The sequence below is a fragment of the Tyto alba genome, unplaced genomic scaffold (assembly GCF_018691265.1).
Source record: "Tyto alba isolate M040663 unplaced genomic scaffold, T.alba_DEE_v4.0 Super-Scaffold_16, whole genome shotgun sequence".
Taxonomy (NCBI): domain Eukaryota; kingdom Metazoa; phylum Chordata; class Aves; order Strigiformes; family Tytonidae; genus Tyto; species Tyto alba.
In genome coordinates this window covers 21,985,210-22,273,567 of record NW_024881278.1, presented here as the reverse complement: position 1 = coordinate 22,273,567, position 288,358 = coordinate 21,985,210, and the positions used below count along the sequence as shown (strand labels likewise).

At 37.8% G+C, this 288,358-nt stretch overlaps 2 protein-coding genes and 1 non-coding gene across 9 annotated transcripts; 1 reads left to right on the top strand and 2 right to left on the bottom strand.

The window, feature by feature from the left end:
• Positions 1-42,472: 42,472 nt before the first annotated feature.
• On the bottom strand, positions 42,473-42,566 carry TRNAI-UAU. Its single transcript has 2 exons — positions 42,529-42,566; positions 42,473-42,508 (listed from the first exon to the last, which is right to left on the bottom strand). It is a non-coding gene; the product is annotated as a tRNA-Ile (tRNA).
• Positions 42,567-48,460: 5,894 nt separating this feature from the next.
• HAAO (3-hydroxyanthranilate 3,4-dioxygenase) lies at positions 48,461-82,222 on the top strand. Its single transcript, XM_032989179.2, has 10 exons — positions 48,461-48,557; positions 53,775-53,853; positions 60,875-60,958; positions 62,612-62,718; positions 65,629-65,718; positions 66,412-66,455; positions 78,060-78,205; positions 79,359-79,427; positions 80,591-80,673; positions 82,144-82,222. The coding sequence occupies exons 1-10, from the start codon at positions 48,478-48,480 to the stop codon at positions 82,220-82,222; spliced, it is 861 nt and encodes a 286-aa protein (XP_032845070.2). The 5' UTR covers positions 48,461-48,477.
• A 60,966-nt stretch (positions 82,223-143,188) lies between these two features.
• MTA3 (metastasis associated 1 family member 3) lies at positions 143,189-284,975 on the bottom strand. 7 transcript variants are annotated; one of them, XM_042789617.1, is made up of 20 exons: positions 284,064-284,244; positions 283,499-283,580; positions 282,194-282,261; positions 280,195-280,288; positions 261,276-261,402; positions 246,098-246,161; positions 244,780-244,897; positions 228,793-228,895; positions 217,556-217,655; positions 211,373-211,561; positions 207,722-207,796; positions 202,467-202,525; positions 199,864-199,988; positions 198,416-198,567; positions 197,673-197,895; positions 189,176-189,262; positions 184,014-184,160; positions 172,296-172,327; positions 164,812-164,966; positions 143,189-147,590 (listed from the first exon to the last, which is right to left on the bottom strand). In XM_042789617.1, the coding sequence occupies exons 4-20, from the start codon at positions 280,214-280,216 to the stop codon at positions 147,455-147,457; spliced, it is 1,914 nt and encodes a 637-aa protein (XP_042645551.1). In that variant the 5' UTR covers positions 280,217-280,288; positions 282,194-282,261; positions 283,499-283,580; positions 284,064-284,244; the 3' UTR covers positions 143,189-147,454. The 7 variants fall into 7 exon arrangements, with proteins under 7 accessions (XP_042645551.1, XP_032845190.1, XP_032845188.2 ...); XM_042789615.1 differs by lacking the exons at positions 283,499-283,580; positions 284,064-284,244 and adding exons at positions 159,939-159,966; positions 284,496-284,612 and having other exon boundaries at positions 147,510-147,590; XM_042789614.1 differs by lacking the exons at positions 143,189-147,590; positions 283,499-283,580; positions 284,064-284,244 and adding exons at positions 159,709-159,759; positions 159,939-159,966; positions 284,496-284,612.
• Between the last annotated feature and the right edge of the window lie 3,383 nt (positions 284,976-288,358).

Genomic DNA, 288,358 nt, shown 5'->3' with positions numbered 1-288,358 from the left:
AGATGAGCCAACAAAGCAACAAACTTTCTAATACACATTGGAGTATAAGCTTATCCTCTAATATGAAAGGGATTTACACAACTGGACACTGTTTACAAGCTGATTACTCAGTTGTTTGGCCTAAGATACACACATAGTTGCATTACAAGTTTTCAATTATTTAGAAATCCTCCTGGCATCTGCAAGGAAGCAACAAGGGGACTCCTGGACATCCCCAATCATTGCTGCTCACAGAGCACGTGTTTGTGGCACAGAAGTGACATGGCTGCGTGAGCACCTTCCAACTTGCTGGTTGCACTCAGTTATTGAAACATCCGGCAAAACATGGAGGCAGGAGGACCTCAATGTCTGTTATCTCCCAGAGCTGTTTACAACCACCACCCTGAAAATAAAAGGCTTTGGTGATGCAATCTACAGCACACAACAGCTGTATCAGCACAACTGAAGGGACAACAAATCACAATAACATGGGAGGGACTCCTCAAATCAGCAAAGGAAACCATCTACCTGACATTATAGTCATGTTCAATTATGGAAGACGAATTTTTATATATTCATTAACAATTTCAAAGAGATGAATTTTAGAGCATGACATTCAATCTCTTCCTTAGCTCCACAGCTCATCTAGAGGGAATATCAAATTTTTGGCCCTCAGAAGAGTAACCTTCACATTTTTGCAAAGCTTGAGTGTTCATGAAATAAGTAATATTTCACTAAGCTTGTAAAGCTCAGGACAATATGATACCTGTACTAGACCTGCCTTACCAACACGCACATGGTAGTCTCTTCAACTATACTAAACAAATGGAAATCTATAGCTAAAAAAAAAAAAAAAAAGAAAGAGGCGAGGAGGGAAAACCAATATCCCTAAAAAAGGTTAGAAGAAAATTTCAACCAGACAAGTCACAAGATGCTGTGCCAACATATAGATGAAAGCATACACTATAGAAAAATATCACGAGTAATGAGTATATGCTTAGTAAGGCTATGTGGTCATGCAATTTGAAAATCATAAGAGCAATTGTTAGAAGTTTAGTAGTATATATTTCTTCTATATTTCATATTGGGGATGCTTAAAGATTTGCTTCAAGAAATGCAATCTCTTTCTAGACTTTATATGCCAAAACAGGAGGGGAAAATAAACATATTCATTTGAGCAGTAAAGCTCATTTCTGGTGTTTTTGATGACTGTTCGGGAGCTGGGTGGACAGATATCAGGAAACTGGGGAAAAATGCAGTGAGATTGAAAATATGCATATATTTCAGCAGTGCTTAGACTCCAATGTTGGGATTAGTCTTGTTGTGATCAGCAGTTAAATAGCTGTCTCAAAGGCAAAACAGTGTTACTGTAGGAGCTGGTACACGTACAAGCATCCTACTCTCTTCTGTCCTTGCCCTAGACAAATTCCCTATGAAAGTGTAATACACTTTTAGCACAGAAAACAGACATAGGAACACTGCCTTCTATGAGGTTATAGTTACAGTTGAGGGAACTCCTGTCACAAGAGACTTAAGTCCTCCATCTGTAAACTTTTTCCTTAAAAATTCTAAAGAATAGACATGGCAAAATTTATTAGAAATCTTGTAATAGTTGCTGAAACTCTGCCATTCCCACAGTGATCTGTAACTGCTTTACAGTACTTAGCACCAGAGCAAGAGAGAAGATACCTACTGCAGATTTCTGTTTCATAGGAACTCTCCTGTTCCAGTGCTACTCAACCCAACACGCACAGGCTGCAACATTTTAACTTTTTAATATTTCACTTCTGTTATTTATCTTCCATTTCTGTTTTCAAGATCGTACAGCAAACAGATTCCTTACAATGACTTTATCTTCATTACTGCTACAAAAACATGTTTTGTCGAACATATACTAGGAATTGTCAAAAATACTGAAGTGGGATGTCTCTGTCAAAGATACTGCTACCATTCCAAAAAGGCTGGAGTTTGCACAACACAGGCTTTCAAGTTTTACATAAAATATTAGACCTAAAAACTTTAGTTCTAAAATTAAGGGGGAGGACACCACACACAGCAGATGTTTCATATTTCCAAGTTTGAATTTATACAGATATTTGTCCAGAGTGATGAAGATAAAGCATTTCTGCCCAGTCTTCTACAAGAGCATCACACCTCCAGCTACCCCAGCCTCCCCTCAGTTTCCCAGCACCAATGATGAGTGCACATGACACAACTATGTATATCCATCCACATTCAAGAGGTAAAATGCAGGTGAAAAGAGTCTTCTACCATTTCATTCCTCCCACCAGGTATTTATGTGAGCAAAGACTTGTTCCCCCTCAGATATTTACTATGATCAAAGCAAGCTCCGCAGTCCAAGAGGTTTAAATTTGGGGGGCATCTGGAATTTGAACTCCTATCTTCATCGAGCCATGAAATGTTTAACACACTGAAAGGGAGTACCAAGAACTTGAAAAGAATATGATACCTTTTTTTTTTTTTTAAAACAATAAGCCTAGAGCTGCGGGAGATAAATGGAGGGGAGAATAAGTGAAACAAGAAATAAGAGGAGTTGGAATGAGGAAGCTACAAGAAACTTTTTTCAGTGACAAACACCATTGATAAATGCAAAACTTGGAAGCAAATTAACTAAGGAATCATGTGGAACGCTCATCTTGGGGAGGAAAGTTGATGTTGGTTTGTTCAACTGAACCATGCATTCTTCTCTTCTCAAATTACACCACAAGCATCTTGTAAATAATAAATCAGTGTGAGAGAAATTATAATTATCCTGGAAGATTACTACTGTGTTCTTGGCTTTGTAGTTCACAGGAGGTAATTTCACACTGTACTTTTGACTGGACATATGACACACTGCCTTTTTGTTTTGTTTTGTTCTCACTTGAATGAGTTATAAAGCATGTTGTGTTGTGTGGATTAACACCACTATCACAGAAATTACCTTACAGAACATAAGTGGAAGATTTTGAGCAACTCTGGCAGAGTCTGAGATGACTCTGAGCAGCTACTGGCTGAGCTGCAACTACACGTTGCAGTCCATGCTCCTGGGTACCCTGCAGTAACAGGGCAGTGAGTCACCAGCTGGTGGCTTTTCTGTTCAACAGAGAAAATCCAGAAGCATCTTAAAACCTTACTTTTGATATATTAAACATGGATAAGCTTACACTGTGTAACGTTTTACCTTGCAATTATCTACAATCACTTTGACGCAGCAAATTTAAGAGAAATAAGTTACTCTACAAACCAGAGTATCAAGGTCTCATTTGCTGAGTCTGCCTTCTGCAGAGACACCCTGTGAAGCCCGAAAACAAGGGGCTCTTCAACAGTAATATATAAGCCTTTGGCCCTGATAAGCATACAGATTTAACTGATACTTCTAAAATCTGTTTTTATGACTAGCCAGCTATTCACAGGGCTTCTTAAGAGTTTGATTGTAGCCTCCTGCCTTAGACTCCCTATCTCCTCTGCTCCAGCTCCCAGGGAAACAAGCAGCCAAACCGATGTTACCAAGCAAACGGCTGAAGAACCAGGGGTGCGGAAAAGGGCATTGCTCCAGAAGTGCTCTCCTGACCCTGCAGAACCAAACCCACTGGAGCAACTGCTCTGATCAACTATGAAAATATTTACAGAGGAGAGACCTGTATAAACAGCTGTGGATACTTAAAACACCAGTTAACTAACACTGCTCCATCTGAACTTGACTCTTTTAAAGAGAATCCTCTTCCCATTAGACACAACTGCAGGGAGCTTCCTCCATTTTGTGAGTCTTCTGTGCCTGTTTCAATTGTGTCAGGCACAATCAGGTCAAAATTAGGTAAAATTAATAACAGAAGATAGAAATAACTGACTTCCTGCTAGAGGAGGGAGTTGAAAACCTACAACTACTGTCACATTTCAACACAGATAAAAATCAAGGTATAAAAACTAATGCAAAGCCAATGCTAGCATTATCCAGGCTCAGCCACAAGAAGGGGAGTAAGCCCAGATACAGAATACTGATCTCAAAGATCTTTACATCTGTTACCTTAAGAGCACATTTATTATTCAGAAATAAATGCTTTTTTCTTTTCTTGTTGCAGCTACATGTTGCAAAATTACAATTACTTCGGATTGTAACAAGCAATAACAAAACGAAGTAGTTTGTTTTACATTTAACTATAGCCTGTGTGTCAGTCAGCAAGGGTTACTTAAGTGGATGTGGTGGTTTAGATATTTATGGATTTTTTTTTAAATCTTTTTGTTGTTGTTGTTAATATACAAACTAAATCTTTTGAAATATAAGTAAAGTCTCCGAGGCTGTTAGGTTTTACAAGAGATAAAAACAATACTAGCCAGAGAAACATACGTAAACAAAGAAACCCTTCAAGAAAGTTTAATAAAGAAAGTAACTTATGTTGTAGTTCTACTATATCTGTAAAGTTACAGCTGAAGTTAATTTAGTTTGAGACCTACATTTATATTAATTAGTGGTATAGCTAAAGTTTTAAAAATGTGGTCTTAGTGGGGCATCCTTAGCTTGACCAATTTGAGATCAGTTGTGCTGAATAACTACGTAGTTCTTGTAAGTGTAAAAATAGTGGTATTTTAATAGCAATGCACTATCGAACAATAAAGTAGGGAGTAGGGATAATTTGTTCAACCATCTCATTCTTAGAAGTCACAATCAACTCTATCCATCTGGCCAGCAGTTAACCCAGTGTTCGCAGCACTGAATAGTCACCTAGTGTGGGCACAAGCAATTCACCAACCACTTGGATTATAGGAACTAACAACAGCATTAACAGTGTGGATTTAGAGGCCAGTTCACGCAAAACTGTTTAGCATTACTGAGTTCTCTAATTGAAAATTTAAGCCATTTATTCTGAAAGCGAAAAAAAAAAATGCTAGGAGAGGCCTTACTATCTGTATAGGGTAGGATATTGCTATGTAGCTAGAATATTGGTTATTTTTCCCTGCTCCTCTTGCAGCATTCCTCCCTTCTGCATATCCATGCAGCAGTTTAGGAAAATCCCATGAGCAGCCCTAGGAATTTTATGCAATTTAAGGAATCAACTTTTTGACTCCCTGAACAAGCAAGTCACACCACCTTGTAGTTGTTAATATAATGCAGGTGTTCAAACTATGAAATGTACCTTGCATGGGTATTCATCGAGTCATAGAATCATTTAGGTTGGAAATGACCTTTAGGATCATGGAGTTCAACCATGAACTTAACACTACCAATCTCGAGAAATCTCAAGACTTCTCTGCCCAAAAGGGGCTTCCTGAAACGATCCCAGGGTGGGTGCTTTGGGGTAAGGGCTAGAGCCAGGAGGCTGCTGGGCAAGGAGGTGGGGAAGCCCCTGGATTCTTGGGGCAGCCCAAAGGTCTCAGATGGCCAGGATTTTGCTGAGGTGACATACATGCAATGATTTCCTGAAGTATTATTGTATATGCAACACCACACTTTAAAAACCTTTTAAATGTTACATTGGTCCTCCTAACAGAAAGTTCCATTTTTAGGCTTTCTTGATGAAATACACCAGAATCCTTAAGATTCAATTTTACAATTTTACTGTCTTTGCAGCACGCCTGTGATTATATAGCAGTCTACAGACAGTATGAACATATTACTATTCAAATATATACTCCCAAGGGTTAACTATTAGCCTCTAAGCCTAAGTGTCTGATATTCTTGGCAATGCCCTTCATCTTACTTGCCCACCGTCTTTTACAGAGGAAAAAAAAACCCACATTATTTAAAAAAAAAAAAAAAAAAAAAAAAAAAAAAAAAAAAAAAAAGCAGCGTCTAAAACCAGAGAGGGGGGCAGGAAGAATTAAAAAAAAAAAGAAAAATAATATGGCAGTGCAGGGTAAATGATCCATAGAAAGTGGTATTTCACTATAAGTGTAGCTTTAAAACTTCATCATGAACAGACATTAGTCTTCATGCTGAACTAGACAGACCCTACCACTGCAGTTTCTATTGGTCACTGCATTTTATGGTCTCACTGAAATTTCAGTAAGTGGTAAATGTTAATGCAGAAGCACAAGTTTCCTAGCATTCTTAGAAGACCTTGAAAACAAATTCAAGATTCTCAATTTTTCCTCATGATATTTTACAACAGAAAATTTTACTGTAGGAAATATGTCTTATTTTATGCCACATCATCTTCTTGATGACAGCATAATTATTGAGTCTGTCATTTCATATTGTATACTTACATCCCATTTGGAGGCAGCTTTAGAAAATGTTACATAAAAGTTCAGTTAAATTGGAGTAAAACCTAACATCTGAAAAAAGGATGCCAATGCATACAAGTGCCTCGTATCAAAAGTAATGAGAGCATAGAAATTATTTTTGAGGCTACAATGATGTCAGTAAGCAGATCTAGCTCTCCACTGGGCCATCCAAATAGAGTTATAAGTCAACCAGGTTTTGTTCCTTAAATAATTTTAATTAAGAAATAATTTTAAAAGGTGTAAGAAAGGCACACCTCCACACAGCACTTTAAGGTTAAGACTTAGAATACAACTGGAAGGGGAAAATGATCTTAAAAGAATGACAATCATGTTGCCCCAAGAACTTTTTGTGGCAACACCCAGCACTTCCCAGAAGATGACCAGTGTCTTAAGAACAGGGCTCTTTCTGCTAGGATTGCTTTTTATTAAAAGTTGTAGAGATTAAGTGTAACTATGATATTAAATGATTTACACAAAGGCCCAGCAAAGCCTGTATATTCTGCTAGAACACTACACTATTCAGAGAATGTGAGGACACAATAGACACTGAACTCTTATAGACTTACAATAATTTTCTCAATAAATGAAGTGTCTTTGATGTGATCTAAGATGCATATGGATAGAGATTTTAAAAAAGAACTTGAAAACTGTAATTGGTGAGGCTGACAAAGAAAAAAGAAGCAAAGCCCCCAACACTCACAGAAGTCTTTCGGCATAAACCTACATGTAGAAAGTTTTCGTGAATCAAATCACACAATCATTAAGCTGTAGACAGAGTCACCTTGCATTTAATTATAGTTCCTCACCTTGTCTTCCAATTTAGCTTTCTATATTGGAATATCTATAATATGTTATCATATATCTCCAATATATCTCATTTTATACTCAAATCTCCACTACATTGGAGGGTGCTTAGATTACTGTAACAGTTTTTTGTTCACGTTCACTTTGCAACAATTTTCAACGGTTGTTTAAAGTCTCCTCAGGTAAGCATCTGACTGCCAAAGAACAAACCCCTTTGGACAAGCATCTTCAAAACAGTTTATACAGAATCTTTCAGTACTGTTCAGGGAGCAAACTGCGAGAGACATAATTGTACATTTCCTATTATTCACAAGCATTGTTATGATAGTCACACAAACTGCTTATAGGAAAAGTGAAATTAGTAAGATCCATTAAACCTTTTAAGCAGTTTCATGAAGCATTCCTGCAGAAAACTATGGCAGAATCAACATCCTGTAGTCTCCCTGCTCTTTAAGCCAGCTGGCTCACTTCATCCTTTCCAATAACCCAGTCTTGGGAATTTCTGATTTAGTAGAAAGCCCATCTAGCCACATAGGTATTATCACAGAAATACTAAGACTATTCTGTTGCTTAAAATAACATTTCCTTGGCTCTAACCCTGCAAAGTAGATCAATTTCTTCAAGATCTGCTGTCCTTGTCGCTATTCATCTCATTCTGCTGTAAACCAGTGAGTTTGCGAGGCTGCCACCAGAGCCCTGCTCCAGAGATGGCAGCAGACATTTTCCACTGCTCCTGGACTATGAGGGTAAAGGCAGAGTGATCAAAGAGCACAGACACACTTCAAACGGCTGCTATTTAAGAGGAAGTGGGGGAGGAGAGTAGTAGGTGTTAACAAAAACCAATGCAAGTCTCCCAGTTTTCAGGGCTGTCATAGTAACAAAGACAGAAAGGAAAAAGGCCAGCTCTGTGCCTGCCTTGGAATTTAAATGCAGATGGTGGGAAACTACATCTTGAGGATCCTTCGAGTCTGTCATCACCATATCTACTCTGTAAAAGTGTCACTGCATGCGAAAAACATCTTAACACTGAAGAAAATACTTTCAGCATAGCTAGAAATCAATGCAGGTAAGGTTTTGCCAAGGATTGATCTCAGATGTTCCATATATAAAAATAATTCAGAGGACAGAAGAAATTCCCTATAAATTAAAGGAAATCCCCTAGTTAAGTTGTAGGTATTTCAAAGTGAAGCCTAACTCTGCAGGTCCTCTGTCTTACAGTTTATGAAAGTGACTGCCTAGATGTGAGAAAGAAAATCTGTTTTAGAAGTACTGAAATCAAGTTTTGGAGCAGATACTCCCAAAACTTTCACAGCTGTCTATATACATGAACACATATATACAAAAAATATAAATAAGCATTTTCTATATTATTCAGAACATCAACAACAGATGTTAAGATCTTTCATGCACTAGAGCATGTCACATAGAAGCCAAAACATTTTAAGTTTTAGTGTGTTTTTTCTAAACACCATCCTAATAAACAAAGTGGAAACAAAATTATTGTGACTTCCATAAAACTCCTAATTTTTCTAAACAAACAAACCAAAATTATTTCCCTACCCCCATCAAAAACATTTATTATTCTTCAGCTGACTGATAGAGGGAACCTACACAATGGGCATTTTCTGAAAGAATCTGAGAGGAATTGTCATTCCCGGAAGTTACAAACATTTCAGGTAGGTATGCTAACAGGGTCACCAAAAACAACCAACCAAAAAGTCCCCCCAAAATCATCTATAAGTCTGAACCACACAAAAAGACACCAGGTCATAAACCTTACATAAATTCAGTGTAACTACCAGCTGATGTTTCTTTATCTAAGAGACATGCACCTGGGTTAAAAAGCCACCAAGATTTGTTGCACTGAGATCTGGAATTTCTGTTAAAACAAAAACACAGTAAGTAGCTTATATATAGCATTTTAGCACTACATCTCTAGTAACATTTACAGTTTTTAAAAAGGAACACAGTGACATAAATTCTGATTAGATATCTTTTTAGTTCCAAACTGAAAAAAAAAATCAATTTAAGCTAATTTTGTTTTAAAAATCTCTCCAGAATTACCCTCTCCCAGCTCTTTCAGCTAGAATTTACAGTTAGAATTGAACACATTAGCCACTTTTGACTGCATAATTATGGCCAACCTTGCAATTTGATTATGAAGCGATTTAATTAGTCTGCACATAGACAACAAATTAAGTTAAATGAAGAAATAACAATAGCCTAAGAAAGGGTACAGTGGAGTCATTTTACAAACCTATTTGAGAGAAAAACTACTTTGTGAAGGCAATTGTCCCTATACAAAATTAAATCGTTAACCCAGTGTCACTTTTTAGAGCTGAGACTCTGACTAGTGAGCTGACAACCCTGCATGATTTACAGCAAACTGTCTGCCATCTGCCTGATATTAATCATCTGAGTCTGCAAATCTGGAATAAGGCAATGCTGTTGCAAGCTACAGTCGACTCCCTTACATTTTTGCTGAGTAACACAGCAAGGCACTCTTATTTAAGAGAATGAGCTTGATATTTGAAAACAAAGTTACAGCCAAAAGGAACAAGACTGAGTCCATCTCACTAGTTTTCTAGTCCAGTTAGTGCAGAATGACTTCTTTTATGTCTTTACAAATATATTACTTATCTGACCAGCTGTTTAATCTGCCATAACTTCATCCATTTGTGTATGGAAAACTATAGCTACTTATAAGGTACTACAGGTATCTATCTATAGGACACCTATAGCTAGCTATGAATAACCATCAGATTTACAAACACACAGAACAAGCAAGCAAGTTATTACACAGCAAGTATAAAGGATACTGCCTGCAAGTTCATCATGTTATAGATTTATGTTTCTGGAAACATGAGATTTTATAAAAATCTCACTTATTTAGAAAGTTTTCAAGGATCAGCTCAGGCAGAGAGTTTGCAAACATGAGAACAGTTTTTTCCAAAGTTCATAAAATAGAAAGTAAATAAAATCCTATTAAAAAAAGAATAATCAGTTATCCCAGGAACTAGCTAGTGATTTTTGGTGTACTATGATTCACAATAGCAACCCTGGCAGATTCTGTGGTACTGGGATTAAATTAAAAAAACAGTGCCTTTGCTACAGAAGTCAACCAAGTCACTAGGAAAAATAAAAATGTATCTTCATGCAAGACTACAGCCCTGCTTCACACTCCTCAAACCACCAAGCTTTAGATTATAAAATGCAATGACAGGGGAAAATGGGATGAAACAAAGGATAGAGGAAAATTTTGACACTTTAAGCAAAAATCTATTTCAGCTGCTAGAGCACAGCTGACTCCTCTCAACATTGGATACACCAGTTCCTTCCTTCCTCAGGACACAAAGGCCTTACCTAGCTACAGTTTTGTCCAAGAGATTTCTGGGCTACTCTGAGAAGGCGGCAGGGGGTCACTGTGTGACAAGGCCTGTATTTCAATAACCCCACCTCCGAGGCCAACACAAAACTAGTACCATACAGACGGAGCAGCCTGATCTTCTTGAATCCAGACAAGGTCCCAAGAAAGTCCAGCAACAAGGAGCTGACCTTTCCAAGAGGTCACTTTTGGAGCCTCATACTGCCACACAATGGCACACGATATGGGGCAGAGATGCTACTTGTGACATGAAGATAGCCTGTTCTCTACAACACTTCATAGTAAAATCCACGGGGCACAAATTGGAAGTGTCTGATCTCAGGAAGACAACATGACCAAACTGGGATACAGGCTTAGGAGCCACTTCCCCCACTCAAGATCAACTTTAAAAGTATTAGTTTTCATTTCCATATTGCACACAAATGCTGTTAGAAGTCAGGTAGCTAGAGATTTAAACATGGCTGCCAACCTGTATCAAGGCTTTCTGGTTATCCAAGAATACAAGGCTTTTTGCTAAACATAGTTGAGAAAGGTTAAAATTATGCATCTCAGATAAAAATGTGATAGCTGCATAATCAAAGGCCACTTAAAATTAGATATTAAGTTTGATTTTCTGATCATTGCTTCATCCAATTTATTTCATGAACATTTATTTTCATGTTGACAGTTGAGGTCAGTGCAAGAGCAGTAAGTCGTATCTCACACTTCAGGAGTTTATGCAAGAGCTGGCAACCAGACAATATTTCTGACATCTGGGAACTAATTTGCAAGAAAAGCTGGTGAAATGAGGCCATCCTGAGTTATAAACACAAATCTAATGATATCTTCCAGCTTTGCAGATCATTTTTATAGAGTGGAAACTATGCAATTATGTGTATAGTTTCAATTGTCATTACCAAGTCTTTCCTACACACAACTCTTAATCAATGAAACAAACCATCAGTTTACAAGATTCTCTAAAACATTTGAACAAGTTACAATACTGGAGAAATATTTAAAGAAAACGAATAATGAAACCTTATATTTCACACACACAAAAAGAAAAACAAACCACGGAGATATTCAGCCCCAAAAATCCAACTCTGCATATTTTGGAATTTCTAGAAACCAGCAGCTGTACTGAATCATATTTCTGTTAGAGCAGCAGACACTTATGTACAACCATTTGGTAACTATAAAATTATCTATTGTTTTGGGTAAAGGATCTTCTTGGACATATGCCAGATTTTCCAATAGCCAGCCACCATGCTTTGATGTGTTATGAGCTACCTAAACATCACAAGGTAACCTATAAAAGTACAGTCTTGACTAGGCCCTTATGAGCTCAGTCTTCCCTCCACATAAAATAATTCCCAATCTAAGTACTTTGCTAGAATGTCAGGTAAGGATAAAGATCTTTGCCGTTCCGTTACAGTTGAGGCTCTTCCCTCATGTTCCCATATCCATATCCCTTTTGTCATTGATTATGAGTTACTAGAATATTAAACACAGAAGAAATTTATTACTGTGAAAAGAACATTAGTTTTGCTTGCCAAAAAAATCTGTTGAAGCCAATGAGAAACCTCAAGTGACAGAGAAGCCCTTGTACACAGCTCAAGCACAAATTCAGCACATTCATTTTCAAGGAAAAGTGGCAATCTTGGCCTGGTACCACCCTGCAGCAGATCAGCAGCCTGGAACAGTTGGTTCTGCAGGCTATATTATACTGTACACTCTTCTTGGATTTCTACTGCAGTTTATTTTGATTCCTTGACCCAAACATCCTGACTGCATTTGCAGTTTGAAGGTGTCTGAAGGAAAGCTATTCAACAAGCCTTTGCTGCCTGCCTTGCAGAAACCTCAGCAGACCACTCTACAAAGTGTCACGCTATCTTGGCAGCTGCCGCATGCCAACGACAGCGGCGCATTACTACTTCTCCACGTGGAAGCAAGCCGTATTTCTGCTCCTATTCACTCAGGAGTGACACCATCTTGTGTGTCATCACATCAAGCAGTGACACCACACTGAACCGCACTCCAATGCTGAGCTCAGTTATCAGCCATACACAAGAAAAACATAAGGAGTACCCATCGTGCTTAGCTCATTACTTTCAGATTGAATATTGGCATTCTTGGATGTCACGTGTGCCCTTTTCAGTATCTTTGTTTTTCAGGAATGGGTATCCTGTAACAGAGCTGAGCCTGCACTCTCCTCCCAACTCTTCTTACACACTACAGCTCTGAAGTCATGGATGTCCAAAGATTTGTTCAGGATCTTTACACTCAGGGCACAGTTCTTGAGTGGTCCCCAGTTTCTGGGTCTTCAAGGAAATATTGTCCATCATCTTGAACATCACGCACACAGATTGCTGCTGTCCTCAAACCCCACAGTAGCAACAAGGTTAGCAGCCTCCTGATCCTGCTGCTGAATTACTCTGCTGGCAGAGGAGCTCCAGCCTCTCTCGTGGCACAAGCTGATGAGCAGCAGTACCATTCCCTTGGTGCTCTAGGTGGATCTTCTGGGAAGCCCAGATCTTGAAGATTTGAGCGAACAGTTAGAAAGGGAAACAATAAAAAGTTGTCTATTGTGAAGACAAAAAGTTCAGAGAAGGACTTGACAAGGGCAATGGAAGGTGAGCATAGAAAAAAAGTGTAAATACAGACATGAAGGAACAGCAGAGCTACTGCTAGAAGACTGAAATTTGATAGCAAGTGTAAAGGTGCCCATGCCATTTGGCTCCTTTAACAGTGTAAAAAGCATTCTCAGATTGTCACATCATATCAGTAACTCAGGAACTTTGCATCTGTTCACACATTCAGGAGAAGCTGCAGGACTTCACTTATTTGGATCCCATGCATTGATTTGGACCCCTGTATGCCCAGTGTGTGCAGCCAAAAAATATCTTCTGTTTTGGCTTCACCCCAAAAGAATCTTTTTTGATGCATATTTGTAACACACTGTAATCTAAACTCTATTCCTACTCACATCCTTTATTCCGGTACAAGCAGCAAACACACATAAAGACACAGATACATAAATATTATTTATTCTAACCCTTTCTAGGCAACCACATATGTACATCCCACAATGAAAGTAATTGGTTTTTGTTTCTCCACTGTTCAACTTCACATCCCCATAGTGAATTTAAGGCATGGTGTGCCTTTCCACAACAACCGAATAATTTTTATTTTTTTTTTTTTTTTAATACATTAGTGTACTGATAAAAATTACAGAAGTTCACGATCTGGAAAGTTACTCTAAAAGTTATGTTACTCTTGATGTACCTAGAAATATGAAATTCTAATAAAAAATTAAGTTTGGTCTACTTTCTAATTTAAGTAGTATACTAGTTACAAGTTGTGTTTGGAATGTTATCAAATTGTTCCTTTTTAAATAAAGAATTTTTAAAAACATATTTAAAAGCAGAGGTATGTTTCAAGGTATCTCTTAATATACTTGAGTTAGGTGGATGACTACACTAAGCACAGATAACTAGTAATTTCCACATTTGAAATATATAAAAATCATTTAATATTTTTTCTTTAGAGAATGAAAAAAAATGATTCATCTATCACCCCAAAACTTATTTTAAATCTACTAATCACAGCCCATAATCAAACAAGTAACAGCTTTTCCAGACTAACTTGATCAATCTTGCTGAGTTCAGTTTTCATTTAGTTAGTTTCAGCTGTGTTTAGAATACAGATTTCACTATGCCAAGGGGATCTTTTTGTTCCTGTTTTGCTCATTTTTTTGCATGGGAGTTTCCTGGCAATAATTTAATTCTCTCATCTATTATGAGAATTTTGTCATCTTAGATACCTTTCCTACCACTGAGTCAGATCTCTGCTATGATTACTGAATTTCAGGGCATAACTCCTTACTCTCCAACTGTAAACCATCCTGCTTCTACATACAGGCAAGATCTGTTAATGCATGCACAATAGACTACGTGCTTCTTTCCAAGGAAGCTATGAAATAGCAATAAATTTGCACTATTAGTGTACAATATTAAGCATTTGTTGGACTGTAAAACGGAAAGCCATCTTCCTCCTGTGTAATCTTAAATTAGTCTTCAGATTCCAAACGACTTCCGATTCATCCTTTGTCACCTTAAAAAGTAACAGCCTACTTTCCCCTCTTTAACAAATTTCAGAAGACCGTTGACAGAGGCCAGTTTGCTAACAAGTTCTTTAGATCAGGCAAGAACAAGTCACTGTCATTGGGAGAAAGCTAGAAATGGTTCCACAAATTCTTCAGATTAGAACAGAAGTGGGGATATTTGGTATCTGACGGAGGGTACAGCTTGGAAGACTTTCTTATCTCAGCTTCTCAGTTTGTTTTCTCTTAGTAGATGATTAACTGATTCAGCACCACAGTGAAAGAGAAGAGAGACAGAGCACGCAAAAATACTTGCCTCCGAATAAAGCCCATAACCAGATGGGGGTCACAATCAAGGTGCCAGCCAGGGAGTGCCCACCATACAATCCCCTGGTTAGGTTTACTACAGATTTGACTGTGCATGCTGGTCACCAGTAAATGTGCAAGCCAAGTCTTGATGGCACATGTCGTGCATCAGATGAGTCACGTTGTTTGTACAGAAAAGTAACTCCCTGATAAACAGTTTAGCAGCACATATTCAATATTCCTTCCCCTCTCCTTTCCTGCCTTTCCCCTATTGCTTCTATCAATGCTATGTATTGGGACACTGTTTAAGAAACAAAGCAGAAAGATGATTTTTTGCTTCCATATTAGAAAGAAACAATTAGATGAACTTTGGAATAGAATTAAAAATGAGCTTTCTTTCAAACCAGTTACCATGGGACACAAAGAACTCTGGAAAGTCCACTTGTTCAGGATAGAGAGGGGAAAAAAAAAAACCAAGGTATCATGTCATCTCTGTTTACCAGTTTCTACAGAATTCATTAAAAAGAATACTTTTTTCCTATACTTTTTCCAAACTTATTTTTTTAGAAAACCTGAAAATTGTATAAATTCCCTACTCCACTATACTATTTCCCTTGTTACAGGAGTTGAAAAATGAGGAAAAATTATCATTACTTATTTCAGCAAAGGGGAAAAAAAAGATGGGGGGGTGGGGAGTGCCTCAAACATTTCCAACAGAAGAGGTATAAAGGTAGTGGGGTCTGTTTCCATTTTAGTTTTTCTTCTGTTTAGATTTGAAGGTCTGTTATATTAGAAACACAAAATCCAAACTGAAACACATCTATTAAAGGAATTCTTAAAATACTTCTGCTCTGAAAAAGAGATACAAGACAAACAGTTATAAGTAAGTTACTACCAAAAAATTAAAACTTCGATACAGTGGTCTGCAATCAGTGGAAGGTTTCTAACAGTTCCTGGTGCACAAGGATAGCATCACACATGAATTGAACTACCTCATCTTTGCAGAAGCTGACCAAGAAAGGTGGAGGATATTTTTTTTTTCCTTTTTAAAGTCCTCAGTGTAACCCAAATAATCTGCAAGTGTTACATGACTCAGACTGTTATGATAAGTAGGCTTTTTTGTTTTTAAACTGTCATGAGTTTTCAGCATAAGAGTATGTCTCTTCTAAACATTTCCAGTAGAAGTATAAAGCTAGAGGCCTGTTCCCATTCTAACCACACCCAGGGATTTAGATTGCACACAGTCCAGACAGAATTCATACCCTGAAATTTATCCTTCTCCACCAGTTCAGAATGTGGTCATTTGCTGGACATTTCACAAAAGACAACTTCTTTCCATTTTTTCTCTAGGATAATGATGAATGGCTTCAAGCATAGTGCTACCAAAGATAAACTAAAAGAATTAACAACTTCATTCTAAGGTGCTTATAAAACAAGTTTAAGGATCCTAAATATAAAGGCTGCTGTGCTAAATACCTTTACAAATTTTATTGAACCTTGGTTTAAATACATAGCAGTAAGTTGGGGTTTTTTATTTTTTCAACAAAAAAATTCTAGTATATGTTTATGTATTTGCACAGCTCTCACTAAGTTCAATCTTAAATGTACTTATAAACATGGTATGCCTTATACACTTCACATCTACCTCTTTCCCACCATTTTTGGGTGGGAGACGCAGTTAGTGTTGCAGGGCACGTCTGAGTATTAGCGTTTGACCATCTGTGTTCTTGGTTTGCACTCTATTAAAAAATTCTAATGTGCTACGTAAACCTTTATGAACACAAAGCACTTGAGTAAATACAGGTTTCTGTCACTCTTAAGTCTAAGTGCATGCCCATTACAATTCTGGTGTCATTCATATCCAAAACCAAATTAACTCTCACTTAACCATACAGAGAATAGAAATCAAAATAAATCCTTCTTGCACTTAAAGTTATTTTATAATTGTCCCAAATCTATTCCTCAGCTGAACAAAATTTCTCCAAGTAGGACAGAAGTATCAAACAAGGTGGGAAAACAATGTCCATTCAAAGTTCCACACAAAGATCTACAAGATGGCAATCTCTACTCCAATCATGATTCAGAACAAAATATTCCTCATGCTCTCATTTGAAATTTTCTTCTACAGAACTGAAAAAGACTTAAAACTGGAAGATGCAGGGTGGAAAGCTATGCTATGATCATTAGAAGCCTTCAGGTTTCCTGATCTGTCAGATTAGTATAGGTATATTATACTCATTCCCATTGAAGCCACTGGTGACCACCTCTAGGATTTCTGAATCACACCAAATTTTTATCTCCCAGTGGGATAACATTTCATTCAGTGTTTCTCTCACCTCCCTATTCTCCAGCACCTATAAAAAAAGCACTGCTTTCAGCAGTCAAACACTCTCATTGAAAGTCTCCTATTGTAGAATGACGTTTTGGTCAAGTCCTAGTCTCACATGCACACTGGCAAAAAGGAGTCTGAGAAGCACAGCTGGATTCAACTCATAAAAGAAATCTTCAGGTGCTCATTGTGTGCCTTACAGTTTTAGTTGTATTTTGTTTTCAGGAGGTGGAGTGAGCAAGGGGACTTATTAATAGGTTTATATGAAACAAAAATTAATCCAACAACATTCTAATGACTTCAGCATGAATAGAAGACTTAAAGAGGTTGACCTGAAGTCAGTGAAGTTACATAAAAAAGGTTATTCCTCCCTTCACTGTCTATATTTAATTTAGATTTTAACTCATTTTAGAATAACTCAAAGCAGTTCCTGAAGTACCAGCATTGTTCACAGACACAAAACAGAAGCCTTGTCATTACTTTGAGTACAAGTATGATCAAGTTCATTTCAAGTGAAAATAATGATTTTGAACATGTTTTGTGTGGGTCTCTGATCTTACTCTATATTGCTACAGTGGAAACCATATTAAATCATGTTCTTGATGACATGAAGCCTCACGATCAAGAACACTTAAACTGCCAACTTCTGGCTTCCCCTCCACACCTCCCCTTTCAATAGACACAAAGTAGTCTGTAAATAATTTGTGCAACCGTGATCTTAAACTGAAAATACTGCAGTTAACGTATTTATGTTAATGTACTGAGTGAGTGCCAACATGCAAGCCTTCAGCAAATCTTGCACAACCCAAACTTGGTTTTCATTTGTAGACATAAATGCATATTATATCATCTGAGTAACTTTGATGGTTCATTTTATCAAGATCTCCACAGTATTTCTAGTCTGCTGATACAAGACCCAGTCTAGACCATGATATAGTATTACAAACAAGCTAATTTCACATTGAGGTTAATAATTAGAGCCACAGATGGCCTGTAAGCGCTTAAAAGAATGACACAATTTATGCAGATTTACAGTTACAAATCACATATGCATGCCAAAGGACTTAAAAATACATTGGCTACACTCTGAAGATGTTGCAGCGTGACTGTGTGCTTCATTTTTTAGCCTATTTGAATGTTTTGCAGAATGTTTCATAGCCCTTCACCTGGTTCTACTAGTCTTCTTTCTGTTTTAATTGAATACACTGGACATCCACATTGTAAGTTGTAGAATTATATCTTAAAAAGTAATTACTATGTATAGACTTAACTGCTCTATCCACTAGCAACCTCTTCTAAAATTTGTATCAAGCCTGGGCAACATACCAAACACTCTGCTTTTGTTTATGCTTTCTCTTACAAAGTTGATGGGTAGGTTTTCCATAAACTATCTCTTGCAGCCGAGGCACATGTTAATTCAGTCATTGACTACTGTCTCCCTGATCTTCTCTAGAATTCATTTCCTAATTCTTGTCTCCAAAGATTCACATTTATGCAGCACAGGGAGGACAGGGGCCTGACTTTCACAAACAGAAAAGGAAGTCTCCCTCCATGGGTAAGTTCAGTTCCAGTGGTTTTATTCCATGGTGATGGCAGTTAGTGAGCTCTTACAGCCTTAGCAGCATAGCTGGTCTGGATATAGAGCAAATTCACAGACACTACCACTCCTGAGATACAGAGCAGCTTAAAGCAGCACATTTATGTTCAGTAAATGCTTGAATATATAAAACATTTATTCAATCGCAAACCCCAATTTCCCAAATGTACCTCTGAATCTGGACTGTCACATATCACTAACTTATTTCAGCAAGACAGATGTTCAGCACGTCTCCCTGAAACACCTGAACCATGAAGCACATGAGCATTCTGCCATTACATGACTCACTACCAATTTGCAAGAGTCTTGCTTTCGCAAGTTGATTCTCTGGCAGCCCATGAGGCACAAGTAACTCTAGAAGAAGGCATCTTCCCCTGAGGTAGTCTGCCACATCCCTTCACAAAGCATGCCAGACCAGAAGTGCATACTGTTTAGCACGTAGCAAATTCAGGAGTGCCAATACCACTCTGAATGGGAAAGCTATGGGTAGACACATTGTGTGCTGCTATGGGACTGTGGTTGTCTCCATGCCACCCTCTTCCCCTTTAATTTGAGGAACTAGCTAATGACGCAAGAGAGATAGTGGAATGCTGCCATTACTGTATAAATTTGCTTGGAAAGTTATTTCTAACATTTCAGGATCTTTGAACTTCAGGAAAATAATTTTCAGGGCTACCTCTGTGGCTGAAAACCTTTGGCATTGGTACTGAAATTGGTTGACACAGTGTGCAATGACTATTGCTAAAACCCAACATCCAAGTAGAGGAAACTAAAGGGATCTATTCTTTCTTAGCTGTGCCATGGAATTACTGGACCCCACCTGACATCTGTTAACATTAACAGAAATTACATGAAAAATTTCCACATATAGCAATGAGAGAATGTATTCCTAAATTTAGAACAAAAGTATGCTGAGAGGAAACACCCACTATTTCTTATACAAAGAGAGAGTTGACTGAAAATTTGTTTGATGTACCATGGTGCTCTGTGATTCCTTTGAGGTAATTTATGATTCTTGGCTATTTCATAGCTTGTGCATTAATTCATGAAAGAGTCTTCCCAGAAAAACTGAAGTTATGGAAGGACACAAAATATACCATTAGGTTACACACCTCGCAAGCAAAAGCTTCCCTTCATGAACTATAAAGAAGAGCAAAGATTTGAATGTCCAATCAACAAGGTGTGATCTCTACACTAAGAGTAGGAACAGTATCCAAAACCTTGTGATTGTATCTTCAAAGCAATCAATGCATAAAGGAAAGTACGCTAAACACACATACAGCCTAACCAAATTTATTCTGGAAGAGATTAAATGTGAATAGTAGCTGTGACACAAAGAACCTTGTATGTTTCCACAGGCTTGAACAAACTTGAAGTTCAATGTCTTACTTATAAATGTGTTTGACCAGGAGGAGCAAGACAAAATGTTTTAGACCTTACCTTCATGTAGTGTACATTTAAAGACTACTCCAACAAAAACAAAAACCAAACAAACAACAAGTAGGAAAAAATCACGGGAAAGGGGATTAATAATCAGAGAGTGGGAGCACGGATGTCATGTTATTGCACATATTAGTAAAATTCAAAAAGGAATTTTGTGTCAAGCTCTCAAAATGTACACAGAGTTTCTTCCTTATACAGAACATCTAAGTTAACAGGAGATTTCACAGGAATGAAATCTGGATGTACATCAAATAATTGAGCTGCTCAGACTGTAACTTCCCTTACTCTGCCATGGCGACTGGCTTGTATTTCCAGGGAGCACCCCCTCCACTCTCAATACAGCCTAGTTTCTTGCTGCTACATGGTACTAAGTGGGGGTGGGGGAAAGATATTTGTTCTGTTCTAGTGAGAAGCACAACTTCTTCAGAAAACCTTGCAACCTCCATTAAGTCAGTGTTTGAGATGACAAGAAGGGGTGGACCACAACTGAAGAGATCACCAAGGAACCTTCACTGACAGCATTCTGACATAGCCAAGGTACCTTCGCTTATGCACAACTCTTCAGCAAATGGAGAAGATACATTAAAACATAAAATTTCATATGAAATGAATGCATGTCAGTAGAGGCTGGTACGAAGAAGTAAGACAGCAGTGCATTTCTCAGCGTGAAACATGATAGCCCAGAGTTTACCATATAAGCCAAATCATTATTTTATTATTTAAAATTACTACTTTTTCCATCTATCTAGTATCTTAAAAATGAAGCTTCAGCTCTGCGGTGTATTCAGTTCCAACACTTAATAAGGTCTAAGTACAAGATGAATTGTAGATCGCTTTCTGGACAGACCTACTCCAGCAGACATTAGAACTAATAAAATGGACACCCCCACCTCACTCCCCAAAAAAGGAAAACCAACAAAAACCCCATCACTGATCAATCTGCTCTGAGACTTTCTCCTGGCTACTTGCCTTTCAAGGTGACCAACTACATGTCTTGCTCTACAGACAGCAAACCTGAAAGTCCACCCTCCCAGGCTGAGGAAACACAACCCAGTCCCCCCCACTGAACAAGGAAAGTTAGAGACTTTGAGTTGCCTAGCTATAGAATATCCAGAGAGTCACTAGCAGTTATTCCCATTAAGAGATACAAATGAGATTTATGTTTTATAATCCATAAACCATCAGTGTTTAAAATAATTGAGATGCTCATTATATTAATAGTACATGATACTGAAGAACATAGTCAGTATATGGAGACAAATGCATATTTACCATATTTTTTTAAATCACCATTCAAGCCTCCTGCTCATCAGGTTTTGACCACTAAACTAGAAATAACTTTGGCTTAAGCAGTTGCTATGGGTGGTGTCCACTCTCACTCCCTAGCCTGAAAGCTGAGGAATACATAAATTAACAAGAAACTTACTTCCCCTGAACATTTTGTTTCATTTTAGAAGTGTCAGGGAAATGTTAATGTTATAGTTTGTTGCATATTTTCCAGCAGCATGTGGCATATGCTGAGAAGGGAAGTAACACTGTTTGTCATTATGACTTTACAGACAAGGAGGAAGAAAGAAAAAAGGAACCAAATTAAAAATGTAATTCGTAGCTCTATTAAGTATTGTTCTCTGGTATCCAAACTAGTTTTAATAGTTAAAGGTGAATACAAGGTTCTTCCTCCGCTTCCTCAAACTGCTGATTTATTCCAAACCAGGATCAAATACTTTTCATCAAGAACCTGCATGTGAAAAATTTGACTTATGAAATTGGGAAAAAAGTTCTGACAATTGATTCATTATTTTCAAATGAATCCTTATTTACACAACTTCTAAGTCTAAACATTGTTGTAAGTGATAAAAATCAGTAACTGAAATGGAAAGACTTGGGAATAAGTGAAGTGCACCAAGACATTTAAATATTTACAGATTCTAAATTTCATGAAATGGGAAAATTGTTTCCTATCCAGCTCAAGTGCCAGTCATGACTCTCCTACATAAAAGAAATGAATTTAAGGAGATATATAAGTGTATAGACACAGAAAATGAAGACCCAAAAAAACACATTCTGTTTTTAATCCCTTTGCCTAAGATAAAGAAATACCTGTATAATTTAATTTCCCTTAGGCTTCATTAGAACAGACATGGGAGTTTATCTGGGCATCAAGTTTTGACTAGACATCACTTTATTTCTTTTAATTCCCCCAGCTACCTTAAGCCAGTTTCCTCCTTGCATCAATCCTATGTCTAAGTTGATAAAATATTTGGTCCTCATTTTGCTTCTCTTTTGTGGTCTGCATCTAATAGAGAAATATTACAAAAGAAACTAACAGTGCTTGTGGCATAAATTAATGCAAAGCTATAGCGTCAACATTTCACTTCTTAAATTAAAACAGAGATATAACTGCAACTTTGACTCTCATAGCAAAGACAATCACTCCAATGAAGAGCATTTTTTTAATGTTGAAATGCACAAGAAAATTAATATTACAGGCTAAGAAAGGGCTTATTATCTGTCCCTCTGTTTTCCATCAAGATTAGCAGCAAGTCTAGCTGAGTTAGAGAGTCTACATTGTCCATAATTTCTCTGGGATAACTTCATTACGGTCAATAGGGTTGTGCCAAAGAGAGAGAAGCACCAGTTTGCTACAAATATAGAGTGTATTTCAGAACATGGTGCTCTGAAAGAAGACAAGGAAGTGCAATTTGAATCTAAATCAGCTTGCTCTCCTTCAGTTAGACCAAGTGGTCTGTAAAGAGCATCACTTCCATTTCTTCCCAGCTCTAAAAACATGCAGTACTGGAAACTTAATCCAACGCACAGCTGACATTGCTAGAAATGCTTCAAGTCAGAAAGCTCTTTATTACCCTTTCTTATAGGCTTTATATTTAAACACACACATATATTTAATAAAGACAGAGGCATTGCTCACTACCTTATTGCATCAGAACACAGTATCAGACTATTCTCCAAAAGACGGTTTCACATTTTTTTTCTTCATTTGTGTTTTCTTTCTTTAGCCACCTGCCTATCTACATCCAGAAACATTAGAGCAGATAGGTATTGACATCTACTATACAAGTGCCAGGGATTCCAATCCATACCAAAAAACTTCAAATGTCAGTGCTGTCAACTGCTCAGAGCACCTTCAACTTTTATGAGCTTTGAGATTTCTGAGATCTTGTATTCAAGACAGGTATTCCCTTGCAATTACAAGAACTACCATCTTAGATCTGTGAAGGTGACTTGCACCAGTGCCACTGCTCTTTGTGGCACACACATGGGCACCTAGGGAGAACACAGACCAAGGAAGCAGCATTTGCAGCCAGCTGATGCAGGAACGTTAGACAAATACACTCACCCATGCTGCTGGGTCTCTCTCAACGTTATCTGACTGGTAACTCACTGACCCACCAGCACAGCATCAGTGTAATATGCTTACTCTGCTATTGAGACATGCTATACTAAGGAAACCAGTTGTGTAGGAAGACTGAGGATGGAGGCACAAAGCCAGTGTGAATAGCCATGTGGCAGTTCCTTGCCAACCCTTAGGTCTTCAACAGAGGACCATTAACTAGCTTGCAGAATTTATAAAATAAATCCAAATTAGTGTCTTAGAGAAATAAAGAAAATCGTGTTATTAGCAAGGTCAACATTCTATTACCTCTATTTCATCTCAGTAAAGCAGTTAGATGCTCTGTTGAGCTTTCCACAGAATACCTCCAGTGGATGCGGAAACCAGAAACATGACCTTTCTCAGGCTTTCCAGCAGAATTTTCCATGAATTTGGGTTTCAGACATCACTAGGCTCATTACTGAAAGATAGCAGCCAGAAAGACTGTACAGTATTGGTATTATCATTAAACAGAAATGTGAAAATAAGTTTTGCTTTGAGTCATATGAGGGAAGGGGAAAAAAACCCAAAAGACTAAAAACCAGAACATTCTGTAATTGTAACTGGAGGATTTTGGAAAGAAAACAATTTGGAAAAGAAACTCTAATCCCATCATGATCATTCTCTCATAGAAGCTGGAGAAATTGCTTTTTGTAAAAATAAACAGAAATGAACGTTTCTGTATAGGCCACAAATGCCAGAACATTGAAGAAACAACTTCAATTTTGTAAGCACTGAAAGGATAAGTAATAAATTGGCAGGGCTGCTTAGACATTTGTGAACTCTCATAAATATTACCTACCACAAGTCTAAATCAGTGCCAGCTCTGGCTTATGTTAGCCTATTTTAATATCTTACAAACTCCTCTGCCAGAGGATAACTGACCTTTTAAAGATTTTCTTCTAGTGTATACGTAATAGTGTCAAGTAAATGATTATCAGTTCCTGGAGACTGGAAATCTACAAATTTAATTTCTAATCTTTTGGACAGACCATTACCTCAAATCATGATTTGTTAGCTTTTTAAGAGGTTTTTACATTGATGAAATCCCAACATAAAATGAAATGTTTTAGAGTAATAAGTCTTGCAGTGAGTACCACCGTCCACAGAATAGATAAGCAAGCATTAGACTTATCGAAGCTGTGTTATGGATTACTGAGAATAATAAACTTGTATAATAGCAGGCTGCACTTTTCAGTTGATTTCTTCTGTATTCTCAGGTAAGATGACTGGCGCACACACACACAAATTTATATGGATTCAAATATATATTGCACACTTGCTGACTTAGACTAAAATTAAGCAGTATGACAGAATTTGAATCATCAGCTCCATTTCTTTTTCTGAATTTTCAAAATATGTATCAGTGTATGTGAACTGGCTGACAAAAGAACCCCAAAACAAATGAACAGAAAAGAGACAGCTTAAGAACACCATGCACCAGGTTGCTGAGCACATGCACTGATTGTATAAAAAGGGCTGTGTGTTGTTTTAGTTTCTCTACAAGAAGAACGGAAAAATGTGAATTGGAAACAAGAGAATGACTAGGTCTTGGGAAGTTGCTTTAATTCTATTGAAAAAAAAAAAAAAGCGTAACAATAATGCCAGTCAAATGAGATCTATTTTTCCTTTTAAAGCTGTATGGTAAAGTATTTAAAAAAACAAACAAACAAACAAAACCAAACAGTAGCTTAGCCCCCCTATACGTTTCCATATGTTTCCCTATTTGCGGCAGAGACCTGTGGCAAATGCAGGAATTACACAACAATTACTATTGCATCCACTTTGATTTTTAACTGCAGGAAGAAAAGAGTGAAACTTGGAACAGAAAAACTGCACAGCTTCTCTGAAGGCCAGCTGGATCTGCCTGCTTTACTAAGCAGAAGAGAGTCCCTACTCCTGTTTCTGAGAAATCCTTGGCTCTGTAAATATGTGCAGCCACAAGATTTGTTGGGGTTTCAGATCTGCATATCTTTCCATAGTAGCAATTCCCCTTGTCCATTTTGGAATTAAATGTCAGAATTAAACATCAAAACTGCCATGGAGGTAGCATAATGCTCTTTTGTTGTCAGGGAACATATTCCTTACAGTTTATGGAGGAGTTTTGTTGTTTTCAATTAAAGGGAAAGGTGAAATGGGTGCCATCCCAAGCAACTATCAGATGGCAATCCTGGCTACTCCAGGAGGTAGGGAGGAGGGCAGAGTAAATCAGCCAGAGTAGTAACTAATATTACAAATTCACCATCCCATATTCACTGTTAAGATAAGCTTTTAAGTTCCCATATCCCACAAGGATAACAGAGTCCTATTGATACGAGTTTCAGATTGCCTGAATTTAGATATGAGATATGGCTTTATTAAGACTTAAAATAAATAGTCTAGATATTAAAAACATCACATTTAAAAACAGGCCTAAACAAATTCCAGAGCAATTCACTTTAAATACATGCTCCCTACTTTCCTGCTACACAACTGAGATAGCAGTGTGCTCCATTTTCTCATTTAGAAGCTGAATCTTTGCCATAAAGATACTTTCCTGCTGGTAACTGGAATGTTTCAGAAGATACAAGAAGTTATCCAAGTACAACTTTAAAAACGTATGTTTCTAGAGTGATAAGTATTGCTTTTGTTATTCTTATTCCCACTGCAACTTTTATTTACAACTGCAGGCTGCAGCATAAGAAAACCAAAAGATTTTTAAATTGTAACAAGAAAAAAATCCTGCATTGAAGCAAATACTGTATTTTATGCTTGTTCTGTTCTTGCCCAGGAAAGTTTAATACACAAAATATCTGACTCCAAAGAGACAAAGATCCCTTTGCCTCCCCCCACCCAGCAAGAATGGAATATTATGTCTTTGTTTTGAAGGGATGCTATAAGATAAATCTGTTAAATATTTGTGGGATGTTACAGCAGTGAGCTAAGAGAGCCAATGCATAAAACATGACTGCAGATAGGACAAGAGGGACCACAGTAACAAGTCTGACCTACTGCCTTATCTGAAAGCTAACACTTAAAGGCTGATCTTCTCCATGTTGTTATCGCTTTTCCCATTTGAAAAACGAAACACTCCTATACTTCATCTCTCAGAGTGAAATGGAGACCATTTCTGTATGCAGCACCAGAGTCCCAACCAGACCCTTCCATCAGTGATTATTACAGTTTTTGCTGCAGATGAAACAGTGTTGATTCCACCAAACTTAAGTAGAACATAGATGTTTTTAAAATCCTTTACATTTCCTCATTGTGTAATACATAAATAACATAGATTCATATTATAATACATCATGACTTCATGCTAGTACACTGACCAGCAATGCTGGTAAGTGAAAGTCACAGCTGTACTGGATACTACACATCCCACTCCATAAAGGTATGACATGTCTCCTCAGCTTTCCCACATTCCCAGACAGAAATTGTACACCTTGTCGTGTGTCAGAACCCTTTCCCACATTGAAACAGCTACCTCATTATTACCACCCCTCTGTCTCAAGTGTCATCTCTGCTCCAGAGGTATGAGAAAGCCCCTTTTACAGAGATGATCTAGTCAGCCATGTTCCTCCCCAAAAGTTTGGCTGCTTTTACTGACTGTAAAACTAGTCCAACTATTGCGACATAACTGCTGTCTACAAACCTTGTCTTTCCTCCTCGTATCCTTAAACGCTTTTTTGCCAAACATAACACAACAACAAAAAATCCCAGAATGCTATGATTTTCTGTCTCTGGAAAGATAAAGTAGATTTTGAATTTTGTGAATATATTTGTCAAATTTCAACATGTTAAATATTTAAATTACCAGCCCAATTCATGGTTTTAGCAGCTATAAGGATCTCTCCTTTTTCCAAACGCTGGAGAGAGTTTTCCTAGCAGGCTTTTAGAAGTGATATTTTGAAGAAGAAACGTTGGCTACGCAGGTCAGGAAATCATTTCTTTAGGCAAGTTCCAAAGTACACCAGGACTGAGATGCTTTGAAAGCCAGTCTGCCAGCTGACTTTGTCCCACTTTGAAAACAAAAGCAACTCTTCAGAAAGCACTTTCTTAAAGCTGTTAATCCTTTAAAAAGAAACAATTCTTAAATTATCCGCCCTATAAAAGCAAACAGAGCCCAAGGGAGTCTTTCTGAATGGTTTACATAACTATTTGAATAGGTTCCTTCTAAAACGTATACAATATGCAAATAACTATTACAGAGCTGTAACACATGAAAAAAATCTTTTATTCTGTTCTCTTGAAAATGTAAATGAAGAACACTTATTTTGTATTCAGGAAATGTAGACAACAATGATACATAATCGACTAAGAAAAAAGACATTTAGCAAACAAAGATCAAACTCGTTAGCTTCAAAATCACAGGCTTATTTGCTATTAAAAAAAACACCAAGCCACATATTAATTCATTAGGAGTATTAAAGAAACTGATGGCATCTCCTGACATACTGAGAGTATATGTCCCCTATTCAGTTACACACCCAGAACTCCCCCACAATATGAAAAGTATCATCTAAAGTCATCCGGATCAGTCCTTAATTACAGCATCAACCATGTCAGCTGCAATGGGGACTCGGGGAACTGCTAGATATCTGCACATTCCACTCACTTCCACAGTAAGTGTTGCTCAGTATCTCAAAGTTAAAACAGATTATTTAAGCAGTTTATAATATCCTCTGGAAGACGGGAGTCACAAAATCCAGTATTTCATTCAAATATTGAACACATAGCCATTCAAGCAGATCAGAAGCAAGTGTGTCATTCAATGCTGAAAAAGCATAGATAAATGCATATTACAGATGAGGAAGATTAGCATAATCTTTAAGATATTATCTTAAATTCAGGATACACTCTATAGTGTTACTGAAAAGACATCAGGAATTAATGCACCATTAAGCTTATCACTACTGTGGTGCAACTTTCTTGATATAAAATGCTGTTGCAAAACCAGAGCAATAAGCAGTGGAAGACATTCTTCCAGATAAAATTCCAGCAGCAGAAGCCACCCAAAGTAGCTGCCCTCCCCAGAACTGCTCACTCCAACACTGCAAAGGAAGACAGTCCTCACAGCTGGAAGGACAGGTCTCTCAAAGCAAGACCTGACTTCTGTGGCTGGTTTGGTTTTTTGTGTTTTTGTTTTGTTTTGTTTTTTTGGGGTGGGTATTTTTTGTTGTTGTGTTTTTTGGTTGGTTGGGTTTTTTTGTGTGTGTTGGTTGTTTTTTTATTGTTTGGGTTTTTTTGTCTTAGGAGTGTGTCTTATTTTAAAAAAAAGTGAATGATGTTTTAGAAAGAGTGAATTATCTCACAAACTTAATACGCAAAAAGACATGGGAGATGGATTGCCTGATTTCATTCCAAGAGCAAAAAAAAATCCTGACATTTATTTGGCTTTCTGCAAGACCTTTGGAAGGGCAGATACAGTTAAGAGCTTCCCTACCCTCACCTTCCCCCCCTTTGGGCGGAGGGGCATGTTACTACACAAGAGAAACAATACTGACTTCTTTTTACAAAGCACACATTCCTCCCTTCCATGAGGATAGAGCAATACTATGTCTTTAACTGTAGAGAGTAGAAAGTAAAGGATGACTCCATTCAAAATATCCAAAATCTTCATGCCAAAGGTTTAAAACGTGACCAAGAAGAAAGATGAATAATACCCTTTCCACAGTATATACACACCCGAAGTGAATTCCAGTCTCTCAATGCACCTTTAAAGGAGAAAATATTAAGTTTGCTAATCTTTTCAAAGTACTTACTCCTGAAACATTAACCAAGCTTTCTGTTTGTTTGTTTTGCTTTTTGTTTTAAACAGGTTTATGCAAGCTCCATTTAATCGCTGATGAATACAGGAAATTAATTCCAATTCTTATTACCCTGCCAAGCTGCAGTGGGAGTCCAGGTAGGCCAAAAAGTCCCTTGCCACACATTTCTACTATGTTAGCACACAACATTTGTTCACAAATGCCTTTATGCAGTTTGAAAAGGAAGAAAAAAAAAAAAAAAAAAAAAAAAAGCAGCATGTATTACACTGCTCTGACCACCAGACCGTGTTCTGAGCATGTGACTGGTATGAGGAGCCCTTTCAATTCAAAATACCAATTCCCATGCTGCCAATATTCCTGAAATTCTCCCATTCAAGTGAAATTGGTGTATGCTTAATTTGTTCCAGAATACCAAGATGGTCACATCCTGACAGCATATAGCTGAAAAATTATTCATTCATGTTGGCAAAATAATCTGGCACCTGTAGTATTCTACTTTAACTGCAAAAAACCCCAGAATAATTACAATTTTTCTCTGTGGTTCACTTCCATGACAAAAGGCAGAATTGTACCTGAGTGTAACACTAATGATTCAGTCTGCATTTTGCTTTTGCTCATACTATTATTTTGTCCTGCAGAAAAAAAAAAAGGAGAAAGGATGAAGGTTTCTTCATTCACTGTAAAGCCAAACTCTGACATAGGTGCATAAAACTTCCTAACACGGTCACTAACTTACCTGATATAAATATACTTATTTCTACCCAACGATTGCAGGGGCATAATCTGCAAGAGAAGTATGTTTTTTAACCTCTTTCTGAATGGGTGCAACTGTGGACCTAGTTTCCATTTATTATTTATTGCCTTGTGTTTTCTGTTGCCATTTACATCAGGGCTAGCTGGTTGTAACAGTACTCTCAAAGTGCATCTTGTGCCAAGCCTAAGAATAGCCTTATATTCTCCCTCAGAGAATACACAAAAAATTAAATCTCTTATGCAGTTTAGGATTATGTATATAGTAATACATCACAGACAGATGTGTATCTGGAACTGGAAGGTTTTTTTTTTTTTCTGAAGAGGTCTCTGAACTCAGCCCTTTCCTTTACTACCAGGAGCAACTTTCATTTCCTCCACTGTCTTACTGAAACTCCCATGAATCAAAAGAGGAGGTGGGGCAGTCAAGGAGAACCTCTCCAGTTTTTCCGTAATTGTACAATCAAGGATGTGTTTTGTATACAATGCAATATTCTTAATTGAGATCTCATGGACAAAAACTATTGCATCTGAAGCTTTGAACATTGTCAACCAGTTGATAACTTTTAATAAGTTTATATCCCCTTGTACATCTGTCTAGTTATGGAGTCTGATGATCAGGCTGCATGTTGTTTAAAAGGCATAGTACAAAAAGGACTAGGAAAGTCAGTGTATTTTTTTTCTAAAGAAGGAACGGGGGAGTGTTGTAGTCTCAAAGACATAATATGCAGTAAGTCACTTACAGCTCTACACACATGGTTCCAGTTTAAACTCTTGCATCTAAATGATTTGCTAATACTTCTACAAATAAGAACACTTTTATCAAACAGCCTTCCTCTGTCTCAAAACAATTACTTAAAGAGTTAACTGAAAAGATTTAGGTGTACTCACATTGCTTTCTAGTGTATTATTTTCTTATGCAGCATAGTGCTATTTTCCATATGAAAGCCCTGGGTCTGAAACAATACCCAATTATCATAATCTACTAAAACCTGTATTTCAAAACATTTTAGAAGTGGTTTTGGATTACTTCTTCTCTGGCAGCCTCCTAGCAGCTTTAGTAGTAAAGAATTGCAAAACCACTGCCGAAGAATTAAGTTACAGAGTGCAATGCTGCCATCTGCTGAAAACTAGTTGTCTTAATAGTCTAATTACTATTTCCAAAGATTCAGTTACAGACTTTTAAGTATTCAAAGCTATTTAGACCTATTTAATCTGATCAATTTGAGGAAGAGTGACAAAAATTTTTACATCAAGCATTTGGGCATGCCGATACAAGGTCAACTGTAGTCAAGTACAATAGCTCTACTGCCCTCTAATGGGATGGCCACCCAACACTTGGTAACAACCCATGTTTCCACATGTTTCATACAGTGCAGCACAGCAGCTTTGCAGAAGGTTCCCCCTGTCAGCAGCAGGCCCCAGAAGTAATGTTTTGGGCATAATGACAACTCTGGAGTAAGACCTGCAAGCATGCCAGTTCCTCTGGCTACAAACAAAGGAAAGCTGCATATCGGGGTGGACACCATCCCCTCCAGCAGCTTGGGCTGGTGTTCCAGTTACCAGGGCTGCACTCAAGGGTGGTAGGCTTCTTGGAAGACTTAGGAGTCCACATTTTTAACTGATTTTTATTTTCCCACATCTAGTCATGGAATAACGACTTGTCCTTTCTTCTAAGTGATCAATAAGGCCTGTTGTAACTGCCGAAATTCATATCTAAATTGCCAGGAGACAACATTTTTCACCTGTGGGCCAAACCAAAGTTGTTCGCCTAGCAAAAACCACTAAATAAAATAAGAATAACTCATATGAAAGTACCACAACATCATTTTCACTGTGACTGAGATTAGCCACGGTAACTAAATTCAGGTACACATACAGAATTCTTACATAGTATGGTCTGTCTTGCATAACTGTTACCCACGAAGCAGTCTGACATTCATGCCCTGTCCTCTACTGTTTGACTGGCACTTATCAGATAAATGAGACTAAAGAGTTTATCCTAGTACAACATTTAAAGTGCATACCAGATATTTTTGTTCCAATTTCACCAGTATAAATCTGAAATAACTCAGCTTATCTGAGTGAACATAGACCTCAATTCTCATCAGTGTAAACAAATCAAGGACCTGAGCCACTGCACAAAGTTTAGTCATGCATGGCTTTACCAAATAGAGATGCTTAACAGTACAAGCCTGATTGGTCTAAGCCTTGCACTGAAGTAAACAAGAACAGAATTATAATTATGTATTAGAATAGAAGTTGACAATCACTTGGAACAGATTGTAAGCAATCTAATGGGGAACACTGAACAGAAGAAAAAAGTCTCTTATATACAGGACAAACTCATCAAATGATGAACGTTACACAGCCTACCTCTTTACCATCTCTCATTTCTTCAAATAAAATCCATCGGAAAAATTCAGCCTCCATCATATAGTCTAATTTGATGCAGCTTTGCAGTAATTATGACAGATTCATTCTACATCACTTACATTGATAAAAGGAAGTTACCAGAAGGTTCTAGAAGCATTTTACTGGACTTTATTCCAACCTTAAACTTGTAAGTGCTCCACTGATGTCTGTCAGTTTGATTATGCTACAAATCACATACTAAGAAATACTATCAACTATTTATTTCATGGCAGTTTTAGTTCTAGCAGTAGCACAAAAAAAAAAAAAAAAGGCAAAAAAGCCTTTGCTCAGATTACAGCATTCATCCTTAGCTTAATTTTCTTATATGACAAAAACTAAAAATTTTAGGAAAAGAATTAAATGTCAGTCAGAAAAAAAGGATGTAGTAAGATGACATTTTACACAAGTTGTTAATTTGTGGATGTTATATATGTTATATTAACACAGACACAGATGAAAAGAATTTATCAGTAAAACAAGACACAAACAGAACACATGGGAAATGCAGTCACAGCAACACTAAGCTACAGCAAAGACCCATTTAGTCAGAATAGCTCATAAGTACCCACTCAGTAAAGAATGAGCAAGAAGCATTTTTGCCAGATCAACACTCATATTTACAATTCCGAGCCAAGGAAACAGTAAAGAGATAGATTTGATTACGCAAGAGACAGAAAGAGCTTCCCCCCCCAGTGCAATGATTAACACAATCTTGAAGTTGCAGCCACCATCGCTACAGGACAAAGGTTCATAGGTCTGAAACCACCTCTAGGTTTCGTGCAGACCACCGGCAGGGTGAGACTGATGCATGGTAACTTGAACTAACCACTAACTAGGACTTCACAGACCACTGGTGGTCCATGAACATCAAGAAAACATCTGCCCTATCAAATCAAATGATCACATGAGATCCAAGTGCAGGATGTACACAGCACACAAGGAACTGAAACATTAACAGGCAGGGCCAAGTTATCCTATGATTTCAATGGATGCAGTGGGGTTTTTTTTAGTTGTGGCTTTTTGGTTGTTTTTGGTTTTGTTTTTTTTTGGTGCGGGGGGGTGGGGGTGGTATGTGTGGTTTTTAGGTTTGGTTTTTTTGTGGGTTTTTTTGTTTGTTTGTTTGTTGTTTTTTGTTTTGTTTTGTTTTTGGTTTTTTTGTTTTGTTTTTTTTTTTAAACCTCCTACAGAAGCCAAGCCAGATGGCTAAATGCTGCTACTTCTAATGCTGCTAATACCCCTTAAGGATTATTTATTGAGCGGGACAGCTAAGACCAGCACTTTCATAGCTTGTAATCACTACCAGTTTTTTTTCCCCAGTTTGTCTGTATCAGTTATAATTTTCTTCCAGGATATGGCTTGTTAGTCTCCAACGTGTATTGTTCACATCTTCTCTAAGATTATTACTTAGCCAATGCAAGTACAATTGAATTTATTTCAACTGTATCCAAACCACAAATGTTACTGGAAACTTCTGGTCTAAGTTACTTTCCAAATTGACCCTTAAACCCCACTTCCTTATATTGTCCAGCAGTCATTTAATGGAGTAAGCTACAGGAATTTTCACCCTATTATCCCATGGATTAGCTTCCAGAGAAAACAAGCAACTTAGTAAGTAGAAATATTCCGTATAAAAATTAAATACAGTCCAATTTGTATTTCAAACCAGCATTCACTGGAGGCATCAAGGAACTGTAGTTTTCCAGTTACCACAGTGCGCAAGGAAGCAATCACTCACCATGGGTCATACCTGATCAACTCCTCGACTCCTGGCTCTACAGAGATCACTCGCCAATAACACACCTCCCCATTGAGAAAAGCCTGGTACACATTAAGCCAAGGCAATCTAAGCTCCGAGAGCAACTGAAATATGCCCAAACTAGAGAATTTACTGTGTAACAGTTCACTCTGCTGTTTGCCTTAATTTGCACTTCACTTGTAGAAGGGACCTGTTGATTTCTGAAGGTCCTCCTCATGCCAAATGAAGGAAACGGAAGCCAGATCGTTCATCAACAGTGCTAGTCAAACACATCTGTTGGGACTACTCTGGCTCTGTTTTTTGCCAGAAGGTAAAAACGTTACCATATCAAATCATATGTAAAAACATTGCTTAGGTGGCTCTCTATGTGTAGAGTAGGAAAAAAGCACTGCCTTATGTCAGCAGCCAAGGGTATCTATTTAAATACTAAATAAAATGCAAAGCAAAAGACAAGAACAACAATGTAGTATAAAGAAGTTCTCTTCTTCCAGTGCACGATGCATCTAGCCCAATGACCACAAAAAAAAAAAAAGAAAAAAAATGGTTTTAAAAGTCAAGTCACAGACGTTTATTAGATCATCTACCAAAGGAACATTATGTTGATTATATCCTCCAACCCAGCAGCCGCAGAACAGAAAGTCCCCTCCAAAATGATGCCTGCCAAGCGCAGCAGTCTTCACACGATTTACTGGTCAGTGCACACAAATATATACAAAGGAGATGATTATGTCCTCCTGATTTCAGGTGTCATCCAGGAGGATCGTTTCCACAGTTTTAGCAGTGAATGTTCCAAACTGCCGCTGTTCTTCCCAGCAATTGTATTTTGTGGTTCTACTTCCATTTCCTTTACTATGTATGCATAAGCAGGAGGCCTCTCTTCGGCCTGAATTATTTACCCTATAATTTGTGCTTCTGTTTTCAACTAGTATTTACTGCTGAATGAGGCCAAAAATCACACATACTGAATATTACAGTGGGTCATACTTTAAAGCCCCATGAATTTCCTGGTTTCCTTGCAGCCAGACATAAGCTTCCCATTACTTTGGGCCAATCTTTATCCTCTTATGGAACATGAAGCAAATTCACTGACATCAGTGAAAATGCACCCATTTGTATTATACATTAATACTACATTTCAAAACCAGTCACCTCAATCTTGATTCCTTGACACGTTGGCTTTTACTTTCAGAAGTATTTAGATGACAGAGACTACTCCTGCAAGAATAGTTCAAATACATTACATCTGCAATAAGAGGTCTGTTTGCTAGATATCCTTTACAATACCCAGATGCTTAGAAGCAGGCAAACAAACATCAACAGACAGGCATCCCTAAACAGCTCTGAAAATTTTTACAAGTGTTGTAAGAATCCTGTCAACGGGCTACAGTTATTAGGAACCTAAAGACAATGGGGCAAATACCCTAATTCTCTATTAACAAATTTGCCTTCAAACACAAAGACACACCATAGCATTCCTAGTACCCCAAATGAAACACAAGTCTATAACTCCAGAAAAAATTGGATTTCAAAGATACTATATGTTACAAACTTAAGAAATGGTGACACAGCCACACCAAACATTTCCTTTATCATAACAAATAGCAATAAGTATTTTTTTGTCTAGGTTACACTGCAGGAGCAGAATAGCTAAATGAGAATGACAGACAATCAGATATACTCATCAGACATGGCAGTATTTTAAACAGATGTAGGCTACTATAGACCTTGCAAACAGCTCAGTATTAGCAGTCAAATTTTCAAAGCTATTGGGGTCTTAGATACATATGCAAACACCTACAAATCTCAATAGATCTGAATGTAGGCATTTTTTACTGGCATTCATTTCAACGGGACACGGCCACCAACCTTATTTGACTTTGCAAGTCTCAAGAAGGAACAAGTACTCCTGAGGTGTTAGGGCTGGATCCAACAAAGGACTTGGCCACGAAGTTGGGCCAAGCTTCTACCACCCTACAGCCGCCCTTGCCCACACTGCCACTCCTGAGCCGCCTTGGGAAGCGCAACACCTCCTGCCACTCCACAGGGATTTACAGGAACACGTTCACAGCTGCACTGAGATGAAGTTACTGGCATGGACCTCACGTTGCAGTGTGAAACCCTTAGAGCACCTGACCGAAGTGGGAGACAAGCCGAGACCCCCAGGAGGCAGTCGGGAGTATGGGGAAATGCGGGTGGGGAGGGAAGCATCTGAATGGGTGCTTCCTGCCTTCCCTAAAACAGGGCCAGTTTCAAGGGAACTTTCTGTCTATTGAGGCTGAGCCCCTCCATGAGGGGGAAGGTGGGGCAGAAGAAAGGTCAGTGGAGAAAGAGGCAGAGCAGCCCAGAGCACACAGAAGAGTAACTCCCCAACCCTGGATCCAGGCACTTAATAAAAACACCCCACACTCACCTTGGCAGAAAGCACTGTCAAATCCAGCATCAGTATCCTATAAAGCTCGCCTAAACCCTAAGTGAGGCAGGCATGTATTTCTCAGCTTGCTGCAACAATGTAAAAGTTTTCACAAAAGCAGCAGGGCCATTGTCTAGGATGCAGCTCACTGACAAAGGTACATAAACTATCATTATTAACAGCTTTTCAATATTACATGGCCTTCATGCATGCTAGCACAAGTCTGATGTGACTTGCCTTAAAGATGGATGTATATCCTCCTTTAGACAGCATGTAAATAGTGCTTAAAATTAAGATGCATAGTTAATCAATTCGCATCCCCATTTCAGTGAGTAGGATACATGGAAAATAAATGAAAGCAGCGAAATCAACTGACTTCGAGACATTGCAAATAATTTTGGATGTTCATGTTTATGATTGACAGCCTCTCTTCACAAAACCAAGAAGTCATCTAAGTTATACCATACAGCCACATGACCTGAAGTACAATTGCCTCTTAAGAATTTTATACAGTCTTTTCAGAAAACAAATGTTTAAAAATTGTTGCTCTACCCTCCCCCACAATCTTCAATTATATAACTTCATAGTAAAATTTCTGTAAGTATTTCTTAGCACTACCATAATTCTGCTATCCTGTGTATAAAGATCTCTCAACTAAAGCATGCAGTTACAGGCTCAATTGCCTCCTTCAAGCAAGCATCCCTCCTCCAAAATTTTTAATTACAGACTGACTATCCCTTGCCATTTCAGCCACTTCCCCAGCTTGTTCTTTCTCTGGGTCTGGTTTAGTTTGTTTTGCTGTATTTTGAGACTCTTCCAAGGTTTCAAATATTGAGGCTGCACCAAAACTATTTGAAGAAACCAAGAGTCTTTTTCCACCTTAAAAGCAGAGCCTAACACAGCAAACTCAGCATAAGCAAGAAAATTAAATGGGCACAAAATCCAGTACTGATTGTCCATTTCCTTCCTTTTCCAAACCATAAAGCTGAGCTCTCTAGCCCTCCCAACACCAGCTTGAATCCCTAGAGAGACCAATGGGTCTCATATTGCCACACTAAAGTAACCACTCAAAACAGAGGAGAAAAGCCTGCCTCTTGAGGTCACTCTTTGCTCAAGCAAAATGTACAGGCCTATTTGCTTTCTACAGCAACTCCATCTTAGGTTGGCTTGACTAGCTAACACTTACTCATTTGTTTTTCACTGCCCTAGGCAGCACGTTAATATAGCTATAGCCAAACATGCCGATTTTTTTTTTTTTAAAGCCTCCTTACTTATGTTCTTCTACCTGCTCCCTCCTCCTTTTCTTTCTTTGTCTCCCTACCCCTTCTCTTTTGATCTTGCTCCCTCCTTTTAACATTGCTTTCCCCAGTTTCCAGGAGCAATGCACGAATATTCTCTTTGTGAGGTTGCTTTTTTACCAATCTTACAAGTTCTTCTCACTTCTCCTTTTGTCAGCCCAACTACCTCCATCTTTCAACCCTTCCTGTCACCAAGCAAGCTTCCACGTGACCATCTGACTTTTTCTTTTTCCTTCCTTTCCCTCCCCACCCTTACCTTATCTTTCCCCTCACACAAGCAGCATATTTCAAATCAGTTTAAAAAGAGTCCTTCCCCACAGTTTGCAAACACCTACATTTTCTTCCTCTCCTCCCAGCTGCTGCTTCCAAACCCAATAACCTCCATAGCAGGAGCATCCTCAGTGGGAAGCAATTGCCTGGACTTCAGGCAGTACTGCACAAAAGCCTCCAACACCAGCTATTCTTTAAAAAATTTGTCCAAGAGAATCTAAGCCGGGCCTGCTATGCTGGCACTTTGACACAGTACTGAATTCATCCAGACTTAAAAAACATAAAACACCCCAACCACCTCTGTTACTCCAAACACAACTAATCAATAGATTTTAATTTCAGAAAGGTCCTCGAAATGCTACATACACAAGGGAGAGGGGGGAACCCAAACCAAAAACCCTAACGCATCTCTACCTCCAGTGGACTTTGTTTTCTAAGCAGCCCTTGGAATTTTTTCCTATTGTTCTCTGCTGTGAACAACGGGGCATTTAGCAAGTGATTTCTATTTTTAGGATATCTGGGAATTCTTTGCTTTGGTATTTCTTTTTCGCTTTGTGGGACCACAGTGCCATCTATTGGAAAAGTTATGAAGAGCAGACTGTTATTGGCTATTTACTATTTGCGAAGACTAAAAATGTTTATTACTTCGGTTTCAAAACAATTAGGTGGGCCAAGTCTTTATCACAGGCTTTTATAGGCATTTGTTAGGATACGCAAGCCCCTATATTATGGAAAGTTTCAGACTGATACATTCAAAGAAACTTAAGTTAAGCAAACACTTAAGAGCCTCACAAACACCAGAACTGTTCTAAGATACCAGAAACAAAAGTTGCCACTTTTAGAAATAAATGTCAGGAAGGGCTATCCTGCATGATCCCATCTTTCCTTCTCCTAGATCCTGCATCTCTCATTCCAGTGAGTCTCCCTGTTTGAGAAAGATCATATAGGGATAAACACAAAGCTTGCTCCCTAACCTGATTACTATTAATTCTCCAAGATCTTTGAAATTCACCTTCCAGCAATAAGCATGTAAGTTTCTCAGTAGCTATAAGGGAGCCCTTTTTCTTCCCACAGTCAGGGGCAACTCAGAGAAACCAGAATAAGCCTGTAGAATATGCATAGTCCATACTCAACATTAAATGAAGAGCAACACATTTTAAGAGAGGTCATTTTTAAATGGACCCTAGAAGAATTTCAGAGAAGTGAGGGAGATACAGGCCTGCAGGCATACCATCCACACCGGGCAAATTAATAAATAACATGGCATAGGCTGGAAGAGGTAGGCTCCTGATAAACCAGGAAAAAACATGGAAAACTCACCACGGGGAAACCTTTCCTCATAAGAGCACTTCAGGAGCACCTAGGGCCTGTCCAAGTCCCTCACCAGCTGATAGCAACCCCCAGGCTGAAAACAGGGGTCCCTCCAGCCACCGCCTGCAAGGACAGCAATGAATACCAGCGATAGCTCAGAAGACGGAAGACAAACTCTGGCAGTTGGTTTTCAAAAGGAAAATGAGGTACAGGTGAAGCACATTATTATTTGGGGAAGAAGCGGGAGGGGAAAAAAGGGATTACTTCTCCCTAGATCACATTAGTACAGCTGGCACTTAGCATCAATCACACACAGGTGTTTCCTAAACACATTATCTGCATACATTAAAGATTTAGAAAAGAAGATAGCACTCACACAGACATTGGGAGCTCTCCCATAATAGTGTAAAGGTATCTTTACAAATACATATATCAATATACATGTGTATACATGTGTTCATGTATAAGCCACTGCCAAGTAGCATTAAAGGATTAACCAACTCGGGACCAAAAAGGCCAACAAAAGAACACCCTTTGTATAAACAAAACCATATACTTTCTTTTCATATGCATGTAAGACACCTAATGGCCAGGAAAAAGTCGCAAATGCAAGCAACAGCTCGGGGTGCTCCACGCTTCACCTAGTCAGAGCTGGTGAGGCCATGACAGCAGCACCATGGCTGACCCAGCTCAGATCGCACAAGGACAGGCTCCTCACACACCCTGGCGAAACCCTGCCCAGGCCCAGCTGCTCCCCCAGGGACACTCAGGCTCACCTCCTCCCCACAGCAGCCCCTTGGGGAAGGAAATAAACCAGATTCACTAACCTCAGCTCCAATGTGGCACCCTTCCTCCTCAGGCTCTGCGGGGCCTCCCCAGCGCCAGCCCCACAGCAGCATCCCCACAGCGCCGGGGCGGGAGGACACCCCAGCGCTGCCGCTGCCCAGGTGCCCACCGCCAGGCCACAACGAGCTGGACTGCTCCACGACGGTTTATTTCATCTTATTTCACAGCCCTGCCGCCATCAGGAAGCTCTCATGCTTTAGCAGTGTTTCACTTTTATTTTGTAAATACCCATTAGATTAAAAAAAAAAAAAAACAAAAAAAAACCCCAAAAAAACAACATCCTTTCATTGTACAGGGATTTCTAGTAAATCCCCATAAATTGTCCTGATTTAGCATAACTTTCAGTGTGAAATCCCCATCTCTGAACATGTTTCCCTCAGCTGCTAGGCACAGGAGTCAATCAGAAAGTAAGCCTTCTGCTGCAGGAGTGCAAACAAGTGTCACCTCACCTGGTGATTTTTTTTTGTTTTGGTTTTTTTTTCTGTTTTGGTTGTTTTGTTTTGTTTTGTTTTGTTTTTTTGTTTGTTTGTTTTTTCCCTTTCCCAGAGGCAAGACAAAAATCATCTCAGAGTGAGAGTAAAAGCCAAGGTAGGACGAAGGGGACGAAGGAGGTCTTCTGAAGAAGGCCCCAGCACCGTGCCACTCTCGCTGCTTGTCCTGGCAGCTCTCTGGCACCACAGAGGCAAGTTACAAAAAAGCTGTGAATGCAACGAACAGCATCTGCTTTGTGCACCTCACACTTGGCAAAAATTGCACAATCACCGCTCCAACACATCGAAGCAAGAACCCAAATGCCAAACTAGCGGTTCCTCCTTGGTGAGGCCTGTGGCTGGAGACATGCAGGGGAGGGGGGAGAGGGAGGAGGGAGCAGCATTGTCCCCACTCAGTTTCTGAAAAACTGGTCTCTGTCCAGGGAATGAAGTCCCTCTCCCTCTGCTAGGTTTTGGGGTTTGTTTTGTTTTGTTTTGTTTTTTCAGTTATACAAAAGCAGCATTTTCATTTTTTAGTATTTCCAGTACCTCTGCAAATATTCCTCTGTATTGTCTGTACTCCTCAGCACTGGGACATGGCACTCCTGCATGGAGAAAACGCAAAACTCACTGCAAGCAAAGGATGGCTTTTATTTACCCTTCGATATATTACAGATATCTCTTGTTCACTGAGACTTCCCTATACTGATATGGCGCACACTTCAGGCATGACTGCACTGTCACTAAAATCAATGAAGTTAAGGCAAAATTCCGAGGGGACAAAGTGGTAACTAGAATAGAGAAGAAGTGGTAATTAAAAACCTTAAAGTGGCACTTCAGGTAGTTAATGCCTGCAGTATAGACACTAACGGGCCAATGTGGGCACCTCTGGCTGCATGATCTTGAGGGTCCCACTGAACTTTTTGATATATAGTGCACTGTCAAAGTAGTAGACTAGATGTTAACATAGAGGTGGGCTTACAAGATCTGGGCCTAAACATTCAGGTAGTGTGCCCCAACCTTCTCTTTCAGGAAGCTGCCCTTTCCCCGTGGCCCTGCTACCTCTTAATTTGTGAAATCTGAAATTATTTTAATTATTTATTTTCCTGCTGCAGCCCATATTTTTGTAAAGCATTACCAAGGTAACGAGCAGTTACAAAGACTGACACTGCCAACGGAGGCAAAGGGGGGATGGCAGGGTGAGGAAGATTCATTTGGAGTGACCACACCAGTCAATATGCACGTGCACTCTGTATTAAACAGCACAGCATAAAATAATCGTTATTTCCTGCAAGTTCACACAGGTGGCTCTTACCAGGAAAACATTCGTTATTCCACACGGACAAGCTGCTCTGAATGCACCAAACATACGTGGTTACGTGAGCACGTTCCCCTATAACGAAGAATATACGTGCCAACTTTGACAATAAAAAGCCTCCTGCGACCGCCCCCCACCACTTTTCACTGCGAGGCGTTCCCCACCCCTCCCGCGCACCAAGCCCCCTCCGGCAGCGCGGCCCGGCCGGCAGAACCCACGCGCGCGGGCCCACGCTGCCGCCACGGCTGCATAATTTTTCCGTGAACTTTTTTTTTTTTTCTTCCTCCGGAGCGCGGCCAAGCTCCAAAAAAGCCCCTTTTCCCTCCCAAAAAGCTGTGTGCTCCAGGTGAGGCTCGAACTCACAACCTCGGCATTGCTCGGCTTTGTACTGCTGTATAAGTACCGCGCGCTAACCGATTGCGCCACTGGAGCCCTGACACCAACTTCTCCCGAACAGTTTATCAAGGGCTGGTCCGGCCCCGGCGGGGGAAGGGCGCCGGGCCTCCCGCCTGCGCCCCGGGGCCGCCCCGTTCTCTGCCCGCGCCGCGTTCTCGTCGTTAGCGGCCGTTAACAGCGGGGAGGGGAGACGCGGGTTGGTGGGCGCTGCGGCAAGCCCGGGAGGAAGGAGAGCGGCTGCGGTGCCCGGGACAAAGCGCACCCCCCCCCCCCCCCCGCAGCGCGGACGGCGGGGAGAGCCCGGCCCCCTCCGCGGCGCGGGGCGGGGCGGGGCGGGGCGCGCGGCCGGCTGCCCTGGGGACGCCGCCTGAGCCGCCTCCGGGCCCCGCCGGTGGCGGGCGGAGCGCGGGAGAGACCTGGCACCACCCCGCCGCCCCCCCGGGCGTTGCTGCCGGCGGAAGCGGCCCCCGCGGTGCCGCACAGCCGGGGGCGAGGCCGACAGGCCCCGGGTGGTGCGGGACCGGACCTCCTGCCGGCCGCTGCGTCAGCGAGCTTCGTCCTCACGCTAGTTCACATGCGTGGGCGGATAATGCAGCCGTCTGTGGTGCTCGGGTCCGAGCCGGGGAGAAAAGCAGCGAGTTACCGCCGGGGAATGAAATGAGTATCGCTGTAGTCTGGTGCTGTAGGGCTTCGCAGGCTGCTTGCTGCTCCGCTGCCGCACTGCATGACACATGGAGTGCCCTGGCACTTTCAAAACAAGTAGTACAGGTTAAAAAGACTCATATAAAATGATTTTTTGAATGATAGTTCATAGAAGTAACCAAAAATACTGGAGTTTATCCCATATGGGTAATTCATTGAGGGCTTACTTTACCTCTGGACCGACTTCAGCGTAGTACTTTACTAAGTTCAGAGCATCGGTAATACAAACATGTCACATACACAAGGTCTAAACTGCTCATTTCAGCACCTGAAGGTTTTGTCTTGCTGTTCCCTAAAATTCAAGGATGGCTTCAACTGCTCCAATACGAAAATGCTGAATAGATCTGAACTGCTAACATTACTTAGAAACAACACAGTGTATGTATGATCTATTATATGCTTAGAAACAGTTACTAGAAGAAAACACTCAGCCTCAAGACGTTTATTGTTAAAGTATACCACTAACATGGATTTATCCTGGGGTCAGATCTGACATCTCTTTATGTGGCAGGAAGACAGTAAACATAATTGGTATCAGCCAGTATTTAAATCCAAGTAAGGCTCCAGCACTGTTACACAGTTGAGACAGAGACATATTCTTTCTTTTTCCACCCCTGGTTAGGCATTGTTACCACATTTACTTTCCTAGATGACTCTGTTGGACTACTGCCATAAGTACTAGAAAGCATTTTCCTTTCTACAGCTACTATACTGTGGGCAAGGCAACAAGCTCTGGGCGTTTCATTGCAGGGTGGGTGGTTGTGGGGAGCGCTACAGAGCACTTGGATTTCCATGCCCTCTAAAAATGAACTCTTGGTGGCCCAGAAGCAGGTGACAGGCACTCAGCCATTTTTAAGTAAACAGCACTGATCTCTCAACTACTTTTGGCAGATTGAGTGGCACATACATGTGATTTCATTTCCTCCTTCCCCCACCTCTGATCCATAAATGAGCTGAAACCGTTTGAGACTGTTTGGAAGGGAGATGATGTGCTTCTCACTTGTCAAAAAAGTTGTTCTGCTATTTGTACGTTTACTGTGGGCATTACTTAAAATGTATTTCAGTGGTATACGCCATTGACAGGTGAAGTAACATGCAATTGCTGTATCTGACCATTGATGAAGGTGGCTGGCATGGAGAAAAAGAGAAGACTGACAGTTAGTTTCTTAGAGAAATTTTCCATCGTCACACAGGTTTAGTTGACATACTAGACAACGGCAACTGCCTTCATTACCCTTAGCAGTGCGTCATTACACTAGAAAATAAAATATACCACGCAAAGACTGCTGTGAACATAATTTAATCTAAAGAAGTACTTTTTCGCAAATACAGGAATGTTGGAAAGAATCAAAGCTGAATCTGTGACTGTACAGACAAGCTCTTTATTGCAGATTTAACCTTCGACTCCGGCAAGAGGGAAGACTCAGTGACTTTAATTTTGATGTTTATATAGATGATAATCACTGGTTGTTGTATTTTAATCAGCCTTCCCATAAAAGTAGCGGTGATAATGGTGAAGATTCTAGTACTTTTAGTGGGCTCATTAACTCTTCTGTTTTGCTATGTGATCCACTTGCTTCTTATGTTTGTCCCCATAGAGACTGAGACCCTTCATAGTATGTTTATGAACACAGCAGTGAAATTTGGCCACATGAATTAGTTTGTGGGAACATAACTCTACTTGGGTTCAAGTAGTAGGTTTATTACTGATTTGGGGTTTTGTTTTCAGCAACTATATAGGTTTTTTTAATAGATTTTTTTTTTAAATGTATTTAATTTGTATTTGTTCTCAAAGAATAAACAAAAAAAGCAGAGAATTGGCCAAAAATAGGAAACATGTTCAACTGGGTGAAGTGGCTTATTTAGTCATATCTATGTCTTCCTTTTTCCATTTCTTCACAGTATGAAAAATAAGAACAATTAAAAAAAAAAAACAACAGAAGTTAAAGCTGTCCCACTGACGCAGAACATTACTTGCTTCCTGCTGCTTGCAGAATCTTCAGATTATCACTTCAGTGTAGCTCCATTATTTTAACACCAATGTAGATAAATCAATATTACACAGGGACAGAAAGGCAAAGTTGAAATGATACTAAAAGTATTTTGTCCTCAAATTGCTAGTGAATGCAAACCTTCCTGGGTGAAGATTTTTCAGAATACTTGTTAGTACTAAGTATGAAAAAACCAAGTCTTAAGAGCCAATTTTCACAATGCTGCTTGCTTTCAAGACTAGAATGGGCAGAGCGAAGCAGACAGCATCGATGCTTGCTGGCTTTATGGTCTGTTTCCCTCTCCCCTTCCCAGGGGCTCTAAACCATTCCAGGTCTTTATCATCAGTTCTTTAGGTGAAACAAAAATGGAAAAATGACCAAATACGACTTTAATACATATAAAAATGCTAGCCAATAATCCTGAATGCCTCTTCTAACTAGAAACACAATATTCAGCTTATGTGCTTTTTGTTAACATACCCTGCTTGCTGGATACCAGCTAGTAAATTAATTCTCTAATAATCTGGTGCTCAAGGAAAGTAGAAGCATGGAGTAGGTCCTGTCCTAAACTCCGTTTATTCCACTTTTTTCCTGCACGCTCAATATAAAAGATGGATTATTTTTGTGTAGCAGTTTTGTGTTTTGGTGTCAGCAAAAGCTGACAAATTGAGTCCTTACCTTTGTATAAAGGGAAAGATTTGAGCTGAAAGTGAGAGCAGAAGAGTCATTGCAAAGTAGACGAGCAAGAAAAATCCGGGCCGCAGTCAGGTCACGAGTCATACATATTTACTTGAGTCTCACAAAGACTGCAGTACTGGCTTTTTTCTTCACCTCTCCAATACACATCACAGAAATAGGGTTTCATGGACTCGTACTTTCAGGCCATGCAGACCATTTCTTAGGCTTCCTGGGGGAAATAAAAAAAAAAAAAAAAAAAAAAAGCAGTGTTCCCTTATGCCTATTATATGCACGGAGAAGCCATTAACTGCATTTTTAAAGACCTATTGATTTCAGAAGGTTGATTTCAGAAGGTTGCAGAAAAATGCTACCCTGTGATAATAATCTCAGCTTCATACTAATGGTGAATTTTATAAGTGAAGTTCATTTGTTTCCTCCCTGAGTAGGTCTAGCTATTGGGTTTCCATACTTCGCTCTAGCCACAAAATGGATTTATCAGCCTGCGACAGAGATAGTTTTCTCTGCAGGTAATAGTACCTTGTAGTCTGCCTAGTGGAAAAAAAGTGAAGAATAGGTATTAGAGTAGGGGTTGCGGATAATAGACCTGCAGTTAAAACTGGTACATTAATATGATGGTGAAAAAGGCTTGGCTCTATCAATTCCAGGATCTGTGTTTTTTCCTACTGTGGTTTTGTACAATCTCTTGGTTTTCGTGCCCAACAAATGGGGTCCTGCTCTGCAATACAAGTTACTAATGATGAGGTAGAGCTTTACAAAACCACGGCCATTAAAATAGAGTGTCTTCAGTTCTTCTGGTCCTGCCAGGCTGGGTCACAGTCCCCTAAGTGAAAGTGGATTTTAAATAGAAGACGTCTTTCCTTTGCAGCTAAATAGTGTGCAAGCAGCCTACAGTACAAACAGCACTGAAATTTTCCTGTCTGTAGGTCCAAAACCAGGCCTGATGATTTCGCTGTGCACTGGTGTTGTCTCACCACAGCCATTCTGATGGTAGAAATTTAATGTGCTAAATAAATAATGTGTTGGTTTTTTTTTTTTTTTTTTTTTGTAATTGAGTGAAATAATAATTACTTTGGTCTTATTTCAGAGGAAATTACTGCCAGTCCCATTGTGATTGTACTAATATGGCAGTACTATAATCCACATGTGGATCTTTTTATCCCAAAAGAAACAGTTTTGTTTTGTTTTGTTTTTTATCATTTATGTAATTAGTTTAAGCTAAACTGCAAAGAAGTAATAGAGATAAAGGTAAAACAGTCACCCTTACACATACTGGAATAAGAGCATGGTATTAGTTCAAACTCACACTCCATTGCCTTTTTTCCATTGGAAAATGATAATGGCACAAGGTGAAGAACTCCCAATTTTACTGTTCCAGCATGCAACTGGACTCTTCAGTCCAGCAGCTTCACTGCTCATATGCACAAGCCATGGAAGATGTACCACTCACTTTTAAACATATCATATTATAACTTTATACCCATATGCATTCACCCACTAAGCACAGTGTAAATATAATCAGAAGACTAAGCTAGGTCAAGAGGAACTGAAAAGTGCTAAAATTTTGTAATGTCTTGGGGCTTTTTTTGTTTACCACCCATTTATTGTATTTCAAGTCTGAAAATAAATGTTTATACATTTGCTTATTAAAAAATGGAGGTGGCAGGGAACAGAGTGAGCAATCCTATAATAACCGTGTAGATGTTGAACAGAAACTAGTGAGGGAATAAAGACTAATACAAACCTGGAATGCCTGGTAGTTCTCAGTTTCTTGTTTGCCTGATAATTTGATGACAATATGCTACACTTTCCCAAAGGGCATCACAAAACCAGGTTCAGATCTCCAACAAGCCCTGCTACAGCACTGGGAAGTGGATCGAATTAAAATGAGCACATTTATGGACAGCTGCTTTTGGTCTTACAAATGCAAGAGATCTTTATTTTTCTTATTTGGCAGAAGATGATCCCAGTATTTTCAAACACTCCTCCCCTCCTAACACTCAGCCTAAGAAGGTTGAGGGAAGGTGGTGGAAAGGAAATGGGGCTCTATTGTGAAGCCTGAAATACCTATATATAGTTATACATGTATAAAAATAACTTCTTATATGTAACTTTGAGAAACTGCTCTCAACTTGCATTTAGCTTTCAAACCTGTTTCTATATTAGACCTGAAGGGTGCAGATGCCCAGGTCCTGCCCGTTTTCCTAACACTCTGTTTGTCTATATAAGAAGGCAATTTTTGTAGAGAGGTAACACACACACTCCAGTTGATGCAGTAAAGAGAATTAAAAAGCCTCTGTGAGCAGAATCAGTCTCCAATGAAAATATATTTTTGAAACACTAGTCAATTATTAGCTAAGCTGCTGGAGCATTAGTACTCTTCACAAAGTAACCTTTGGCTGATGGACCTGTTCCCTTTGACACTGAAGCCTGAAGACACCTCTTCCACCAGCCAATCCCCCTGAGCTCAGGGGGTGGAATCGAGTGCACTGTGATCACAGAAAGAGCACTCTGCAAAGTCTTAGTATCTCCCTCAAAAGTTTCATAGCTGGTGGACGATGGAGCTTCTTGTAAATGTAAGAAAATGGATAGAAGAAAACAAAACTGCCTTTTTGCCACCTGTGTGCAATAAGCTTATGTAAGTAAATGAAGATTTTTTTTTACTCAGTTCTTAGACATAGAAATATTCTTAGCTATAAGAGGAAGCTGCTAAAATGCATACATGGTAAAGATGAGTAAGGAACTGTAGTTCCTCTCAGACTGCAGTCAGTCAGAGTGCCATTTCGAAGAACAGAAAGTGACTGAAATCTGTTCGGCAGTAATTCAGCAGAAGCTGTAAAGACCAACTTGAATATAAGATATTTGTCTCAACTCAAAGTCTCTTGTAGGCAGTTAGAATGAGTTAAGGGAATTTGCGTCAGGTCCTGTGATGGAAAACTCACAGAAATCAGAGGAGATGGCATCGTATCCGCACATGGTAAGATTTAGCTAACAGATTAGTGCTACCAAATTACAACCTGAACCAGCAACTAGAGCTGCTGAGAGTCATTGCAACATTGCAGAGGAGCCAAAGCTGCAGGAGCAGTCAAAACCAGTGGGACATATGACTGAAAGACGTGGAGAAAGGAAGAGCAGGGGCTCTGGAGGAGCAGCTTAAAGCTATGAACTCTATTCTGAATGAGACAGCTAACATAAGAAAAAAGTGTGGGCATTATGCAGTTGTACAGCATGCATGTTCTTAGTATCAGAGCTCATGAACAAATAGTGCAATGTGTGGCACCTTCTAGTTACAACCTTAGCAAGGATTTAGTTTGTCAGTGAAATTAAGAACAATATATTTAATCCAAAACTCTCTATATAGAAAACTTTCATGAAGGTATTCTCTCTAAAGTGATATAAACGCAGGTTTTATAAAGAAAATAAAAAATGTTTTCCTTTTAATTAAAAAAAAAATCCTGCTTTACAATTTTAATAATTAAAAAAGCATCAAAGAATATGCCTCTTGCCCTACCCTGAAGTGCTACCTCTAATCAAAAGCTGAATAGGCAGTAGTGCAGCAGTGGTATTAATTTCTATTCTCAGGTGCAAGGGTTACTTTTCAAAGTATTGCTTGCAAGACAGAGAGAAGGTAAAAGGCACATCCTTACTCACATGTCTGTGTTGAAACTACAGTTGTATAGTTAACTGAGAAATTAGAAACTTCAGTCACTACAATAGTTTCACAGTGGGTAAGAATGAGGGAAGTGTCTTCTTACAAGTGTTTTAATTTCTTTAATTTTCAAAATAGATTTAGGAAGCATTTTGTAAAGCATATACATTTCTAAAGCTTACCAATGATGGTGGTAAAATTTTAGTATGCTACATAAATGGAATACTCATGGTTTTCTTTCCACAACAGTAACATTAACCTTTTTGTTAATCCTGCACTGTTCTGTACCACATACCAGCAATTCTGTGTAATCCTAAAGTAACTCTGGAACGTGACCTTTGTCAGAGGACTTCCTCATAAACATTGCAAGAAGCCACAAGGAAACAACATTTTTTGTGATAAAAATTGCGTGGATTAAAAAAAAAAAAAAATCCATTCTTCCAACATAGCTTCAGCCTATGAAGAAGGAGAGCAAAGACATTGACTATAAGGATTATGAGTCTCTCACCACCTGCTGCTGGTGCTACCTAAATGTTTTCAGGATTTTCAAAAATGGTTTTAGGCAATTTTCCAAGAAGTGACTAATAGATTTCCAACATTTTTTTCAAAGTTTTGATCCTTTATGTACTGAGTAGAGATGTATAAGGCAATCATCTCCCTGCCTTCTACATCATTGGAAGGCAGCCACCTCAAAACATTTAAGTAACTTATGATCCTATGTTTCAAAAGAGAATTAATGATTAAAATCTAGGTCTTAACAGCAAATCAGTACTACTTTTGGTGTCTATTACAGCTTTCAAGCTTTTATTCAGTTGTGTTCCATACACTTGAGAGGATCCAAAGTTTTAAATACCTATTTGAGATTTTGAAACAAAACCTCAATTCCTGAATTACCACCTGTTTAGAGTTTTACCAGAGTCAAGAAAAGGATACAATGTAAGAGCTGCAATTTAATTAAATGTATTATTATGACACTATCTTTCAAGTTTAAATGCTTTTTAACCTCAACAATGAGCAATTAGTGCAAGATCAGAACCCTTGACATAGCTGATTTTTACAGCATAGCTGTGGCACTTTTAAAGCTCTTCTTTTAGTTCAGAATACAATACTTACCTTAAGAAGACCTAACTGTGGTCATTGACTATCTCATTCTTCATGGTCTTGAGACATTTTTAAAAGCTTGCCAGTTGGTACCATTTTCTTTATGTGGTTAAGAAGAGAATATAAGAGTATATAAAACTTAATAGGCCATTGATTAGCACCTTATTCTAAAAATAGTGCAATCACGTAATTTTCACACCCCTGAAAGCTTTATGATGCTCTAACTGCATTTTGGCAGTCTTAAACTGCTTTCCTTCCTTATGTTTTTTCTTCTCAACTTAATGCAACTATATCAGCCAGACAACTTTATTTAGCAATATGGGCAAACAAACCTACTTGAGTTCCTGCTTGTAGTTCATAGCTGGAATTTTCTGATGGTGTCATTGTATCATTGTTAATGATAAGAGTGATTAACCCATAGTTGCCTGTTTATTGTGCAGAGCCCAGCTAATCCATAGGGTAACACAATTAATAGTAGATTTGTCAAACAAAAATTTAAGCAACAGTGATGTTTAGAGTGATATTTTCACTTTTAGTTATTGAACTAATAAAGAAACTGTATGGGTTTCTATTAAGAAATTAACTCATCTTAACTGTAGACTACGAGATACCCATAGATTATCTTGCTTTTATTCTCCAGGGATAATTTTAATTTATTTTATTAATTATTAGCTATGTTGTTACTGGTTTTGTCTTTCTGCCCTTCTTTAGCAGAAGTGTTCATTAATGCAAAAGTCTAACAGTGCATTGTTGAAAACTAATATTAAATCTGCATGGTACAAACAATTCTGATTTCTGTTCCTTATTATAGGATATGGGCATGAAGCCAAGTGCTATAATGTATACAGCTTCCTATGGTGAAAATAATCAATTTAAGAATTGTAATCTAATTCAATTCTCCACTTTTATTTGACCAACTGATTCGTCACTGTTACTTGTTTTTCTGCTTTACTAGTCCATACTGTGTTGTTCATTACAATTTAAATACTCCTCAAACATGATAATGATAGCAGATCTAATATATATATGTTCAGCCCTTCAGAATACCTTCTCTCAATTAAGGCTTACAAGGTGCTGACACAGAGGCACATTGTTCTTTCTCACATTGCAGGGGAGTGTGGCTTTGCTGGTTCTGTGTTACTAGGATCTCCTGTTAGCCCAAGTACTGCCCAGAATGTCCTCACTGAAAAGTAGATGTCAGCACACCCCAGTTCACATGTCAAAAAGAGCTTAAGACCAAATTTTAAATCACAGCTAACAGGCATGATTTGTAGGGGTTTTTTAGCAAATGAAAACCTGCTCCCTTACCTCTTTATTAGTGTCAGTGGGCTGATAGATAATTGAGGTGATGTCTATTCTTTGTGGCAGCTTAGAGAAGTGCTCGTTTGGGCTCTTAAAAGGGGTAGGGTTAAGATAAAGGGCCTGAATCTCCTTTTCTGAATTAGCTACTACAATGAAACCATGGTAATCTTGTTCCACCTTAGAAAAACCAGTATAAATATAACATAAATTTGTTGGTAATCCCTACCATTAGTATCTCTAATAATTCTACCAATGGGAAAATGTGGCTGGACACCAGCTGCCCACCAAAGCTGCTCTCACTCCCCTCTTCAGCAGGATGGGGGAGAGAAAATATAATGAAAGGCTCATGGGTTGAGATAAGGACAGGGAGAGATCACTCACCAGTTACTGTCATAGGCAAAACAGACTCAGCTTGGGGAAAATTAATTTCGCTTATTACAATTGAGTCAGAGTAGGACAATGAGAAATAAAACCAAATCTTAAAAGCACCTTCCTCCCCACCCCTCCTTTCTTCCCAGGCTTAACTCTACTCCTGATTTTCTCTACCTCCTCCCCCCAAGCAGTGCAGGGGGATGGGGAATGGAGGTTGTGGTCAGGTCATCACACATTGTCTCTGCTGCTCCTTCCTCCTCACGCTCTTCACTTGCTTCAGTGTGGGGTCCCTCCCATAGGAGACAGTCCTTCATGAACTTCTCCAATGTGAGTCCTTCCCACAAGCTGCAGTCCTTCACAAACTGCTCCAGCATGGATCCCTTCCATGGGGCACAGTCCTTCAGAAACAGACTGCTCCAGTGTGGGTCCCCGTGGGGTCACAAGTGCCCCCAGCAAACCTGCTCCAGCGTGGGCTCCTCTCTCTGTGTGGCCACAGGTGCTGCCAGGAGCCTGTTCCAGCAAGAGCTTCCCATGGGATCACAGCCTCCTCTGGTCACCCACCTGCTCTGCTGTGGGGTCCTCCACAGGCTGCAGGTGGAGATCTGCTCCACCATGAACCTCCCTGGGCTGCAGGGGCACAGCCTGCCTCACCATGGTCTTCACCACGGGCTGCAGGGGAATCTCTGCTCCGGCACCTGGAGCACCTCCTGCCCCTCCTTCTTCACTGACCTTGTTGTCTGCAGAGCTGTTTCTTCACATATGTTCTCACTCCTGTCTCTGGATGCAATAGCAGTTGCACAGCAACCTTTTCTCCTTCTTAAATACGTTATCCCAGAGGCGCTGCCACCGTCGTTGATGGGCTCGGCCTTGGCCAGCAGCAGGTCTGACTTGGAGCCGGCTGGCACTGGCTCCGTCTGACATGGGGGAAGCTTCTAGCAGTTTCTCACAGAAGTCACCCCTGTAGGCCCCCCCCCCCCCGCTACCAAAACCTTGCCATGCAAACCCAATACAGAAAAAAAGTATGCTTTTACCTTTACTAACCTTTAAAAGTGTTTTGCCTTTACAAAATCCTGATCTAATCAGCTCAGGTTGAAAAGACATTTTCCTGTCATTCCTATCTCTTATGAGGCATTTTTTATCTTTACAGTTCGAAGTTCCTTCCACAGTTGGTAACTATCATTGTCCCCTTTTCATAGCTGGAGGCACTGAAACACCAGGAGGGAGGTAACTGGCCTCAGGTCACCCAGCAGGACAGTGGCAGAGCGGAGAAATGCAGCCAAGGTCTTTTGAGTTCTCATTCTGGATGTTGCTTGTCATTCAGCATTTTTCCATTGACTCACTGTCCTTAAAGAATTAAAAAAAACCCAAACTTCTATGAAATAAAGAACATCATGAGTGGTGGTAGCTTTAAAATGTCACTTTCTTTTCTAGGCATCGCCATCAATTAAATGTGATGTTTGTTGGAGGGCCAAATGAAAGGAAGGATTATCATATTGAAGAAGGTGAAGAGGTAACCTATAGGCTGTTTATATTTTGCTGTTTTCATTGATCTAAAATGATTAAAATGCTGCTAATCTGAAGCTACAGCTACAGATTAGCAGTGCCAGGCTCAGGGATATTGTATTTATTAGATCCATTCAAAGACTTAAACAGAATCATTCACCAGAACCATACACCATCTGTGCATTTCCTTTGAAACAAGCACATGAGATCAGATCTATTTTGCTATAATTCATTTCCAACAGGAAACTAGAGAAAGCATTCTGACACATCAAAATGTCTCATGTCAACATTTTGGAACAAAACTTTGGAACAGTAATGATATTTTTAAAGTGATACCTTGTTGCAGAAGGCCGATCTATATTTCAAAGTAGTACTGAAATTCATAAATCAAAATGAAATATTTTGATTGGCTTGAAATTACATTTTTCTGGACCTTGTGAAAAATATCAGCATTTTCAGCTTTCATTTAGGTTTGGAAGGTTAAAGAATAGAGTCTCTAAATATTTTTCAAATCAATCCCTTTCTCTGCACATCTTCTGTATCAAAAGAAAGCCATCCCACTGCTTGGAGTTGTCAGTAGCCATTGTGCCAAATGCAGAATATAGGAAGAAAGAGTAGAAACCTATAAAACTTGTAGCAATTTACACCTACTTTGTTTACTGCATTTTTCATGGAATTGCCTGCTTGGCCTGAGGACTCCTCTGAGTCTGAGGTATCACAACTGGCTCTGAAGGAACCCTCAAGGAAAGAGGACACTAGAGGCCTGGCACAACTTGGCTAGTCAGCCTGCAGTTCACAGCAGCAAGGGGTTCATGTGCAGGGATAAGGGTTCAGAAGCATCCTCTGGCTCGTGAGCTGTTCTCTGCTGGTGCCGTTGAAGTGCAGGTGTATCAGGAAGATTAGTTCTGACTGGCTAATTATGAGCAAAAATGGAGGCTTGATTTGGACTGTCTTCAAAGCCTTTTAGGATTGTTTCCTGAACAGTCATTTAGGCTAAAACAACAGCTAGTCTTTCACAATTTTTTTCTTCTCTCAACAATCAGGAGTTTTCTAAATACACAACTTGACATGTTCTTCCTTCTTAGTTTTCTCTGTACGACTTCATTTCCTTATTACTTTTCTGTGCACTACTTTTTTGCCATACTTCTGCACAGAAGTACTGACTCATACCTGAGACACTGTTTTCCATTGGACAGGTTTTATAAGGAGCCAAATTAAGCTGCATCTTACAAGAGACAAACCATTCACTCTCTTTGGCTTGAGTTTACCACTATGTCATATTCATTCTTTTTCCTGTTTGTAAACATTAAGTACCTCCTTGCTCCTTTGAACAAACATAGAACCAACAAACATCTACTCAAAAGTTCTCTGCCTCTAAATCAGACTCATTCTCAAAATGGAACTGAATTGCTTTGGGAAGTGGATCTTCTGTTGAAACATGGCAAAAAAAATGCTATGAGAATGCACTTTTATAGCTATACAGACAAAACTTCCTTAATATGGACTAACAAGGAAAAGTTTGTGTTATATAGACCGTTTTGTGAGGTTTTCCTATGAATTGTTTTTCCAATGTACCTCACATGTCAAGAGAACTTTGGATTACATGGACTAGTGACTACAATTCTTGTGTAGTCAACTTGATGAGACCACTACAAGCTTCTGTGGTGGCCCTGACATGATGCTCAATGCCTCACGGCTGTGGGGTAGCATGTGCGTTCCAGATACCAGGGAACAGTCCTCTACATACCTTTGTCTCTTGAACTTTCCGTCATAAAGTAACATTTGTGACAAGAAGAGTTTTGGTGCTTACACAGCTCACAGACTTCATGGTATATTTACTGCCTTTTTGCTCACTTTCAAAGCCTGAAGAGGGAAAAAACTCCTTTATAATCTTATCTTATAAATTCATCATATCACTTCCAAAGAAATAAGGTAGGTGAAAACTGAAGGGGACTGTATATTTTGGAGGAAGTTAATGACAGACAAAACCCACGATCATAACAAAGGTTAGCCATAGTAAAAGAATTTCAGATTATATTTACTGCATTGTGTGGGCTGCTTTAGAGGAATGTGAGATACGCTAACAGGTAAATCTAGGATCACAAAAGTAGTTGGACTCCTGTCTCCTTACCCACTTCAGTCCACCACTTAAACACAATGAATCTCAACTAGCTAACTTTTATTTCTTAACAATTTATATTCTCATACCTAGTCTACATAAAACAGTGCAATTCCATGCAGAGAAATTAAAATCAGCCTTTCATCTACCACCCGCAACACATTTGCATTGGCACAATATTCTGTTTGGTTTTAAAAGCCCTGCTTCTCATTGTGCTGTGTGTATTTTACCCTAAGTTTCTGCACTTAGCATCTAGGTTGTTTCTTATGGATAGAGCCACCTAAGTACTGATGCAGCCCCACAGGTCAGAGCCCTTACGCTGCAGTCCTAAAGAGGACTCTCAGAACATATATTCCCTCTCCTTCGATCATCTTGGCCAATCTCATCAGCTTCTTCTAGCATATTTACACGGTTTGATTGAGGTATAGTAATGTCTTGCTCTGAAACATGATAAAGATTTGAGGTGACATCTGCCACAGCTCATCTGAGTTTTCTAAGTTGAGTTTTGATTTCTCTTTTTCTCCCCCTCACACAACACACACAAATAAGACTTGGCTCCAGTTTCTGGCAAACTACCAGCTTAAATGAAGCATGACCCCTTCTTCTAGCATATGCTGCTCTCTAGTCAGCATGCCTTTCAGATACTTCCCTAGCAGCTCAATTCTCCCTTTGTGTTCTGTGGGGATACTGGATGCCTAAGGAGGGGGAAAGAGGGGCTAGGTGAGCATTCCCAGTAGGTAGCTTTTGCTGTGCTTATCTCCTAAATAAAGTTGAGAACATGAGTTGCAGCAAAGCAAAAGAAACCTTTTTGCTTCTTTACATTTAAAACCCCACACATTTATCTGGTGAAAACTCTTTGAATATTTTAGTGAGAAACAAAGCTTCTATTACAAAGTAATAAGAGTGATGATCCTTTTGCATCAGAAAGAGATTGTGTCTTCAGCAATAAGTTTGCTGCATACAATTGTTGGGATGAGTTTTGGCTAGTATTCAGGTTTCACAGATTACATGTAAATGATCAGAGGGGAAAAAAAAAAACAAACCAAACCAAAACACAAACCCTACAAAATCATTTTCTCTACCTTCCTCATCTGTTTGCCTTTCAGACTTCTAATGGCTGAAAAATCTTGAGATGAAAGAGAGAGAAAATTATTTATCTGTGCTCAAATCAGTCACCACTGAAGTCTGGAGAACACCCAGCATCTACTCCCACATCAGAATTTGATTTGCTCTGCAAATTAATTTAGTATTTAGCAATCTGACAAGTGATACAAGCCAGGTATATGCCAAGTCAGAGCCTAAACCCAGAAGTCGCTGAGCAATCCCAAATTCCACTTTCAGAAGCATTCAGTACTCAAAGTACACTTCAAATTGCAGGTATCTTTAGAGGTCTGTGAATAAGCTGTCAGCTACAAAAGGCCTCACAGAGCTCTGGGCTCCTACATGTAGGCAGAGTTTGATATCAAAGGTGGATCTAAATTAAATTATATACAGTGCTATACATAAAATAGACTTGTTTTTTAAGTGGCCTGTACAAACCAATTAGAAATGCTGTGTTCTTCCCCTACTACATGCTTCCTTCTTTACTCTGATAGGATACACATACCTCGATGAAGGAGCAATACAATTCTAATCGTGCTAATATGGAGGGGATGATAGTGCTCTTTTTAAGGTAGTATCCACACTTTCTACTATGCTGTTGAAATTAATTTCTACCAAGACAAGCAGCTTCAGTGATGCTTCCACTGAAGGGAACAGTGAACTCCCACCTCTCTGCATCTCCACCTACTCTCTCCAGCAATGCCTGGATAACTTATTCTATGAATCTTCATAATTGGGTGAAATAGCCCTTTACAGACTTGACAGTGATTCAGCACTGGTTGTGCTGCCTTTCACTGCAGCTTAACATAGTACTATCAGGTTTGAGGCACGATCAAGAAGGGTGAAGCAGACTAAGGAAGGAGGATTTAATTCTCCCACAGTAAAAAGAACTTAAGGAAAATTAAATGAATCAGAAAGCAAGCTCTCAATCTTAAATGGCTTTCAATTTAATTTTCATAGGTATAACTGCAGTTTTAATGATCATATTGAGCAAAGTTATGAAAAAATGTTATGCTTAGTGTAAAGAATGACTTCTAGGTGGCTCATAACTTCTAGAGGTAGGGTGAGAATTAATAAGATGAGGTGTTTTTAGTGTAATCATAACAGGAAGATGCCACATAGTAAGCAGGAACGCTAAACAAAAGGCAAAACTCTGGAAGATGAAAGGAAGAAAAGGAGGTATAAAGAATAATAAACAACAAATGAGCACATGTAGTAACAAAAGGATATACATACAAATGTATATACGACACATAATAAGATACCTTGTCATTAATAAGATGCTAATAGAGTGAAAATTTTGCACATTTCCTTAGTTTTCAGAACTGCTGTGGAGAATGGATACCAGATTGTCCCAGTAAAAACAGACCAATCAGGAGAACCTACATTTTCAGGTGTCATGAGCTCTACTGACTTACTATCTGTATATGCATACATATTTGTGTATATACAGACATAAACATATGTGGTATGTGCACACCCGTAGACACACCAGTACTTCTTTACTCAGGCCTTGATTTTTCCAGGAGATACTTAGGAAAAGGTTAGATTTGCTCAGATGGTAGAGGTCAGTCAGCATTTAGAAAGAGTAACATCCAGTAACATTCCATCAATACTGTGTTGCCAGTGCCCTGTGAAATGGGCATGGACTGTAACCCACTGAGATACTAAAGAGTTAACAGTTTTCTTGATAAAAGTTCAAGGTATAATATAAACACAGCAGTAGATTCAGTAACTACTGCCACTTGTACTGATCACAGTTACATCAGATGATTTATGGATGACTGAAGCAATCAGACATTTTTAAAGAAGAGGTTTTGAAGAATAGACCATAATTTACAATGAAAGGTACTATTTAAATTCACTCAGAAAAACACTTATTGGCAATGTGTAGCCTACCCCGTTCCTCCTTTCCCATTGCAAAAGAATTCTTTTAATTCAAAATTCAGTGTTCAGAATCTTTCCTTATGAATGTGATGCTCAACCACTGAATTGGATGGCCCCTTTTCCCTCTCCAGGCTTCCATTACCTGAAAGTTTGCTTAGCTGCATGATTCATGGTCACAAGCAGAATAAAACACTGCCTCTGTTGTCCTTTCCCCCCACCATGTGTCCTGTATACGTGTTCAGTAATAGCTCCAGTAGTTGTTACAGGGAAAATAACACTCCAAAGTGCAGTGTTTCAAAAAGGATCTTTCAATTTCAGCATTACCAGTGCCCTATTACCAATGGCCGGTGCAATAATCCATCAGGATCTTAGAGGCTCAGATGAGTCTTTTGAAATAAAGGGGAGCCCATTTCCTCACTCAAATCACTTTATGTTGTGCAGTGAGCAGTTAGCCCTGCCCGATGTGCTCTGTAATGAGGGATACTATAGCATTTTATATGCTCAGTCAGTAACACCAAAGAAAGTGACAGGAAAAGAACATGAGAAAATGGGGCGCAAGGAGGGTAAGTAGCCTGGCACCATGGCCATCTAGTCAAGAGTTACAATTTATCCGTGATGATATCCCTGGCACAAGGTGAACTTTTCACTCATGTAAGAGCTCTCAGCGTGAGCTATTTTCCAGTACAGCTTCAGTTCTCTCTAGTGTTTCATTCCCTTGGCAGCATATTTATTCTTTCTTATGTTCATAAAGGTGTTTCTTGAATTCTCAGGGGCATGTATGAATATTGCAGAACTCTTTTGGAAATAATCCTAATTCAAAAAAATCAATTAAGCTTTTCCAATGTTGGGAAAAGTTTAGTTCAGAGGTTTTGTATAGTTTGGTGGTTTCTTGTTTCCCCTATTTATTTTCCACTTTGCTAAAACTGTAGTGAATTACTAAAAAGAAAATTATTTTCATTATAGTTCTAACTTCTAAACAGGTTTCAGTTTCAGCTGCACTAGCAATTGTATGAATTAATCTGTTTTGTTTCTAGATATGGCAAACAGAACATGGAAAGCATAGAGAAGCTTGGCAGAGGGTGACAGAAACGTAAAGTTGACTTTTTGAAGAACTATTGCTCTGTATTATGTAAAACAAGGAAAAATGTGTCCATTATTCCAGGTCAGAGAGACCTGCTTACAGATCATAGCACAGTTCTGCCATGAAACCTGAGGCTAGGTCTGAGCATCTCAGAGTCCCCGCAAAGCTACTCCAAAAACAGATCTGTGGAAAGATCACTGAAGATAGAATTATGGGTTCAGTGGTTCTGTCCTTACGCATGCTTCGAATGTAATCCTTTTACATACACAGTAGGAAGAGGAGCAGCTGTTACTGGGCTTTGAGGGTATCCACAGAAATAAAGCAGAACAGCTTCCAAATGGGCAATTATTCCCAAATGAGAAAGCCCCATCAAAAATCAAACAACAAACCCGAAAAACCTGTGCATGCATATTTGGAGCTTATTTGGAAAAGTGACATTTAATTTGACTGAATGTAATCATGAAGACCCTGCTACATCTGAAATGAAGCTTTATATAGCGTGAATAACAGAATGTCTGAACCATAATATCCCAGCCCTATAAAGAGTAATCCCCAGGAGTAAAGACAGCGCAATGGAATTCCACTGGGTTCACATAACAGCTCTATAAGCAGTTACAGAACTCTTAGATAGATTGTCAAATGTATGCTAGATAATAGAAATAATACATATTTTTAAAACATTTCCAAAAGCAACAAACATTGGAAGTCTGTTATATATTGCTAGAAAAAATATGGAAATATTTATAATTATGCATTTATACATGTATCCTGTATATACAGAATATGAAGTACAGAATGTTTTGGGGTGGTTGCCTTAATGTTGCTTTCCTATTCCTTCAGCTTTTTTACCAGGTTAAAGGAGATATGTGTTTGAAGATAATTGAAAATGGGAAACGAAAAGACATTGTCATCCGAGAAGGGGAGGTAAAACAGGGTTGTTTTTCTGTTATTGCTGTACATAGGTATGTGAAAATGAATATTTAATGAAGTATTTAAAAATCAATTTATCCCTGCTGTGCGAGAGATGGCATCAGGATAAAAAAAAAAAATAAATCTTGAATGCAGCATAGTAAATTCCATGTAATTAAAAGCAAACTACAACACACTGTGTTCATTTCATTATTTCAATAACATGAAAATCTCTCTGAGCATTTGGGATACCCATTCAAATCATCAGGAATATACCAAGAGGAGTTCTTACTCCCCTGCATGGCATATGATCTGCCCTGTGAATTCAAGTGGATCAGTCTTCTGTTTACACATGGTCAGGTACATACTGCCCACCCGCCCAAACATGCCATTAAGCAAACTGCCTAGAATTTAGAAAGTTAAGAGATTCAGCTATTTTCATCCTCCTTTAGTCCTCACACAGCTAGCCTTTGCAACTATCACAATATGGAAACAGTTTTAAAAGAGCAATTTATGGATAAAATGTGTCCAGCTGCACTCGGTAGTTTTTCCTTATAGTAGTGGACTTGCTAAAACATAGTTTGCAGTGCTCTTAATGAGAGCATGACTAGATATTTTTTCTTGGTCTTACTACAAGTTATTAGATGTGCTACAAGTGCCATTCATTATTATTGTCACAAGCTTGAACTGCACTCAGTTTTTGAAAGGATTACTAGATCTAGTGTGGCCAGCCTTTAAAATGGAAGATGTATATTAGACCAAATAACTTGATGTCATTAAAAGTATTACGCCATTTTCAATGAAGAAACAGATCTATGTTTTCAAACCTATAGACGGTGAGATTCTGGTAATACACTGGAGAAGTACGTCCAGCTGAGATCTTGACATATATCAGAAGCCTTAATGAAAAGGAACACACAGCATCCTTAGTGCTAAGAGTGACACTAGTCCTGGTGAGGCACTATCATTAGCTCAGTTTTGTGGACGGAGAAATTACAATGACTTGCCCAAACTTGGCTAAGAAATCTGTAGCGCTGAAGAACAGTACAGACTTACCACCTTCCTACAGCCAGACAGCTGCTAGAGGAAGGTTTATTCTCAAACTTCTGTAATAGAATTCTCCCAACCAAATGTTGCCTATTCACTTTGTCGCTTGCATGAGTAAGCAGTCTCCTCATATTTGTTAATCATTTCTGGAGAGAATAACACTACTCATCATGAAATCACAGGTGCTCACTGTGTTGGAAGGATACACGTGGTTGATCAGTTTAGACATTTTGTTGGGGTGACAAACTCACTTTTTATCTCCATTCCTGGTACTCAGAAATTGCAGGAAATTTATAAATTACAGGTGAGTAACTGGTTAGATTTTAATTTCAGTTGTGTCTAGCAATGATGATCAAACCGGCAGGAGAGCACACGACTGCTGTAAAGGCAGTGCTGATTGCAGAGTCAATGGTCATCATTCACTGAGAAAGCAAGAAACAGTGTCTGCGGGGCTGTTGATACAGAAGTGGGTGCAGCTGCAAAGGCACAACACAGGATCAACAAAGAGTAGGGGAAAAATGGGGCAAGGAGCAGAGGATTTTGCAGGTTGTGGGGAAGGGGAAGGACAACACAAAGAAAAAAGTCTTCCTGACACTGATGCTTTCTCATTTCTTTGAACAGATGTTCCTCCTACCTGCGAGGATACCTCACTCTCCTCAGAGATACACAGACACTGTGGGTCTTGTGATTGAGAGGGAAAGATTAAAGACAGAAGTAGATGGTATCAGGTGAAGTATAAACTGTTGGCTAATCTGTTAGGATTCATCATAGAAACTAATTTTTCATGTCACTACAATACTGTATTTTACTTTCCTGATAATTTTTCAGATTCACCCTGACAATTTTGTACTAATTTTATCCACACATCTATTTATCTATACACACATAATCAGAGATCTCATTTAGCCTTTGATTTAGTTAAACAAGGAACATGTTGAAATGTCTTAAATGCATGTTGTGGTTATAGCTATCTACTTATGTATTGCCTACTGCTATTGCCTTAAGTTTTAAAATCACAGAGCTCTGTAGCAACACAAATCAAAAAAGACTTTTTTTATCAATTCTGGCAAGCAAAACATTAATTCCTTTGTAAGCACTGAAAGCAAAAAGATGAAGAGGAGCTTTCTGGGCAAGTGTGTGGGAAGCTGGAAACAAAAGCCAATTTTCATAATACTAACCCCTCTACATTGTACACACCTCTGCCTAGCTTCTATTGCCTTATGGGAACAACACCTTCAAATAAATAAGAGGTTTACTGTATTCTAGTGTGAGCAAGACTAAACCTTGTCCTGTGGTCATACAGAATTCGTAAGTCTAAGAAGGCAAGTCACAGCAGTAACATTAGCCAAGTTAGAAAAGCTGTTTTGATATTAACCAGATATGACTGACCAAAGAGAGTTTACAGCTATTAATGTAATTTATAAAGATTTTAAACTGTGGTAGTATCTGTAATGTACTGTTTCTATCCTTTTGCCTACGGTTTTGATAGTTGCATGGGTGGTGTCACAGCAGGAATATTGCAAATATGTGGAGCTAGAAAGATACACTTTTTCATTCTAACAAAAAAGGCTAAAGAAAGAAATAAGAAACTAAGAAAGGGACCGCTGAAAAAAACACGATTGGATTCCAAGCTAAAGACAAATCCAGTTCATTTTAAACACTGTTCATCTATGCATTTGTCCCTTTTTTCCTTTCATTGCATGTCTGTGGTTTGTGAGCACTTACATCACAAAAAAAGATGTTTTGAGCTAGAAAGAATTGGCCAGTGATTTAGATAACAATATTTATTTGTAATAAAGGAACATAAGCAGCTTTAGGTAACTTTAAGGAAAATAACCTAGCTTGCACATGAAGTTGGTGGATGGTATGAGTTATAGAGATGCTGAAGGGCTTTTTAGGGATCCGGTAGATCTAGAGGTTTGCACTCCAATGAATTCATGCTGTTGTGGAGAAATTAAATTAAAAGCTACCATATGGTTTGCAGGTGGAAAAAAAAAAATGGATTAACAAAGCACGCTCTTAATTGAAAATATCTAATCAGGTGCCTGAAAATAAATCACTTAGAGGTTTTCAGTGCCCTCATTTTCACACTGACATGATGAGCAAAGACACCTGAAGTTTTGGAAGTGAACATTTGTGTCATACTTTTGTACCTACATTGTCTCTCTGTGTGCTCCAGGGAGAGGTAGAGATTTACAACCAGAACCTCTAATCTTCTCAAAGTTTTTTCAGTCCTAGCCACCTGAAGCGAAGACTGTATAAGAGGAAGTCATAATAAACTTTGAAGTATGCTGACTCAAGGTCCAAAATTACATTACTGTTCCATAATTTATCATGCCTACAAGCCTTAGTCATAAATCAGAGCCCTCAGCATGCCAGTAATTGTACATGTGAAGAATAAGTAGCCTGCCCCTGTGTTTCAGCCTAAGTAATGATTTCATGCTAGTGATTTCACAAGCTAATCTTAATCCTATGGCAAACGAGTACAGAAACTCAGTTTGATGTTAGTTGTGTGGTTGGACTCTGACACCTAGTAAAGTGCAAAGTCCTTCCCAGGTGCAAAGCCTTTTCCCAGCCAGGACAATTATAACATCTTTCTTCTCTGCAGATTCTGTGTTCAAAATTTGTGCTGTAGCACAGCTTTTTCCATATTGAAGGCATTAACAACGTTACTCCCTTCCAAGTACTCCGTTTTTGCAAAACTTGAGGAACCAGGGACCTCTTAGAAAGTTTCTGGACAGTATGTATATAGATACATAAGACAGACATGAATACACAAATATGCACAACATAATGATCTAAGCCTTGTTTCCCTCTTCAAACAGATATTCCAGTAACTTTAACCCAAAGGACACATAGGACCTACTTACAGTCAATATCTATCAATATTATCTATCAATATTATTTACAATATGAGTGGCTATACTGAAGCATCACTCCCTTGCCAGTCCATGCAGTCTTTTTTAAATCTGTAGGTAAATTCTGTATTTTCCATTCCATAGATTACAGCAACTTTGTCCTGCTGATCTCAGCACAGTTTATTTATTTGTTAAAACATAAAATAATGCAAATGAAGCACTAAGTTACTCTTCAGAGGGGTGAGCTAAACAACAGTTCCCAAATTTATGCAGCCGACAACCATCTTATGTTTTGCAAATAAGTCCGTAAGTCACCATGTTTTCTTATCAGTCCACGCATGGGCAAAAAGCAAGCTGAATCTCTTAAATATGAGCATTTCTCTCTTAGCTGCATGGAAGCAGTTACTGGAAATGGTATTTGGGGCCAGTTATTTTTGCAGTAACTACATCCAAAGTGAGAGTTATTGGTCCCAAGGAACTATGGCACCAATCATTTCCAGGATTAAATCTGGAAAGTTTGCTAAAGGAATTTGGTGACTTATCTGTGGCTGATCAGCAGAACTACAAGGCCCTCCATAGAATTCTGAGCATCCCACTCACAAAGTGAGCTAGCCAGGGAAACAGAAAGCTTCCCTAAATAACCATTCTTCAGAATAAAGTACACCAGGATTGAGAATAACACGCTCTTACACAACATCAAGTAGCTATTTTCTTGAAAAGATTGAAACTGCCTGATCAGTTAGTTAATACAAGGATTGGCTAATGTTTTTACTTTGTCAGATACTATGTTGGAGAATCAACTAATGTCCTCTTTGAAAGATGGTTTTACTGTGAAGATCTCGGCACTCAACTCACACCAATAATTCAAGAGTAAGCTTTTTTCTGTGTATATTTTAAAAGAAAAATGAACTAACAGATCTTCATCAGTCTGTGACTTACATAGCTATTTTTCTATTTATGCTGCATTTCACATAGACTTAAGTGTTAATTGCTACTCTACAAATCTTTAATCCTATCTTGTATACCCCAAACTCATTAAATCAGATTTAAAAAATTATGAAAACCAAATGTTCCTTACATCTATCTGGAACATACTTTTTGAACAAGTAAAAGCACACTGCTGCAAAGTGCAAAAAGAATTGAATGAAAAAATAACACTGAATTGATGCTTGATTAACTAGGTAAAACTAAATTGCCATAAGGCTTCTTTTACTCTTGCTTTAATCTAAGTACTTTTAATAGATACTATTGATGAATAGTCAGGACTATGCCAAATTTCGTGGAGAGCTGCTTTCTAGGAAATGCGTGAATGTCACCAATTAACTAATCAATTTGTTAAGCGGTTGCTAAAGGTGAACAAGAAAATTGTTTAGTGACATGAATTTTGGAGGACTTTCTGTCAATAAAATAGGTATAGCCCTTTTGAATATATGTGATATAGCTGATGATCTGGCACATCCATTCTCAGCAAAAAGCTTAATGGCCATTATTAACGCCTAGTCTTTGTTAACCTACAGAACATGAACGTGACTTTTTACTGGTGTTAAATGTTTATTATTCCAGGTTTTTCAATTCAAGACAATATCAAACTGGAAAACCAAATCCAGGTAATGCAAATTAATTTCAGAATTAGAAGAATTATTGTATCTGATTGAACACTAACGATTCTCTCCACATAAAATGACTAAGTTTCTGGTTTATCTATCTGCTTATGTAAATTAAAGTTACTTTGGGAAGCAACTCCTTTCATTACCCTAACCACAAATAAAATCCATATACACAATTACCAACAGCATGTTGGTTGTTCATGTGAAGCCATCATAATGACCGCTTAGGTAACTGTACAGTGAGTAATCTCAGTATCTCTATCCTTGTATGCCATTCAAGTCTTATACTAACAAAATTTAAATTCTGACTGTGCAGAATGAGATTTTTGTGAGTTGAATCTACACACTCTAAACCTACTTGTACTCTTTATCCATAGATATACACTCTGCTCTACTCTTGGGAAATAAGGACACTTTGATAAAGACACATACTTTTAGTTCATGTACAGTCTGATCCATTTAAAATTTTGTTTCCATGCTGTCTTGCTCTATTTTTTTTTTTTTGCCTCTGTTTGTGGATAATGATTGCAACTGGAACAGATACTCCAGTCATAATTCCACTCTTGAGTCTACTGAACAGAGATATAGGACAGAGAGAGAGTGACTGTTAAAGAAAACTAATTTATCAGTATCTTTAGGAATTGGATCTCTCAAACATGATGGTTGCTTAATGTATGGCATGTAACGTCTCTGTTGGAAGGATACTTTCAACATCACCTTCAGTGGGAAACTTGTTTTGATGAAATCTTACAGTTCTATTGGCCCACAGTTTTACATGAACATCCAGCATGTGCGTGATCCATTGTTATTGATTAATGTGCAAAATACCACCCACCTGTCTTAACCATGTAGAAAACACTATACTATGTGACTGTTTCTGAACCTGCAGGAACAGTTTCTGTGGACCATTTGCAAGTGTTTCAGTTAGATGCAACCTGGTCAGTTCTGCTGTGGGAATTACCTGGAGAGTCTCTATGACATTGCCAGGTTCTTAACTGACACATGAAAAAGCACAAATCAGCATAAGCACAGCAGGAGCTGCCTGTGGGATCTCCAGGACAGCCTGAGATTCCCATCTGGAGAGTTCCTGCACCAGTTAGCCAAATGCTGTTGTGAAGGCCACCAGTTCAGTCAATCCCATTGCTCAAGTAGGTTTGTTGTTTCAAATCAGTCTATTGTGTCATCTATGCAGATGACTGACTGGGGACATCCTGCACCAGGAGGATGCCTGGAACCATAAGAAACCAGGAAATTTATAGCTGAGGCGCGCTGCATGTGCACACATGCACAGCTGTAATACTCAGCTATGCTACTCCTACAACTATATGACAAGATTGAATGTCTTCCTTCAGTCACACCCATAACTTAAACTCCATAGCTCTTGCCACAAGTTAAAGATAAATTATAGTTCCCCCCTCTGAGAAGTTTTTGAAACCTGTTATCCTTAATCTACATATTCATTCTCAAATGTCTGAAATAAGATGATTTTTATGACTTACTCCAATTGAGACAAAAATTCTAGTGAAATGTTATTTACATATCTATCCCATTTCTCAGCTCGATAATCACCATAGAAGTGTCACTGCCTGTCGTCTTAGTAATAGAACAAAGGGCTTACTCAAATCCTAAAGTCAAGGAAAGATGTTTCTTGCATGAACATCACCTTTCTTAAAAAAAGTTGACTAAATCATCATCACCAAAATGAAGAGTTCACAGAAGAGTCCAATGTATGGGATATCAACCTTATAAGCCATTGCAATTAGGAAATGGTAAGCCAGTCAGAAACCCTGCCCAAAAGACTTTGCAGCTGAACCATCTTTTGGCATTGACTCTTTGACTGACTAGGAAATGGACTTATCAGAAAAAGGCTCTGTGTTTCTTACAAACAAAATGTTGTTGTCTCCAAGATCTTTATATGCACTATCAAAATGTGTTTATTTTAATATGAGCGTATTTTAATTTGAGCATGTCACCTGTGTGACATGTTTGGGTGTTGGTGGTTTGTTTTTGTTGGTTTGGGGTTTTTTTTGGTGGGGGATGGGGATGCAGATGGGGGGGTACTGTCTTTCACTGTATGTTCATGCAGTGTCTAGCAGAGGAAAGATAATTTCAGATGAAGCCTCTAGATGCTGCTGTAATAAAAAAAAAAAAAAATCATCTCACACGTACTATCCTTGTTCAGTACACTGATTTCCAATAAGCATCCTCCACCAGTCTGAGCTAAAACCTTATATGTTGGTAACAAATTAATTATATTAGTGCAGAAAAAATAAAAGTTTTATATTGTTAATATTTTTGCAGATCAGAGTTAAAGTACAAACCTAACAATCAATCAGAAGCTATGATACATCTTGAAACTTTTTAAACACAGAACTCTGAGAAATCGTTATTGATAAATACAGTACAGGAGCTCTTTCCTTGTAATTTATTCAAAAGCTGTAAAAAGGCCAAAAGGCATGAGAAAATTCCATTAAAGCCGGAAAAAGTTTTTTTCAAGATCAAAAAAAAAAAAAAAAAAAAAAAGCAAGTAAATGTAGTTATTTTGCTCAGAGCTCAATACATCTTTTTCCCCTGAATGGATTATCCTCTTGGATTAGCCACTATAACAACAAATATTTTAAATGCTCTTGGTTTAACTTTTGCTGTAAGAAAAGGTAGTCAACAAAGTTACATGGCAGGCTTTCAGCCTCCATTTTTTCAGTTTTCAGTTCTTATGGACAATAAGAAACTTGAAGTCTCAGTGATGTCTTATACATGAGGAAAATACCCCAGATTTTTAGTTACAGAAGCTTTAGCTAACAGCTCCTGTAACTGTGAGACTTGTGCTTAAAAAAAAAAAAAAAAATTAAAAATATATCAAAGTTTGATTGAGATATGAGTAAACTCGTAACATGTTCTTTCTGGAGGCATATCCAACTGATAGAGAAATAATGCTTTGAATTTATTTTCTGAGTAGCTCTCCTTTTTCCTCTTAAGAAATAAAATTCAACAACCAGCATGACACTTGTAACATATAACAAGCTACCACCAGTTTCTCATGACATTTCACTCAAGACATATTTTAGCAAGATTTGAGCTGGCCTATGTAGAGCTCTGAGTTTCAACCTCTTCTTTAAGTTTCTCTTCTGAAAATCCAGAATGCCCTTATTTTTAAAGTGCCAGATGCTCTCAGGTTCATCTCTACATAAGCCTGAACTAGTCCCTAACCTTTTTAGAGAAAAATGGAATAAAATTGAAGAAAAACATCTTGAAAGAAACCCTTGATTGAAGCTCAGTCATAGGAAAGCTATAAATGGAATCAATCAAGCTCCAATTGTTTTTCAGAAAACACCATACAAAAACCCCCAACAACCTAAGTCCAGACTTTTTCTTGATTTATTTATGATTTCTGGCTCAGCCAGCAGTAGGGCAAGTCCCTCTGAAAGCAGGGTACTTAGAATATATGAAGAGACAGGAGTAGCTATTAAAAAGACACATTTTTTGTAGAGGGAGTCAAGTACCATCAGGTGAAATACAATGAGAAATATATGTTGCATGCAATCCTTACTTTACACATCTTCCCTGGAACTGTTTTGTACTGAATTACTAGCCTCTTTTGTTACCATTTGTAGAAATAAAGCCTAAGAAAATTCTCCCTTCCTTTTATCAATAAAGATGAATATATTTAGGATACAGTCTAAACATGGAAGACTCAAGATAGGTTGGTTTGGTTTCCTTTACACAATTTTTGACATGAGGAGTCACGGTAATCAAAACAACTCTTGCTATTTGCAGTTGAATCACACTGGAAGCAAGATTCTCTCAAGGTTTCTATTTCATCCTTATTTTATGGGTAAGAGGCAGTTCAGTTACACAAGCCCCAGTTCTAATAAATAGTGACGGCTGAATATTGTTTGCAAAAGTATCCAGGAGTTCAAAATTTTATCCTGACATGCTCACTGAAATAATAAAGACTACTTTTATATGAAATTTGATGGGAAAAATTGCAAAAAAAACCCTTCTAAGTTAGGCTTGTTTAAAAATGGTCTTTAATAACACGAATGGTGTAGGTAGAATGCCAGGTTTTTGTTTATCCAAATTAATCTACTTCTAATTATCAATGAAATTTTAATTCCCATAAAAGCTTTATTGTCAGTAGTCATAAAGATATATAATACAAAATCCAGTCCTGTAGTGACTTCACTAGCAAAACTTTCATCAATTCTATGTATATCTAGGATAATCTACAGTCTGGATTTAAAATCTTATTAGTGTTGTTAGAATACAGCACAGTTCTATGCCTTTGATTCAGAGCAGACAAAACGTAAGGACCTGAATGAGTATGAAAAATTGGGTGCTTTCTTCAGTCAGTTGGAGTAGGAGTACCGTACAGCCTATGGCATGGTCTATAAACAAATGTTTTCTGGTTTCAGTAGTGCTATTAAAGAAGTTATAAGGGTGAGCTCAGCACTATAAATAACAGCTTCTGTACTGTCATCCACTGTAGCTAATCCAGTGCAACCTCTGTAGACAGTATGTGATGTTCAGTCTTGTTTCACTGGTGTATAAAACCAAGCAGGTCAAAAGAGAAGTGTTAATAACTGAAAATAAGAAAAAGCTAAAGAATAAAGATAACTGGTGAGTGGGCAATATTAATTCAGTTAAAACTACCTCAGAAAAATAAAAACAAGGAGAGGAAGAAATTGTGTCTTCATTTACACTAGAGCAAATATAGGGCCATTCTTTTGAAATGAAAATAATTATAAATATTTGTGCCTTTCTGTTGTAGGTAGATTGAAATAATTCTAAAAATACTATCACCATGGATTTTTTTTGTAAATTAGTATGATGATTTTGGAAATAAGTTTGGAAAAACTGAATATCTGATTCTCTTTTCTCTCATATTCTAAGGACTTCCAACATACCTAGATAGATTGCTCTTTCTCTTCTATAATACATTAGTTCTTTATGCTTTGAGTACTTGTATTAAAAAAAAAAAAAAAAACAGTGTATGAGCATTTAGGCATTAAGTAGTGTTTCTCTAGGAAATTTATTTTGCAGACAGCCACCAGGAAGTCTCTGGGACATAACAGTATTCAAACCAATACAGAGGGCAAATAATTTTGAACTGTCTAGACCCACCAAAATTGTACAATTGTCTGAGACAGTGTCTCTATAACTTTTATCAACAACTTGAATCTGCTCCTTTTTCGTATCATTCTCCTTGCCTCTATTGTGGCAAAGATGCTCACATAAATACACTGTTCATATTTATCCCATGATACCTAAATCCTTTAAGTAACTTCCAAATCATGTTAATACCTCTCCTGAAGCCCACCCAAACTGCAAAGGGTACAGAGGTGGGAGAAGGGAATAGAATCACCTGATATACACCCCCAGTCCTGTATAGCCATGCACCCTCTCACTGGCTTCATCCATTCCCCCTCTCTTCATATTTAACAACTTTCCACACCACACCAGTCCCCAATGAGTATATAGCCAGTACTGGAGATCAAGAGCTCAGACGAACCAACCTAAATCAGCAACATTCAATATGCAAATACAGTAGAATTACAATGTCTGGAGTATGGCTGCCATAATTTGCCATATGAAAACTTATACTAAACTTTTTAATCCCAAATGACAACATATAATACAAAACCCAAGACTACAGGTTGCATATTCTCTGGAGTCTGGAATGCTCCAAGAAGTTAATTAGGCTCCCAGAGCTAATGACAGCAGTCACCAAACAAAAAAAAAAAAAAAAAAAAAAAAAAAAAAAAAAGTCTCCAGGAAGATGTCTGCTTCTCCCACAATGTTCTCAGTCCTCAAAGAGAGGCAGAACAGAAACTATAATCTCCAGGAGGTCTCCTAATGCTTCACTGTGGGAACCAAGCCACTGATGACCTTTAGTTCCTAATGTGTGTAATAAACCTATCAGGGAAATTGGAAGAAGTGCCCTATAAAATTGTTTTCCTTTCTATTCAGACTTTAGTGGAAAAAAAAAATCTAATATTTTTAAGAGCTCTAAAGCTCAGAGCAATTTCAGAGCAGGTATGTCTTCTTTAATAAGGTAGCTTCTTTCTCCCTTATGCTCTTAAATGCTCCCCAGACAGCCACATCTGAAACAGAAAACTCACTAATGGAGTCACTGACATTTTCACTAGTGTTTCTAGTAGTAATAGCTCACTCATGCTGTACAAATCCTTGTCTCAGAAATGTAGTGAGGTCTCAACACTTGTTATAATGAAATATTCCATTCCTTTCTATGGAAGCAGAAGTTATGCAAAAAGACTATTAATGAAATGGCCACAGTCATATAAAAAGGCAGATTCAGAAAAGAAAATTAAGATTCCTGATTTTAGGGTTGGGACAGCGGTCAGTGTTTCTCAATAAAATTTATCATTCTTAATTGCAATGACCTAGCTATATAATGAAGAGCCTTTAAACACAATTATGGTGTAATTCTTGCAATTCTGTTGCTCTAATTTATTCCCTTCCTTCTGGCTGGTGATATCTCCTTTTGAAGAGGCTATATTTCTTTATTACAAAAATATTTTTCAAAGCTTTCCTCATCAAACTTCCCTGTTTCAATTAGGAAAAAAAATAATTGTTGTTTAGTTTCCAGCATAGATTTAATGACACAAAGAAAAATGTGCCTAGAAATAATTACAGGGACAAGTCATAAATTAGCAGTCATGCCAATTCTCAGAGCATGCTACAAAAACAAATACAGTTACGCAGGGAAATGTATGATTACAATGAGTGCTGTATTTTCAGCTAAATGTTTGTGCATCTACTCTCAACAACAGTGAAATGAACCAACTACCCCCAAAGTAATCAGTCACCGTCAGTACTTTCACTCTGGATTTTTATATGGAATGAGGTAATTACTCATTTTTTTCAAACCCAGGTGCCTGAAATTACATCACTCAGTCCACAGTTTTGGTTTCAGAGGTATTAAACTCCTACTAGTCTCACTGGCATTTTTGTTAACATTGAGAATAAAGCAGACTTTTCATAGGAATTAGGTAGGCACATATGGGAAAAACATCCCAGGGTATATATTATTGTTGGCATTGACAATTAAATGTGAAATGCTGCAAAACTGTCACATCAGAACTATTCATTATGATATAGTATTCTTTAAGAGATGGAAGGGATGATTAGAAAGTGGTCAGAAATAAATGAATACAGAATTCTAAAATAACTTGTAAGCTCCTTATCCCTAGTCTGGACCATTTTATGCTCAGTTAAGGATAACAAAACAAATAGGATCTAACTGCTTTGCTTTCAGTAAGGAAGTCTTCTGCTTTTACAAAGGGAGACACCATTTGTGAGGGACTTACTTTATCACATCCTTGCATGGAGATGGGACCACAGCATACAGGGACAGACTGTTTCTGAGGCAGCACAGTGACTTAGGATGGAGGGGCTTTCGTAATTGGTAAGAATATATAAGGTGATTTAAACATTTGAAGTTTGCTCCATCTAGAATGTGCTGCCTAGAAGTGAAGGATGGCATGTCAATGAAAAATACAGTTTTTCACAAAGCCAACATATAATCACTTTGATAGTTGACACTATTTCAATATATTGTATTTCATGTGCTTTATTGTTCTTTTCCTTTGCAACAAATCTCAAACAAGGTTTTCAAGAGAGCTATGGGAAGAGCTTGGGGATAGTAGGGCTCAAGAAACACTCTGGGAGAATGAGATGGTCTGATTTCTTGACAAGAAAGCTTAGGCACATCACTGGGGTAGGGAACAGGGATCTTCTGTGCAACAAGCGAGTTTGAGTTAAGCAAATACACCCACATATACCTGGTAGGTCAGTGACAGTCCTCTTTTACCTGTCCTCTTTATCTCTATCAGAAGTACGGTACTCCCAGCACGTTCAGGCTCTTCCTTAGATAACTTATGTTGAGGCTATAACTACCTGTATGTTCACTGGCTGCTTCTTGCAAGCTGTTCTCTCCATTTTTGCACAGCTTCATATTCTCAGTCTGAGTACAGTCTCTACTGGTTAACTGAATCAACTTCCTTGAAAACCTGTAATTACCTTTTTTAAATATTTACAAACTCATTCAGTAAACATGATCTATTTTTCAGTTTAACGTGATATTATCAGATTCTAATTTAAAGCTAAAAAGACCTATAAAACCCATAATGAACACATTGCTGTGATATAAATATTTAATTGTAATGATCTACAAAAATTGGCTTTACTACCGAACTATTTAAGTGGATCTCCTGAACATGGAAGAAAATACTAGATTTGATGTTCCACTTAGTGATATATTACTTGGAGATACATACACAAGACGTTTAGCTGACTAGCTTAGAATTGCTGTCTTCCTGCATTTTGCTGGCATATTTTTACTTTTACCATCGTTGTCTTGGTGTCTCACAGCATTACTAGAATATAAGAGCTCCAGAAACACACCAACTCGCTCCCTGAGATATTGTTGAAGGCTAATGCACAGGCTAAGTGGACATACATGCAATAATATCTAAATGGAAACCATTAACCTGATATGAAACACTCAGTTCCTTTGAAACCACCAGGCTTCAATTCTGATATATGCGGGATCGCACAATATTGGTTCCTCCTCATCATAGCTCATTAGCTCAAGTTCACAAGTACTAGAGCACCTGCAGCTTTCAGCATCTTGCAAGGGATAAGCATCAGGGTTAAATGAGGACTCGGTCAAGTAGGCTATTAATAATATGCTCACGTATATCATGTATTTCATCATCACAGTGCTCTCTTATTTGTTCTGCAGTAATAGGTAATCAAATCATTGTACTAGATCACACTAAGTGGTCATTTCATGCAGACACAATTTTCAAAGGCCAAATATCACTGGGCAAATGTCATTAACACAAAAATTAGTAATAAGCTAAAACCCTATCACAGACCAGGGCCTGTTGACAAGTGTCAAAAGGCTGTTTTTATCTTGAAGAACTTAAAGTCTAAATAAAAAAAAAAAAAAAAGTCCAACTTGGAAGTAAATGAAACTTTCAGAAAGTGCCTGTACATCACAAGGAAGAAAGGACAGTGCTCCATAGTAAGTGTAGGATGTATTACACTTTACACTGGCCCTAAATATGCAGGGGTCACTGTTTACTCTTATCCTGAATGCCTTTTCCTTCATGATAAGGATGGCTGGAGTCAGAAATCACTAGGAAGAGGGAGAACTAGCAAAATTATGTTTATGGAGAATAAGTGACAGAAGTTAAGTTACAAACTTAGTTTACAGTTACTTTTCATTGTTAGGTTTGTTTGCTACCTGGTCAGAACACAAACAAGTACTTTGGCTTTTATGTACCCTGAATTCCTTGCAACTCATGGGGATCATTCATAGTTCTGCTTGCCTAAAAGATTACGGTGCCCACCCTCATGGCTCAGCTTTTTGCTATCCATTCTCCAGCATATGAAGTCTGAACTTGTTAGCTTGGTGCTGGAATTACTAACCTGTGGGGAAGATGTATCCCCTTGAGCTGAGTGAGATTCCCATGGCTTCTTGGCATGCATCCCTTACCCTACCAGGTGATATATACCCTTTGGGGAGGGTGGGATGTTTTCTGTTTTGGTACTTGTTTTTTTTTATAATCTCAACTAGGATATGCATTTTAATAGAAAGCCCTACCAATAGGTAATATTCTTGTGTTCCAAAAGACTTTTCCAAATTCAAGAGTGACCTGTTTTATTCTGATAATAGAAAAAAAGCTCTATCTTCTTCACATTAATTTAGAAGGTAAAGATTGCTACTATTAATTAAACAAAATATTTAAAAATCTGTTTGAATACTAGTTGCACTGAGTGCCTTCAGATAAAATGTCTTTCATCTCTGCTGTGTGAAAATATATATCTTAATATTTTAGACCTTTATTTTGTACCTTGCCCTAGTGAGAAAACAACTTTCCAGTACAGCTCTAGTTGAGTATATTCATAATTTAAGGACAAAGTATATAAAAAAAACCATATTGCACTGTGAAAATAAATTACCAATGATCTTAACGTTACCTTTTAGTGTTATCAAACAATAAATTAGAGAATGTTCAGACTAGATCTTTTTAACATTTCCAGGCCTAGGTTAGAATAAATCTAATGTAAAGATTTTCTTTTTCCTTCTGGTGCTTCTTAATTTCTCTGTAGGAGTTTGCTTTCCAATAAAAGTGTGTTAAGTATTTGAATTAAAAAATGTAAAAGTAGGATGCTTTTTTTTTTTTGAAAAAAGCTTGAAGGCAAAAAGCTTTCAAACAAAAAATTCCTTCTTTTGCTGCAGATCTCTTCATATTGCTTTCAATATTTCCTGAAGTGGGCATTGGCCAAGACAAATAATTTGCAGAAACATGTTGACTTCTTCCATTGAATTTAATATAATGGAGAAGAAATCTGAATGAAAAAAACTGTTTTTACAATAAAAGGGTTAGCATCCCATCCAGATTGTCTGGATATGGATGTAAATACTCAGTGCTTATTATGATCCGTTAAACAGCGGTAGCTTTTTCAGTACACTGCTATCTCTTGGATGCACTGACCTTCTCACATACTGTTCAAAGACTGCATACAAAATAGCCTTCCATGAAAAACTGAAATGGTACATTCAAAACACTGCAGAGCAGTGAAATACAGCTTTAGAAAAGAACCAGAAGAACACTGCATAATGAATGCACTAATACTTTAAAAATACCTACTCTATTACTAGTACAGAAACTAAGATTTGGCTGAGAGTTTATTATTTCAATGCATTTGGGAGGCAGCCATCTAGTGAGTTTTGCCTTCATCTCGTTGGCATTATTACTTGAAATTTTTCTATGGGTGTTCCCCCATGACATCTCAGAACAAACTACTTAAGATCACCAAGGCAATTGCGCTGTCTCTGCACTTCACTGCGAGCTGGTAAATAACTGAAGCTAATTTCATATACCAGCAACACACAGCACAAATCTTGAATTTCACCAGCTACACTGAAACTGCGTTCAGTCCTCCAGCTATTTTAAATCAAATCAGTTATGAAGAAGAATTACTGGAAATTAAATCCAGCTACAACTCCAGGAACACCACAAAAATGCATTTTATTAAATTTAGGATCGTGATAACCAATTTGCTCCACTGTGGTTGGTGTACTTAAAAGCACATAGGGGAGGAAAAACATAAAAGCCAGTATTAACTACGTGAAGGATGTAGCGTAAGCTGGTTATATGGGCCTACTTTCACTTATATGGGCATATGTAAGGGCGACTCAGCAAAGGCTCAGAGAAGATACAACAGATTTTACCAGTGCAAAAGTTGGCCTGAAAGAGCATGAAGAATATGCCAGCAGGAACTAGGCAGTCTACTGCATACTGTTTGAATGCATTTTAGACAAGCGTGGATGCACAACAGTTCTGACAATAGCTTCAAAGAAGCAATTCCATAAAGATATGAAAATAATACACACATCCTGCAACCTCAAGTAAGAAGCCCTGATAATGACTATAGCACCGTTCGCTGTTACAAGTGACTTTTGACTAGCTAATATCTGTAAATTGAACCCTTCAAGCTGTAAATAGCAGAAAATGTTTGCCAAGATCAAGGGAAGCAATCATCGCTGATAGCCCTCTGCCTTGCTTACAGATGAACTCCTGAAAGAAACACCTTTCCCACTAAATTCCACTTCTGTTATGGAGCCATTTTCCTTGCAAGGCTGGTTAAATGATCATCGTGGCAAAATAAAACAGAAGAAATCCTTGAGTATGTTTGGAGAGAACTTTGAAACAGAGGTAGGAAAGTCTAATTTCTCTGAAAGAAAAAGGTATTTTTAAAGGTATGGGTAATATGTGCCTACTGTTCAGACTGAGTGAATCCAGGCCTGGGAACAATATGTAGCCGGCAGAGAAAGTTACTCACCCCTCCAGAACACCTTGGTCTTATCCTGCCCTGCCCTTCAGGACTGCCTGTCTTTGTCCCTTGATTTGACTAGCTTAGGGCAGGGTCTTCCTAGCTCAGGTGCTTCTGTTCACAGAACCTTATTTCCATCCATTGCTTTTGAGATTAAAACAGCTCGCTCTCTTTAACCCCTTGCCCCCCAACACCCCCCAAATATTTCCCATATCAGAAACACTAGCATGATGGAAATACTGCTCACAAGTGCGTTCAGCTTCCCTATATATTTGAACAGCATTCCTGGTGCCAAGTTTAATCTGGGTGTGTAAATACAGTTTTTTCCGTCCCCCTCAACCTACATAAAGTGGAAACAAGGAAAACTGGACAGCACCAGGGAAGATGGGCTGTGCTAAAGCATTGCACTTCTCAGTTTAGTTAAACACAGTCTAGTTTGGGTGTAAATGAAGCTGTCACCATTTGATATCTGTGCTGTATGCACAACAGTTTACAAAACATATTCTTTCCCTGGGTTACTTGGAGTCACACTCTAAGGAATCCAATACATTTGACAGCAAAGTGACAGAGTGTGGGACTGTCAGGAAGAACACAGAAAGGGCAGATAATGAGGAAAATAAGGTCCGGTCTGCAGCTTTTTTAATGCTAATGGAATAATCTTTTCTACTTCAACAGGCTCTTGACAGGGCCCAGAGTTCATGAGGAAGAAGTGCCTGTTCCAAGAACAGAAGCAGGAAGGATATAGATGCAAAGCTGAGAGTGGGAGGAGGCAGAAGGAATAGATAAGTGAGGATGCAGAGGAGCATAAGGAGTGGCAGGTGTGATCAGTTCCCTTTTTATCAGTAGGAATCAATATGAGAATACCAAACGTAATGTGAATTTTAATGTCTGTAAAAATAACGTCATCTTCTATGAATATTTTTCTGTAAAAATAGAATGTTTTAAATGCTGTTGGAAGATGGATATGTACACTCTGGTCACTGGGATTAATCTGTTACTTTTTCTTCCTGTTCCCCCCCCCCCCCCCCTTTAAAGGTTATAGCTTACGGACCAGGAACAACTGAGAAAAGTAAAAAGAATTCAGATATCTGGATATGGCAGCTGGTATGTGGCATTTCACCCTTGTTAACCAATGAGTTAATCTTTCAGCTCAAACTGAACAGTAGTAAAGCCGTCTAGCACTAGAAAGAGAAATTTAAATTATTACCTTCCTTCTCATAGAAAGGATCAACAGGCCCCACCCTTCAGCTTTAAACAGTCATGAAAAATAACTGTGAACTACTGCCACAGTAAAAATACTCTCCTTTTCTCATCTTGTATGTTGAGGACAGAGCATCCTCCATCAGGTCTTGGTAGGGTTTTTAATATACCCTACCTAGAGTATATCCTGTAAATATATCAGAACAGCTCCAAGTGATAAAAACCCATCACCTATTCTGCCTTGAAGCATTTGTCCTCATACTGAAGTCAGACAGGAATCAGATAGACTAAGCTAATAAGCTAACTGAGAACTTATTTATATGAAAGCATAGTGGCAGGTGATCCAGATGCCCTTCATTCATCTGGCTCTTCGGAAACATACGCAGCTCAAGGGAAAAACAGAGAAAAGCTAGTTTCATTTACACAAGTCAGGCTAGCTTGGGAAGTAGATATTTCTGTCAGTTCCTGTTCTGTTGAAATTCACAGGAACTATCAAATACTAATTAAAGACATAATAATCTTGAAAGACATTTGTTTACACTGCAGCTTATGGCAGCCTGTGCAATCAAGACCTTGTTGCTGGCAAGAACCTGGCTCCTTTGCTTGACAAGATAATGACGAGTCCATTCCAGTGTGGATAGACTCCTATTAGTGATTTCTGTCAGCTCCCTGCTGATTTGTGAACTACTTTTCAAGACTTTAAAAGATATTAGGAATCAGAAAAATAGAAGAGGAGCTTTAAGTATTCCAGGAGGTCATCTCTAATTTCCAGAGCTGTACCAGCTTGCAGGCTGATAGGTTAGATTAGTAGCAGTGTACCCCCAAGAGTCAGGCAACGGGTTGCTGCTCTATGATAGGGAACAATGAACCATGAAGCATGTTTTTATTGACGCTAATAGTGTTGGACAGGGAAGATCAGCTGAATATTTAGCCAGGCCTCATGAAACAGAGCAGGCTTGAAGTGCTCTTTTAGTGAGAAAGATTTCCATGCTTACCTGCAGCATTTTCTTTCTACTAGTGACAGGACATGGAAAATGAAAAGCTGGATATCTGTTCTTTCCCTTCAGGAGGGCACATCGACTGTTACTATGGATGGTAAAACCCTGACTCTATCTGATGGTGACAGCCTGCTTGTCCGTGCCCAGTCTACGTGAGTAGAGATGAACAGTGGTTCAATGTATGATTTCCCAGCTTCCAACAACATAAATTCTGTGTATTCAGAACACACCAGGCTGGGCATCAGCTGGTGCAGGAACACAGTGTCTGTGAATGCAGGATTTACAATAGCCTCCATTATTCCTTGAGGCAGAAGTGTCTTCAGAGGGAAACAAAGCCAGACATTCATTCTAGTTCACCTCTTATGATTAAAGCTGGAGGCGGGGGGGGGGGGGGGAGGGGGGGGGGGCGGAAATATAAGCACTACCAAGAAAAATTATCATGGAAAAGATCATGCCTAAATGTAGATGGCACAAATACACTAATCAGCAATCACAGCAGATCCTCTAAGCTAAGACCAGGCTTAATCAACGTTAAAGCAGGAGGTTTTGGGGTTCAGACTAAGAATGCAGCTCTCTTCCTGGAGTAGGATGCATATATTGGTTTCATAATCATGACACACCTGATATATGTAAAGGGAAAAAAAAAAAAAAAAACAAACCAAAAAAAAAAAAAAAAACCCAAAACAGTGAAAACAGTTTCCAGAAAGACCAGAAAGGGAAAGTACTTGCCAACTGTGGTGAGGAAGTGGCATAAACTGATAAAGTGCCCACCATGAAAACAATGAAGGATGATGTATACTCACTGGTAATGCAGTGCAGCAGATAATAGGCAAACGATAAAAACAGCCTTCTTTCCTCCAGGAAAAATCAAATACATAGTAGTGCTGACATTTGCACTTTTTGTACAGCACTAAAAACATTTGCAGAAAGAACTGAAACCATCCAGCTATGCACAGAACTGTTCTCTGCACCTGTGATTCTAACACATAGCCATCTCCTCCCTTCACCATTACTTCCATCACTTCTGTGAAATCACTTATCTTAAACTAATTGCCAGTTCTGCAGTCCAAACAACGAGTGTGTGTTTTTAAAATCATGGCATGATGCACATTCAGAGATCTGCCAGCACAGTTCATATTGCCCTAAGACATTTATCAGATCTGTAGAGCAGGCATCTTTTATTGTATGCATCACTGTTGCACACTGATTGATCTCTGGCCGCTCTGCAAATGGCACAGAAACAGCTATTACAAAAGTGATGACCACAAGAAAAATGCTATTGAATTCATAGATACTTATTTCATTATAATAATATCTGTACTGAGGTGATTCTGTTCCAAGCCTCATATTCAGATCAGAATAGATGCCTTGCCCCTTGGTTCATCCATAAGTAGATATATATTCTTCCCCTCCATGTCATGATGCTTGGCTTATATCAGTGATGTCTAAGAGTAATTCCCTGAAATATCACAAGATACAGCAATATGGAAAGAGAACAAGTATAATCCGAACAGAACCTGTTTGTTATCCTCTACTTTTCAGTATCATCAATGTTTTAGTTCTTGGTTTGAGCGTGTGGTTCTCCCACATACACCTTGGATCAGCTCTCTCTATTTTTCCAGGTACTGCTGGAAGAGAACAGAAGAATGTGTCGCCCTCTGCATTGCTCAGGACCCAAAATGCAAACAGCCTTATATCTAGCTCCTGTGCTAGTTGACTTTGATGATAACTAAGTTTGAAACTACTTGTCTTACCTTAATGATCATTTAGTCAGAATGCCTGGAAATTTGAATAGTCTAACACAATGATTACACTGAATTAAGTGGAGTCAAATGCTGTGATCAGTTAAAACTTTTTTCCCCATGTAGTTAAAGTTTCAGCAAAATCTACAATCAGTATTTAAAAAAAAAAAAACAAAACAAAACAAAAACAAAAACAGAACAAGAGTTCTTATCTGAAAGGGATTGAAAACAGATACAAGTAGCAGGATTATTTATATAATAAGATATGTGATACTATCTAGAATAAGTTAAAGGCTTTTCAAATGCAAGTCTCTGCCACAATATGTAGAAAAGAAGATAGGACAGTTACTGTTATGCCTATTTAGGTAACAGCCTTTGTTTTCTGTCTCAGTTTTGTCATTTGTAATAAATTGGGTATGATATTAGTTACCCAACCCACAGCAGGAGAGCTTTAATTGACAGTAGCTCACAGATCTGAGATCTTTGGCTAAAAGGCCCTTTAAAAAGCAAAACAATCTGCTGCACTGCTTGAGAATCTCAGTGCTTTGTGAAAGAAAGGAAGATGCATTAGTAAAGGGGAAAGCAGTACTTACAACAACATCAAACATTACTTAGATCACCACTGTACTTGCCTCAGGTAACTATTTATCAGTTTACCAAATCCTGCAATGCCGTATCAGGCACGGTTATCAGTGGCATGCCACACATACCATGTCGGATGCTGTCGATACAACACACTATCAATAACATAGCACTGCAGCATGACTAACACAGGAGCATCAGGGTCATGGCTGTTCCTTTGCAGCAGAAATCTCAAGACAAAGTAGCCTAAGATGTGTGTTGGGGGGACAAGGGAGCAGAAAAAACATTATAATCAGTTTCTACTAAGTGCTGATTCTTTTTGAACAATAAGGTTTTTTTCAGAAATAACAAGTGTCAAATTATCTTTTCATGCGTTTGTTCCAGGAACTCTCCAGAGGAAGTTTTGTTTTGGTGTTTGTTTTTTGTGGTTTTTTTTTGGTTTGGTTTTTTTGGAGGGGGGTAGGTTGGTGTTGCTTGTTTGTTTGTTTTTATTGTACTTCACATAATCAACATCAGAAAACAGGTTGTTTAAAAGTATTATCAATTATATGTTTGAAAAGGCAGAAGGTTACCATTTCTTGATTTTGTTGTAATTCTAATTAAGTTTAGAAAACTTTTCTTTAATATATCTATCACCTACAAAGCTAATTAAACTGAGATGTCATATGTGTTTTATTCAAGTATTCATTCTGATGAGAAAGATTCAGATGGCTTGGCTTTAATCTGGCTTTAACATTTAAGTTCACTAGCTTTTCTAGTAAAGCATACAGCAGAATTTTGTTACATCTTCCCAATAACAAGGGACCTAATTTGAGAAATTGAGTGTAGTCCTTAAGGCTGTTATGGGTATGAGCTATCACACATGAAAAGGAGCTATAACACTCCCTTTGAATAAGGGAGTCGTTTATCTGATTATTGGTGTGTCTGCAGAATTGCCTACTTCTTGAGTGAACATCTATGGCTGAGGGATCTAGCGTACCAAAATGTTATATTTTTAGTCTACCAGTTAGAGGGTAACCACAGAAATATTTCTATATTTTACACTGAATGATAAATGGATAAAACACAGCTACACATAGAACAATGTCCAAAATAATCAATAGCACTTCACCCATCCAGAGGCACTGAGCACCATAGAAATTTCAGAATAAAAGGTAAGGTGCTTCTGGATTAGATACCTCCCAGGATTTAAAATTAAGGTTCCACTCAAACTATATTTGTGATGGAATCATTTTATGACAACTTGTTTTTGAGCACCTGAATTCTACCCAAGTCCCATGGTAGGTGCCTCACATCAGAGCAAGAACCGCATCAGGAGCATTAAGCCAGAGCTCCATCACCCACAGTTCTGTCACTGCCCATGCTCAGAAACCAGGACTGAGCAGGTCATCAATTAACTTCTTTTGAGGAACTGCTGGAATCTAAAACCTAGGTAAGAGTGTCCAGTCCCATAAGCATGCTTAAGAATCAGGATCAAACCAGCATGATAAGATTTAGAAAAAGTCTTATATACCAAGTACTGGGAGAAGAGAATTTTGTGTTCTAGTGTCTATTTTGAGAATTACTTCAGTTTCTCTGTTTCTCCTTGCTATCAACATTGCCCCCTGCAACTTAATTATTCAGTAGCCAGAGCACAAGTGAGAGCACAGAGAGAACTTGTAGTTTTCTCCTTCCAAGGTGCTTAACCACTGTGGTTTAGAAACCTGCAACTTCTCTTTTTCCAAGTCTTCAAATAGTTCCAGGGGGCTCCTGATTAGTGAGTGAATCTTTTTCAGGTGCTTTATTCTTCTTCCATATTATATATATAATGTAAACTGCCACAACAATGGTACATTTATAATTGGATGCACCCATGCTCCTCTGCTTATGAGGAAGTTGGCCAGATGCAAGTTTGATTCCTGGAGTCCTTTTATCTCTTAAGTGCTGTTTCTGTGTATGTGTGGTCAGTTCAGTAGTTAATTTGGCACCAGAGTTGTTGAGATTACTGTCTGGGGACTCCAATGCTAATCTTGCTTCATAAAGAAGGATTTCAGGCTTAGGTCAGTGGCAAAGGCTTAGTTAGGCATGTTGTCTGCAGAGCACCCTAATGCACTCCTGTTTGCAATGTGCTTGTTCATGCATGTACATGAACACCAGCATGAAACATACACAGCTCTGTGTATATTCTTTACAGGTCTTGTTATACAAAATGCACCTGCCCCTGATTTGGGCACCTATTTTCTATCCGAATTGTACAGATATCGTGTCACCCCATACTTAATAAACTTACTACATTTTGGCAGGATTGTGCTAACCTCATTAGTACAGTATTGCATAGACAGTCCATCTGTTGCTCACTATTTCTCCAAGACTCAAAAGCAAAACACTTATACAAATATATATTCTAAGCAGTATTACAATAAAGCCTACACAGACCAGAAGCCATACATCCACTATGCTTCATAAATTAATTATTACCTTAAAACACATGCAGGATTGTCTGGAATCACACACCGGAGCTGACTTGAAAGCTTAGAAACATACACAAAGGAGTCTGAGTCTACCTACAAGCATGCACAGAGAGTTATTCCAAGCCTGAATCTCACCTATCCTGGAAGTCAGCAGGAGCTTTCCCGTTCACTTCAAATGGGAAAAGGTGATGCAGCCCAAACCTGCCAGCTGTTGAGTGAAATATCAAGAGAGTCTGTGGTTGTTCAGTGCCTTTAAAATGTTTAATCCCAGTGAGAAAACGGGTCAATTTTGTAAAGAAAGATAAACCACTCCTTTTTAGCTATTGATATATTTTGATTTCTATTATTATAGTATTTAAAGGGTATAATGAGTGATATAAGCATTATTACAGTACTTCAAATTGAACAAGTAACTTACAGTCAGTCTTTTAGTTCATGCGAATTCACACTATAGATAAAAATATTTTAAAATAATTTGTATCTCCTATTGCCACTAGGCTAGACAGGTCTGATCTGATAGGGTACTTATGTTCTTATTTTGAGCTATGCTGACTTACATGAATTATGGAAATAAATTGATAGTGTCTCAATAAAGAGGGATACAGTAAGCGTTGAAATATGAGACCATAACAAGAATATGTTGATTAGCAAGGTTACATTATACATCAGCACCAATCCAAAACAACTAATGCTCAAAGTAATCATAATACTTTAAAAAAAAAAAAAATAATCCTGGTACAGTAAATAAAGCTTAAGTCTTCACCTGATGTTTCTATAGTATTTAAATAAGACCTACAAAAAGCAACTTTATGCAAAGCACATATGTTCGTGGTTCTGAGAGAACTACAAGAGAAAACAATGACCTTCACAGATCATGTAGTAAACATATCACAGATCAACAGTAGAGCTCAACATTGGACAATTTAAAAAAAAAAAAAACAAAACAAAACCCAACCACCAAAACAAACAAAAACCCAACACAGAACAGTTAAGGCAAGATAATGATCTAATGCTAACTGCATTTCATCTTGCAGTGCATAAATTGACAGCTTGTAAAGGTCAAGAGAGGAACTCTTCTTCCTCCATGCCTGCTTTATATTTAGATCTTGCTTGTTCCTTTGAAGTAACAAAACCTACCAGAGGCAGAATACTAGACTAGGTGGATCAGTAAACTGGTAGAATCAGGTGTGTTATAGTAAACTCTTGAAACCCACACAGCATTTACTCACACCTGTAAATAAATCTTATCTCATTGCAGGAAGATAATAAAATGCTTTCATTCTGTTGTTAAAAACATTCATTGTAGTCTGATTTCAGCTCTTCAGCCACATTTATTTTATAGAACAGATGCACAGAAAGCAACCCTCCCACCATCTTTGCATATAAGTGAAGGAAGAAAAATTACTTAAGCTATTTAACAGATTCCTACAAAAACAGCCTGTGTTCATAATGCAGACATTTCAGGGCTTTAGGATTACTTTTTATTTATTTTATTTTCACTAAATAATCCAGAGTTCATTTGAATGCACTCTTCAAACTAATGAAGGTCATCACCTCCCGGCCTGTTTCTGATACTTGTAGAGTTACTCTTCAACATCAAAGCATGCAGAATAATAGCTGGTTGGACCCAAAGTAAAATTGTTGATTTTAAAGTAATACTGAAGAAGAAAAACTTAATACCTGCCCTGCAGCTCAGAGTAAATACCTGACCTACAGGTCCTAGCACTATCTGGTACAGAAAGATCTTATGCTGGATCCAGTCAGCAATATTTTCAGTGATTGTCCAGAAAGTGGGGAAGTGCATAAACCCTCTCCCTTTAAATGTTATTGGAATTTTGATTGAAGCTTGAAAGCTAGGGTAATATACACACACACACATGAAGTCAGGCAGTTTGTATTCAGCACCTTTCCAGAAACAAACCCTGAAATGGCAAAGTCATTAGGCAAATCAATGCCAATGCACGCATCAGATTCCCTTCTGCAGAAAGCTCTCCTATTTGGGGTCTAAAAATCATAGAACAATTCTTTCTAAATTGCTGTTTGTCTAGGTTAAATACATCTCCAAGATCTTTGGCCTGGTAATTCATTATAAATTGCATCGGAACCCCATGAGTAGAACTGAAGCTTGAAGGCTTCAGCGTACAATTTCCAAACACTACTGGGGGTTGATCCTGAAACACAGTCATTGCACCTTACCTGGCTTTTTAGTATCTCTCCCTTCCTCCAAAAACCCCAGGGCAGTATCTGGACTCTGTGCAGAAGGCAGATTTGGGCACCTCCAAGTAGACTCCGCAGTAACCACTGTATTGAGCTGAGAACTGCAGATACAACACACAGCTGTCCACAGCTGAAACACAAGGAAATGCCTGGAGGGTCATTTAAATGCCACCCTGCCCCACTCTGCTTTCAGGGTGCTGCAGAGCCACCACCACTGAGGAGCCACAGGGCCCTGTACTTTACTTTTCCCAAGAGCCAAGCAAAGCTCATTCTCTTCTTGCAAATCACAGTCAGGGATCTACAACCTCATTTTACCCTATAGTCCCAGGAAAAGAGCAATCTTGCAAGAAGCAGCAGCCCCAGGAACAGCTCCCATCTCTTCACAGGAGAAAGAAGTCAAACTCAAGTCATCCCAGGCACAGGGTCTTCTGTCAGGCATTTCCACCCCCTCGGTGCAGGGCCACAGTATTGCAGCAAGATCAACTGAGCCATGCAGGAAGTACCACGGTGTTGCTAGTGAGCTAGAGGATAATTCCTACTGCACAAATACAGTTGCAGAAAATATTATTCTATAAAATAGAAGCAAGTATTGACAGAAAGCACATATCATTACCAAGCTGCTGTTCCAGTGGCATTTGTTTGCCTGAACACATTTGTTATCTGGGCTGTCTATAACATCTTGGCATACATTACAAAAAGAAGGTGAACAACACATTTTGACTTGGGAGAAAAATCATCAGCGAATTGTCAAACCACAAATAAATCAGCTTTGTTTATGACAACCTGAGAAAAATGTTAACAGTTACTGATTGCTTCATGATATTGGTGACTAACAACCCACACGGTTCAAACCCTACATTCTTTATTACCGAGTGACAAATAAACATTCAATGCACAGGTCCCCTCCTCAGACAATGTCTTGTTATTCTCTTCAGGAGGAAAATGGTAAACACTGAATGAAACTCCGTAAAAACTTCACAGAGTGACAAGAATTTATTTCTTTTTTTTATCCACCAAAACCTACTGGATTAGCTTTACTTTTAAACCAAGATAGGAACCTGTATGCCAGCACTGGAATCAGGAATTAGATCGCCTCATCTCATCAGACTTGGGGTTTAAAATGAAAATTAACCAACTCTGACTTCTATTTCCAATATGGATGACAATGTTCAGCTGTCTAAAGCTATTTCTTCCATCTTTTGGATATAAGGTAGGCAATTTACACCCAATTCTTTACTGAAAGCAATTTGCCACTACCTACATCTTTGCTGTTTATATGCAGCTGCCCTGATTTATGCCAGTATGTTAACAAAATCAAGCTGCTACCCTACAATAATGCAAATGTTGTTTTGCTGTGTTCTGCATCCTCCCAAATACAATTGCATAGCTGCAAGAAGATTATTTATATTGCATATACACCCCCCACGTGCACCTTCTGAATATTTTTTACACAGTAATTAGTTGTATCTTGCCCATACTGGTGAAATTTGTGCCAAGCATATTGTGTGTGCTTGGCGTTTTGTAACATGACTAGCCCATTACTGGCAGTCAGAGACACAGAGATTGATACTAAAGGTCATTTTTATTTATGTCAGACACAGGATGTTTCAGAAGCTTTTATGGAGCAGCTACATCTGTGCTCTCTGTGGGTTGGACCCAATCCATACATACTGCTGGAGGACAGAAAAAGCAGATCATACAAGAGGGAAGCACTAGCCTGGGCTTCACTGGAAGCTGACTGCACTAAATGCTCCAGCTAAGCCAGCCTTTTCACAACATCCCAGGCAGGGGGGCTGTGCAGCTCATAGATGTTCCTCCTGGTGGGCCAAAGGTTGTTTTTTATTATCAGTTTTAATCTAATAGGTTTCATGGCATTCACTTCCTCTATAGCAAATTTAACTCTACTTGCAAAGCTTCCTCCCCCTCAGACGGAAATAAGATGTAGGCTCGGAAGCCCAAATCTGCAATGATATTTAAGTGCCTGAGGAACTGTGCCAGAATGTCTGGCAGGGGAAGCTAAACAGACTCAATTTTAAAAGGGAACATAGTGAATGGAGAGACAGACTGAAATCTCGGGAGAATGAAGCATTCCTTTTATCTACTATGGGGGGAGCTGTTAGGTGGCCAAGCAAAGTTCTTTTATGTTCTTACTCATCTGTGTGCTTTAACCCACCATGAGTGCCATCTCCATCCGTATTTGGGACCAGCCTTTGCTGCAGCTGGCACCAAGTTAGTCACATGTGCTATTTCCAGGACATTAAGACCGGTGCAGTGGAAGCTGGACAGAGATAAATACAGTTTGTATGATCACATGAACAGTCATCTTCAAGGTCCTTGCCCTGCAGGACCAATAAAAAATATTGTTTGTGAAAGGTACTAACATTCATCTTGCTTAAAAACAAGACACATAGAAAGAGTAGAAAATATTTTGAAAACCTGTATTCCTGATAATTTTATACAGCCTGTGTGTTTTTTCATTAAACTGCTATTTTCCATGTTTATTTCTTAACATTTTGCATTTAACCCATTTTATTAATTTCCCGATATGTCTATATTGGGACAAATGCTATTCTCAGCTGTATTTGTGCAAATATGTAGCTAATGGAATTACCCTGATCTCAAAGCACTGCAACACAGGACAATTTGGCTCTCTTTCTACATAGGCATTACAACTAAAGGCTAACACAAAGATGGAACTGCATCAGCACCTGAAGGTTGTTTAACATGTAATGCACTCCAATATGTCACTTCTAATCTGCAGGTTATAACTTCACTCTATAGTGAGCCTTACTCAAGATAATACAAAACATTTGGTGCTTTAACACACTTATTACAGCTGAATTAGTCTTTACAGAAATGCTAGAAAACCAGAAATTACTAGCCGTATTCTGTCAAAAAGGAAGAGCTCCCAGATGCCAAGGTTAACATTTAGATACATGGAGAAGACAGCACTGGAGAGCAATGAGAACATCTCAAACAAACAAACAAAAAAGGTCTGTTAATGATCTTCTTTCTTGTTATTTTGGAATTCAACAAAAAATTAAATGTAGTCCAAAGCAATCTCTACAATTAGCTTGTTAATCATCTAAACAAAAAAGAGTTATACATTGAAACTGAAAGACCATTCATATTTTTCATTTTTGAGATTTGACCCTGCCCTAGCAAAGATTACACCTGCTCAGAGTGGACTCTACAGTACAGCAATGGAAAGCATTCAAATGCCACTAATGTCTCCCATATTTGTAATCCTAAAAGCTCAGCATAGAGAAGTTTTTTTTGTTTGTTTTGTTTTGTTTTGTTTTTAAAAAAGAAAGAGGTTCAACTGAAAATATTTTAGGGGACTAGGAGCTAAAAGAGACTTTCTTAATTCATTGTATCTCTTTCTCAAATAAATGCACACTATTAGAATCTGACATTCATTTATTGGATGTGAAGAAGTAAGGTTAGGAAATGTATGCTAGAACAAGCAAGTAGTAGTTCTTGTGCATGTGTTTCAAAGGCATGCAAAACCCCTTTCACTCTAGTGACTGATATGTTTAGGGAAATAATAGACGTAATTTAAGTTATCTGCCATAAGGTCTTCAATGGAGAGGTTCATGCTGTGAGAATTTCCATAGCAACTACTTAAAGTGACATAAGTGTTCATTTTTGAAATTGAGAGCCCAGGGACATGATTAGCTACAGTAATAATACCACAAACCACCTAAACAGGGATCTTTTGTTCAGGGCCAAGTAAAGTATCTTTAATTTTTCCCTATGGGAACCAACTTCACAATCATTCACTAAGTTAAAAAAACCCTTATGTTTTCTACTATTTTTTTTTTACAGGAAACAATGATGCATTTACACATATACATATAGCTGAAATTACGAGTTCCTTAAATTGCCTAGTACACGATACATCAGATAGCCTATAGAAAGTCTACATGATAATTATACCAGGGTCAACATAAAGAGACAAAAAAACAGATTTTATAGAACATTTCCAAGTCTATTGAAATCCACCTGCAAAGAGATTCCTCAAACATTAAAAGTGCTCAATGGTCATTAAAATATTTTAAAAATAAGTACTCACCAGTATACGGAAGCTGCTATAACATATTAGAGATCTGGCATGATATAGAAGTAAAAAGGGGAACCTAAATTAATAAGCATTACTCCTGAGTGAAGAAAAAGAAAAAAACCAATCTGATACCAGCCTTAGCAAACAGAAAACAGGAGCAGCCAGATCCTTTATACCTTTTCCCCTTTCCTCCAAGTGTGTTCTTGATTTTACCAGGGAGTTAGGGGCAGGAATTAAACACACTCTGCTAATTCCTAACATGCAAACTCTTCAGAGGTCATAACCAACCAGCACAGATCCAATCCAAGGGTAATTTATAATGGAATGGGGCTGATAGGGAACAAGTCCTAAAACCACTTGGCCCCAACTAACTGTTTTCAGCCCTGCTCTTCATGGCAATTGCTTGATCCAGCTGAATGCATTCATCTCACAGACCCAATGGCTGATACTTTACACATCGGCTGAAATCATATTTTAAAAGCTCTCCTTCTGCAATACAGTCCAGTTGATATAGATCATTAAAGCCAGCTTGAGAAATACAGTTTACTTTTATGCAATCATCTGAAAGAGAGAATTTTATATCAACTCAAGTAAAGCTCCACATAATACCTTGTTTTTATATTCTCTTTAATTCTCACATTTATTTCAGACCTCCATTAAAACTACATAACATTAATTTATTAAGGAAACCTTAATAGTCTCCTGTTGGAAGTTTTCTCCATTAAGTTGATATTACTGTCGCTTCATGGAAGGCCTGAACATATGTCCTCTTTTTCCTATAATGGTTATTATTCAGAGCTATGCTCACAGAGGCAGTTTCTTACAATAAAAGTGCCTGGAAATAAATGTTCTCTGTGATATACCATTTCATCTTCTTATCCTCTGACTGGTGAAACAATGGCAAAACCATATTGTTCATTCTAAAGGACATTTAAGAACTCTTTTATGAAAGACATAATAGTGGCGTAGAAACATATCAAGGGAGAGCAATGGGACACACTGTCAGCAGCCGCGTCAGCTGAAGGAAGTCACATACACCCAGGTTGCACATGAACTCCCTGAACAATTCTACTCTACCCATTTTTAGCACTGAAAAATAATTTTACTCTTTTGGGGAAAAGGAAGGTTTAAAAGGACTTGTCCTGGGATTGCAGTGATAGGCAGCAGAGATGTTGCTACAGGTGCCCTTCAGATGGGACAAAGGAAAGGATGAGTTGAGCTACAGAAGAACAAAGGCAGAGTTAACGCACAAATTTCTAAACTTGCTCATCAGCTAGAGTCCTGAAAGCAGGGACTGGGCACAGAAACAACTCCATTGCCAGAGGTGATTGGGGAGGGGATATTTATTCTCACTGCAGCTAATGTCACTGCCTCTCAACCTGGGCACTGGAGAATGGCATAAACTCCTTGTCTTTATTTGTTCCCACTGAGTTCATCAAGTGATTTTCTTCATCAGGGATTAAAATATTGAGTTCCTGAACATACTATGTGTAGCTTTTTTACTGCATTCACTACCACATACAGCCACAAAGCGTGTGGATAACACATTGTGTGGTCCCATGTGGCTTGGATAGACAATGCTATCGCATACTCAGAGGAGTTTTCTTTATGATTCCCTGTCCTCTGGGAGAAAGCTAAGTCTCTCTCTGCTTAGGCTTTTGTTATTGCTGGAGACTAGGAAGGAAAAAGAAGCTGCACAGAAGGCAAATCCCGCTATATTTGAGTGATCAATAAAGCAAATACTGTACGATGCAAGGCTCCTATGCTCAGCAAGGCACTGTAAAAACTTAGATTGAGACAATCTGTTTCCCTGGGGCTTGTAGGCTAAACAACAAGCTAGAGAAAGGGAGCTACACAACAAACAGAGAAAGGCATCTGACAAAAGCCTCGTTAGTCCTCCATTTCCTTCACCCACAGCATATGTTTCTTCTCAGAGCTGGCATTTCCAAAGGTCTGTATGCTCAGTATTTATCCTAAGTATCCAGCAGTGAGAAACAAAGACTGCATAGTCCTCTGAGTTAAAGAGTTATTGTGTTAAAACTTTGCTTCTCTGATCACTCTGTGTTGTGAAAATTCAGGTTCCCAACTGAGAAGACATCTAGAGTAGAACAGAGATGACTAAGAAAAAAGATTCCTGCCACTTAAAGTGCTTTTGTACCAAGATATAACCTCTTGATGTGTTAACATCAAACTAGCAAAATTCTCAGAGTGAGCAGTAATATAGCAATCAAGTAATTCCTTCAAGCTATATAGCAACAACCATGTGCTCTCCTGTCCTACTAGTTTTTCCTCAGTGTTAGGTGCACTGTGCATTGAGTTTACTTAAAAAACATCCCTATGCTGTAGACATTATTAAATTACAATTATTCTGTCCCTTTGTACTAACTCCATAACTTTGAAGCTTATCCATACTTGTTTCCTTTTTATAGAGACAACTATATGCCATGGCTGGCAGCAGTAACAGGGGCGTCAGGGAACCAAAATGTTACTTCAAGATCTGTGTTTATGCACTGATGGCTCTTTCACACATTCCACTGGAATCTGCTACAGGGAATTTGAAATCCAGCATTATCCAAACCAGTTTAAAAATAATCCTAATTTTTATTAGCATTAAAAATAAATTTTATATAAATTAATTTTCATTTTTAGCCATATTTCTATTTTAATCATATCAGTTTCTGGAATATTACTGTCCTGTCACTACTTCACACCTTAATATCCTTCATAATCTGAGTATGTACTTTATCAACGGCTTAGGTATTGTCTACGGGATCTTAATTCTCATTGCAAAAAGGAAACTACTCACATTTTGGAACTGTGAGCATGGCACAAGTTCATTCAGTAAATTGTATTGGATTAGCCTGTGATTCAGGATGCACCTCTCTTGCTGAACAGGCAGTTGCTGGAAGCTAGACTGAGAGCTGTTCCCAGTCTTGTCCCACAGCTCTGGTTTGCAGAGTTCCAGCTAGTGCCCTTCAAAATTAGGGAGTGCTTTGAGGGAAGAGCACTTCTAAGGACCACTCCCTGCAGGATGAATGAGGTTACAGGTTTGTCTCCCTCCAGCCTTTGCAATCCCCTGTCATTACCCCACCTTGGTTTGCATTCTTCATCTACTCCTGACAAACCCTTATACCACATCCCAGACCATAAAACATGTAGCACAAGATCCTAAGGTGCACCATGTCCTCCCAGTAAATACACTATCTTTTAGGAACTTGTCATTTAGACAATCTTGTTTTCAAGTCAAAACAAGCTTGCATTATTATCATCCCCATTTCCTAATTCCCCCATAACAACAGATCTATACATTTATCCTCCTTATATGACATATAAATTTAAGTGACTATGCTAATACACATAGCCATATTTGAATGACTGTTTACAATGAAAATATTGTTTCAGAGAATGTTAGGGATGTGTTGCCTGTTATCTGAGTTCAATCATCAAAAACTCAATGGATGTCAACAGAGTCAGTTGGGATTTTCATCTGTATAAATAGGAGCAGGATCTGACAGCCATACAAATTACATCTGTTCCATTGCAGCCATCTGTAATTTAATCTCCAAAATATTAATCAAGTTTATCTGACATGATTTTTCCTCCATCATCAGCTCATGTTGCTTATTGCTTCTTGGTCTGTTACCCTTATACATTAGATTTTTATTCCCCTTAATATTTATGCCTTTACTTTAAGAGAGTTAGATTTATTGGGCAATCGTTTTAGTGATCAATACCACATTTCTTTCTCTTTAATCATTCTATACATATCATCTGTTTGCTATATGGCTCTCTGTGGTCTAGTCTTTGCACTGCTAAACTAACACAATATGTTTAGGTTTAGCAATACATTTCAATATTATAACTCCCTATACACTCAAAGACTAGCAGGTCAAGCACCATATTGATTTTTATGCCAATTTCTTAGAGTTTCATTTTATTATCCTGAGTTCTCAGGCCTTACTCTGAAGAAAGGTTAAATTTAATTTTTCTCAACAGTGACAAGGGCTAGAGCACTTCACCCACCCCCCACCCCCCCTTTTTAATAAAGGCTTTGATTTCTTTAAGCAGTTCATTTCTGCCAGAAGTCAGAAAAATACTACTTGTTTTGAGATCTGACAGAAATGTCTATACTATATAGTCTTTTTGAAAAACCTATTGGTACATAAGTTTTTCTGTGATAAAGTACTGCAGTTGCACCGTGACATCATTTTACTTTACTGTCTTCGCCACAGATGATTGGCTGTCCCACTTTTTTTCTGTACATTTGTTCAGCTGTATTTTATATTATTCTTTCTAGAATTAATAAACCACATAATCATAAGAATCAGAAAATATGCGTCTAGAGCTCTCTCTCTCTCACATCACAGTATATCAAAACACTTCTATAGTCCAGTCTTAGCTACTGAATCCACTTAAATAAATATGGGATTGTTTCACCATGATTTAAATTTGCCACTTCCAGATATTATCTGATATTGAAAAACCTCTACTGAGCTTCCTGAAAGCACCTTCTTTCCAACTCTTGTTAGATCTCATTAACTATTCTAAAGAGTATTCCAGTAGAAGCAAAGAAAATGATCCAGGTGTTTTATACTTTTAATAAATATCTTTGACTTCCCTCTGGTTTGACCAGGAACATTCCAATTTTTGATCTTGGGGTCTTACTGATGCTATGTATGGTATATGGAAATCTCTGTTTTTCTTAAAGAGTCTTTTTTATATCTTATTAGTCTTCTCATTAGCCAGCATAGAACAGTGTACCAAACCAGTAATTTTTGTACAAAAATACATGCAGTGTATAAGCCTACAATAGCTTGGATGGGTTAACAACAACTAACATTGAGTCAAGCCAATCTAATTTAATACTAGAAACAAGGCAGATAAAGGAGAAATAGTAACTGTCATATTTTGACCCCACTAAGGCCCTAGACACTGGTTCACATAGGAGAGAAGCAAATCTAGAAAGTATTGTATAGGTGAAAATATGCTCAGTTGAACTTCAAGCAATATGCAGAATTAGTTGAATAAAATACTGCAGAGGATTGTTAGCCGTTGACTGGCAAAATGGTCTTGCATGATGTACTGTGCACATCACCCTAATCTGGATGATGCAATAGTCAGTATATGAATATAAAACATATACAATCCCAAACCAGGTAAAATTCCAGTATCCTAGAGGTCAGACTTAGAATTCAAAACTTTCTTGATACATTTGCTGAGAGTTCTAAAAACAATAGAGTGAAGTTCAGTGGGGACATTCCAGTTCCGAGTACCACATCTCAGGAGAGAGGTAGGCAATACATAGTTACGCTCCCCGCCCACACCAGCACCAACCCTGCAGAAAAGTCAGTCTAGGTTTTTTGATTGATATGTAACATCTGAACACTTTCTCCACTAAGATGGAAAAGATACTTGTTCATGAGTCTTCGTATAAAGTTTAATGTGTTACATTTCTCAAAGCAAAGCACCTTCCAAAGGTTCCCACAATACCTTAAGCTTTTTTAAAAATCAAAATTTTATATTTAGATTTTAAAAACCTATCTATATCAGTTTTGGGGGAAAAAACATAATTAAACACAGTCTAATTCACCACATGAATGTTGATTTTAAGTACAGCTGATAAAACCTGAATGGCTGAAGTTAGTAAAGCAGCATCTCTGTATCGGGTGCTTATTCTTGTCATTCTTCAAATGGAGACTTTAAATGAGAAAGACTTGACCTGTTCATCCCATGATACAGATACCAAGGAAGTCAGAACAGCCGAGAAGAGATCTGTTTCTACACAACATTACCAAGTGAAAGTCAAGAATCTTAAATTAAAATAACCTCAAAGTTGCCAGAGGATCAGCTAGTGTTAATGATGAATTATTATAAAATCTCACTAAAAGTTTTCTACTTCTGGCACTGCAGCTCAAGAGGACATAAATTACTGTTTCATTCCCCAGAGGGCAATTTAGCCTTCTTTTTAAAGGAATTCTAAACCTTGTAAACTCCAGAAAAGACTCTTCACATTTGGCCACAGCTCTGCAAATATTAAAGGTGCCTAGTTTTTAAAATACTTCTAGGCATGTTGATTTGACATACAGCACGATGTAAATTATCTAATTTTGGCCTCCCTATTTGGCCCAACTTTTTATTAAAGTAAATCTAGAGTAATACCGGCTAAATTTAGGGGAACTGGTACTGATTTCAATAGCAGAAAGTTGTATCAGAATACTTTACCTAAACAAAGGACACATTTACAAGGCTTTTGTTGTATCTGGTACAATGTCTATTATCTCAGATGCAACCAGTTGCCTTCTGCATAAAATTTAAGAGTTTACCCCTTCACAGTCAATATTGCTACATTTGGATACTAAAAATCCTAATCACAAAACTGATTTAAAAATCATAGTTTGTAAAAATAAAAAAGTATTTAAGATTTCCATTTTTACCCATCTACTTTAAGGTTTAACCCATCTCATTTACAAATTTTCCAGCATTATCTCAAGAGCTAGAGACATCTAGGAAGAAGGAAATATGCTAGAATTTATCCCTCCCTCCCTGTCTCACTGCCAAGTATTATATGACGGAAGAAGAGCTGGCAATCCTGGTTATCAGAATTAAAATTACAAGCTGGGTGTCTAGGGTTCAAGAACATAATCCAGCCAAGCTGTTGCTTCTTCCATTTCCCCATATTTATAATAGTATCTGTTCCCTCAGGCTTCACAGTGAGTAACAGAGTTGAAGAAATGAGGCAATTTTCCCTTTTTTACTCATCTGCATGGCCTCTTGCCTAACTACCTGCCTGCTCCTCAGTACACGTAGCATGTGAAGCCCATTTTGAGAAGTCATGAGCCACTACTTTGTTATTTTTCATGGAGAGAAGGAATTTTCAAATTGCAGTGAGTGGGGATGATTACAGAAGGCGCTCTTTGTAACTGCTGCCAGCTTTGCAGAACTTGGCTTAGTAAAAGAAAGACAAGTGCATGAAACATGTTTCATCGTTGAGCTCTCCTGCCCTTTCCTTATCAGTAATTAGCATGAGTAGCAGAATGTGTGCACTTCCTCACTGGAAGTAATTACTATGTAGAGGGCCAGAAGTTTTCAAATCAAAGCTCAAAAGACATCAAAATGACATAGGCGTTCTGCAGGCTTTCCAGAGGGAGAATTTTTTCCTCTCTCATTCAAAAAAAAATTTGTAACCATATTATATTTTTGTTACCACAGTCTCTATTGATAAAAGACAGCATAACAGTGACAAAGCATCCTTCAAGGCTGGACGAAAATTCCTGTACTGTCATGATGAACTATCACAGAAACAACAGATATCCAGGACTGCTGTCCAGACTGTAAAGCATTTTTGCTGTTACTGATGAGTTAGGCTTTCCAACTTTACTCCCATCTTTCACAAATTAGCTTTTCTTTTCAACAGGAAAAGACTGCAGTCTCCAGAAGGAAGAAAATAGGAAATTTGTAACCAGCCAAGAAATTGAAAACAACTCTAAGTTTAGGTTAAACTTCTTCCCCCCTCTCCACCCCACCTCTGCCCCACCGCCCCCAGTTAAATACAATGACTCTGTCTTCTCTCAATAGACTTGCTTCTTCAGGTCACACAAATGTTCTTCAGTCTCAGGCAGAAGAGTAGAAGAGATCACCGAGGTCAGCATGAGACAGGCCTTACCTTTCACGGGACTACTGAAGACACTGAAATATACCAAACAGTCCTCTGTCCATGTTTGTCACTCTTTTGTGAAAGGTAACCAGGAACATTTTCAGTGGAAATAGTTTGTGATACTTGAGGTTGAACAGAAGAAAATAAGCACAGACTGAAGATAATGTGTGAAGAAGGGAATAAAAAAAAAAAAAAAAAAAGGTAACGGAGATGAGGAAGGAGGGACAAAAAAACACCACTGAAAATAATTACATCCCCGTAACAGTGGCTTTCAGAAGAAGCTTTTCTAGTGGTTCCTACAGGGCTGAGAAGTGTAACACTGAAGAGAGCAATTATTACTGGTAAATATGGAAGAATATCATACTGCCATAACTATGAATAGATGTTCCCTTTCCAGTAACTTGAAAAGTGCAGCTAAATGTTTGAGAGAGATGTAAGTTTCCAAGCTCTAGACATTAGCGTGGGATGCCCTAGTGGCATCCTAGCAGGTAAGTGACAGCGCTGTTTTGGAAGCCACACTCAGTGTGTACCCAAATTAACAGCATCATAGAGAACACATTTCCTCTACAGTGTTCTAGGGAAGTTTCAGAAACTGAGATGACAATATGATACCAAAATACAGCCAAATATATCTGCTATTTTAAAAGAGTCTAAGACTGAAGAGTCTTCTAAAAGCCATAGAAACAGTTGTTCAACACCATGTGCCAGAGAAACATGCTAATAAACCCAGCATTTCACCTGTGACTCAGGATCACATATTTGAATGATGAAGGACTTTGGTTCTGATAATACAAGGTCTATCAATTGTCATTGGACACCAGTCACTGATTTAATCTTGGTGGTGGTCTCTATCATCATAACAAAACAAAACCATTTTTGAAAATGGCCAAAAAAAGCTAGGTACTTCATTCCCATGGAGGTCTTTGTGGAAAGTATCTCAGTATCATTGAACAAAGGTCGGATTCAAATAGATCAAGAATTTTCCTATATTTGGAAGTGGGAACATTTCTTAGGGTAAACTGTTGTTGAATGGTCATAGCAAATAATGGGTTTGTGGGGCAGGGTCTCTGGCTTCAGAGTACAATCATTTGAGACATTGGCCATTTGCAAAATTACTCATCTGCCTCCTCATGGATGACCAGGCAAGGTGGGTTTTTTTTTATTCTGTGTAATTAAATAGGTTAACTTGAAATTGAGTGAGTCATACTTCATACAGAAAAATTTATCACATAGTTTACCACTAATTTTTTTGCCTCCCATTCTTCTACAAAAAATTTAGCAGGGCTGGACTTAATGGATCCTTTGGCTTTTAGTTATGTTAATGGAAAAAGTACATGTATCAGATCTGTTCAGTCACCCAGCACTTTCTATTGGTATTTCCCAGGTAACATCAACAGCTACATGAATTCTTAGCCTTTCTGCACCTCTGTGTAATGCTATACCAGGCACATTCCACAAGCTCTGGGAAGGTCTCCTTAACTCCATTTGTTTTCTGGAAGGGACTTGTTCCATTAATCACACAGACAGATGGGCTCACATTTTGCGCTATTGTCCTACCTGACACTGCTTTCTTTGGCTTTCATAGCAAGACATTTATTATTGCTAATGTCCAGGGAATAGCAGGTATGCTGGGACTTCTGTAGTGTCCAAGTGTCTCCTTGAAAAATAGCATGCTCCTGAAAGAATCCCTGTCTGCTCTGCAAGTTCCTCTCCTGAAATCTTTTCAGCCTTTTTCGTCCTGCTGATGCCTGAAAAGAAATTAAATTAATGTTGTGGATATCTGGACACATCATTTCTGAAAATACTTCTTCCTGAAAGCACTGTATATTTGCAGCACTCATTGGAGTGTGCCTACATAAATGTGTGTGTGTATAATCCCTATCTTATCTCTTAGTCAAGCTACCTGACTCAAATTCTGCCACTTCAGAAGGTGACAGTTAACACCTGTTAGAGAACCTGGGGGTTCCAAGTGTGTAATAACACAGGTACAATTTCAGACAGGTCAGACAGAAGTTTTATTAACTATAAAGACTGGGACAGCATCTCTCCCTCTGCTTCCTGGTTCTCTGCCAGCTGTTTGCAGAGACCCAACCTACATACTGTTTCAGAAAAAAAATTAAAGAGGTAAGGAAAAACAATTATTTCAATATCAACAAAGCCTGGTATCCATCCACTGGAGGGATGAACTTCTTAAGTCTCTTGCTAACTGCCATGTTTCTAAGGAATCAAACAGTAAATAACATGACAATATGGAAAGATGTTTCTTGGTGGAGCCTATGGGAGTGGGACACCTAGTATTAGCTTAGCTCAGAAGTGGGGAGTTGGAAACAATCACAGACTGTTAGCTTTTAGTTGAAAGGAATGTTCTTCAAGTAAAAGTTGCTTTTTTAGCCAGACCTCTCAATCTTAAATATTAATAATTTTACCACCACATTCCTTCCCTTGCCCCCAGCATCATAGACTATAAATGATCTCAGCGTGTGGGGCATATTTTGTAGGTGTCAAAAGTTACTGTTCTGGATTCCAAGCATGCAGTATCTGTTTCTTCAGCAAGAATTACTACCAATGGAGTTTAACTTGCCATACAACATGCTGCAGTGGATTTCCTATACTGTCCTGTAAAGGCACTATACTTCCTGAGTGGGCAGAGATTTCACTCCTAAGTGAGAAAAACCAGCTGAGAGGAGCTGTGGTACACCACAGATAAGATTTCCAAACTTGCAAAAGACTGACTGCTTAAACATCCAGATTTCATAAAAGCCCAGGGACCTTGAGAAAAGGACTTTAAAAATAAATCTTCAGACTTACCTACAACACATGACAGTTTTACAGTATCCCATAAAAGATGTCCTTCCTTTCAACAAGAAGTGAAGTTTATAAGAAGAAAGCATACCTTTTATTAGAGCAACATAGATAAACTCTGCTTACTCTTTAAAGTCTCACACTCAAGGTAGTGATTTCTTGTCCTCAGACTAAATGTAGGGTCCTTCTCTCAGTTCCTTCTGTCCACATTCTTTTCCCTCTGTATCTGACTAGTCACATTCATAAACTACCAGGTGGGTGAGGCACACCTCTTGCCTGGGTCCCATGTCATATGTCTCTGACCCTAGAACATCATTTTACTAGGGACAACAGTGGAGGCCATGCTGGCATGCCATTGCTTCTAATGGCACAACAGAAGCAGAGCACACCATAACATAACCCCATGTAAGATGAGAGAGAGGCAGACTTTCATGTCAGCAGGAATCCCAGCTAGTCGATCACAGGAGGGCAGCAGCCCATGACATCCCTCCCAGCACTGGTAACACACAAGTATGAGAGATCCTCAGCACCATCCTTTTCAATCTATGGTTCCACTCCTGTGTGCTGAATTACAAATGTAGACAGAGCCCAAGGGAGCTAATTAGTTCCCTCCAGAAGAGAGCTGGGGAGTGAAGTAATGTATTCACAGATGTGTATAATCAAGGAATCAGGTCAAGAAGCTGTATAATACGATAGCATAAATATCCTTTGTCATCTCTTTTTGCAATGATATCCACTGGTCCTGTAAGGAAACAGCAACTTACAGCTGTTGGTGATGCCAAGGTAACGCCATTTGTTTAAAAGAATGGACAAGGTACTACATTCTCTCTTTTTCTTTCTTACCTACCCCTCCTACATCAATAAAAGAGACATCAATAAAATTTAGTTAGATCTCTGATTATTATGGATGGGATATAAAGGCACAAGTAATACTGCAGGAAAGGAGAAGCAGATGCAGGATTTCTTAGGAAAAATAAAAGTAGACAAAAAGCAGTTTGACTCAGCTCCTTCCATCAGAAAAACATTCAACATCTGTCAGTTGAATGTTATTAATATTGTAAATTGCAAGCAAAATTGCGGTAAAAAATGTGGCTGCACCCAAGCATGGTGGGAGCTGAAGAATGAGGAACCATCCAGCAAGTTATGTGAATCCCCATTGTGTTGCAACTGGAAGTCTGGTGAGCAAGGCTGTGAACAAGAAATTATAAATCCCCTATGCAATTCATATTGTTTTATTTAATCTGGCAATATACCAGTGTATAACCAGAACAGTCTGGGTCCTTACATATTTTTGTTCTCTATCTACCTGGTGTACAGGTCCAAGAAGAGATATAACCTTCCCTACAATCATTGTATCTCCTGGATCTTCAGACAATCATGTTTACAACAGCAATGCAACTATCTCTAACAACTACTGATATAAGCAACAAAATAGTGTTGTGTATTAATATTTTTATTATGCAATAACACTGTATTGACCCAGATTAACTCCTTATACATTTTTTTCTACTCTTTAAAGGTTCTGAAAACTTTATACTCATGTGGTAGTTGTTTTCTCCATGGCACTAAAGTTTCATGTACTACACACAGAGAAAGGTAATTCCTGGAGAGTTAACACCACTGATTTGTTCCTTGTTACCACTAATTTGTTCCTTATATTTCTACTATCTAGAGCCCATAAGAGCACCTCTAATCTAGGAAAACACTGTACCTCTTCTCCCCAAGTCTCATTTTATTTTGTTTACTGTCTAATAAACATGATTATTATGTTATTCTTCAAGCTGAGCCATTTACCACACGTCCACATTTTTTAAGTACTTAGCTTTTTTAGAAAGAGAAGCATATAATCCACAAGCTGTAAAAGCTTGATATATACTGAATATAAGGACTGTTTGGAGATAAATTACAATACTGTAAACACAAAAACCTCCACTAATAAGAACTGTAAATGGTATTGAAGTATGAACTGAAGTAGTCATATATAATTATCGTATATATGACAAGCAGAGACAGTCATGTCATGCATTCTTAGAAAAGAGTGATCATTTCTACTTGTATTCAGGCCAAAGAGGGAACTGGCTTCTGAATTTGAGGCTTTTCCAAGGCTAAGTGATTATTTTTTTTCCCTACCAGGCACTGACAGTCTTTTTTAGATTTAGCCCCGCTTCCAGATGAAATCCAATCACACAAACACAAAGGCACAGAAAGAAGCTTACTGTGAAGGAAGTTGTTTCAACACCTAGATACCTGGAAGCCCCTGTTTGATAGTGGTATCAATGTATTTGTTCATGCTGAAATGAAGCGTTTCATAAAATCTCAGAGGAGAGTTGAAGGACTCACTCAGAGTTTGTCTCCACAAAATGGCAGGCATTCTTGTGAAATATTTACACCAAATTTTCAGCAAAACTAGTGGGAGTTAAAGACTCCCACCAGCTCCTAGAAAAGCTCAACATCTTGCAGTAAACCATAAATAAGCAAGAGGATAAAATATCTTACTTACACTGTATTTCAGTGCTTTTAGATGGGAGTTAAATATAGGCATACTGGCTAGATAGAATAAGAAATGCATGTTACCTCTGCCAGTGGTATGAAGACTGTCGGTTTGGCAGCTTTCAAGAGTATAATTTTGTACATGGACTTTTATCAAGAAAGTTTCCTATGCTAGAGCAACAGTGGAAACAGTACACAGAAATACATGTAGTCTCCAGCATCTCTGTACTTTCTTATCTGTGTGACTCAACTCTCAAAATAGAAGATATTTTATGCCTGTGAGATCCTCGGACTTTCTGCTCTGAATTTTCAGCTAGGATGCCAAATACAATTAGTGTCAAAAATATGATGGATGTTTCTGAGACCATGAAGGTCGGGTCAACTGATTGCTAACTTTTAGCCACTCATTTTCACTGAAGTTGTTGGGCCTTCTAATTCTTTCCTGAGCAGATAAAGCTATCATCAGTTTGTATAACACAGGAGTGGTCAGGACCATCAGTAAGGTAGAACAATTTACAGAGTGCCTGTGTAGAAACAGATGTGAAGGCATGATGCTAGCCACTAACAGTTTCCAAATCTAGGGCCCTAAGTCTCGTGTCTGTGTTTGCATGAGTCATAGCTCATCCCACTCTGGAGGTGATGATTTGTTTGTGTAAGGTCATACATATAATACACGTAAGTATATAAAAATGACAACTTGCGTAGGAAAAGAAGGGGAATAAGAAAAGCACAGATTTTCCATCCATTTCCTGATATATTTTAATTATCAGAAAGAAGATGAGGTGTCAGCCTTCCCCTCTGCCCCTGCACCCATTATTATCTGTCTTCAGCTCCTTGGACATAGCAGGGTTGGGGGAGGTTGCTTTTCATGTGGTCAAAATCTCTGGGGGGTTTTTGTGGAAGCAATGACCCTCAAACTAAAATTCCATTGAAAGAAGCCTATAAATATTGAGCTGTTTATTTTCCACTACTTTTGATTAAAGTATGAGCTCATTTTTTACTCTGCTTCTTTCATACTCTTAATAAACTCATGCCCTGTGGTACTGGTGACTTTTACAAAACAACTTCTCAAATTCCCATCAATCTTTACACAGAGCATTAATGTTTTATTGTTCTTGTTCTGGTAGTAATGATTTTTCACTTCCTCTGCTGATTTTTTTAATCAAAAGTAATTTACAGCACTCTTCACCAAGATGAGCCTTTTCCAATTCTAAATACATCATATGTGTGTTCTCTGCCACTTGGTCAAATCAGAAATTTTACTTATATGCTTTGCTGGCTTTAAATCAAACCATATTAGGTAATAAATTAAAAGGTCCTGTAGGAATTTCCTTAATCATTTGTTTGTAAAGAAGAAATATAACTTAAGTCACTTAAAATTCTGCTTTTTTCTTTAAAGTGTTTTTGCAGGTAATTTTATTATGCATAACTGTATGAAATAACCTTTTAAAATAACTTATCTTACAATGCTTTAATCTGCAGTCTCATTTAAAAAAAAAAAAAAAAAGGTTTCTTAACAGAGCCAGATGATTTGTCGCTATTTATGAAACAACCAATTTGGAAGTTACTAAGTTGATTATGAATAACTTAAAAGCTGTTCAGAATCAATATGAATCAAGCTAAACACGTACCTGGCTTTTCACGTATGGTCTATTCTACAAGAAGCGGTTCTGAAGTTCTCCAAGGCCTCACTTAACAGGTGATCAGCTGTGACAAAGATTTTCCTTATAACATTGCCATAAACCTCGCTTTCAATTCTCTGCTGCGCAATAGAGATAAGGCTGCTTCCTTTCTAAATGTTTTGTGTGCTTTTAAGGTCATAAGATCCTTATAGCCTTTTCCTATAGGCATCATGTAGTATTTCTTTTACTTTCAGTAGGAATGATAGTAAAATTATAAACATAATACCTATTAGATCTCCTCAGCAATAATTTATAACCATTTGCTAAATGGTCAGCAAATAATTTCTAAGTCTTTTTCTACATTGCTGTAACCAAAAAGTCAGCTGGTTATACCCATCTGTGAATTTTCCATGAACGTGCTTTATAACATTTTTAATGCTTAAACATCCAGTCAATATTTGTTAACCTTTCTAAACTTCATATTTAGATTTGTGTATACTTGAATTTTTTTGTATCTTGGAAGTTTTTCAGACCTGAAAGCAAGAAATAATCTCGTCCCATGGCAGAGACATTGTAAAAATACCTTTTTCTGTCCATCTCCCTGCTGTTTAAGAAATAGGCTGATGAGATCACAGAGAGTAAGTGCTTCTTCCTTCAGACCCTGTTGCCAAAAAGCTTCAGTCTACAGAAGAGAGAGTTTCTTCTGGCTATGTGTAATCCTTGAATTTTGAACAAGCCTGACATTTATATTATATAATTAGGAGTAGCAGTTATGTTGCTATGCTGCTTTTCCCATATGGCAGAAAAATCCAACATCAGAGACTGAAAGTTCATGACACCATTATACAGTCAATAGCCCGTCTCCACTGAAATGTAGATTTCCCTTCTCATTTGTATTACATAGTTACCAGTTTTTATTACAGGGAATATTGGCAGATGGAGCAATGGAGGAACTGAAGTGCAAAGGTGTGTGGGAGGGGAAAGGGTGCAGGGGTGAGTTATCAACTCACAAGGTGCAAGATGAGGACACAGATTAGGCACATGACTGAAAGCTGCATTTGAAAAAGAAAAAAAAAAAAAAATAAACAAAAAAAGACCAGCCTACACGATAGTTCTTTTTTGCCTGCGCACTGTTTTTCTGAACCACAAGCCCCTTAAAGTGCTCGATTCAACAGAAATGGAAAGCAAACCTGCAGCTAGGGTTGTAAGACCTACAGATGTATATGCTGCCTCATGCAGCAGCTGAAACCATACCGCTATCAAACATACCTTAGAAGCAAAGAAAACACAGGCCCCATATCATTATAAGTCATCAAAAGGAAACATTTGGAACAATCTGCATGACAATATGAGGACCTTCCACATCACCTTTCTAGTTGCCTGCTCTGTGGTATATTGGAACATATTTGTTTTATTTCAAAAGTCTGCACAGTTGCTATCATGATTGTTATATATAATACTAATATTCAAATGTCTAGTATTATATTGAACATCCAAACATGCTAAACCGTATCACAGATTTAATTGTCCCTTGGAAAGAAGGTTCTTTTGAGCAAGAATATAATGTTCAGAGAGATCAGAAAAGCCCACTTCCTTTCCTATCTTCAGTACAGACATCTTGTGATGAGCTAAATATTACCCAGTCTTGTCAGCTGCTAAAGAGTACCACTCTCACACTTACACTGTAAAGACAATATTGGGTATCTATTAAGCAAGAGCTCTGTGAGGCATAAATCCTGGGAGAAGAGATAGGAATGCAAATTAGCTTGTTCAAAAAGAGTCAAGAACCAAAGGTCTCAATTATTCGTTAAAAAAGAATAAATGAAGACGATGGTCAGTTGTTAAAAAAGTGCTGTTGTCAAAGGATTACACCAAGGTCACATTTCAGGCAACCTCAGCTTTTAAATTCTCCCTAAATGCGGAAAAGGTAGTTCAGGCATAACCTTGATGTGCAGAAAATGAATTTCTAATGAGCCCTTCTGTGTGCATACAGCCTACTAAGTAAAGACATGACTAAACAAAAGTATTTTTTAATCAGAAAATGGGGAGTTTGGAGGATATTTGTAAAATCCAGATTATTTCACTCACATCTACACCTATAATATTCTTTTTTATTTTATAGTACTGAAGAAGCTCAGCTGCTTTAGAGTAGAATTAACTGGAATTTGGTTTTGGAGGGCTAAAAGTTTTTCACATATTCAGGACTTTAGGTGAAAAAAAAAGTAATTTCAAAATCTGAGATAGAATGATTTTAACAACAGCTGGCCTTTTTCATGGCATACCAGGAAAGAGAGTAGGGCTATTTTTAAGATAAAATAGTTAATCTAGCTTCCTTTAATGTTCTCAAAACACTAGTAGGATCTTCAATGATATTGAATGTTACAGGAAATATATATATTTTAGAACTTGTCTGTACATACAAAAATTACTTTATTCACATCAGTCAGTGTTGATGCAACCGCAGCACTATTGTAGACTAATTACAATATGAGAGGCAAATTAAATTATACCAGTGCAATTTCATTCAAATAACGCTTCACCAGGAATAACTGAGTTGGAAAAGATTAAAAAAAATCATACCTGGGAAGAACTTTTGTGCGAGGAGAAAAACCGTGTAGACCAAACCTTCAGTGTATGGCACTTATGAAATCTCATCAGTGGCTATTTAACAATTTTTTTTTAGAAAAATAAATTAAATTAAAATCATCTTCATGAAGATCTTGTTCCTAAAAGTCACCCTCGTCTTTGAGAAAACCATTTTCAGGTCTCACTAATATGTGAAGATACTGTTACAGGAAGATAATGATTTTCAGCAAGTGGTTATATACTATCAGTATCAGAAGGACTGTTACAAGATCATGCTTTAATGTTTTCCTGCTTACCACTTATCAGTATTTGGCAGCTTAAATGCTGAAGCGCGTGATTTGGAGTCTGCTGGTATCTCAAGAGACAGCATAACACAGCTAAATACATATTTAGGGAAACTGCAGTAGTAACACTGAGCTTTCTGTAACTGACATAGGGATAACAAAAACTAACCATCTAATAAATAATGGGAAAGCAAACTCAGGGGCACCCTACAGTTTGCTGCAATATACAGGGCTAGGAAGCTCACAGGCAGATCCAGACCAGCTGAAGGCCTTAGAATAGTCAAGGTGAACTTCCAGAGATACTCTGGGAGCTTCTGTGCAGAGAAACAAATGTGGGAGAGCATGTGCCGCAGCCCTGAGATGTGCACAACGCTCACTGTTCAGCAGAGCACAAACACACAGAGCCAAGCGCTGGCAAGGGTCCTGTGCCCTAGGGACCACTCTGCATTCTGGGAGCTTCTGATACTCGCCTATGCCTCACTCTTATTTCTCCCTCCCCAAAACAAGGGGGAAAAAAAAAAAAAGGAATATGGCTTTTTGTCTAATAGCTTTTGCATGATGCTCTGGTAGGAAGGAGTACTTAGAAGAAGTAAGAACCTGTTAAGTGTCTTACACTGATTAGTGCTCAGAGCCTCACAGTGCAGAAGAGGATTGAGAAGTCTGCATTAGCCAAAGTCTAATTTGGAAAGTGGAGCTAGAAAAAACAATGGAATTCTGGACGGAATGAAGAGCGGAAAACAGAAAATAGACTACAACAAGCAATCAGTGAGCCAGCAGTTCGAAAAGCACATTATACTACTTTCACCCCAGTGATCTGAGGAGACTCACTGAGAAGGTATTGGAATGATCAGAAGGGTGTACAATCCCTCCACAAACAAAGTAAATGAGAAAGAAAACACACAATTATTTCTCTCTTGGGCACCTATAGAAAACAAAACAAAACAGCAGGGAAAATATAAAAAAGATGCAGAATTGCTTGTGAAAGCCAAGATGACCTCAGACTATGACTGGCCTTGGAGAACACATGCTGTGTGAATTGCTTGGGCTTCTATTAAAAATTCAGTTAATGTAAACAGTTGTAATAATGGAACAAAAACTAAACAGTAGTTATGTACAGCCAACCCACAGTCCAATAATCCTGTTTCCTTTCTCAAGCAACAGCCTAATAAAAACAACAAAGTATTCAGAACATCTGCTTGGACAGGAAGGGCTCAGGTTATGGCAAATCAAGACAGGACATGAAAGTGCTCGGTCACTGAATTTGAAAAGCCTGGGCTCCAACCCCACAGTCCAAAGACACGCATATGAACAAAAAGCCACCTTTCACTCTGAGGCAACTGTGGTTGAAATGCAGTTGAAAACAGCTGTGTGTCTATACTCTCACAATATATAGCTGCCACAAGTATTCTGTGCGTTTTGATAGCAGGTAGGTACAGATGTCTTAGACTGCAGCAAAGGCCCTAAACATTCATTCACATTTCTGAATTCCTCTCTTTCTCTAGAGATATTCAGCTGAGCCAGATCTTCCTGCAGTGACCTCTTCTTTTGTGGTCTCTTGCAGATAGAGCTCTGAAATAAGGTGTCAGGGAGGGCATAAAGATCACAGAGTAAACTATGTCAAAAGACTAAAGAACTCAGGATAAAAAAAATCCTCACTCTCTAAAGCTCCAAGGAAAACGTAAGCTTCTTTTTGCCCTGTTTTCACAAAATACATGCAAACAAATCAATTGAAACCTAACCCAACTTTACTCTGGACATTAGCACGGGAGGAAGAATGTACCAGACACAACACAGCTAACCAACTACGTGTCAGACATCTGTCATATTACATGGTCCAGCAGTAGAAGGTTATCAGAACAGTGCAACAAGAGGTTTCTAGAAGTAAAATCTGTGAAGATTTCAAGCTATTATTTTTTTTAATATAAATATTATCTGTTGGTTGCAAAGCATAGTTGTCTAAAAAAAAAGATGCCTTTATTTCTCCAATTCATCATCTAAACAAACTAATTCAAGGCCGAGAAGCAATTAAAATGTAAAAATAAAACAAAACAGAGACAACATTCTTTGTGTTCACAGCCCTCAATGTGGTTTGAAGTTAAGTTTACATGGGCTTATGTTTGTATGGTTGAAAGAAAAAATGCAATCTTGTCATTAAATGAATGTATCAAATCATAAAGCTCACACAACTGGGAAGAGTACTGCTCAATTTCTGTGTTGTCCAAAATAAAATATTCAGTAGAAAACACGGCAAGAAATCATCCATGTCATAAAAATTCAAGTCATGAGTATTATTTCTACTTCTCAGTATGGCTTCTGCCCCTACTCACTAGCTCCTTTAATTCAAAAAACAGAGTTACAGTATCTCTCATAGGGTTGATAACTACATCAATCAAATTGGAGCTTAAACTCATTTAGTTAATTTAGAAGCCAACCAGGCTCACGAGGCAAAGTCTTCCCAGCGCTTCCACTGACAGTTCTGCAGGAAAAGTCTTCAGAACACCAGGGTGAATTTCATATTGCTTGGCATTGGTGCCATTTCCAGAGCCCATGAAGCTACAGCAGCTAATCTAGGGCCTGTGGGAGGCAGCCTTACTAAAGCCCCAAAATGGTGTGTACTGCTTCAGAGGGTTCCCATGGAAGGAAAGAAAAGATTGTTTCTCTGTCCTTCCCCACATCCAAGCATCTATCAAGAAGAAGGAGAAAAAAAAGCCTAAGAAAGAGCCCAAACTGACCGATTATCATGTGTTTTCTATGATATTTATATTTTTATAATTTAATTTCCTTATGCATTGCAACTATGAAATGCATGTGATGAAACTTAAACCAACAGATGTCACTTGGGTTACTGCCACCCCATCTCTCTCTCACAACCAAATACATTTCAATTTAGAGGTCAATTTGATATTCAAAAACTTTCATTGGGATTTATGTGCACAAAATTAATCTTATTGATTGGTAACTTCTGTAACTTCCTGTGTTAATTAGGGTCACTCTTTTATTGTCAATAGTGGAAGAAGGGGAATAGAAATATGACAAAATTAGCTGTTTTTTACACATCTTAACACTTGCTCTTCCTAACACTCCAAGATAGTATATTTCTTCACAACTACTTCTAAGTCAGCAATACTGGCAGACTAAAGAAGAATATTAGGAACATCGGAGGGCACCAATGTTACGAAATGTGCTATCCCATAGATTTTTAAATATATATTCTATAAGCACACATGTGCATGCCTCTGCAATGGCTGACCAAAACCAATGAGAATGGCATTTTACATCTAAACGTTTCCCAAGATTAACTTTAAATGGTTGAGCAGTAAATATAAATAAATGCTGAGCCTAGTTCTGAAGTTATTGTTGTATTTTTACATGCAGGATCTAGGATCTTGGTTTGCCAATCTCACATTTCAGTTGAATTGTAAACGAGCTTTATTTGGCCTGATGTTATCCAAAGATAGCTGTGAGTAAATACAAAAAGTGGGGTTTTTTATGTTTGAGAAGTCTTGTGCAAGCTGTGACTTTCTTGCCTATGTGGAAGTTTCATCAAGAATTACCATAGCACTTTATATCTAAAATATAATAACAACAGTTCACAGAAAGTCAGAACCAGTGCAGGTGAAACCATCCTGTTAAACTTGGTAAACCTTTGTAGTGTGATGCAAACTCTTCAATTATCAAACAGCTTCTGTAACAGTTCTGAAATGTGCCATTAAAAATGAATGCTGCTGTACATTTTAGGCATGGGTTATGCTAAGAATCCATTCCATCTAATCTTTCTGTTGCTGTTATGTCAAATATACAACTGTTAGCTCCAATTTACTGAGCAATTTCCTTTTGCTGAATCTCAAAATTGTCTCAGGTATTAAAACCATACAGAAGCACTGAGCTCCAACTACCTTAGGGGCACAACATGGACACTGCATGCATAACATTGCATAACAAAATAACAGAGACCACATTCCCACCTGCAAAGCATCATAAGCGAGACACTGGAAATTTGTAATTTATGAACGTTCCAGTGAAGGATCCTCAGAAAACAGTGTCATGATCCTTAATTAGTTGACTAAGGAAAGGTGCAAAATGAAATGGACCAGAGCACAAATAAAAGTGTAGTTCTAGGAAGAAAGGGCAGGCAAATTGTTGTCTTCTAAATGCTGCTTTCCCACATGAAGGTTTGTCTGGAAGTCAAGAGCCAAGTGACATGGATATAGCACTGTTTACATCTGGTTGATAGCCTGAATGTTGCTTGTTCATCTCAGGTGCAGCTTCATAGGTCTTTGCAACACAAGACCTCTGGACTCACAGAATGGGCAGCAGGGAGGGTAAAGTGTGGGGTACTCCTTGTGATGAAGAAGCTCAAGAACCTCTATGCCCAGCTTTTCACACCAAACTAACAGGCTTTGGGTGTTCCAAACATCTAAGACAACTGTAGAAAGGTTCTGTCAGGGTGAAATCATAATTTTCTTATTCTCTTCTTCAAAACAGAGGTCTTAATTCACATTATATGACTTTTTTTTTTTTCTATTTAAAAATTATTTCTTTCTATTTAAGAATTTCTTCTAGATTTCTGAAAGCTGAGATATAATAATAAAAAACATAATTCTTCACATCACAGATGAAATTAATAAGTACTGCAATAAATGCTTTGAAAATAAAGAATTCTTATTTCCTCTGACAACTCAAGAAAAAGGGGATATTCCAGAAGACAACATACCTGAAATTCATGCATAAGAGTACATTATTTTACAAGGTATAGACATGCCTGTAAAACTTATTTCTACTAGATAGCTTCAGCTATGCCTAGACTTCCTATAAAACTTAAGTCCATGCCCCAGTTCATACTTAAATTGAACCATGTGGAGATAAGGCCAGATCCAGGCAAATGCTGTCTGCTACATCTTGAAACTTCACTGTTCTTTGCTGCAGCTCACTTCACAGACTCTTGGCTAGAAAACAGCTCAGTTGACCAACTGACAATGGGCAGTAGGCTTTGAGCAACAACAACGATAATGATGAAGCCAGGAAAAGCTCCAGAACTGCAGCAATGATTAAAGCAACAAGTGGACATTACACAGTTTTGATAATTCATGACCCTGTCCTTGGCCGTGGAATTGCTTTGAACAGAATAATTGCTGCTGATTTCTTACTGCTGACTAGTCTTTCATTTCATATGCAGTATAACCTGAAAAGAGAATACTGGATTTCCAAAGAACTCCCTGCAGTTTTAATCTATTCATGATGACACTGGACAGAACAGGGAATATTGTATTTCTTGCTGTCATCACATTAGATTGGTTATTTAAAGTCATTCATCTGCACCACCAGTTGAATAAAATATCAATACTTTGTGCTATAAAAATAGTTACAGTCTGGATTGATGCTGTGCTGCTGAACCTCCATGTCATTGTCATGAAAGCTTTTCATTATGACAAATCTTGTCAAAATTACATACCTGACCCATAAAACTTCAATTTGTTCTTGATTTCTTTTCTCCTTTTTAGGCATTTTTTTCAGTATTTTCTGCATTATCTTCAAACCAAAGCAGTTGGCTGAAAGGAACACAGTCCAAAGAGCTATAATGTGCTAATGGGCATTGTTCTTTGTTCATTGTTATATATATATATATCACCTGCTTCTTTCCTGCTCTTCTGTTTGTTCTGATTGGCACTGTGGAAAGCATTACAAAAACTGTTGGTATTGTAGTCACCTTATTCTGTACTTCAGTTGCCTTTACATACATAAACAATGTGCCTGAACAAGTATGTATTGCTTTTAAAGTCCAAGGTTCATAAATAGATGCAAAAAAGAAGAAAGAGACTACTGTAACAGATGAAAATGAGAGTTCAGCAAGAAATGTAGAACAAAGACTGAAATCTCGCAAAGCATTTATATTATAACAGTAGAACTACTGCAGAATTATGTTTTCATCACTCTGCTACTCCTGATTTTTATTTACTAAATTAAAAGGGTGATTTTTGGTTTCGGATACAACACAGCATCGTGGATATATGTGTGATTTGGATACAACAGGGCCTCATGGCCCAGCATTTAAAAAAAAGAGGAGCATGAGGGAATCCTTGTTTAACATTTGTAGTCTTTTTCCAGCAGGTAAAACTTTGGGCAAGTCAAGTGGCCTCAGAGTTTTGAACTGGCTTCACTTGATTTTGTATGTATTCAGCTAACGCTTTGTTTGATTTTTCTGGTACATTAAGGTTTTAGATGAAATCTGAATTGCCAAGACTTGGAGTGCAGTCAGCACAAACACCCCTGTAGTCACTAGAGAGAGACAGCAGCACATCCAGAGGGTGATACATATCGTAGAGAAGTAGACCTGTCTCCTTAGAGTGCTTCTCTCCACCTACTCCTACAGAGGAAATCTAGCATGTCTCAATTCTTGATACAGAGTCCCTAGTTAAATTGCTGATAGTAGGTAGAGTGAATAAGAGTGTAAATGTTATTACCTCTGAAGTCCTAATCTCAGAGGGACTCAACTTTCATTTAATGGGAGTGGAAAAATCTTTTTAGAAGAGCAAAGCACTCTAAAAAATTAAAAATCTGGCCAGTGTACCACTGTAGGTACTGGAAATCTAGCCACTTATCTCTGCCCCAAACACTTTTCAATCTTTGACAAATCCAGATGTAGCAAATTAAACCTGTCTCTCAGAAAGCCAATGGGAGTTTAGCAACTATCTTCAATGAAGTCAGTGACAGAAATATGGGATGAAAACCAAGGAATAAGTTTTGAGAAGCACTTTCAATAATGTAGTTTACATGCTTGACACACAAAATTAAAGGCTGGTCCAAGCACAGGACATATATCAAAAGAGGCGCTGAGGTATGAAGCAGAAGACAGAATAATAAAGTGAGAGCAGGGGTGAACAGATGGAGCACTGGCAGAAAAAAGAGGAGCAGGGCTTTGAAGTCATGGGACCACTCCAGACAGACACTCAAATACTAACATCAGAAACTGGATTCTCATAGTGTGAATTCTGCCTTGATTACCTGGAAATAAAAGACAACCAATTTTCCATTTCTTGAGTATCAAAATCTAGAACCAACCCAAAATTCTTAATCCAAATTTGCTTCTCTGTGTCCAGTGCATAACAAACAATGCATGAACAATGTAATGAATAATGGGTTGTGAGAAGTCAGGTCTGAGTCTGTTGTTTACATTATTACCTAATCTCTAGAAAACAGCAAGAGCAGTTTCTATTAGGAAGCATATATCATGTTATGAGTTATCTTCTTTGAGTCATGTAGAACGTAATCCGGGAGTATATTTTTTATTGGTATCACCAGCTGATCCAGCTATGGTTTCACAGTATTTTCCTAAAGAAGCAGTTCAGTTTTATTAGCATATTTATTAACCTGTTATTAACTCAGTATTAACTTGGTATTAAATCAAAATTCTCATATGCTTCATTTAAAGATCACAGTGTTTAAATTTTTTATATGGCTGAACATTTCTTGCCTTCATAAACATTAGAAATGTGTTGTCTCCTCCCTTAGTAATAGTCAACATTGCAGTCAATGGAGCAGTGTCAAATTGTATCAGTTATGAACCTGGCCAAGGTTCAAAGCTACTTTAAAATTTCTAACCTATCATAGAGCAGGCAGTAACTTCACCTGCTTGTTCCAGATCTAAATAAGTGAACTTAGTGGCTGGGGATGGTAAGAACAACTTCAGACTTCCAAGTGTTCTTCTTCAAATGGTCATGCAAAAATAATTTAACTCTGATTTTTTTTTTTTTTATTATTTTTTTAAATGAGGATTGTTACCTTAAGAGTTTGTTGTAAAATTAGTTTCTTGATAGGCTGCTAGATGGACAGTGTTAGCAGATCACCAGTAATTCTTAACAGAGAGGTTTATTGTGGATATATTCAGAATTGCCATCCAGCTTCAATTTTCATTTAAAATATCCAGAAGGAAAGGCTATGCCATATTGCTGCAAATGGCTGATCTGATCTTCTTCCAACTGAATTAAATCTACCTTATGCTGATATCATCAGATTAGAGTCAGGCTCAATGCTTTAAAGGGAGAAGCTGTTTAAAAATCCTGATTAAAGCACATTGGGCTTTTATGATTAATTTCATACCCTGCACATGTTCAGAGCCACAGCTGAGTTCCTTAAGCCCTTCATTTGTGTGTGGAATTAGCCCCTTCCTTTTGGGCTAATGCAATAGTGCTGCAATATTTATTTTCATCTCATGACATCTTTGGTAGCCGGACACTAAGCAGAGAGAACCAAGCACTGTTTTCATTTGCGGTTACCTTGTATGCTGCACAGTGGCATGAAGTTAGCCAGAGTACAACTGGAATCTTCTGATACAAATTTCAAGAAGTATTCTAAAGTGTTAAGAACTCCCTCAGTATGGCATCCCTGTATTTTTGGCTGTCAGTTGGTACAGAGTAAGATGCAGTGGGCATTGTTCTAAAAGGTTTGGTAATTGATTGGGTTTTTTACAATTCTTGTACACTAGGAGAGTTCTCTGCCAAATATCTGCCCAAATATGTTTTCCTCACTGAATGGGTTATTATTCTTAGTGTGCTAAGAATTTTTCTTCTCTGTAGTTGGGTATAACTGTTCAAAATTAAAACTCACTCAGCCTATTTGTCATGAAGTAGTTTTCCTGTGCCTATAGATTACTACCATACATTCTGAATCAGACTGTCTCAACAGTTAATGACAGGTGTTTCAGATATGCTAAAGGATATACCTACACTTCCTCCATTTTTTTCCCTGAAAAGGTACAAACTAGTTACATTCATTGGTCCTGGTCAAGAAATGAGGAAATTTGCATAACTGTATTTTTGTAACATTTAATAATCTAAAACAATAATTGAAAATATTTCTGTCTAGCTAGCAGTCTGTTTTGGAAGTGTCTTACACTTGCTTTGCCTTTTTTGACCTGATGCTACGGATGCAAGACTTAAATGTCAGAAATAATAAAAACTTTTATCTGCAACACAATCCTCAGAGTTTTGAATTAATTATAAGCATTTTACTTAACTGAGAAAGGAAAAAAGATTTCTGGGATGTTCAACTACTGTTAAAATTACACCCTTGCAAGCAGTCTGCCTCTATGACCAGTGGGTACAGACACATTCTTGTGTTGCATGAAAAAGTAGTTTTCAGCTAATCCACATCTGCTCGTCTGTGAGTACCCTGCACCAGCCTAGCCATGTTTTACAGCAGCCAAAAAGCCACACTGGGAGCTACCAATCCACAGAGTAAGGATGACAGACAGGACCATTAGTTGCAGAAAAGGCAAGCCTCCATAGACAGTCTCAGCTTCTGAGATGCTAGGTTTGGGGCCAAATAGCACGTTCCAGCTTCTGAGCCTGACTGCTTATGAGCCAGCGACATCTGGACTCCTTGCCATCCTAGATTCAGATGTATACCAGTGTCATGGGGAAAAGGAACACCAGGCAGTGTGACACTGCTAAGATCAACTTATTAAGTGGACCAAGCAAGGGCTAAGCTTTGGCTGGAAAAGCTTTACACTCACACAGAAAAAGACCCACCTCAGTTACCACTTGAGCAGGTTGGATCAGTCTTGCCTGCAGAAAGCACAACACCCCCTGCAACCAGATCCAGTGTAAGGCTCTGTTCGGTGGCTCAGCACCAACAAATAGCAGTTTCACCTTCGGTCCTTCTTCTATACAGTGCTAGATGCCTGCATAGCAATGTTTCCCTTGATGTCAATTACTGGAGGGTTTTGTAGCTAGGATATGGCACAGGCTGCCAATCAAATCAGGACCCAGAGATATCACTATCTTTCCAGCCGTTTCAAATAATGAAATTCTATAACACGTTGATCCATGGCCCATGCAAAGACTCAATACACTCACTTCCTCTTTGCATTTTCTTGTCAGCTATTACTCATTATACTCAACTGTGGATCAAAGCATGGATGGTCATGATGGTACAGCAACAATCAACCTGGCCCCTTTTTCCTCCTGATCTTCCCTCTGACAGCCCCTCCTCCTCATGGAGGAATCATTCATAGAAGCAAACCAGAAAATATGAAGAAAGACATTCCTGCAATATGCTCTAGACAGAGCTCAATTCCTCTTGATACACCTTAAACATCCAGGCTCTACTTACAGTGTCAGTGCAATCAATCAAATAGCAGATGATCCACATATTCCAAAAGCAAGTTCCTATGTGAACCTGATCAGAAAATACCCTGAGACAGCTCTTCTAATCTGGCCCTACTTTAAACGGGGATTGGACCAGATACCCTCCAGAGGCCTTTCCCAATCTGTAAGGTCCTTTCCAAACTGTTTTTTCTATGATCCTCTGACACAATCTCCCTTCAACACAAGCTGTTTGTTGTTGACTTTACTGTTTTCATCCTTTCACTAAGAAAACCCTGAGGCAACCCTGAGGCAATTTGCATGTACCAAGAAGACAGACAAATCCTCAGCTGCAACAGGCATCAGGAGAGCTTTTCAACATCTCTCTCAAAGTACAGGGTAGAAGCCAGCTTTTGGAGAATATGTTTTCAGGGTACCTATTCATTGTAATAATTGAAGGTGTTGTAGATAAGAAAAATATTGGTTCTTGCTTCTGGCCTAACAACCTTTTTTCTCTCTAGGGTTGCATTCAGGAACTGTAACACGTTGATTCAATGCTGCAACATATTGAAAAAGCTGTGTTGATGCAATGTAAAAACAATCCATTGATCATCCTGACACCCAGCAAATAACTTTTCCTCTTTAATGTGGAAATGATGGCTGTTGCATGTGTTACTAAATCATGTCATCGTTATTCTACAGATAGTCTTTATTGCTCGGCTTTCGGTTTGGGGTTTTTTTCTTTCCGCTGACACATATTTCCAACTTTCTCCTTCCAGGTGCCATTGTGACATTTGCTTTACAGGGGAATGTGGGTAAAGCCAGATGAGATACTTACAGCATACAGTTCACGTATTTGTTATTATCTGCAGCTCACATGATATCAGAGAGTAAGAAAAAGACCTTTTCCCAAAGACTAGCCAGGATTAAAATAGCATGACCTAAAGAGACTATCAATTCAGATCTGGGAATCCTGCTGGGCTAAGAAACCAGTACTTACAGATTTCAGTTCAGTACATTACCTTTCAGCTGACTGTGCTGGCCTTCCTCATCAAATACCAGTGAGATGTTACACTGATTGAAGTACTTCTTAACAATTTCCTATTCTTGCAAATGATCCATGTGCAGACTTTCTATTAATTAGTAATTTGTTGCTTTTTTGAGGTATTAAATGAAATACTTCTAGGAATATAAATCAGGCCATAAATTCCCTGAGAAATACTTGCCGTATCATTTGACTAGATATTCACCATTTATGCTTTTATAGCTATGCAGCTGCCATCTTATCTAATGTACACATCTTACTTGGAAAAACCCAAATATTTTCCATAGGACATTCAGCTTGGTGGCCTGAACCACAGCTCCTTTCCATCTCTCATTACCAGGTTTCCTTCCCACATGGAAGAAAGCACCATGGCAAAGTCCAGCATACACAGCATACACACCTGAAGCTGGAGTTCATGTTCAAAACTCCAATTTAGACAGATTCACATCCTTTTTACCAGCATTAAATACAACTTCCAAGACAGTTCCCTGCAACAACCACAGATTAGTCACCATTTTAAAAATAAATATTTGCCAAGAGTTGCCAGTGCAACTGTGTGAGTAGCATTAACATCACCAAAGACATTCAATTGGCTTCTAATTAGAAATGTGATTTAATGTTTTAACCACCCTTTTTTATTTCCTTTTTAAAACATCCATATGTTTGACATTTTGTTCAGATGAATATTCACAGAAATGAATTTTGGGTCCATGGCTGAGATAGATACATAAGAAGATTAATTTTTTTGTTTCAAGTGTAAGGCACTTTTAAAGGTTCATTTGTTGAGTCAAAGAACTAAAACAGTAATGTACATTCATAATATAGCATGTCACACAGCTTCGTTATTAATCATGAACACTAAGTACCCAGCTAAACAAGCCAGTAGAAAAAAAAAAAAAAAGACTTTCCCCAGAAAAATGCTAACAAAAATGAGAATCAATGAAAAAGCTATCAGAATTTTTATAAGGAACTATTTCTGTTTTTCAGCCACCCCCCCCACACCCTCTCCCCCAAAAGGAAACCTAACAGCAAAAATTATTTCAAAAGAAAACAGAATATTTCACTTGAAAAACATTGCCAAAGTGGGAGAGCCAAAGGAACTGTAGTTCTAATATTTCATATTACTAGTCCCCCTCATTGATTTATTTTCTCAGTTGCAATACATTTTTAATGGTGCAACATAATCTTTCACATCATGAGAGAAGACAGGTATATCATGGAAGTCTGTGGTCAGAGCACGTCAGAAAGAATTCAATGGGGCTTGAGTGCCCAGCCTTCTAATCTAAAGACAACCATGATTCCTGTGATGCACTGTAGCAGAATTTTTGAATGAAATGTCTTATTATCAGCCAAATATTGGCATATTCCACCACTTGTATTTTTGAAGGAAAATAATAGACCCAAGTGAGATGCTTCTCAAAATATTTGTTTTATCAAAAAACACTTTTTCTGCAAAATAGTAATATTGACTATAAAAAAAAATACAATCAACCTGACTATTTAGAGCAAATGGATGTAGGTACATATAGCTACATTGGTCAGGGAAATTATTTACCTATTTAACTTTGCATTCAGGGTGCTACAGTATTTCTATTTCTGTTGTCAAAGCTGGATTTCATGGCAGTATATTGGCCAAGCAGTACAGTGGCAGAGAAAGAAGCTATACGACAGCTTCCTCTGACAGAGGGCAAGCTGAGTGGATGTACTTAAACAGACCAACCATTTAAGTACATATTATTTAGAAGCCTTTGAAATGTAGAAGCAAGATAAACATAAGCAGGAAATTTTATTAAATGGAATATCTATCTACTTGGAAAGGATCTTTTTCTCTCACACTCCCACATACAATTGCATTGGTTCCTGTGAAATTAGTTGCATGCATCTGGGTTGTAAGAACCTCTGACAGGCAACCTTTGAGCAATCAACACGGCTGCCTAAACTGCAGTTTTGCATTCAAATCCAGTTATGTCTCTGCCTGCCATTTACAATGATTACTACTGTTTTTTTAGTTTTCTTTTTCTGCATGTTTACTGCACTTGAAATGTGTTTCGACACCGATCTTACTAGTTCTAAAATGGTTCTTATAATGGATTGCCAAATTATTAATTCAAAGCTTTGTCATAAGTCAGCCACAGAAAATAGCACATTCCATAATTATGCATTTTGTAGAGGCTCAGTTAAAAAAAAAAAAGGTAACTAGAAAGAAGGCTTTTCATTCCTTCTTTTACCTTACTTATCCACCTCTTTTCTCTTAGCTGTATTTTCCATAGTTGATCCAAAACTACAAAACTAATATGCAGGAAGAAAATGATCAGCAGACTGTCAATTCTTATATCTTGATTACTACAATGATTACATTTTTGATGCGCAAATTCCGAGAGTTCAGGGATTGTATGAAAAGTTTAACAAACTTTTTGAAGTGAACAAAGAGAGTGGAGTGGCTTGAGAATATGCCTCACACATTTCCTTGTGTTTTAGAAAGCTGAATGCTTTTTTTAAAAAAAAGTAATGATTTTACTAAGCCTGGAGGGTTTTTTAGAAGTGTAAGTCCATTGTGAAATTTTCTTTTCTTACAGGAGTTTGATTAGCTGTTCTTCATGCGAAAGAAGTCAGATATTTAATATACTAGAGGGTGGGCCTACAATGCAGTAAAGAGCCCAGCTCTCACAGTGTTATGCACTGGAAAGGCCACTTCTTCCATTTCAGGCAGAGGAATGAAACTGTCTGCATTACAGACCATTTTGCTGAAGCAACAGCCCCTTCTTGACTGGTTTGTAATGGACTTTGGAGAGTGATTTGTTATGGGCCAGGACGTAAGGCAGGCATAAAATGCTGCCCACTTCCATTAGCAGCCGACTGGGTCTATGATGAAATGGGAATAGTCAGGCCAAAACTATTAAAGTGACTAAAAGTGCATCAGATTTTTAAAAGCTTTCTCCTAAAGCAGGGGGCTGGGGCAGGAAGGGCTATCAGTGTTACTGAAAACCCTGTTATAAATCATGTATACCTGTAGCACACACAGAAAATATCTGTCACCAGCTCTGGTGATTTTACCCCTGTGTGGATTCATGCACTTCTCCCCGAGCAGAGTGTTATAAACAGTGGCTGACGAGGCCCCGACTGTCCATCCCAAGTGACCCACCTGAGGCACGCCTAGGCCCTGGCCTCCGCAGCAGCTCTCTGGGAGGGCCGCCATTTCAGGGTGCCCATTCCTCAGCAGCCATTTCAGGGCTCCCTGCTACCAGAGCTGTTCCCAGCTGGAAGCCAGGGGCTTACAGGATGGTGAGAGGCCACATTCCCTGCTGCCTTACCTTTCCCTTTCGATGTACTGACATGCCCCACAACATGTGCCGTGCGGCATGGTGGCCTGCATCCAGGTAATCAGCTCTGAGTGCTCCTAGATGCCTCATCAGATGAAGAGTCCAGCTACACGTGGCTCTCACCAAGCCTGTATTTCTTATAGCAACCCAATACTTTCAGTTTTTCCATGATCAATACCTTTATGATTACGTACCTGTAAGCATAACTATCGTCTGGTTATTTCAGGATACAGGAGCCTATTTGCATAGCAGCCTGCAAATACAGCATATGCTTTTGAAAATCACCAGCATTTCAGCAATAAGGCAGCTATAACTATTTCTCAAAATAAAGTAAGCTTTGAGTGGAAGGGTACACTTGATACTTTATTCTACTTTTCATTAAAAGTGACTTTAAATACTTGAAAGATAAAATTAAAAGATATCATGGGATAGTTCAGGTTGGAAGGTTAACTCAAACAAAAATATAATGAACTGCTTGAGGATTTGAATTTTTGTTTGCAGCTGTAGTGAATATTAAAATAAAAGCTCTATTTTCCCTTGTTCATGTCTTTAAAATTCTAATTTTCTTGCAAAAAGATAGGAGGCAGATATATAGAAGCTTACAGAAAAAAAAAAATAAATGCAAAAAGTTGGGAGCATAGCCTGCATGTGCAACTCGGCACTTTTCTAGGACAAGCCATTTCTTGCTTGCCAAACTCTGCTGAACAAAAGCTGTCTTTAAATAAGGCTCCTGTAATCTAGTGAAGAGATAATGCCATGTTATTCAATAATAAACAGTCTCCTTCATATTGTCAACAAACACGAAAAGACAAGACATTAATTTTCAAAGGGGGATATACTCCTACGGTGACAGAATCATTCCCATGCCTTCACTGTCATTACGTGATATAATCGATTTGGACACAATACTAACATGTGGTGTGGGAAGAGGAGATCTCCAGCACAGAAAAGCAATAGTCTTTGCCTCACAGTAACAGCAGTTATTCATGCTTCTACCTTTCTGGTAGAAGACTGTTCCCAGTGGTTGAAAGAAAAACATATGTTACTTATCAATAATCAACATTATCAGCTTGGCTTCAAATACTTTACCTCCAAAGTATTTTTTGAGTATGATTTTCAGAGATTTAAACTGTTTCTTAAAATGCTTAACCATTTTAGTGTAGCCAACAATAAAGGAAATAAGGAATTCATTACATTAATATAAAGATATTAATGCAGAATAATCATTACTTAGTAAAAATTCTGCAACCTCATGTGTGAATTTATTCTTATTCATTTAATACTACCACTGGTTTTTACAGAATGCTAAAAAAGAAATTTTTGCAAAAGCCTTTTCGCAAGGACTTTCTAGTCTTGATCAACCAACTTAATGATATTCCTTGTATATCTAAAGATGGGGATAAGATATTCAAATATCAGAATCAAACCACATGAAATTAAGTGCTTCCATCCACTTGCAAGTCTGTGGTATTTCCATGGACTATGTTTAGGACCACATAAAATCTCTGGATTAAAAATTCAGAAAAGTAGAAAATTTGATGGGATTGTTTCATTTAATATTTTTATCTTATTAGCTTTCTGTCTATTTTTATTTTTTGAGGAGGATTATCAACAAGAGACAATGAGATCTTACGTATTGTGACAACTATATTTCTAAGGACATGCATGAGCTCAAGCTTGTAAACTCCTGGCTAATACCATATCCTGGAAAGAGAATTTTATGTGACACAAAAATATCTGAAGTTATACCAACAGAATCTTAGTTCTGGGTGGAAGTTATTCATATTAAAGGCATTTTTTTCTTCTTTGATTTTGAAAGCAAGATTTTTACCATTTTCCTAAGTTTCAGACAACTCCCAAATCAAATTAATTTTTCTTTTTTTTTTCCTCTATAGTTTGGTTTGGTTTTGGAAGTCCATTCTTTCGTATTTGTGATAAAGAACTCCTCTGAAATGAAAAAATAAATGGGGTTGGTTTCACATAGCTGGGAAAATCGCTGAGTACCTCTAGGAGAACTTAGCCTGATGCCTATACCTTCCTTCCGATTTTTCCATGCAAACCATAGGAAGTGGAAAAGGAGAAGCCAAGGAGCTTGGTGTGACACACCCCTGAAGTTACACTGTTTGCCCTTACACGTCTGTGAATAAAGGACAGTCTCTTGCCAAAAAGTGATTTCCAGAGTACCTACTCACTAATTAATTTCTGTACTACCTCAGATGGTGAGAGGGAAAGATCTTTTTTTTTTCCCTGATGTGGGTTGTACACAGACTATGTGCATCTTTGTTGCTTTCATCTTGGACTTTTGTTGTAGTATTTTCTAAAAAATTAAATAAACTCCAAATTTAATTAAAAAATAGCAATCCAAATGAACTGCAGCAAACTCAATGGTAGTGACAAATGTAGCATGCAGTCTTCAGTAAAATTATCCAACTTTACTTATTTACACTGATGGTTTATTTTTACTGTTGAGATGTCATTGAAAAAAGTCCCTTTAGACAATTCATTCTACATATCATCATAGATTAATTACTCTTCTATAATTTTATTTAATTTATATCCTCAAGTTTTAAACAACAGTAGAGTAAGAATACACTGAAAAAAATATATAACAATTTGTCCACTGGCTTTTACAATACAATTTCTTAATTAGTTTGGGATCCATGTGACCTAAAAGTTAGTTCCTGGAAAATACTGAAATCAGTTAATGAAAAGTTTTCACTTTAATTCATTATATGTAATGGTACTTACACATCAGGACTGTTACACCTGCACAGAATAGTCTGCAATATATACCACCCAACATCTTCATTTATAAACCCATTTGAAAGCAAGTGGGAAGCAGATGCTGTTCTCCCTTATATGACACCAGCACAATTCCACTGGAATTCAGAATATTCTGGTGCAAAGGCACAGTCAAAATTTATGCAGAGCTCTTGAGCAGCTGCCAAAGTTAGCTTTAGCTGGAAGGCACAGCAGCTCTTTCCCAGAGTCAGCTTTCTGGGACTGCACAGATGTGTCACTGCCAGATGGGCTATGGGATGAGCAGCTGCTCCCTCCGCCATGAATGGGGAGTATGAAATTTCCTGACTGGACTTCCCTCTGACAGCTGAGGCAGGAGAGTTGCTCTTTAGAACATATACCGGCATTGGTAGGAGTGTGGCTCCTCTCTTTTCTAGTCCTATGAAGGTCCAAGGAAGCACAGGGACTCCAGCCACTAGGAACTGATTATGCTGACCTGACAAGAAACACAGGTTAAACACACAAACCACACCACTACTCTAACCCTACTGGTCCTGAAAAATAAGACAACCTCTCTAAAAAAATGAGAAATGTATTTAAATTTCCCACATACTCAAGTACTAAAGTATTATATTCTATAACCAATCATTGGTGATTACCACATCAAGCTTGTCTCTCACAGCATGTCTCCATCATGCTCTTCCTAATACAGCAGGGGAAACAGCATGATCTGTTCTCAGTCTCTCTTTGTCTTGGTAAAATCCCTAGTAATTTTTGTCATTACACCCAAAAGTAATTTCAGGTAACTGCTTTCCATTTGCTAAGAAATGTCACAAGAGCTTGCCCCATAACCCTACCTGCCCTGTCAATTCAAATTTGCCGTATCAACAATGCTCAATTACGGACCTCTTCTAGAACTCATCAAGTGACTGTGGGTACTTTGTCCACAGATACAAACACCAGTCAGCTAGCATGGGAAGCCAGTGCAGGTTACAGAAGAGAAAAGCACTATGGCACATCCCTCAGCAAGGAAACTAATGGCCAAAATTTAGTATTTGATCTAATCATGATATTATTCTTTTTTTTTTACATGTTGTCCTGCAAAGCAAAGAGGCGTGTGTTGCAGGAATCAGAACCCAAAGATGGAATGCCATCATTATCATGATAACATTACAGCATTAGAGCAAAAGCTGCAATTACAACAAATCCAAGACCTGGACAAAAATTTTTCATTCTTCTTGATCACAGCTACTGATTAAGAATATAGAGACTGTCTGAAAGCTAATAAGGTTCCTAAAGGGTGAAGCAGAATAAACAGCTGCACTGGGACTGTTTAGCCTAGAGAAGAGAAGGCTTAGGACAGATCATATCAATGTATATATAAATACCTGAAGAGATGGTTTAAAGAAGATGGAGCCAGGCTCTTTTCAGTGGTGCCCAGATACAGGACAAGAGGCAGTGGGCACAAACGGAAACACAGGAGCTTCCCTATGAACATTAGGAATCACTTTTTTACTGTGAGGGTGACTGAGCACTAGCACAGGTTAACCAGAGATCTTGTGGAGTCTCTCTCCTTGGAGATATTCAAAAGCAGTCTGGACATGGTCCTGGGCAACTGGTCCTATGTGGCCCTGCTTGAGCAGAGGCTTGGTCAAGATGACCTCCAGACGTCCTTTTGAACCTCAACCCTTCTGTGATCTTGTGATAAATACTAATATAAAATGCTAATTTAAAATGTTGATACAAATGATAGCTCTTTTACTGATTGGGATACTACAACTTTATGTTAGTTCAACTTCTGTTTTTTTATCTTAATTGATATTTCTGTCTTATTCAGATATTAGATTACTTATGCAGTCTGGGCAGATATGACACCTGATGTCTTCAGTACAGTAGAGATACTGCCCTCTCTTCCCTAATACAGGGAATCCTGATGAAATGTGCCCTCTAGGGAAAAAAACAGTTCATCCAAACTATCCCTTGGAGTCACACCAGAGCACCCCATCTACTCTCTGGTTAGAAACTCCAGCCACAGCCAATCTGTGTTAACGATGGACCTGGTAGTACTTCCCAGCATTAAGAGTTCATTAATTCCCTTACCACTCTCCAGGTCCATATCCAAGCATCAAAAAGAGCTAAAACAGAATCAACTGCAACAGGCATTTCTACTAACCCTAATGCTGTCAGAGATAAACATTAAGTCATTAATAAGTACACTTAGATCTAAAGAGAAAGCTTTACAAGCAGCTGGCACCCATTTCTTGTGAATACAGACGTAACGGCCAAAGCTATATTTTCATGCAAGATGTAACCAATCATTGCCATTTATTCCCCCCTTTATCCATGAAGGTCACTGGTTTCATGGAAATGAAAATATCATTCATATTTGAACCTCATAAAAATTCTAATTTTGAAACTTAGCAAGATCCTGTTGAGAATGAGGTTCTATTTCATCCATTGCAAATTATCCACAAACTGTCATGAGATCACATTACAATGGGCTCTCATATCCAGCTATTTTTTAGTCCTTGAGTATGTTTCTGTCGTGCAGTCTGTGCTGTGATGATGACATTTTTAACAGCATGCTTGTGCATTCTTCAAGATGACTGGCATTGCAAACGCCCGGTTTCTTTCTGCTCATCCAAGGAGATATATCATTTCAGGAAGCATGATTTTCACAACAGTAAATCAACTTACTTCATTTTAAATTGAAATAGATTGCTAAAAAGAATTACTTTCAAGTTGCTGTAGGTTCAGTCCCCTTCCTGTTCACTGAAAGCAGAGCTCCCTTGTTTCTTCTTCCATGAGCAGGACAGTCAACCCACGACACCGCATATTACATTGCACAGTGAGCATTGCATTGTGACTCAGATACTGCCAGTGGCCACCTGCCTCCTTCAGAAGTTGGGAATTTACTGTTAACAAGTGAGACTTCACTGTTATGCTTTTGGGAATGAGTTTGTCCTAAAGACAAAACCATAAAAGGGATACAAAGAGATCCTAATGTTGCCTTTTTGACCACATTTGTACAGCATCACAACTATTCACGATGAACAAAAATGAGAAAGTTTTACCCATCTGTCTCAAAAACCTCTCTTACCCTCTACCAGAACATTCCTAAGTAGCTGTAGGAGTACCTATAATTCAGTTTTGAAGGGAGCAGAGATCGCTACCTGCAGCTCACTAGCTATTTTAAGTAACACTTGCCATTTCTTAGTGGTGAGAACTTATCTTGAGTAAGCACTTTGGAAGGGAATACAGAGCCCTTTCCTGCTGGCATCCCCACCTCGGAAAGCTCTGAAGAGAAGAAAGCAGTTCAAGATACTCTGATTTCTGGATGAGGTGAAAAATGAGGTGAGCCTCTTCAGAAGAGCTGTCTCTTCATAAGGAAGACTGCATGCACAACTGCTAAAAGTAAGAACACAAAAAAAACATTCAGCCTTAGTAACACACTTATAATGGTAGCTTCATAAGCAAACACTTACTGAGATACTGCTTTTGTAATACAAAACACAAGAAAATACAAATCTGAATATGATTCAAATACAAGGAAAAATGTATTTGAATCCTAATCTCTGGATTTTTAAAAACTTTAGTAGGAATATGACATTGCAGAGAAAAAACACCTGGCTCCAAATTATTTCTACAGGAAGTGATAAACCAGAGAACTTGAATTTAATACATTGCAATTGTTTGCTTTTATGGAAATATTAAGATGTGTTCCAGATTTTTAGCTACACCTGTCAAAAGGGACCTAAGACACAAAGTTACAAAGCCTCACACACCAGTCTTTCATCACTGTCTGCTACAGTCTGGAAATGCTGGATGAAAAAAATCAAAATAAAGTTCGGAGTAAAGGACAGCCCAGAAAGGTGCCAATTACAGGTGATAATCCTGAAGACAGGACATTTTATGATGGAGATTCCACATTTTCATTTTATCATTAAAAAATACTACTCTGCTTTCTGATTCAGTAAGCTACTTCAGGGTAACTTGCTAGAATAGGAGGAATGCACTAAAATACAGCTTTGATCTAGCAAATAAACCCAGAGCAAAAGTTAAAGTCAGAAGAAAAACTACAGTTGCTATAAATATCTAACTAGAAATACAGAATACAACCCAGATGAGAAAGTCAGCAAATTGTTGGTCTGCTCTTCAGTTGATGAATAGGAAACATATTAACACTGAAATCAAAAAAAGATGCATTTATTTACAGCTGCTGAGAGCTGTAGATCTGACATGATAGACAAGTCTGGTGGTATAAAATGGAGTCAGAGCTCTGTGCTGATAAATCTATGGAGGTAAGAGGTTTTTTAAGCAGCAAGATCCAGATAGATCGTACCTCATCTCTGACAAAGAATCTAGGGCTTGGATCATTAAAAATTGGACTGGGGCATTATCTATTGAAACCTGGTAGTCACTTATTCCTGCCTTTTCTTAACTAGTTTTTTCATTTGTAAACAGTGTTTTAAGGGGAAGTATTCTTAGTAGAATACCTTGAGTATGGACACATAACTGTGGGTTCTAGAGAAGCCCCATTCCCAGGTGACAGCCCAGAGTGAGTCCTTTTAGTCTACCTGTGGTTGCCAAATTCCTTATGGATACAAGGAAGTACACGTCCCTTATCCCCACTGTAATCACTGGGAGTTTTGCCTTGACCAAGGCCTATACCCTTCATATGAGCTATGTTAGCTGGGGACAGTTTGGGGGACACTCTTATACATGCATTAAATGACCATTCAAACTCCAAATGCAAGCAGACCAAAGCAGATCTGTTTGGGCTGTCCTTACACATCTTCCTCTGGCAGGTGATTCTTTCCAACATTTTTTACATCCAGACCAAAAACTTTCCTTAATGCCTGTGGCACTGTATTTTGAGGGTTGCACTGAATGAACAGAAAAAGTGATGACATGAGGAAAATGAGACCTTGCATAAGGACAGCTTCTAGTTGCCCTGCTGCCAATGGCAGTAATGTAAACTTCAAGCAAAACAGTTACCGCTGCATCACCTCTGCTGCAGGGTGGCTACTGCTGCAGGAACAACTCAACTGTTGATATAGCAGATGCTGAATCATGGCTACTAGTCCAGAATATTTAGAAGAACAAGCACTAAGGTCAGATTACTTTCATATGCTGGGTTTTAAATTGTGATGGTTCAGCAGCAAGTATTCAGAATAGAAAATATACTCTCTAAAACAAACTTCTTGGGCCATCTCAGGCTACCCTTGTGCCTGCTAATGAAGAAGAACCTTAAAGCATGCACTGAAGATCTCTAGATGAGACTGTATCAGTCTGAAATCCCCTGCTGGGCTTGCAGTCAGGGAAGATGCTATAAGGCACAATTCTGCTGTTGGGTTACAGAATTGCTAATGATAAAGACTAAACAGAACAATGAGCAACACATATATTTGAACAGCTTTTGTTGTCTATTTCTATTTTCTGTTATCTCGCTTATAGCTAAGGTGACTACCTTCAGGAACAACACTGACTAAAAAAAATATCAGTCATATTAATGACCAGACACAAACAGGGAAGGGATTAACATAATCTAATCCAATTACTCCTGAAAGCACAATAGGTAATAGACCTATATGAAAAAATAGCAATTACAATTTTCCATAAAGGATGCTCTTCAATATAACCACAGTCAAATGTTAGTCTGATTCTCATTTGGTCTTAATTTCCCCGTTCAGAGTCATTATATAAACCTTGCCCTTTAAACTAACTGATTCTCCTGAGGCTAACTGTTTCATTTTTAGAAGATCAACAAGATTTTAAGTATTATTGGGAACAGATCTCAGGATTTAATTATAGGGTGAGGAAATAGGAATATGCAGGTGTATGGCCTTCAGACTCTGACACAAAGTATTCACTTACGATCAAAATAAAAGTTGAAGATTTGAGGTCCCTGGACTATAATATATTGTCGTGGTTTAGGCCTGGTTGGCAGCCAACCACAATGCAGCACCTCTCTCTCCCTTCCCCTCCAGCAATGAGAAGGGACAGATGACCCAGGCTTGGGGTTCGAGATAGGACTGGGATGGGGAAAAATTCCCCTTTATGACCACGAGCAAAAGGCAGACTCGTTAGGGGAAGAAAAAAAGAACATACATTTATTACAGACACTAACAACACATAACAGAGTAGGACAGTGAGAAGCATTGCCACATCTTGAGAACACCTTCCCCCCACCCCTCCCTTCTTCCCAAGCTCAGCTCTGCTCCCGATATCTCTACCTCCTCCCCCAGTGGTGCAGGGGCAGGGAATGGGGGGTGCAGTCAGCGCTGCCACTTACTTCATCTTCGGTGAGGGGAGTGTCCGGAACTTGTTCCTCCTGCTCCATCGTGGTCCCCCTCTCACAGGAGACAGTCCTCCACAAACTTTCTCTGACTTGAATTCCTCCCATGGGCCACAGCGTTCCCCACGCTGCTCCATCATGGGTCACTAACTTCCTCTGACTGGATTCCCTCCCACAGCTGCAGCCCTTCCCGAGCTGCTCCAGCGTGGGACACCCCCACATGCTGCAAGCCTCCCAGCACTGAATTACAGCAGCAGGGCTACCTTTTCCCATGAGACCCCGGCCTTCTTCTGGCACAGAACCTTGATCAGGCAAGCAGAAGCCACAGGCCATAAATCAGTGTCTGCTCCACCGTAGATCTTCATGGGTGGCAGGGGGGGGCCGCCCTGCTGTCTCACCACAGGATACAGGGGGGTCTCTGCTCCGGCACACCTCCCCCCTCCTTTCTTCCTCCGTTCCTCCACTGACCTTGGTGTTCACACAGCTGCTGCAACTCCTCCTCACAAGTCCGACTGCACATCACCACGTCCCTTCTTAAATACATTATCGCAGAGGCGCAGCTGATTGGCTCAGTTTCCAAACAGAAGTGGAGCTGACTTGGAGCTGGGGGAGCTTCGAGAAGCTTCTCACAGGGGGCCGCCCCGATAGCCCCCTCCCCTGCCACCAAAAAACCCCACCACTCACTGAACCCAGGACATATATATATATATATATATATATATAAATATATATGAAAACCAGAAATGCAGATAACCCATTTGTTCATTCAGACAGTCTGTCTTCTTTCATAAGATATCAACAAATAATGAATAAGATGGGGATTCAGTGAGCTCAGCCCTATTCTTTAACTTCACAGGTTGTATACCAGTAACACATAGACAAAGAACTAGGACAGGGAATAGAACTAGTTGATACTTATTCCACAGAATGAAATGAGAGAAAAAAAGACAACATTTTGACCAAATTATACACTGCCTCTCAGGATACCCCTCTCAAAGCCATTTCAGTTGTTCTGGTAGGAAGCCTGGAGTTCTGGTGTTCAGACTTTTCCATTCACTCGTGTCAGATCAGCAACTCTCCTCTTCATTCACTGCCTTTAAGAATTAACTGGTCCCATTTTAACATTTTGTATGGGACAGTCACAAGCACTGAAGCAGAGGCCCTTGCCCCAGCACTGCAAGTGGCTATGAAGACTGTGAGCTCCGTGGTATTAACTCTGCCTGGCTTCAGACCACAGTTCATGCTGGGATGTCAGATGTCCCCTCCTCACCCCATGTGATCTGATGGCCCAAGCTGCTTCACCCATCTGTTAGATTTTGTCTTTTAAAGAAACTCTTGGAGGGGGTGGGCAGCAATGAGTGTTTGCAGTAGACTTAACAGTCCTAAAGTATTATATAGCTACTGTTGAAGAAAGGAGTTAAGCCAAATCTAAGTGCTTTTAAAATCATACTCTTGAAAAAAAAAAAAAAAAGAATACATATCTCTTTGCTTGCAAATAGAAAATCCATTGAACTATCTCATCAAAAAATACAATTTTGATGAAAAGTCAGAATGGCAAATCTCGTGAACTATATTCCAAAAGATAAAGCCAAATTCCCTGTGAGATACAGAAACCCTGTATTGCCAGTAAGGCCCTAACAGGAAGCAGTTCTTTTCCATGCAGATAACTTTAATAGATGACTGTGCAGGGAGTATTAAAACACCTAGGAATTAAACGCTGGACTTTTTAGAAATTACACAAAGAAATGGAGAACCACTGAAGCAGAGCTCTCTAAGAGACTGCGTCACCAAATTCTCTTTGCTCTGTGTGCTTCAGGTAAGCAAAGCAATTCCAGTAGTGCTAGATGCAACATGCTTAACCCTTACGTTAGTGGCATCTTTTATGCTGCATACAAGAAAGCAACAACTCTGTCTGAACTTTGGTATGACTGGAATGGAAATGATGACTTAGTGATGTAGGAAGCTGCAAGTCTTTTTATATGTGTGTGTGTGTGGGGGGGGGGGAGCAAGGTTGGAGACTGGTAATTTTACAGTCCTTATAAATCACTTCATTGTTGCTCTCCTCAACATATTTCCACCTAAGGGAAAATAAGCATTTCCTGTCTGCTTTCAAACCTCTGACAAAGTACAAATTTGTGTGTGTGCTTCTGCAATCAATTTACCCAAGAAAGTTCAGATCAGACACAACATCTGGTTTGCAGCAAGATTTTCCTCTTCAAAAGAAAAACTGAATTAGTCTATTATGAATCATTCAATAGTATTGATATTACAATGTGAGATGAAATAAATGTCATAAAACTACCAGACAGTAAACACAACACTAAGTAGGGGATCTAAATTTAACAATTTTTTAAAAAATATTTTCATGAATGTTTGGCATTCTCAATTTTTCTGCCATCTCACCTGAATTTACACTGGGCCACCCCTTTCCTTCTAGCCCAGTATATTTTCCATCTGGTATCTCACTCCTAGACTCTATCAAATGGCTAGAGATGACTTCCTCTGCCTAAAGAGGTTACCTCACACTGCGTAGTCTTTACTTAGCAAAGTCAAAAGAAAGAGAGAAGTGTTTTGGATGGAGAAGGTAATTCCCACCAGAGGATCTCCCTGAAACAAACATTTACTAAATATGTTCCCTAAATCATACAGCATACAGATCTCACACATGCAAGGGGATGAACAGTTTTCAAATCCCAGTGGGTGATGGGGTTGCTCACCATAATGTAGTTTTTATCATTTATTATCTGGACAATATATTCTGAAAATTCAGTTGATGTGTGGCTTGGTGAAAAGTCCACAGTCTGCACTGCACTACAGACTAGATGTCTGGATAGCAAGTCATCAAATTATAGGTCAAGTTCAAAAGCTTTGTCTAAATACAGCTATTAAGCATTAAAAATTGCAGTTATCGACCTGAATTATTTCAGATTAGAGTTAGGTCACACAGAAACACAATGTCAGAGCAAGGAGCTCTTAAGCTTGACAGAGTACATGGGCCTGCTGAGACCAGTCATGTCCATTTCCAGATCCCTCCTTATCTTGTTCGAGCTGAGAAAGAGAAATGCCCCAAATTATACGCTTTCTTCTTTCCTTAGTCCTATAACAAGTTGATTCTCTGAGAGTAGTTTTACCAGGGTTGGCTTTCATTTCAGGACTTAATTAACACAGTCTTGTCTGCCTAAGCAGACTCTGTTTCATAAAAGAATGGCAGCAAAAAATCAATAGGCTCTCGAGGCCCAAGTTTAAAAAAATCTTGGTAACATCCCCTTCTTTGCCTTCCACTTCCCAAAAGAATCATTTGCTTGATGAACAAATCATAAGCTTTTTAAAATTTAATGGTAGGGTTTGATCTCCTCCAATTTTAAAAAGACTTGGAAGCCAGAAGTACACACGGGAGCAGGAGATGTTTCCTTCATCATGGGAACTCTTGTAGCAAGAGGCAGAACCATGACTGGTGAGGGATGCATGAGAATGAGTAACGCTCCCCAGCAGCAGCTCTAAATCTTGTTATACTGAGGAATGTGAGGTGACTAGGAGGGCAGAAGTTACTGCCCGAGGGACTTTGCAACACAGGTGCAAACAAAATGTATTGCAAATAGCAGTATGAAGTTCATTAGCAATGGTAATAATGGATGGGCCTCTCCCGTAGTATGCCATGCTAACAGGAAAAGTAGCAGCACACTGAACTTCTCACAAATGCACTCCACTCTGATCCAGGCACACAGGAAAGAGATTCATCTCTGAATATTCCAAGTCTGGGCAAGATCTAGAGAACATCTGCCAAGATACATTTAGCTGAAAGCTAGGGGTTTTGTGGAGCAGACAGCATCAACTTTCATCAATGTGCAGGACTCCGCAATTAAATCCACATGAATATACAAATAAGTATTTCCATCTGGAAGAAAACAGCTTTTGATCTTTGACTTTTGTATTTTTAACCTACTTGTACATAGACACAATTAGGTTTTGTGCATTTCACTTCTTGCATTTATTTTAAGTGCAAGCAAGTGTTTAAGTGAAGCAGAAACTAAAAGAGGGAGGGAGTTCATAAGAATGTATGTCACTTGAAGCTTGTTTTACTGAAAGTTAGCAGGACTTAAGATCTCATGTGCTTTTTTGCTTTTGACATTGAAAACATGCCAGCACTTCCACTGCTCAGTGCCATAATGAACTGGCCTTCTATTTATCTTTTTAAATTATTTTTATCATGCACACTAGATGGTGCTCAAGTTAAAAAATAAGTGGAAACTTCAATAAATTTTTAATGAGATTAGCAAAACACGTGTTCTTCCTTTGTAGTACTTACAACAAGAAATCAGGAAAAAACTGCCTATTTACCTGAGCCTCTGCTGATCATCATGCATTTTACTAAAGTTGTATTTTGGTGGCTTTGTTCATAATCACTTTGAAAGTCACTTATAGCATCCCGGATTTTTGAGAGACAAATGAATTACGTGAGTATAAGTACACAGCTACAAACAACATGGAAATACATTTCACCAGCCATCAGAAATTCAGTGTCTGTTCATGACAGTACTGGCTTGTGGAAACATTTGAAAATAGAATTATTTCTTTCTCAGTGATCATATTGGATTAACCTATTAGTTTATGGAAAAGTTATCACGTTACTTGACATTTCAAGCAGATAAACTCTACCAAGTATGTCACTGACCTTTATCCTAGCTGCAGTCTTGAGTTTTGAGAAAATCAGGCTCCTTTCAAGCAGCACAGAGAGAAAGGACTAAGCAATTCAGAGTCTGACACTGCTTAATAGGTGTCCAGTCCTGGCTGAAGACTGATAGACCATCCTGAATTGGCAGTGATTGAACACAAGTGGTCACAATCAGACACAGGTGAGAACACAAAATTGTTGAGGAGCAGACGCTGACAGCAATGTTGTATTGGTCACAGGCCAAGATACATGCAGACATCAAATTAATCAGAAATATATAGATGCTTGAATCTGCCTGATGACTTTGCATTGATTATTTTGAGATCCCTTCTACTTTTTCAATACCTTAATAAATCTTAATGGAAAGTTATTTATCTCTGCAAGGTTAACAAATCCTTAGGTAATCCCAGAGGTTAACTTGGACTGCAGGCAGAGGCCCTCTTCCAGATCTAGCTGTGCAGCTGAAGATGCTACTGACCTGAGCTATTTGTCTTCCATGGCCATCAGAGCTTCTTCTCTACTCCCCTCCCTCCTTGTTCACATGATTCCTCCTTCTTTCATTTCAGAAAATACCACACAGCTAAGCCTAGTTTTTAGGCTAACTTTGAAGCAGAAAACAGCAGAGTCCACGCTATTCTCCCTGCTGAGAGAGGGCAGAAGCCCCCAGCAGAGGCTTAGTAGCAAGTAGCTGTTCCAGGGTGACATCTTCAGTCAGCATGGCTGTTCGCAGAGTGAACACCAACCCCACATCTTTAGCCTAGTCCAGCTACCAGCTCCAGTTTTGGGAAAATGATGACAAATTATTCCAGAATTGCAGATCGATGGTCTAGGGAAAAGAAGGTAGGAAGCAAATCTAATTGAATTTTACAATACTTCACAAATCCCCCTAAATATTTGCACAAAACCTGAAACTGATCTTGATTCTTTTTATCCAACACCTGCTGCTTTGTCACAGTTCAGCATTAAAAAACAAATGACTCCAAACTGCTGGAAATAACAAAAGGCAAGAGAGTGTCAAGTGCTGTTTGCACAAAGAGAACTGTGCAATAAAGAAGTTCATAAAACCGTGAGCAAAGTTCACCTTTATCCTCTACAAATAACATTTCAACTTCTGTGTGTGTGTATAAGGAAAAAAGCAATGATTCATCACATACAGCCATCCTGTACCTTTCCGTGTATTATCCCATCTTTTTTTTTTTGTCATGAAGTGAAAAGCATTTAAAAAGCTGTAAACAGCAATCACCATAATTTAAATGTGGGGACACCATTAGGAGCTAGTAACCCTCACCCACCCCTTGATTCAGAGAAGAATACACCTTTTTCTTCCTCACATTAGATAACAGCACACCTCTTCTGTAGAAACTAGTGACATCCTCTCCTGTGTCCATTGCTAAGACAACCCTATATCTACTACCAACTCTTGAGTCTTTTTTTTTTTTTTTAATATCACAGTCATTACCACAAAGCTATAAATCTAAAAAGCAGTTTTTAATAATTACAGGAGGCTATTAACCCTAACGTAAGAAGCTGACATCTTAGCCTACAATCCTACTTCAGGATTCTTTGTTGCATTCAAGAGGATTTGCACAGAGGCAGGAGTTTGACTAGAAGGCCATTTCTAGAAGCACCATGCGACTTTACAGAGATTAATTCTACAGATATAACAGTGAGCATGGGATTCTTTCAGAAGATCCCCAGACAGGATAAACTGATGTGCTCACGAAATAATTTCTCTGTCTATGCAACTCCACTGTCTCAGTCACCAAATTTGAACATCCAGAGAACTGGCTTCATGTTGGTTTTTGGACAGTCTGTTTGATTCTCTCCCATGCACAAGAGAGAATTAATTGCAGAGTAAAGCCCCCTCTTTCATTGAGGATCTTACCCATAAGAAAACAGAGGGTCAAAGTACACTATTGCAGACAGCACTTTACTGGGTTGTCAGGCTGAATGTCTTTGACTTTGGTGATGTGCACCGATGAGTTTATGCACTGGTTTTAGAACAGTATATGTAGGTTGGCCCAGATGGGCAGAAGGCTGAAATCAAATCAGCAAAATGAAAAGAGCTCATGAATCAGATTTTCTCAAATTAACTGCTATTTAAAAATAATAAGCAACTGCAATTGATTCTCATTAGTGCATCAAGGGAAGATGGAGAAAATCCAGAGCTAGGCAGTCACTTCATTTATAGTCTTATACCAAAATCTTTCAAATTTAATCCACACAAGCAGTAAACAGAAGAAATCTACTCAGCATTCAAGTAGCAGGTCTAATTACAGGCTGGCAAAGCATGTGTAATAGGTACAGCTGAGCCAAACCCTTGAGCAAAACTTCTCCAAACCTTAAGGAAGGGTAAAAAAGCTACATGTGTTGAGCTTGCAAGTCTGTTGCAAGCCCCAGTCTTTGGGAGGGACAGTACGAAACCACTGGCTCTAAATACCTGAGAAACTGGGCAGTTTTAAAATATTAATCTGGATTTGAAGTCTGACAGTTTGGCCAATATGCTATCTATAATTATTGATCTATAAGCCCATGCCAAATGCTCACAGCCCTCACCCGAACAGGTACAAATTTGTGATTTTGAAGACTATGTAATATTTCAAGTAAGATCTGAATATATTAGATGAATCTTTATCAGTAAATGAAAGACCAGTGGAAAGGAAGCTGAAAAGGAAAAAGTAGTGGAACAAAAATGGCCTTAAACTGGAAAATTAAGAAAGGGTGAGGGAGCAAAAACTTCTAGATGCTTATAGCATCTTCATTATAATCTTCCTTGACATAACTGAAAATTGAGTTAAAATTAATAGAAATTAGGGTTCAAGGAAGCAAAGCAAGCAGAACATGGCAGGATTAGGGTGCTTTAGCAACTTAGAAGGGGAGTGGATCCAAATATGCCATTAAATGAGAGGGCTGGCAGCATATTCCAGTTATGCAGCAGCAGAATGGGAGTATCTCCAGAGGGCTCAGCCACTCTGAAGCGTTTATTACACTCCAAACTGCAGCAGTGCTACGGGGCCTGCTTTAGCCACAGAACAAGACACTATTGTGCTATGGGTGACGCAGTACCAGCCAGACAGGTTGACCCCATACTTAGAATTTTAGAATAAGAAGTATCAGAGTGGTTTGTAGTGCCCAGTACAGTCTGCACAAAGGGATACTCCGCAGTGATCCAACCTTTCCTTCTCCTAGGCGTTCATCAGCGAGCCAAACTGACACACACCAGGAAGGGAAGCAGCATCAACCTCTCCTTTCTTCTGAACATATACAAGAAGCAGAAGTGCAAGCAGAGACCATAAAAAATTAGAAAATATTTAACCATGCCTTGACTGTGCACATACAAATTGCAGGATGGAGTCTAGTCCACTTGAAAAGGCTACTCAATACTGAGCTTAGTGCTACTAATAGGGAAAATAAACAGTGGGGCAAGATTAACAAATAGCTGGGATAGAGTCAGGCTCCTACAAGCAGACCATGCAACACAACTGCTTTATGGATTAAATACATACCCTAAGGATCAAAGGCATTCAGTGCAACTTTTCTTGGATTCACTGTCTGAAAGGAAATTAAAATTCTAATGTAAATCTAGACTGAAGGAAAGAAAAGAAGTACGGAGCCATTCATCAATATTATAGTCTCTAAATTTCCATTGCATCTGCTCCAATAACCGATCTTACTGAAAAGTTAAAGTATGAGTAGTTTCTTTTTCCAGTATGTGACTACTGGGCAGAGCAGATGGCACAAACGGAGGAGTTTGGTGAATACAGAAAAAGCAACTGTGGTGTCCAGAGATATGGAACAGAAAGGACTGCTTGAAAGAATAATCCTTTAGTCGTGGACAGTTGTACCCGTCTAACAAAAGAAAATCATGTTCAGTGTCCTATTCTGCTGTAGCTATATCCTGCTAGTTTAAGGTTGTACACTCTCTACTTATTTTTTAGCTTCACAGAAATCCTTGTGAAATTCTTTTTTTTTTTTTTTGCTATTATTATACAGAATTTTTTTATGTGTCTAAGTAGAAGAAACTAGGGAAAGAGACACTTTTAGCCCAAAGGCTACTGATTCAGTTTACTGAGGAGCAAATCTCCGGAGTAGCAACACAACAAGCAAGCAGAGGAAAAAAAGCCCTACAGACAAATTAGGGAGTGATCATACTCCTCCAGGCTCACTGGAGCTTAGCTTGGGGAGGAAATTCTGCAGCTGTAAATTGCTATCTTGATAGGAAGTCCTTTTCCTCCAATTCTATTTCCCAAAGCAGTAGAGAGATTTCTTTCCTGCAGGAGATATTGTTCCTTACAAGACTATTAAGCCACTTAAAAACAAATGTCCTCATCACATAATACCAGTGCCAATTCTAGTCCTTGTGGAAGATCCCAGCTACACAAAGCAGACTTTGATTTGAGCATGTGCCTCAAAAATTACTGGCCACTGACATTGCTTTGGTCTAGCATCTAGGCTTTACCATCATTTAAACGAGTAATGAAGAGTTTTAATTTCCATAAATATCCCTCTGCTTAGTTTATAAGGAACACACATTTAAAGTATACACAAATAATGTGTATTTGAAGAACCTCTGGTCCTGCCACAGTGGTAACAAGTGGCTGTAATATAACAGTGTCCTAAAGCTCATGTACGGCTTTTACATTAAGTTGAAATGGTAATAGTCACTTATCTGCTAGTTTCCTATTGTATAAAACAGCTACAGGTGCATCTGACCTATGGAAAAGTGTCACGGTGTCAAACCAGTCTCACAGAAAATGTATTCTGCATTTACAGTGTTTTATGAAAGCTCTTCATATACCAAGGACCAAACCAGAACTCAGCTCCTAGTAAAACATCCTCTCCAATCATTTCTACTTTCAAGTAGACAGCACAACTTTTTTTTTTTTTTTTTTTAATCTTTTTCCTTTTTTTCTGACTGCTAGTACAAGGGAAAGAAAAACACTTTATGTCCTTTCATTGCTGAGGCTTTGTACGTGAGATCAATACCTTTACAGTGAACTAAAGAATCAAGAGACTAAAGTAGTCCCTCAAGTACATATTGCAATGAGACAAGGGAAAGGCTTTACAGTTGTGCTTTGGAAGTGATGAGTATCTTGCACCTCCTCCGGTTTGACTGAGATTCCTTGTAAGCCTGGTTAAAGAGATGCCCTTTTCCTCAGTTCCCCCAGCAAAAGACTACTTCTGGAGATCACCCCCTTCTTGATACCATTGCAACTCATGCAGAAGGACTGGTAAATGTAACTCATCTTGCCAAATAAATTCAAACACCACAAAAGAACTTGAGTTTTGCTACTTGGAATCTGGACAGGCCTCTTTAGGGGAGGGGGAGGGGGGGACGGGGGAAGAAAAAGATAATACATTCTAATGCACACACCTTAAACAAAAGTGTGTGGACCAAGCAGCATGGATCCACGTAAAAATCCTGCCTTCCCCAAGATAAGTGGGGGAATTAGGACATGGAAAGAGTTACCTTGAACAAACCTGTGAAGTAGCAACCATTACTTCTGTTCAGAAGAGCTTTGTATGGTTCTTCTCTGCAAAAAAAAATCCAATTTATTTGGGGACATTACTTCAGATGTTAGGAAGAGGATTCAGATTATGTCCCATATTTACACAGAAGCCACCAGTTCTAGGTGCTACCAAATTAACAGCATGCAAAGTTTTTGATACTAATGCCAACTTGCAAAGTTTAGATGAGCCAAAGCACTGGAGACTGCAATGCACTGTAACTTCTAGTATTTTTTGTGCACTGTGAGTCATTTTGCCTAGATTTCAGTTCAATCCTAAGAAGTTTTGTAGTGTTCCAATGCAATGACCAATACCTCATGTCTCTCTCTCCCTGACTTCTGAGTCTTCTTTCCTCATCCCCATTTCAACTACTTGTGCCTTTAACTCTAGTGCAGTTTATATAGTTCATCAATTTTCAGTACCTTGATTATTCAGTAGTGTACTGTAAAATAGGATGACAGTGTCAGTGCAGAAATTTGGTTTCCTGCAAAAATAGCCAAGAGTCACAAAGTTTGTACACAAAGACACTTTAATGCAAATCAAATAGTACTATGTTTCATTCTAAGGTGCTCCACATCCTCAAACACTCAACATTGAGCTTCCCAGTTTTACCATTCCTTTGAGAAATCCACTTTTAGTCTAAACAACAGAGTTTTAAAAAGACAGGTCTTTAATGCTTCTCTTTTTTATTCAATCCACACTGTATTTCAATACCAACTGTTAAATCTTTCTGAGCAACAGGAGCATATTCTGCAAATTTGTTGATCGCTATATAGTACAACCTCAAAACTCTTATCCAAAACCCATGTATTCCAAAATTAGGTTTCCTCCCTCAACATGCAACATTTGAATAAAAAAGTCCTGACTTACTCCAAAAAATTCCACTGTGCAGTTATATAAACTCAGATCTCTTGACACCCACTCTGGCTTATGAAGACACAGGTTTATATAAAGGACCTTCAAGAGAAAATGAAAAATGAACATTATTTTGCTGAAATTTCCAGAGGATTCTAACACTTCCATTACCATAGCAGTACACATATATAAAGACACTGTGTCCACTATATCATACTTTGCAATGTAGTATTTCTGAAGGACTATAATTGTTCACTGCAAAGGGCTGTGGAATGTTATTCTGTGACTATATCAGAAACTACTATGCAGCCATTCCATTTTATTTAAGCCTTTACAATTAGGAAAGTACCTATGTTGAAATTATATCTATTTAAAAAAAAAAATTACTTTAATAAAAAGTGCACATTCTGTAAGTGCAGATTCTACATTTCAACATTTCTACTGCTTGTTTGTTCTTCATTTCAGTTTTAATACTCAGTTTTCATAACATGCTGCGAGGTTTGGACTGCAGAAATGAAGGTTATATTTGCCCTTAATCAAAACACTGGTTTAAAAGATGTTTTCATATCACCAACGTATTTCAAGCAGTCTTGAGTATTTCAAAAACTCATTTTTCCACCCTACAGAACCAAAAGTTCCATCACTAAATAGAGGCCTGTAAAAATAATCTGAAAACAATATATAAAATATTTCAAGAGAGCAGAATAGCTATATAGTTGAAATCAGCAACAAAGACATTTTAAATGTTAAAGTAATCTTCCTACTTCTTATACGAGACCTCTGGACACAAGAATACTGTGCATTTTACATGGCTTTCTAGCCCCATATTTGTAAGAGGGGAGGCAGATTTTCAGATAGATTTCTTATTTAGCTAATAGGAAAATAAATCATATTGCAAATGCAGTGCTGATTCTGCCTAGATTTTCTTGCTCACATCCACAGTAAGCACCAAACTTCTTGTCCTTGCTTCTGAGGTTTCTGTTTATACTCAGTGTCACTGCTGATGACTGATATATGTTAGCTAGTTTTAAAATAACTATCTTGGGAAGCTTGATAAAAACAGTACTGAGCTCTGATTTGCTGTGGATATACTGTTACAGTTTACACAGGAATGTGTTATCTTTGCTCACAGCCAGTGGAAAAATCTTTAACTCAACTGAAAGCATGGAACCGCATGACACTGTGGTAAGGATTGTCACAGTTCCTACAAAAATTGTAATCTTTATGCCCAAACCCAGCAGGAACATGTCTTCAGCTAATCTTTCATCAGCACTTTTGGTTGAAATTCACAGGTAAATCCAGTATCGATCTCTGGAGAACATCTTGCAAGAAAGGTATGATGGAGAGAGAGCAGGTAAAAACGAAGGTGCGATGCATGGCGTGCAGTTTCTCAGTGCACTGTGTGCATTTTAGGGGAGGGAAGGTCTCTGTGCAGCTGCATGCAAAACAGTTTAGAGACAGAGCAGAAGTTATTCCAGCAAACAGTCTCCTCTGTGCCTCACCCATTCAAGGGTCGGCTATTTCAACCTGTGAAATGACTGCCAGGCAGGGGCACAGCATTATCTCCCGTGTATTCAGATGAAGCACCTCAGCTTGAAGCTGCAAATGATTCTTCCTTACATTGGCTATTTGATGCAAAAAATAACAGTATCAGGCAGCTGGCTGCGTAACAGGGAGTCGTGTTACCAATCTCTCTCTCCTCAGAGGGAAAGAAGAAAAAATGACTTCACATCAGACTATTACAGATACTAATACTTTTGTCAAAAGCAGAAACACACAGAGATTTTACAAAATACTGGCTAGACACTGTAGCACACTGACTAAAAGAAATAACTTGAGTACAAGCTTAATAAGGCAGGGTAAAAAATTCACCACCTTACAGCTAATGACACTTTGAAAATGAGTCTGCTGTGTGTGATTTCACTGATGCCCGAGGGAGACAAAGCTCTTTCTGTTCATGTTTTTCATACTTTCAGTCAAACAGATTGCTGAATAATCATGTTTTCTTTATCCTAATTGGTGAGGAAGCTATTATACAGAAGGTGTTTCCATATGTCGTAGTCAATAAAGGCAATTCTTACTGATAAGAATAGGTTGTCTCCACTCAGTTATCTGATGAAAAGCCCTCCTGTTGTGAAGAAAAAGCAGATCCTGTGGCTAGAAGAGACTCCTAGGGCTGCACACTTCAGTGGCTACTGGAAAGAACTGTAAGCAGATGAATCCCAGGTCTTCTCCAACTGAGTCCAAATTAGTGACATTCACTAGGGTGCTCAGGGTACTAGGAGCACTTCAAGTCATCATTTCTCCTTCACATTCATCCTTTTCTTGCTGGTGAAGGACTGTGGACAAGACCTGGATCCATCACTCCAGAAAAATCATCAGCAAGTCCCTTCAGGAGGTCATGGTGCTTTCTTTTTTGAAGAAGCATCTGGATCACTATCTCAAGAGTTCAAAATCCTACACTGAAAGGGTCACTACTTATAGGCTGAGACCACAGATGCTCTTTCAGGCTGAAACCATAAGTCACATGAGGGGGAAACGATTTTGGGGGAATCACCCAGAGGTATGAGACACCGCTTAAATCTCTGTCTTTATAATCACAGAGCTGAGTGCATGTCCACAACTGGATTAAAACCTCACATCTATACTATGCTGTTAGAGCTACCTAGTAAAGAAATAGAAAAAAAAGTCTCAAAGCTCATCTCAGCTTACTATGACATGTTCAGTGTCTGACTACCTCTTAAAAAGTCATATGGAACCCAAACCTATTGAAGGACACAACTTGCCTCAGATAATCAACATATCCCAACTAGGTTTACACAGCAGTGCTACTACACACTGGTTGCGTCTTGATTTCAAAGTAGGGCAGAGATTGTTCACCTGTAAGTACCTGAGTAGAAAAAAGACCTGCCTCTGTTGCCATTCCCACTTTTGGGGGGATTGACAGTTTCCTACAAGTAATTACAAAAGGCACATCATCTCTCCATGCAAAGTATCCACCTGTAGCCTTACAATTATGAACTTCAAAGCATTCTGCAAGACAACTTTTTATCCAGATGTATCAAAATGTAGAAATCATTTTGTGGAGAGACATTTCTAATAGGAAATACTCTATTTCTTCATGTTTTCCTGGGAATGGTGTTCTGCTGGTTTTCACTATTCAGAATAGGCTTCAAGAAATGCAAAATATACACAAAGAAATAGGTGGATGCTTGCAAATACATAGACAATGAGACTAGTTCCTACACATGCAACTAGTCCAGCTGGATGTTCACTGCCACACACAATAATTTCCAGGACTTTAACCAAAGCTAATACGGCCAGCATTTTGAAAACTGGCCACTAATTATGGGCACTTCCTAATTCAGTTTATGTTTCGGAACTGCTAAACAACTCCTTGTCCTTATTTCAGGGTCTAGATGCTCAGCAGTTCAGAAAATCAAATCCAAAGTGACTCAAGCCAATACTGAAAATATGAACACCGAAAGTTTGCAGCTGTTTTTGAAAATGCAAGCCCCTCAAGGCTAAATCCCGCTTTAAAGACACTGCAGTAGTTTTGAAAGCTGCATGTTTTTGTATCAAGCCACTAGAAGGCATAGACAAATGTAGTGGGTGGGCTTTGCATCCATACTCCTTCAGTGTGGTCAGTGCAAACTGTCCCTCCCTGACCAGCCAACACTGATGACTGGGAATGGAGGGAATAGCAGCACAGCCCGGGATCAGCCTGCACAGTGAGCCAGAAGTAGCCCTTGTAGAGACGAGGGAAAACAAGGGCTGCTGTTGGATCCTGCCCAGAACACAGAACCCAGACACAGTCTGTCCATACAGTGTTTCTGTCTCGAAGATGTGGAAGGTCCTGTTGTATCTGCGTTCACAATTAAACATGATTCTGACATGATATGGTGCTGACACTGTTATGTCTTCAGTTCATGATGGTTCCTGGTTCTGTTCGTGCCTGCCTATTGTTCATGAGAGACTTTGTCTTTGCAATGATCGGAGAACAAGGTGTTCTGGAAGCTCTTTTCAGCTGTGATCTGGTGAACTTCTTACGGATTTTTCTGTAAGGAGGAAAGGAGGGAAAGAAGAGAGAGACAACAGAAGAGATAAATCTCAGTCTTTAACAGAAGACTGCTCAAAAACCAGTAACAAACATAACAAATACTCTTACCATAGCAGGAAGGCTAGTTCATGGGAAAGAGACTTGCAGACAACAAGAGTGAGCCCTGTCCATCAACTGATGAATCACAGTTGTCTCCAACTGGTAATTGCTCAGTGAAAAGTGAGTTGGTGTTAGACAATATTTGGAAAATAATATTTAATTATATGAAATCTTGGGCCAGAATGCCCAAATGGTGAACTCTCACATGTGATATCAATACAGGAATGAAGGACCATCAAAGAAAGAGCGTCATTAGCACCCAAATGAATGTGTTACCTCTGTAAAAGTGATGGACTGGGAGAAACTATTATTTTCATTGTATCTATTCTGTAGATAACGTATGACCCAAATCTCTGGGCTTTTTGTTCTAGTGCCTTTTACGTGCAGGAAATTCACTTTAATTTTAGACTTCTAGATTATAAATCAAACCTCATAACTACAGGCAGCCACGTTGTTTGTATTGTAATCTTATACACCCAAGGATAGTTAATTCTGAAGCAAAAAGCTTTGCTATGTTCCAACTGCTCTGTCTCTCTATTATGAATCAATAACCACAATACAGAGTGTGTCCCTGGTAGAGTATCAGAAAACACAGAAATGACACACACAGAGTATGTCAAGAACCGTCTTCATTGGCAGAGTCCTGAATATTAGATGTTACTGGAAAATTACCTGTTTTCTGAATTCACTCAAGTTGAGAATCCCAGCTTTCATTAGGTGGTTTTATAAATTACACAGATTTTGAGCTTATGGAAATGAATTAAAGTAAACTGAGGCCTCTAACACTAAATGAGACCAGGCCTTCTAATTCAAACCTTCCAAGTTGAAAATGTGATCTGACTACAAACTGCAGGATGGCGATGTGCCTACCTGCATCAAGGCTCTGAGATGGTAACACAAGAAGTGATTTGTCCCTTTCATCTTAATGGGCTGTTAATGCTGAAACTGAAAAATGATGGCACATGACATTGAAAATAGAGGATCAGCTTAAAATAAATTCTATTGAACACTAAAAAAATAATTTGGAAATTAAATTTCAAACACATGTTTAGTTATGGGTTGAGTATGCCCCAGGAATGTAAGCTTCCAGTCGAGTAACTGGGTCACAGAAGAGAACATAATCAAAGACAAAACAAGAAGTCAAAAATCAGGAGAATATACCATGCTCTTAGAGGTTAAAGGGAGACTGAAAAACACATCTATTTTTATTAATATATGTAAAAGGTGCAGAGAAGTATTCATTTTAGCTGCCTGAAAGAAGGATGTCATCAGCATCTCGTGGCCTGGAACACCAAATTAAGATTTAGCATCATTCAGTAATAAGCACAACAGAAGAAAAGGAAAGGAATTGCCAGAAAGTTAAGTTTAGGCTTTTCACACAATCCCACAGACATACAAACTTACTGTTTGAGTACTTACTTTACATGGTCATCTTAAATTAGGCCTAAGAAGACAGTAAACTGATTGACAAGATGTTGCATATGTTCCAGAATGGTAGGATCATAGAAAGGTAACCTGAGACTGGTAGAAACATGTATTTCTAAAATAACAAGACATCTAAGTTTTATAAACTCATGTGAATAGATGATAGTTGTCACCCATACTGATTATTAATGGGTATCATTCCAGCAAAAGCTTACAGAACTGGATCCCTGATGATATATTTATTTGCAAAACTCTGTATTTATTTAGAGAATGAATGTGGTCATTAATCATTTGGGAAGCCCATGTTTTACAACAATATTAGATAATTGTTTGCCCTTCTGAATTTTTAATATGGCAACTTCATAAACTGCCAAGAGGCTCCTACTAATGAAAGCAATTTGCAGCTGACACTAAATGTAAGGACAATAAAGTATTTGTGATTACAATTTGTGATTATTTTCTAAGTCAAAAGATGTAGTTATTCTCATTAAACATTGGTTTGAAATTAGCATAAAGAAAGGCAGAACAAAAAAGGGGGAGTCATCACATTACCACATCAAGCAAACCACAAAAACAGTCAACTGCTCACTTAGTATTAATGAAAGTAGTTCTATAGACAGTCAGAAGAACTAATCTGGTATGCACTTTAAAAAGACAATCCAGCACTTCTGTTCAAACAGGATTGTGAAAATGCTTCCGGAAATTAGCTTTCTGGGATATAGCCTTTCAGAAATAAAATTGGAAGAATGGAAATTTCCACTGACTTCATTAAACGTAATATTTAAACAACCATTTCACTAAAGGCCAAAACTCTTCTTTTTATTGCAAAAAAATATAAAGGGTGGAGGGAACTGATTCTTTATACTTTAGAATTTAGCATCTAAATACAGTCAAGCTTTTTGAGAGGCACTGATCAGGTTTGATAATGCTTTAGAGGTTTTTTTAACACTTAAACATGCAAGTTGTAATAGTAGCTGATGAAAGGCAGGAAATTCAAAGATAAGGTTGTCATCGCCCTTTCACTCCAGCACTTCTCCTCCTTCTCCTAGTGATATGGTGAATTAAGGGCAGAGTCACCTTTAATGTTCAATTTCCTGTCCCTTTTTCAGTTAATACCAGCCACATGTTTTAATTACATAAAGCTTTTATTTGGTGATGGCAAATAAATGGCTTTAATATCTGTACCGTTGATAACATCCTTTGCAGTTGTTATGAAAGAGTAATTGCTATTTTCCCCTGCTTCTTCCTTTGACTTTTGTACTAGTGCTTGAAGTATGAGGTGTTACATACTTCATTTGAAATATGAATTAAAAAGTATTTTAAAGCCTTCTATCCCTCCTGAGACCAAAGGTATGAGAATGAATCAAACTTTTAACAGATGATTGGTATATAAAACCCACTGTGCTAATTTTTATGTCAAATGGGACGTCCTGCTACTAATATAGGAATAAGACAAATTCTTTATGTCTGCATGATACTTCAGTTAGTAACTGCAGATAAAGGTGCACAGGACCCCTGGCACCTACGCAGGGAAATATGGAAACGTACATAAGCACCACACACTATTAAGACCTACCTTTTCTTCGAAAGTTTCATACCCAGACTGAAACCTACTGGGTAGAAATAATAGTTAGGCTGTATAGGTATTCATCCCATGTTTAAATTTAATCAAATAAACCATCTCAATGAACCAACCCTTTCTCAGGATCTAAGTGAATTCGATGTCACTAGCCATCTGGTGAAGTTAAGCACAATCCTATATAATCTGTTATGTCCAGATTCCTCAGGGATAAGATAGCTGGTAACAAAATTTATCATTTGTAAAAGCTGACTCAAAGTTCCCTGCTCTAATTATACCACACATTATAACAGCAGCATTTTTTAAACTTGAATAAAATAGAGAAAGGTGACCTTCAAGTTGATGTTAGTCGAGAATGTGTTTTTCAAGACTTTTTTAATAGGAGTTGAAGGCATTACTTGCTTTAGCTCTGTTGATATCAGGCGTATCTGCCTGTTACTGCTTCTATATATAAACTGTTGTGCATCAGTCTTGCCTCCTCTGCATTAGACTCAGAGTTGTGATGACTAGAGTGACTGTGGTCTATTCAGATATACCAACAGTACTTAAGAAGTAATACCAAATAAATTCAAGTTATGACAGAAATTTTTACTGTGAGATAAATTAATTGCATGTAAATGCCTGCTGACATTTTAGCAGATGATAAACCTTATTTTGAAAGAAACAAACATATTTCTATGAAGGGGAATCACCTCCAGCACACACACACTTTTGAAATGTCCATAACCCTTCTTAAACACCAAGGTCCAGAAGTGCTTTTGATGCTCTGTTTCCACTAAAAATATATTAAGGACCTAATACAAACCTCGCTACATAGTTTTAAACTGAAGGGCACAGTATTATGTTTCATGCTCTACCTAAATTAGTTTGATAATTTTGCCTGAGTCTTTCTTAGACCGCTTGAACAACATCCTTATATACAAAGACCTAGTGCTGTGGAAATACATTACTACCCAGTTGTTGCTGATAGCACAAGGAATATGCACAGATCAGCAGCAGGAGTAAGAGAACTGTCTCCCTGTCCATCATAGCTGAAATTCCACCTAATCTCTAGATTGGGGTGACGTATTCTGGTATAACTTGCCAATTGTAAACAGCAACTTAAATGTGCCAGGTGCTCAAAATACTGCCAAACCTGGAAGCAGGTGGAGTTGCAGACATTAACAGAATGCAAGACAGGATTTGGCATTCTGGCACCCATTTTATGAGAAACTCGCAATCAGTCTAACCATCGAGACTTTCAGAGAGAAAAAACAAACTTAAAAAAAAAAAAAAAGTCTTCTAGACAAAGATTCCTGAGGTTGTTGCTGCTCCAGAGCAATGTAAATTTTGTGCGATATAAATTTTCAGTGCAAGCTCAAGGCCAGTTAGCAAAAACATCTGTTTAAAAAATAACCATCGTTCCTTGGGGGTTATTAGACCCAATTATCACTTATTTCTCTGAGGGTTTCTTATATCCAGAGGTACACTATAAATATTCAGTGGATTAAATTACAAGAGGGGGCACTATCATAGGAGGCTGACAGGCTTTCTATTAATTTCAACAGTCTTTTAAACAAAGCAGAAGGCCAAAATGTGTGCAGTGCTGTCTGCTCAGAGAGAATTTAACTGGGATGAAGCTGTAGGCATAGATCCTCAGAAACTTGATGGGTTACAGAGAGACTGATTGATTCACAGCACTTCCTACATTTAAGTGTTTTATTTAACTGCCTGTTCGGCTTTCTGGTTTAGACATCTTTTAGGTTTTTTTCCCTCAGCACTTTGAGGTTAAAGCTTACCCATATTCCATTAAAGTTTTAGCCTAACCTCAAAATGACAGAAACTAAGAGAAATATATTTGGAAGGCAGAAGTGGGCTGACACTGATATGCCTTTTAAAAATAAGCTCCTTTGTGGAACATTCATTTATAAACCAAATCAGAAGTTTTTTAATAAGCATTGGGCTACCGGAAGGCAGTTACCATAAGCCACTCAGTTGCATTATAAAACTCATACAGATGACAGAGTGGTACAACCTTTATAAGATTAAAAAGGTGCTGCTGTAGACATGTCAACATCATTTTAAATGTTTTAAGAGCTTGTCTTATATTTCTCCTCCTAGCAAGGAAATGTTTTCCTTTGCTAGTGTTTATCTTCTAATTTGGTATTGATATTTACAGTGAAAAACTGTTCTCTATGAACAATATTTTACTGACACACCGGTTACAAATTATGGTGTCAGATCTTCCTAAACAACTTAATATAGAATTTTCAAGCATTGCACCACCTTGAGGGCTTCTCTGATGTTTTCTGTTTCAGAGCAACAGCTTATAGCTACTATTTTTATATATATATATATATATATATATATATGTATAAAGCAATAAATAATGGGGTTTAAGTGTTTTCTTTTCTGGGAGGAAAAATCCAGGTTAAGAGCTTAAAACGCAGATTTCTATGACTGTGTCATGCCTGACCTGTTGCATGGCACAAGCTACCTCTCTGTGTCTTTCTATCTGCTGCTGATTTAAAATGTACTCAGACCAAAATCTCCTCAGAGAAGAAACTATCTCCTTCTGGGCATTTTTAGAGTGCCCTTACCCATGATTGAAATGATTTATATGCAGGTTTACTGCAAACAACTGGCATGGCTTTTGGAAAAATCACCTCATTCAAGAGATCTTTCCATGCTTTCATTTCCCCTGAAAATGGCAAATTTCATTAATATTTTAAAGTGGTTTAGGATGCTAGGAGAGAAGGAATTAAAGAAGTGCAGTCTTATTCTCAGCATTTTTCAGTTGAGTACTGGAACTGCGAAAAGCTTTTAACCCCTAAGAAACATTATAAAGAGATGCTGTCATACAGCAGTCATCCCATGATGACTAAATCTAAATCTTAACAAGCAGCAATGGAATTATCCTCCCAGTTCATCTGTGAGTTTGGTAAATGGGTAAAAAGTAAATTATTTATACTCTTTAAAACAAAACAATGGCTCAGGCTTCAACAGACTTGTAACCTGAGCTACGAGACAGCTGCTGTGCACCTTTTCTGAAATTCATTAGCCTCTCCTTAGTTACCATCTACTTCAAAGGTTAACAGAGTAGGCTTCATGCCCTACAAAGAGAGTAGCTTAGCCTGTCCTCGCCATGAATGCACACACAAGGTCACTGCAGATTTGCCAACACATAGGTACCCTGGGAATCCAAGGAGCCAGAAAGCCTTCTACAGTTCACAGGTACAAATGCCAGAAGATCTCAAAGCAACACCTTTATTCTTCCTAACTATACCAGCAGGGTGTGGGTGAGTTCCTACACTGCATAACTTTTTACTCTACCAATAGGAATTTTCATTATCATCTAGTTATTCTTCAGAAGAATGGCCACTCTGTATATTGATTAAACATCACCTGCTGTTAGATGAAAATATTACCCACATGACAGCATATATTTTTTCCTGAGACAGGCAAGAAATTGGACAGAAGATGCGTCAGAGCTGGATAAGAGTGGAAAGTAATGTTGCTTTCAACTATTCCCCAAATATCTTGGATATTAATTCACAATGCCAGCATTATCCCAGACTTTAAGATGACAAAAATGTTCAGAATATACTTCTGTTTCTGGCCTTGGGCTACAAGCATTAAATGCCATTTCCCCAGCAACATTAAATTGTTTATTCAACATATAACAATACTGTGTTGAAAAATTTTAAAAATATTGTGTAATATATGTTTATTTAAGTCCAAGATAACAGAAAGCATTCTATTATATGCTCCATGGGGGGGGGGGGGGGGGGGGGGAAGGGGGGGGGGGAAGGGGGGGGAAATCATTTACTTTTGTTGCTGTTTCCTACTTTGACTTTAAACACTCCCTCTTAACTACTTTTGTATTTTATTTATTAGGGGAACTGTTTCAACACAAAACATTTTGTATGGCTTTTTATTATAATTTTTGTTTCTTTCTTTCTTTCCCTACCTTGTTTGATTACTTCAGGGTAGGTTTCATCTGAGGTTTTTAGCCTGGACACTGTGTTTACAGTATTAGAGCTTACAATATTACTTGAAGCTCAAAAAAATTGACAATATTTTTTCTCTTTATCAATTATGCATATACTTTTCCTGGAATACCATATATATCAATAGTGTATATTTGGAGGAGCTTCTTGGCATTCTGGCTACTTGCTATTAAGCAGAGGCTGAAAATCAAAATTAATCAGTCTTACCAGAAACAGTTGGAGGGCAAAGGTTCCCTCACAAAACAGTCCCTGGGGCTCTGCTCCACACCACCCATCTGTTGCATAATCAGTGCTTACTCTACGCACAGAAGCTCCAATGCAGAATATGGATTAGAAATCTGTACTGTGGCATCAACAGAAGAAAGATTTGCCACAGAATGATTTGATGCTAATTTCTAAAGTCAGCTTCATTTCAAAGATTGGATTTTTCTAGTTTTTGTTTTTGTTTGTTTTTTTTTGTTTGTTTGTTTGTTTGTTTGTTTTTTTAATATTCATGTTACCAAAAGTCTATTCAAGTTCATTTTCTGTCACTCATCCTGCTCTCCAATCTTACAGGCAGCACTTTTCATGTCAGTATCTCATAGTACTTGCTGGATTGCTTAATTAAAAACTGCACAGCATCCTTAAGGGTGTGTATACATCAATAATATTCAAGTTTACAGAGAAAAAGGTGGAGCTACTCAGAGGTTATATTACTTGTTTGTGTCTCACATCAAGCAAAAGAAGCAACCTGTGAATTTTAAAGTTGGAATCTGTGCTTTTTCCACTGGAACAACACTTCTATTGTATTTTGTCAGGTAAATGTTTTAGCCTCTATCCATAGCACAAGGAAAAGAGCCAGCCACAGAACTGATAGTTATCTCTGTGATAGGCTTTCACAGTCACAGTCATTAAGTTCTCTTTGGTATTTTACATTTAAAATGCCTATGTACTTACTTATGCAAGCTTTTCCACAAAAAGAGACCAACTAACACTTGTTTTTCCAGAGCCTTACATTAATGCCAGAGGGTCATGCATTTAAAAGATCTTAATGAGTTAAAGGAAAAAAAAGCACAACAGAACTATCAGAGGAAAACAATAAGAACAAATATTTAAATATATACACTGAAATATAGATCAGCTCAGAATTAAATCCTCTATCTGTAATTTGAAATACAAGAATCCAATACATGACAACTTATACCTGAAAGTTAGTGGGCAGTTCTGTGTAAATTTTAAGACTGTGAGGATCACTGACATGTTTTTGAGCATACCACAGTTTTATCATTTTTGCTATTTAGCTTTAGCAAAAGTGTATTCACCATAGGATTTACCTAGTTTCTATACCTACATGCACATTATTGCTGTGTATTTCTCTGCCTTCAGATGAAATAATTCTTAACCCTGCATCTGATTTCTACTAGTTACTATTGCTCACATGGCACAGAAATTGTAAAAAGATCTCTTAAGGCTGATATTGTACAGTGTTTGAGGATTACAAGCATCAATAGCTAAGATTTAATGTGATAAACCTCTGTGGTTTATACATAGTAATGGTGAGAGTAGACTAATTTTAGTCCTAAACCTTGCTATAGGTAACAATTGTATAATTAATCTTGTCTTTATTTTTTCTTTGATACATAAATATGCAGAAGACTATGGTGGTCTGATAAGTTCGCATTTTTATTCTTATTTTGTATGTATTCTAAGGCTTTGAAAGAGAAATTGGTTTCCCATACAAAGATGCTTCTTTATAAAGAAAGTTCTTCTTGTCCAAAACTAAACTGGTTTTAATTCCCACAATAGAAGATGACCAAATACTACAAGATGACACATTCCCACTGGGGATGTGGAGTTAGGAAAAAGCTGAGCAGCAAGCTAACAAAAACCTAAGCCCTAAGACCTTCAGTTAAAACATCCTGCAAAGAGGATTGGGTTCAGCTACATCAAATCCTCTGCACAAACACAAAAGACAGCTTCTGAAGGAAAACCTTTTGAAATAGCCAACCATACTGCAGGAAATTCAAAATTTGTCAAGAACTGTAAGAAAACAAGTTAAAAGAATTGCATGACATCCCAATTTAACATCTGACATATCAGGTGTCTTACTGACTACATGATGTATTCTAGCTGAAGGACTGCACTCATTGGGAGTCAGGAATGCATTTAGGAGCTTTGCTGAATTGGGTCCGGAAGGGCTAACGAAGTGAATAATGTTTATGGTAAAATTAAGTACTTATACAGGAGATTATCCATCAACATTTGTGTTTAAGACAATCCTAAATGCACTTATCCCCACGTTTCATTTATTCCCCCCCCCAGTTTCCCAAGACAATAAAATTTTGCAAGAAGTCTCATTTCAGAAATGATATTTCCCTTCCCAAATATAAAATACTCTGGCTACTTATGCAGCTACTGTCTGAATGTGAAATTACTTTTGTCAAAGGGACCAGAGAAGATTGCAAGTGGTGGAGTAACACCTCTAAATGTGTCACTGCTCTTTAGCTGAGTCATGTGAATTAACCACATTCAAGCTCCTACCTAAGATGCAATTGCAAAATATACTTTGGTATCTAAGCCACCATAGAGAGGCAGTATATTTGAATTTCTGCTCACAACAGGGTAGCATCAGACAAGATCATTTTACAATATCCAATGATGTGACTCTTCAGGCAGCAGTAACTAGGTCATTTACAACCATCTGTTCTCAGCCTCAGTCTCCCTGCAGTCATCACTGAAGCTGTGCGCTAATTAATTTTCACCTGCTAATCAGTAGAGACACCTCTGAAACTAACAAATCACCTACTTCCAGTCAACAGCTTCTGGACTCTTGTGGGTGGCGTTTCCGTGAGATTTTTTACCAATAAAGGTAAAATTTTTCTGTGCAAGAAAGACCCCCTGTAAGGCTTCTGACCTGCTCCATGTACAACAGTCCTGTGAAAGAATAAAGTACTCTTCACCTGAATCTTCAGGTGAAGAATAGAGGGTACATTAACTATTGCCTCCAAATCAACAAAGTATTTAGGCACCTTGTTAATTTTGATACAAGAAATTAGCCACCTAAATGCTTGGAGATATGGACATAAAAGACCTGTCTGAAATCTCATGGGAAGTTTGTGAGGGAGCAGGAAACTGAATCACATTTTCCCAAGTACTACATAAGCATGCTAACCGCTGCAACATCTTTCCCTTCTTACGTAGTTTTAAATAGGGCAACTAGCTTACTACAATGTTACTGAAACTTCATCTTAAACTGTAAGATCAATACATAGCTCCAACCCAGAATGGTTGTATTTCATTTGTTCTGAAGACTAATAAAGCAAAACTCTTAATACCATATGCTCTTCAAATCTTCCAGCTCTAACTAATGGCACAACTTATACTGAACTTTGGGTTTTATTACATACATGTTTTCCATGTATATATCTATTATTCCTTTTAGAAGTCCATTTGTTGGTTTGGTTGGTTGGTTTTTAATTACATTCTTCAAATGGGTTGGTTTTAGCTTCATGGAATGATCCTGCTTTTAAAAACAAACTTTTGCATTATCACAGTACTGTTACTTTGACTTAGCAGGTGCTGTAAAAGGAGCCAGAGGAAAAACTAGATAAATAGTGTAAGAAAGTATCTGTAGACCCATGAAAGCTGCTCAATGAGAAACAAATGGAAAGAGATTATGATCTAGTTTCTATACTACTGGTTGCGATTCTGTATCACAGTTCATCAGTTAGAGCTCAGAGAATTATTATTTATAAGGTGTGAACAGTGTGCAGCATTCATGAATAGTCCACACTAAATAAGGTCAACATAACAACTCACAGAAACTATTACTCACTCTCTTGAGCATATAACAACTTTGAACAGTAGCTAGCCAAGCAGTACTGCTCATAAACTGTAGCAAGGACAGTTCCTCCCCAAATTCCCAATATGCAGTATTGTCACAGTGTCTGGATATGGTTGTCAGCTCACCTGTACTCAGCAGCAGCCAATCAATAAGATATTTGCAAGCCTATCAGCAAGGATTAGACATAATTCTAAGGGATATATTCTGTAATCCCTGCTTTTCCAGATGTATGACAACTATATAAAACAGCAGAAGTAAAGGAACCAGAAAATCACATCTTTAGAGGCTGACTTTTTGGTTAGAGGGTAATAGCTGGTGCATCACATTCTCAAGCTTGCAGCTGATGCTCCAAGGGTGCAGCCAGGCATCTTCATGCAGTCAGTTACAGGGTCAGGGTCTAATGGCCACAGTGCCATGCAGGTAAGAAATGAAAATGCATTTTGCCCTGGATCCATGTACGGTGAAGTTCAAAACCAGGATCCCAATTCAAATCAAACTGCCTTGTCTTTATGAAAAGCAGAGGTCATCGCTGAGTTTATATTTAAAATCTGGTTTTTGGTAGACAGATTTTTTTGCATAGTTGGGGACAACTGTAAAAGAAAGAATAAACATACCTATGAACATTTCTGTGATAGAAATTGCATATGTGAAGAGGAAGAAGGAGCAGAGCCGTTAGCACTGGAACTCTGCCTTTAATCTAGACCTGCACCTATGCTCTGCATGTCAGACCCTGGGCACTGGAGACATACTCCCCCACTTTTCCCTTTTCTCCCAGCAACGTGCTACAAGTGGTAACCCAAACACGTGCCTGACTTTGTCTAAGCATTGATTAAAACACATCTGGGAGGGAGAAGGGTCAAGGGCAGGTCATTCACAGCTCTTAATACAGGGTTTGGTTCACCCAAGTTTTCAGTTTGCTTTTAAAGGCACAGGTTAGAGTTTACACTGATAAAGCTACAATGCAGAGAGTGCTGGTCGCATATGCAGGAGCACAAAGGGCTGTGAGCACTAGCACAACTCTCCCCTGCTTCTGCAAGAGAACCAGACCACTGATGGCAAGGCAAGACTCAGCATTTAGCTTAAGTTGGTTATCAGCCTCACATTCTCTTCTTTCTCAACATGCAACTTCGGTTTCTAAGCTTTTTGTGTGTGCTATGAGACATGCATAAATAACAATGAGTGATATCAGGTAATTATCACAGCAATTGTGATATCCTTATGTAGTACCTTTACAAATCAAGGGAAGCTTTTCCTTTTGGAGACAGAACATGAAGTGAAGAATGTGAAAATTGCCTGTATAATGCTGCCACAGGGATGCCTCTCAAATCATTTTATCAGCAAAAAGGAAGCAATGTCTGCTGGTAACAGCTGAAGATCATGTTCTAATTTTAGCAGTTGCAGTTAACTCATTCCCAATGGAGTTGCACTTACCGTGAGAAGGTTTCTAACTGCTTCAGCACTGAAAGGAAACAAGCATCGAGTCATTCAACTGCAGTTCTATATGCAAATATGCTTTTTGGCCCATGAAGGGAAAGCATATGGAATCTGCTGTTATAACCCATTCAGCCAAACATTTCCACACATTTCTTATAATGCAAATGCTGAAAAAAAAAATTCATTTTCCACACAGTGTTTTAGCTGTCCCTATACAAGTATGATCATTAGCATGCACGTGCATTCTGTTACAGAGCATGTGTATAGGAACTGTATGCACACTGCATACATAGAATTGGTAAGAAGAGTTTTAATCAACAGATACATTTCCCTTGACATCCACAGCTATATTGCTGATTTTATTCATAGAGTATGATTATGTCTTATATCTCAACAGATATTAAGCTGATGTATTACATTTTTATTAAACTTCTGAAGACCATAATATGAACTGTCCTATTTTTTTCAATTATTAATTCCCAGAATGGTGATTCAGTATAACGAATTTAATTTCACACAATACAGTCATTCCCTGCATTAACCTCTAACAGGGCCTGCAATAGAATCCACATCACAGCTAGTCAACAAAAGGGGAATAAAACCCCAAAAGCTTCCTTACAGTGAAGGTGATTTAGTACAAGGTCCTGAATAAAATTCTTTTATAGTTATGAGGCTTTTGGCTGATCCTAAATCATGCACTTAGTGATAGGAGAATCCTAGCAGCTAATATTTCAGTATATTAAAAAGAAGTAAGGAGACTCCCTTGGTGAGCAGTGCTAAATATAAGGCTCTTTAAAGAGTGATTTTTCAATGAATTGTGTAAACAGATTTGAACTTTAGAATAAAATCTTGAGCAAGTTATTTTGCAGTAGAGAATGAGAATTCTTTTTTCATTCAAAAGGATAAGAATAAAGAAAAACACAAAAATGTTAAATCCAGTGAAGGTCAACATAAAATTATGATGTAATGTCCAGGTAAGTGTTCTTGAACTGTCACCTGGTTTTCTGCCTAGATTGAGCCCTGCTGTGAGCCTGTGACTGAACAGAGGTGTGAAGATCCCACGTGAGCTGGACTCACACAGGCCTCAGGAAGGTTTTTCAATGGAGCGTGCAGCTTGTCACTACAGATGAAATAGCAAAACTGGGAACCTCTACATTTATTGGCAAAATTCACTGAGCATGCCGATATGTACTCAGGAAGGGGATCTACAGATACAGATATAGATAGATACAGATCAATCAAGGAATTCATACTGGTGAATCATTCATGGCACTAATATGTAGACAGATGTGAACTCACTCTGTCCCTTCCCAAAACTGGCCAGGGGCTGTAATGCACTGGGGCTCAGCACTATGCTAATGCACAGCCCAGCTTTGTAGAGGCCTCTGGGCTTGGAGAGAGGGGAATACAAATGGGAATTATGCTGGCATTTTTCCCCAGACGTTTAGATACCAATACACAATGGGGGAGGAAACTGCATTCGAACAGCTATAACTTCAAAAAACCCCTGAAATCTATGAGGATGAACATGACAACTGATATAAAGTATTCCTGTTCTACTCTGAAGAGCAGATCAGCACCTAAAATATGTTGAACTTCAGGTGTAAACTTCAGCCTTTTTGCTTCAATGATACATAAGATCACACTAAATTTTAAGCATGCCTGCAGGCACTGTTGAACTGTGGCCTGAGTGAAAAGTGAAGGGCACTGCCCTAAAATTCTAGGGTAACTCCAAGGGTTACCTTGGAATGCTTAGATGAGATAAAATTTCCACAATTATTTTCACTGCTCTGAATATTTAGCTCCCTACTCATCCATTGCTACAAGTATCTCAAATCTGTGAGCAAACAGATACACAACAGTTAACTTTACAGAATTATGATTGCGGCTTAAACTCAGAGGGGGGAAGGATGATAGTAATTTCTTAAAAAATATCTTCTAAAACAGAATTATAGGCTTAAATACATATATTCACCTTATCTACTGATGGATAATAAAATTTAGAATGCTCATGTGCATCTTTTCCTTGCTTAGCATGAAAAATAGACTGGTACCTCATTTAGTTTAGCAGCAATACTATTACTTTTTTTTCTCAGATAGTATCAAACAAATGTTGTAGTGTATTTTTTTTAGCTCAATGTCTGAGAAAATTTACCCCTCTAGACTCCCTGATTGATATAGAAATATGCATCTTAAACCTTATTTCACTGCACAAAAAAAAAAAAAAAAAAAAAATTAGGATGGAGAAATTAAAATTGTTATGGACTGTTGCAAACAAAACATCACACTGAAAAATATTTTCCCTTTTGCAGGCTGTAATTATACTGAAAAGTATTTTTCCTTTTGCTGTAATTAGCTGTTCAGAACATATTTAAAAACCTAATGGCTGCAAACTGACAACTGCTTTATTTTTTTTCCACTTTGTGTCAGGACTGGATAAACTGTGTGCTTCTTTTTCACAAGCATCTCCTTCTCAGAAATCTCTTCCCATTGCCATTACATTGGATTCAACTCTGTCACAGCTGTGCTCAGCTATGTGAACTCCTATCACAGGACAGGCTTGTGTCTGGCAGGAACTAGTGTCTACTCCCTCCTTATTCCCCCAAAGAGCAGAGCATTTAATTGTCATCTTGGGCATCAGTGCCTTCCTAGCAGCAGAACCAGGCAGTGCTTTCCACTTCAAGCTGTAAAGGCTGGAGGCAAATGAGAGCTGAGAGGAGAACAAGATACACCATCTCTTCTAAATAATCTTAAGAGTAAAGGTGGAGGGAATCAAAGGATCGAAGGAAAAAGTTAGAAAGGAGAAATCACACCTGAGGTAGGGAAGAAATCCGTGAGGATGGGATGGGGACAAGAAAAAAAAAAAAAAAAAAAAGGGAAAAAAAAAAGGAAAAAAAAAGGGAAAAAAAATGAAAAAAATGAAAAGAAAAAAAAAAAAAAGAAGGAAAAGAAGGAAAAAAAGGGAAAAAAAAAGGAAAAAAAAGGAAAAAAATGAAAGGAAAAAAAAGGAAAAGCCCTGTGAGAGAGAAGGAACAGATCTCATGTGAAATGGAGTTTCAAAGGATAAAAAGTTGCTGTCTCCCATTAGTTGTAGTTTTGAAGATTAGTGTGTGTATTAGGCAGTAATACCCCTCGTGTTGCTATCACAGAAGGGAGGTGCACACACACGTACTGGCACTGATCCTACAGGGTTGGCTTTTCTCAGACGGGGAAGGGCTGTACTGGGGGGCTCCCCCCACGCCGGCCCTCGAGCGTTCCCTGCCGTGCTGCTTCAGCTCCGGCCGGTGACCAGCACGACACTTTCAGGCACCTCCTTGTTTGAGGGAGTATCAGTGAGGTCTGACTGCCCTGTGTTCCCCATACCAGGAAACTGCAAACGTTACTCTTCAAACTTTTAATGGTTTGGAGAAGAGCAGCAGACACAGAGCCCTGTGGACTAAGCCCCTTCTTTACCCACCACCGTGGGTGTGGAGGCTGAGACAGAGCAAGTTTTTCCTTGCTGCCTGGCCTGGGCACGGTGGCCACAGCCATGGGAGTGGGGAGGGGGATTTTCTAGGATGGGAGCAAGCAGGGCTATCATGGACCAGTGACTTGCAAAGGCAGGACACATCTCGGCATACTTCGATCAGCTGGAGTTTAAACACGTAGTCTAGGCCATTTGTCTGGGCTACCTCTGAGATCATTGGGGAGAGACAAACACTGTCAGTGTAGCACTCATCCTTTGACAAGCAATTCTCTAGAATAACTGAAAAAAAATTTTCAAAATTCTAAAACCTTGAAAGGTTGCCTGTCTCACTCTGAGGGTATATACTACTAAATTCTTTGCATCCAACAACTCAAAATAGTGAATGCTATCAATCTAGGATAGATATCAGAAGGCTAAGACCTCATCATCCTCCTACCACTCTCTCTGAATTGTCACATTCCTCGTACAAAAGAAAAATTAAGTGCCATATTCAATTAATCTTGAAATAACCACCAAATTGTCACATACTAGGATTTTGACTTCCCTAGATGAATCTACCATAAATGGGACCAAATATGCACATTTTTGTTGGTTAGTTGTTCTTTCTCTTCCTCATTTTATTATTTACATTTTTGTTCAACTACCAGCTTTTCTAGGCTTGTGAAATAATCACAGAAGTGAGGAGCAGCCTGATGTTACTTGCCATAATAATCCCCTTGCTCAAGCAAGATTTTAAAGATTTTTAAAAAACAGGCCCAGCAACCACAGCTTGCAAAAATTGACTGTAACTTCTTGTCTTAGTCTGAATTAAATCAGGGAATGGCCAGATCTTAACAGGGGAAGAAAAAAAACAGAGAAGCCTCCAGAAAACTAGTGACTCTTCTGTGATATCAAGCTCTATTGGGAAAAGCAAAAGCTCATTAAATTTTACCAATTAATTTTTAAATGAAAGATTGAAAAAGATGATCACCTTGGTTGCTTTTAAAGGAAATAAATGTCTAGTCTGGAAAAGATGCTATCTGTTGTATAATTCTCTAATGTGTGCTATATATTTTTCAAGTTCTGAAAATTTTACAGTATAACCTACACTGCGGATACATTTACATTTTGTTAAATAATCAGAGGTCCTTTAAACTTCACTGTATATAAACTACAAATAGTTACAATATAAAAGTTCTAATCTTTGCCAAAGAGAAGTAGCCCTGATGGAATTAATCTTATTAGTGAAATACTGATAATATTAGCATGCAAGAGATGCAAAGCTGGGTGCAGGTTTTGATGTAACGTTGCTCTTCACTGTAATGCAACCTCAAACAATAATGTCAAAAACAGTTATTCAAATAGTGGATCAATAACACGTATGCAGTGAAGCCTCGTTCCCTGCTTAGATTTCATTTCTCTTACCTGGTCTCTTCTGTAGCTATAAAGAAACCATCATCTGAAGCATCAAGCCAATTTTGCCTCTGTCTCTTGATCACTGGAATGGTGCTTGTCTTAATGGCACTTGCACTGGCTTGCAAGGCCTTACCATTAGTCATATGAACATGGGGAGCAGCGTGCTGAAATCATAATAAAAGGGAAAGGTATTTGCCTGGGAATAAGCATAATTCTGTACACTAATTCTGCTGTAAAGGGCAGCCTAGACACAGCACTCTTCTCAAAAACTAGCTAGTCTTCCTCAACTAGTACCTGGGGCCAGATAACACCCTGTGCACACTGACATGTTTTAACCACAGGTCTCAAAGCTCTTTAAAAACTAAATTAATTATCAATAATGCCATTTTATACAAAGAGAAACCGAGGCATGAATCAATGTCATGAACTAAGCAGTTCTGCAACAGAAACCCCTTGATTTTAGGAGAGAATTCACATTTTTCTGAGCAGAACCCCAGCATCCCAACCAATGAGATATAATTTTTCATCCAAGTATGATGTTAATCTAATTTTTTAAAATCCATCCTTCTCAATTCATAGGTCCTTACTCTGCCTGTCTTTATTTTTAAATAAAAGTCACTGAATAAGACAAGAGGTTTGGTCCTGCTGCTAACCTAAATGGAAGCAGGATAACTAAGGTTTATATCACCTTGCTGGTGCCATGGTTCTTAGATTTACTCACCAGTCATTACATGTGAGAGCTGACTGCAGTACATCTGCATTCATTTTAATACAGGTAACATTAAACATAGAGCAATGAATTAATTTTCCAGTAAATCTTTACCTGGAATAATTGTGCAACGAGAGCAAGTAGTCAGATCTAATGAGAAAAGCTGCCTTCTGATATATGAAAAGGAGAGAGTGAAAGTAATGTTTTCTATATCATCTACAGGTAACATTTTGGAAGAATATCCCATTACAAACATATTAATCTTGGAAATTTCAATCTTGTTTCCCACATAATTGATTATCAGTAGGACTAACTAATAACACTATTTGACTAAAACAGATATGATAGAAGACATTATACAAAGATGAAAGTTTGATTACTTTCACATGGATTCAACATCATGTTTTCTTAGGAAGAGGTACTATTTTCTTGGTGAAATAATACCAATATCCCACATTATTGACAGAATTTTTGCAATATTCCTACAATGTGCATAATGCTGCACATTCATGGAAGTATACCCTAATTAGGGAACCAATTCCACAGTCACCAAGTAAGGAAGGGCCTGGTCATATACACAAAGTCTAGCAGAACAAAACACAAAACTGATCTCTTAAATCACGTCATAAAAACATATAACAACCAAAAATAATCAACAAGGGCCTCATTTCTTCTGTACAATTCTTACATTCATATTCAATACATTATATTCACATTATGCCACAACTTTCAACACACCCCCATCCGCATCATTTTCTCCCTCCAGTAGGACAAACTTTATGCATTCAATGAAAAATTCTAGTGTTCATTATTTTAGCGCAAATAACTGAACCATCTCCTTTATGATTCCTTATATCTGATGTAACAAAATCAAACAACAATAAAAAGAGCAACAAGACATCAAATCTGAGCGAGTCACATGTAACTCTTGCTTAAAGCTAAACTATTTTCCTTTGTCTTAGAAACAAACAAGATTTATGGTGAATTTGGCTGTTGTTGCTCATAGGGCTGTAAACCTATCTTTGCAGTCTCTCTAAATATTTGCCTATTTTTTTCCAGTTTTTCATTCAGTGTATGATATCAGTGTCTAGACTGCAGTTTGGTTTTCACATATTTTTTTGTATTACCCTTGGTAGGGAGGAAGAACTAAAGGACATGCTACTAGAAGTAATTCAGCTGTTATTTAGAATTCATGCATAGAAAACACAGCCATACGTCAGCTTTCACACTAATTATTTTTATCTGGCAATTGCCAGTGCTGTACATTACAGAGGAACATTCAAGGGTTCAATCTGCAATTTTTTGCTGTGCTTCTCCAGTCAGAAATGGGTTTAAGTTACAAATATAATAATTTATATCTTTTCACAGTCTCCTTTCTAATACACCACTGAATGTTTCCTTTACTCAAGACAACACATAGAGGCAAAGAATGTTCAGAAAATGTACAAGGTACAAAAAGTGTATTTCTTATGGCATAAATTCTGAAGAACAGTTAAGCCTGATGGAAAAAGTATGTGTTTTTTCATAATACATTTTCTCCTGGCAGAGACAGATGTCATTACTAGTTCTGAAGTTTTGTTTTGTCTACTTTTATTAGACCCTAACTCTTATTCCAGGCAAGAGATAACATTAGAGAAAATGGTGAAAGGGTTACAATATAATCTCTTTTCTGTTGCATCATATTGGTTAGAATTTTCTCTTTTATTTCCCTTCTCCCCTGGTCCTTTCAAGCTATTTGAAGACATTAATTACATTTTGCTTAAGGACAAGAGAAAATAAGATCATTGTTCTCCACTCTGCTAGGGACCACATTATCATTACTTCCTAGTTAATCAAACCAATTGAAGTTCTTGAGTAGAAAATCAGTTCATTAGTTCCTCTCAAAAAAATATATTTACCACTGTGTATAAAGATGAGCATTCAATGCCACTGTCACACTAATATCGACACAAAGAGCAAAATGAACTTTCATACAAAGTACCTGTTAAATGCCCTTTCTAGTATTATTACAACGGTTTTAAATTTTCCCCCTCTAGCACACAGTTAGGCTTGAAAGGCTACGAAAGCCTCAGGAATACTATCTATACTACCACAGAAGCCCTATTCATTCAAAAGCCCTGCATGCAAAAAGTGTCAATAATTTAATCATAGCAGTTCCATGTGCAATGAGCATCTGGCATTTTGATTTTGACTGCGTACATCATTAGTAAGCTGTGCTGTGATTTTCCAACAAAACACTGGTATGAAGAGCCTGTATACCAGTGGCAGATCACAGAGCAGCACCTGAGCAGCAGGAGCTTTACCCAGAGTTTGCTAACTGCATGCTGGACAAACCCTCCTCTGTGATGAGTGACTTCTTTCTCCCAAGTTCCTCCTCACTGCAATCTAGGTACGTTCACTGAGAACTCTTGCACCTCTAGGACAAAATTGTTCCATGCCCAGGAAACATCATGACAAAATCAATCTTTGAGTGCACTTGACAGAAAAACCTCGCAAGGCGGAGGGAACTCTGGTTTGCGCAATGTTACATCCAATAAAGAACACAAATATTTAATTCAGCACAGAGTCACCCCTGGGAAGAGCTTCACTTGCCCATCAGGGGACGTCTCCATGCTGTGGACTGAACACACCCTCAGAGACCTCTGAGACCAAGGGCAATCTTTTCAAGGTCTTCAACAAGGAGTTTATGGGCAGACTGTTTGTTATAATGCTTTCACAGCTTCCCCTGTCCCCTGCTACAGCACTTCTCTGGGGGCACTATTCTCAGGTACTTCTCTCATAGGCTGGTGCACATCTTGATTTCTAAGTGCTGCTCATCAAAACTCACCTGGCAGGGGCATGGATTTCCCATTTGCAAACACAAACATTCATTTCCCAGTGGGCAACTGAGACACCTCCAGTGTTCAGTGGATGCGATAGTCCCTTTCATGAAGACGCTACATGTGTTTCTGTCAAATCTTCTGGAAGCAGCAGCACAGAGTTACTAATTCAGTCAGTTGCTTAACTTAAAACTGTCTTTCAATACAAGGTGCACTAAGCATAAGGCTTTGCTGTGTCTGGAAAACGGAGGAATTGGCTATTGAGCATCACTATACACGTGGTATGTGCTGTAGTGGCAGCTACCAGACCAACAGTTTGGATACTATTCCAAAGACACCTACAAAGATACTTCACAAACACCTTACATTAAAGTGGCAATTTAATATAGCATCTTTATTACGGAGGGTAAATCTCTTACCCTCTTTAGCTCTCAGAGCAATTTCAAGCACAAACACATAAAGATACATGTTGGAAAGTCAAGAGAGGAATATTGTACAAATTCAGAAATGGGACTCCTATCCCAAATCACAGTCGAGGCTCCTGCCTACATGTTTCTCAATTTGTACTGGCATATAAGTGGCTGAACATTTATTTGTTGAGAGCCACTGAAGATTCTGAAAAGACATCCTGCTTTGAAATAAATACATAACACTAACAGGCATTATAGGTATAAAAACTGATGGTGAATGTCTATGCTGTGGCTGAAAGAATGTTTAACTGGACTACCATAAATTACTAAGTGGACTTGAATTTATGATCTCTTACATTTTTCCCCATCTTTTCAAAAAGGAAAAATTCCCATTTCCTTAAATTAGCATTTTTAAAATTTTTGTCACATCTTTACATGAAAAATCAAATCAAGTGAAGCAGAGCAAAAGAAGCTCACTACATGGAGAAAAAAAAAATCACTAGAAGAAATCTGGCATACTCAGATGATTGGTAATAAACCATATCAATTTGTTGAAAATATTTTGCATTGCCCTAATTATACAGGATGTAGTGTAAAACAAGTGTAGAATTACGTTAAGTTTAAATCAGGTATTGATTCTGTTTTGCAAAACCTGAAGTGTTCTTATTTGCAAAGGCATTAGCATTATACCTCTAACAAGCTCCAACATTTAGGGCTGGTTTAGTTTAATTATTCATAGAGATTTGAGATTAATGCAAAAATTACAAAACAGTCTCCACACAGCATGGAGTTGCAAATGTTGATACTAGCATACAGGTACACATTCATTTGGGTTTAGAATTTCATTTAAGAAACCCAAAGGCTATTAAAAAAGGATTTTTCAAACAACAGATCATATACAAGAAATTAACCAAATAGTCAACCCAAGTATTACTTTTGAACCTCCTGATTTTCTATCAAACCTTTCACAAAACACCTAGACTAGATGTAATGCTGAAAATCCAAGTTAATCACTTTCTGTGCAAGGCGGGGGGTGGGGAGGTGGAATCAAACCAAACCAGACAAACAAACAAAGAAAGATGACAGCCGATTTTCCAAAACTTCTGGGTTAAAATACATAATGTTTATAGCCTCTCTATTTCATGGAAGTTACACAAAATCTACATAAGGTCTGAATAAATTATCTCTTTAGAAATAGCATTTTGAAGTAAGTATTTATTTATATAAATCACTAAATTAGTAATGAAAGACTAACCTACGCATATGTCCACAGAATAAGAGGAACCTTTTTTTATAGTTAAAACATCGAATATCCCCTCCCTCCCCATCCCCTCACACAGATCCATAAAATTTTGTCTAGTTTTTTATTTTTATGAACAAGAATCTGAACCAAGAAATAGAGAGATGTCATTGTATTTAAATACAAAAGAAGAATTCTTGCATTGTTCTCAGAAAAACTTCACTTCTTTTTCCTTAGAAGAGTACATTCTTTTCCTCATTGGCTTTGATTTTAACATAAATCTAAATCTTCAGAGACAAGACCAGATTTAATGCCTGCCTTATGTTATTTCATCACCTATAAATGCAGTTTAAAAGGAGTTTGAATACTTTACCCTGGTAAGACAGAAGCGTTTTTGCATCAAAGCATCTGAGGCAGTATACCAATTTGCTGCTATACCTCTCACATTCTGACTGACTAAAGATCATGCTTTAACTTTTTATTTGTTACAGTATTAACCATAATGAGTCAGAAAAAGGGGATTTTATTTCAGAGTAATTATTTATTGCAATAGTCATTCAAAAATGGATCTCAGCAGTATTGCTTTACTATGTCTGTATTGAATAGATAATCTCATAGTGTTTCTAATTCGAGGAATGGTATATTTTCTGGATTTACTGACATATTCTACCTACTCATTGGAGAGTAAGAAATTTTCCATTACACATTCATTTATGATTTAATTGCAGAGAAGAGTGGACATACTGTTATACCCTTTTCACACTAAAGAGAATACTTATTTTAAATTGTACTTTTATTTATTTAAGTGTAATGGACAATTACTGCACACTGACTGCAGAACATTAGTCTGAGTGGTCTGAGTTGCCAGCAGAGACGTCTGGAGAGATTCACAACACAGGAACCTCAAGAACTCAAGTTACTTAAAAACCTTTCTCTTATCTCTTTAAAGTTTGGCCATGTTTTGGTGTGAGGACACATTTATATAGGCAAAACCCCCATTTCTTTGGGTCAGTTTTTAAAGCTGTTTTGATACATTAACGGAAAAGAGAGACTGACAAAATGTGTTATCTTCAGAGTAAAATCAAGAAGGGGAAAAAAGTAAAGGTAAAAGAAATGTGAAGTTTTCACCAGCTTCAGCATTAACCTCTAACTCTTTTCCTGACATCAATGCAGGATTTAAAAGAAGTTTTTATAAAATTGTTAATCCCTTCCAATATTTTATAGCAGAGAAATACAGTTAAGTAACTCTAAGCATCTTATTTTGAAGTACGTCTATTTAAACCAAATTAATGAGAAAGGATTACATCACATCCAGTAAAAAAAATCACTTACTCCAAACATACCTCTACTATTTTGAAATTTTGTGAACTGTAGTCCTTGCCTATTTATTATCCATTTGTACTGCACTATTGATGATAAAGGCAATTAACTAAATTTACCCTTTCTCCCCTGTTGAATCAAGTATCTGTGTGGGCATTTACATGTCCCACGAATGCTGTACATACAGAAAAGGCAATAAACTTGAAGAGCATCCTGAAAACTGTAGGAATGAAAACAAACAAGCTCACATCATGTTTTGTTGGGTTTTATTCTAAAATTTGAAAACTTGCCTCAAAAATTGGTGGTCTTCCGAAAATGGATATCCCTCCCTCCAAATATCTACAGGATAGGCATGAAACATTCCCAGCCAGAGAAGGTTTCCTTTATGTGGATTTCTGTGCAGTCCTTATCTAACTTTTATTAGGAGTTTGAAGCAGAAAGAGACTGATAAAATTTCTAACCCTATAAAAACCCAAGACAGACACTAATTCCGTAACATTTTTATACATAAAACTTTTTAATCTTGTTTTTGAAGATGTATCTGCCTGTTTAAATATTTCTCTATATCTGGCACCCAAACTATCAAACACAAAGCAAAGTCAGAAACCAGCTTCACAGGAATGTCATGCAAGAAATTGCTCAGCTACTGTTCTGAACTTTAAATGTGCTCTGACACATGTGATACATATAGAATGCATAGATTTTATCAACATTAATTTGACATAATCAAAAATCACTTAAACACATAACACACAGAATTGTAATTCAATTTTTCACCTATTAAGACTGCTACTTCTTAAGCTATTCAACCTCACATTTCTTCCAAGATTTTCCATGAAATGCAGTAGCAGACAGACTCATTTTATCTCTACAGAAATACTTGACTTTATAAAAAAACACACCAGTGGCTTAGGATACTACCATATCCACTTTATTTTCAAAGGAAAAATTGCATCTATAGACAGACTGATACCCATAATCTCCTCAATACTTACCATTATTGTTCTTGTTGTATGGCTGGATGATTCTGGAAAACAAAAAAAGCACAGCGCATTAGAGTATTGGCTTTATCCATAAAAGCCCTATTTTTTGATGTTCACCCTGAAGGATAAGATGCTACTGTTCAGCTACAATGAACATATCAGAAATGCAGACATTGAAAAGATATCTCATGAAATGAGCATGAGAACCATCACTGGTCCTGAAAATATACGGCACACTATAGTACGCTGTTAACTGTACTCATTCTCTTTGATTTATCCTCTTCTGCAAGAAAATATAAAAATGGAACTAATTCATAATTCATGTTTCAAAAGTGTTTTTTTTTTTTTCATTTTGCTTTTAACATATGGCATCATTTAATATGGAGGATTAGCACTGCAGAAAAAAAAAACAAATATCATCAGCATAATTCCATTACTATTCCCATTTGAAAAAGTTTTATAGAACTAGGCAATCCTTCTAAGAATTTTGAGATAGATTCTCAGTTTGAAATTGACAAAGTATATAGAGAAGCGTAACATCCAGAAATCTTATTCTCTCCTATATCAGGAGACTATAATCAAAAGTCACTCAACTGAACTCACAGTTATATTTATATAAAATTGCCAAGGAATCACTACTAGGCAGATAGCTAACCTAGATTTCACCCTGCTGATTAAATTAAATTACATTCCTTTTTTTCCCTTCCAAGGACAGAAATCTCACCCTCTTCAGCTTTAAAATGTTACAGTTAACGTATTACAGCTGTGTTCTCTTTCAAAGCCATATAACTTCAGTAACTAAACATCCCCCTAAGCAGTTAAAAATACTGCAAGAAAATTTGCTGCTGATCTGTAAGATGCAAGATGATGCTACTAGCAATCACATAGACTTGCTTAAAAAATTGGGTAAGACACACTATCAGCTATAGTACACAGAGTTCTTAAGGAAGAGACATTTATCAATACTACATGCAGTTCTGGGTAAAATATACCAATTCTGCATGAATTGAGTCAACAGAGTCTCAGTTCTGCAAGTGAGATAAATGTACAGTAATTACAATGGGTTAGTTATTCTTGACCCAGTTCCAAACTGCAGCTCTTACGGGGGTCCCAACTGGCATCACACAAAGAATTCTCTAGGGGTTTTGTTATTGTTAACAATAGTATTAAAGAGATTAAAAGGACATGAGAAAGAACAGCTGCATATCTCTTTCTGAAAAAATGGCAATTACACTCTCAAACTGGTGTTTTTCTTTCATTTTGAGGAGTCATTTTAACCAGTCTGAAGGTATAATTCAATCACTGATAGAAACAAAGACAAACCAATTTTAAACATCTCAAACTATTCTGAAACTTCAATTCTATATTCAGCAGCAATTCCTGTATCTAGTTTACATTTACTTTCATACAAGTCTTCATCTCTAATCAAATCTAATTAAAAAAAAAAAATCAGTACAGTTATCCATAACTTCCCATTGAAAAAGGTTCTGTAAAGTGAAAACCTACATGAAGCCACTGATATTTTATTTGTGACCTCCTCTGCCAGCCCCCTCTTCCTCTATTTATTCACACAAAACCTATCATATGTATAAAAATACATTTAGGTCACCATTCCTCTGGGTAAGTTTTAAACTGGTAGTATAAGAATTAAATACCATGACAGTCTACACTTTCCTGATATGTGAATATATTTGGCACTCTTATAAAGTAAGAGAAGATCACAGTAAAGTGAAGAACTCTAGAATCTGTTCAAATTTTATCTTCAAAGTTATTTCTGTTATTACAAGTTTATTTACTTATTTGACATCCCAGTGAAGTAACATTTCAGGATCCGAACGTTTCTGGAAAAACCCAGAAACTGCATTCATGGAGATATAACTACCTGAATAACTCTTGAGACAAGGACTCATCCTGTTTATAAGCCCAACTGCCCAGTAAAAAACCCACCAACCTATCTCCAAGAGCAAAACTGCATTTCCTGAGGAAACCTGAACTTAAGCAGAATTACCAGGTTAAACAAAAAGGATGGGGCTGCTTCTCTCTTGAAATATAGAGAAGATACATTACACAGCACTTCCAGTCACCCCCAAAAAGATCAAAGTGAACAAACAAAAATCCGCAATTTGTATACTCAGTATACTGCAGTAATAAACTCCTCACTCTCACTCAGTGGTGCTATGGTTTTGGCATAACTTTATATGCCAAATCCATAAAAAATATGCTTAGCCATGGTTGTCCCAGAATGCTCAGTCACCCTCTCAGTTCCACAGACAACTAGTGAGAGAATATCTCCCCAGAGGGAACTGAGCTGAATGTACCTGGAAGCTGAAATAGAGTATTTCTGAAGAATACTTTACAGACACTCTTAACACAATGCCAAGAGCTGTTAATTCCAGGATATCACACTGATAACCTATTAATCAAACCGAGCAAAGAAGTGAAGAAAGATCTGATGTATTTGTAGAGTAATATCCCTGTGTTATATCATACAATAAGAAACTCTCTGCTTTTTGCATATCTTTTTCTTCACTTTTATTGCTGTAGATACTGAAATGTCATCTAAGTTGCCAAACATCTTTTAGAAAGACCTGAGTATACCCATAAATAAAAAGCTAGGGAAATAACTGTTCAATAAGTATACATAGTCAAAAGATTCTAGGATCTAGCAGAGACCATTAAGGTGCTGCTGTTACACAATTTAAACTCTTACATACCCTGATACCTAAATATTCAGATTTTAGAACTGAGGAGGTACTGCTTTCTTCCAGAAAATAATTACACCCTGATTTGGCAGGATTATGTGTGGAAAACTTTGCTTTTAATTAAGGCAACTAAGGAAGAAAGTCCTTACTTCCAATTGAAAAGGCAGTCATGCAGCACTCAAAAAGGCATGTCTTACAAAAGGTCTGAACACAAATGCAACCTCCAATGCAGCTTGAGGGCAACAGACCTTATTTAAAAACCATTAATGTCTTGGTGTTCAACAGAACAGAAAATAAACCCCTGGATTTTCTGTTTTATCTACTAAGTTTTAGAATGTGGCAGGGAATTTAAATAATCAGGCTCGAATCTCAGTGAAACTGGCACCAGCAGACACCTGGTTTATAAATGAGTTCTTATAGCAAATGATTTTGTGCGAGGCAAAGTTCTTGCCTTCTTCACTTGAATTCACAAAATTCTTGCACTACTTCAGTAGAAAGGAAACTCCAGGATACAGAATGATTCTCTCCTTAAGGCCGACAAAGTGCTAGTGAAGTGGATGACTTCACTTTAAACAGAAATGGTCACACAACATCACTAGCAAGGGGTTTTGGTGATGTGAGTGAATTACAGTAAATGCAATTTCAGTACTGACAGGATGCTTACAAGTTTATTATTGTGAATAAATTGATGTACCAACACCTGAAACTGCCTGAGATGCTCCTATTCTCTTTCTGTGACATATTTATTTAAACTGAAATAGAAATGAGTAAGATGTAAAAAGAAATTTCGTCACATTAGAGGTTACTTTTCCAGCCACACTGACCAATCAAGTATTTCTCCCTGTTCACAGGCAGTAAGAGACTATAAAATTTCCCACTGTAAAACCATTTCAGGCTAAATCAGAAAAAGTTCACTGCTAAGGGATGGTGTCAGCTACAGAATTATTTCAAATTTACGTATTATTCCCCAGTGACATATTATTTTTTTTTCCCCTTAAGAGTTATTTGAGCCAGGATGGAAATGACATCTTTAATAACACTCCAGTCCTTTTCCAGCTGTTCGTGTTATGTTTGTATGTGCCATTCCTCTGTTTTGCTGATAGAAAACTTAGTTATCAGATAATCATCTTTCTATTTTATATTAATGGGGTCATCAGCAATACTAGTGGGTTAAAGGTACTATTTTTCTAAACCTTTCAGAATAAATATGCTTCAGGATAATGTCATTTAGAGGCATGGAAAATAAAGGCAGACAGGCAATAGCAGAGGTGTTTAATCCTAGTAACACTGTTTATCATAGTGCATAAGACTACAAAGAATCTTTTCAGGCAGGATGGATCACCTTATGAAATAAGCTGAGCAAGGAAGACGGTTTCATTATTTGGATTATTAATATTTTCAGTAACCGAATGTCATTGCTTTTTTCCTACCAGTTTGCAGCAATGAAACAAGTGACAGTCAATGTTACTTCAAAAGTGTTATTTAAAAAGAATATATATACTTATATACATATCTTACAATCATAATGAGTTTGACTTAATTTGAGAAGACCTTTAGTCTCCCAAGACAGAAATCTGAAACACTAGAGAAACAATATGCAGACAAGAAAAGCAAGAAGCACAAAAATGTACAAAATTATGACAAAGCATTTTCCCCAGATGCAGGATCTTTCCAGTTACACTGCCTAAGCACTTTCTGAAGGTGCCTTCCCTCTTGCATTATGTACTAAAATTGTTAAGAGCTATTGCTCTGCAATCATAGCTTACATAAAATAATCAACTTACTTGACAGTAATCATACACAGAAGCACTTTAAGTATGAACTCCAGATCTCAAATCCAGAACACTTAATTCATGAGGTAATACACTGCTAATCCTGTTATCCAACAGACAGGATTCTCTTTCTGAAACTTTAATTCTTTAAAATAATACTAGGGGAAAGCAGTGATTCCAGGAATCAGGTTCTGGTTATCTGCATTGTGTTTTAAATGCTAACTTAATTGTAGTGTTGCTCTTACTGTTTTAAGAGCAGATATATTCTGCCAATTAGAAAAGCCAGTGTTACCGCAATTTCATGCCTACACATTACCCATATATAAAAACAGAAACACTGATTCAGCAGCAGAAATGGGGCAGATCCCTCTGAAGTGCCCTTTCCTCCACCTGCAATCCCACATAGCTTGCTCTTCCTGACTGCTGCTGTTATCAGAATTATCAGAAGCACGTGCTACATGGGTGAATAGAGAGATACAATGCTATAATATTTTAATAAGTTTTCATTTCCCTAGTACAGCAAAATGTAAGTGATGTATGGCACACTCAAAGTGGCGTATCAAAACATGAATGCAATTCTAGTTCTGTGCTTTTTGTTAATCAAATATAGGTAAAGAAGCCTTACAAATCCAAAGACACATTTTTCAAAGAAAGCAAATAAGAACAAAACCAAAAAAATAATCCCCTATTCTATTCCTCATGTATTTGTACCCTTGGAAAAAATTCACATTTCACAAGACAGAGTAAGCCTGAGAACTGAACGTAAATTGTATTTTGACTTTGGCAAAACAAATGAATCGCTGTCTATATTTTAAAAACCCACAACACAGCACTACACTATGTTAACATTTAGGAACAGTTCTTTCTCAGAGGAAATTCAAGAAAACACGGCTTTCCTGATACGGTTTTGCTCCTCCCAAGTCCTCTGGTAACCAAGTTCATCACAGAGAAGTCTCACTGCTTATCTTTACCCACTCAAAAAATACTCTGCCGTTTGAGCAGTTTTCAGACACAGAATGGAAGCCTGTTCTTTTATTTGTAATCAAAGAATCTCGAATACTTGGCAGATAACTGTAATGTGAATTCATTGTAGGCAAATGATGACCATACATTTATCATCTCAAGACAATAAATAATTTTCTCAACTTTAAGAAATTCTGGAGAAAATAAAAGATATTTCTCTTCTTTTTTTTGGAGAAAAATATTTTCCTCCTAGTTGATTATTTTTTGCGTGAAGTCACGATGTTGTTTGCATCTGGGGTTGGAGGAATGAAGAACAAAGTGGGGAGGGGAAAATCATCAACTCATTGTAAATGAACTGAAGGAAAAACATTGGTTTAGACTACAAAAATTTAAACAGAAAAAAAAAAATGTCTTGAGATGTGCAAATATGAGATGTAGTAACTTAGTTCTACAAATAATTGACAATGTCAGCAGTAACACCCTGGGGTAATTAAGGCCTGCATCATTTTCCAGGTACATACTTTGGGGTCTGGAAGTTGTCACTAGTTCATCATCTCCAGAATCATCATTTGTACCTCTGCAAAAGCAAGTGAATATACTGACCACAGAAATGCAAACTTTAGTTTTAACATGCATTTTAGTCTTCTATTAAATATTTAAAATTATTGCTTCCAGTTGGACAGTGAAAATAGAAACTCGCTACTCTTGTGCATGTTGCAAAAATCAAAGGTAAAAAGGTTGTTTGGTTAATCTCCTGAGGGTCAGAGATAGCTTTAAGGACTTTGTATAGAACAGCACAAGGCTCTTAACATAAAACATTTCATATCACGACGTAAATAAGTGCTCTGAGTAATATATGTTGGGAAATAACCAAAATCCATAAACACCCTTTCTCATAGTCCTCTGCTTCTCCAGTAAATGACAGTAACACAACATCAATTTTTCCAGAGACATCTACTTTCCGTGCTCACATTTCCATCGATATCAGTGCATACATTTCAGTAAGAGATCTGCAGCCAAATATTTCAAAACACTTGCTGGCTATACCAAGGACCCAAGCTAGAATGAACATGTCCAAAGTAAATTTCAGAGGAAAAACTGACTGTGGAACAATATATCCCTTTTGTTTCTCTCTATTGAGAAGAGTGGGTATACACAATTCAACATCAATCATACTTTGTGTCTCAGCATGGAAGAAACAGCAAAAGTGGATTCACATAGTAGCTTGTATATCACATCTCATTTTTTCCTACTTCAGCTGGAAATCATTGGTATGTAAAATGAGGTTTATAATGATTTATGTAGGTTTACAGTTTATTAATATGTAAAAGAAAGTTTAAGGTTTTAATTTTTAAAGTAATGAAGTGCCAGATGTTTTCTGGTATGCATTTAACACTGATAGCCTGCCACCACAGTAGAACATCTCCATCTCTACCAAAAATTAGTATTGTGATAACAACAGTCAGAGACCTTTGAGAAAAAACAACTCCCTCTGCTGAGAAATTACATCCTACAGTGAAAACTCCTTCCCTCTAGTGTACTTTCCCATAAGGTTATGAGAAGTTAATTATGATGAAGCACATATTAGATTTGTTTTCTCTGTTTCAAGAAAATTTGGGGCAGGAAAGGCTCCAGTCTCCCTGTTTGTCAGTTAGGCTGCTTATATTTTCATGGATTTGTCAAAAGTCTCAAATTCCCCATGGAAAAATAGGAGTGAAATATAAGCCTTTCTTCCTTGCCTATCTCCTCAATAGGCAATACTATTAGTCATAAGCAGAGAGAGAGAAGGATTGACCAAAATAGCATCTAAAATAAAAGGTACATTTTTTTGAGGTCTCTCTCCCTTTGCCAATTGCTCATGTCACTTTCTCATCTTGCTGTGCCAGAGATGTGCAGGTTCTGAGGAAAACAGACCCAAAGATTGCTGTCTCATTCTTAGATATAGCTGCATACTTCAGTATATTGAAGAAATTTTGACTGTTGAAAGAATTATCTTGAAGGCATCAGGACATCTCAGCCTGAAACACAGCATTAAAGGTCTGGGCACGGGAAGAGAGAAGGAGGATCAGGGCTGTTGATTGAAGTCTCTTCAGCTATGATCAACCCGTTCTTTTATTTCTGCCCACAAGTCATCAAAATGGTATCAACAGGCACAGACTGATTTCTGCACTCATTAGTGACGTTAGTATCTTGGACATCCTGTGGATATTCTGGTTCTGATATATGTAAAAATAAAGAAACGCCTGCAAGCTGAGAGAGATTATACTCATGTAAAATACCTCTACCTGATCTTTCCAAATATTATACAGAAAATTATCATTACTCACCCTGCCAAAACAATAGCCTGACATGAAACTTGACTGCTTGGATGTAGTGTTGCTCACAGTTAAGCAGCTTGTGGATGAAAGTAATTGCTCAGAATAATTTCAGACACTGTAATTTAAAGATCAGATTCAAAATATCTACAAAGGACTTTACAGTCACACCTAAAATCTTCCCATCGTCAACTCCAGTCATAAAATTGGATACACGTAACATTCTGCAACGTTGTGATTTTCTGAAGACAGAATCTTCTCATTTGAAAGAGACTGTCTTCACTGCTGAGAACCACTTAAATATCTTGTGTTAACTTTATTTTCAGAAGCAGTGGAAACACTGCATCTCAGAGTAGTTAAAAGCACCAGCATACATATTACATGAAAACTCCCTAAAGTACTGTGATTTTTTTTCTTTTTTTTTCCAGAATGGAAAAAAGTTTTCTGGCATTTTTCATTCCATCCGACAGAATGCGAGATTTGCTGTTGTTTGAAAATAAAAGGAAAAACACTCCTCCGAGACCATCCAGAAAAAGTCGTCCTCCTACAATAAAGGACACAAACAACTACAAGATCTTCTCTCTGCCTAGTTACAATGAAGTGCAATTTTACTTATGTCTATGCCTTGTATATGAATGGGTTCATGCATATAACAACAACTACATCTCTCAGCCATCAGTGACTGACACTCGGGTCAGTTAATAGCAAGACATCAGGGCACAAACCTCACCAGTTACGATGAGAAATGAGCTTCCTCATCATTCTCAAAAAAGATTGAGCAATAGTGGTCTGTATTGACAGACTCCCTCACCCCTACCAGTCGCTCCAGGCTCTTGCTGTAGGTGCATCCATGTAAAAATGAAAGTGAAATTTGTGCTGCATTGGTCAAAACCAAGGCTCAAGCCAACATAAGATGTCTCTAAGAAATACTAACTGTGTTCTTGTTTGTTACACTTAAAAGCATTAAACCAAATATTAATGATGTTTCTCATTATCTTCCCTCACACCCTTATACAGGCATAAAGAAGTGCCATTTCCGTATTACATTTTTCTGAGCCAATAATTATTATCTTGTTAATAACAAATTCTGTAAAAATATGGCACTCAGTTCACAAAGGCTGTACAGGTGACTTTAAATATGCCAATCCAAATATATATTTGCACAAGCCTAAGTGACATTTACTTGAATGCTGTAAATTATTTTATATCTTAAGTAAACATATTTATCTGACTTCTTTACAACAAATTTCTAATGCTGTCAGAAAAAAAGCAAACCAGAATATGCAGTCATTTCTATGTCAGTAACATTAAGATTATGAAAATAGCAAGAGATAAGACTTAATATAAGCCCATGGTGCTCTTTTTTATTTGCTCATTTCATCAAAGCATGCATTGAAAGACAGAATATATCATAATCTCCATAGTAGGCTTTCTGGATGCTGCTAATTGACACAATGCAATAAATCCTGCAACTGTCAATAGTATTTTGGAAACAAAAAAACTTTTTAGTTCATTTATAGTAACACAAAAACTCTGGAGGTTGGCAAAACCTTTCACTACACAAATAGTACACCATGGTCAGGGCAATTACAAAGAAATCACCATTTCCCAAGTTGATCTGGTCACAGTTTTTGCTGTGTACTGAAGAAAAGCTGGATAAACTACAGCCAAAAAAAAAAAAAAAAACCAAAAACCCCAAAGTATTTAATATTTACCAATAATCAGAGGAGGAGTTAAATGATACGTACTAAAAGCAATTTGTGTTAAGTCAAAAGGAATGGAGGACCTATGCTGTTGAGCATCATTACTACTGGTCTGTTGCTTTTTCTTTACATTTTATCTAGACTTTGCAGGCTTTTAATTAAAGAGAGAAGCTAGGATAAGAACTGAAATAGTAATTTTAAATACTAAAATATCTATTATTATGCTATCAAAACACAGATTTCAGTTATTTAGGATATATACTTTCCAGTAAGTTATGTTTTCACAGAAAATAGATAAGCAGAAATAGTTACCTCCTAAAGCAATGACTTACAGTTCTCAATAATAATTTTTCAAATTAGATATTATTTTGTGCTAATTGTCTTAAGAGGGTTAGCTGACTGTTTGATACAAACTAATCAGTGTGGCTAACAACGGGTTTTACACACTCTTTACTTTGAAGAGAACACATACTTCCAAGCATGCCTCCTTATAAGGACATAAGGAGGGATGCAATCATAGTAACGTTTACCTTGAACTTATTGCTGCAGCGTTCTCTGCAGTAGAAATGTAACATCACCTTTATTTCCAGGTGAAAGCCATTTGTCACTCAAAGCTCATATGGAGAGTCCAGTCTAACGGCCAGCACTGCTGGAGGGGGGAAGCAGCCTTTGTCCACATTCCCATGCAGCAACTACCAGACCATCCCTGCAGAACTTCACACTCAAAGACCGCAGTGGAAATTCAGCATTTATGGCTATGCTTATTAATGTCATCATCTTTTCTTCCAAGTATAAGTCACATGGCTGTCGTCTTGGTCCACCGAATAGCTTGTGTTGCCAAGCATGTTATTTGCCTGCTGTGTAACAGCTGCTCACTGAGCAGAGGTCCAAGCAATCCTCTCTTCTGTGTATACTAAATAACGACTTTTTGTCAAAGTATGTAGTGATTTCTATACAGGTATTATTAAAAGTACAGTAGGTATTTTCACTGCAAGATACAAATAGTGTTGGCAGTGACAGAAAACCACAATCATTATGGGAAGATGATGGATAATGGATCAAGTTTTTCTTCCTGTATTTGGAATACTACTTCTACTACCTTGCCTAAAAGGCAAGTCCCTCTCATTTCTACCTTGACCTATTCTGTAAAGCATGAAAAGTCACCTCTTTTGTGTGGATCATGTCCTGAACAGCATATTTCAGAGCCTAACTTCTTTCAGATTTCTAATCTCAACGACCTTATTCAATTACAGAACAAATAAACTAACAGCTTGCAGAAGCTACATCTCACAAAGAGTCCAGGAATGCATGTATTTCTTTTCAGTGCAAACAAATTATATCCTGCTGGATTCTCCCCTTATTTGGACATGAGATGAAGCTATTAACAGCTCCAGTTGAAAATCTTTCTTTTTGGTAATGATTTAAAAAACAACAAAAAAAAATCAGAAACACACAATCACTTTCCGGAATAAAAAAATAAATATCATTTGAGAGAAGTTAGCCTTACCCACAAATTTCCATCACTGTTTTGCACAGCTTCCTATCTGCCCTCCATTTGCACCACACTGTAATGAAGTGGCTGGGTACAGAAGGCTTAAACATCATCTCTGGTGCTGCACAGTGCACAGGAAATGCCTCTCCTGTACCTCTGTGATGGCCCTTTTTCTTCCTCCTCTGCAAGCAGCATGAATGCAGGGACAGTCGCTTTCTAAGGAGCTCCTATCTTCCACCAGTCCTTACTGCCAGGACTACTACTTGTTTTAACTGACTCTGTGACACCAGTCTTGGGATGCAAGATTTCAGAAGCTATTTTTCCTCTGTTACCAATCACACTGTTGAGTATCCAGACTAAGCCACGCTTAGAATTCACAAACGAGCAAACAGATTGGCTGTAAACTAGCAGGTCCAGTATGCATCAAATAATTTCACACAGAGTAATTCAAAAGGTCTTGCATATCGCTGCAAAATATTTCTTCAAATGAAAATGCAGTAAGCCAAAATAAAACGTTGCATCTCTGCCTTCACCAAACTTGTTTTATTCTTTTCTTGTCCTTTTATATCAAGATTAGTAAGAAAAAAAGGTAAAAGGAGTTTTTGTAAGAGATGACACTAATATATCCATGTTCAATGAATAAGCACCACCATTCACTGCATTAAGAATCAATGCTATAAACATGCTATCCATATCTTACATTTCTAACGGTCTGTACCCCCTGACAGAAAGTTTTGCAATTCAGAGCATTAAAGAATATTCCTTTTATATTCCTTCACATACCATCAAGACCATTATGATGGCTGTAGTTTCTTTTTCCCAAAATACTTAATGAAGAGTGATTGGAGGGTGCAAGCAGTCGTTTTGCACTTGGACTTTGAAGGCTTGGTGTTGACCTGATTACATTGGGTTTCACTGCAGGGTGAATCTCTGAGATAAAAGAGAGAGAGAAAGAAATTATACATACTTGATTTAAAAAATAAATAAAAATAGTCTATTCAACATACTAAATTTACATTTCAATTTCCAGTGAAAGGAAAGAAAGTTTCTTCTGCATGTGTTTGTAGGACCTTCAATAACAATTCAAACACAAGTTTTCATACCTACAGTTCCTCCAAGTAAGAAAAATATATTTCACTTTAGATTGACCCAATTCAATACTATGGTGTAGATGTGTAAGGATGTCAGAGGTTGAAGAGGTAATACAAATCAATCCGTAACAGGTCTGTGTTTACATTTTCCTACCCGTTCAAGGTTTGCATTGGAGATACATGCCTACAGAATTTTTAGCAAGCAAATAAAATTTTACTCTAGTGAAATCACCTCAATACCTCAAGCTATTCAACATTTTCTGTCACAGTAACAAGTTTTAAGGGACTTTCTCCAACACAAGTCACCACGTGCAAGAGTCAGGGGGTCAGCCACAGCAGGGCTCTGAAGCTAAAACTACCTCAAAACTGCATTAGGCACACAAAAATTGTTAGGACTGCACTGGGTTCCCCAGGTACTGCCGGACTCCCATGCAGAAGACCCCCCCATACTGGGGGTCTTCAAACATCTAATACAGTTAATGGAGCAGGATTATTTTGAAGAAGGAGGAAGAAAGGTAGGTAAGAGGCAGTGAAACACATCTGGCCAGCACACTTCAGGGTGGCAGCTGTGGTGTTTGCCAAAAGCTGATACAGCTGTATGGAAATTTCTCAGTGATCTGCCAGACAATAGAAGCAGCAAAAGGAAGCCTCAGTAGAGTCTGCTTGTCCTTCTCCAGGAATCTGCTGAACCAATTAACTTATTCCCACTGGACACTTGGGTTCAGAAAGCCACCACTGTGTACATCCTCGGACAGGCCCGGATTTGGGAGGGCGGCCAGGCCGGCGGAGGGCAGGTCCCCGTTGCTCTGACACAGCCGCCTGACTGAGAGACGCGGAGCAGGAGAGACCTCGGGGCTGAGAACGTGAGGGCGGAGGGGCTGGGACACCGGTCCGGAGGGTCAGCGGAACAGGGCCAGAAGACAAAAATGAAGTACTCTCTCATTTGTAGCCCAGGTTTGCACCTCCTGAAGAGTGCTGCTTTCTGCTTTTCTGTTTACAAAATCAAGCATAGAAGCTGGGAATACGCAAAATCTAAAGCGAGGCCAGGCATCCAAGGAGGACGCCCTCCAGCCTCTGCCATTCATGGCTATCACGCTGGAGAAACAGAAATCATGGCACGAAGTCAAAGTCCACTGCGATAGCAGATTTTTCCTCTTTCAGAAATGCCAAGGAAGTCTGATATCCAAGCGCCTGCCCGCCCGGCCTCATGCTCTCCCTGCCACGGCCAGTCTCCACACGCGGCCTGCAGGCACCCAGCCCACCCAGCCGTGGCTGCAGGGGAGGCCGGGTTGCACCACGAGAAGTCGTCATAACCTTTAAAAGACAGATACATGAAGGTGGGACATCCAAGATGCTTCAAGAGAGTCAGATAAGAAAGAGCAGAGGAGGGTAATGCACGGGCAGGTGTTAGAATAGCACAGAGCTAGGGTACGGGTCGTGGCTCAGGGAAGTCCTGTAGATTTGGTCGTGCGTGCAAAGGCTAGTTTGATGTCACTGACCTTCTCACCACTTACTTAGATGAGAGCTTTTTACTGCCATTCACTGCAGTACTCATCTGCTTTTCATATAAAAGAGTTTAGCAACACCAAGCAGCCAACAGATTTCATGGCACGTCCCATTTTTCATGCTGTAGAGAACAACTGTCTATTTTGCTTTTTTACTAAAATGGGAAAAGAGGCATGCTTAATGTTATGAACACTACTGATTGCTAAAGTAAAACTTTAAACTGAAATAGAAAGGTTTGTACTGTTTGCTGGATTGGAATTTGTATTCTAAAATGCTCATACGGCAATCTTTCCCGATTTTCTGAAGGAAATGGTTAATTTTCAGGTCTAACACCAGTAAATTATTATCTTATTTGCCAAAGAGCTCCAGCAGCAACTACAGTAATTCCAGCAGCTGCATCAACATATGAGAACTCATTAACTCATTCTGTCTACAACGTATGAGATGTAATTTTGTGTTTTTAGGGTGAGTGAACAGTTGAAGAAGGAAGCATTTTCTTACTTTATTTCAGTTTGGAGGTCAATAATTCTCTATTAGTTTACCACAAAGGCTTTCCTTTCTTTTTCTGCAGTAGAGGAAGATAGCAAGACCAAGCTCTCCCTTTAAGTTCTAGAAATTAACTTAATTAAACAGCCAGGACCACCTCCCAATGGATTGAGTCCTTCCTGTGGGGGTCTTTAAACTTTACACTCACTCATCCTCTACATATAGACTTGCTTCAATATTTGCATGCTTTAGATCAGCACTTTCTAACTAGCTGCTTCATCACGCCTGGGAGGGGTAATGGGGAATTTCAGGGTTTTTGCTTGAATTGTATTATCCCATCACATTATTGTATTATGGAATAATAGTAATCAGGCATCTTTTCATTCCTGTTGCTCTTATCCTTGTTCTATTGCCTAGTACTTCACTGAAAATCTCCTAGCCACCTGTACCATCTGCTAACTCAGAGAATAAACTGTAACATCCAAACTACCCAAACTATCCCTTTACCCACACAACAAATAACCCGTTAGCTAGATTCAGACTGTATGATCATTTCAGAAATAAAAATAAAACAGGAATAAGAAACAATATTGGAATGATGTATTAGGAACTCTTCTTATAAAATGAGGTTGCAGCCTCAAACATGTAAATAGCAGTAACAACTCTAAAAACTTCTCCCATTTCCACTAATGTCACTAGGGTTAAAAAAAAAATAATCCAAAGCAAACAAAGAGAAGTTGAAATCTCCTACTGAGTCACTTAAACAAGTATCCTGGCTTTCAGAAGTGCTTAAGCAGCTGCACCTCACTCTCATCTTGTCCCCTTCACATGAATCCCAGCTGGAAACGTTAGCCTGGCTTCCTCCTAACTGAGAGGTAATATAGGACATTTAATTAGCCAGGAGTTCAACTCAGGGGGTTTGTTTAGAAAGCACAGTGATGACTGAAGAGATTACAGGGGATTAGAGATCTAGAGGGCAGGGCCTACTTTTAATGCTTAACCTACCTCACTTGTGGAACCTGCAGCCAAAAAGCAGAACAGGGATGAAGGGAAGCAATGACCCAGGACATGCAGGACACTGAAATACTCTCTGCCTTACCAGTCAGGCTGAAAACAGTAATGCCCCTAGACAGTTACCTGTATGCCAATAAATGTCTGTGGGAATGGCATGGAAGGAATTTTTAAAGGAAATTTTAAATTTCCAAATGCCTCTGGTATAAGCTATGACATGACATTTAGTACTAGATTTTATGAGAAAAATAATGCAAGCGTTACTTACTGGAGCATGAAAAAATTCCAAATAAATAAACAAACAAAAAAATCACAAACTACACTAAAAAGCACCCCACCAAGCTAAATGGCAAACAAAAAGCCATTTTCTAGCCATCCTGATACAGCTAATTCAGCTGCATGTATTTAACTACACTGGGAACACTTCATATCCCTGTACCACATATTATTTGCCTTCAACTGTACTGAGATACCTTCACTTCCCATACAGTCAAATGCTAAGTGGACTGTCTAGATACCTGGCATATTTTAGCACTGTTAATCTTCTATAAAACCTTCACGTAAGTACACATAACAGTGTCTAACATTTTTCATCCATTTACTCCCATTAAACCTACAGACTTATGCTCCCAGAGGTATCAAGACGGCCCCTCACCAACTAAGTAACATGGTGCTAAAAACATGCAGCATCTTCTAAGATTACAAATGCTGCCATTTCTTCTTTTAACTGCACAGATGTCAGCTGGGTGAACCACCTCCTGTCCCCCCTTACAGCCACAGCTCCTCCGCCAAATCAATCTAAGCAGTCCTTTCCTCATCCACGCTAACGACAACATATGGAACACACACAGCTGGGATGCCTGCAGGAATTGATCACTGGCTTTTTCTTAAACTCCAGGACAGGAGGAATCAAAATTCAGTGAGAGTGGGCATTAATTCTTTGTTATCCAGGTTTCTGAAGTTTGGATTTTGTTAAAATTGATGTTCTGGAAGAACAGTTATAACTACATTAATAGTTGTTTTCTATTTCAGTAATTCAAGAGACTGTTACTGTTTACTTTGTTCTAGTACAAAATACCTCCTGTTGATCGAAATTTTGAGCAAAACATCTCGACTGAGCACAACCCTCAGCTTTACTTCTGTAGAACGGGATTAATACAGTGCAGAATTATTCACTGCTCCTCTGATCAATTGATTGATTTCTATATTCATTTGAGGATTAACAGAAAGCCTCTGGGATATCTCAACTCTTATATGGCTGTGTAAATATTTAATAGTCCGTGCTGGTTCCTTGAAAAGAGGATGATTTTAATTTTTTAATAAGGAATTACAATTACTAAAATTTCTCCTTTCAACATTATCATATGTGAGTTCACTGTCCTCTTCACTGTGATCTCAGTACAGATTTCATTGCATCTTTTAAAATTATGTACTCAAATTAAAAGATCAGTGTCTTGCTGTGTCTGAAGTCTCCTCCTTTTAAGTACACAGGAGTATTACAAGTGGATTCAAGGGGTAGAGTAGATCATCACTGAACATACTGAATATCTCCTCTTTGAGCACTTGTTTTTTTTATTTAGAACACCAGACTATTTTTCACATTCTAAATTACATCAGGTTTCACTTTGCCATTTTAAAAACAGTATTAGGAGGCCTTCTGCTGATATCCTGCAAGTTCAGTCATGCAGTTTTGCAACTGATAGTGGACCAGAATTTTTATTAATTTATTAACTTTATAGTTTTCTTGTTACTAAAAGCATAAATCTATCATTTTATGCATATAGCATTTTTAAGTATTACTATACACTGAACGTTCATTTGGTTCATTATTCTCTGGAGGCAGATACGCACCTAAATACCCAATGATACATGACAGTGGTTTTCTGGTGCTTTTTATCTTCAGAGGATTTCCAGCAAGTTCACAATGTCGATCTGCATCTGAGAATTTTAAAGAATAAAACTCAGTTTAAATATTTTACCATTACAAATATAATTAGGACACACCAACCACTTTCTGACTTGCATTTTTACCACAAATTTATTTTTTCCTTTTAGCACATATTGTTCTTTTTTTCATCAGACCTAATTATGATGGATATTTAGAGGCAGGCCATGTCCTCATTCATAACACAAATTTGATTGCATTTTTTGCTTACAAAGTCTTTTTGGAGACAGTCAGCTAGGCAAATGAAACATAGATGAAAACATGAATACTAAAATAAAAGGAGCTCTGGCTGTTAAAAATAATCTACATTGAATACTTCACTGTTTTCTACAAGCTTGTCTGGCTCTAAATGGGATAACACAGAGGTAAGAAGGATTTAAAATTGGGACTACCAATTTCTGTCTTGTCTTACTCACACAGTACAGTGATTCATGTAATTCTTAAGTAAAATATAACATGGGGGCTATCACGGCAAGATGAAGCTTAAAAAAGAAACTTCTGAACAAAGTGGTCAGTTGTAACCAAGTATGACAGAGCTCAAAGGTCTCAAAGATTGTAACTTCATGTAAAGTAAATGGAAACAAGCAGTTCAGTAACTACTTTAAATCTGATGTTACAACTATGAACTCGCACCTTTAAAGGCACTGCAAATACACAAGCAAAGAATCTGTCTAAATGCCCCAAACATAGAAGTGTTACTATGAAGATGTTCATGCTTAGACAGCAGAGTCAATCAACATCAGGCAAAAATTCACAAGACACTAGGCTTCAGGTGTCAAGACTACTGGACCTATATTATCTTTTTTTTAAACTACTCAGAATGATTGGGTTATCTGTCTTCCAAAAGCACCTAAGTAATCCCCATGCAGGGCTTCCAGTATCCCTAGAACACAGGTATTGTTTTGTACAAAATTGCATTCATATGTTGATCATGTAGATCTAGAATTCTGTCACATGTAATTCCCACATATACACACCTACCTGTACACTTTGTATAGATTTCACCTATGCACATGAAGATCTGCATTTTCTAACAAGATTTACAGGAGCTAGATATTATGATTAGATTAAAAGTGTAATTCCACTTTGTCTCCACCTTGTGTTTTACCAAAATGTTCCTGTTTGCTTCATTCCAGCACATGCGATGGAGTACATAGTCACATGAAGCGAGTAAGGCACTATATAGAACAATTAAAAATCTCTATATTCCATCTAGCTCTGTGCAAAAACCATAGTCATAAAACCACAGCAATGACTGAAATAAGTAATTCAGTATGCTTACAGTTGTTTTGAATGCAGCAGAAAATGCACAACTTATTTCACTATACTAAGGAACCTACTTGAAGTTCTGAAAATGCTAGCTGGTATCTGGGCAGCCCAAAGGTTCCAGAGCCCTAATGCTGAGTATGCAAAGTACTTTGTTATTTTATCTTAATAACAAAATATACAGTTCTCAGTGGAAAAAAAAAAAAAAAAGTGCACTGAATTTGGTGTCTGGAATATTTTTAATATTCCACAACACTTGAAATATTTTAAGTGACAGAGTAGAATGATGTGTCTCCACTGTCTCCCTTAGTAAAATAAGCACAGACTATACAGTAAGTATTTTATAGTTACTTTGGGAACAGCAAAGCATCGCCTAAGTAGTAATTAGCAAGAAAATTTTCCATCTACATGTCTTCACTGTAAAAAAAGACATTGAATCATGGTGGGATATTAATATGCTGACTGAGAATACAGACTGCAAAGAGAGCGCCATTTCCATGCTTCAGGCAAAGCATGTTCACCAAAGGTACCGGGCGGGTATTCCAAAGCACACCTATCTATTAAACCATTTAAATCTGTTTAACAACAGCCAATTTTAATCTGCAATATGGTACTCCCATCAGAAGTATAATAAAATTTATGATCTTTATGAACTACATACACAGAAGAACACAAAAGTTCATTTGTGCATCATTCTCAAGTGTAAAACCATAGAATAAAATTTAGGTAGGAAGTTGTCAAAAATAAAATTAAAAACGAGTCCTAAAATCAAATATGGGCTTCTACATGAACAATAAAAATCCTAGTAATTTCAGTAAAATAGTGGAAGCAACAAGAAAAAAAAAATTAAAAAAAACCCCATGAGTATATTTGATAGTGTATTTTTCCAAATATATCAAAAGCAGAAATTGTGCTAGTGCCTGTAGCAATAAGAGATGATCAAGGTGAGAGGAAAAGAGGCAAGATAAAGGCATGGCAGAAAAGCTGAATGTAATCTTTGCATCAGTGTTCACTGCAGGGGAACTTAAAGAAGCTCACTTCCAAAGTCCTTTTACAAGGAAAGCATGAGAATTGTGTCACATCAAAGTGCCCACAGGAAATATTTCAAAACAAACTGGTTAATGAATAAAAACAAGTTACCAGGACCAGGTGGAATTCATCCAAACCGAAACTGCTGAGCACGTACACTACTGGTGTTTAACTAATGCTTAAGCCAGTCTCGGTTCAAGAGAACAAAAAAACCATCAAATGTGATAAAATTCTTCATTAAGTAGGTCTGCAGACTGGCAAAAGGGTTGAACTATTAACAGAGGCATACAGTTAAATATGGAAACATCAAGGGAGCCAGCGAAGACCTTGCGAAGGGAAAATATGTTTAATGTGGTCACATTATTCACCCGTGTGTCCTTGCAACAAGGACGACTGCAGACGGGGCCTCACCGCACCCGCACTGCCAGCGGGGAGAGGGAGGCAGCCCTTCCCCTCGGCCCTGGCGAAACCACGGCCAGGCCCTGGGTCGAGTTCTGGGATCCCCGCTACAGAAGCGATACGGACACGCTGGAGCAAGTCCCGCTACCGGGGAGCCCCCAGGCTGGCTGGGGGCTGGCGTACAGGACGCACATGGAGAGACTGAGAGAACTGGCTCTGGTCAGCCTTGAGATGAGAAGGCCAAGGGGAGACCCGACTGCCACCTGTAACTACCTCGCAGCAGGGCACAGAGAAGATGGAGCCAAACCCTCCTCGGAGGTACGGAGGGATAGGACAGCATGCAATTGCTGTCTGGCAACGAACACAAGCTGGGGGATGGGAAATTCTTGTTAGATGTAAGGAACAGATTATTTACTGTGAGGTGGATCAAACACTGGCACAGGTGCCCAGAGAAGCTGTGGAGTCTCCAACCTTGGAGATACAGAAATCTCATCCGGACAAAAGGCCCATGAGCACACGAACGTTATGCAGGGGGTGGTATCAGAGACCTCCAAGGGTCCCTTCCTACCTACTGCTGGTCCTATAAACCAGCAACTGCAAGCGTCACAGGTCTGCCAGGATCCTCTGAAGGAATCGTGACACGTATACAGGCAGCTGATCTGGCATCCAACTTGGCATCTCAGTTAGCTTCTAACAAACTGTGTCACCAAAGACTGCTGCTGTCCAGATGTTACAGGGAAAAAGAGAAGTTTTTTTTCAGGGATTAGCACCTGATTAAAACTGTCTATGTAATCCCCAAAGGACCTGTGCTGTTCAACATGCAAAAGATCAGGAAAAGAGGTGATCAGAGAGTTAAAGCTTCTTGATAAGAAATTACTGAGCGTAATCAAATCTAAAACTGATTGCAAGGGATATCAGCAGCATCAAGCAATAAATGTAAATTAATTCTCAAGGCGTAAAATGACTATACGATACAGATGTAACAATGGGTTCTACACCACCACCAAGAAAAAGAAAATTCATGGAGTCAGTATCAACAGCTTTCTAAAAATATCTAGACAATACTAAAGAACAGTCACTTATGAGAAAATTAAAATCACAAAACTAGAAAGTATGATGACAGGAAAACAGAAAACATTTGACTCTCTCTAAAATGATAGGAAACCTGTATCTTGAAGCGCATGTAATTTGGGGCAGCATAACCCTAAGGAGGATACAGTACAATTAGAAAAACTCCAGGGAACAACATTAAGAAACACAGCGTGAAATGGATTCTTTGAGGTTTTAAACAGACCAAGTTCTAACCTAGAAAAGTGATGACTGTTGTGGGTCTTAGAGAGGTCAATGAAATCAGGAATGCTATGGAGAAGCTGACAGCAAACAAGGCTTGTTCTTTTAGATTTGAAAGGGGTTTTTAATGATTTCCCTTTCTTAAACTAGATTCATAGGTCTCTTTAAGCTTAGAAAGGCTCTCATCGGGGAGTTATTTCTCTTTGATGTTCCATCATATCTCTATCAAAATTCAGATTATCTAATGAATGTACTGTGCTCTATGTATTCCCTGAATTGCATTATTCTTAGAAACTTTGGGAAAAAAATAGAGTGTCCTTTTAATTATTTTACTGGCTACTAAAATCTGGCACAAACTATTCAGAGATAACAGTAGAGAAAATATTTTCATCGTAGATGCAGCCAAAAGCTGTAGCTATCAAAATCAAGGTTGTAAAACATTCTTTGTGAACCAATACCCATAAAAGTTACTCACTTGAGAGGAATGGGTAGTTTTAAGTCAGTAAAATGTAGGCTGTATGCTTACAAAGACAAATCAGTAACATTTTGCATATTCTACTTAATTTTTACTTATTTTTGTTTTCTCAAACCAGATCAGATCAGAACAAGCTATTACTGTGTACCAAACTTGTTATTAAATCTGCAGATTTAAAAGTATGTTAATTTTTTTGAGATTTAAAGGTATGCTGAGTTTTGATCAGGAACAGTATACCCATTTCCTGAGAACTATATATATATATAATACAGATAATATATTATCATCCATTGAAAACATTTTGACAATCATGTCTACATAGATGGAATACAGTTATCTAAATTTAAATTACTATAATAAATACATATAGTTATATTAATAAAACTATATCCAAGCAGGGGAAAAAAAAAAAAAACAAACCTTCAAAAAATCTTCCTGTGCTGAAGGAAGAAGGTTCACAGATGCATGGCTCACTGCCATGCATATATAACATGCTTGCAAGCTGGAAACAGATCCGATTTTGCCAGTGGCTGTCTGGGAAAGAATGCCCACTTCGGTTTCCTCTGATAGAGACCTTCCATAGACAAGACAGTTTTGCTTAACTTACTAAAAATCGTGCAATATATTCAAACTAGAAAAAGTATTTTGCCTAATTTAGAGCATGGGAATTTCCTCTTACCGAAACAGTTCATCAATTCTAATTATTCCTGAAAATCCATCAGGCAAGTTTATTGCCTACAACTACAGCAAGTCTATTATCTTCAGGCAGAACTAAGTTTGGGATTTCCATGATGGGTTGTGCTCCTAGCAGGAGATGCCATGCCTTCTCAACCTCCTGGTGACCATCATTAGATTGAGATGGGATGTAAATGCATCATCTCCACTACCTCCTGCAGGCATCTGAGCAGGGCTCATGCTATATGGTTCATTAATGAGAAAAATCTAAATTTATGCACTAACTGAAGGAATAAAGAACACAGAATAGGACCTTGTTTTCTGCCAGTGGATGTAATGGGCCAAGGGAGATGATGTGGGTGGAATTACAGTATTAAGAAACGCTGTCTGAAATGTGGTTTCACCTAAAAGATGGTTGGGCGTGAGGTTAGCATTCTCAAAGGCTTCCATGTCCCCGCAAGACAAAGGAAGCATCTGCAGATGAGTTCAGGTGGAATGCAAAAATCCATTTATTTTATGAGCAAGCTCAGAAAGTCTGAACAAGCCAGTTGTTCTCAGAACTGGGAATTAGTTTCATTTACAAAGTGGCAGTTCAACGAATTGCATAAGACTGAGAAGGCATAAAACCTGATATGCTGCTGGCGTAAGTGCCCTACCATCCTTCTGTCTTTAGGTTTTATGGTTTCTGAATGTTGGTATGGTGACTACTGCAACACAGCTGTGAAATGCAGTTACATTTCAAGCACTGGTTTGGCACACACAGAGAGTCAGGTGAGTCTGACAAAGCATCTAAGCAGTCATTAGATTCACGTTTCTGCACACTAACATGGAAAAAAAAATCCAAATCTGTTCTTGCATATCCTAACCACCAAATGCCATATCACATCACGGGTGACCTCCTAGTCCGACCAGGTTGTTATATAAGCAAGGCTGCAACTTTTGTAACATTCAATATTGTTATTACTCAGTGGTATCCAACATATGAAATTATTACTATTAAATATATAATTTTAACATTAAAAGAGTTAAAAATTACTTGCATCAGGCTATTCTTAGAAAAGGATTCAAGGCATTCTGAGGAAGAGAGGGCATATTTAGTTATAACATTAGAATCTACAGAATGCACTGAACACAGACCACCAGAGAAAGTACAGGAACAAAACTAGAAAACAGGTTTTTTTATTTACTTACTTACTTACTAGACTTTACTAGAGTAAGAATACGACAATGACAATGCAGGTAAGAGCATTGTACAATTCCACAGGGAGATATTGCCAGAAACAGAGTATGTGCATGTGTGTGCGTACACACAGAGAAACATGGGTTAAATTAACTGAAGTATAATTTGGTTTCCACTATTATAAAATAATTAGAATGTTGTGTTCAAAAAGCCTTGACAACTGTGACTTCCCCCCCAGTCTATGTTAGGTCTAATCAGGAAGCATCGGTACTCAAAAAGACAAAACTGCAAGGTCCAAATTCTGCTTTAAGAAAAAAGAATAATGAAAGACAGAAACTACAAGGGAACAAAAAAAAGTCTTTCTGCTCTTGATGTTAATCTGATGTGGCACTTTTTCATTCAAAGGAACAAAGAGGAAGCACTCACAGCACTCCCAGTCTGATACAGGAATGAATATTTCCTGGTGAAAAGCTGAGCTTTTCACTCCTTTCTTTTAAAGTTGAACTGTGTATATAACACCTGTTCTAGTATGATGATTAACAGCTGGATGAAACTTTTACTTCTATTTTTTCTCTTCCTTCAACAAAAGCTTCATCTTCTTTCAAACTGAGTTACTGCAATGAATAAGAAATAGGGATATGAATAAAAAGATTCAAGAGAACTTCTAAAATTAATTTCCCTCCATGATTCAGCAGAAATGAGTGCCAATTACATAAATTAAAAGGTACCATGCTTTCCTTTCAGAAAATAAGTCATATTTTGTGTTAAGGATTAAAAATATAATCCTAGTCCAGCCATAAACACACTTCTTCCATAAAGTACAACCCATTTTATTCACACGGTGGACATGGTTTCCTTAAATCTGAAAACTGCTCCCAACTTGGATAGCTTTGAAAGAAAGAAAATAGCCAAGAGGACAACTAAATAAACAAGCCAAGGACAATGAACACAAATATTCACAGAGTTCTGGATGACTGCAGAAGTAGGTGAGGAGTTTGCATGTGAAGAATGGCTGGTGTTAAAGTACATAAGGGGAAAATAATTACTGAAAACCAGATTTTAAGCCTCCATGGAGTAAATTTCTTATAATTAACACTGACATCATTGGCATCCCAGTTAAATATGCTGGGAAAACATTAAGCGATAATCTAGTAAACATGGTTATAAAACCAACATCTACTCTTCTAAAAAGGTCTCTTCAATTCTAATACAATTGATGGTATGATGAGCCAGCATGGCTCAACTTGGAATACCAAGCATCTGCTCTGAGAACTGCACCAACGGAAGGCTGGAAAACATAACCAAACAGCGGGAGCAGTAAAACAACGTGCCCGGCAGAGATACAACACCTGCTGAAATATTCAGTAACTTTGCAGCAGAACTTACACACATATGCAAATGAAGAGACTTACTGTTGCTATCTACAATTCATAACCTTTTGTCATACTACTAGTGAATTTATCCATTCTTTGTGTTTTGGCTACGAAAAGAACAAGCATAATATAAAATTTTATTTAAAACTAAAATTTAAAACTGGAACAGACAAAAGAAAAAAGATGCAACTGTGATGAAATAATAAATATAGCTATCACCACCATCTGATTACCGCAGTGGAAAAGGGCTGTATTACAGGCCAGATTTAAATTCTTGTGCACCCTCAGCTCTATTCCTTGACCAACCACACTGAGAAAAAGTAAAACATGTGCAGATCTGTATTTTCTGCTCAGCAAAGCAATAAACAAATATAAAAGCAAACTTCTTTCACACTGCCTAGTAGGAAGCATGGTTTTTATGTCATGGCATTGATTTCCTCTCCCTGCCCCGATTTTTTTTTAATGACAGTATTTTCTAAGTGAATGAGGAAATAGTTATCCCCCTTTTTATTTCATCTGAAATGCTTCCCCAGCCTGAAATCTGTCCAAGGCAGCCAGACTTTATCCAATGTGTTGGTGATATGCTGGACAAATGAAAAAATGAAAAGCAAAAGCGTATAGACAAGAAATGTTTATTGAAAAAGAAAATAAAATTAAAAGACAAAAATGGGTGGGAAGCACAGCACACAGAACTAAGAATTAAAAAAACATCTTACATTCTGCCTTAATGGCAGCACAGTTAATAGGGACAAAGGGACGTCTTGCTGCCTGCCGCAGCCGGAGGGTATTTTTGCAGACCTGACGGGCCAGTTTTGTCCAACACGTTGTGTGAAGAAAAAAAGCTTGACGTGTTTTCACTGCCGACTTTGGACTTCCAGTGTTACGGACTGGAGTTCCCTGTGTGGCCTGCCGGGACATATGAGTTCTAACATGGGATTCCTACAAAAATAAAACAAAACAAAACAAATCAAAACACATACACCTGAATTACATCATTAAAAAAAATCCACAATTTGGATAAATTCACAAGATTAATCAAATAGTATGTATAAGCACTATAAAACAAAAAAAAAGTGGGGCTTATGTAAGAAGCTGTATAACACAGTAGAAAGTTCTATTGTCAGTGGATATATAATACCATTCTAGATGAGATACAGTCATATTAACATTTTATAGATAACTGTCATTTGACTGACAGGATGACATTTGTCCACCAAGAATTCATGAAGTGGATATTTGTTTATCTAAGACACGGTTATATGACTTGGTCATATAAAGACATGACAGGACCTGCACACTGTTCAGTTCTACTTAAGACAAGAAAAGGATTAATAAATTAAGTTTTGTAACACTAAAGTTGAACACATACATAAAAAACCATGCCAATAGATATTCAACTCACAGCAGTCCTGTGAAAGCACCACATTTCATTTTAGAAATTTTTTCTATGCAATCCTACCTCTGTAGGTTGGCTGGAAGACAGTTTATCTTCATCTGTCTGTGTGGGCATTTTCAGGCCTCCATATTTCTTCCAATAAATCCAGCAAGATGCACACAATCTACATTGCATATTAGGGGGACCCCAAGAATACCACTGGTGAGACTGTGGAGCTAAGGAGATAAAAACAGCACAGCTAAAGTGGTGCATGCTATGTTCAATATAATAAATCCAGATGTTGTAATAGATGGCATTCCCTAAGAGTATTACATGGATAAATATTTAATACATTTCACATGTCAAAAAGAAGAACTTGGATTTTTGGTTTATTTCTTTAAAAAAGTACCTCAAAAGTCAACTCCAAATGGAAATTTCAAAATAATTTCCTACTTAATTTCAAACAAGGGACTTTGTATTGCCAAGAGGAGATTTTCTTCCTGGGGGGGCTCCAAAAAATCCCCCAAACCAATCAACCAACCAAGAAAAAAACCCCAAACACACAAAAAAAATAACCACCCCACCAAAACACCAAAACCCCCAAACCCTATAAACACTCCATTATTTCTAATCTTACCCTGGAAGACAGGCTTATTAAGTTGCTTGCTACTTATTAGAATTACTAGAGATCTGAGATTTTTGCCCAAGTCATGCAAAGGGAGTACTTGTAAGTCAAAATCCATGTAAGAAAATGACAAGCACTTCTACTGAACTTGGAGATTCATGTGTACCTTTATCTTGTGCATGCAGAGACTCAGAAGGAAACACTAATTTAACCTTTTTATAATCTTTCACAAAAAACCTATTATTTTAAAAAATGTGATTTGAAAAACAACAAAGTATGTAACTGGAATTTTCTATATACAGAATATGATTTTAATTTAGTTGGTGTTTAAGACATAGAGCCACAGAAATTGTAAGTAAAGAACTCTCATATGGTAGCCCTCTTCAATTCTTTCCAGTTCTGGATTTTATTACATCTTCTGTCATATGACCCATGTTGAAAGCTGCTATTTCAAGAAGTCCACCAGGGATCACCAAAACCACACAAAATACTAGAAGAAAACCCCGACACCACCCTTCCCCCTGGAGCAACAACAGAAGGAGTGGGAAATGATATACCCCCCCAAACAGCTCAAAAATCCCTGCAACCTTACAGGAGAATCAAAAATGAATTTGAATCTAGTAGTCTGAAGGTAAAGGAAAAACATATCACTCCTATCACATTATACTACTTTATCTTTCTGTATTTTCGGAATTGTTAAAAAAAAATCATAACATGGATTTGAATATTGACATTTGATAAACATGCTGAAGCCAGCTCTAAATTTGTTTCTGCCACATAATTGAAAATTATCCTCCATGTACAGCATGCAAACAAAAGTACATAAATTTGTTTTTAAAAGATGCATATTAGGATTAAAATTTAGTATTATTAAATTATTATTATTTATTTTAAAAACATTACTTACTATAGCAACTTTCACAAGCCCGACCTATTAGTGAGGCCTGTGCCTGATAAGAGGCTCCCATTGCTCCATTGACTGCAGCAGGTTTCCCATTGTTGCTGGATATCTGATTGGGATTTGGTTTATTGCTTTAAATAAAATAAAAAAAAAAAAAAAAATTAAAGAGATGATTTTACTAACCAGCTAGTTTAAATGAAAACAAACAATCTAATTCTGGAATTCTGATGTGTGGTGGCAACAGCTGTAAAACCTGCTCTAAACAAGACTAATTTTTATACTCTAGTGTTTTCAGCACTGTAAGAGACTTGCTCTGTAAAGAGCTGCATTGATACTCAAATTTACAAATCTTTGTGAAATGCTCTCACATAGTCTAAGCTACTTGGCAAGCTAGTAAAAGAACAAGTAAGGTCAAGCATTAACATAAGCCTGACACAGCACAGAATTTAAGAAGGGGATTCGAGTTAACAGATGAAACTCTGGAGGGTGAGGCTGGGCTTCTGGTGAAGTATGACTAGTAAGAGTAATTACATTGACTATAATACTACAAAGGTTGTCCACCCTAGAAGAGGATTTGCTGCCTCGTATTACAAGTAGAAATACGTATCTCCCCATCAACTGCAGTAAATGCAAATGTCCTGTAAGCCTGGCAAAGCTTGCCCATATAGTATCAGGCTGTTCTGCCTGGGTTGTGTCCTAAACTCCTTTCACACTCTGAAAAGGCTGAAGAACTGTTTTCAGGCCTTTTTTTTGTTGTTGTTATATTATTATGATGATTATATTCTGTACTAATACTTCACTGACTTTAAAGCCAGTTAATTCGGAGAGAATTAATACTCCTCACTAGGTTAAATACAGTATTTCCAAAGCTCTAACTCTGTGGGTGTTAAATACGCCTTCGATGAGCTATATTCACAATACAATGCAAGGCTGGACACAGCGATTCCTAAAATGATTATTCATTACTTGAGGGAGATAACATTTATCCAAGATTTGTTAAAAGGACTAACTGAAGAAACCTGTGCTGTATCAAGTCTCTAGCCCAAATACCAGCAAGTCTACCTCCTGTCTTCTCCTTTTTCACTATATCCAGTCAGAGACTATTCTACAATTTCCAGATACACTTTATCAAGCACCTTCAAGAGAAGTACCTTGGGCTCAAAGTACAAGAGAAGGTATCAAGAGACTGTTGTCTCCCATGCTATGATCTGTTGCTTAGATATCTTCCAGAGAGACCATGAATTGAAAGGAACTCTTGGTTACTGAGGACAGAACCGTGCTTTTACAGGAAATATCTTATGATCAAGTTCAAAAAGGTACTCAACTCTGAGAATCAGTTCTACTCAGATTTCAAATACAATAAATAAGTCTTGAAAGAGAGTGTTAAGCAGTCCATTTGCCCACAAGTGCCTCAGACTGCACAGTTATCAAAGACTTGAGAAGTCCTACCCTCTTACCATTGACTATGGATTTTGTCTTGACATGGAGGCAAAAGACAGACATTAAGAAAGATAAAAAAGGTAAAAATTCCTACATTTCAAACCAGGTTTTACTATCCAGTACAACTAGTCCCTACTGTGAACATACTGACAAAAGTCCCAAATTGTCCACATGGAGCAAGGAAATTAAACTGAAAAAGCATTATGTACAGACTGAGCATCTTACAGTTTTCCTAAAACAGCCACTTCCCTGAGGGTTAGGGAATTCTTATATTAGAGTTTTCAGCTTTTTTTAAAAGGTGTCGTTTATTAGAGACTTGAGCTTCAAAACTCACAACATTTCTTCAGAGATGAGATTAAAACACTGAATTTAACAGTCTGCTTTTTGTATTATTAAATCTGCTTAAGAGAGAAAAGTCTGTATGAAATATGTAAATGAAGCTCTATTGTGTGCAATTTATAAAAGTCATCAAAATGACAACAGTGAATTTTCGAAGTATTTCATTTGGTATTCTAGTCTTGTTATACAAATGCTTATAACAATGGGAAATTCACATGTTCATAAACTGAATACAGCCACAGAAATGTTAAAAGAACGCCATCTGTAATCCTTTCTCTTCTCATAATCTTGAAGAAATTATGACTATGAAAGAGACAGATTATATCTTGTTTCTGTAAACTACATGTTAACAATAGCAGATATAGAATCAAGTTTAAATCTAAAAGAACAGATTAAAAACCCCTCAGAAGAAAAGAGATTTCATTAGTAAGACCTGTTCAAAGATAAAAGATTAACAACTGCTTCTATATCAAAATAATGCATTTACACGAATATGATGTGCTACAGGGATTCCGAAGCAATTATTCTGAGTAAACTTCTTTTTAAATTATACAGCCCTTCTTGCATGTGAGCAGTCCATGTAGCACTTGAACACCTTTTGTAAAACTTTTCACCATTCCAAAACAAGCAGTTTACAGGTCAAAGACAAAGGGCTCAGTTAAGTACAAAGGTTTCACTTATGACAAGTTTGTGGCATTTCCTGATTATATCTCTGTATATTGTGTTTGTACATAGTAACTATTAAAAAGATGACTAATAAAATATCATGCACTTTACTGTTTCAATTTTACCTGTGCATTATTCGAAAAAGACTTTATTGTTATACTCACTAGGTGGGGATGTATACTTGTTTCAATTTACTTTCCGCTTCAGCTGCTTTCAGACGTTTCTAGTTGAAAAATTAACACATTAAAATATTTTATTATATTCAAGTAGAAGATTTTATAAAACTGCACACAATCCATCTTTAAATTATTTCTATTTTGCTATTCCTTAAGAGCCTCCAAAACAAGTGTAGAATTCTACAAGATGAAAACCATGAAAAGTGAGTTCTCTATTATTTTTTTTAATTGAAATTATAGTATATATTGAAAGCATATATTTTAATTATAGTATACTGTCCTCCCCAGTAGAACTCACAGGCCTCACATATGACAACAAAACTGCAAAAACGACAATTACAACTTACATAAATTATTTCTATATAAACATGTAAAACATTGTGGCTAACCTTCATTGCAGAATTAAGTAGAAAATAAATGTGTGAAATTGCATCTGATGAGTTCGCTCATCAGTCATGTAACTCAATACTTCTTGTGTGCTCTGCCAAGCCTGAGGCTAGTATTTTATAAGCAGTATAAGGAAGTGGAACAGTAAAGTCCACTGACTGTTAGAAATAACTAAATATCTACTTTCATTAAGTGCCTTTAAAACTGTAGAGCTCAGGAAAACAGCAGTAGCAGGGCAGCTACACTACTATGAGTATCATCTGTGAATTTACTAAATTATTACTTTATTTATACTCACAACAAATTGAAAACATGCTGCACTCAAGGTAATATTACTAAGTTTCAAAATGTTGAGAGGTTTTAGTTATAAGTAACTAAGACAACAATTTTTTCATCAATGGCACAAGAAATAAAGAGTTCAGATGTCTAATGGTTATCTGAAACATTTGTGTGTACATAAAAAAGATTATTTTCCTGCTCTTCCTGTAGTCAAGACATTACTTCTGTGCACTGAGAGGGGGGGGAAGGAGAAAAGATGAAACAAGGTCAATTTTATTACAGAGGAGTAAAGAAAAAAAAAAAAAGACACACAGACACAGCTACCTGCCTCTCAGTATTCCCCCTTTCTCTACAAGGTGTTTAAAATTCAGTCCTCCATTTCCCCTACAACAGCCAATTCTTTTCTCTGCTACACTATTTTCTGATATCCAATCTTTGCACAGCTCAGAAACCAGGAAGGTATCTCCCACCTTGAGAAAAATATCACCAGAAGGCTCCTCTGAGCGTCTCTTGCCTGGGCCATGAGGCAAGTTACAGGGTTAATCAGCTGTACTGGTTGAGCAGCCCGAGCAGGCTGCCTCATGTAAACGGCTGCTCTTCTCCATTTCAGAAAGCTGCCTCTGTACTGTCCATCACCGTAACTCTCATTTATAAAAACTGCATCCTTGAGGAGCAATCTGTGACACACAGACTCCTAAGCAGTCCATGCCACCACAAATTAATACTCATGCAATACGAGAGCCCTTTTCCATTTATTTCCAAGATAGGCTTCCCCTCCAGCCAGGTTTTTGCTGTTCACAGATGCCTGGCTGTGTTTGGAGTTACAGACATGACTTCCACTGATGCATGTGGTACAGCCGCAGCCTCTCCTCAGCACCAGGCTTGGCAACACCTTCAGCAAGCCCATAGCAAAAATGCAAACGTGGTATGCTCTGCCTAATTAAGTCATTTTTTTACAAGAGCAAGGAGAAAGAACAGCAGCATGCTCCAAGTCTCATAAACTGATAGTTTTTAATCTGAGAACATTTGACAGCCCCAGCAGAAGAGCTCTCAGTGGTGACCTCTTTCTGCTTAACAGCCTCAGGCCACAGGCTTTCCACAACTGTCTCTTTTTCCTTCTCATATGATACCCAACAACACAGAGTTTGTTTTCAAACTGAAAAAGCATGCGAGACTGCAGGTCAGCAGGTAATGTGTTCCACGGAGGTTCATGACAAACTAGTCCCATTCTACAAAAAGATGTAGTAAATCTCACTGCACACCTACCAAGACCATCAGAGCAAAAGAGAAGAACACAATAAAGGGAAAGAAATGAGGAAAGTAGCCTTGAAGTACTGTCAAAATGTAAAGGCATTTGTAGGTAGCTGTATTAAGCCCTGATGGCAGTGTCAGTGAGAAGTGACTATACACATTAATGAAATTTTAGCATACCTTTAGGCTGGCATGAGGGGGTTGTAAGGAATGCAATTTTAGCAATTGCTTTCCTCCTTTATTTACTAAAATAAACTATATATTGGCTTCTAGAAAATAATCACACAATGACACTTCAGTATAAGCTTTATTTTTTATGCACAACAACTATGGTTAGCGTTGCTCCCTCCAAGCAACAGAAAATGTCACAGCTTGAATTCACACTGACCTACCAACTTTTAAGTACTGAGAGAGAAAAAAAGACACAGAAACAAAACTATCAACAAACAGTTGCAATTTCTGAGATGAAACCTCTGCCTGTTGAAATTCAGAGGATGAAAACAGGTAAACTGTAAAGGCTGAATGTTGAAAATTAGAACATTTAGGCAAAAAACAAAGCACCAGTTTGTAACAATAAGGGTAATAAATCACTGGAGCAATGTGACAAAGAGATGATTCTTTTCCTGAAAAAAAAAAAAATGTACATCTTATCTTAAACAGTAGCTATTTCAAACAAGTCTTACAGACTGCATTGTAGAAGAGGTCAAACTATACTAACTCAGCTTTCTACCTGGGTTCTACTACTTTTAATCAACTACCCTTGAAACTGGATATTATTCCTAACAAAAGTTCTTAAAAAGAAGTATCAACTGACAGATATCCAAAGAAATGACCGCTTCCCTACTGTGGAAATAAATAATTGAGAGAGAAATGTAATTTTTTGTTACAGTACAGTAATTTAGTTATCCTTAAAACATGTTCTCCCTTTTTCTGTAACAAAGTCTCAGTAAAAGTCTTGTTGCATTCAATCAGATTAAGGATAACACCACAAATAATGAAAACACATTTCATTCAGTGGAATGATCTATCTGGCCTTCCTCAAACACTATATGATGTAGTGGTCATGAGAAGTGCTCTATCACCAAAAATGATTACCCAAGGCCTGAATTAGTTTTCCTAGACAGGTTCAGCACAGACTGAGAAATTCAACATATCTATTTCCCTTCACCTTGACTTGAAGGGAAGAAGCTCTGGAGGCAAGGTGGCAGCAGTACCACCACTGCCATTAAATCACCACCTTTAGCTACCAAGCAAGAATAGTATTTAGTGGCAATTATGACAACGAAACCTTTCTTATGCCTGACACAATGCAGCCAACTCACACAAAGAAATAAAGATATTTAAAGAGCAAATTTTCATATTAAATCACACTGCTCTAGAATTCAGAGACTGTATTTTATGCATAAAATTCAAGTCTGTACATCGACCTTTCTGTCTTCCCATTCCCCCCCAGGCTGCCCTATACCTCAAGTGTGATGTTCACAGAAAACTGACGCTGAAATTGCCACTTTTTTACTGAACGTATTTTCTCCCTGAAATGCATTCAACTACCACTGCTTATTCTGGTGGGGAAAAGAAACCTACAGATATAATTTTTATTGAAATGTATTATTTTTACCATTCCAGAACAAACTAAACAAGGGCATAATGATGTTCTGATCTCTCATTAGGAAGGATAACAGAAATGTTAACCAGGATAGAAATGAAGTATTTGGCCTGCACTGGTTTTGTTATTGATGATCATGCACGACCTTGAAAGAACATGTCTAAAGCAGTAAATCCTATGGTGTACTGTTCTGAGTTAGGAAGTTCTAAGTTTACTTAGTTACAAGTAAAGCACAGGCATTTATAAGAGTATTCTATTTAAGTTGTAGATAACCATAAAACATATGTATTTTTCTTTTATGTGAGACTAAAAAGCTAATCCTGCGAAAGGATACACAAACTCAACACACTATCACACACCCCAAACATTGTAGCAACAGAATCACAATGAAGCCCTAAAGAACTTTAGAAAGGGAGTCTCAGTTTTCTGCTAACCTCTCCAGAGCAAGTATTTCAGAAAAATTTCACAAGAAACAAGATCAGTCTCAGAGCAACCTAAGAGTATTGACAAAAGTCAATTTGCACGTCGGTTTATCCTTACTCCATGGCTTTCAGTATCAATGAAATCTTTTTATCTGATTCTTCAAGATCATCCGTTGCCCAGTCCTTAAGAGCTGACAAACAGCACAGCAAATCTTTGATAGCAATACCTTTCTATGATAAAGATTAACAGGGCAAAAGAAGTGCTAAAAGTGAAATGAATGGTGACAAACCCAGAAAAACATGCCTTTATACAGAGCACATTATTTTCTGTTTGTATTACCCACAGAACTAAAAGGTACCACTGACAGTCCATGACTCTACTATGTGGTAAAAGACTTTTCCATTACTTTCCATATCCTTACAAGATGATGTAGAAACGCTTTCAAATAAACTAGAACGACCTGAAGCAGTCATCCTTCTGACACACTGTAACAAAAGCTGGAACAATTCTGAAGATCCATGTAATGATACAGCTGTAATCATTACAGCATAAAATTTATTTTCAACATGCTGTACACAGCATTACCACTAATTATGCAGCAACTAAAGGAGCTATAAACTTAAACATTAAATCATAAATTAAAATTACGTATTTTAAAGTATTTTATATATCTAAACCAAGGAGTAAATACATAAAGAGTGCAATATATAAAAAGCACCAGCACTGAAATTTTGCCTAAACCTGCTTAAAATATCCCAGTGTCAGTACCCAATATAGTCTTACAATGTTTCTGCCCAAACAATTGAGAATTCAATCAGGATGAACACATTCGCTGCACACAGAACGTTCTCAATTTTGCTTTTAAATCTCGTAATGCCAAAGCAATGTTTTATCGTGGAGTACCAATAAAAGGTTCACAACATTAGCAGCCACTTTAACACAGTGTATTTTTCTCTTTCCCGTCACTCCCATGCACAGCTTCACAGCCTGAAGCATTTGCTCTGCAGCCCATTTCCTTCTTATCCCGTACTGCAGTAAGAACCAGGAATCACATTGCTACAAACCAACATACAATGCAAAGGCTTAAAAAGCTTTTCAAAGCTATGTGATGTACAGTAGGCATCAGAGGATTTGATATGCAACCTGTTAACAGCACAAAACCACCGGTCTATAGCCTAAAATATTACCATAAGGCTCCAATTATATTTCTTTTTAATAACAGATTTTTACGCTTTAACAAGTTCAGATTTTTAAAAATGTGGCAGATCGGTTCATGCTGAAATAGTCATTAAATTACCTGCTGCACATATCTGTCAGTGGTTTTCCACATGTAATAATACTCAATGATGCTAGTCAGTGACTTCCAAGGGAGCTGAAAAACATTTTTTACAAATTAAAGTGGTTTCAAGAAATTGCAGTGTCCATATCTTAGTAAACACATGTTAAAATCAAGTATAGTTGACACAAATACTAAAACATGAATGTACTAAATGCCTACATTAAAATCCGTATGCAAATAAATAAATATTACTATTAATAATACACAACCCTTCTTCATAGTTAACAAGGATGCAGAATTACAACAATATTACATATCTAAATCCAAATATAATTTATTCTGTTTAAGCCATATGGTTAAACAAAATGATCAAAACAGAATCTAGATTTCTATCAGGGAACACAGAAGGTAATAGCTCTATTGTAAAGCATATCAGATGGAGAACAACATCAGGACTAAAGTAAATCATCTTGACAAGACTGTGTTCGAGTCCCACGATAATTTCTCTCTTAAAAAATACAACCATTGCTGTACTTAGTTCACAGGTTTTTAAAGTCCCATAACACAGACATTCATACAATACCACTGGCTTTGCATAAACCTCCACCTACTGCTGACCATTAAACAAGAAACAAAAGGATGATAGGGACAAAGGTTACCCTGAGCAACAAGAGTGATACTGACAATATTTCACAAAGATCTCTGTGTAAACCCAGGGCAATTGATGATGATGATTATTGTTATTTTGGGTGCACACGTTCAATGGTAAAATAAAAATATATGTCTAAATTTAGGGCAGAAAATTAAGCATACAGTAGCCATTTTAAATTACTACCAAATAATCTATTTAACTCCATAAATTCTTTCTATAATTCAAATTAGTACTTCCCTTACAAAATTAATGCAATTCTTCATAACCTGGAAACATGCTACTATTTTGCGCGTGGCATTTTCTAAAGGTGTGCATCAACACCAATATTCTCTGCTTTCCAGAACTGAGGATGATTTTTAGGAAGTCCCAGAAAATACAGGTTTGGAAACTTATCTTTCCAACCTATTCACTCCATTTTGGGGCTTTCTGCACATCTTAAGCCAAAAGAATAGGTTCCTGAACATTTAAGTTCCTAAAACAACAGAACACCTCATCAAGCTGCCTCTTCCTGCATGCAGGAGCTAAGAGCCAGTTTTTCATGCTGCTTGCTTGCAGACACTTAGAGGAATTGAGTCTGGCTCCCACCTCTGCCTTTCAGGAGCTCGGAATCAGGTTGACTCAGTTGTGAATTCTTTCTCAGGCAGTGGACTACAGTGTGTAAATCCTTGTCCATTTGCACTTAATTAAAAAGTAGGAGTGTAACAAATGCATAAGCTGATGTTCCAATAAATAGCAACATAATTTGGTTTACTAAAATCCTTTCATGTTCTCAGGTAACTTATGCCCGAAGAGAAATCTGCCCAAGAAAAGGCCGGTGACGGGAACATGTGTTCGGTGTGAGGTGACAGATCAGCTGCATCTCAGTCTCTAGGTCCATATTCTTCCTGGCATCCTGATGAAACACTGTCATCTCAACTACCTGCCATTGTCAACAATCACATTTTAGCATCCCCATATTTATTTTCCTTCCTGAACAGTTATTAAGATGCTTGTGCTACAGATTATGTTTGACATTTTTCTAGAAAATACTTGAATCTGTTTTAACTATGATTATGACACCAGTATGTTCATTCACTCAGTAGTCATCTACAGTTAAAGAAAAATAATTAAGGTGCTTGGATGGGATAACCATAATCCTTTTTACAATTTGATTCACAACTCAGAAAACCTGTTTGACAGACTGGGTATAAATATCCTGTATTCTATTTATCTATGCACTTAAATGACAAAACACTGAAGAGGCATGTGAATTTTCCAGAGCTTGCTCTGAACTGCCAGAGAAGCTGTGAACAGCCATGGAGTAATGTACTCTTATTACCAAATTCTATTAAACACTGATTGAAAGAAGTAAAAGTAATCATCTGCGTGACATTTTTGTAGGAGAAAACTAGCAAAGAGGTATCAGCAGTACAAAAACAGGGAGAGGGAATTTTTAGTTTCTTTAGTTTCTTCAGAGTAAAAATGGACCACTCAGATCAGACCAGCAGGAAAAAGTTAGGATTATAAAGTATTTTAAAATGAACATGTTATCTTTAAGGCATGTTTCCACAGTTATCTGAAGTTGAAGATCAGTTGTTGCTGTTTTCTATAAATGGTTCAAGTTTGATTCCCATGGCCTTTCCTGCCATATTTGAGATGTAACGGTTATGAATTTGTGAAAATGTTGATAATGAAAAAGTAAGAATTAGCAAGTGTAACAGCTGTCTCTTACCATTAGGAAAACAGTTATATTTGGAGAACATAAAATATTCAGTCTTATTCCATTCTACTACCCTGGTATGTGAAGTAATTCAAGTACATCAAGTTAATTCAATTAGCTTAAAAAGTTTAGGTTGATTAGGATTCACATAGGTTCTTAAAGTTGGCAGAACCTCAACAAATGAGATCCTATAACAGTTGGTAAGTCAACAGCTGATGAAAATGATTATTGAAAGGCTTGACTCATAATTTGGTAACAAACGAGCTTCTCCTGTCTATTAAAAAAAGGTAAACTCCTTTACACCATTTAATTTATAATAATTGTCTTGCTTACTAATATTTAATGCTTATAGCTTAATGCTTGAGCTGCACACTGAATGTCAATTAGTGCCAATTCTTACTTATTGCTGGGAAAGTAAATAAACCTGCCCTTTAGAGAACTATCATGTAAGGGCTGCAATTGCAGCTGCCATGCCTTGCAAATCCAGGCTGATTGAGAAAAGGCAACTCCTCTGGTATATGATGACTCAAGCAAGTACTACATAACCCTTCTACTCCAGGGGACTGCTACCAACCACTTTCTGCCATGCAACATGACAGTCTTGCCTGCACTGTGGCACCACTGTGTGACTTCTTAGGTTCGAGTTTAATCTCAGGCACCACAGGGTTTAATTTTACTATCAGATCCTATGTGGAAACTCAAACAAATTCATTACTCTGCATTAGAATTCAGCAAAGTAAAGCTTTGCTGCCCTATAGTCTGATAATTCAGTACCAAAACCAGTGTAGTTAGAACGCATTGGAAAACATTTCCTTTACTTTTCAGAAGGGCCAAAATACCTAATATGTCAAAATAACTCCCCGTAGTGTACTTCAAAAGCTATCTGAATATAAATTTCTCTCTGTTAACCACAGAAGGAAACTCCGGCTTTCCAAAAACACTCAGGAGAGTCAGCCATGTAGCTGCTAATTAATTTTACTGGAAATTGTAGAAAAGCTCTGAAAAGTTGTTGGAACTTTTTCGGATGCCTGTAAAATCCTTGTAAAACTCCTTATGAAAACACACCAGCATGAGTCATGCTACCTGGTATTAAACCATGAAACACAGTATCTTCTGTCAACATCTTTCCAAAGAATGGCACCAAACGAGAAAGCATACTGACTTTCAGACAGATAAAATGTATATATGTTAATTACATATATTAACTACACAAATTTCTCTTCTAGCTACTCTTCCAAATCTACAGAAAGAAGTTATGCTCACTCATGTGAAACCACAGTAACAGATCTTTCAGTACTAACAGTACTTTCATACTTACAAAGTCTTGTCGAATGTCATTGAAGTCCTTGCCATACTTTTCCAATGCCTCTTCAAATAAACTAGCTTCTGATGCTGACCACTCTTCCATTTCATCTCTACACAAGACAGGCCCTCCAAGTGGCACTAGAACACTGATGGCACTGCTCAAATCATAGTTGTGTTTATGCAGTGTATCCATTGCATGAAACTAGCAAGGTGAAGGAGAGAATAAAAAACGCGTTTAAAAAGGCAGTAGTCCATTTCAGTTAATGCAAATCCAATGTATTATTTCATAAAAGCCACACACGAAGCCTCAACTAATGCTAAATTTAAAATCCATCTTGGTATCATAGGTTTTCTGTTGTGGAGCATAAGGAAAAGAAATTGTTTATTACTTAATTTGGGAAAAGAAATGCCTTAATAAAATGTTTGCTAAAATTTACGAGTTTATTAGTTCTTGCAAATTAATAGCAAACATTTCTAGAGAATCTTGAGTTGGTAGAAATTGGTTCCAAGTAACCCAACAGAGACAATGGCAAATATTGACTGAGGGGCCATTTTCAACTAACAGAACTAAATAGTAGATAAACAGCTGCCCAGACATGTATGTGCTCAATATTCTCATTGCTGGGGAAGGCAGACAGTACATTATTTTCATTATCATCATACCAAAAAACTAGAGAGATTTTTGTCCCTTGCTGAACTCTGTTGTAAGAGATGTGTAAATGAGGTTTCTTTGGTTAACTCACTTTCTCTTATACAAGAGAAAACCAGAAAATGAACAAGTTACAGCATTCTTCACTTTACAGGTAACACTGAATGCTCACATCACTAACCAATGATGGGGAATATGAGCAGTAAGCAACTACATTACAGATCCACCCGCAGAGAAAACGAGCAACCTACAAGAAGCTGTTCCAACTCAGCGTCCCAAAAGACCCCACCACCAGAATCTTAAACTGTAGTGCTGCAGGAGCTAGTAGAAGTACAAAGTGTAACGTGCACAACTGTGTAACATCAGTCTCCTATTTGTCCCACCACAGCGATGAGCTGTAACTGTAGCATGCAATCTCTCACACAGCCCTAAACTCATCTTATTAGAGGGGGCACCCAAAACCTTTCAAGGAAGGAACACTCCTGTATTGTGTCAGTATAACACTTGCAGAGCAATTCCAGTTGAGCTTCTGAATACAGATGTCCTGCAAACAATGAACTCTTATCTTTCACCATCTCTTATGAGTGGCTAAAGTATTCTCCAACTTTCAATATACCTCTTTGAAAGCTATCAAGCACAAGATTTCTGAACTGTTTTGTCTGAAAGAAGTAATGTCACTATTATCCTACAATACATCATTTTATTTATGGTTCAAGCCTTGAGAAAATTACATTGTTAAAATGAAGTATTCTAATCTGGAAATATGTAACATAATGTCTAAAATCTATAATCTTCAGATTAGAGAATGTAAAGTGAAACCACTGGTTTACTGCTTATCATTCAGGCAATGAGTAAACCAGGCCTAAAGATTGAACTCTTATTACAGTGTATGTGTTACCAAGATTTAAATCTTTATTTAAACTGCAGTCCCTGTGGAAAAGCAGTACGTACCGGGCATTTTTCAAGCAGCTGATAAATCCAGATCTATTCACTGATACCAACTTTCTTAAAAATGACAACAGTAGTGAATATATCGAGATCTTGCTTGTGCTTTATGTTCATTTTTCCACGCAGAAGTATCTAATTCAATAAAGCTTTTTTGATATTACTAAAGAAAATATTTGTAATTAACTCTGTGGATAAGTAGTCTCCAGTGAGCTATTCTGTGATAGAAGACCACTGGCAAGTTCCCATAATAACAACACTTTGCCTTTTGCAGGCTTGTGAGCCCTCACTTGCAATCAAATTCCCACACTTCAGTGAGTAAACTGTGCTAGCAAAAGCATGAGCAGCCTGAAGACATTGCTAGAGCTCAAGACACAAAATCCTGGGGTGTCTCCTTTTATCCACTTTACCCAAGGATGAGAGGACTGTAAGAAACAACTACTGGGGTAGCTGATACCTAAGGAGCAGGAGGCTGGTAAGACCTGGCATTGCTTCTCCCAAATAGGAGCTTGAAGGACAGAGGAGGAATCACCCTTCCCTAAGAACTCCCGGCCAGAGCATACTGTCCAGCACAGACAAGGAGTCACACCAGAGGAAAGGTATTAGCCACAGAGTCCAAATTTAAGCAGATAAAGGAAGAAACTGTACACCAAGAGCTAAGGAAGGGCTGCATGGAGCTGAGAAGAAGGAGAATGACAGGGCACACTGCAAAAAAGCTGTAACACACAGTTCCCAAACTATCAGTAGTCAGTTAAATCAGCTAGACTGAACTGCCTCCAGAAAAGACTCAAACTGGAAATAGAGTATGGATTCTGTAATTCAATAGTATTTTAAGCATGTTTATCTTAGGAGCTACATATATGGAAGTTTAATTTAAAAAATCAGTAAAAAGACATGATTCAAACTGCAAAGGAAAAAACCTGTTCATACTTTTCATTCTGAAGAAATATCTGAAACCAGATTTACATCCTTACAGTAAAGTAGCAGGGTCTCTTCCGAACAAGCCCACAAGGAGAAAGCGAGTCCAATCTGCTTTGCTTTAATGGCTTTCATTGTCAGTGTATGCACCACGCAATGTGTAAGAATCTGAAACAGGAAGTCTTTCCAATTTCTTCCTCTTCTCAGAGATCAAGTTTCATTACAAAATAAAACACTGCCTCTGAGAAGGCCAGAAATGCATGTTTCAGTTGGTTGGTTGTCTCACAAGGCTATCACTGCAAGAAAGTAACATTTAGTATCATCTAAGAAGGTAAATACACATTGTTTCATGTCTTTCAGTAGGGTTTTCTAAAATCATTGGCAGTTTCCTGCCTTGTATCATTACCTTTCCCATGTTTTCAAAATAAGGAAGTCCGAAAGTAGCCTCTCACTTGCTGTTAAGGTGTAAGACCTCCCTAATGTGTACATCCACCCTGAATTTACTTATGTTTATAACCTATGCATTTATTGTATTTTTCTTTTTAGTATCAGTCTGTTTACAGTCATCTCTGAAACAACTAATTAGGAATACTGGAAAGCCATAGGTGAGGTGTGGTGTACGGAAATCCCATTAATAGCACTTCAGGTGCAAGGGTTATCTGCCTTGCATTAAGAATAGAGACAGTATAATTTTCTTAGTGTCATGCACCTACATCCTTTCCTAGGCATAAATGAGATACAACACAAAGTTCAGCAAATGTCTGTACTAACTTCAACTGCTGCTCAAAATATGCTCCCAATTAACATGGGAATGTCTGAAAGAGTAACTACTATGACAAATATGTCTTGTCTTAACTTAGAAGGAAGTATATTGCCAAAGAGCAAAAGAGAAGGGTTTTAAAAAGCTGAGGGGGTAGGAAAATGAGAACAGACACAATAATTAAACCTGAGGTGGCTCATCTGGTGCCTCATTATAAGATATGCCTTTCATTAAGTGTAATGGAACTTAATGGATCGTTTGCCATGGAGAAACATTTATACAGCACTCAAACACTAAATGTATGCCTTTATTAGCAGCGCTGCACATGTACTTCCAAACAAGTTGAAATTGCTGTAAGGATGAATCTAGTCTATTAATCACTGAATACAGTAAGAAGGATGTGCAACGTGTGGGGTTTAGTAGAAATTCTTAATCCAAGGAAATCTTAACAAAATGAAAAATGTTAGGCCAAACAACTATTTTGATGGAAAAAATAAAGCATTTAATGTGAACAGAATTGTGTTGGTAAGATCATATCAGCAACTGTGAAACAGAAAACTTATTTTGAGTACTACTGAAAACATTACATTGTGCCACTGCCTTTACTACACTACCCTAGTCCAGAGTAAATCAGTTTCCTGTTTAATGGCCTTTGAGTACAATGCAAAATGTAAGAAATTAGATATTTTTCTCATCATACTAATGAATGTAGTTTATCTGGATATCCTGGTTTGAGCCTGGTCAGCAGACAAACACCACGCAGCCACTCTCTCCCCCTTCTGTTTCGGCAATGAGAAGGGACAGATGAGCCAGGCTTGGGACTGGAGATAGGACTAGGGGGGGAGGGGCAGATCACCCATTATGGTCACAAGCAAAAGGCAGACTTGTTAGGGGAAGAAAGAAAAATATAGATTTAATACAGACACTAACAACAACACTTAGCAGAGTAGGACAGTGAGAAGCATTGCCACATCTTGAGAACACCTTCCCCCCACCCCTCCCTTCTTCCCGGGCTCAGCTCTGCTCCCAATATCTCTACCTCCTCCCCGCAGCGGTGCAAGGGCAGGGAATGGGGGGGTGCAGCCAGTGCTGCCGCTTCTTCCATCTTCGGTGGGGGGAGCTTCTGGAACTTCTTTCCCCTGCTCCATCATGGTCCCCCTCTCACAGGAGACAGTCCTTCACAATTCTTCCACAACATGAGTCCCTCCCATGGGTCACAGTATTTCCTCACACTGCTCCGTCGTGGGACACCAACTTTCTCCAACTGGAGTCCCTTCCACAGGCTGCAGCCCTTCTCCAGCTGCTCCAGTGTGGGACACCCCCACATGCTGCAATCCTCCCAGTGCTGAACTACCACAGCCAGGCAAAACCCACAGGCCATAAATCAATGTCTGCTCCACCACAGACCTTCATGGGTGGCAGGGGGGGCCGCCCTGCCGTCTCACCACAGGATACAGGGGGGTCTCTGCTCCGGCACACCTGCCCCCTCCTTTCTTCCTCTGTTCCTCCACTGACCTTGATGTTCATGCAGCTGCAGCAACTCCTCCTCACAAGTCCCACTGCCCGTCACCACGTCCCTTCTTAAATACGTTATTGCAGAGGCGCAGCCGATTGGCTCAATTTTCGTGCAGAGGTGGAGCTGACTTGGAGCTGGGGGAGCTTCGAGAAGCTTCTCACAGGGGGACGCCCCTATAACCCCCTCCTCTGCTACCAAAAAAACCTACCACTGACTCAAACTCAGGACACAGGAATATAAGAACTGCCCTACTGAATCAGACCAGTCATCCATCTAGCCAAGTGTTCTGTCTCTGACAGCAGCACCAAGAGATGTTACTTAGAGAAAATATGCATGTAAGTCTAAACACAGTCTGAGGTCAACTCTCATTTCATTCACTAACATCTATAAACCTTGGGAATTAGGAATACTAGATGGTACACCTCTCCCTCTTCCCCCCAGTATCCATTTATGGAACCATGGTCCATAATTTTTCTAACCCCTTTTTGTAACCTGATGATATTGTCTGTTCCCACAAAATTTTGTGTAACTAAATTCCAGTGACTCTCTAGCCACTTTATAAGGCACTACCTTAACTATTTTAAACTGATCTGTTAGTCTCATAGTGTCTCCTCCAGCTCAAATACTCAAGTATCTGATGAACAGCAGATCTACTTTAGCCTTAACTATCATCTTCTTGATTCTGTACACAAATACTTAAAATAACAAACAGTACCTGCTGATGTCTCTGGAAATCTAAGTCAAACTTGATTCTACAAAACAATAAGATTTTTTGTTCTCACAGTTTCCCTGGCATGCTCTTATGTCTAGCACATCTTGTAATCTCAGCTAATATGAATATACAGACAAAACTTTGGTCTGTAATAGATGTATTTTAACTTAAACTTAACCTAAAAGATGCAGGTGTTTACATTACAGTGAATGCTTTATCATACTAAGAAAACATCCTAAGGATATCCTAAGTAAAACGTTATTCAAAAAGTTGCTCACTAAGTCAGATTGCTTACCCTTTAGTAAATTTACTCACACACTCATCTAGTAAATGCAACATATTATCTAAACAATTTTCAATCAGCTTTATTACCACATATTTTAAATCACGCTATTGATCAATTATACTGAATGAATCCCTATACAAAGTATACTATCCATTCTGCTGTGCAAATTATCACATACAAAGATATTTAAATAGATTTCAGCTAAAGTCAAATGATTTACAGCATGATTACAAGGGCAGCACCAACAAGCTTAAAGAAAACACACAGGATTATCTACCATACACACATGCATCTTGCACAAAGATATCTAAAGGAAAACAGATATCCAGAGGATGGGGACTTGGGAGTAATAAATACTGTTAAATTCACAGACATAAAAAAAGTTGTAGGGTTTTTAAGAAGCCACCTACCAGTGTGATGTCTCGGGAAGCAGCAGCTGCACTCATGTGTAAACTAGGTTGCCTGACAGAACTACTGCAGTCCAACGCTCGAGCAAATGTGCCAACCGCACTACAACAGAGAAACAGTAGACAGTAAATACACAGAAAGATGTAACCTCTTATTATCAGACTGTCATATCTATAAAAGTGTCCTTTTAAAAATAAATGTCACATACTGTTACTCATAAGATCCAGATCTTTGCTAACAAAGGACAATTTGATAAAGACAAATCACTAAACACTGTAGTAAAAACTCTGACCTTCTCCCCCAAAAGTAACAACCTACGTATAAGAACAACAGCACGGAAACAAAAGATACTCAGAGAATTCTGATGTACCAACTTTTTAACGTACCAACTTTTTTACTAATTATGAAATAAAAGGTTCTACTCAGTTTGGGTTTTACAACTATGACTATTATTTTTCCAATTAAAAAGCCATAACACTGTTTAACAAATTACAATACTATTTAAAAAAGGGGGTTCATCATGTTCCCATGAGGAAATTAATAACGTTTTATTCACTTCAGCAATGTATGTATACTATTTCCATTAGTAAAGAAAGCATATTAGCTTAGTCTAAGGTACCTCCAAAATCGTATTTCGGTCACAGGTTTTAAGTAATAAATGGATCTCTCAGCCTACTTAATAAAAGCATTCCAGCATTACTGAAATGGATCTGTTTTTCTCCAAACCTTTAAGTTTTTTTCTCACTTCTACTGCTAAATTGTACACGGCATTTATTATACTTACCAGAGCAACAAAACATAAGGAATGGAGATAGAGAATTAGTGTGATATCGACTGTTCTAAACTGTAAACCTTTCTTGGAAACATATCTGTATCATGCACAGTGAAGATGTGTAAGAGAATCTGACGGGGCTCAGCATATCATACAAGAATGAGCAAAGACTCAGTGACATGTGAAAAAGTTTACTAATGAGTACAACAGAAGTTGCTCCAGTACTCTGAGGTGCATAATGCCTCTTGAGGTGCACTGTGTGACTATGATATTAGAAAAAAATTTGTTGTAGTTATGATGTAAGTCCTTCTACAATCAAAGACCCAATACTCACCTAACATTTTTAATACAGTCTAAGCCTGTGGACTAAGGACTGGAGCCTCATTCAGCAATTACACCCCACACAAGATACAAGTGCAGAATCATACCAATGAAGAATGTCATTGACAGAGATCAACCCACTAAAAGTGTCAAATTACTGTGTACTGTAAGGCCGATATTCAACGATAAAATAATGTAATGTGCATCAAGAGTTTAACTCATTAAGGTTTATTATTGATCATGGAGAAACTGGTAACAACATCTGCTACTGCAATTTATCTTGAATCTCAAAACATTTAATACTGAATGCATGTTTCAGTACTTGCTGCCAAAAACTTATAAGACACAGTTAAGATTCAACAGCAGTGATTCACACTCCAGATATTAACCGCTTAAATTTCTAAAGGCTGTGGAATAAATAAGTTATAGTCAAACGTTGTTCCACAACCCTTGCTCCCTCTTTGCAGAGATGGCAAATATGTGACAAGAACACACATCACACACACACACACACACACCCACCCCTACATTCTATTTTATTTTTTAAAAAGTTTGGCAGTACATAAAACAGTATTTGTCCACAAATCAGTCTCAAGTATAAGGCTCTATTGTGAACACATTTCCTGATAGTCAGTCAACCCCTTTAAACATGTTGGCACCAATAAGGGTTACAGCTGAACAGTCTTTCCTGTGATCCTTCTGTTGCTACTGTTCAAACCAGTAAAACAGCATGCGGCATGACTGTATTTCCCTTCTGCTGCTACCTACTAGCTTCTTCTCTTCTTTTTGCATAATTAACACTATTTTCTTTTGACCGTATTTCTAAAATAAAATCAGAGTACACTATGAAAATGACAAAGAGTATGTCCTCACAAGTTACTCTCTAGTACATCAAACTTTTCAGGTTGACTTCAGAGCCCAAGCATATACGAATTATGCTGCCCAGTATGCAAAGTCAAAATTAAGACACAATATAAAGCTAGGTTTATTTTGAATATGTGATAGAGAGATAAGAATTGATGCACTAGTTGACATCGCCTCCAGTGCTGTACTGAGTAGGAGAGGTTCACAACCATCAGAGGAATGCTGCGTGGGAGCGTGGGGTATGTGAGCGCAAAATAAATAAGAAGCACCATAAAACGTAGGCAGCATGCCATTTTGAGGGCAGGGGGGACGGGGACAGGGGTGTGTGTGTCTGGTTATATATTGAAATCAACTTAACTTCCAGTTTACCTTTCCCTGTAAACTTCTGAAAACCAGTGAATTTTTCAGACAATCCAAATAAACGTAGGAATCCTAGAGCATCTGACTATTGAATAGTAACTAGTTTCAAACCTTAAGAGTGATACACAGTGCTCTGTATAATCTAGACATGAAATTCAAACCCAAATTCAATATTAATTTTAGAAATCTTGAAAATACCTTGTTTAATGGTTTTCCATTTAAAATACAGATATGAGGAATATACCAATACACAGATCAAAAATTTTGGTTGTCATTTCTCCTTGAATGATTTTTTTTCTAATACCATCAAAGAATGATTTAAGAAATGCTAAAAGGAAAAAACAAACAAACAAAAAAATCCAAACAAACAAACAAAAAAAAACCCAAAACGAACCAATGCCCATTTCCAGAAGACACACTGTTTGTTGTCTTCACCTACCTGCTACCAAAAAAAGTTGTCAGTATTAAGCCAACATAGGCTGAACAGTCAGATCCTCATTACTCATTTTTTTCTTTTAAACAGACTCTTTAATGCAAACGTTTCATTAAGTTGGTAGAATCCAAAGAATAACTTTAAATACTTAATTGAAAGTATATTCAATTTAATAATAACAGTAATAAACTCATGTAACCAAAACAATGTGGTCAGCAAGCTAGTCACAATTTAGTTATTCAATGAGTAATTAAAATACTGAGACTTCAAACAGAAACCAAGACTCCCCACATCTCCTAAAATAAGCTGAAGCCAAAAGGCATACAGTGAACGACACAGGTGTCAGAGAGATGGACAAGTATGATAAACAACTGGTGACAGCAACAGAGAGACCTCTCTTTGCACAGGCTGTATTAGGAAGCAGGTATAAAGAGCTTTAAGGACTAGACCAAATGATACAGTGTTATCCTAATTAGGGTTTCCCTGTTTTAATTATCTTAAAGACCAGAACCAAGAACATTCTCTCAAGGACTTATAACAGAGATTGCAGCTGACAGCCATACAAACATAAAACAAATCAAGGTAATTTGGTGCCGGGATCTAAGACTACGGAATAAATCCACAAATTCAGCAAAACTCAGCAACACCTATGTCCAAAAAAACCCTGACAGCCAACTCTCTAGGGATGGAGTAGCTCATCTTCATTTTATTGTGGCTGTGTGCCCTACATTTGGGCAAAACCTCAGATTAGGTATTGAACACAGAAAATACATTGCTCCAAATTTCTTGCAACTCAAAGACATCAAAGGAAGTAATTGTTCTAATTTTTGCATAAGATTAGTATTAGTGGCAGCCAATTAAATTATGAAGCAGCAAATGCAAGAGACTGTCATAATACATTTCTAAAGATTCAACTGCTCATCAGTAACTAGTTCTGAAAAGGGACATTATTTACCAAAGACAATCTGGAACCACTGTGATTATACCTCAGGATAAAAATAGTTACCAGTCTCCCCGGTAGCAACAGCAGTCCAGCATCAAATCAGATCCACAAAGTTCTGGATCCAGGTCAGCAACTCCTATTTTCTTCTACCTTGTATTCTCAAATCCAGTTGAGACAGATTCTTTTTAATCTGAGGATGTTAGTTTTAAAATTGTTCACTTTTATACACTGTTTCTCTGTTTCAGTGATATGAGTAGTAGGTATACTCTGTTCAAATCTGTTTAAAGCAAACCAGCTCTGTACATACATGAATCCGTAAATTCACAATTTTCCTCTCATATTTGCAAACTAATGAGGTGAGGCTTAAGTCTCATTCAGAGTTAACGTTTTTGAGGAAAATAATTCAGTGGATCTTTGGTGGTTTCCTACATATTAGGAAAGCTTTTTGATTTCCTTATCACTACATCAGTGATGTAACAATCCCCTCCACTGTGAGTTGGAAACAGTCCTAAAAGATGATCTCTTAGACTGATATCAATAACAGCATTGTATAAACAGCCAATTAATATCTGATTGCTATGTAAGAGAGTCTCATGATACTTAAAATCTTTGAAAGAAGAGAAAAAAGTACTTCTTCAGCAGAGATTTTACTACTGGATAATGCAAAATCTGACACAAAGAACATATTCATAGTAAAATTATGCTGTTCCAGAAGACATTTTCATTGCATTTCTCTGTTCAGTGCTATGCTTCATTATTATTACTTCAGATATTTAGTGTGCAAAGGGACAGAGCATGATAAACATGGAAGTCACCTGCCACTATTCTTCTTCTGAAAGACTCTTAAAGTTAGGGTAGGAGGTGACATTACATATAATGTCCTCTATGCACCACAACTAACCTTCAGTTTCATTACTAAATGAATAGAAATGGAACATATGTGAAATCTTTACTATTCAACGGAAATAGAATCTGATACATACAAGGAGTTTAATTCACAGGATATGATTTAAGCGATCATCTGTATGCCATCCTGCAATTTCACAGTCACAGAGGAAGAGACTTGCAGCCCCCGAAAAGCAGGTCCGTGAAAATGCTATTTCTAAAATTTTTTCTTTCTAATGTAATAGATCAAAATTAATGAAAAAGGGTGCAGCAAAAAATTCAGCTCCAAGTCTGAATTAGTTGTTTTCAAATTAATTTTGTCAAGAATAAATACAGTAGCACAAAATGCACAAAGGAATAAACAGGTAGTGGTCAAACATGACAGACAGGCAGAAACGTAGTATTTTTGGTACTCCTAGTAAACCTGATGTGAACATATGTTTCCTTTTTATTGCCAAACCATCTGCCTACTATTAGATATTGTAATTCACCTTGCTAGCAAACATCCAGTCTTGCGAGTGCAGCATTGGCATCAAGATTTTTCACCATCTTTATCACACAATTTTATGTTGCAACTCTACCATTAAATTTCATTACCTCTTTAATGAACTCCAATTCCTCTTACTTTTCACCACCTAAAGAGAATCCCGAAGCACACCAAAATTGAAGCATTCGAACCAGTGACTTTTATGTATTTATTTTCACTGATAAGCTATGGGAGTCTTGTCTACTGCCACTGACAACACTGAATTATCTTGCAAGAACTGAGTATTGCTATTTGAGCTCACTTCTAAATGTTTTTACTTATTGTTCTCGTTTGACAAGTGTATTCCTCAATATGATGAAAGACACATTGCTAGCTGAAGCTGCACTGTGTTCCCATCCACACTGTAATGTAAAACTGTGTAACAAATACACCTCCACATACCATGAGCACTTACAACTAAATCAGTATTAACCAACAGAAAATGAATATAATCACCATCTTAGAGAAAATGGAAAAGTGGGAACAACACAAGAAGGATCAAGCTCTAACTCAAAATGACTAATACATAATTTTCCATTCTTCTGTGATTTTTCATCAAAAAATAAGCAGGCATTCAACCGAAGAGAAATAATTTATGTTAGCCAGAAGTATGCAATGTCATTTTAATTTCAAAGAAATCAAAGAGCAACATTTTCAGGTAGAAATGCAATGCTTTAAGTCTATTTTAATTAGTCTTCAAAACTCTGGTTTATTTGGAGATAAGCTGGGACCACAAATGTCTGGAAAAAAGCTTGATTTAGACATATATACCCTCCAGAAGACTATGTTGATAACATAGTTACATGAACCAGAATAAAAGAGCTAAGTTGTTAACTGTTTCACTGCATTATAAAGTATGTAAATCGAACTAGAATGTACCAAAACCATACAATGTAATGAATTATAAACTAAATTAGCAGATAGAAAGAAAATAAAAAAAATGGGTCAGGTCTATGGCTCTCAGCATCTGTCCAGACTGGAGCTCACAACTTCTACCACATTTGAGTCTAGTCAGGACCATTTTCAACTCCTTGATAAAATAAAAAAAAAAGACAGAACTATTATATTATACACAGCGTAGGAAAGTTTCTATTTCCTAATACTATGCAACCTGGAACAAAGTTAGAAAGAGAACATGAAATCTCACAAGGAAATTAAGTACTCCCTGTATATTAGGAATGATAGAGACTAATAACTAAAGAAAATGGTGCATCTGCATCAGTGTTTTAGCTCAAACTAGGAATGGAGTTTCAAAGCAACTGTCCCCAGCATCTTTATCTACTGTAATTTAACAAACATCAAAAGGTCTCTTGTAGCATACAAACTGGGTTTCTGTTAAATTAAACTGTAGTTCCACATACTCAATACATAGTTATTCCACAGGACCAGAATAAAGTTAGCCTAAAAATAAAACTACTCAAAATGTGCACTGTGTGGATGCTAGGTCATTACCACCAAACATTTAAATTATACAAATCCACTTCTGCAGTGTACCATTTGCTGACGTGGACAGATCTAAACTGCTTTTGCAGCTTCTCAGAGTCCTGTTTTTTTGAAGCTAGTAGACATAGAACTGCTGCCAATATATATGACAGAACAAAAATTGTTTGATGAAGCTGTATCTTATTTGAATGCAGTGGAAAATGGTGTCAGAATTCTCATTGCCAGAGTATAAATGACAGTACGTTACCCCAAAACCAACTCAAAATGTGAATACATTAGTCTGATGCTTCGAGCTTCACCTAACAGATGCTTTCCCTAGTTCAAGCAAGAGCTCTTGCCCAAATGATGCTTCAGTAGTACCAATAACGTACTTTCAAGATTAGTAAATCCACAGTCAAGCACAATTACTTATGGAGCTCAAGCTTAAGGATCTTTCAATTGAAGCCCTCTTACACTTTTTTCAAAATCTTCATCGATTTTTATGGCACTGCTACGTCCAATTTCTGGACAAGATAAGCATATTATTCTTTCTTTATATCCAACAAATTATTGTATACTAGGGCTTAGTGACAGGTAAAGGCCTCTTGTTCCTCAGACAGTAAACAAACATTGCTAGGAAAGCTAGGTGCCCAAGGTCAAATACAAATGTTCTTGCAAAAGGGCAAGACAAATAGAAAAAGAGAGTATTTAAACACCTTCTAAAGAACCAACAAAGTATGCTTGTGTGATTTAAAAAGCTAAAGCCTATAAGGACAAAGCAACTCTTCCTTCAATCAGAACAGACTGAAAGAACTGAGACGAAATATTCATGCCTTTGATGCAGCATGCAAAAAGGATGATGTGAAAATGCTTTTAAAATTTCAAATACAGATGGCATACACACACTTAACCAAAATCATATACAAGAAAGCATTTAGGTAACATTGTCAGTATTTGAAATTTGCAAAACTAAACATAACAACGTAAGTACCATTCTCACTGGAAACCCAACAGGCACAGCCAATGCGCACTGAACTGCAGTTAGGCCACAGCAGAGCTATCTCCTGAGTCTGTAAGCACAGTTTACCAGATCATAATACCAACTCCACTGTTGCTCAAGCAGCTTTTAACAGTCCAGTATAATGAAAGATTTTACTTGCAAGCACATAACATACTGAATTTAAAGCTGCCACCATCATCACAGAACTGTTTCTCCAGAAATTGGTGAAAATCTGTCTCAGAAGCACTTAATGCAAAAGAAGTATGATCTTACAGCCTGTGAATACAAGCATATAGGTGCTTGGAAAAATAATTCCTGTCAGTTCAAAAGCAACTTAAAAAGATGAATGGAGTTTTGTGGAAGAAAATCAATAAAGTGGTACCTGAGTAACACCTGATTACAGAAGGTCATTAGTGATTGCCTACCACAAGATCTTGGATAGCTACAATTAGTCAGCTATGACCAAGACCCATTCCCACCATAACAGAAACCTTCTTTACAGAAATTTATCAACTTGTAAACAAATGCAGTCTTGGTCAGGGCACTGAACAGGATATCTTAAATAAGGAGAAGAAGAGAGAAGAATGTTTTTCTCTAAAAATTTCATTTATTCTCTGCCACTTTCCAGTAGACTGCTTACTGGTACACTCCTCTGGGAACATTTTCAGCTTCACAGTACACTACTTCAGCTCCCCAGAGCTGCAAAATGGGGAGGGGAGAGATGTGAAGGCAATGAACGGACTCAAAACCACACATAATCTTCACGCAGATGGTTTTTTAGAGCACCCCATGATGGTCTGCCCGTACGTGTCCAGGTATTATATTGCTCGTGTTTTCTGGGCTCTGTTCTATGGAGCATCTACCAGGCATTGTGTTCTTCTGAACAGATGCCTGTTAATACCTGTAGCCCTCTGACTTGCTTGGAAATTCAATAGGGGCAGGCAATTTTTAATACTGTATAGAAAGGTTACAGCACTACAAAGTGGGGGAGAAAGAAGAAACCCAGTTAGATCAGCATCTGAACTGTAAAACAGTAAATCAGCAACTCATTTCATCATATACGTAAGCTGGAAAACATAAAGCAACTTCTCTATTTCCTTCCTAAAAATGCTTTGTTCAAAAGCGAGAAAGGATAAAGAACAAAAACTGGAAACAGCATAAAAGGCTTATTTGCCTAAGAAGATTTGAAACTACGCTCTGCAACCCAGTTACAGAAAATACAGGAGATGAAGTGATTCAGGATAAAACCCCTACATTAGCTGTGATTAACAGTTCTCTGCCATCATTAGAACAGTACCTTTGTACTATATCTCTAAGTATGAACTACAGGATAGGTGTTTCACTATATCTTCTGAGTGTAGAGTCACCCTCCAATAAGAAATCTACAGAGTTTTGAAAGTTTTTTTTAAGGTAGAGAAATATTTTTTTTAGGCATTTAGGAATTCTTCCAGGGGTTTTAATGTTGCTCTCATAAATCTGCATAATCATATGTTAATTTATAAATTAACCTCGTTATCTTGGATATGGAGAAGGCTGAAGTACTAACGTTTTTGCCTCAGTCTTCCCAGGCAAGTGCTACAGCCACACCACCCAAGATGCAGAAGGCCAAGGTGAGGACTGGTAGAATAAAGACCCATCCATGGTAGGAGGAGATGAGGTTTAAGACCATCTAAGGAACCAGAAGGTGCACGAGGCCAGGGGACCTGATGAGATGTATCCACAGGTCCTGACAACTAGCAGATAAAGTGGCTAAGCCACTATCCATCATATTTGAGAAGTTGTGGTAGTCTGGTGAAGTTCCTGCTGACTGAAAAAGGGGAAACATAACCCCAACTTTTAAAAAATGGTAAAAAGTAAGACCCAGGGAACTACAGGCCAGTCAGTCCCACCTCTGTGCCCAGCAAGATCAAGGAGTGGATCTTCCTGGAAACTACGTTAGGACACAAGAAAAACAAGGAGGTGATTTGTGACAGCCAACATGGCTTCCCTACGGGCATATAGTGCCTGATGAGTTTGGTGGCCTTCAACTGGGTTACAGCATTGGTGGATAAGGGAAGAGCAACTGACGTCATCTACCCGGACTTGTGCAAACCATTTGACTGTCCCACATGACATCCTTGTCTCTAAATTGGAGAGACATGGATTTGATGGATGGTCCACCTGGTGGATAAGGAATTGGCTGCACAGTTGCACTCAAAGAGATGCTGTCAATGACTCGATGTCCGAGTGGAGAGCAGTGAGCAGCACTGTTTAACACCTTTGTTGGTGACACAGACAGTGGAATTGAGCACACCCTCAGCAAAATGGCCAGTGACACCAAGCTACGTGGTGTGGTCGACACACTGGAGGGAAGGGATGTCATCCAGAGGGACTTGTACAGGCTGGAGAGGTGGGCCCGTGCAAACCTCATGAAGTTCAACAAGGCCAAGTGCAAGGTCCTGCACAGTCCCAAGCACAAATACAGGTTGGGTGAAGAGTGGATTGAGAGCAGCCCTGCAGAGAAGGACTGCAGGGTATTAGAGGATGGAAAACTGACTGTGAGCCAGCAATTTGCGCTTGCAGCCCAGAAAGCCAACAGTGGCGTGGGCTGCATCAAGAGACCTGTGGCCAGTAGGTTGAGGGAGGGAATTCTCCCCCTCTGCTCCGCTCTGGGGAGACCCTCCTGCAGTGCTGTGTCCAGTTCTGGGGCCCCCACCATCAGAAGCACACCTGCTTGAGCGGGGCCAGAGAAGGCCACGAAGATGCTCTGGGGGCTGGAGCACCCCCCTTGTGAGAACAGACTGAGAGAGTTGGAGTGGTTCAGCCTAGAGAAGAAAAGGCTCTGGGAAGACCTTATAATGGCCTTCCAGTACTTAAAGGGAGCCTACAGGAAAGATGGGGAGGGACTCTTTATCAGGAGGTACAGTGATAGGACAAGGGTTAACGGTTTTAGAATGAAAGAGCATAGATTTAAATCAGATGTAAGAAATTCTTCACTGTGAGGGTGGTGAGACACTGGCACAGGGTGCCCAGAGAAGCTGTGGCTGCTCCCTCCCTGGAAGGGTTCAAGGCCAGGTTGGACGGGGCTTTGAGCAGCCTGGTCTGGTGGAAGGTGTCCCTGCCCATGGCAGGGGGGCCGGGACTAGACGGTCTTTAAGGTTCCTTCCAACCCAAACCATTCTGTGATTCTATGATTTTATGAAAATTGATCAGAATTTTTTCACTAATAAAATACATCACTTCAAAATCTTTATTTCAACATTCATCCAAAATAACTGTACTGCATATTAGTCAGCTTATATGCAAATGGGGCAAATTCTGCATCCATTTCATTTGTTAACATTTTCTTTATTTCTATTCTTAACTTCTATTTTACACTATGAAATTCCAAGTACTATAATACAAGACTGAAATATTAGCACTGAAATCCTGTTTCATTTAGTCTGAGGGGGAAAACAAGGCTGTTGTCTACATTTAAAATATCAAATTCTACTATAACCTGAAATGCAGGGAGTGTAGCATTATTCCAAAACTCACTCTCTTTTTCTCTCTTCTGTATTGGTAGCTTCAGTAAATATGCAGAAGGTTATGGTCTGATTTTCTCTTTTAGCTAACTGTGGGAAAGAGAAGGGCTCACAAAATGGCAAACAAACTGAGTAACACGATATAGGGGAATAAATAGTCAGTAGGAAAAGGAAAAGGAATTTTTTTTTATTAGAGGATTTTAATCTTACCGTGCTACAACTAAAAACTGGTCAATCTGACGGTCAGTAAGGGGGCTATCTGGATCCCATACTTTTACTTCCAGCTTTGCCTGTTCTCTGTCATCTAATTCTCCTGTCAAAAGGTAGATGGGACAAAACACTTATTACTCACAATGTTTTTCTCTGTGTATTTCTTGTACTATGTTTAAAAGAGACATTGTACATTTTTAAACACACACACACAGTACTTAACAATCAGCAGTTATCCAATTAAATTCTGTAATGCAGCACCAGTAAAATAAATATCTTGCCTTAACATCAGCACTTCAATTTAAGGAGACATTCTTATGATCTATTATCAAAGAACTTTAATAAAATGTGATTATAAACTTGAAACCATAACCTAAGTAACCAGTAGCTTCTTTAAATTGCTTCTCAACGGTACCAAAGCTACTGTTTCACTTAAGCCATATTAAAATTAATTTTACACTTAACCAGCTTTAGCAATTGAATTCTATCCAATTTGTATTCTATGTCCCCTAAACAAAAATCATTATGAAAAAATGCTGTCTACCACGTTTAATTATATTTTTCACCTCTTGCTCTCAGTCACTACATGATCTGTATTGTTAACACACATCATACTATTAAAATTGCTGTGCATTAATAATTGACTAAAATAAAAAAAAAATTACTAGTTATATCCTCTTATAAAAGAATATATAAGGCTACAGCACAAGAAAGTTACTATATCATCGTCACTTCCCAACTCTATTTGTCTGAACAGAGTAATTTGTGTACATGAAGTGGCCGAAACAATGGTGGCAGTTTCCAGAATTTATTTTGCTATGTATTCATTACTGAAGAGAGTATGACATTTGTACTGCTTGGAAGAACAGTGAAGTGTGAAGATTCTGCAATGATTCACATTCATATGGAAGCCTAATATGGTTTGACTACTACACCAGTAACTTCTACTACAGAGTGAGAAACATTACAGAAGCTTTTACATTATATATTACAGAGTCTGTATACTACTAGCACGAGAAGATTTACCTGTGAGATGTGGCCACAACAGATGACACCAGCAAAGTTAAAATCATCGTCTCCCCTTGGTATTTTAGAATATAAACATGCTGTTCCTTCACTGAACATGTGAAAAACTCCAAAGTTTAGCTGGCTGCCAGTATTTGTGCCTGACTTTTACGAGCTACTACAAGAATAAAAATCTTTTCTCAAACAGTCACTCCATTTCCTTTGAAAATCTAGGCTGTGTAGGTACTGCTCTGAGCACACAGAAGATCACTTTAGTCTGTGCTATTTCTTACAACTTAACAAAAACAGCCAGTCCGAACAGGCACAGTGTCAAGACATGAAATAACCTGTACTCTGCAAACCAAGCACTGGCTCTCCTGAAATCTAATCATACATGGCAAGTTTCTCGAGCACATTCGTTCTGAAAGGAAATGTGGTATATATTTATCCCTAACAAATACACAAGTTAGAACTGCACCATGTTGTCTGGCTAATGTTTCAAGTACAAATTTCACAGTCACATTCTCAGAAAAACACAGTAAAGTACTTTCTTCAAAGAATGACCTGCCTAATGGGACTTCTGCTCCTGTTTAAGCTAATTCACATCAAGTACTGGAGACAAACATAGAATCCTACCCAAGATTGCCAGAAATTAAGTCTATAAACTTATTCAATAAAGTATACACCTGTCAATACACTCATTTTTTCCACCTGTGACAGACACACTGTGGGTGATATTCTACATTTTATAAATAATCTCTGAGCATTTCATTTCAATGTGTTAATATATAGTTTTTAAATATCTTTAACGCTAGTGAACTGTTTCAGCACATCGTATCCTGAAGATTGTAACAATATTCAGGCAGGGTATACTTCTCACAAAGACTAAACATCATACAAGCACAGCACAAACATTCAACCAAAACATGTCACTCTCCTGAAATAAGTTTGCAGAAAGTTGAAAAAATAATTGCAATACTACACATCTTCAATTAGAGATAATTAAACAATTGCTACTACAAAATGTTATTGTAACTCTTGATAAAGGTAAATCTGAAATACTGCCGAACAGTATTTTGTAATAACAGTAGACATAAATAGGATACAAGCAATGGAATATCTACACCAAGAGAATCCAAACACATATAATGTAATATATGCAATATTAAATATTACTGTAACAACGACAGACAGAGAGATTTCCAAAAGATATGTGGTCTCTGCCTAACTGCACTTACAGAAAAGCTTCATTCCTGATTTTCCACTTAAATGGCAGGGTATTATCACTTAAACAGGAAGAAAAGTAACCTAAATAGATCAAATCATGGAAGCAGTCAAGTGGTGCTGTAGAAATCTTTGAAAAGTTGATTTCAGGAACAAAAATTTTACTTCCTTTGAATGTGCTGAAAGAATCAGTATAGGAAGATCACATAAGATACACAGGTCTTCTTTCCAGAGGTCTTCTTCCAAACAGCGATTGTAAAAACACCTCTGTTTTCCTTGAGCTTTCTGTCCTTAGTTAATCATGCCTGTAACTTATACTATAGGACTTCTAACATGCCGGATCCCTTTAAAACTAAGATGTGGTTTCTCTGTTAATAGCTCTACATTTATCTTTTATATTGCTGAATTTGACACAGAACTATAACACATTCAAACTAAACATGTATCAAAGTTGCCATAGTATTAATTCCTTACATTACAAATTCCAGGACACAAACAGAATGGGGGAGTTTAACTTCTAACATTTTCAGTGTTGCATCTGAGAAGGTTCTCAGGTTCTGTCTTGTAAGTGTTACCTTCCCTCACCACCACCAACATACCAATCACAGCTTCTGAGAAGTGCTAGGCTATTTTATTGAACGGCTGTTACGACATATCACTGTATCCAATTTATTTTGAATGTTGCTTATAATTTTTTAATAGCAAATCTAATCTTTGAGATTAATTTTACTGGAAAACATTACTAGATGGCCAGAAATATGCCTGGTTTTCTCCTCATCAATCTTTTAATGCCTTACTTCTCATGGTTCTCTCCTAATGAAAAGCAAAATGTTATTTCTTTCTTTTGAAAGAGTTCTGCATTTCAGTTAGTCATTTTAAAGGAAAGCATGACACGTCCCTCACAGAAAACAACTGTAAGAAAAATTTTACAAAACAAAAGTAAATCAAATGCAATTTTAAACTGAATGCAGTTAAGATGAACTGCAAGAAATTAAAGACCTACTTAGTCTTTTAGACTTCACTTCCTGCAGATAAATACCCTCAAGGTAATTAATACATTAGATACAGTATAATTCTTTGTTCTTATAACATATCCAACTAAAAGAAAATAACTATCAATATGAACTATGAAAAGTTTCTTAGAGTGCAATTCCTTTTAATTTTACAGATATAAAACAATGCTGCAATATCGTATCCTTTTATGAAACGGAAATAGGTTATCTATAAAAGCTGGGTAGTTTAAAAAGGGTTTTCAAGGAAACGATACCAATTCCACTTTTAGCAACAAACAACTGATCAAGTATCTGACTGAAAAACAGCCAGGAGGACAATTTTTAGAGATGTCACTTGTCAGGTACAATGCCTTATTTTTGTATTTTGCACAGTTTGCACTATTTTTCAAAATACCTTTTTACTCTCCTTTTCAAAAAGTAATGTAGTGGTCACTCCAATCCAAACATATAAACTAAACAACTACAGTGCTCAGCTTTCTGAGTTAATCCATCCTTCATGATATGCAAAACAGAGGTACTAGCTGCTGGATCCTTAATCACATGGGATAGAAAATCTGTAGTTGTGATTTTTGGGTCATAGTAAGGAAGACATATCCATGGACAGCACTTGGACACCAGACCAATAGTTCATACTGCAGAGTTCCTCCTATTATGGAAATTCATTCAGGGCTTGATAAAATCTCTTGAAATCAGCCAGGAGTTTTCACTCAGCATTAATTATCCAGACTCACTAAATACCTAACCACAAACACATGAAGGCCTGTGTAGAAGTTTATATTCTTAAAGCTTGGCACATATCTCAGAAGTAAATTCAGTGTCTTCATCTTTGTGCTTCAGTTTCATACCTGTGAAACAGAAATATCTCCTGGCTACATTGCAAGGATGCAGAAGAGATATTTGTCAGTTCTTATCCTCCCTTAGTCCAGTTCAGCATGCAACACAATGAAATTTCTGTTATTGAAACAGAGGATCAGATTTAGTAGATACAGCCTATAGCCGATTTTTGTCAGAACTGTTGGGCAGTATACTAGCTGAAAGTAATCCTAACTGTCCTTTTCAACACAGCTTCATGTGCTACATAACACTGTAAAAGGAGGCAAAAAGAGGCTGCTACTTAGACTGCTTGTCCACAAACAACTTCTCTAACTTACAGGTGAGAAAAATAGCATCACACTGGTTTCTCTCACACTGTCTAGCTATGAACAAAGTTCCGGGCATTAAGCCTGACTGTCTTTTATCATAAAATAAATTATAACAGAGGTAAATTATCACAAAACATCACATAGTTTTTGACAAATAACTGATGGGGAGGGCAGATATGTACAGTTTAACAAAGAAAGCTGGTTACAAAATAGTGAAGTAATTGCCACTGGGAGAATAAGTTTTACAGGAGCTATAGGAGGAAAGACACCCTTCAGATGGATGTACAAACTTAATCTACTGACAGTTAATGAGGTCAACTCTGCATAAACTGAATTCATGGTAAATAGCTAGCTGACGATCTTAACTAACGGAAATTACAATCCTTCTCAGTAGAAATGCTCTGAAGACAGAGAATTACTCCTTTTTTTTTTTTTTAAATGATTTGTAGTGCTCACCAGTACTAATAATCAAAAATTATCCAAGAAAAAAAGTTCAAAAACTTACACTCAACTTTGCAAAAAATAAAACTCAATTATGTGCAAATAACTTCTCTCATTAAGGTAACATGAGAAAGCTTAGATTATTTTTAAAGTGTAGGCAAAAGGAAAATTATCTGTTTACATTTCAGTAACAGAGCAGTTCCATCCCCCTTAGCTTGCCTGACAGATGTATATCCAAGATTCCAATTAGTCATTCAGATAATGAGTTGTATATTTACACAAATCTTATTGTAAAACTCGATTTATAAACATAACGCATGTATGAAGACTAGAAATGAAAACCAGACTATATAAAGACTACAGGTATAGAGACTACAAATGAAAGATATCAGGTAATACAAGCCCATTATTTGTCTACAGCAACTTAAACTGGTACTGAGCATTTTCTAAGCCAACAAAACATGCATAGTCCAATTGCCTCCTATGCTCTAGAGCTCTAGCCTATAAAAAAATTCAGTAATTTTTCACTTGAGAAATCCCTTTCAAATTAAACTGCCTCAAACAACCTTAGAGCTCTCAGTGCTCAGCCTTGCAGTGCTTATAAATCAACCACTGATGATCAAAAGACCTCAAAAAGCACTCAAAAGAACTTTAGTTCATCATATTCTAAATTCCTAGAAATAATTATAATTGGGCCCAGAATAAACTCAACTGTAACCACACAGTAATGGCAAACTTCATAATACTGCAGGAAGAATGGCTGGCTTATGGGAATGTCCAGTGCAGGAAGAAAAGAACAAATCATGTTGCCACTTTCCCAAAACCCTGCAGAGTAGTATGCAAAACCGAACTTCCACAGATCAGAAAACATGGAGGCATAATGTCCTAAAATCACACCATTCCTCACTTTATAGTCCTTACATTAAATCGCATTTAGGTAGAATCCCCACTGTCACAGAAATGAAATAGCAAGAAGTCAGCCCTTTCATTTTGGCTTTTTATGACAAATCTAAAGGCAATGATCTAAATTAATATATTGCATAAAACTACAAGGTCACCTTCAGTTCAAAGGCAAGAGTAAGTATTCAACTAATGAAAAGATACTTGAAATCCACCTTTATTTTGGAATTAGCTTCTTGTACGCCTTTGATATCTGTGAATAAATTTAAACAATGAGACTTGTACCAAGACTCCCTGCCCCTCTCACCCCCCATTTTAAATGGCGTTTCGGGTGGTAGACACTGTGCAGTAGTCTAGCACCTATTCCAATCTGAACACAGAAAGATTTCAACCATTTTTCTGAATTCCTGACTTAACAACACAAGAGCTAATACAGTTTTCAGGAAAGCATAGTAGAAATGATTCTGTGTATAAATAATAACAATGCCATACTACATATGAATATTAACAATATTTAAAATGCATGTTTTGGAAAGATGGATACCACAATGCATAGACATTGTATCTTCAAGAAAAATCCACTGAAGTAAAATGAAATCTGTGGTCCTGCTTTTTTTTTTTTAAAATCTTAATGTTATGGATATGCAAATTCCCTGTGACTACAGTACTCCAAAGATAAATAGGACTATTCATTTGCATAAATTTAAACAAAAACATAATTTAAAGAAAAAACTTTTTCTTTAGGATGAATTGTATTTTGACTTATTCAAGTGTAAGAAACATTTCATCTGCATCTGATATTTGTTCTTCATCTTCCACAGAATAAACTTAAAAGAAAAGTCAGACTTACAGTAAAGCAGCAAAGGCAACAAAAATCTCAACTTACAATAAGTCCATTTCGGCAAAGTTACTAAGGTAGAAAAAAACAGCAAAGTCAATTAAATCCTAAAATGTTGCTGCTTGTAAGGTGATTCGAGTGCTCACTGTGATACGTTATTTCGGATAATGAGCACATACACAGCATACAATAAATAACTGTATCCTTCGTAAGACTGACTACCCCACAGAAATCCTGTAGTATTTGATCAATTTCAGCCAAAGGACTACACTTATTGTTAATAGATAAATCTTTCTGACAGCAATCATGCACAACCTTCCACATCAACAATGCAGCACAGGCTATTCACATTCAACTGCAACCAGAAGACAAGAGAAGACAGCTACTTTAGCCATTTCCTTCACGCTGTTGAAAAATAGGAGGTTCATAACAAACATAAAAGAATGAGGACAGATCCTTGAGTCTCCTCAAGAAGCTAAAGACAGCAGGAAATTATGACTCTCTTGTTATGAAGACTAAAACTTCCACTGACTTCTCTTGAAGCATAAAGCAAACTTGAGGAAGGCAGACCTGCTTTTAACAAATCAGAGTAGGGACAAGGGAAAAAAAAGGCCACTCCAACAATCCCCAAGTAGAACAACCCGCATAAGCTCACCTCAACTGATGAACAGCTTTTATAAGAGCCAATTGCTTAGCAGCACCATTTCCAACTCTTCTAATTTATCCTTTGATTGTCAACATAGAAGTTGTGAATGATTTGAGAACTGAAGCTCAGAAATTTCCACTACCACATTATCTAAGAATAGTGTAAGTATAGTAAGTATATAAGGAAGAAAAGAACCAATGTAACCCATGCAACTGCTTGTTTGATCAGAATTATGCATGCACTTAATACCTCACCAAATTGTACCAAAATGCAACAAATATTTTTAGATAACATTACTGAAAAGACTTCATAAAACACTACGTTTTATAATGCAAAGCTTCCAAATACCCGAGCTTCTGTAGTGTATGTGGCTGTAACCCTAAACTACAGCTTGCATCTGCAAAGTTAGGCAGAAGTAAATTAAGTCCTTACTGAAAACAGGCACAAAGAGGCAATTTACAAGAGCTTTGTTTAATTTAGAGTAAAACTGATAAAAGCCTATAAACAGGCATTTAATTGCCCTGCACATAAATCACTAACTCAGCTCCTAGAAGAGAAACTGGCAAGACTGATGTAAAGGATATTATATACCTATTAAAATTTGATGTGAACAACACTGTAAAGAGTATTTTACTATTTGTGCTGATCATGCACTTGACAGTTAATTATTCAAAGTTTACTCCACTGAACTTAATAACAAGAAAAAAAAAAATCTGCAAATCACACAAGTGACTACCACATTTAAATCTGTCTCAGTAAACAGCTCCTTCTTCTACAAGGTATTACAGAAAATATTTCATGTTAACTCAAAGTCAAAAGTGCAACCAACAGAAACTCCATGTAAGAACAAAATATACTGGAATACTCATAAACAGGAGTTTTATTCTGGTGTATTACCTTTGTTGAGATTCATCTCATCAAACTTTAAACGTCCTCTGATCTATTTTACATATCCATCTTCAGCTGAGATGAATCAAGTCCAGGCAACACTCTTCTACTCTGACCATTAAGGTAAATCTTCCTGAGTTAGCACAATCATACCTTTTATGTCTGGTATTCTACTGCAGCTTCCACAACTCCTCAATCTGCTTGTTATACCTTTTGTTTCACACATTCCTTCTGAAAAATTCATTAAAATAGAAAGCCATCATTTTCTAGTTGAAGCAAGCATCCTCAAAGATCTCTGCTTCTGGCATATTCTGACTGTTAAGTTATCATTTATTTTGCTGCTAACTTACTAGAGTTTCCAACATCTTTGAAGAGTCAATGCAATTCACACCGAACTTGGTGGAACAGATATCTACAAGGTTCCTGAGCAGCTTGAAGAAAATGCAAATTAGGCATAAATATGACCTTTTATAATTGCTCCTGAAGGTAGCTTTGGTTTCAGAATTTGAGCTTTGCTTTCTGCTGTCTAGATCCCAGTAAGGTCATCCTGAATTGACAGGAAATCTGGTTTTAAATAGGCTATGGACTCACAAATTGGTGTATGCAGAATAAGAGAGGTGTGCAAGCTACTACACAAACTAGTTCCTTCACCCTATCCAAAAACATACTTTACGATTGACAGCTTTTTGCATGAAAATCTTCTCCTCTGTTGTCCCCTTCTGTGCATGCACAGGAACAGCAATTCTTTCTTTGACGAACGTACCTAAGCAACTGGGTTGACATTGAATCCACTGATTTATTCTTGTAATTTCAACTTGGTTCACTCACAAAGTAAACATTAACATGCCCTCAAAATCATCAGCCCTCATGATTTCTTAAAGCCAGTTAAACATGAAAGGCTACCTATACACTATTTGTGAAATACTGAACTCAGGAAAAAAAAGACGTAGTATTTTCTGAATTTTCGAAGAACTGTCTATTGTATTAATATGTCCAGATCCCATATTCAGTAATTGTCATAAAACTGATCACTTAGCACAAATTACAGATCATTTTTTTTCTGAAAATTGATAGGACACTAAGACACAGTATTTGTTTATCCTGTCAGATGTTTCTCACAGCCACACTATCATCTTCAGAGTCAAACAATTGCATGACTCTCCAATTTTTAACTTAAATATCTGAATACAGAATCTTCTAAAAATATTTCATATTGACCGATTTTAAACAGGTCTGATTTTTATCTTCTCACAACAGAATGCAATCATTGCAACTACATCAACACTAACAGAGATAATCTAGCCCACAGACTTCTGACAAAAAAATCTGATGCACCGTTCAAACAACTCCTGCAGGTCTCCAGCTAGCATGAGTGATTTTCAGTCAGCACTAGTTCTTCCAATAAATGGGAGCATTATGTACCATGAAGTAACAGAACAGATCCCTCCTCATGAGATTACAGTCAAGTTCCACTATTTGAAAACATATTTTTCATTTATTAAATGAAAATAAAAATTTAACGTATATCAGAAAATACAATACACTGAGTCTAAGCATCCTGAACTTCCATAATGTTAAAAATGAAACAGTATGTAGGTGTGTTTCTCATCTGTCCCTTTAGTTGTAATTATGTTTAAGCTTAAAATCCTGAAATTCCAATATTCCCACAAACATTAACAGGCTTGAACTCTGAGTTTAATAGTTTCCATCTGATATGTCTGGTCCATTAAAAACAACATGCTCTTACAACCGAGTTGCAATAACAAGTACAGAAACAGAGAATACATTAGGAAACACTTCTAGATAAATTATTTTGTTCTTTTTCAAAACAGAAAACTTTTAGAAGTTTTGGATACAAGTTCTCTGTGCATCATCCAAAATTTACAGCTTAAACTTCCCCAACTGCTCCCCTTCTTCCTATTAAGCGCTCAGCTACTCAAACTCCATTAATTCTAAAATGCCTTGCCTTCAAGAAATGGAACTGACTGCACAGCAAATGCTATTTCTAGGCACTTGCTGGATACTTTCAGATGTGCAAGATGGAGTCTGGGTTTTTATAGAGATATTCTGAATATAGTTTACAATTGTATTTATTACCAAGATAAAAAAAAAAAAAACAACTTTGAACAGAATGTCTTTCCCACGGGCTACTTCTTTCTCCATTTCAAAGACTAATTCCTTTCTGCATCTTAGTAAGTGGGTAGCCCTCTTCCTTACCAACTCCAAACTCTTTGTACTGCTTTAAATGGCCACAGAACACCTAACTGTGTCAGATTTCAGCTCCATATAGAATTCCCCAGAACACAGTGATTTCCTTTTAAACCCAGATACCAGAGATAAGCAGCACTGGGCTAGGAACAGGACTGCAACTGGAAGAGGACCATTAGCATGATGAAAATTCCATGCAGCAGTAGAGACGTATCCCTGTAACAGTGACTCTAACCAAGATCAGCCCTCCAGACTAATTAAAACAGGAATTTGCCATTGCTGGTGGCAATACTCAATTAGGACTAGCAGCCCATTCTCTAGATAAACCTTTAAACTTTATTCCCCACACCACCTTTCAACCTCTTGATGCTTGTACCCTTCCACGAATCTCTGCATGGACACTAAAAATCTCATTTCCCACCACCTGTGTATCAACCCTAATCCTTCATGTATCCATCACCACATTTCCCACTCTGGCATGCCTCTGTTTCGCCCAGTGATCTCTAGCTCCACATGACTTGCTCGGCACTCAGAATCCTTACAGCAGACACTGTGAGCAGAGCCAGATGAGCTGACAGAAGCTGCTGCTATACGCAGGCAATTAATTTACAGTAAAACGTTCTTACCAGGCACTTTCCACTATTCAGGTAAGCATGTGCTCACAGATATCTGTGAACAGCTGCCACAGTGATGCTGCCCAGGATAACGTAGATTGGGAATCTCTGAGTGCCCAAAGACACTCTTCAGCCACTGGAACAACTTAAGACAGGTAGAGAAAATTAAAGGTTAACCCTCTCTACAACCTACTTTCAAGCTGGTGGCTTTACGCTAAATCTCAGAAATTATTCCATGTTTTTACAAGAGAGAAACAAAATTTTTAAAGGTTAGTAGTTGCTCTGTTAACTGAATCATACTATGCATATGTTACACTTTTTCTTATATTATAGTATTATAATCTAATTATACTGAAGACTTTTTGGTAGGTATTAATGCCGTTAGCTTAACATTAGTGTTTGCACTTCCTAATCTTTGGGTGTTCCTTTTATTTTTAGACTGAGATTTACTAAAAGCTCAACATATTGTCTCAAGCCTTTATGGAAAAGTCAGCTGAAGCTGAGCATGTTAATGGCAATGACTGAACACGTACAAAGAAGTTATCTACTACCCAGCATCATTACTGGGGGGGAAGATGACTAAGTAGCAGTTTGAGGTTTCTCTTTCAGCTTCTCTTAAATGAAACATGACTGTAGGTGAGCACAAGAGACATGGCCTAAGATCATTTCTGAGGCATAGGTGTTTTGATTAAACTGTCCACTCACATGTGTGTTTAGTAAACTTCCAGTCCCAACCCTTTCTCTACACAGAAAGAAGCTCTCCCCCAGAGTAAAAGGCAGAAGACTGGGGGCTGAACTCATCAGTAGGTGGTTAGGCTGGAGCACCACAGTAGGATTAGTTCAAGCTGGAAGGGATCTCAGGAGGTCTCTAGCCCAACCTCCTCAAAGCAGGCTCAGCTATGAGCTCAAAGCAGGCTCAGATCAGAGTTTTATCCACTTGGGTTGTGAAAACTTCTAAGGACACAGATGACACAACCTCCCCAGGTACTTGCTCCACCACCTGACCTGACCTTTTTCATGGGAAAAAAATTTCTCCTCATGGCCATTCCTAGCTCATCTTCCCACTAAGCACCAGTGTCAAGAATCTGTCTGTCTTCTCAACAACCTCCCTCCAGTCACTAGAGGGTTGCTGTCTTCAGGTTAAACAAGCTCGAGTCCTTGCAGGGCAAGTGCTCTAGCCCCAACAAGGACATCTTTTAACCAAATAACAATGATAATAATAATGACTTGCCCAAAACAAAACTGCATAGCTTTTTTTTATTGTTTGTTTGGGGATTTTTGTTGGTTTTTGAACTTACTGGTCACATAAAATTTTATAAGCTGTTGATCAAATACAGTACGTGGATGCACCAGACAGCAGCTTCTGGCCATCACGTGCAAAGAACAAGGTACCTTTCTCTGGTACTGTACAGTAGGGATGCTTGAAACAAGATATTCTTTCTCCAAATGTATGCTTTGGTTCTCAGTGATAAACATTTTTATTCTTACTTTGTACAGAGGAGAAAAATGTTACCCCATACTGGAAACAGATTTTAAAATACAACTGCTATATTCACAAAATAAGCCACCAGAGAATGTGTTGTTAAAAGCAGAGAAAGGACATTCTTTAGTATCCTACTAACCAGAATTTGAGTCAATGCTGTAGAATATAGTCTCCTGTTCTCCAGTGTAATAAGAGCAACTGAGAAGACTCCAATCTTTGAATTAAGAGTCTAGAAAGACCAGAGCACTTGCCACAGGGAGAACAAACAAGGGTTTCACAGAACCATAGTATCATTTGAATCTGACAACTCTGATCATAGCTTTACTCCCAGAGACGCTCCTAGAAGTTGTAAGAGACTGCTAAAAGAAATCTGGTCTGTTTTTCCTCCAAAGTTACAGACTTCACTATGTGTGTAATCCAAGCAATTTAGCTAAACCACTACAAACAAAAGCAGCATAGATAAACAAAGCTTAGGCATTTTCAACCAGTTTTAAACTTTGTTTATATTTGTTTACTATAATTGTGGAAAGGATTTATGATTCAATGTATCTCAAGCTAGAAAAGGTTTAGTCTTTTAAAAAGTAAACATTCTTTTTATTCCAAAAATTAAAGAGAAATATAAAGTGGGGGGGGAGAAGGTATGCTGCATTATCCAAAGTTTGGCCTAAACACCAGGTTTTGGAGTATGCTTTATTCAAGCACAGAAAAAGGGTAACAGCAATGAAAGGGGAAAAAAAAAAAAATCCATTCTCACAAAAAAAAAAAATGCACATAGTTCTCCAATGAACACTAAGAAAAAATAAAAATGAGACAGTAGTCCATTCATACAGAACATGAGTTATCACAGTATAGAGAAAATGCAAGTAATTTGAATTTTTAATCTACTAGAATATATCAGTGTGTTTACATCAAAATAATTTAATATTTACAGAAGATGTGGAAGGGCTTTCACAGTTCAAAGAACTTTACTTTTCAGCCACTTTGTGACTTGTCTTCTGAAAGCTAATCTGAACTGGCATGTCTTCAGTCATTTGAATTGGATTTATATGCCAGTAACTTTTAAAACAAAGTAACTGATGATGTGTGAATCTTTGATTTTTCTACATTTTTTTTTTAATGGCTTTGGGGATTTTCCATGAACATAAAATATGCCTAACAACAACCTTCAAAGAGGTATACTTCCTTTGCATTAAAGGACAAATTTTACACATCAATGAAGTTAGCAATGCTTTCTATTTTATTATCTAATACTATTATTAGATGACATAGAACCTATTTTTTCTCAAGTGATCCTTAACAAAGTTGTCTAAATTCTTTCTTTTAATTTAAGGTGATTGCTCTAGGCTTTTAGTTTTAAAGCGTCATACATTATAGCATAATAATTTGAACATACAGATCATTAGCCACTTTTAAAAATACAGTCTGAAAAATTTACCTCAAAATTCTTAAATCTTCACAGAATCCTGTATTTTCCAAATATATCTATTTTATTCATTTTAAACATTGTTTAGATTTGTTTTCATGAATGAAAAGGCTTGACAGTGAGTGGATTAACTTCCAGGCTGTCAGCTTACGTAAAGACACAGTAACAGCTGAATTGTCTTTTTCTTTTCCTTGGGGGTCAGAAGACTACAGAAACATTTAGATAACAGTCAGTCAAAATGACAATAATTCAGATATTTTTATCCTCCTAAAACCAAACTCTTTTTTCCACCAACCACTGGAAATAAGTGCAGATTAATGCAACTAAACTGCCAAAGAAGTGCTCTGTATACCATCACATCTTCATTTTGTGGGCAGCTAGGTGTTTCTGAACCTTAATAACTTACGGACTACTACTGCATACTAGAGAGAGCAAGAAGACTGCATCACTTGCTGCACTTAGGGGATTGATGAGATGTGAGAAAAACAAGACAGTAACACACAGTGAAATCCTATCTTCATCACGTAAAAGAAAGATCTTCTACACATTTAACTGAAACAAGGATTTAACTCAAAGTTAAGCTCCAAAATAACTTAGTAACTTAACTTTTAATAAATACAGAATTTAAGTTTAGAACAAAATGAAGTAAAATTTCCATGGGAAAAACATTTACCTTATATGTAGTATTCACTCTTCCGTAATTAGGCTCTGTATTAAGTAATTTATGTACCAGAATTCAGTAGGAAAATACTTTCTGCCTGGCAGACAACTCCAGCTCATCCTGAAAACCCACCAAATCAACCAGCTACTTCAGAAGCACATCAATACTTCCTGGCTAATTGATACACACATTGAGACAGCCATTTTCTCTTAGTCCTTTGGGAAGCTTTTGAGCATATGAATGTCTTACAAATTTATTTGTTTCCCTAAGACAGGCACATTTTACAGGAAGAACTGTAGTGTATCATAGTCTAGTACCTTGTAACAAATCTGGAAAAGACTTCCTATAGTTTTTTTCTGGTTATTGAAAGAAAAATTGGAATAATAATAATAATGCAGGCGAGCTACTAAATAGCATCCATTGTACAAAAATCTGCCACTTGACAGAAATCAAATCATTCTTCTCTTATATAGTTTATTAAATACATCTTGTAGAAATAATGGGGGTTTTGTATGTAAGAAAAGGGATAGCAGAAAAAAAAAAAAAAAAAACAAAACAGCCCATGACAAATGGAAAACACAACATTTAAGGTTACAAATATACATATTTGGGGCATTCAGAACTCCTTTGACTTACTGCAAGTAATATTCCTGTCACATAATCTTTTCTTCTTAAGGAATAAATACCAAGATTCTTGCAAACAGTATCTACGTCTAGATACTTCTCAGGGAACTTTTCATTTTTTTTTTTTAGCACTCAATGTAGAGTGCATATTTCACTGACAAAACCAGCTCATTTTGCAGTTCACTATGTAAACATAATTGCAAACATAAGAAGACACAACTGCTCATGCTTCTTAAATAACATCCAAACACTAAATAAATATTGTACTTAAAATTTCGTTTGAAAGAATAAAGTTCCTGTGTAGCAACAGACTAAGACAAAGGTAGCTGTGCTAAATTATAAATAAATAAAGTAAAATTGTATAAATACCAGTGATTTTAAAGATATGCCAAAGCCTGAAACATTTGTTTCAGTCCTGCTACAAAACAGACAAGATGCTTGGATGGAAACCAGTATTTTAAAAAAAGACAACACAAAGACACACATTCTCTATGCAGAGCCTGTTTTAAAAGGCAGAGAAAGAATACATTTTTCGCTTATTTGTTACCATGTTATTATTCTCCAAAATGGGTTGGTCCTCAACATCATCTTTCCAGAAAGCCTATATCAAAGAACTAATTGGACCATACAATAAACAAACAAACTCTGAATGCCTAAATTGCATTATGCACAAAATGGAAACAATGTCTTTTCAACAGCTGTTCAAGTATCCTGTCTTTCTTCCTTCATATTATCTACTGGTATTCATTAATTTTCTAAGACCTACTATTTTACTTTCTCTGCCTCTATGCTGATTAGTTTAGTTCAGAAAGTCAGAATAAGTAATAATGCAAGATGAGGATTTTTTTTTTTGACTAATCGAAGATAATAGATTTACCTTCTGCAAGCATGTCTGGCACATCTGCTTGGTATCTAGGCCCCACTCTGATTTCTCCCTTGTCTGCCAAAAGCGTTTTCAGTGATGGATCATACACCAATGAATAAAAAAAAGTATCCTAAAAAAGAAGACATATTTGCAATAGCATAATGATTTTTAAAATTAGGTTTGTAAACCTGTATCACCTTCCATTTGGAAGTTATGAAAGTAACCACCCTTGCACACTTTTACAGAGTACAGGTTTGGTACATTAATCCTTATTTTAAATAAGGCAGATGTTTCATGAGTATTTTTAAATGGCTAATTGAAGCCTCTCTCATTGCTAGGAGTTATCTCAGAATAAAGCAATAATGAAAAGATTTATACACAAAAATATATCAATGGATTTGAAAAGAATTAATGTTAAATGCTTTCTGAATTTAACCTGTTTCCTCTCCTAAATACCTCCATCATACTGACTTTGCATTATAAATTAGTCTCAAAAAAGCATAAAACACTGTCAGTGTCTGAAAAGGGTTTACACAAAAATAGTATTGGCATATCTGGTCCAGTCACCTGAAGTATAGGGCAAGTCATGTTGTCAGAAACATTTTTACCAATTATCAGTGGTTTTGGCGTAGAAACTTAAAAATAAAGACATGCTAATTTCAGCTAAAAAACACTGCCCTCCTGATGTTATATTAAGACATTCAGAAGAAAATATGTTTATTTTTAAAGTATTTTGCAATATGATTATCTTCCAAATTCCTGGGGAATTTTCTTCCCCTCTCATAAAGCTACGTATCTTAAGTTCCCTCCACAGGAAATGAAAGGTGAGGAGATACCTTCCATACAATAATTCATAGCCCTTAAAATTAAACTCCTATGCTAAATTGATATCTACAGGACCCTCTCTTGCTCTCCTTGTCCATTGGCTATGGAAGATTCTTCTTTCTAGAACGCCTCTAGGGGAAAAAAAAAAATTAAAAAAAAAAAAAAAAAGGAGAAAATAAGGGAAAAAGAAAAAACAAACATGTGAATTCCCCCTCAAGTAGTTGCTACAGGAAAAAGTCTATATATTTTTCTTTTGGAAGATACCATATGAATTACTTCAAATTATTTATTTTCCAAATACAGCCATATTAATAATAAAGCCATCATTTAAGAGCATCGATTATGTTTTTATTCAATAAGATTTTAAAAATCAGTGTTTTCAACAACGTAATTTTTCTTATTCAATAAAATAAATTTTCAAAATAGTTTCCCCGTTTATTAAAAATACAGCCGCAAAAAACCCATAAACCCATCCCAATATTAACCCAAATAGAAGTCATATTACCTCTTTCTCCAGATATGAAAGCACAGACTCTGTCTCATTCAGAAGTGCAACACTGCACTTTCCCCTACACAAACACAAGGAAGAATCGTTACTTTGCAAAAAGTTCAAATTTTTTTTATGTCAAAAAGTTATTTACAAGAAAATGATCTAGACATACTTTAAATTTTTACATTAAAAATATAGTAAAATACACATTGCCATACTCTAAGATACCAAAATTAACATCAAAGCAACAAAATGAATGGTTATAGTGACCCAAGCACTCAAATACATAGAAATCCTGCCAAACTGGGAAATAGTTTCAGAAATAGAGAAGCACTGATGGAACAAGAAATATTATGGCAAACAATAAATACACATATGATTAATAAAAAGTCCTGGATGAATAAACATCACCTCCAAGTGGCTTACCTCCAGTAATTTCAGTGCCTGATTTGAAAACAAATAACCCAAGCTAGAAATAATATAAGGTTTTGCCCATGGCCTGTAAAAGTAAAGTACTTTTCTTTTTTGAATGGAATTATTTCCAATAATTAATCATGGAATTTTATTAATTTATTCTATGGCCACATTAAAATGCTAACTACCATATTTTTGTGCAGGTTGCCAGTAGAAAGCTTCCCGTTATTCAGTTGTGGTACAGATCTGCCGATGTAGAACACGTGTAGATAATGCAATAGGAGTTTGATCCCACTGCCCCCACCCCTTCCTCTCCCCCCTTTCTCATCCCCTTCCCCCCCAACATTCCTTTGGCCTCAAATTCCTGTGCCTTCAGCTTCTCTGCAAACAATCTGCAGAATTATTTTTAACAAATGGTATTTTGAAGAAACACACATGGATGTGGATGAAAAATGTTAAGTGTGCTGAATCATCTTGCTAGCAACTGGTATTAGTATGCTATCATTTTCAACTGAACTACCACTATATAATAATATATATTTATTACACCTTATATTCATCACCTTGTATTTCACGAACCTAAATTTTATTCAGTTTCTATCAGTTCAGTCTGTATTTACCAGGAGGTTCCAGTGGCCTTATAGCCATGGCTATAGGACCTCTGTCCAGAACACCCTTCTCCCATCTTCTCCCATGGAACCGACCAGCACCCAAACACAGAAAAGATAACTGTCTGCAGAAACTTCCTTGATTTTAAGGTAACACCAGAAGTTATTGTAAGAAACATGGTTCATTTCAGTGAATGTTGACTGTTAAGCTCAACCATAAGGATTAGATGCCAACTGTTTAAGGCTGATCATTAAGCAAACATATCTAGGTAATGTCTTATTCATTACCATTACACATCAAAGGAAATGGGGTTAAACCATGCATTAAGTCTGCAGTATATAACCTCCTGAATGTCTCTTCATCTCCGTATTTGTCAGGAGAACCACACCACCAAAGAGAAACGGTGGGAAGATGAGCAAGAAAAATCTGAGCACAATACACAACAGCAGAGGAAAAGACTCCTGCAGCAGAGAAACAGGAAAACTACTCTATATCCAGCCATGTGTTTGAATGGTTTTTGAAGCTTCTGGCCTTGAGAATTCCAGAACATCACCTCTAAAAATTAATTATATGTTGTGCCATAAAGTCAGTTTGTCAACTTTAACAGACTTTGTGTGTGTGTGTTGAGTGCTAAACAGGATCTTACATTTCCAGTTTGCTTCTATTCCATTTACCTATACTATGCTTTCTCTCCACAACAGCCTCTCTTATTTAATTCCAATTATTGCAGAGGCATTCCTTCACTGCAAGAGTGTTTTACTGACCTACCTTATACGTTATTGCTGGCAATTTGAAAAAATTCATTTTATTTCATTAAGAGACAAGATTAATCCCCCCGGCATGTTTTCTAGGTGAGTTTCTATTTTATGTTACATTTCTCTATACAGCATTTTAACCATCTAATGGCTGGAGTCACACAGGTAACATTTTGTATGCATATATGCATGGACTAGAGTCTCAAAAATGACAATACTACAGTACTAGACATACAGTAGCAGATACCACACTAAAATGAAAAAAAAAAAAAAAAAGCCATCTGAAAACAGGTAAAAGAAATTATCTGTATTACAGTTACCAGTTTCTATAATCTAGAAATCTCTAATAGTCATTACAAATTATTTAGAATCCTTACCAAACACATAAAAGCCTACCATTTATAAATATACTCTTTCTCTTTTCTTCAATCAGAGGAAAAATCCTCTCAACCTATGGTGAATGGTCTATTCGGTTGAACCAAGCATCTACCTCATTATATTGTCTCTGGCACCTCTCAATCATGGATGCCTAAGAAATAACTTAAGCGAATACAGATTTGCAGTGATACGTCCCTAAATATTCTCCAACCACCACTCCACTTTTCACCCTTTCTTCTAATACTAATAATTCTAATAACTGAAATTCCCTGGAGAGAAAGTTAATGTGGTTTAAAACACATTACAACAAGACTTGGAGTTCTTTCTCTATGGTATGTATCTAAACACCCTGAGCTTCTCTGGATAGAAGATTCTCCTCCTCACAGTGTTCTGGAACTTCACTCATTAATATTTTAAAACAATTTCAGATAATTGGGACAGATGGAATTGTATCAAATAAAAAATCAATATAATAGCATAAAATCTGACTACTCTAACAGAGTCAAGTGAAATAGAATATACACTGCATTTACCAGATTGTAAAATCAGCTGCACACCAATATAATATGATATTCTCTTTGCAAAGACACTGGGATTTCTGAAAGTTCTGAGTGTTATTTAGAGTGCCACAGTTTCATTGTTTTATTGCTGGAGTCTCCTGTCTGAAATGTGTCACAAAACCTAACCAAACTAAAGGTCAAAATTACAAAGAACTATGCAACTTCTGTGGAAAAAAAAAAAAAATGTTAAAAATTGGAAAGTTGTCTAATATTTATTGAGATATGAAACCTTCTTCCTCTCATCTGACTTTGATTCTCTGATTTAAGCTACACTCCTCCACCAAGCAGCATTCTTGGCTGAATGGGTATCAACAAGGTGAATTACTAGTAAATAGCATCAGGTGGTCCCAATGATGTTAAGATTACATATGTGGTTTTGACCTTTTCCTCAAGTTAAAAATATTCAGAAAAATTATTTTTACTTCCTACAGAACTAGGCAAAATTTATCTTGTATGAATGTGGAGGGAAAATTTCAGATACCTCAGCAATGTACAAAAAACTGCAAACAAAAAAATTAGTTAGCTTTTATGTCTTCAATTATAGTTTAATTCTGATGATACCAAATTGTCCCTTCAGAATTCTTCCTGCTCTTAGATGTATTTTTTATTTAAACTGGTCACAAATACAAATTTCTTCCACTGAGCTGACAACAATACCAACGAAACTTGTTATACTATTAAATCAGACTGCAATAAAAAGTAGTTTAGAGGTCTTGCAGTAAAAGAAGACAACAAAACTTGACTACATATACGCTTATGGTATTACCAGCCTCTATCATATAAACCACTCAGCATTCAATTGCTACCCCTTCTCCTAGGAACCAGAGCTACAACTCAAACTTGTTCCTTTCTTTAAAGTATCAACCATATGAAATCTGTCACGTTATATCTTCCTTTGTTCTCATCTGTTAAAAGCTCTTGTCTGCTTGTAATTTTTTCTGTTTCAGGTGACTCCGGTAGGCTGACAATTCCAGTTCTTTTAAGCCCATCAGCTAAGGGATGCCTAACAACCTGTTTCTCCATGCCTACAATATACTTCCACGCTTCAGTGAAGCCCTTCTGCTACAATACAGACATGAGACTCAAGCACTTTCCACAAAAATATTCTAAAAAACTACTTTGAAAAAAATGCCTTAATGATTTTGTAGAAAAGGATTTATTTAATGGCCCTAGTAGAAAGCCAGGACCATATAAGTCCCAACACAAACTGCATCAACAAACAGCTTCTACAAACCAAAGCACAGACAGCTAATGAGGATTATAGGGAAATGGCAAGACATAGTCATCACAGTAAGTAGAAGTCTCAGTGCAGTGAACATAAGGACCTAAGTACTTCCTTCCCCTCCTTGTTTTGGGGAGCTTTTTTTTTTTTTTTTTAATTTATCTTACTGTGGATCAAAGAAAAGGAGAATAAAAAAAAAGAACTAGAAAATAAATGTCAGCTTTGTGAGACATGCATAGACAAGACTGTCTTGGACAATTCAATAAGAAGCTAATGATAACACTCTGTATCAGATGTCAGATAACTCATGAGTCCCAAAGGAGAAATTTCAAAGAGAGTAAGCCGAGATAGGACCTAATAGGCCTTGAAAACTAAAGACAGAAGCGTGCCACGTTTGAATGAGACCCAATGGAGGAATGAAAAACACGCGGGAACGTAATTCAGACAAGACCATGAAAACAATCAATATTTAGAACGTGGAAGTACAAGACTGTCCTTACTAACCTGTTCCAGTGAAGACACAAGATGATGATAACCAGCTCAAGAATTTAAGCTGTACAGAAAAAGTTGTACCAAGGCCACTGTACAAGACAACATTACGAATTCACTATAGCTTGGTTAAACAACCTAGAGCAAAACACCAAATTCACCAGAAGATACACTTAATACGTATCTGGGAAAAAAGAAAATTAGACTTCTTATTTGTACTGTCTAGGTAATTGTCCTTTAATTTTTTTTCTTAAAAAAAAAAAAAAAAAATCAAAAATAGTTTCAGATCTTTGCCAAAATTTTAAAAACTGATGCAAACATTTGTCTTTTAAAGCTACCAAAACGAACTGAAATCAACAGCAACTGTTTTGATCTTTTAAAGTGGTTGTCTGTTTTGGCACAACCACCACCTTTAAACCAGTGGAAAGGTCCACTATTCCTGTTCTGCTATTCTTGCAGGCTATTTATTCATGTCTTCACTAGATGAGTAAGACATGAGAACAAATCTTATTTTAATAAGGATTCCTTCGTACAGGAGTCATGGAAACAAATATTACAGAAAAATTACAAAAGAAACAAAACACTTAACGCCTGTTAACCAGCACAAACCACAGGAGTGGTAAAAGCAACCTCATGGATTTGGTACCATGACATCTAAGTTTCCTGTTGGAACATAGATAAAGTTGGGGTGAGATTGATGCAGTGCAAGAACTCATTGCTCTGGGTTCCCACCAAGTCAGCGAAACTTACATCCAAATGACCAACATATATCAAGTTGAAGAAACAAAATAATACATGCAGGCATGACTCCACAGACTTTGAAATTCTGCTATTAATAATTATTAATTGCCCTCCTGAATATGGCGGAATGATGTTGGGTAATTCTGTACAGATATACCAATTGTCTCTTGCTGATCTTCATCAAGAAATGTTGGTGTGTCAGTAGAGAGTTGTAACACAGAAGTGTAAGTCACTAGCTAGACAGTCTGAAAATAAAACAAGACAGACCATTAGAAAATACTATGCTTGTGGGGAAAATCTGATTTGATTTTAGCATATGCTGTTACTTCAATGATAACCAGAGATTAAACTAAAAAGAAAGTGCATAATGAAGACGGATAGAAAGGTTCTGTGCAGGAGTAGAACTCAGGAGTAACCTTTCCCATATTCGGCATAAAGGGAAAGAACGGGAAAAAAAGGTACAGATATTGAGTAAAGGAGAGAGCTACCTTAAATAAAAAAGGTTTTTCCTGAACTGTCTTAAATGACAAAGTGTTTTAAAGACTTCCAATCAAACAACTACTGTCAGCCAAGTCTTAATCCCTTACAAGCTGTCTAAATAGCAATGATGATCACCAAACCACAGACTAGGAACTGTGGAGTCCAAAGACCTTCTGCTAATTATATGAAATCGATTCCCCAGTTATGGGAATCCAATATTAAGAGTACTTGTGTATTTTACTCTTAAAAGCAGTTTAAGGGGCACAGAATGATGCTGACAGAAACTTCTTAAAGTCTTTATAACAAATTTCAAGTTCTTCAGAATGCAGAGATATTAAAACTGGAGAGCAAGCTATTGCACAACACTAAAAACAAGAAAATAAAAGCATCATCATAGTGATTTAAATCTACAACAGACCCCTAACTAGAGTTTGACTTTAAAATTATTCAATCAATATCTAGAATTGACAGAAGAGAGATCTGCATTGTATCGATTCGCATTTAATTGGCTCTGCTCATCTACAAAGCCATTTCAAACACAACAACAACAAAAAAAAAAAAACCCACCCATTTGGTAGGTGAGTACTACTGGAACCTGTCACCCCAACACATATCAATCTCCCAAAGAGCACAAGGTTGCATATCCATGGCCAAAAGTTAGATAAATAAACTTGGTATTACGTGATTAACACATTCTTGATCAAATAAAATTAAAACTAGAATGCACAGCAAATTAATTTATGTACATCTAAACGAATCAGTAAATGTCTGACATCTAAACATATGCATCGATCATATGGATAGCCCAGGCTTTTTATGCTGTATGTGGCTTTTAGTAAAAAATTCAGTTTTAATCTTAATTAGAGCTGGAGTGCTGATTTTAAGCTCTCCAAATTGTTAAGATTTAAAGGCAGTCTCTTGGAGCAATCATGCACAACTGACATCAATATAAAAGTAATTTGTAGATAACATTCAAATTTTTTAACATTCAAATATTCTTAAGGTTCCAACTTTAATATAGTTGTTACCACTGTTATCTAGTCACAATCTGAACAGGACAAAGCATTCCCAATGTGAAACAAATTTACGAAAGACAAAACTAAAGAAGACTTTGCATTCAGTAACAATTTAAATAAACTACTATGTTGTTAGATGAAAAGCCAAAGCATTCAGCAACTTTACCAGAAGATCTCACCTTAATAGTTGTAGAAAATGTTAAAAGGTAAATGCATGGATCTATGAACGTACATACATTTGAAACAAGCTTTAACACATTATCACTTAAAACTCGAGTTACACTAGCATTGTTCCAGTGTACGTTACTGACTGTATCCCATGTTCTGTAGCTGATATGGGTCTGCAAGAAAACACTGAGTAGAAAGAACAATGCACTGAGTGCCACAGAGAAAGGTAAATGTTTTCTTGGTCTGGGCACAGTAACACTATGTGTTTTGGTATCTCAAATAAAGCACAAGCATATACATACTTTCTATAATCTATTGTAGGAAACTCAAGTCATTGATATTTTTCTTCTAGGGATAAATGTTAAAAAGTAAAAAAATTGTTACTTTTTAGCACAGGAGCAGCAATGCACATGTATTAAATAAAAACACAGGAGACTGGTTAGGAATGATTTTTTGTAGAATCATTTAGGCTGGAAAAGACCTTTAAAATCATCAAGTGCATTACAAGGTTGTTCTATTCAGAAGCAATGCACATCACTCCATGCAACTGAACTTCAAGCTTTGAACCATATGAAAGACTCCTGCTTTGTAATTATGTCACTAAAGCGAAATATGTACTGATTTTCAGGTATTTCAGTGACAACCTTCCACTGGTAAATACACTTTTTCTTATACTGTTACTAGTACTGGCAATTGACCACAAATGAAATCAAGATTCTGGCCCAGGCTGAATTTTCATCTTAATTCATATAAGAATTCTCCAAATTCTATTGAAAAAGTAAAAATAAATTAAAAAAAAAAATAAAAATGAGACATGCTTCAAAACTGCTTCAAACGTCCCTTTGCTCTAAATAAACTCAATCCAGAATGGAAGAATTCCTTTCTTAACCATCCAAATCACCAGGTAAGCACATGCCTATGCAAAGTAGCTTCACTCTTTATCCAGTCTGATTTGTGCCAGAAAATAAATCAGGCTTATAAGGCTCAAAGTAAGCTTTTAAAAATTATCTACTGTATCTCATATATATATATTTATATATACATACACACAAGGTATATAAATGCATATACACACCGCCTCCCGTATGCCATGAACTTCTAGTTTGTCAAGAATGCGAAAACCAGAAATCCTGAGGTAGTTACCTACTTAAGGTAGTAATGCATAAAAAAGTTGCAACACTTCTTTTATAAAATGACCTGCCCCATCTGTCTTGAGCTTCAGACCATTTGGTGTGTTTTAAATGAAAGAAGCCCACATTCAGGAAAAAGTATTTGTCTAGACCTCAGTTGTTTGAAGTAGCAATATTTGCAAGTCCTGATGATATCATGAAGAAGAAAGCACAGCATAAAGCAAGCTGTATGATAAAACGAAGTCATTTATTAGGCACTGAAAAAGCATTGCATGCTTATAGGTAGTTTGTAAACACTACACGTTTTTATAAACTGCACATATTTATGCTACTTTTTCTAAAATGTCTACAAGGTGGTACCAACCAAAGTTTCTTTAGTCTACCCTGGAGCCAGGGTAAACTGTAACAAAAAAAAAAAGCACACCAAAAAAATACCCCAAGAAACAAAACAAAATGAAACAAACTAACAACAACAACAACAACAAGTCACCATAAAACCACAACAATGAAAAAAAAAAAAACCTCAAACAAACAAAACCAAAAAACACCAAACTCTAAAAAAAAAAAAAAAATTTACACTGTGTTCTTGACTACATTACTGATCAGAATGATGTCAAAAGATACAGAGAAAAAAAAGAGTAAAAACGTATTAAACTAATACAGAGAAAAGTTTCAGAACTGAGTTATAGCTTGATACTTCAGAAGATTAAGTACACTTTTTGTATACCTGCATGTGAAAATACTTCTTAATAAAAATTAAAAAGGTCCTCTCGTGATCGGATCATTTGAAAGCCCTTTAATGTCACACATGACCAGGCATTCTGCAAAAATACTCACCTTCACCCCATTCAGATTAATCAGCTTTTAAATAAAATGATCTCATACAATTACAATCTTTAAAAGGCTCATGAAGCCCTTTCTGTGTGGGAACGGAAGTAATAAACCAAGCCAAAAACATCTTAAAATAGTTTGGGATTTTTTGTTTTGTTTTTTTGTTCTTTAAATAAAAGGTATGTATGAGAAGGATTCATAAGTTAGAAAAAAATGAAGATGTCAGAATCAAAGTTCAGGAAGTTTTTCTGAATTAAGGCCATAATTATATAGAAAGCTTGAATTTGCTGCTTATGTCAAACAACACATATAATCCTCTAAGAAATATAACAGTTCATCCAACAACAGTTTAAATAAATACTCCACATTAAAGATTAAGGTGTTGATTTATTACAGTTATTTGAAAGATCTCTGTAATGACGAACATGCACATAATGCACAACAACCATACACAGCCATGTTGAGTCCAGAAATCGAGGTCAGCAAGAAATTTCAGCATCTTGAAATTGTATCCGAGAAAAGCACAAAGTATTCAGTGAAAACAAGAGTCTCCAGCAGGATCAAAAAAAAAAAGTAAATACTGTGTGACCAGAATCCCTGCACTTATATAAAAAAAAAAAAAAAAAGTAGGGCAGTACAACACACATGTAATTACCAATTGGTAAAACTATAAATATAGTAAATTATCCACTAGTTGGAAGTCTGTCATGCAAGCATGGATGTCTCACTGAAACATACAATTTAATTCAAGCACAAGCAGTTGGAATCACATCAACAGATACTGCACAAAATTGTGTGGCCTCTATCAGGTAAAAGAGCATCCCATATAGCTCTTCTTTGGTCCTAGGGAAGGACTCTTAAAAACTTGCAATTCAAATTATAATTTACCAGAAAGATTGTTGAACAAAAGTAATTTAGCAAATTTAATTTTTATTTACTCAAGATAAATATTTGTCACCTTGCTGTAATTAAGAAGGAATTTTGATAAACCAGTAGTTTATTCTTTAACCTAACAAACCCCACACAACTGTATCAACTAAATCGCCAACATTATAGCAACCGAAACAATTATATAACTGAAATCTTATTTCCCCTTCACAAATGGCCACCACTCTTTGAAACTCTTCTCCATTCTCAAACTGTTTCGACTTTAGTCAAATGAGTTCATATTTCTTTTTGTTTGTTTGTTTTTAAAAGGCATTAGGGCTACTCCAGTATAGAGCAGCCCAAAAGATTCACACCTGATTTCTATTATGACAGCTGAGAATGCTTGGCTTACGTATGCTTTCCAAACACTTGAAAAAAATAAATAAGAATAAATAATAAGAATAAATAATAATACCACAAAAAAACACAACCCCAAGACTGAAACACAGTTGCTGGCAAACAAGAACTAAGCAAAGACAATGAAATGGCAAGATGAATCCTGATGAATAAATAAATTCTTCTACAGAACTCTTATGAAGTATTAAATTTAAAATCAGTTACAAATGAGCTTAGAAGTCAACTCAACCTTTTACAGCAATCTAAATGTGTTTATCACCTATTAACCCTTGAGACCTTAAGAATGAAAAATAAATGTAAAGCCCAAGTCAGCTAACCATTTGCAGATCTTTATACAAGGGACCCATTTATATCATGTGCTAAGTTTTACAGTGAATTTTACAACACTACCAAAGAATTTCACCTTTATGACAACTTTCAAAAATCTTTCCCCCCTGTGCCTTCTCATGCCTCTACAAAACGCTACATTTCGTAATTGCTCAAATCTGTGAAAACCCAAGTTAAAGTACACAGCACTTGGGCTCAACTCAGCCGCTCTCTGGGAGTGGCATTACTGAGAGGAGCCATCCTCACAAATTCTGGGTGCACTCATTGTGTGGAGCATTCAGTGAGCCTGGCTGGCAGTGTAACTTTGTTACAAGGACATCGAGGGATTACAGTGACAGGCAAAACTGCATCTGTAACATGCAGGGTTTTGCAAGGAAGGAGATAATTCACCAGAGGGGTGCTACTAACTTTAAACTTTTGAGCAGAAAGGGGAGGGAACAGTTTCACTTAAAACTTCACAAGTAGTCACTAAGGTAACAAGCCTCGTTTTTGAGACCCAAACTAGTACATCAGCTTGTATTGTGCCACACACCATCACTCCAGAATGGTGCTGCACTGAGCTGGGCAGTTTTACCTTCTTAAATACATCCCACTGCAGGAACACTGTGCCCACAAGCCAGCGTTGCCATGTCTCATTACTACTACACTACCTGCTTCTAATTCTTTTCTCTATCTGGTGCTTTTTTTTGTGCCAAAACTTATACTACTTCCTAAAGCTACTAAAATGGCATAGTGACACCTAATGTAAAGAGGAAACAAGATGAACTCTATAAAATTCCAATATTTATAACAAAACAAATTATATCTCAAGAGAGATACATATAATGTACACAGCAAAATAAAAGCAAGAGAATAAGGAATGAAACTGCATTTCAGTAATTCAAACACAAAGTACATCAGAATTATTCAAAACTCAACGTTACAGACCAAAAAGCTTCAGAATTAGATTTGCACATCAAAGAAATCTAACCTGCTAAAAAAATTGCAAGGCATCTCAACTATGAAGTTGTGGCACCAGGTGTATAAAGGAGACATTACTATATTCCTAACTGTGAATTAGAATAAAAGTAATCTCGTTGCAGTTTGGAGGGGGCGTTGGGCAACTGTATGTCTTCTAAACTAAATGGCAGAGAAAATAAAAAAGAATACAGTTAAGAAAAGAAGATGAAACAAAAACAGTAAAAGTGTATCAGTAAAAATTAAATTAAAATATACCACAACAGGTAAAATTATTTTATTCCCTTAAATTACAAGCAGAAGGGCAACCAAACTCCATTTCTCTTCTTGGCTGAAGATGTCAGTAAAAGTTCAAGATCTGTAGCTGCCAAAAGCAACTGTAGATGATTCACCTTCCTCCATTCTCTTAAAATCACTTTTAGCTTTCTCCTCTTCCTTCCAAAGCAACTGAGCTTTTGTATTCTTACTCTTGAGAGAACTGATCGTCATTCTCCACTGTCGTGGTTTGAGCCTGGTCAACAGCCCAACACCACAGAGCCACTCACTCCCCCTTCTCTTCCAGCAATGAGAAGGGACAGATGAGCCAGGCTTGGGATTGGAGATAGGACTGGAAGGGGCAGATCACCCATTATAGTCACAAGCAAAAGGCAGACTCGTTAGGGGAAGAAAAAAAGAACATACACTTATTACAGACACTAACAACACTTAATAGAATAGGTCAGTGAGAAGCATTGCCACATCTTAAGATCACCTTCCCCCCACCCCTCCCTTCTTCCCGGGCTCAGCTCTGCTCCCAATATCTCTACCTCCTCCCCACAGCAGCACAAGGGCAGGGAATGGGAGGTACAGCCAGTGCTTCTGCTTCTTCCATCTTCAGTGGGGGGAGCTTCTGGAACTTCTTCCCCCTGCTCCATTGTGGTCCCCCTCTCACAGGAGACAGTCCTCCACAAACTTCCTCCGATGAGAGTCCCTTCCACAGGCCGCAGCGCTCCCCACACTGCTCCGTCGTGGGACACCAACTCTCTCCAACTGGAGTCCCTCCCATGGCTGCAGCTCTTCCCGAGCTGCTCCAGCATGGGACACCCCCGCATGCTGCAAGCCTCCCAGCACTGAATTACAGCAGCGCGGCTACCTTTTCCCACGAGACCCCAGCCTTCTTCAGGCACAGCACCTTGATCATCCATGTGAAAAACACAGGCCATAAATCAATGTCTGTTCCACCGTAGATCTTCATGGGTGGCAGGGGGGGCCGCCCTGCCGTCTCACCACAGGATACAGGGGGGTCTCTGCTCCGGCACACCTCCCCCCTCCTTTCTTCCTCCGTTCCTCCACTGACCTTGGTGTTCACGCAGCTGCAGCAACTCCTCCTCACAAGTCCGACTGCTCATCACCACGTCCCTTCTTAAATACGTTTTCACAGAGGTGCAGCCCATTGTTTCAGTTTTGGTGCAGAGGTGGAGCTGACTTGGAGCTTGGAGAAACTTCTCACAGGGGTACCCCTGTAGCCCCCTGCCTTGCTACCAAAAAACCCCACCACTCACTCAAACCCAGGACATCCACTCTATTCCACTGTACCATTTATTGTCTCCTGTAAATTCAATTGTTCCTATCCAGGGTCTAAAACTGCAGGTGGTACGAGCAAAGGCCCACAGAATAGAACTACTCAGACTTTTATTGCATGAGAGTCTGCTAGCTTTCTATATGGAGATGACTGGCTTGGTAGACCAGTGACAGCAGTGAACATTGTCCACCCTGACTTTAGCAAGGCCTTCAGTGTGTTCAGTAGTGTCCTTTAACCAGATTGGCAACATATAGGCTAGGTAAGTAGACAGTATGGTTGGAAAAAAACCTAGCTGGATCACAAGGCTGAAAATGTAATGAGTGGTACAAAGTCCAGCTGGCAGCTGATTACTGGGGGCATCCCCCAAGTGCCAATACTGGGGCCAACAGTTTAACATCTTTATTAAGAATCTGAACAAGTTAACTGGATACACTTCCAGCAAGTCTGCAGATGATACTAAACTGGATTTGTTCACGCTTAATGTATGACAATTAAAGGGAGAAATCCTACTGCTGTCTTCAATTACATAATGAAAAGATACGTAAGATGGAGTCAGGCTCCTTTCAGAGAAGCACAATGATAGGACAAGAGGCAGTGGACAGTTTCAACAGGGGAAACCCCAATTAGATGCTGGGAAAAAAACTTTCACAACAATGGTGGTCAAACACTGAAACAGACACCCAAAGAGGCTGTGAACTCCCCATTCTTGGGATATTCTAGAGTACTGACAGGAAAAAGTTGGAGGAGTACCACATTCACAACATTTCTATCCTTTTTACAGGATAAGCTAATTAATACTAGTTATGAAAACTACTGAGAATCACAAAATCTGAACATTAGTAAGTTAAAAAGCTAAATAAGGAATATTTTCCCATTTGTTGTCTTCCTTGTTTCTCTTTATAATAGAGGTAAGATTGTTAAAATGTCGTTAGACTACATAAAGCTTGTTCCAGAATTCGTCTGGTAACGGCCTTAGTAACACATGACAGCATAGCCCTACAGCATTCATCTGTTCTGAAAAGTAGATGCAAGTCATTGCGTGCTGTGCAGTGCTGCATGTACTATGAATTCACGTGTTTTTCTGGCTTCTTTGTGATGTACTGGAGAACGTCTATTGTATTTGCTCCCTGAATTGTGAGGTGAGAAGACATTTACAGTACTTCTATGCAATCTTCCCTCTATGAAGAGAACGCTCTATTTCAGTATCTAAATGTCAAAATAAAAGAAACTGTGCAGGATTATTATCTCTATCCTGTAGTTGGAGAAGCAGAGATTTGACAGTTAAATGACTTTTTCAAAGTCAGAGAACAAGTAGCTAAATCAAGCACAAGAAATTAATACAAAAATTTTCAACTTCCAGTTTTTGTGTTGGCCATGAGAAAGATAAGCCACACGTTTGCCAATGAGAGAGAAAATACACAGGTACATATGAAGTGTTTCCCCTATTGGAGCATCTACACTTTTTTTTTTTGGTCGCCTCTAGTCATTTAAGGTCTGAAATGGCTTAGGGGAGCCGGATGTAATGAGAAAACTAGAATTCCTTCAGAATGGAATGTATGAGACCTTGTTTTACACTTACTACACTCCCCTCACCACTGTGCTCTTTCTTTTTCATTTCTAGGTACATCATTCCTGCCCCACCCCAACACAAAAAGAATCTGCTTGACTGCTAAATAGGAGATGACCTGAGCACTTGCATCATTTACAGAAAGAAATCAACAAACCCTTTTTTGGGCTATAGCAAGCCTCTTCCTACATTAGCATTAGGGCAATTTAAAACAATATTTGAAATGGTTTTGCAACATTTAGCCAAACTCAATCATGACTTCTTCACATTTACTGAAATAAGTTGGGTAATTTTATTTTTAAATGCATGCAGCCCTAAATTGCAGATCTGACCACTGAGGCACTGCCTACTTTCCAAGCCCATCTGTGGTTTCCCTGGCCAGACAAAACAGTCAAAGTTCCTCCAGTCAGCAGAAGAATAATTAAAAACACAACTCTTCCAAAGTAGGAACAGACTGACTTTATACCACATTATCAACTGATGCTCCAACTGGCAAGCCAGAGCTCTGAGACTCTTGTCCCTTCCAAGGCTCAAACATGAAGTAACAGAAGGAAAACCAAAAGGCAGTTCCAAAGCAGCTTGTGGAACAACCTGGCACAACTCAGCTGTGATCAATCACATCCTGTTGCAAGACAAAGGCTGTAGTGTTCAAGCAGGTGGGCATGGGCAGAATACACAGATAAATGGTATTTACTTTTTCTTACCTGATATGCGTTGCCGGAAGGGACTCATACTGGCGAGAAAGGAAGAGCTCTCTGTGCTTCAACTGATGTTTCTGTTTATCAGTCAAATCAACCTCAATTGTAGTTTCAGACTCTTCTTCAACTTCTTCTGCAGAGAAGCAGAGCGTAGGTCGAAATTAACTCCGTTGCATAACACCATTGCAGGCATTTCACTTGACATTTCCCCCACCCCTTAGTAACCTCCCTTAGTATTTAAAAGAAAGGATGAGTTTAACAAGACCACAGTTTATGTAACTTCACAGAATATTAAGTATTTTCAATTCTATACCTTCTACTTGAACTCTTCAGAAAAATCATGCACCTCTCCTACGGTACTACGCATTGATGTCTTTCACACAGCCGTAAGAACAATCCTGACAACATTACTCATTCTGTTTTCATCTTCTTTCATCTGTTTTTCCTCCAGCAGTACCTTTTGCTTGCTGACCAGTTCTGGTTTAGATTTTATGTTGCCAATATTGGTATTACTAAAACTTTTACAGAAGTCTTAGGGGAAAGCATACCTTCTATGAAGAGAAACTTACTAAACACAGTCGCAGTCTAAGACTGCCAAATCGCAGTCTAAGAAAACCGAAAAAGCCTACTGCCTTCCATTATGTCAACCTTACTATTAACTGACATCAAACAGTTTATTTTCATATTTAAATAAGATTTAAAATTATTTCTATTTTAAGCAAGACAGCACTATTTAATCTAGAACACAGCATCTATAACAGCAAACTGTAAATTATACAGTTCTTTTTGAAGGATATTTTCAGTTGAAAACTGTCTTTTACAGTTAGTCTAATCTGAAATTCCCTAGTATTACCTCATATATGGTAAGACCAAGAAAGTAATTCCCTTTTAACAATTTAAACCAACTGTAAACTGGGAAAATAAAGGAAGAAATAAAAGCAGATACTAGAAAGCATCACATACAGAATTAAGGAGCAATATTCCAATGTTCACAGTGGTTGCTAACATGTCATTCAATGACAGGCTCTCCAAAATGGTTACCCTAGGATCTTCAAGGCCAAAACCTGCCTTCCTAGGGGATGCCTGGGACAAGTAGAACTTGTATCTATACTTCCTCTAGCTCCCCAGAAAGGACAAAAAGTCTCCATGAATACTGTATGTAAAAATACAGACACTTTAAAAACTTATCTGGGGTTTGGCATTTTTCTACCTGCTAAATTATCCATCGGCTGCAAAACCAAGAGTACTTCATAAAATATGTCTCAGAAATTAAACAACAAAACCTCAGCATTAGGTAGTATTTCACATAACTATCTATAACAGATCACCTCATCTGCTCCTTCAGCAATAACCATTTTTACAAACAACCTACAGACACCACCTCAAAATGAAGCCTGCCTGCATCCTCATGGCAACCACAGTTCTCTCCAAGTGCAATACTTTATTATTTTATTTTTTTAAATCATGCCAGTGTGGAGCTCACTCCACTTTTAATAGTTCTTTCCACAAAAGTGATAAAACAATACACTCCAATATAACCAGCTTCAAGCACAATTCCATCCACTTGTATGTCTATCTTGCAGTAGACACTCCTTCCCACCACCACACCCCACCACCACACACCCCCCAGTTACCTTCCTCGTTATGACATGCTTTGTGGGGAGATAGAATAACAAAAAAACAAACAAACAAACAAAAACAAAACAAAACAAACAAACAAAAAAAAAAAAAAAAAAAAAAAAGAAAACAAGACTCCCTAGTCTCACCTCCTCACAGCCTCACCTGACATATACAGGTTCAAGTCAGACCACAACTCAGTTCAGAATTATTCTGGCATCTATAATAGTAACAATGAATAAAGCTTAAAAAAATCTGTGCAAACGCAAAGCATTTTCTTAATTAAGCAAGTTATTACAGAAAAAAAAATAGAAATTAATGTTGAAAGGTTTCTGTTTCAAGCAATTAATAGCTACGACTGTTTATTACAGTAAGTGATCATTAAAAGCTACACTTGTATTTCAAAGTTCAATCATTAATATTTCTTCTTAAAATACCAAGACATGTCAGCGCTTGCTTTATTGGTTTGTTGGGTTTTTGTTTTGTTTTGTTTTTTTTTTTAAATAAATGTACTGCTTGTAGTATTCTACAGGTCCAAAATTCTCTGTTGGCTATTTATCTCCTCTCTCTTTCCTGAAAAATATCAAAGCAAGGTAATCTTGTGTTATAACCATCTGATAGAAGCTGACAAAAAGCAGCCTATTATAAAGCAATTTAAGCATCCAAACACAGTTGTCTGGGACCATTTTATATTGACATATCCAAAACATCTCACTGCAGATACGGCACAAAACACAGGCAAGTATGTGCCATTTTTAGGTGGCTGCACAGAGCCAAAGATGATCTTCCAGGGAGTTTAAAATGGCTTTAGGCACCTATGCTCAAGTATCTTAACAGCTCCCTAGGAGCAAGAAATTAAATTAAAAAATAATTTTAAAAGACCCCAAAACTTTAATCACATATTTATTGTACTAATCTTACATAAAACAAGAAAGTGTTGATCCAAGAGCCCAAAGCTGAAATTAAATGTCTCTTACGCACATCTCAAACACACTTAAACACTCCAAACCTAAACATGAAACAAGGTAACTTATTCTGCTGTATTTTTAGAAATAAAATATACATATTTTAGTCATGATTATCTGACAAGCTCAGTAGTAAGTAGAACAAACTAAGGCCAGACAAAGAACAGTTCTGCTCTTAACACTATATAATTTATCACCGGGATAATTTTACAATTTTCTTCTTCAGCATTATAAAATAAAAGTAATGCTAACAGTAGGATTACAATTTAGTAAAACAAGTAATAGTTTGCCTCAGCAATAACGCAAACCTGTACCAGGGAAGGAAACACTGGCTAGCATAAAGAAGTGAGGAAAATAAATTTGCTTGATGGTAAATACAAATACAAAACCAATTTGCTTAATGGCAAGACGAAGAATTCTGCATCTGAACAAACCTTTAAACAGCTGCTTTCGAAACAGGTTTTTGCACAGATCAGGCCTTAACACCTATTAGAAGAAAAATGGTGATGAACTTCCAGTACCTTTAGAGATCTCTTCACTTTCTTGACTCACATTTGCAGCATTTGTGAAATTTAATTTGCCATCCAAGGAAAGATTATTCCTGTCAAAAGGATTGAAATGGAAAGTACCTACAGGAAATCATAAAGTAGCACTAAGCTAAGCAAATTTTCATCACTCAGGAAGAGAAATAAAGCAATGGCTCAGCATGAGCAAGTATTTTAATGGAGTAATATAGAGATTACATATACAGGCCTCATTGTTCCATGATTAGAGAGAAAACAAAATTATATTTAAAATTGTTCAGCCTAAAAGCAATATGAAAGTCTTAGGTATGACTACAAAGATGAATACAATCAGTCTTTGAAAATGACACAATCCCTTTTAGGCCTTGGGTGAAATTTAAGATAATGCTGTTTTGTAGTACTTTTCCTGGTTTACAAGAAATATTTCATTATTTAAAGGAAAAATCCTGGAAAGCAAAAGCAGGCATCTCCAGTGATGTTTTAAAGCTTTGCGTCTATTATACATGAGCTTTCTAATCAGCAATTGTAAATACTTAATCTGCTCCTGAAAACCAGAACAATCTGTTGATACTTTCAGTAGCAGTGCTGCAGACTTCCCTTTCCCTTTCTGCCTCTGATGTAAATAAGGGTTAACTGACTCAATCAAGCAATGCATACTGGGAAGAAACTCATTCTACATAAGCATTACTACTTTTAAAAACATAATGAACTCTGTTTTTTTTTTTTCTTCCTCTTCCATTTAATTCACGGGATTCACTGTTGGAAAATGGTGGTGTTAGTGAGTCTGAGAAGAGACAATTGTCCATGCCACCCAAACTTTGCATGCAGTGTCTTTGTTTAGTTAAGTAATGTGATGACTCAAGCTTGCCACTAGGAAGAACTGCTTGTTTTTACAACTAAAATCAAAATAAACTGAGAGCAAGTCTCTAGAAACACAATATTCCCATTTAATATAAAATGGTTTAAAAATAACTTAAAAAAAAAAAATCCTGAAAGACACTTAAAGATTTAAATGCAACTCAAACCACTCTAGAAACCACAAGTTAGCAAACAGGTTACATTCCTCTAACATATTACTCTTCCTTAACTAAATCAAAATAACCCACCACGTGCTCCCCTTGTCTACAGCAACAATAAGTGAGATTAGTTTAAACACTGAAGGCTACCTTGAGGGAGGACTAAACCTGCAGTTTTAAAAGGAAGAAGAAACTTCTCCCTCTCTTGACTAGTACTAAACTGCTGACAAAGTTATTTTCAGCTAGAGGTTGGCTAGGTCACAAAACCATGGAAACACAGAGTCATTCAGGCTGGAAGGGACCTCTGGAGGTCTCTGGTACAAACTTCTCCTCAAGCCAGGCTCAGCTGTGAGTTCAGCCAATGTTACTCAGCATTTTATTCAGTTGGGTCTTGCAAACCTCCAAGGACAGAAACCACAAAACTTCTCCAGCAACCCAATCACAGTGAAAACGTTTTTCCTTATATCAAGTGCCCATCATGGTGACTTCTGTTGAATTTGCTCCAATTTATCACTAACTTTCCTGTATCAGGGGCCTAAAACTGGATGCAGTACCTAAACATGATGTAACAAGTGCTGAATAATCAGGGAGGATAATCACTTGCCTGGATCTACTGGCTATGTGCCTGGTGATACAGTCCAGGATGCTGTTGGCCAACTTTGCTGTCAGTGAGTTGCTGTCTGCCAGCACCCCCAGGGCCTTTCCTGCAAAGCTGCTCCCCCAAGCCCCTCTGTCCTCAGCCTGTATCCCTGCCAGGGGCTCTTCCTTCCCAGGTCCAAGACTTGGCATTTGCCCCTGCTGAATACCTTCAGGTTCTCAACAGACCATGCCTCCTGCTTTCTAAGAATCCCTGGCTACCAGCTCTTCCCTCAAGCATATCATCTGGTCACCCCCCCCCAGTGTGGTGTCACCTGAGAACATGATGAGAAGGCACCACATTGCCTGCTCCAGTCACGGATGAAGCCAGGTCCCCCTACAGAACCCTGTGGGATTCCGCACACACTATGAATCCTTAAACACCACCATTTGACTCAGACCATATAATTAGTTTTTTATTCACCTAGTTGTCCCTAAATCCAGAGAAATTCCAATTCCTTGGCATGGTGTGCCTCCCAAAAATGCTAGTGCTGAGACAAAAGAAAAAAAGCAAGAATAACATTTACAGTGCGAAGACATGATGGGAAAAACCCAAACCACTCCTTTCAACAGCAGCATAGACCGATGCTAAATTAAATCAGCAGTGTAACCAAAAACTGAGGCGCGTTAACTTCCTACTTCTTAAACTTAATTACTTCCAATTTTGAAACCATATCTCAGCTTAGCTGCATCCGGCTTATGCAAGCTTAGATGGAGAGAATTAAATCACTACTACAATTTGTGGAGTTACAGTAGTTTCACCAAGTTTGTTAAGCTACCTTTAAAATTATATCAGATCAGTGTAAATTTCAGTTCAAAGAATGCCACTAAGCCTTACTTTCAGAACAGTTTCTAAACATTTTTCCTTTCCTGTATATCTTTTACTTCTATACTCAGCGCAAAAACTATATACCTTGTAGGTATCACCAACATATTTTGAAATCTACAGATAAAAAGCTGAGAATGCTGAACAGCAGCAAGTTTACCACACACATCAAAGGAAAGACGGCTGTGCGTAAGTCTCTTTTAAGCTTAGCTGGTTCTGGCAAAAACATCAAGTGCGCATTTGGCAGTTAAATGTTACAGCAGTAAGAACTGTAAGTACAGATTTTGAGGAGATGGAGTAAATCTATTTACTGCCAAATTAGGTATAAAAGATAAACATTAAGTCTAATCATCTGAAGAACTCTATTCAGACTGGGAATGAAGAACTCTTAGGTGATCATTTAGCCAACTTGCTCATCTTCCTGAGGCTTCTTGCCACATGTATTGTACGAACTCAGTTGTGGTATTTAACCCCGCAGTGCTGTACTAAAGCAGTTTAATCAACTTTGTGAGCCAGACTGTGCATGGTTATACTGTCAATTTGACTGAGAAAGTGTTTACCAAAGCTGAATTAATTCACTTTACTTACACCACGTCTGTTAGTACAATGTTCAGATGGCTGTTAGAATATATAACATCAATTTGATATTTGCTGTTACTGTCAAGATAGGATTAGAAATCTAAAGCACAATTTGCATGGATTATGAGTCATTCAGCATGTTACTATCTAAAGTGTGAATCTGAGCAATTCTGCAGGTAGAAGAAAAAAGACTGATCAGTTGTGTTCACAGAGAACAGGTGTACTTTTAATTCCTACTGGATAGCACAGATACACACACGGCCACTAAGGGGTTACCCAGTTTTCTTACACAATTATCCAGGTGATCCTCCCACAGTACACCTTATCATTATTTTTCTAAAGGAGGTCACAAAACAAAGAAATAATCACACTGTACAACCATTAAGAACTAATACGCCACACCTACTCCCCAACAATAAAACTTATTTCTAAAATCATGTAAAAGGTTTTCTTGAGTACTTCCAAGTAGCATGTTACAATAACAACTATTCCCAGGACAACAGTCAGTTATAAGCAACTGGGTAACTGTCTCATGTTTATCATAGGCCTGTAGAAAAAAATATTTAATTAAAACTATCACAGTTTTCATTACCAGAAAAGTCCACCTTCCAAAACTTGATGGATAGGTCTTTTGGATAACTGGTTTTGGAATTTCTGAGAGCAAGGAGCTCGTGGGTGGAAGGCAGAGAAGGATTACCTTCATAAGTAGTATGAATCATGATGCGCTACATTAATAAATATATCCTAATAAATTAAATGAGACACAAAAAAATGCAAGAGTAAGACCAATAGTTTTTTTAACCCTATTCTTCAGCACTGCAAACTGGTTTATGACAACACTACACAACAGAAGGGTCCCACAGAAGCATGAAAATGACATCCAGGACATTGTAAAAGAGCTGGCAATTCTGTATCATAAATCTAAACTACATTTTTTCCCTCTCTCTCCCTTACCTGGTTTATGTCTCACCTATTCAAATGCCAACTCTCCCAAATGAGGAAATATCTTGTTACAGGGCTCTAAATGTCACGTGTACATAAAGTCATGTGGACACCTGTATGAACTGTAGCAACCTGGATGTGTGAAGCAACAGTCCTGTACAGTGTTTCTTTAGGCAGCTTGTTAGGAGCAGCAAGCAGCAGACTCAAAATTGGGCCACAGACACAGCTATCTGCAATACAATTAATATTTTTAATGTCCAATTACTCTTATCTTGCTCATCAGCTGAATCAGAAGCCAATTAGTAATTTTTCCAAAGTGTAAATACTTTTAGACCTGTGGTGAAAAGAAAGTGGAAACCCTTAGTTCTACCCTCAAATACACACTGGCAGACCACCCACAGAGCAAACGGGCACATGGGGAATCTGACACTGCACAAGAAATCTATTTTTAAATCTACCATCTGGCTCAAGAAATACAAAACCTATCTGCAGCAATCCCATGTAACCTACATGTATAATTATTAGACCTGATTTTGAGAGAAAGGAGATATGTATCTTTCATTTTCACGAGTCTGATGCTATTAACAATTTTTCCCATCACTTGGGTTTTCACCATTTCCATACAGACCTCCTGCTCATAATAACTTGTTAAAACAACACGGTCTTTCCTTTAGAATAGGCAACAGGTGTGCCTGATCTAGCTAGTTAACAAACTGTATAGTTGCTTCTCCTTAACAAAATGCAGTGTAAATATTTAAGAAATAATAAACGTATCATGTAGAGAACTAAGAATGCCAAAATCTGTTAAATTTTCTCTAAGAACTCAGAGTACATATTTAAGATCTACACAGCCATTTTCTGTCACTGTGTGACAACAATAACCACAGAGCTTCAGAGAACTGAACTGCGTTTCTAACATACAATTCACATCCTCAATAGCAGGTAAACAAATTTTCAAAATTTGTTGGCATAGACAAAAAGGCACAGATTGTACAAGCACTCTCCTACCCCTACTCAGAATGGTATATGATTCTGCCTATAAAACACAAATTATTTATCTTTTACAGTAGCTCTTTCCAGAAGGGCTGAATTTTATTTAATTTTTCGCAGGAAGAAGTAGGAAAAAAAAGAAAGAAAAGGAGTTGCGTATCCTGTTCTTGAGTAAACTTAACCAAGACACATTAAAACTCTATGTGCAGGATTTTAAAAGGGGAAGAATGTTAGCCAAGATAATGCCTGCTCAATGCCAGCATGGCAAGGAAGCTTTTCTGCTGACAGACCTGACGAGACAAGCATGAAGAGGACCTCATTCACTCTGTGTAAGAGTTAAAAGATAATTTTTTTCCATCTTCAGCTATGTTGGAGATTTATCTTCCAGGGTATATTATTTCCTTGATTCACGTACAGAGATCTTAAGATTCTAATTAACAGGAACTATACATATTAGCTGAGGAAAGTATAGAGAGATATTAATATATATATATGTATTACTTTAAATTTTTAAAACCATTTAATTTATTAATTCTGATGCCAGTGGGAGAAAAAAAAAAAAAAACAAAAACACAACAAACAAAGCAGTGTAAGAATAAACATCAGATTGTACTGACTAGTCAAATCTTTAATACATGCTATTTTCATCATTTTTTTTTAAATAAATGGAAGTAAGGGTCAAGTAAATCAATTTTCTTCTACTCTCAGTACTTTGTTTTGCAGACAACACATTGAAATACCATGCTTGTTGTAGTATCAACTAAAATTTCAAAAATCATCATTTATTCAAATCATACACACTGAATGTTCAGTATTCCAATCCTGGCTTTTCTTCCTCTTATTAGGAAAAAATTTAGAAACAGGAAAAAAAAAAAAAGAAGAGCATTACAAAAGTATATGAAGCTGGTGACCCTCTGAAGGCAAATACAGATATAAAAGCTGTCCATATATCAAAGCCCTGTTTCTTGTATGACACTTGGCAACTCAGTCCTTGGCCCCTTGAGGCCCTACTGAGAGTATCAGCATCACGATTTCACTCCGGACAGCAGCATCAGTCAAAGGATCTAGCACTGTCACGTTGCAGGGACACAGTACGCTGTAGGACTAGGTTACAGGTCACTGACCCTGCACCAACACTAACAATTTCTGTACTGGTTTAAGCCAAAACAAGGCTGCACTTTTCACAGAGGAAACTGAAACATGACTCTCTTGAGCGTTGTTATCATGGTCACAATCCCTCACAGAAACAAGAACAGACGAATGAAAATTTAAGTCTCTATCACTTAGCATATCAAAAATGGGAAGACTGCTAATTTAGTTGTGCTGTTTTTTGATGGATGTTTAACCTGTTGTACAGGTAGAAAATGCACGTGTACTTACATAACCTCTGTGTGTATGCATACCTAGTGCTCTATGCATAGCCCAGCAACTATGCAATCTTCCCAGAGAAGACATCTTATGTACTGTGATAAATCTGCAAACAAGTTTTGGATTCAGACAGTGGGTGACAGTCAAAACGAACCACTTCGCTCCCCAAAGTCTTTTAGGAATTTGATCATGTAGAACAGACTTTTCCTGAAAAAAATGGTACTGTTTACCACTCAAACTCATTTTGCTCATGGGAGTGATGTATTCCACATTAGTATAAAATATCTCTCTCAAGGACTCTCACAGAAGCATCCATGTAGCACATCAAAATCTGAATCAAAGCAGGTTTTCACTACAAATCTTCCCTTGCTCAGATAGGCTTACAAGCAGTAGCTGAGGTGAAAAAGTATTGATCAAACAGACAAATCATCACCAACAGCACATCCAGTCCAGACACCCGCTGTGATACTCCATGTGGTTCGGGGCATTTCAAACTCAATATATACGGTAACTTTGAGCCCATATCCTGTTATTTGTGCAGGCTACATTTAACAGAAAGAGTTTACAAACCACAGAAGTTCTTTACAGATTAATCTTATCGGCTACTTCTACCTTTTCCATAATACCTCACGCCATATACATACCCAACACTGCATGAATCAGCTTGGGTAGGAAGCACTACATCCATTCTCACACAGTGCCTTGCCCCAGCTAAAAAGGTCCATCTCTCTCATCATGTGTGAAGTTACAGGCATGCATGAGTAATGACAAGATCAACTATTGCAGACTTCATTCCACTGCATGATACAGACATTCAAGAATTACTGCTGGTAAGCCTTTAAACCATCAGGCCTGATCCCTCATTCATACATTTAACTGCCACTGTATGATGGGAAAAGAAAATTTCTATATTAACAGTGAGTTTACATCATTCATATTTGAAAATTATATGAACTACTGATTCAATTAGACTATCAGAGAACTCTTTGAGGATGTAAAATGCATCTCTAATTGGAGCATTACAGATAGATATAACCTAGCAATGTTTTTGTAGTCTAAAATTTATGCCTCAGGTGCTTTGGTACAGTGTGGGTGCACTGGGGAGAAAGTGGGAAGAGTCTCTTAAAACTATGAGCCAAGGAAAAACAAAAAAAATGAACCATTTGAGATTATGGAAATCCAGGAGGTGTGAAACATCCTATTTATCTTCATGAGACAAAAAATTACGATCAGTAGTATCAATTTAGATGTTACTAGTATTTTGGAAGTCATCAAGAAACAGTGTAGGATCATTGGCCTGCTCAATTAACAAATATTAAGGAGACAAGAAAGCAGCTGAGAGATGACAGTTATGCGTTTTCCACAAATCAAAAGAAACCCAGAACAAGAATTACAGTAATACCGATGCACGTATTTAAACTTCACCATGGGAAAATGAATCCTAAGGAACACAGGGAAACAGAGAATGCACAATGCTTTGGCAGTTTTCTGTGAATGTCGTCTCCTTCCAAAAACTCAAATGTGAAGAATTTATTTTGTGAGTAGATATCAGAAAGTGTCAGCTTTTATACCTTACCCAGTCCCTCCCTACTGAGGAAACACATTAAATAACCTCAGTAATTATGTAATAAAAATAAAAGCTGAAGTCAGATATATATTAAATAGTTTTAAGCATAAATATGAACTGATATTTTGCAGTTTTCTACTCTCCATAGCAAACTCAGAGTTAATCCAGATTTTGGTTTTAGTTCAGTTTTACATTCACAGATATTGGCAGCAATGTGTTCAAGCCTTTTAAATTCTGTGTTCAAAAAATAAGATTTTTGAATTAAAAAAAATAGATCTAAGTATGCCTGCCTAAAATTATACATCTATTCTTAAGGTCAAAAGATGAACCTTGCAGTCACTACCTAGCTTGCTAATTCGTGCAAAGAAAAAATTCAGATGCAGTTATACAAATTAACTGTATAGAGTGGACAATATTTTTATATGTGCAAAATCCTACATACTCAAATGCAGATCACATATACTCAGGTGAAAAAAAAATATTTATGCAAGTTTTCCATCAGAGCTAAGAGATACTAAAATTATTAACTTAGTCAGAAATCCATTCACTCCATCAAGAGAAGATCATTAACAATCATGAACTAACAAGACATTCCACACCAAAGGAAGAGTCTGAAGTCTGAATGGCCACAGCAGTTAATAATTCCACAAGATACTCAGAGATGACAGTAAACTTGTTAATGAGACAATATACATTACAGTTGACTACTAATTCTAAAATGTTATTCACAAAAAGAAGACTCCTATATTATCAAAAGCAAAAGACTCCTCATTACTGCTTCGTTATTGCTTTTACCATTGGGAGGGGGAAGAGGGGAAAGACACAAGTATGTTGTTCTTGAACAAAAATCAAGTGAACAAAACACATAAAATATGAGACTACTCAAAACGCCCTTGAAAAGGATAATCGGGAGCCTTGAGACAAGTTTCTCCTTGGCGACAAGGATGTAATTTTGGACGAGGCTTGCTCTATTTCAGCAAGTTCTGAATTTTAACCCTCTCTCCAAATAAACTACAACTGAAGGAATTCTCTTGGGTAAATGAAGGAAAACTTCATGTTCCCTTATCTTAAGAGATCAAAAAGGTCATGTCTTCCTCACAAAAAAACTTCACACTATTCCTCAAGCTCATTTTCAGTGAAAGTGATAGTTACACTAAAATAAAAATACCTTAGCATAAAAGCTACTCTGACACTGATTAAAGAATTTGTTATCTGTATCATCCTTAAATGGTCCTCCTAGGGTGTGTCTCACCCACATCACAGACTTCAGGATCCCCAGAAGCAACATAACATACTTGAATTTGATAATGCTTAGTTTCCATGTCTCTGTTAGTTGACTATAAATAAGTATAACATGCAAAATTCCAGTCTTGAGCAAAAAAGACATTGGAACTCATTCTCCTAAATTTTCCTGTCTTACTATATTTGGCTTTGTATCTGTTTACTACCCCATCTTCAAAGCAAACCCAAGAGTCTTCTGATCACTTGCTTACAGACACAGACTTCAGAAAGACTTTCTTTTTCCTCAAAAGAGGGCAAATATGTGAGGTCAAAAACAATTTTCTCTTAACTCTTGGGTACTCACTTCGGGGAGTGGACAGGGGGAGGGTGGGTGGACACAGATGATACAGCCAGGGACACTAAACTGCAAACAAACAGTAGTTTATATTTACAGAAGCCTTGAGATTAAGAAGGTAGTCTCTCACTGAACCAGTTACACAAGTCTGCTCACCCACTCTTCAGGCATATCTAGTAGCCAAGCCTTCTTCTTCCTGATAAATGCTCCAAAAGTTTCCCCTACCTTTGATTCCCAACTCTGCCTTTCCACTCCTTAGCTGCTTTCCCTCCTATCTAACACCCAGAAAAACTGTATCCTTCATCACAGGGTACTATCAACACAGACTTTCTTAACAGCAGGCAGGAAAGAGGCCTTCTCACCAAATGTAATTAAAAAGCCTTCTGAAAGCCATTGAATTCCAAGGAAGAGCCACTCACACACTACTGTATGAGATGCAAATCGATTGAACTCTTGAGGTCTAAAGATTTTTTTTTCCACACCCACATGACTATAGATAAGACCCAAAACATTGTTTCTGTTTTATTTGTATCAAGACCAATGCAATGCAATCTTCTTTTTATTCAAAGGGCCACCTGCTAAACAGGCAGCTCTTTAAACTTCAATTCCTTGAAAGAAAAACTAAAAACTCTCTACACCTCTAAGCATCCTTTCCTGTGGGATCGTATGTCAATCTCTACTAGCACTACCAGTAAAGAGAATAAACTGCCTTAATTCATTCCCTGGCAGTTGTATGTAGGATACAGTAATATAAGCATTCACCATCTTAAAATAATAATAATAATAATTATGAATTATTACAACAATTATGAAGGTGGAATAAATGGATCATATGTAATGGAAGAATTAACTTTTGTCTCTCACATTCATTTGACCAAAGGTGCTTCTAAATAAACACAGGCTGTGGAGACAACATGTATTTAAGGAAACTAACGGGACAAGATAAAAAAAAAAAAAAAAAGGTCAATTTAAGGTTTCCAGTAAAATCTCCAGTCAAAAAATATTTTGCTAAGACATTATATGATTTAAGTAACAAGTCTCTCGTATTAAACTGATTTTCCAGAAAAGGGACTGTGATTAATGATACAATATATGAACTACTATGATGAAAAAGAACCATGACAAAAAGCACCAAACAACAAGTTTTTGGTTGTGTTATCGCCTGATTGGACAAAAAAATACCAAAACAGTAATGATAGATTATAAATGTTTTGAATTATACTGAGTCAAATATGTGACTAGGAAAAGAACACTGCACAAAGTGGTTTAGGCATTTTACTCTGGAGTTCTTTACTGAACCGCCTGGGTCTCCACAAACATATAATTTTTTTCTTATAGACTGAATATCTGAATTGCCTTATTCCTGTTTTAGTTCTAGGTACACTTGAGAAAAAATACTGAAAAATGAAACTTTTTAAACTGTATTTCTTCAATTGTTGAAGAGGTTAGGAACAATTCTCACGTGTTTCTCCTGGAACTAAGTATTAAGAATACCACTATGCAACAGCAACCAACCATATATTAAAAAAATCTGATGACATAAAAGAATTCATATTTCAGTTTTGTATATCTTCGGAAATATTCGTGAGCAATCTTCAATACTATTAAATATATTAAGCAATATTTATCAAGTTAAGCTCATTTTCTTGTCATCTTCTGTTACTTGCTAGCCTGCAGCTCTACTGAAATAAAATGCTTCTAAAAAATCAGATGCAATATTAACATTCTCTTGGGATACATCTGGAGTGTTTGGCAATTATTATGATGCTAAAGTAGATTGACAACATGCAAAATAGTAATTATTTTTTTCACAAATACAAAGCATCTTTACATAAAAGTAAGAGAGCTCAACAGCAGCAAAACTGCTGTGTAAGATCAAAGTTATTTCCAGGACTGTTGGAACATTCTTGATATTAATATACAAAATAAACTCTTAGTTTTCATTTGTAAGGCACTTTGATACCTTTTCAAGGGAACTATAAAAAGGTGTAAGTATATTAAATACTTTTCACCAACCTTAAAAAGAACTACTAATAAGAGCATTATTTTACAGATAAAGAAACTAAAGTGCAGAGAGAATACTTGTTTCTGATCACAATACATCAGTGTCATACCAACATCAGAACAGAGTACAGACTCCATCTGTTCAACAGGAATCACTAGTCCGCTAGCAGAACTCTTCCTTTCTTCCTAGAAATCTATCACGTACAAAAATTTTGTAGTAGAAACACCATTTTGCAAAGCAATGTGACACAAAACATGACTGTTCAAGAGCCGAAGGCTAAGAAAAGCCTTAAAAAAATGCAATTATGAGAGGTAAAGCCAGTAAGTGATCTCTACAAAGAGCAAAAGAGATTGAAAAAAAGGAGATTTTGACTACAGCTTCTGTAGTCTAGAAAATCTCCATTTTACCTTTGATCTCTTGGTCACTAAAACGAACATGCGCCAGATTTTTTTTAAATTGACTCCTATCTCGTTCACAAGAGCATCTATTCTATTAATGAGAAAGAATACATAGGTTTTATCACAGACCCAGGAAAATTCCAGGAATTTAGTCTGGAGCTCAGCACACCTAAGCTCTCTTAATAAATAAGAATAAAAAGGCCTCTGACAATAGGAATTATTTTTTTTATCTTCCCCAGGTAGTTGGCTAGGCAAAAGCTGTTCGAGGAGTTGCAAGAAGATAATTACTTCAGACATAGTATTACATGATAGCACATGACCAGATAAAGAATTTAAAATGTAAAGAACTGTAAAAAATAGCATCATGTACTCAAGCCACCCTAATCAGCTTCAAGGAAGTAACAGTGCATAAACCTATTACAAAAGAAGGAAATACAGAAGTTGAGCCCTTCACTGTAATCCAAACCCAGTGCTGGTACAGAGCTAACACAGTCCCCCCTCCCCAGGTATTAAAACCTGGCCCAAAAATATTTACATCAACTCCACTTTATCTAAAGGATTGTCTTAATTTTATAGATCCAGCTACAGTTGGCAATTGCTCATTCAATCACACCATTTGGTTAGAAAACATCGTTATGCCACCCCTTTATGTTTGCTTCACTGATTTTAATGAGCTGAGTGGTTTTGTCCCTTCTCTCCATTTGCTTATGTACTTCAGTCATCTGTTGCAACAGCTCTTGTACTGCCTGCTGTCTTCTATTCATCCCTTTTCCTTCTTTTCCCCATAAAGTAATCCTTACTCTGCTGCATGAAGAAAGGAATGACCCCCTCACAGTGACCCTATGGTACAACCTAAGAGCTGGTGGGTGTTAACAACCCAACAGAAATCCCCCACTCAGTTCAGGAGGCTGCATGGGATCAAGAAGCAGATCTCAGCCAGCATTTTGTTTCAGCTTTCAAGTTGGGCTTATAATAAACTCTATTTTATAGTAACAGAAATCAAAGAGGGAAAAATGTAATGTCTTCAAGGGCCCATAAAACGTTCCAAATCCCTAGATTCAGTGGCTACAGTCAACTTATAGAACTACTCCCAGGTCTAGACTACCATCATACATGATGCTGGTAGACAAATAAAAATGCTTGTTAATTAACTTCCATCAGAAACACCAGAGGAAAAAAACAAGGAAATGCAATTTCCTCACAGATTAGTGTCAGATGCTTTGAAATCAAGGGAACTCCTCTGTACCTGAGTGTTTTAGAATGGCCTAAGGAAAATTCATTTCCCCCCTTGCCCCCCCAAATTTCTTTTTATCTCCTGAAACTTTTTTTAAGACAATGTAAAAGCCAACCAAAAAAAAAAAAAAACAAAAACAAAAAAACCCAACAGAACAGTATACTGACTCTTTACCAGTGATAGTATCACAGATCTACTTCATTCCATTTTTCCCAAACATTGTTCAAAATTGTTTTGTAACTTCTTAAAGTTATTGAAAATTTGTTCTTAAAGTTCCAAAATATCTTCTTACAAAGCTGTTTTCTTCTCTTATTACATGGGACCATACCTACAACACAAAACACAATCTTCATAACCCAAAAAAAAACAACCTCACCTGCCAAAATCTTCAAAAGTATATTACTCAGGACAGTTTTCTCTATTAGAAATAAATAAATAAAAATTGCTTGCTAGCAATATAAAACGTCATTAGAAAAGATCAAGCAGATCTTATATTTAAAAGACTTCTCTAGACACGTACACACTGGAGTAACCAGTGACCGAACTAGAATTTCTATTTTGTAAGAAATTCATATATTTTATCATTTATTTGATAACAAACTAGGTAGAAGTGTTGAAGAATCAACATGCTTAGCTATATAAAACATTCCATTCATAAATATACAAATATTTTGTTTACATACATAATTTTTTTAAACAGAACACTGTGGTATTCCAGAACCAAAACATTTAAATTGATTTGACATTTAACTACATCTGCTGTATGAGCTGTACAAAGATCCAGGCAAGCAATCCTTCACTATGTGCTGTCCCCCTGCAACTGTAACATGTATCTCTTACGATAACTTAGCTGTGCAGATTCCAGAGATTGGTCAGAAAGAAAACATGTACAGAGGAAACATCCACAGAGAAACCTAAACCTATGGAACAGTGGGTTAGAAGACTAACAACCTAGGAGACAGATGCATTCTAAAGATGCTTGTTGAATCAGCTGGAAACTACATTTCTGTTTTCTCGCTAGAAAATAGCAAGAGAATCTCAATAAAGAAAATGTGACGGAAGATTCCATGGTATTATTACTGACACCAACAAACTCCTAGTATGCTGTAGTGGAAGAGCAACAGACCGTCAGCAAGTCCTTTATCTCAAAGTGCTGACAAAATGGCAATCTAAAACTCACAAAGAAAATAGAAAAATCTTATTCACTCTTCCATACAGGATGATGCCCACAGAACACATCCTTTCCTAAAAAAAAAAAAAATTTACAAGATACATGTTTTAAAAATAAAATTAAAAAAAAACAACAAAAAAAAAAATGTATTTCCAGTAGAACTGTTATCCTTTTCATCCTTCCCTGACCCCTCCATTAGAGAAAAAAACAAAACAAGTAAATGTGCTGGAAATCTTAGGGAAGCTCACTAAAAGTTCTGTGTTTCTATACATTTCATATGGAAGAACTCAAAAAACTGTGATTGTGGGAGCAGACTACCATAAAATAGGTCACAAGTAGTTATAAAGTGTACCCAACTATATTACAAAAACATTTAAATAAATCATTCCCTTAAAAAGTAAGCAAGATGTATCTTCTTTCTTTAAAACTCAAGCTAGTACTTCACACTATGTACCCAAAACACATTCACTTCTCTATGACCAAGGAAATAATGAAACAAAAGCCGAAAGCTGGCTGTTTCTCTTCACTAACAGTACTTGTATGAGTAAATAATCAGAATTTTATGTTAAAACAAGTTTTAAGGTATTTTTTTAAGCACCTAATTACTACATCATAGATCTATACAAAAAATACGGCATTGGTAATGTCTTTAAAGATTCATCCTGATAAATTAGAGAGCAGATTTATAAACCCTACATCACTTATTTACATATTAATTTAGAAAACTCAAGTATCGTTTATAATCAAAATGTTATTTAACAGGATATGGCAAGAAATTTACTGGATGTTGACATATTTAACGCTTGAAGTTATTTACAAACATGAGTGCAATATTTTGCAAATAACTGTTTTCGCAAACATCTCAGCTTCTTAGGTTCTCTTTTTGTCTTCAGAATTGTATTTTTAAAGTTATGGAAAAATACCATACTTCAGTTGCAGACCAAACGGCAGCTACCAAAAAAAGTTAAGTTCATGATGAAAATGAGATTTTATGAGATGATGCTTGCTACTATTTTACTGATTAATATCTGTATTTAACATAAACGCACGTAACAGCTATTTTACAATCTCCAGGGATTTTCAGTCTCCAATGATATATTTCATTCTTTACAGTATGCAATATGCATTTATGTCTAGCTCAAAACAGTCAAATCAAATCCTCACAAATGCACTTTAGCTTAAATCAATGTACACCCAAGATTTACTTTTGGCTTAAGAAATACAGCTGTACCTTCCAGATGAAAAGTTTTTGGTGTTTTTTTTTTTTGTTTTTGTTTTTGGTTTTTTTTTTTTCAAATGGAAACTTTTAACCACTTTAATACAGCTTCAGTCCTGGAAGCAACTACTAGGAGCAGGGCTAGTATCAGTTAACACTAAGCATCTACCTGAGTATTAATTAATGCCTGACATAAATATATATTCCACGTGCCAAAGAAATGCAGTTTTAAGTAGCTGCAGAAACTGAACAAGCTGTGATAGAAAGAAAAAACGCCCTAATACAATCTACTTACTAGCATGCTTATCTGCAAGCATTATAAGGCTGTTGGAAATATCTCTTCGCCTATAAAAACACACCACTTTTGCTTCCACGTTTCCATTGGCAGTCTATAAAAGAAAGATAAATCAAGTCAGAGTATATCCTTCCTCAGCTGAGTAATACGAATTAAATGCCCTCTCCTTGCAATTTTCCCTCATATTAGTAGTCCTCCTGTGATCAGTCAGGCTGAAATCAACAGAATTACCCACATAAAGTAAAAACTTCCTGACACAGGCCAATATCAAATTCAGATCAGACAACTGAATTGTTTATAATTATTTAGTCCTAAGAATTTATACATTATTCAGCTGTTTAAGAGATATAATGCCAGTATCATGTTAACATAACAATCCTTAGGAAATATTAGAAGCTTGTAAGCATTTCTTTTCAACCCAGATTTAGACAGAAATCTGTATTTCAAAGTACTTTTGAATCATATTTAATATAACATGGTTTATTTGAAAATTCACTGCAGCTTGTAAGATAAAAGAGCTATTTAGTTCATAGATGCTGTCATGACTTATTACATGGATTATGTTCTTTAGCCTGACACTGTAAAGAATAGCTAGTATTTGAAGAACTGTATACTCTTTCTTGTTATGAAAAGTACAAAATTAGTTCATTACCTTGAGTTACTTATTTAAAACTCAAGGTGTGGCACTAAAACACATCATGTTTTAATTAAGTTTCTTACAAAAAAAAAAAAAAAAAGGAAAGCATCTTATCTCCTGTAAAATGGTAACTAAAACATTTTGTTACATATCTGCATAACATCTCCATGTTTGCTCAGTGCCTTTAACACATGAAAGCACATAATTCATAATTAAGGTATCTGGACTGTATCCTTGAAACTCTCTTTTAAGAAAAATCAATACATAACTCTGCTTTACCATCCACAAGCAAGATTAAATTATAGCAATGCAGTTTAAAGATAATAAACATTACATCAAGAACATGATTGGAATCACTTCAATTACTGCAAATAAAATATATTCGTCTCCAATAAAAGTCCAAAATGATTTGTCATGCACAAGTTCAGTGGATGTTCTGTTGGACAGTACTAACAGGTAATGTGGTTGATGGCTGCTATGGAGTAGCATTATGTTCTATTAATAAGAAGAAAACCATTTGCAGGTCACCACTTTTTTCACTTATTTTCCAACCACAGGAAAAAAAAATAATCTTCATTATTTACTTCACGATAAACATTTTGATCATTAACTTCTGACATAACGTATCAGTAGGTTTTAATACTGCTTGATGGAATAGTAAAAATATACCACACTGAAAAAAAAAAATCCCATACCATTCTTTGCAGGACAAGAACAAAGAAAAATAATCATACTTTCTCAAAAAACACACTCTGAAAAGCCTCCATTCTTCATAAAAATACATTTAGGTTAAAGACAGAGAATAGTTCATGTCTCTATTCAAAAGCCTGGCCTTCATTTGCAGCTGCCAACGAGCAGATCAATAAACAGCCACAGAAGTCACATATTATGTTATTTGATCACTGTGAAGTCTCACTGATACCTACTAGCTCTTTACACATACATCCAAAAGCAAACACATTACATGATCACCATCACTCCAGATGGATTCAGTGTCATCACCATATAGAGAACTTAATTCTTTTCCTCAAGCATTCATGGGATTCATTTGGAAATTTTTTACAGAAAAGTACTCCAATTCACCAGGAATAATCAACTGGGTATTTCCTTACATACCAGGGCAGAATTACAGGATATCACATAGGAGTATTTCAGTAACTGAAACTTATACAATATACATAGCAAATCTCAAGAAAGTTAAAAAAAAAAAAAAAAAAAAAAAAAAATCCCCCCAAAAACCCACAACAAAAAAAAACAGAAAATTCAACCACAATAGAAATCTTACGGGATGGAAATCATTCTCAGTTTTTGAAAAGTACACTGACTGTTAAGGTTAAGCAAGAATCTCAAATACTTGCGTACCTTGTTAAGTTCTTCAATTCTCCTAATGAGATATGGATTGCTGGAAGAATTTTCAAAATAAACATAATCTGCAACGAAAAAAGGAAAGACACTGAAATACCGAAAAAATAATAGGTAAAAGCATATCTTTATTAGTGCAAAATTTTTTTTCTAAACCTAGAAGCTGTTATAAAGTTGAGATTTCTTAGTAAAGGTTAAGACAGTTAAGTATTTCTATACTGAAATTTAACATAATTTGTTCCTAAATTCTAGTTACAACTGCACTACATGTGCTTTAACACTCATGCTGAAATAAAGTTAAATGCCTTGGTTGGAGCTTATGTTGTAATTCAGTAATCCACACACTTCATAAATCTTAATATATAAGCCACGGTTTCTCACAATCAATTAGGGAAGATTTAAGAATTGAGCACTTTAGTCAGTTTCAGTATTATGGAGATAAATATTTCTGCTAACCCCACATTTATTATCAGGTGCTGTGGTAGTACAGTTGTCCAAATGAGTAATGGATGTTTTATAATACTTGCTTTTGTTGTCATCTCTGTTATGTGCAAACTATATTAAGCAGTAATAGTCATGAGGTTGATGAGGTTCTTCAGGACAAAATCTCTTACAGCATCATTAATATAAAAATATTTTTGCAGAGTATATGGAAGTTTACTCATATCCTGAGAGCTGCTCCCATGTAACATACAAGTAATTGACATGCAGCACACTTCCTTCAATAGTTTCCTCAAAACTTGTTTTCATCAAATGAAAAAGTACCCCTCAAATGCTAACCACACTTTACATTTGATATTTAACTTCTGCATCACACACCTTGCAAACTTTATTTAAAAAAATTGAGTGGGGGGACCATAATGATGTATAAAACTCTTCTGCAACGCTTTGACACTGCATTACAGTGAAACAGAGCCCCAGATAGCTCATTTAGCTTTAAAGCAGGCATATGATCTCTGGATATTGTTCACAGTTGCTTATTAAGGTTACAACGAAAAAAAATGAGAATTGGTGACCTAAGATTCAAACCCTATCCTGATTTCAACAGTGCTGCTCAGAGAAGGATTACTTTCATGAGTAAAGGCTGATGGGATTACAACCTAAATGCCCTAATGGACTATGCAGATGGACGATTTGTGGATGCACCAGCGTAACTCAAAACAGAGCCAGAAAGAGATTCAAACTCCTATCACCCCTCATTTCATTGCATCTTCCCTCTCACCTGAGGCTGCTGAGGAGAGAGCGGGAGCAAATAAGACGTTTTTGGAGCACCAAGTACCGAAAAACCTAACTTGAGCGGCGCACCTGAGCCCCAGCGCTGGGCACGCAGCCATGTTCACTCCGTAAGGGAGGGCAGCGGAAAGTTATCAGTGTCCATGCCGACAGGCTGGGGGTGGGAAACGACACATTGGCGGCGTTTTTTACCGCCTAGTTTCTCCCCCCTTCACCCACTGCCAAGCAGTCACGTATCAGCGCACGCCTCAGGGGTCACGCCGGTGAGCAGGGAAACTGACAGAAGCCCCTCGGCTACACAGCCGGGTTTGTTCTTTATCCCCGGGGGATGAAGGGAGGCGCGGGGAAACGCCGCCGCTGAGGAGAGGGCGCGGGGGCAGGGGACCAGCAGTGGGGGAAGCGCCGCCGGGCGCCCCTCGGGGCGGGCGCCGGCTGCCCGCCCCGCGCCGCGCCGCCCGGGCCCGCCAGGCCGCGGCAGCGCTGGGCCGAGGCAGGGCCCCGGGCCGGGGGCGCACGGCCCAGGTTGGCCGCCGGGCCGCTGTCGGCCGCCCCTCGCCCCCCGCCCCGCGGGCAGGCCAGCCCGCGGCGCCGCGCCGCTCCGGCGGGTGGCGGGGCCGGGGGCCGCTTCCTCGCTCACCCGGGGAAGGAGGCGAGGCGCGAAGGGAGGCCATGACCGCGCCGCGGTGAGGGGGGCAGGAAGGCGGCGGCGACGCCGCTCCCCCCTTCCCCGCGGAGGGCGGCGCTGCCCTTCTCCTTCGCGGCGGTGGGGGCCGGCCTCCCACCCGGCGCACAGGGCCGGCGGGGGAGGAACCTGCGCCCTCCCCCTCCACCCCGCGGAGGGCTCGGCGGCCCCTTCACCGGGACCCGCCGCCGCCGCCCGCCCGCCCCGGCCTGGCCACCCCGCTGGCCGCGGCAGGCGCCGGCGCGCCTCCCTTTGCCCTGGCGCGTCCCTCTTTGCCCCGGCGCGGCGCGCACAAACCCGCGGCTCGGCGGGGCCCCCGGCGCCGACTCCGCTGCGGGGCGCCGGGCCCCCCCAGCGCCGGGCGGGCGCTGCCGCGTCCCCACATACCTCCCACTCGGTACATGTTGGCCGCCATATCTGCGCTCAGCGCCCTCCTCCTCCTCCCGCCGCCTCTGCCGGGCCGGGCTGGGCAAGGAGGGAGCGGCTCCCGCGGCCCCCCCGCCCCGCGCTCGCCCCCACCCTGCGCCACCCCTCCCCGCCCGGGCTACAGGACACAGCGCCGCGCCTCACGGGGCCGCCGCCGCCGCCGCCTTGGCCGTTTCCGGAGCCGCCCGGCGGGGAAGGGGTTAAACAACCGCCCCCCACCGCTTCCCTCCCGCCCGCCCCCCCGCGCACCGGCCCCGGGGCGGGCCGGCGGGTCGGAGGCAGGTGGGGGCGGCCCGCGGCTCCCCAGGCCCGGCCCGGCCCGGCCCGGCGCGGCGGCTGGGTGCCCGCACGCCCGCCCGCCCTACCTCAGGGTGGGGGCTGCCCGCCGCGCCCCACAGCCCGCCACGTTTTGCGGGCTCCCGCCGCTTTGTCCCACAACTCGGGAGCCCCGCGCTGCCCGGGAGAAGCGCGTGACTCTTTCTTCCATCTCCCCTGGGTGGGTTTTTGGTTTGGTGTCTATTTTTTTTTTTTTTTTTTTTTTTTTTTTTTTTTTTTTTTTTGTTCTTTGTTTTGCGCGGCACCTGTTGGGGCCCGGTTCGGCGGCGGCTCTGTGGGGCGCTCGGAGCGGCCTCGGCATGCTCGCCCCAGGCAGCACAAAGCACGTACGACTGAGTGAAGGTTAATCTAGCAGCTCGTCTCGGAGTCAGGAGGCGTCGAAGGAGACGCTTACAAATCATCTGATGAGAGGGACGCTTCAGAAACATCAATATTGATGTAACACGAAGCCATTTCCTCGCGTTTATACAAAGTTCACACCCTCGCAAACAATCCATACGCTTTACAGACAAATTGATCCTGCTGTGGAGTGCTTCCTTGGGAGAGAAAAGCTTTTTATCATTTTCTTGCAAGGAAGGTGAGGATTTATTATTTGTTTCATGTCCTGGATTTTCGCGCATGTAGTTTGAGCAATACCGAGCTAACATCTCACTTCATCCTGAACTACAGGAAAACCCTGATTAGAAGGAGGATGAGCTTCCCTGGTGTTTCAAAGGGTTGTATGCTCTCTTCCCTTTTCCCCTTCAAGCAAATCTGGGACTATTAGGTTAAGACTTGTACTTTTAGGGCACTTTTAGTTTCCTGAGTGACTACTTTGTGTCAAACGGTCAACTGAGTACCAAATTCGTGAAATATATGAAGTAGGCATACGATACAGTGATTTAGTTCTCTTTAATAGCAACACATTCATGCACTGAAAGGGAAAATTGGAAATCTTACTCTATTTTGTCTCCTGACAAGAACATCTGTGGGAGCTGAAAAGAAAGTCTGCAGAAACTCCTTAGGATGTAGCAGAGCTATCCAGCTGGTTATTTCTAAAGGCATGATAACACTACCTTAGCAGAGACCTAAATACATATAGCTAGAAGTTAAATGGGATGTTATTTTTATTCTTGTGGTTTACTGCATGGTAAAGGAAACAGGTTAAACTTCCAAGGCGAGAGAACAGTTAATACAAATAGTTGGCTTGTCTCAGTCATTATCAGTTAAACAAACTGCCTCCAAGCTCTTCCCCAGCTTAAGTCTGCACTTCCACGTTAGAGGAATTTCTCATACTTTATAGTCTACCGTCATCCAGTAAGAAGTGGATTTCAATAGAAACAGACTCTTGCTTCTGTCATCTGAAGGCACGACCTGTGGAAAAGGAAGGCAGCTCCTGAATATAGAAAATTCGCCTCTCAAAAGCAAGAGAGAGCAGCCCAGGAAAGCCCATGGTCCCAGCCTGCCCTTTCAGGTTGACAGCCTGAAAACAGTAAGCAAAAAACCCTTTATTTACAGTTGCCCAAGGCATGCATCACAGACCAGATAAATAATGATGTTTATATACCTTAGTACTGAATCACTGGGCCTTATTATTCACACTAACACAGTTTGTATAGCCACAGACAGCAAAACCTGATACTGTATGGTGTCATGCTGCTGTATTTGCATAGTTTAAAGTGACTGCTGCAAGCTGAAGGAGGTAGTGGGCACAGCTAGCTGTGGTTGGGTACAAAGTTGCAGGACTGGCAGTACATTTTACTTTGGTGTACTGTATACAAAAGCCTGGATAGAATTTATTTTCTGTGCTCAGTGCATGGAATGGGAAAAAATAGATTTATGTAAACATCTTAATTTTTCTAGATTAAATGCAATGGAAAACTCTTGTTTCAACCACAACATTGTTGAGAAAACAATTTGGAGAAGAGCTTTGTCTTAGCCTGGTAAATGAACTGTATTCAGCTACAGACTGAGATTACTTGTGTTGTTCAAAAGAAACCACATTTCTGTGGCAACTTTAAGTTGCAAAACAGATTATTCCTGTTAGAGAGACTGATTACCTGAGGACTTAATTTCACAACTATTTTTGTTGTGCCATCCTGAGCAGCCCATCGTTTCTCCTCATACTCCTCCAAAAAATAGCCAAGAAGAAAATAATAGAGTGTAAAGGATCATTTTAAAACATAGACCAGTTCCTTGGTCGAGGCTCACCAACTGCCCCACGGTAGATCAGCAGTACCAAAGGAGTGGAGATGAGGCACTGAGAGCAGGGCTGCCTGAGGACCTTTCATGGTATTACCAATGCAGTGTCTATTGACTTGCCCAGGCCACACCCTCTTTATTGGCTTTTTCACTTGAGCATCATCAGATGCATCTAAATCATGTATATGAAACACCCATTAAGCTGACTGGAGCTATACAATTTTCTTACTATATTTTAAAAAAATGCAATGATGAAATAGTTTTTTTCATTAGGAATAATACAAGAAGTTTCACGTTTCTTCATAGGCAATTTAATGCTTCTTTCCTCATGTGTAGAATTGTTTGGACAGAGGGAATTCTGCTATCATATGCTATTTATATTCTGCTACCATATAATTTTATTCCTGAATTTTCATTTTTAATTCCCTATAGCTTTTTGGAGACCAAAATTTGTGTTCCGCAGAACTCTGACTGTTCACATTAGTTCAGAGGTTTTAGGACAAATCCTCAAGGATTCTTGCATCAGATGCAAAAACTCACCACCGATGCTCTTTTCCTACTATTGCAGAGCCAAGATAAAAGTTTCAAAAACGTCTGACAAACTTATCACCCCAGAAAGTGGGAGAATAAGAGAACTTCCCTTGCAGCTGTCATGCAATGTTCTGTTTTGTGTCCAGGGAACTTAATTTCAACAGTTCCAGCCCAGCATCTTCTTTAGGTAAAAACCTGAATTTAACAAAAAAAAAAAAAAAAAAAAAAGAAAAAAAAAAAAAAAAAAAAAAAACAAACAACCAAAAACCCCACAAACTCGCTCACAAATGACACCAATACTGAAGATATATCATCTTCCTACATTACTTCCTTAAGGATTAAACTGACAGTTCAGAGTTCTAAAGTAAAATATATTGATAGAAGTATGTTTAAGAATGGAATGCTTCAGGATCTTACAGGCAGAAAAATCTTACTGAAATCAACAAAAGCATTGGAGAAGAGAGTTGCTTGAACCTTAATAAAAGGTGATCAGCTCCTTATAGAGTTTTCATACCCTCATGCTGATGCAACGGAAACAATAAGGTATTTAGACTTTCTCATCCTTGAGCCATACTTAAAGGACCTACCTAAATCAAAGTGGCTGAGCCTAGCGTTTCTTTTTGACATGGGTAATCTGGAAGCACAGGAAACATTCAGCAGTTCAAGTTTATGAGTTCGCATCAAGGGAAGGTGGCTCCCTTTCTAGTAAAACTTTGCTACAACGAATAAACAGGCTGCATACACATAACCCGTGCAAAGAGTTAAAGAACAAAGGA

Coding starts and splice junctions, on each gene's coding strand:
- HAAO (XM_032989179.2), top strand. CDS start 48,478: ATGGAGCTTCTTGTAAATGTAAGAAAATGGATAGAAGAAAACAAAACT. Junction 78,206..79,358: donor GAGAGAACTTTGAAACAGAG/GTAGGAAAGTCT, acceptor CCCCCTTTAAAG/GTTATAGCTTACGGACCAGG. Junction 79,428..80,590: donor ATATCTGGATATGGCAGCTG/GTATGTGGCATT, acceptor CTTTCCCTTCAG/GAGGGCACATCGACTGTTAC.
- MTA3 (XM_032989297.2), bottom strand. CDS start 284,523: ATGGCGGCCAACATGTACCGAGTGGGAG. Junction 228,896..244,779: donor GCCAGACATGCTTGCAGAAG/GTAAATCTATTA, acceptor ACCTTTTGACAG/GAGAATTAGATGACAGAGAA. Junction 164,967..172,295: donor ATACAACAAGAACAATAATG/GTAAGTATTGAG, acceptor TTATGATTTCAG/CACGCTGCTCCCCATGTTCA.